Source organism: Balaenoptera physalus, assembly GCF_965194825.1.
Source record: "Balaenoptera physalus genome assembly, chromosome: 12".
Classification (NCBI taxonomy): Eukaryota; Metazoa; Chordata; class Mammalia; order Artiodactyla; family Balaenopteridae; genus Balaenoptera; species Balaenoptera physalus.
Genome location: NC_138897.1, coordinates 56,759,243 through 56,990,745, shown reverse-complemented (window position 1 = coordinate 56,990,745; position 231,503 = coordinate 56,759,243). Strand labels below are relative to the sequence as shown.

At 43.4% G+C, this 231,503-nt stretch overlaps 4 protein-coding genes and 1 long non-coding RNA gene across 9 annotated transcripts; 2 read left to right on the top strand and 3 right to left on the bottom strand.

Annotated features, from left to right (window-relative positions):
* Window positions 1–553: 553 nt before the first annotated feature.
* TMEM241 (transmembrane protein 241) lies at window positions 554–114,013 on the bottom strand. 2 transcript variants are annotated; one of them, XM_082418732.1, is made up of 15 exons: window positions 105,950–113,190; window positions 103,510–103,556; window positions 97,102–97,179; window positions 83,497–83,578; window positions 70,009–70,086; window positions 64,038–64,063; window positions 60,652–60,703; window positions 58,643–58,691; window positions 57,136–57,181; window positions 55,982–56,017; window positions 52,721–52,755; window positions 45,899–45,968; window positions 42,057–42,150; window positions 13,462–13,526; window positions 554–3,245 (listed from the first exon to the last, which is right to left on the bottom strand). In XM_082418732.1, exons 1-15 carry the CDS (start codon window positions 106,019–106,021, stop codon window positions 3,185–3,187), a joined length of 891 nt encoding a protein of 296 aa, XP_082274858.1. In that variant the 5' UTR covers window positions 106,022–113,190; the 3' UTR covers window positions 554–3,184. The 2 variants fall into 2 exon arrangements, with proteins under 2 accessions (XP_082274858.1, XP_082274857.1); XM_082418731.1 differs by lacking the exons at window positions 103,510–103,556; window positions 105,950–113,190 and adding an exon at window positions 113,693–114,013.
* Window positions 113,442–140,891, top strand: RIOK3 (RIO kinase 3). Of its 3 annotated transcripts, none has more exons than XR_014252085.1 (14): window positions 113,445–113,666; window positions 120,763–120,878; window positions 121,496–121,641; window positions 121,735–121,842; window positions 122,029–122,138; window positions 123,364–123,507; window positions 124,506–124,633; window positions 129,816–130,013; window positions 131,211–131,370; window positions 133,120–133,200; window positions 133,291–133,380; window positions 134,280–134,387; window positions 135,357–135,612; window positions 139,754–140,891. XR_014252085.1 is itself a non-coding variant. In XM_082418712.1 (13 exons), the coding sequence occupies exons 1-13, from the start codon at window positions 113,604–113,606 to the stop codon at window positions 135,462–135,464; spliced, it is 1,560 nt and encodes a 519-aa protein (XP_082274838.1). In that variant the 5' UTR covers window positions 113,442–113,603; the 3' UTR covers window positions 135,465–137,025. The 3 variants fall into 3 exon arrangements, 1 of the variants encoding a protein (XP_082274838.1); XR_014252086.1 differs by lacking the exon at window positions 139,754–140,891 and adding an exon at window positions 135,922–137,025; XM_082418712.1 differs by lacking the exon at window positions 139,754–140,891 and having other exon boundaries at window positions 113,442–113,666; window positions 135,357–137,025.
* A 5,551-nt stretch (window positions 140,892–146,442) lies between these two features.
* Window positions 146,443–149,449, bottom strand: LOC309640292. The gene is made up of 2 exons (XR_014252169.1): window positions 148,383–149,449; window positions 146,443–147,566 (listed from the first exon to the last, which is right to left on the bottom strand). It is a non-coding gene; the product is annotated as an uncharacterized lncRNA (long non-coding RNA).
* Window positions 149,450–149,648: 199 nt separating this feature from the next.
* On the top strand, window positions 149,649–170,519 carry RMC1 (regulator of MON1-CCZ1). Its single transcript, XM_082418689.1, has 20 exons — window positions 149,649–149,904; window positions 150,600–150,676; window positions 153,152–153,236; window positions 154,090–154,146; window positions 155,278–155,364; window positions 158,836–158,976; window positions 159,285–159,388; window positions 160,970–161,059; window positions 161,151–161,256; window positions 162,008–162,119; window positions 165,036–165,080; window positions 165,333–165,386; window positions 166,021–166,149; window positions 166,638–166,744; window positions 168,237–168,356; window positions 168,669–168,746; window positions 169,047–169,151; window positions 169,238–169,306; window positions 169,396–169,621; window positions 170,356–170,519. Exons 1-20 carry the CDS (start codon window positions 149,803–149,805, stop codon window positions 170,433–170,435), a joined length of 1,974 nt encoding a protein of 657 aa, XP_082274815.1. The 5' UTR covers window positions 149,649–149,802; the 3' UTR covers window positions 170,436–170,519.
* On the bottom strand, window positions 170,219–219,013 carry NPC1 (NPC intracellular cholesterol transporter 1). Of its 2 annotated transcripts, XM_082418595.1 has the most exons (25): window positions 218,794–219,013; window positions 208,040–208,162; window positions 207,009–207,115; window positions 204,888–205,063; window positions 196,796–196,963; window positions 195,978–196,227; window positions 194,113–194,186; window positions 193,157–193,527; window positions 191,484–191,710; window positions 189,246–189,346; window positions 186,939–187,041; window positions 184,113–184,302; window positions 183,090–183,272; window positions 181,896–182,010; window positions 179,908–180,035; window positions 179,672–179,812; window positions 178,442–178,531; window positions 177,849–178,039; window positions 177,417–177,532; window positions 176,633–176,762; window positions 174,602–174,802; window positions 173,473–173,704; window positions 172,601–172,714; window positions 171,623–171,785; window positions 170,219–171,020 (listed from the first exon to the last, which is right to left on the bottom strand). In XM_082418595.1, exons 1-25 carry the CDS (start codon window positions 218,848–218,850, stop codon window positions 170,938–170,940), a joined length of 3,834 nt encoding a protein of 1,277 aa, XP_082274721.1. In that variant the 5' UTR covers window positions 218,851–219,013; the 3' UTR covers window positions 170,219–170,937. The 2 variants fall into 2 exon arrangements, with proteins under 2 accessions (XP_082274721.1, XP_082274722.1); XM_082418596.1 differs by lacking the exons at window positions 207,009–207,115; window positions 208,040–208,162 and having other exon boundaries at window positions 218,794–218,988.
* Window positions 219,014–231,503: the final 12,490 nt, after the last annotated feature.

Below are 231,503 nucleotides of genomic sequence, written 5' to 3'. Positions count from 1 at the left end.
GGCAGCTCCCCTCACATGTCTGGTAGCCTGGTGGGGTAGCTAGAAGGCTGGGTGCAGCAGCGACTGTCTACAGGGCTCCTGTACCTGGTCTCTCCAGCACGGCCGCCTCAGGGGAGTCAGACTTCTACAAGGCAGCTCAGGACTCCCAAAGGCTGTTCCAGAAGACCAAGGCAGGCGCCGCAAGGTTTACAACCTGGCCTTGGAAGTCTGGTATCATTGCTTCTATCATCTCCTACTGGCAGCAAGCAAGTCAGAGCCAGACCGGATTCAAGAGAAAGAGACAGGAACTGCAAGGGATGTAAATACCATTGGGGTAGGTAGGGGTGGGGCACCCTCTCAGTACTCAACGGCCACACACGGCTGGTGGTTACCCTGTGGGACAGGGCAGGGCTAGAGGGAGGAGGTGGGTGGACCTCCCTCTGCAGAGCTAAGTGGCCTGGATGCTGGTAGAAGTCTGGGCCTGTGTTTAAGATGCAAGAACTCACTCCCCAAGGATAACAACCTTTTCTGCAATACTCTCCTGTCGAGGCTGAAGAGAAGAGAAAGGCCAATTACCAAGAAAATAAATGGTTTATTTTTCCTTATATCCATAGCAGATTAGTAATAATACACAATCACACAGAACTTTGCTTCTCCTGACAGAAAGCGTATTCTTTATTTGGACAAATAAAAGACAAAACACCCTGGCTTTGACATGGGGCCAGCAAGGACATGACCCAGATAGGACATGACCAAATAGATCATTTCGGGTAAAAGGGAGTGCTGGGGTAACCTGAGGATTCCCCACCAGGGGGGCCAGGGGCCCAGAGAGCCACAGAGAATGAGAGCAGTAATCTAGGCCAGTCCCTTGATTTACAGCCCTCTAGGCTCACCCTGAGTTCAGAGCTGAGCACATGAGCTTGGGCATAAAAGATGGTGGTAAAAGCTTGAAGAAAAAATCCCAAGAAGAAATGGAAGCTGAAGGAAACAGGATGGTATATTGAAGAAACATCTTATCCTTTGCCTCTTGCTAGTGTCAAAGTAAGAAAAGACCTGAGATTTTAAAAACAATGGGACTCTGGAATGAAGTTAAAAAAATCACACAAACAAAAACCAAAAAGAATCCTTGTTAGAGATTCTTTAAAAAGAAAAAAAAAAAGGTTTAAAATTCTGCAGCAGAAATTTTGTTTTTTGTTTTTTTGAGGTACATTTATTTCTTTTATTGAAGTATAGTTGATTTACAATATTGTATTAACTTTCAGGTGTTCGGCATAGTGATTCAATATTTTTATAGACTATACTCCATTAAAAGTTACTACAAGATAATAGCTATAATTCTCTGTGCTGTACGGTATATCCTTGTTGCTCATCTTTTTTATATATAGTAGTTTGTATCTCTTAATCCCATACCCCTAATTTGCCTCTTCCCTTCCCTCTCCTTTTTGGTAACCACTAGTTTGTTTTCTATATCTGTGAGTCTGTTTCTGTTTTGCAAATACATTCATTTGTATTATTTTTTAGATTCCACATATAAGTGATGTCGTACAGTATTTGTCTTTTTCTGTCTGCTGCAGAAGTTTCTGAGGTCAGTCCTGCTGGAACAGGGGACGGGGTTTGTTAACTGTACATGGCTCTTTCTAGCCTTAGGAATCTCCATTTGCTCAAATGAGACTTGGAAAGACAGACATAAGATGACATTTGGACAGATGCCACTTTGTGTAAAGAGAGAACTGGCCTCAGTTGTACAGAGACGGTTTTGTGGGAGCGAAAGAACAAAGAAAATTGTAAACCCAGATTTTCTATTTGATCCTCGGTAGAAGGTTTGACATCTCAGATTAGGAACAAAAAGCAACGTGAAACTATATATGTATAAAGGTCACTCTGAACATGTTTACCTTAAATGACAAGCAGAGACCAGGAAAAGACAAGGAAATGAATTTAAGGTACTCAAGGTCCAAATATACTAATCCATTCCTATTTGTTTCATCTTCTGTTTCTTTTTTCAACAACTTGGAGAAAAAATTGCAGGAAGAATGGCCTGACTGAGCTGACCTTAGTCTTCACAAGGCCAAGAATGGACAAGGCTTGTTTCCCAGATGCTGGAGGTGGTCCTTCATCACTAACGGGGTGTCCCACCCTGCAGGGCCTGGATCCTTCCTGGACAGGACTCCCTGGACTTCATTACCTTCTACGTCTCAAAATGACCAAAACTGACACCTCGCAGAGTATAATGCATTCAGAAAACCTCTTATGAGCAGGAATATTTGGAGCTAGACATTATTTTCTTAAACCTTCATTGGGGTTCAGAATCAAATGACCATTTCATGCAAATTCATTTCTTTTGACTCCCATAAAGGCAAGGTTTAGAGTTTTCATCCAATTTTTCATCTGGCCTGAAAAATATATTTCAGTGTTCAATGATCTGAAACCTCCTCTGAGATACCAGGGAATTAAATGGATTACGAATATAACTGTGTGTGCGTTTACATATTTATGTTTGTTTGCTGTTTCCTCCACCAGTGCTTATTAATCCTATTCCCTCTGGTAATCATTAGCACCAAGTTACCCTAATGGTAGGCAAAAAAGCGTGTGTGGAATTCAACACAACACACAACCATAAGAAGGCTTCAGCAAGCACTCTGGAGAAGTAGTGTCCTTGCTGGCGTCTTCCTTGGCCCAGAATCCCCATTTACCTCCTCCACTCCTGCCCCCAGTGGAAGCCAGCTCGAGGAATTCTCTCTGCGCCCCTAGGTGGGGGAGTGTGAGTTCTAGGCAAGCCAGCCTGACAGCAAGGAAAGGGTGTCCCCGGAGGAGTCTCCAAGGATGTAAAATCACAAAACAAAACCAAAAAGGCAACACAATACCTTGGGCCCACTAGCAGGCAGTGAACGCTTATCTGGGAAGGGTGTTTAGTAAGGAGGCTTGCGTGGCAATCAAGGTGGGTGGAGCCATCCCCATGCAGGTGAAATCCTGGATCTGTTTCTGCACAGCTGGGCTCACAGCACAGTCAGCAGGACTTGGGGGAGCCTCTTGACACAGTCCACTCTCTGCAGCGGCCCAGAGACCCCAGAAAAAGTTCTCCTCGACGCAGCGAGCAGCAGTGTCTCATCGTTCTTGCTTTCTTCTTTCTATCGCCGGGACAGGGAGCTCCAAAGCCCAGGGCGGTGTTCTCCGGCTGCAGCCTGGGAGTCCACTCTCCCTGTGTTTAGGAGCCCTTCCGCTCTGAGAAAACCAGCAAGGCCTCTCCAAGGCCGCCGACCAGGAGGCTGCGAGAAACAGCAAGAGGTCATCTTTCCCCTCCCCGGAGCCTGGGGGCTGTGGACACATGGAGTTGCCTGGTGCCCACATACCGCAGGGCAAGGGATGCCCCCTCATCCTGCAGCTGAGCGTCTTGTCCCCCGCCCGCACTGCCCCGCTTTGAGGTCAGGCCCAGGGACTGCCCAGTCGTCCAGGGTAAGCCTCAGCTGTGCGGGGGGAGGGGAGTGGGCTGCAAGGTGGGTTGTGATACCTCCCCTTAGGGAAGAAGGTGATGTGTCCCATCCATCCTGACCAGGTGACAGTGACTGGCCTTCGTTAATGCTCTCTGGCAGAAATACTGGAGGAGGGCTTCCCACAGAGCCGCCTGGTACTTTTTGCCATAGAGGGTTGATGAATATAAAATCATGCAGATATCCATAATCTTATCATTATTAAGCTGACAATCTCTGAATCCTTTTATTTCATTTAGACTAACAGAACATTTAAAAACAAAATACACATGGGGAGGGGACCTCCCTACTGGCGCAGTGGTTAAGACTCTGTGCTCCCGATGCAGGGGGCCTGTGTTCAATCCCTGCTCAGGGAACTAGATCCCACACGCCTGCCGCCACTAAGAGTTCACATGCCACAACTAAGGAGCCCAACTGCGGCAACTAAGACCCAGTGCAACTTAAATAACTAAATAAATATTTTTTAAAAAAAGAATAATGAAGAAAATACAAATGGGGAATCATGAATTTCCCACCAGAGCAGAAAGATATATGGTCAGTCATTTGAAAATGAAAAAAATAGCAGGAGAACGGAAGAGTGTGAGAAAGAGAAGACCTGGATACTTTAACATGCCTAAAACGTAATACAATGAAAGGTCTGCACATTTCCTATTTTAAACTTCTCAGTAGACAATCTGGTGTCTGTCTGAATCCCCTGTCATTCTTCCCCAAAAGCACTTCTAAGGCCTGGGCTGGGCCATGAGTAAAGGATTTTGATGGGGGTCCCTGAGGATGAAATGCTCTCGTCCAGAGGTGCCAACAGCCCTACAATCCCACCTTCTTCTTCCTTTTTTCTCCCATTTACCCGCCCAGTATCCCACTCCTCCTATACACCCACTCCTCCTATACACGCACACACCATACTCTCACATTTGGGCTATTGTGTCTCCATATTCCTAACATATATCTAAGGCACCGAATGTATGAAACACACTTAGGCTGTGCATATCCTGTTCCCAGTGAAAAATGTCACCTATGTGGGTTACTTCGACATAAAGATAACTTGTACCATGGACCACTTCCAGTATAGCAGTGAACTGAATAAGTGTGAGAATAGAAAAACAATAAGCTGAGTTCAAACTGTGCTCAGGTGTTTTTAGCTACGTAATCCTGCAAGTGTTATTCGGCTGTTTCCTCAGCTGCACCACAGGAGACAATCACATTTAACCATCTCTGTGAGGCTTAGAAGGACGTACTTGAAGCAGCTGACCCCCGTGTGTGACCTACAATGGGCAAGCAATAAAATATTCTTTTCTCGACTGCTCTCCCAGAGTAGGGATCCCTTTCTCAGCAGCCCTCACCACTGGCTGGCTTCCCCAACTCTGCTTGAAAACTCCTTGTGAAGGACGCATCCTGCTCTGCAAAGCCAGCTCTAGCCATGAGATTCAGGCAAGCATCTATGGGCATCTACGGGCATCTTGTGGCAGGTCCCGGGCACGAGGTTCTTCCCTCCTGGAGGAAGTCCTGCCTCATACTGACCTGACAGCTGCTTCTTACAACCTCACCTGTGAGTCTAAGTTCTGCTTTCTAGAGCAACAGAGAACAAATCTACGCCCCCATCACCCATCTGCCAACCCTACAGAGTGGGAAAATCCCCTGAACCCCCGCCATGTCCCCTCCCTGGTGATGTCAGGCCTCTCTCTCTGGGTGCGGGCAGAGAGGCACTAGTCAAGTAGCCAGTCACTGGGGAGTGGGCTGGGAGGATGACCCCCGAGCCCGCTAACAAGGGGGAAAGAGAGGAGAGGGGCCCGAGGGAGATGTCTGCCTGATAGCTTAAGCTCCAAGTTGGAATGTACTTTCCTCTTTCCTACAGAAGTATTATAATAGTGACAATAAGTTGATGAATTCTTTAACGCATACTGAGCTCATAATAACGTAGCTGAAGTTTGTGTCTATGTTACGAACCGAATAAATTTCTGAGGACTTTCCTAGATCTATACTCATCATTTATAGGATTGTTCCTGAGAGAAACTAGGGTCCAAGTTCCAAAAGACCGTATTGTGAAACATGACCCATTTGTGTTTGTCCCTGGTCTAGTTCAGGGACAGACCCAGATGCTGGCGGGTTCTATTGCCTCTTCTCTTTGGATGAAGAAGGGCCTGGGAAGGGGAAGCCATTCGTTTTGTACACAGGCTCACCTCTAAAGATCTGGCTTTCCCTTCTTAGCCAATCTGCTGTTTCCTTCAACACCCCTTAAAGAACGCACATACGAGCTTCTTAAACCCCTGGGAAAGCACAGAGTCACCGTGACCTGATGCAAGATCTGTACAGAACTTTGGCTTTGGAAGAGTTTTATTCCTGCAAATGTAACGGGGTGGGGGGGGGGGCGTCACAGTCATTTCCACTAATCTTCCTTAATCACCAGGGAGAACAGGGTATCGGTTGGCTCTTTGCCACCCTCACACCTGCAGCCTTAGAACAATGCTGCAGCGTAATAAACTTGCATTTCATCCCCTTGGCTTAGCGAGTTAATGAAACACCAAGCAGCTTAGGGAACCCTGACATGAAAAACAAACCTGGTTCCGTTTACTGTTAAGAGAGCCAGGGAGGTGAGCTTTGATGCTGTCTTCTAAACAGCGGGAAATGCTGACACAAGGAGGGGGCCAGGAATCTTAATCGCATTACAGCTGGTTAAATCAGAGCTTTACTGGACTGTTTGCAAATCTTATAATCCCCATCATTCCTGAAATGAACAAACTTCATGTAACAAGGCATAAACATCAGATTGCAGAGCAGAGGCAGCCAGAAATAGTTATCACTCGCTTCTCTTCCAGGGGGTTATTTTCAGCGTCTCTCCACTCCTCTTTTCTCCCATCGGGAGCCAAAGGCCCCATCTCAATTTTACATTTATTACTGTGGTGATTCAATGATTTCCTATGGAACCCTCCAGACAGAGGACAGAGACTGTATCCTTTCCCCAGCTGTAGGCCTAGCACTTAACACAACACCCAATAAATATTTACTCAGTGAGTGATGGAATTCTTATAACTGCTCCCCCTTTTCCCATCTGGATTCCAAACTATTTTTGTTTTTTTTCTCTTTTCCTCACCAAAACTAATTCACCACTCCCTTGGGGACTTGCTGAGCAACAGTTCACAATCTGATAAACTACTCTGTGTCGAAAGGTAATGAGCATAGTTATGAAGGCCTTACTCAGCATTTTAAAGAAGAGGTTTCAAATGTTTAGTTCAAATGAAAAACTGAAAAACTTCAGACACTGTGATCCTAGGTGCACTTTGGGGTGTGTGGAAGTTCTTTCTTCACCCCTAAATTCACTCTTCCTACAAAGAGACTTGGGCAGTCTCCAAGCATTCCCCTAAAATTAAAGGCACAGACATCTCTACTCAGAGAAGATATAAGACCATTTTCTAAAGACTCTTGGTGTTCATAAGGTTGGAACTAGGGTCAAGTTGAAGCGATCCTCATGTTTGTAGCCCAGGATCAATGGCAGGCCCGGTGAATGATGGGCAAAGGTGAGGAGCTCATCACGAAATCCTACAAACAAAGAGGCTGTGTTTTGGTTATTCCTTTCTCTCCTTGTACCTAAACTATTCCACAGAGAAGAGTGACTCTCCTTGTCTAAAGAGGATACAAAGTGGAGGCACACTCAACTAATTCTACTCGACAGGAACATCACTCACAGTTCAGAATTGTTTTCTTTTGTATGTGTTGAATCCCCTTTGCCGAAATTTTGGAATAGAGGGAATTCATTATCGATCTGCACCCTAAAATGTTGTTAATTAAAAAATGAATACATATTAATCTGGATATTTAAATTACTGGGCTTGCAATAGATATTAAAATACTGGGCTTTTATAATTAAAAACAAGGTAATTAACTGGACAAGAGCAGTTGCTTTTTTTTAATATAAATTTATTTATTCATTTATTTATTCTTGGCTGTGTTGGGTCTTTGTTGTTGCGCACGGGCTTTCTTTAGTTGTGGCGAGCGGGAGCTGCTCTTCGTTGCGGTGCGCAGGCCTCTCATTGCGGTAGCTTCTCTTGTTGCAGAGCATGGGCTCTAGGTGCGTGGGCTTCAGTAGTTGTAGCACGCAGGCTCAGTAGTTGTGGCACACGGGCTTAGTTGCTCTGCAGCATGGGGGATCCTCCCGGACCAGGGCTCAAACCTGTGTCCCCTGCATTGGCAGGTAGATTCTTAACCACTGCTCCACCAGGGAAGGCCCCAAGAGCAGCTGCTTTAAATAAAAGGCTTTAAAAGTTGACCAATGTTGGGGGCTTAGGTTTATCATTTTTCTTGGGTACAGGATTGAGAAGCCTAGTACCTGTTGATTCAGCAAACGGTGCCGGAAGGAGAGACGCAAAGATGAGCGAAACGTGGCTCCTTTCCTGGAGGAGCTTCAGCCGGCAGGTGGGCAAGGAGTGCACACCTGTCACGCTATGTGGTACATGCTGATCATGGAACACAGAGCCGGCAGCAAGGGCTGCCCAGGACCTGACCCTGGAGCTGATCCAAATCTCTAATTAGGAGATAAGCAAGTTCCTTAAGATCTTGCTGAAATTTCAAATGGCATGTCTCCACTAACCACCTCACAACTTCAGATCCGTGATTCCCAACAGGGGAGATTCTGCCCCTAAGGGGACCTTTAGCAATGTCCTGAGACGTTTTGCATTGTCACAGTTGCGGGGGTGCTACTGGCATCTAGTGAGGTGAGGCTCAGGTTTGCTGCTAAAAATCCTAGGGGACACAGGACAGCCCCTCACAACAAAGAATGATCTGGCCCAAAACGTCAACAGTGCTGCGGGTGAAAAACCTTACTTTAGACAATGAGCTATTTTGTGCCTCTAAGCTGTTGCCCATCCACGAAGGTGGACAATTAATTACATGGGCCCTCGTCTCCTAGAGGGTGACCTCTCTGGGGTCTTGGACTGTGTCTGGAGCCTCAGAGCCCAGCAAGCACTTCTTATAGCATGAATGAACATACAAGTAAATGCAGGCGAGGATATCGGCTGATCCAGGGTCCCCGCCCGCAGCCAGACTGCAGCGGTGGCAGCTACGCTCACTCAGGGAGCCCGTGTCCACTGAGTGGGCAGCCTCGACCCACTCCAGCGACTGCTGCTGTGTGGACGTGCAGGCCCGACTTAACAGCTGTTCCGTATTTTCAAAAGAATCTGGAGATCTGGACTTTTACAGGGAAATCACCTGATTTCTAAATGCTGAGTAATTTGAAATTTGAAAATCAAAAAAGAAGAAACAATGACTATACAGGCAAACACAGTAGGTCCAAACAAAACAGGCCTGCAGCCCTGCCTTCTGACTTCCGATCAGTCTAAGCTCCCACAGGACAGAGACTGGTCTCGGATCCCTGCCCGGGATCCGAGAGCTGGTCACCCCGTCACAGCTTGAACACACCCAGTCTATGGACAATGCAGATCAGCTCTGCGCAAAAGACAGGAAATCTGAAACACAGTCTGACATTCCTCTTCTGGTGGTTCACTTTGTGGTTGGAAAATTCTTTGAGGCTGAAAACACACCATCCTTAAATTCGAGAGTTCTCAAAAATCAGGAAATTCCAAAGTCAAGGTTCCTTTTGCAATAATCACACGTGCTGTTTCCTTGATTTGGGTACACACAGCCCTTCTTTCCATCTTGTTCAGGGCATACCACGAAGTCCACAGGATGTGGAACAGCCTGGAGATATGGCCTCGCACAGACGGCTGCTGGAAGCTTCAGACTAAGCGCGGCCTCCCCACTGGAGAGCATCTCAGGCTTATTTCTCACACTCAGTTCAACACCTGGGTGTTTTTTGTTTTTCTGCTGTTTTTTAGTTCATTCTGAAATTGTATACAAAATACAATCAATGAGGCTTATTTGTAAGAAGGAAAATTACTATCAAGAATTGAGATGATCACTATGAAGGATAAGATACAGAAATTGGGGGAAGAATCTCGAGGATGCACCAGGATATCTTGGCAGTTAGGTTTTTGGACGTCAACCTGCCCGTTTGTGTCCTGCCTTCCCAGAAGGACAAGTGCAGAGTAAGGAGGAGGGAGTGTAGGATCAGCTCCCTGCCCCCCAGCACCAGCTCTGGTTCCAAATTGCGAAGTCTCACCATTGGCACCTCTTGCCCCTCCCATCCTTCCCTGTCCTCCCAGGGCCGGAGGGACCAAATACTCTTCCACCCCAAGTCTGACTAAGCCTCTCCCTTCTGCATCAGGTCCAGTTTCAAGCCAGTTCCAAGGCCCTCCTGCTCACCCCACACTCTCTCTCTCCTCCAGTCTTCACATTCATTGTGCATTCAAACGGTTACTATCCTACTGCAGAAATTATCTTTATGACTTCTCCTTCTCCCGAAAACTCCTTGAGGGCTGGATGATGTCTTATGTTCCTTAATGACTTCCACATGCTTTGCATACAGCAGTCACTCAATAAATATTGTTAGTTGATTGATAGAATTATAGCTTCTAGTATTAAAAATCTAAGGCAGGACTTCCCTGGTGGTGCGGTGGTTAAGAGTCCGCCTGCCAATGCAGGGGCGCGGGTTCGAGCCCTGGTCCGGGAAGATCCCACATGCCGCGGAGCAACTAAGCCCATGCGCCACAGCTACTGAGCCTGCGCTCTACAGCCAATGAGCCTGGAGCCCGTGCTCCACAACAAGAGGAGCCACTGCAGTGAGAAGCCCGTGCACCGCAACAAAGATTAGCCCCCGCTCGCCGCAACTAGAGAAAGCCCACGCAGCAACGAAGACCCAACGCAGCCAAAAAATAAAAAATAAAAATAAATAAATTTTAAAAAGAAATCTAAGGCAATGAAATCCTTTTCCTAAAAATGTTCCACCGGACATTCTTAGTTCACCGTGTCAGCCCCTGAACAAGAAATAGAGACATTTTGTCCTGGGTAACGCTCCTTCTGTACTGCTGCCATATCATCTAGATGCTCTTTATAAATGATCAGACTGGTGGGAAGAGAAACATTTAGGCCAATGTCTCTTCCACCTCCCCATGACCTGCTTCTACCTAGACACTACCTATGCTGCTGCTAAGTCCTTGGCGTTTCCCACGTCATTTCTAGGGAGGTATGTGAAGTTTATGGGATGTTGGACACACACAGACCCGGGTTTGAATCCTGGTCCAATCACCTAGTAGCTCTAAAATCTTGGGACAATCAGTTAAATGTCTCTGAACCTCAGCTTCTTCATCTTTAAAACGGGGCTAACTTGGAGGGTGGTTGTGAAAGTTAATGAGATAATATTAATATAAAAATTTCTGAAATATAGTAGTTGCTCAATAAATGGTTATTATTATTCAAAGGAAGAGGTGAGACTAGGAGGAGGAGGAAGAAGAGGAGGGTGTGGGAGTATTTCCTAATTTTTCTTTTCCTTCCGTTTTTCCTCTGGAAAATGGAAGAAATGCCCCATTAGGGGCTCCTGAGAGGGGTTGAAAATCGCTTTCACCAAATGCCGTGAGCAAAAAGATTCATTTCTGTCAGTCTGGATGGTTTAGGTACAGACCCGCCCTCAGGCAGGGAGACAAGCAATAACAGACATCCCAGGGGCAGTGACTTTACACTTTCATCCGAGAGCTGCTCCTGGCACACAGACCCCCAGGAAATATCTGTTTATTGAACCAACCCCTTCCAGCCCAAAGCCACACGAGATGCAAAGTCACCTCTTGGACTTCCTCATCATGGTACTCCCAGAGCCTGGTCCTGCCCCTCACATTTATCTTGCAGGAACCTCATATTGATGTTTAAAAATGACACCATTTTTGTGTGTGTGGCTATGACGGCACAAGACAGGGGATTATTTGCAAGACGTCCTGGGAGAGGGGAGGCTGCCCTAGACACACCGAGCACGAGTACCGGCCCCACCAACCAGCACTGTGGCTTTTGAGCAAACAGGTGACAATTCTGCAGGTCCAATGTGCAAATGAATGCAAAAAAGTGGAGGGAGGAGGTGGGAGGAGCCAACCCTTAGGATTACTCTCAGCCCCAGAATGAGAAAAAATATGGATTTTCTAGAACTACGCCTTATTTGAGCAAAGCTAAGGAACAATATGCTTTTTCTTTCCATCATGCTGGTAAAGAAATGGAAAAACCGGGCTTCCCTGGTGGCGCAGTGGTTGAGAGTCTGCCTGCTGATGCAGGGGACACGAGTTCGAGCCCTGGTCTGGGAGGATCCCACATGCCGCGGAGCGGCTGGGCCCGTGAGCCACGATTGCTGAGCCTGCGCGTCTGGAGCCTGTGCTCCGCAACAAGAGAGGCCGCGGTGGTGGGAGGCCCGCGCACCGCGATGAGGAGTGGCCTCCACTTGCCACAACTAGAGAAAGCCCTCGCACAGAAACGAAGACCCAACACAGCCAAAAATAAATAAATAAATAAAATAAATAAACCCAAAGTTTAAAAAAAAAAAAAACTCAGTCTTAAAAAAAAAAAAAGAAAGAAAGAAATGGAGAACCCTATTCCAAAACTTGTCTGCAATTCAGTTTTGGAGTGCCATTCTTGGGGCGGGGGTGAGGGGGGGATTGCCGAACAATGCATCCAAACTGGAATAAACATTATCTTCAAGTGGCCCTAGGCTTGTTTTCCTTTTTAAAACAGAGGTTAAGAGACCAGTAAGTAGCAACAACAAATATGACTTATTCTCCATAATGTGCTGCATTAGTGATTCAGGCCGGACAGCAGGCAGCCGTGGTCACAGGGGAGGAAAGCTGTGGGTCATCCGGCCAGCAGCCGGCAGGCTGGGCGAACACTTGGCAAGGACTGACCCATTCCCGGGTGACTGAGGGGCTCATCTTGCTCGACAGACACCCGTCGGTGTGGTTTCACTTGGCAGATGATGGACCCCCACCTCCCTCAGCGTGGACATCCTGACCAAACAGTGCATTGTTCTCACTGTTGAATCAAACTGGTGTGACTTCTGGCCAAGTGGAGACAGTGGGAGCAGAGGATGACAGGCCTTTACTTTTTACTCGATGCATTTCTGCATTGTCTTAAACGTCTCACAAATAGCACCCGTTATTATGTACATTTAAAATACATAAGTATATACCCCCAAAATAAAGCACGCCCACTGATGAGAGGAGCAACTGCAGTCTTAACAGTTTAAACTCACCATCACTCCCCATCTCGCCTCATCTTTTCTGAAGGTGACAACCACGACCCTTGGTAATGATCATATCGGCTGGTCTGAATACTAGCAAGCTGGAGTGGATCAAAGTCTTAACTCCGTCAGCTATCCGATGGGCAGTCTGTGTAGAGAGTTCAGAGGTAGCACCCTACAGCCCATCTTCCACACAGCAGACTGTGGAGTGTGTTTTTAACCTAGGAGCAAGTGGCTCCTCTGCTCAGAACCCTCTGATCGCTCCCCACCCCTCACTCTTACAATGGCCTTTAAGACCCCACATGGTCAGCCACCAACCAGCCTCATCTCCTACTACTCTCCCCCCATCAACCTGTTCCGGCCACACTGCTCCTTGAGCAGACCGAGCACACTCAGGGCCTTTGCACTTGCTGTTTCCCCCCAGGGTCCCCAGGGCTCGCTCCCCCACTTCCTTCAGGTCTCTGCTCACATACGGGAGGGAGCGGCAGTGCTGTCTTTAAGCAAATGGATGGGTGCGTTCTAAACAAGGATGATCTGGAACTTGACTAGGAGAAAATGAATTGAAGGGTCAAAGGCGAGAAACACAAACATAGTTATAGTTATATGCACACATAATTAGTGGTTCACCTATAGCGGTGACTCTTGTGTGGATGAGTGGCTGAAAGGTATACCGTCGAGGCTCTGGTTCCTGCTCTGGATGCTGGCTGTAGCAGGTGTGGTATATTCAGTTTGGGAAAATATTCATGATAGATGCACTCTCCTGAATGTATATTTATATGTCAATAAACTATATACCCAAACACACACCCTTTCTTCAACATTGGAGAGCAAATATTAGTATCCCAAGGAAACACAAACAACTAATTTTCTTCTCCTCTCTCTATGCAAAAGACTTACCATCCCACGGTGGCCCTGGTCAGGATCGTATCAAACAGCAATATCGATAAACCAGCCGTGATCACCTGCAGAAATCATTTCAACAAAAGGTCATGAGAGCAGCAGGACCTCGGCAACCTTCTCCAAAGCCATTCTTCACAAGCTTCGTTTGTGCTAGTTCAGATCCCAGACATCAGCCATGCCTTCCCACTTCATGACTTTTTCCCCCAAACACTTCCCAGTTCCCCTAAATACCTTTCCCAAATACCCCTGTATTTAGCGGAAAATGCTAAGTTCTAGCCTATTTTGAGGTGAGAATCTTCAAAGAAACATTTAACTTCCAAACCCTTCAAAAGAGGAGTTTGGAAGCCAGCATCCAAACTCGTCTCTCCCCTGGGCAGGGGCATAGCAAGAATCCCCGTTTCCATCCTGTCTCAGCTGTGCAAAAAGAATCCTCAAGGTCAGAAGTACTCATTCACCTGTTCCCAGATCCTCCAGCTAAAAACCTAGCTGTCGACCTGCCTTTGCTAACAGCACTGTCTCTCGCCCTGCCCTAATGCCCCTGTCTTTCTGGCCCGTGACACACATTCTAAGAAACCAGGTACTTCCTAAGGGAGGGAGCAATGAAATCGTTAATTAATTACTTGCAAACATCTAGAAACCACAGGAGAGGGAAGAGGTTAGTCCACATCTCTCAGAGCTAGAAATTACAGAAAAGTCTCTTAGGAATGGCAGTAACAGGACTCAGCCTCCAGCGGTGCCTCTAAACATCGGCACAAAAAGTTCTGAGAATCAAAGACCAACTTTGGAATGTCTGCTCAGGAAAGATGTTTTTTTCCCAGAATTCTGCATTCTGGAATACAAAACGGCTTCCATGAGGAAGGTCACCCTAAGGACTTGCTTCCTTGCAATGAGAAGAAGTAAGAAGCAAGCCGTATCGGGATGGGTCACGCAGGCTGGATGCCCTCAGAGATGTCAACTGCCATCTCACTCAAGGGGACGTCATGTCCGGTCTTGGAGGCCTCTTCAGGTCCCAAGCTGGGAACAAGGCAACAGGCAGATGGTCAGAAGGAGGGAGTGTGTTTAATGGGTCTCATCTTCATTCATTTACCATCTCAAAAAGAAGTCTGGAAATATAAACCAGGAGCCTTCAGTACAGAAACTCTGTGAGCTCTTAGAACCTTTGTAGTAGTTTATTCATTTAAGGTCACTTTCTGTTTGCTTTCCTTGCTTAATTTGCAGCAAAACCCTTGATAATGAAAAAGACCTGTGGTGTCTTCAGGAACAAAAACGAAGTGGCAACAAGGTCAGAGAGACAGTTGCAAAGTAGAAAGCAAAGGACAAGAGGAAACAGATTTCTCAAAGTGAAAACGGAGTGGTGGCTTTTATGCTAAAGAGCTTTTATCTCAAAGGGCAGCTCTACTTCCCCCATCCTGCCCTCTTCTTATTTGGCATTTTATTTAGGACTTTTGTACCTATGGTCATAAATGAAGTGGGCCTAAAATTTTATTATCTTGCAATGCAATTGTCTGGTTTTGGAAACAAGGTTATACAAACCACATGAATTAATTCATCAGCTTCCCTGCTTCTTTTCCTATAAAGGATAAAGATGGTCTTTACTGTGGTCTCAACTCTGACCTGACTGCCTCTGGACCTGGAGCTTCTAGTTGGGGTGGCCTTTAATCCTAATCAAGTCTTCTCTTTCTCCTGGATTCAAGTTTCTCATTTTCATTTTTTCCAAAAATGTTTTTCATCTATGTTTTCCACTCATTAACATTTAGCAGTTTGGAGAAATATTATTTTATCTCATTTGTGCCCATTTTTATCACCTTCCCTTTATTTAAAATAAATTTATTTATTTATTTACTTTTGGCTGCGTTGGGTCTTCGTTGCTGCATGTGGGCTTTCTCTAGTTGTGGCGAGCGGGGGCCACTCTTCATTGCGGTGAGCGGGCTTCTCATTGTGGTGGCTTCTCTTGTTGCGGAGCATGGGCCCTAGGCGCACAGGCTTCAGTAGTTGTGGTGCGCAAGCTCAGTAGTTGTGGCTTGCAGGCTCTAGAGTGCAGGCTCAGTAGTTGTGGCACACGGGCTTAGTTGCTCTGCGGCATGTGGGATCTTCCCGGACCAGGGCTCGAACCCATGTCCCCCGTATTGGCAGGCGGATTCTTAACCACTGCACCACCAGGGAAGTCTCTATCACCTTCCCTTTTGTTCTTACTTTTGTTGTCATTTTCTCTTCCTTTTTTTTTTTCCTTTCCTTCCTTAGTCTTAACCAAAGTTAATCTCGTTAATCCCTCTTTACTTTTGCAACTTCTTGGACATTTCCTGGGATGGTGCCAACAGAGATTTATTTCTTGGAATCGCTGAAAAGGCCTCCATTCTGCTGATGGAGGTTAGTGATGGCAGCTTGGTGTTAATGGAACAACTCATAACGTTTCTGAAGCCTTTCTTAACTCTTCACCATTGTCTTCATCTCCTTTGCCCTTTTTACCAGCTTTTTCCTTTTTTTCCAACTTTATTGAGGAATAGTTGACAAATGTAATTGTATATATCTAAATTGCACAACATGATGATTTGATATACATATACATACATGGTCTTCTCTAATTGTCTTCTCTGATGGCTTTTTTCATGACTTTCAGTCTCCTTTGTGTAACTATCACCTCCCACATGCCCTGCAACAGTCAGAGCTGAGGGCTTGTGGCTCTGTTCCTCTATGGGTTTCTTCAGCTTAGGAGGAATCTCGTCTACCATGAGATAGACAGCTGGCCTGCTTGTTTCTATTAACTGCACCTTTTGCCAAGAAAAACACCTCTGAGAATTTTCAAACCAGCCCTTACTTGAAAATAAGGTTGGTTTATAGCCAGACTGGTGCCTTTCCATCTGCTGCTTCCTGGAAACGTTTGCATGGTCTCCTGCCTTTTCTCTCCTGGGCCCCTCTTTCAAACTTCTCTAAATTTTTCTCTCTCAATGAGCAAATCTTCTGCTGGCTGAGACACTCAGTGAAATTTCACAAGGAGGTTTGTCTTCTTTCTGTAGGGAATTTATAGCGAACTTGTTTATTCTGTAGAGCTATTGGGGAGGCAGATGGGCCACTTTTTAATCTATTTCCAGAAGGACCCTCAGTTCCTTAGGCTTCTCTGCTTTCTTTTACCTCCATCACCAGCCCCAGCGGTCAGCTCTCTTTTTAGAAGCATTTCCCATCTCCCCCTTCCCCCACCGCCCCGTGTGTGTGTGTGTGTGTGTGTGTGTGTCTCTCTCTTTCTCACACACACACACATACACACACACAGAGTCACCAAAGTTCTACCACTTCACAAAAGTCACAGTGTAAGAAGGGATGAGTAGCAGCCGACAACACCCCACTGAGGGGTGAACCCTGGGCAGGTGTCCAGCCCGACTTACCCACTAAGTGACTTGCACCCACACATCCACCTCAGCCTGTATGAGCTTCATGTTCATGGCCCAGCAAAGCAACAGATTTCCATATGCCACGGGCCGTCAGGGCTGCTCAAAAACGCTGGGAAGCGTGTGAATGACAAATCTACTTGTGCTAAGAGGCCACTCCACTTCTAACTCCACCGAGGAACAAACAGAAGCCAGGAGTGGCTGACTGTGCAAGTCTGGGTACAGAGTGTCCCATGCAAGGGCACCTGGGGGTAGAATTTGAGAGATGCAACCGACTCCCTAAGCTCAGAGGTGGGGAAACTGTGACCCAGAGATGGTGTGTGACTTGCTCCAGGCCCCGGCGACTTCATGGCAGGGGGCAGTGGAGCCAAGGCCCTGACTCCCAGGTCAGCCTTCTCTCACAGCCAGAAAGGTCCCACATGAGCTCCATGCAGCATTTTTGAAAATAAGAGTCCACTAAAAGCAGGGACTCAGATATCTGCAAACCCATGTTCACAGCAGCATTATTCACAATAGCTAAAACTTGGAAGCAACCCAAGTGTCCATCAATGGATGAACGGGTAAGCAAAACATGGTGTATATATATATACACACACAATGGAATATTATTCAACCTTAAAGAGGAAAGACATTCTGACATATGCTACAACACTGGTGAAACTTGATGACATTATGCTCAGTGAAATAAGCCGGATGCAGATGGACAAATACTGTATGATTCCACTTATATGAGGCACTTAGAACAGCCAAACTCATAGAGATAGAAGGTAGAATGGATGTTACCAGGGCGTGGGAGGGATGGGGAGTGGGAAGTTAGTGTTTAATGGGTACAGAGTTTCAATTTAGGTTGATGAATGTCAGTAAAAGCATAAACTTTTTTTTTAACCTTTAAAACGGCTAAAATCTGCCCATGAGAAAGACTCCAAGTTACTCTTGGGGCTTGCCATTCAGGAGATGCAAGTAGCAGCCATTACTGTCAATCGTTGTTCTTGCTTTCAAAAAGCATTTTTAGGGGCTTCCCTGGTGGCGCAGTGGTTGAGAGTCTGCCTGCCAATGCAGGGGACACGGGTTCAAGCCCTGGTCTGGGAAGATCCCACATGCCGCGGAGCAACTGGGCCAGTGAGCCACAATTACTGAGCCTGCGTGTCTGGAGCCTGTGCTCCGCAACAAGAGAGGCCGCGATGGTGAGGGGCCCGCGCACCGCGATGAAGAGTTGCCCCCACTTGCCGCAACTAGAGAAAGCCCTTGCACAGAAACGAAGACTCAACACAACCAAAACTAAAAATAAATAAATAAAACTACTCCCTTTAAAAAAAAAAAAAAATACAAATGTTTCCCCAAAGAAGAAAGAGCCCTGTGGTCTGAGGAATGTCTGCCTTGCGCACATGAGGACCTGAATGACAAACACCAGGACCTGCCACAGTTCAGGCTGCCAACAACAGCAGAACTCAATACATTGTGTCAACGGCGGGGCTTTGAACTTCCTGGATTTGTCAACGGATGTCACAACCTCTGCGTTATTTAAACAGATTTTAGTATTTAAAGCAGATCAGGTTTGTTTTTTAAACATTCATTTCGATCCTGAGACAAATTTCCTGTTTGTTTAAGGGAAAATAAAGAGGAACAGTTGTTGATGGGAACCCGCCAGAGAGTCGTGTATTTGGAAGAGAATCAGAGATTTAGCTTTGCTGTTTGTTATTGTTTTGATGTCGCTGTTGTTGTTGTTGAAATACATAGGACATAAGGAAAAAGTGGCCAATGGCAGCGTGTATACAAGGCCCTTCACCGTAACTGCCCCAGTTTCAGCCATGCACCTCCCACGTAAACTGGTTATAGGTTTTCAAACCCTGTTTCATCCCATCATCTTGCCCTTGCTCAGCAAGTTTTCTCTACCTGGAATAATTTCACAGGTCTCCTCAAACAATCCCTATTCACCTTTTGAAAATCCATTTCTAAAACTTTTCCTGAGTGGATCAGAAGCTTCTTCTAGGGCCTTCCGTAACCCCTTACCATTGCACACGCCAAATTCTACTGAAATGGTGGTCTCCCCACACAGGAGGTGAGCTATTCATCTTTGTATGTTCGGGGCCCAGCAACAGAGACTTGCATACAGTAAGTGCCTGAAACAGTTTACACAAATGCACTTGATCGTCAGAGCTGGTAACATAACCCCAAAGGTCACAGTGTTATTTTTAAATCACTTTTCGTATATTAGGGACATCGGAACCCAGACCTGAGAACCCTGGGGACAATCTCTCTGTCCCTCATCTGTGCTTCTTGGACCAATTACCTCCATGGGGCTCCACAGAGAATATCTGAGACTGGCTCTCTGATTCCAAGTCCAAAAATGCCAGGGAAGATTCTGATTGGTCCCTGAACCAACTGACTGTGGCCTGGGAAACAGAGTAATGTAAGAACATGGAAGCTCACCCTTGAACTTCATGGTTGGAATGGAGGAAGAAAGGTTTCCCTGGAGGAAGGTAGGGAAAGTGCTGGGCAGACAGAAGAACAGCTGTCTTCTATACCTTTGCCATCGAAACCATCTGGGAGCTTGCAGGGAATGCAGGATCTCAGGCCCCACCCCAGACCGACTGAGCAACATCTACAGTGGAACAGACCCCTGGTGATACTCATGCACGTTAAAATGTGAGGTGTTCTGCTCCACACCATCCAACTCCAGCCCTGTCCAGACGGTACTGCCACATCTCCAGGGAAGGGTGGACTCTAGCTTTCTCACAGGCTGTAGAGGCACATGTCAGACTGTCCTGGAGTCCATCTGTGTTTCAGATTCACATATGAATGTAACCAACCCAGCCTTTCTTTTAGGTTAAAAAGTAAATCTAATAAAAATGTAAAATCTCAGAACAGGCTGTCTTTCTCGCCTAGAACCAAAGAAACTATGCCAAATCCACTAGACAGAAACCACAGCTAAGGCTGAGAATTCTGTTTGGTGTTTTATTTATTTATTTATTTATCTTGGGGGGCTGCGTTGGATCTTCGTTGCCGTGCGCAGGCTTTTCTCTAGTTGCAGCAAGCGGGGGCTACTCTTCGTTGCGGTGTGCAGGCTTATTGTGGTGGCTTGTCTTGTTGCGGAGCACGGGCTCTAGGCACGTGGGCTTCAGTAGTTGTGGCACGCAGGCTCAGTAGTTGTGGCTCACGAGCTCTAGAATGCAGGCTCAGTAGTTGTGGCACACGGGCTTAGTTGCTCCACGGCATGTGGGATCTTCCCGGACCAGGGCTCGAACCCGCGTCCCTTGCATTGGCAGGTGGATTCTTAACCACTGCACCACCAGGGAAGCCCCTGTTTGGTGTTTTAAAAATATTGAATTCATTTATTCAATATCAATCCTATGATTTATTCCAGGATCAGTTAATGACAGACAAATCATGCTAAACTCCAGGCATAGCTATTAACAGCATTTGGTATCACCTCATTAAAATATACAATGAGCCATTACTTTTTCAGGTATCAAAAAACGACATTTACCATAAGCACAGTGGGACTGAGAATATAGCTGAGGAACGTAAAGAGATCAAGGTCACGTGAAGAAAGGATAAATTCTAAACCTAGAGAAACCTCAGATGACTTTTAACAAACTCCTACATTTTACAGAAAAAGCAATAATAGAACAAAATTAGAAAAAAAAAGTGACATAAATATCTAGTTCATGGAAGGTAAGAGAAGAAAGTAACCAAAATTTAAAGAGGGCAGGGACTTCCCTGGCAGTCCAGTGGTTAAGACGCCATGCTCCCAAGGCAGGGGGCACAGGTTCAATCCCTGACCGGGAAACTAAGATCCTGCGTGACTCACGGCATGGCCAAAAAATTAAAAAAAAAAATAAAGAGGGCAAAAAATATCCCAGATGTCAGGCTCAGCAGTGTCACATGTATGAATTCATCTGCTCCTCACAACACCCCTGCAAAGGAGGGGAGGGTGCTTTGTCCCATTTTACAGATGAAGAAACTGAAGCTCCTTGAGGTCAAATATCTTGCTCAAAGCACACAGTCACAAAAAGGGAAGAGTGCAGACTCAACCCCAGGTCTCCTTGTTCCTGCGCCAATCCTCCTTTTCTACTTCCAAGTTAACCCTCAGTGGTAGCTTTGCTTAACCCTGGAGATGTCAACTTGACTCAGTAGCTCTCAACCCTGGCTGCACAAAAGAAATTTCCTGAGAAGTTAGAAAAAAAACAAAAACAAAAACAAAAACAACTAAAGTCCTGTCCCATATCAATGAAATTGGAATATCTTATAAAAAGGTCCAGGTATCAGCATTTAAAAAAAAAATTCCCTAGGAACTCTCATATGAAGGTAGGTTGAATCCCTCATTAGTGATGTATTCTTTTTTTTTTTTTAATTTATTTATTTATTTATTTTTGGCTGTGTTGGGTCTTCATTGCTGCATGCGGGCTTTCTCCAGTTGCTGCGAGCCGGGGCTACTCTTTGTGGTGGTGTGCAGGCTTCTCATTGCGGTGGCTTCTCTTGTTGCGGAGCACAGGCTCTAGGTGCGCGGGCTTCAGTAGTTGTGGCTCGTGGGCTCTAGAGCGCAGGCTCAGTAGTGGCGCACGGGCTTAGTTGCTCCGTGGCATGTGGGATCTTCCCAGACCAGGGCTCGAACCCGTGTCCCCTGCATTGGCAGGCGGATTCTTAACCACTGCGCCACCAGGGAAGTCCCTAGTGATGTGTTCTTAATTTCAGTAAAAGTATCCACAAAACTGCCAAAATTCACTGAACCACTTTATAACATTGATGAATAAGCCAGAACCTGGTAAATAAGACATCATCATTACCATCATCATCACCATCTTCACCACAGGAATAATTTATTACACCATTTTACATTACCACCACAGTGTATGAGGGTTTCAATGTCTTCACAGCCTTGTTCTTATTTGTCTTTTTTATTATAGCCATCCTCGTGGGAGTGAGGTGGTATCTCACTGTAGTTTTGATTTGCATGTCCCTAATGGCAAGTGATGCTGAACATCTTTTCATGGACCTATTGGCCATTTATTTATCTTCTTTGTAGTATTGTCTCTTCAGATTCTTTGCCCATTTTTAAACTGTGTTATCTTTTTACTATTGAGCTTTAAGAGTTATTTATATGTTCTAGATACAACTCCCTTATCAGATATATGATTTGTCTGTGGGTTGTCTTTTCATTTTCTTGATGGTGTCCTTTGCAGCTCAAAAGTTTATAATTTTGATGAAGTCCAATTTACCTATTTTTTTCTTTTGTTGCTTGTGCTTTTGGTGTCAAAGTCACATTTTGAGTAGCAAGGAATTCTAAATCACTATTCCATCCAACACCTTAACTAACACTATACATGAATCATACCATTATATCACAGTTTCCTTTTTATAAAGCCATTCATTCATTCTACCTTTAAACATTTATATTCTACTTTAGAACATGATCTGTCTATCCAAATTAAGTACTACTTTACTTGATTTATAATGAGTTTCCAATGTGAATTTTAGAAGCCAATATCATGCTATGTGATATGAATCCAAGAAAACAGAAATCTGAGAATGGGGAGATGAAATAAGCATGTATATTTAGTGAAAAAGTCTAGAAAACCTCAAGTAGTAGTTCTCCAAACATATTCATAGTAATTTTGAAGAGGCTGGTGACTAGTTCTTTAAAGTAGGACTAGAGGAATGGTGTGTTGAGATTATCTAATCTATCCCCTAAATTTCAGCACTTTAAAGATGTCATTCCATTGTCTGTTGGTATTCATAGTTTCAGTTGAAATGTCAGTTACTTTTTAAATTTAAGGTAATGTCTTTTTCCTCTGGTTGACTTCTAAGATTTTCTCTATCTTTGGTTTTCAACATTTTAACTAGGATATGCCTAAGCATACTTATTTTTCTTTGTATTTTTAGTTTGGGGTTTGGTGAGATTCTTGAAGCTGTGGGTCGATGTCTTTCAGCAGTGTTAGAAAATTCTCAGCCATTATTCCTTCATATATTGCTTCTCTCCTTACCTTCTAGAATTCCAAGTACATATATATTAGACATTTTGACAATCTCCCCCATGTCTCTTATACTTTGTTCTATTCTTTCCATTCTTTTTTCCTCTCTATGCTTCACTAATCCTGTAACACTGTGTCCAGTCTGCTCTTAGACCCATCCACTAAGTTATTAATTTCACACATATTTTTTTTCTGTTCAATAATAACTCTTTGATTTTTTTTTACAGATTCCAATTTTGCATTGAATTTCTCCCATCATTTAATTCATCTTTTCCACTATTTTCTTTAACATATTATTCATAGTCACTTTTAAGTTATCACTAGCGTCAACACCCAGATCATTTGTGGTTATGCTCTCATTATTTTTTCCACTTAATTATCAGTCATGTTTTCCTGCCTCTTAACATGTCTACAACGTCATATGTTGAACACTGCGTGTAAAAGAACTATAATCAGGGATTGAGTGAATCAGAGATGGGCTATAGCTCTAGTAATGCTTAGTCCACCTCTACTTTATCTAGTTCTTCAGGTATGGCCCTTCCAGACTTGTAAGAGCCTGGTAGATCTCTGACTTCTCATTCCTGTAAGTTCTGCCTTTCAGAAATTTTGACCTTAGCTTTTTAGCTTCCCATCCCATGTAGATTCAAAATCTGGCAACAGTCTTTAGGGGAAGAGTCATTGTATATTTGCTTCAGGCTCCTCTTTTTAGCAAGATTTTGTCTCCTAAGTACCCCCAAGATTATGAGCTTTTGCTTTGCCTTTCTGGGCCAACCAGCAGCCTCCAGAACTGCTCCAGAGTTCAGCAAACGTCTCGTGGGAATACTGAACTTGACTTTGGGGCTCCTCTAGTTTCCAATCCATCAAGCCAGTTCCACATGACTGCCAAAAGCTCTGCTAGTTTCTCTTTCCCACAGAATATTTTCTTTTCTTGGACCAAGTCAGATCCTTAGGCCACACCCAGAATCAGCAAATATCCTTCACCTCCCCCAACCCCATGAAGAAAATAGCCTGTGTTACTCAGTATACCTAAGAAGGTTCTTCCTTCTTTGGAAATTTATTTAATTTAGTTCTCATTGCTTTCAAAGATCTATGATTTCTTTAAAAATATGATTTTTGCAATTTATTTGTTTTTCCCCTAGTTGTTTCAGCTGAATATTGGTCTGTCACAATGTACAACAGTCTACTCTGAAGTACAGGACTTCCGTTTACTATACAGATGAGAAAACTAAGACATAGAGAGATGGTAAGACACTGGTTTTCAAACCAGGTTTGGCTGACCACTATTTCCCTAGAGCCACCTTGGATGTCATCATGGTGAGGCAAGGTGGGGAGGCTTTATTTGATTTGCTCTGAACATCTTCCTGATCAGTGACAATCTTATTAACTCATCATTACAATTTAAATTAGCCTTGTATTTTCATCATAGCCTAGGATCTTGTATATATCAGCCGAGGGCAACAGGATTTTCTTAAGGGCACAGTCTCTTTCTCTTCAGACACAGAGATTCAAATATGATGCAACTGATGATGATTAATAAGGCAGACTGGAGGTGAGAAGAACATAGTTTCCTTTCCTCATGATTCTCTCTGCCTAGGGGGAGGAAACTCTTCTGCTTTCCATCCTTTCAATCTCTTCCAAGTTCACTCTAATGGGAAGAATTATTCATCTGATTGTACACTTAATGAGGCTCATTACACTAGTTAGTGGGATTCCAGTGTTTTAAAGGCAAGAATCCAGACTCCACATGATTTATTTCTTCTCTTGAATCCATGCAATAAAATTTTCTTTACCCTGTCTTCTCCTGTTGGGGGGCGGGAGTGGAGGATGGAGAGGAAACCATGCCTCCTATAGGGAGCAGAAAGCCTTAAGTCTCTAAACTAAGGTTGAGTTTTTCAACTCAACTTTGCTTCCCACTTGCCTACTATTCTTTGTCCATATGTTCTCTTAGTCCATATACCAAGAAGGGAGAAGTGGGTAGAAGAGTTCAAGTACCAGAACTCTGAACTCTTTAACACATGCTGTATGCTGAAAAGACCCGTGTGTCTTTTATGCCATCTGACACTGATCCCTTGGTTCCAGCTTCAGAAATCTGTGACCTTTGGACCTTTTATCTTGGACTTGCAATCTTCCTGGATCAGCAGTGCAGAAAGTGTTGGCTCTCCCTCAGAAAGGGTTGGGTGTCAGACTTTTCTCTTTAGTACTCACATTTCTCAAGAGGCCATATTAAATCATGTCTGCTGAAGCGGTGTTCCCTGGTACCTTTGGGGGGGGGCTTCTTCCTTTCACCTACCTCTCTGGGCATTCCACTTCAGCTCATCCTAAAATACCTGATTTGGTTGGGTTTTTTGTTTTGTTTTTGTTCGTTTTATTTTCTATAATATACTACAATTTATTTGAATAAAGGGGCTATAATTTGCCAAGTATTGCTCCTTTGCCAAGAAGTATAAAGAGCAAAATAATGTAGACATACCCAGAACATCCAATCGTCAAAGACAAATGGAGAATTTGAGACTACTCTAATTTTCCTTCAAATTCAATTCAGTGACAGCCTGGTATAGTATTAATAGATTCTTCATTCTAGTACTTTTTCTCAACTTTTTCAGTCTCATTTTATTCAGTAAATGTACTCACTTACTGACAGACTTACTTTTAGAATGATGGATTTCTGCCAAAGTTATTTTTCAAACTTTGCCTTGTTGATTAAAAAGTTCTATCAGTCTCCCAGCTAAGCAGTACTCTGTGCTTCTGGAAAGGAGCATGCAGCTAAGGTGTTTTTATATTCTAAGTTATTTTGATCCTCTCAAAGAATAGATCTAATCTCTGCAGTCTATTTTTAGAAATGAAATGAATTTAAGCTCAAAGGAGCTTTAAATAAAAGCACCATAATTATACTTACTCCAAGGTCATGAGGATTTTTTAATCTCCATTTAACAACAACTTCAATTCACGTTATTGTTATACTTAGTAATAATGGAGGTGAAGGAATAGATTTGCCAAAAGATATACAACAAGACCTGCTTAAAGATAGGAAATGTGGTGCTCATTTGGTAAAAACCTTTTTGCTACTTTTAACCTGCCTTCTTCCTTAATCCCAACAATTCCTGATGAAATATCAGTTGGGAGAAGTGAGCCTATGATGTCGAGGGCTCCAGGTCTAGTCATATCCAGTTTTACATGACCAGAGAGTGAGAACTCCTTAGAAATGTACAAAGCTTGCACAAGACTCACTCTACCAGCTCAGTTCCACTTGAGGGATTTACACAAACCATGAAGACTTTCTAGCTCTTGTTACACAACTCTTGGCACTCACTGAAAAACATCAATGGGTCACCTGTGCACTCTTTTGCTATGGACTGAATTGTATGCCCCTCCTCCACCCTAAATCCATATATTGAAGCCCTAACCTCCAATATTATGGTATTTGGAGATGGGGCCTTTGGAAGGTAATTAGGGTTAGATGAGGTCATAAGGGTCGGGTCCTCATGATGGGATTAGTGACCTTATAAGAAGAGGTCAGAGAGCTTGTGCCCTCTCTCTGCCGTGCAAAGACACAGCTGAAGACAACCACCTGCTACCCAAGAAGAGAGCTCCCTCCAGACACCAACCCTGCTGGCACCTTGATCTTGGACTTCCCAGCCTCCAGAACTGTGAGAAATAAACGTCTGTTGTTTAAGCCACCCAATCTATGACATTTTGTTATGGCAGCCCGAGCTAAGACATAATTCCTTGCTCTTTTGGAGAGTTTACAAAAGGAAAGCTAAAAAAACAACAAACTGTTTAGGAAGAAGCTTTCACTGAATTAGAAGTGAAAAAGGAAAAGGGCTTTGAGTTATTGCTGGAAGGACACTAAATTCCCTTCACTGAGCCCCTCGCTAGGAACTAGAGAGGCAAAAATGAAAGGCAAGAACCTGCCCCCAGCACCCCATTCTAGGTTAGCTACTTCCAGAGGTTACTAAGCAAATAATTTCAGTACCATATGATAAGTGCTAAGACATGGGTATACTCAATGTTGCAGGAACAAGCCCCCATCGAGATGATGCCTGAGCTAATCTTGAAGGACAGATAAGAATTACCAGGTGAGGAAGGGTGAAAAGGGCTTTCTATGTAGAAGGAACAGCACGAACAAACTCACAGACGCTAAGTCACTGGGTATTAACAGAAAATGCAAAGTGTAAGTTGGGTGGAGGCCACCATTAAAGCTGAAGAGAAAGAAAAAACCAGTAGCTGGAAACTGCTTTTTCCTAGCAAGGTATTGAAAAAAATCCCATGGGAATCCTATTCCCTTAAAGACCATGGGCAGCTGGGTCCAGGACGACTGGGCGTGTAGCATGTCTGGACTTGGACTTCAAAAGAGCTCATCCCAATCTGTTCTTGTGCCGTGTCCGTGGGAGAGCAGCGGGCCAGCACTCTGAGAGGCCCTGGTGTCCCCTTGCTGTGTCCCAAACTCACTGACTAACCTCATCTGGCCATTCCCCTCTCTAGATTTCCTTTCCCCCTCCCTAAGACAAAGGAATCATCTACACAGTCATTTCTCAGGGACTGAATTTTATTCTCTCACTTACAACTTTTTTTTGAGAGGGATGGGGGAATTTTATTCATTCCTTGACTTGTTCCAGTGAGAATTTTCAAGAAGCTTAAAAAGACAGTCTTTACAGACTTAAAACATCTGTAGGAAGTAGATAAGAGAGATGAAGATTGGGGGAGAACAAAGACAGGGAGGCAGAGATGAGGCTATGACCCCAAGTCCACGCCAGAGATGTCTACTGACGCAGTGGGGAGGAGACTACACGTAGCAGGGGAGCAAGCAGCTCAGGAGTTTGGCTGTAGCCACAGCCGTGAAGGTCCATGGTCAGTCACACAAGGGGTGTCCCTGAGATGCAGGCAAACGGACTGCTTGGGAGAAGCCATTTAATGTCAGTCTGTCTCCGAAGTTTAAACTGAAAACATAGTTAGAGACATTCAAATATATGTTTCAAAAAAGCAGAGAGCAGTTAATTTAGGAAACCTGCCACAGTGAGGCCCAGTGTAGTGACCCAGAGGGAAGAAAATGTCTTGTCTTGTTCCCATGCCATTTACAAGGTACACCCCGTGTACAATTTAGGAAGCTGAGAATAGAGAAATCTGCACCACGGTCCTCGCCTGGGTTCCACTACAGGAAGCAGAACGTCTGAGTGCAGGGAGCTGGCGGTGCAGCCAGGAGCCCCGCCCGCCTCCATCAAGGAGACAGCGGTCAGCAGAGGCTGCTTTTCTCTGAAGAAACGGTAAAGCCTGTGGGGCAGAAGCAGACCAATAAAGACTTCTGCAACGCTACCAGGAAGCCTGAGCTCACTTTCTTGACCTTGGCACTGAGCTGAATATTGATTAGAAACCCTCTCCAACCATGACATTCAAGAGAACTGGTGGCCAGTGCCCAGAAGCGTGAGGCACCACTCTGGGGGTTCTTCTCTTTCCCCAGTAAGTGAAACCCCAGACCATCTGCAGTGCAAAGACAGGGTCAAAGCCAGAGGTGGGAGGGTCTGCTGGACCCAACACCTGGGCTTCCCAGGGACCAGCAGGAGACGAGGCTCAGCTGTGCTTTCAGAGGAGGGCAACACTGCAGCAGCCACATCGGATCTTTAAAAACTGAATTATAACATAAATACAGTAAAATGCACGACGAGCTTGAATTTTAAGTGTAGGGGTTGTTAAATGTTTACACCTTTAAACACCCATGTAACGACCACCAGACAGAGAAGGAACTTAGGTTCCTTCCCAATCAATAAATCTGAATCACCTATGTGGCTGTAGGCTCTTTTTTTTACTGCAGTCTACTATTCTATTGTATGGAGAGATCAAACTTTATTTCTCCTTGATTGATGTATGGTCTATTTCCTCAGTTTGGGGCTGTTATGAGTAAAGCTACTGTAGATATTCCTATTATGGATTTAAAAAAAAATAACAGTCTTACTGAAATAGAGTGCACATACTATAAAATTCACCCTGTTAAAGCGTACAATTCAATAGCTTTTTTAGTATATTCACAGTCATGCAACCATCGCCTCTAATTCCATACCACTGAACGTGCCTTGTGGGCATATGTCTTCATTTTTCAATTGAGTGTACACCAGGAGTGGGGTTGCTCAGTCATAACAAACCTTATTTAGCTTTGGTGTTTTCTAAACCAGAAATGTTATGCCACATCCTCACCCACACTTGGTATTGTCAGCCTCTTTAATTTTAGCCGGCCTGGGTTGGGGGGTGTGTGTGTGGTTCCACATCAGATTTAAAACCACTTCTGTCTCAAATCCCCATTCTCTTACAACCAACCTGGCATAGACTGTAAGCTGCATTCGCCTACTGAAGACTCATCCAACAGTCTTTAGGATTGAAGCTTCTTCTTTTCCTTTTTCTTTCTTTTTTTAAATAAACACCTGTGACTTCCAAAATATTCCATCAAATGATAAATTAGGTTCCCCGAGCTACTTGAAAAATTGAAAAACGAACTTTAAAACCCATGGTGCCACTTGAATCCGGTAATTTTAAATTCCTCTTGACACTAGAATGACAAAATGGAGCAAAGCAGAAGCAAAGGTTCTCTAACTACAGGTCAGCAGTTCTCAAATTGTAGCCAAATCCAAAATACAAAGAGCGCTTCAAACGTTTCTCCATCTGCGAGGGAAAAGCTCATTCTTTTCAATTAACATGAACAAACATTAAGTGCTCCACATACATTATTTCATAGAATCCCTGCAATATTTCTGTGAAGTTATACAGTTACTCCCATTTTACATATGATAAAATGGATACATACAGAGGCGAAGGAATCTTTTTAAAGTTACACTGCTGGAGAGTGGGATTCTTATCCAGCTCTCTCTGTCTCCAAAATGCGGGGCTATTCGTCACTACTCTCTGTTGTCTCAGCTTCTTAGCCTGGAATATGACAGGTCACTCTATAAATCTCTGCTGAATAAACTTGCTGAATATACATTTTCTCATAAAGCAACTTGAAAAAATTTTTTTCAGGGAAAAGAAAACCCTCATAAGAAGCATGAGTACTGAAACGGAGTCATGCATTGTGTAATTCTTAGAGTGAACAGTCAACCACCCAAGGATAACTTGAAAATAAGAGTAACTCTGACTGGCTTCACAAAAGATAACGGCAGGACTTGATTGGATCCAAGTGGTTCACACAGCGTAGCTCAACCTAGATGTCAGAGCAGGGATATTTCAGTGGAAAAAGCACCAGTTCACTGGGCTCAGAACTGGGCTGGTTTTTCCCTTCAAGTGAGAGTAAGAGATGTCCTCACAACCTCAGGCCTTGCATTCCCACCTTAGAAATCCTACCGTAAGCAGTGTCAGCACTGCTATTCCAAATTGCCAAGTGTTTGCTGCCGTTTGGCCACACCATTCAGAGCTTTTTACTTCTCTCTGTGCACCCGTAAAACGTTAGGATTTGGGGGACTTCCCTGGTGGCGCAGTGGTTAGGAATCTGCCTGCAGAGGGCACCGGTTCGATCTCTGGTCCGGGAAGATCCCACATGCCGCAGAGCAACTAAGCCCACGCGCCACAACTACTCAGCCTGCGCTCTAGAGCCCGCACGCCACAACCACTGAGCCCGAATGCCACAACTACGGAAGCCCGCGCACCTAGAGCCCGTGCTCCCCAGCAAGAGAAGCCAACGCAATGAGCAGCCCACGCACCGCAACGAAGAGTAGCCCCCGCTTGCTGCAACTAGAGAAAGCCCAGGCGCAGCAACAAAGCCCAACACAGCCAAAAAAATTAATTAATTAATTAATTTTAAAAGTTAGGATTTGGGAGCTCAACACTTTGGGAGAGAAGGTTTCGGCAATTACTCGATTTCCCCTTTTGCTGGAGTGCACTTTATATGTTTTGTCCTTCGCAGATAGCTAGAACATTCGAGAAATTAGAAAAGGAGTTCATTCCAAATAAGTGAAGGAGGGGTGTCTCTTTGTATCCCCCAGGGCACCCCCAGATGTCACATGACAAGAAGACACATGTGGAAATGTAGACAGAGAGAGCCTGTTCCCCTCATAATCTACCCCCCAAAACCACCCAGATATGCACAGAAACAATCAAATAAAATTACAAACACAATCTAACGCTAGTTTACATGGTATCAGGCAATTCATTATTGACTGAAAAAAACCTTTCCTGCCACATATTTGACTCACAGACTGACTATTTTGGAGTCACATAAACAAGCACATCTGCTTGTACTTAACTGCCTGGCCTTACAGTTAGACGCAGTCTACTTATAGAAAAACAAAAACAACATCAGAAATCTTAACCTAAAGAACCACTGGGTCAGTTCAAAGTGACGATGTAGAGTCAGGAGGGGAAAAGCAAGTTTGGACTACTTTTTTTAAGGGAGGACATTTTAAACAGGAAAATATGAGCAAATGACTATCTATAAGCAAATTCCACTTTGGGGGATAAAACAGGAGAACAAGTGTGGGGCGGGATCCGGTGGGGTACTTGGGGGCCCCTGGGGGCCAGGCCACCAAGATGTCTCTAAGGCACAGCGGGAGAGAAGAGCTATTTTCACAAAATGGTACCAAGTAAATATCTACTAAGTCTTTCAAATCCACATGTCATTCCTTTCTATTATGTATCAAAACTTAGCTGTCCCATAAGGAAACTCTGCTTCTTCAGATTTCCCAAAAACTGCTTCATTTTATTAGCTCTGATTACACCTGCTCATTCTCTAATGACACGGGCAGTTGGTGCTGCCTGAAGCTTGCCCTCTGGTTTGGGCACATACAGGCCATGAAATGCTCCTTGCTAATTACCCCATGTCCAGCCATACCTTGGGGGACTTAGTTCTAGTGATTGGGATAGAAGATCTTCATAAGGAAAGGTGAACCCAAACTGGATTAATGGCGCAATTAAGGAAAGGAATACGTACATTACAAGAGCATCACTGGGGGCAGTGGAAGGTACTTCAAGAGATACATGTGGGATTGCATCTTTGTTTCTGACATGAGTGCACAAACCTGCCAAGATGTGTAAAATAAGATCAGTGTGTTTAAGCATTCACTTGGCACTCATTTATTCGATGCTATCCTACAGTGAACCAAGGACACATTGATTCATCCCCCCAACGGAGGCTTTGTAAACTTTCCCTATTAACTGGCCTTTGTGTTGCAAAAAATCACTTTAATTTAGGTGTTATAAATTGTCTTGGATACTGACAGCACTCCTATAAACCTTGCAGTCAGAACATTTACAGAAATTCCGGGCATTTCCTTTAAAGCGAATTCATTCAGGTCAAAAGTTGAGAAATCCAGAATCGTTATCATATTTTTGCAGTACAGAACATTGTGATGATCAATGGCACTAAAAATAGCCCAGAAAAAATTAGGAGTTCATAATCGGAAACAAGAAAAACAACAACCTTATCCAAAATAGCAAAATGTCCATTAACATCACTCACTTCCTTAGGAATTATTTTGACAATAGGAAATGGAATTTAATTTGTTTTCCCTTTAATCCAAAACTGTATTTCCCCTCCCATGTGTCCTCTGGGAAAACCTTGCTTATAAACGAATCATTCCCAGATAACCAGCTTCTTGCTGACTGTTTCCATACAGCTCAACAAACACAGAGAAGCTCCTGAACTTGCTATTTCACGTTTCTGTCGTTTCAGTGGTGATGTCATGGAAAGACATAGACATGTTATTATTGCCCAGCTAGAGACCGTAAAGGAAAGTATGCTGCTGCATCTAGGTTCTCATTTTCCAATGAAAATTATTTTCATTGCCCTAGCCGCTTAGACTGTGAAAAAGAAAAATGATTTAATTAGGAAAACAGTCATAACTCAATTTTGTAAGCGCATTCTTTCAACATAAAAATTACATGACAGCACAGCTTCATTGGGTTTGATCATTTATTTTCATCGGACCATTCTAGAAAACATCAAGGTGCTGAATAACAGCTTGAGGAAGTAAATTAAAAAAATATGAAGCTGCTCCCCAGAAAGGAAAGCTGCTCCCCAGAAAGAAGTGTGGAGTCTTAAGAAGCTGAGAAAATGGGAAGAAATGCAAATAGCGAACCGAGAGGAGTGACCTTCTCTTTTGTGATTGCCTTTTACCATCCAGGAAGTGAGGAAAGACAGCAACAGGCTCTGCACACCCAATAGATGGTGATGAAGATGATGAAGATGATGATGGTAAAGAAAAAGAAGTAACTGTGCTCGTTTCAGCAGCGTGTATACTAAAACCAGAATGATACAGAGAAGGATGACATGCAAATTCATGATGCATTCCATATTTTTTTGTAACTATGGGAGCTGAGAGATGTTAACTAAATATATTGTGGTGATCATTTTGTAATATATACAAATATCAAATCATTATGTTGTGTACCTTAAACTAACACAATGTTATATGGCAATTAAATTTCTATAAAACTGTTTTTTTAAAGAAAGGGAGAAGAGTAGTAACGGAGCAGGAAGTAGAAGGCAGAGGAAAACTAACACTGTTCAGCATAGACTAGACCTAGTGAAAGCGAAACATGATGGGGATCGTAGCTATACTTCCAGGACTTGTCTGTAGTCTGTTCTTGAGTGTCTGTGTGTGTGTGTGTGTGTGTGTGTGTGTGTACGCACGCACACGCGTGTTTGCATGCACCAGAAATTGAATCTAAATCAGATTCCGGAACCTGGAAGATGTGTTTACTTGTCACCTCCTCAGAAATTCAAGGTGTGATTTCACGTTAAGCTCTGGAACTTCCCTACATATATCTCAAAAAAATTCAGTGGAGAAAAAAATTATGTTATTTAGAAGTCATAAAATCTGTGATTCCAATATAAAAGACACTGAGCTTCTTTTCTTTCTTTTTTTTAAATTCCACCAGAAACAGCAAGCATTTCACCCATGGTCTTGGGAGACATTTGAAAATTCCAAACATCAAACCCTGACAGCATCTGTTGAGGACACTTTTACAAGTTCATCCTATATTTAAAACAGGTTGAATTTTATCTAGTAAATTCACATAGCCAAGCCTCCTTCTTAGTTCAATATCTTGGCAATAGGTCAAGAGAAATGTCAACATATCACTGGAAAAAGAAAGATGTCAGGCCATGCTCCCAAGACCTGGGCAAACAGCCTGAGACAGAGGCGGTCGAAACTCAAGAGAAATTCCTACCCACTCAAGAGTTCTTCATAAGGATAAATCAAACGGAGGCTAAAACTTACCAGTACAGTCTTCTCAACTCTTTTAAGAGAAACTCCTAAACAGGAAACACAGTTCAGGACTTCGGTCCTTTTACTACACAAGGATGTGTTGCTATGGGGACAGCTTTGCAGGCTCCCTGGCAATCCTGGTGTATAATTAAGGCCAGTGATCACAGAACAGCCAGGGGTGGTCTCCATGGAGACCAACAAACACACATTTCCACAGGCACAGCAACTGTTCTGAATCAATGACTCTTTATATAGGTTTAAAAACATTGTGAATGGTACATCAATTGCTTCCTTTGTTAGGCAATGCCTGATTAAAAACGCTGTGAGAGAGCTGGTTCTCCTGCACCCTGAATTCTGAGCAGTGCCTAGAGTAGGCAGTTCCCAACTCAATTCATAACCTAGAACTAGCGAATACAAATGGAAAATCCAGACTCAGGAATCACTGGTTAATCTGGAGGAAGAATTAAACTAGTGGTCGACAGAGCCAAGGAGGGCGTGCCAGCTGCTGGCACTCACTATTCCAGAGCTGTCTAAATATTATTCAACCCTCTAGCAAGGTAGACATTATTATTATACTTGTTTACAGATGAGAAAATGAAGCACACACCTAGAAAGTGTGGCCGAGCTGGGACTCAGAGCTAGGTCAAAATTAAGTCTTGGTCGGGATTTAAGTAACTTTACATAATGCTCTGTGTTTGCATAGCACTTTGTGGTCTATCTTCTTATACATTCTGCCTTTTTCTTGAAATGCTGAGGAGACAGGTTCCAGAATTTTCTCATTTTGCAATATTTCACCCCTTGTTCCTTGCCTCCTTGCTCCACTTCTGCACCCACCACACGCTCCAAGTTCAAAGACTCACGTGGGACCCCATGTCAGAAGGCTGCACCGGGCTTCCCTGGTGGCGCAGTGGTTAAGAACCCACCTGCCAATGCAGGGGACATGGGTTCGAGCCCTGGTCCGGGAAGATCCCACGTGCCGCGGAGCAACTAAGCCCGTGCGCCACAACTACTGAGCCTGCGCTCTAGAGCCCGCGAGCCACAACTACTGAAGCCCACACGCCACAACTACTGAAGCCCATGCACCTAGAGCCTGTGCTCTGCAACAAGAGAGTCCACTGCAATGAGAAGCCCACACACCACAATGAAGAGTAGCCCCCGCTCGCCGCAACTAGAGAAAAGCCCGCGTGTAGCAACGAAGACCCCACGCAGCCAAAAATAAATAAATAAATTAATTAATTAAAAAGAGCTAAACCTATAAAACATATAGAATAAATCATAAAGGAAAATCTTACTGACCTTAGATTTGGCAAAGATTTCTCAAATACAACCAAAAAAAAAAAAAAAAGAAGGCTGCCCCATCTTCCACCTGGACAGCATGAGCGGCACTCTAGCCCAAGCAGCAATGGGAAGGGAAACCCCATTCCCTAAGCATGAACTGTGACTGTCCAAACTCTAAATAAGAACAGGGACAAACATTCCAATTAACCACATATGGCATTTATACATAATCTTCCATGACAGAAGGAATTTGGTAATAGAGATGGAAGAAGGTCATATTGCTGAGTGGTTTCCTACTTTACTCTGATCGGTTCTATCAAAGACTTTTTAAATCTGGCACATGTTTCATTAAGTAGGCACTGACAGTTAATGATATGGTTCCCAGCAGATCAACATTATATATAATCCTACAATTGAATGTAAATGCCACCAGCATTCAGTCCCAAGTATCAGATACAGTCAGCTCTGTGAGAGCTCAATCGAATCACAACGTTTTTGATCTTTAGATCTTCTAGTCCAGACCCCTTGCTTTATGGATGAAAAAGCTGAGGACTAGAGGGGTTCTGTACACAGTGATCAAAGCCAAAGAGTCTTTCCTTCCCTGAAACCCCTGAAACTCCAGTTCCCCTGCCACGTGACTCAAGGAACAGCCTCCCTCCTATCTTCGCCCTTCTGCCAAGGCTCAGGATAAAGGCTTTTCATTTTCTCTAAAGTTAACCACCCCCCTTCCATTTCCCTTTGAAACTTATTCTCCCAATTTCCCCTCATTCTCTAGCATCGTGAAATCTCTGTATACAGGTGTCTTCCAGTTTCAAGCACGCCCAATCCTTCTTTTCCTAGAACAGAAGTTGTCTTCATTAGATCTACCCACCACCAATCACAATCTTCTAACCATTTTTTATGTATTCTTGAGTATTTACGATCCAGCTTTTGCCCCACTCCAACCCCTGCCCTTTGCCTAAAACTGTTTCCTCAAAGGTCAGCAAAGTCCTTGCTCTACTCTTTTCTCAGTCGGATCTCTTTGACCCCTTGGTGGCATTTTGCTTTACTCCTTAAAATTCTCCCTTAGACTTCCCCGCTCTGAACTCTCCTGATCCCCCTTCTACCTTCCGCCTATTACTTCTCTCTCCTGCTCATTATCGGTCCCTGGCATCTAAGTATAGCCCAAGCTAAGTTGTAAGCCTCTTCTCTGTTCTCCCCAAATTCTTTCACTCTCTCAGTGAGCTCATCAATTTATACATTTTCTTGATTTCAACTCCATCTTTCTACAGGCGAAGCCCAAATGGATATGCAGAGCTCCAAGCCCTTGCCTACATTTGACCCCATGTTTCCAACAAAAAAGAGCTCCGTGTAGATGTTTTATCACCATACACATTTGTCTAAAATGTATATCACCAGCTTTCCTCCCCAAAGATGTTCTTTCACAATCACCCCCATTTCTGTCTGTAATGCCATGCATTTCCCATGTCTCTAGCTACAAACCTGGAAGCCATTTGTGACCTTCCATACCCATCATTCCTATGTCCAAACTATCCCCCCATCTGTTCTAAAATGATTTGTCTTTGTTATCTAATTCTTTTATCACATCACAGAACAATTATATGGTAAGTTGTGTATTTAAAATTTATTTTCGTTCTAATTGTAAGTCAAGTTTGACCTTCCACCTTTCTTCTTGCCATCACTACCTTGATTCACCTCCCTTCTGAATGGTTGGAAGTCATTTCCAATCTGTCTTAAGCACTGCTGTCATATTAACCTGCTTAAAACATTACCCTTGCTCAGTCTCACTCAGAGGTTCACAATGGTCTCTGTGGCATGGCTTTTAGGGATACCTATAATCTGACTCTTCTATGCCCCGTTTTTCCCTACCCCTCTACATTCTCCTCCTCCTCTAGCTAAATGTATTTCCTCCTGGTTCCCCACCTGCACATCCTTCTGCTTAACCTCTCTGCCTGTGAGTTTTTCACAGAATCCAAATTCTCCTCTGGGCCAATGGAACATCTTTTTGAGTCACTTTCTGAATATACTGGCACCCAGTAGAGTCGCAATGACATGGGGGAAAGGCTGTATTGCAAAGTACAATTATGTTGTATTCCAAATGTCAGCACATTTTGGTGTATAAGTGGTCCATTATGATTTGCAAATATTTTCTCCTAGACTGTGGCTTATCTTTTCATTTTCTTAATGGTGTCTTTTGAATTACAAAGTATTTTAACTTAAATGCAGTCTAATTTATCAATTATTTTATGGCTCATGCTTTTGGTGTCATATCTAAGAACTCTTTGCTTAAGCCAAGGTCATTAAGATTTTTTCCTGTGTTTTCTTCTAAGAGTATTCTAGTTTTAGCTCTAACATTTAGGTCTATGATCCATTTTGAATTAACAATGCAAGGCAAGGGTCTAAGTACTATTTTTTCCCAGCATACGGACTGTTACAGCCTCATTTGCTGAAGAGAAAACCCCTTCTCCATTGAACTGCCTAGGCACCTTTATCGAAAATCAATAGACCTTGGGACTTCCTTGGTGGCGCAGTGGTTAAGACTCCGTGCTCCCAATGCAGGGGCCCGGGTTTGGTTGCTGGTCAGGGAACTAGATCCCACATGCATGCCGCAACTAAGAGTTTGCATGCCACAACTAAGGAGCCGGTGAGCCGCAACTAAGACCCAGTGCAACCAAATAAATAAATAAAATAAAATAAAATCTTAAAAAAAAAACAACATTGACACCCTTTAAAAAAAAAAAAGAAAAGAAAATCAATAGGCCTTAATGTCTACCCTTATGCCAATACCAAAATGTCTTGATTATTCTAGCTATATAGTGAGTTCCAAATTATGTAGCTCAAGTCCTCCAACTTTGTTTTTCTTTTTCTTTTGTTTTGGCTATTGCATTTCCAAATAAATTTTAGGATCAGTTTGTGAATTTGTACAATTTAGGAAGAATTTCCATCTTAACAATATTGAGTCTCTCCATTTATTGAGATCTTCTTTAATTTCTCTCAGAAAGGTTTCATAGCTTTCAGTGTATAAATCTTACACCTCTATGTTAAGTTCCTAAGTATTTTTTTCTTTTTGATGCTATTGTGAATGGAATTGTTTCCTTAATTTCATTTTTTTGAACATGACTGTTCATTATTAATACATAAAACTACAATTGATCTTGCACCCTGAGACCTTGAGAAATCGTTTATTAGTTCAATTAAGGTTTTTATAGATTCCTTAGGATTTTCTATGTATAGGATAATGTCATCTGTGAGTACAGACAATTTTTTTTTCTTTATTGCACTGCCCGAAACCTCCAGGATAACGTTGAATAGAAGTGGTGAGAGTGAAATTGTTGTGTTGCTCCCAATCTTAGGGGGAAAGTATTCAGCTTCACCATTAAGTATAATGTTAGCTATAGGTTTTTCATAGATGCCTTTTACTAAACTGAGGAGGTTCTCTTCTGTTACTAGTTTGTTGAGAGTTTTTATCATGGATGATTGTTGGATTTTGCCAAATGATTTTTCTGTACCTATTGACATGATCATGTATTTCTGTTCTTTATTTTATTAATAGAACATATTAATTTTCACATGTTAAACCAACTTTGCATTCCTGTGATAAATCTCATTTGATCATTGTGTATAATCCTTCCTGTAGGTTGCCAAATTTGGTTTGCTAATGTTTTGTTAAAGATCTATGTTCATGAGGGATATTGGTCTGTAGTTTTCTTAACAATTTTTTGTCTGGCTTTAGCATCAGGGTAATTCACCTTACAGAATAAATTGGGAGTTATTCCCTCTTCCTCTATTTTCTAAAATAATTTGTAAAGAAAAAATATTTCTTCTCTAAATATGTGATAGAACTCATCAGTAAAGCCAACTGGGCCTGGGCTTTTCTTTGTAGAAAGATTTTTAAATTACTACTTACATTTATTTACTTGTTATGAGCGTATTCAGATTTTCCATTTATTCTTGAGTCAATTTTCCTATTTTGTGCCTTTGGGGAATTTGTCCATTTCATCTAAATCATCGATTTGCTGGCATAAAACTATACAATACTTTTAGTTTCTATAGGATAAGTGGTGATGTCCCTTCTTTCATTTCTAATTTTGATTATTTGTATCTTCTTATTTTCTTCATCAGTCTAGCTAGAGATTTGTCAATTTTGTTGATTTTTCAAAGAACAAACATTGATTTTTCTCTATTGCTTTTCTGTTTTCTATTTCATTACTTTCCACCTTGAACTTTATCATATCCTTCCTGCTGCTCATTTTGGGTTTATTTTGTTCCTACTTTTCTTGTTTCTTAAGGTGCAAGCTTAGGTTATTGATTTGAGACCTTTTTTCTTTTCTACTGCCTTCTGGCCTCTGTCGTATTTGATGAGAAGTCATCTGCTGATTGTCATTTTTTTTTTTTCTTCTAACCTTCTTTCTTCTTCTTCTGGAATTCTTATTATACATTTGTTGATATTCTTGATGTTGTCCCACAGGTCTCTGACCCTCTGTTCATCTTTCTTCAATTTTTAAAAAGTCTTTGTTCTTTAGATTGAATAATTTCTTTTGTTCCACCTTCCAGTACACTTATTCTTTCTTCTGCCACCTCAAATATGTTGCTGGGTACCTCTAGAGAATTTTTCATTTCATTTCAGTTACTGTACTTTTCAACTCCAGAATTTCCATTTGGTTCTTTTTTAAAAAATCATTTCTACCTCTTTGAGACTCTGTATTCATTGAGTCTTTCCTTTAATTCTTTAAACATGGTTTCCTTTAGCTGTGTGAACATATTTAAATAGCTGCTTTTCAGTCTTTTTCTGCTAAGTCCTACCTCTGAGGATAGACATTCAGACACAATTCCTACTGACTACTTTTTTCCTGTGCATGGATTATGCTTTCTTGTTTCTCTGAATGCCCTAATTTTCACTGAGTACTGGGCATTTTAGATAGTATAGCAACTCTGGATTCTGACTTTTTCCCAGAGCATTTTCGTTGGCATTGTTGTTTTGCTTGTTTAGTAATTTGCCTGGACTAAGTCTGTGAAACCTGTCTCCCATATAAGGTACCACTGCCGCAGTCTTCACTCAATTTTTTTTCTTGCTTTTATTTTTAAGCCTGCCTTCCTAGGGATCATCCCCATGTCTGCATAGCTTAGTGTTCTGGCAAAGACTAGTCAAGAGGTTTTGCTCAAACACCTTAAGCCAGAAAGCTTTCTCTCTGCTTCTGGCTCTGTATGTGGGCTGGGGAGCACATTCAAACTTCAGGCTGTTTTCATGTCTGCCCTGGCTTTTCTTTCTGCTGGTCTCTCACGTCTCCTCTGTGTGTGCACACAGGCTCTGTTGACCAGGGACGTGTAGGTGTCTTGGGCGTGCTCCATCTCTGCTGCTCATGCACACAGACTAAGGCAAATCTGGCATTTATGGAGAGCTAGCAAGACCCTGATGGCTGTTTCACCTCCCAGAACTACCTGGTAAGTCCCCAGCTAGACCACTGGTCCATTGCTTGCCCCAAAGAGGTAAGCTCAAGCTAGTGGAGCTTCCTGTTCATTTACCACCTAGACGGCCCCTTTACCTGACAATACTCCAAAGAGAGTGAGCATCTTCTGGAAGCAGCAGCAAGCTTGTTGGTTTTCACAGCCTGCCCTGCTCTGGTTGAAATAGAATACTTATAGAGATGGCGAGAAGGGAATGAGAGCAACCTAAAGCAAGAACACCACTAACTCATGCTGTTCCTACCCGAAGTTTAGGAGTTTTCATGAACAAATGCCTCTCAGTTTGTTGTGCGCTTTTGGTCAATTTTTAGAGAGCTGAAATGGATATCTTTGACAGTCTTTTTCCAGCTTTCTAGTTGCTTCTGGGGGAGAGGATTTATCAACCTCCTCATTCTGTCATTCTCTAAGTCAGTATCACAGCCAATCTTTACATTCTGCTGGAATGTGAATTATTAATGCTATTAGAAAGTAGACAATGCAGGTGGAAACATCGCTGTGAAATCTTACTTTCAAATAAAAACATTTGTTTTTGCTTTCTGGGGGAAAAAAATCAGCCAACAAACATAAAGATGGCTAAAGGCACAAGTTTAAATGATTACTGTATTAGATTAAATTAATTAAGAAATCTCACTCAGTGGAAGCAGCACCTAGGGCACTGTAACTTGACTCCTTCACAGACTTTAGGGAAATGAAATGCTCCACTAGAAAGAGCTAGCCCCAAAGCATTAAGATCCTGCATCCCAGAGCTGTTTTTCTGCTCCTTCTTATTTTCCCACCTCTCTATCTTATGCTTCAACCATGGTCAATACGTGCTGGGCATTTTTATCAGTCCCTTTTTAGAATGGTCCATCAGAGTCCCCCAGTCAGGCCATCTGTCTGTTTTCCTTTCTCAATTGCCTCTGACAGGCTGAGACCTTCTGGGCAAGTCACTGGAGCTCTGGACACCCTCACAGCCCCCAGGAAGGAAGGTAAGAACTGCCCCATGCATCCGGGGGACCAGTCTCTTCGAGCAAGAGAAGGCTTAGAGGTGTTTTGTTTTCTTTTGGCAAAAATCTCTCATTTTCAGATGGGAAAATTAAGGCTCTGGGAAATTAAGGGGCATACTCAGGTCACCTTCCAGGAATGTGATAGAGATCAGTATGTCATGCTGATAAAATAGGCAGAAACCCTCAGAAGTTGTTACCTGAACAAGCGAAGCATCAGGCTCAGGGCCAGGGGCTAGAGATGACTCCGTGAAGACCAACCTGACTCTGAGAACACTGGACACAAGGGCTCCTGAGAAGGATTCTTCCCACCCCTCCCCTCTCTCTTACCTTAGCAAAGAAAATCCAGGCTGCACACTGCCCTGGGGTCATAAGGCTTTTTAGCTTCACTGTGCTGACCATGAGAAAGAATCCTAAAAATCCACTGGAAGGAGAAAATATACTTTTGTTAGTGAGACTTGTCTTCCTATAGCCAGTAGCTAACTATTTCCTGTTACATTTTGTATTTACCTTTACAAAAATTAGTCGATTTTTAGTTATTACACCACCCCTATCTCATCTCTGTTTTCTAGTGATCTCTGGATAAAAACACCCCAAATTTAAAAACCCATTAAGCTCTACTATGCTAAGGAGCTATGAAGAGATCATTTCCCTGGAGGCGGGGAGTGGGTATAGAAATTTGGGAGATCTCTGGCTAAATCATGAAAGAAAAAACAAAATCTGGAGGACAGTATCTCCTGCTCCTTCCTGTATTACTTCTGGAGCTTGGTGCTTGCCAAGGTAGAGCTTCAACTTTTTTTTCAAGCAGAACAAACTGTTAGGAAAAGACTTCCAAAGAAACACTCACCGTATGAAGTCAGAGGGTCTGGACTGGCCCCTTGGTTCAAGGTAAGAATCTAAAGGGGAGGGCTGCATAATAGAAGTCCCCCAAAGCAGGGTGACCTACACAGACGCTATACTTTGGGAATAATGTCTGAAAGAGCCCTCACCTCCCAAGGGAGCCTGAGGCTGGACAGCATCTTGGGGGCTATCCGGAGGTTTGGAGCTCTACATACCTCCTCCTTTGTAGCTCCAGGGTGTCGGGTGCCACACTGCCATCTGACCTCTATTATAGGTGCTGGGGTATGGCTCCCACCCAGATCATGAGCCCTGAGAGGGAGGGGCCCAATCTTGGGCTTCTCCATATTTCCCCGACACAGCCAAACAAGGTGCCCTGATCATAGCAGGTATTACATAAGTGTTTGGCAGGTGTACTTGGAAGCAGGTTGAATTGACTAAACGCACCTAAGGCCAAATTTCACAGAAATGTGTGCCTTCATTTCATTAGATTCGATTAGGTCACAGCCACATTCTTGGGGCAGGACCAGGGACAGGGATTAGGTTTCCTCTCTATATATTTCAGCCTGTTTGGCCTAACAACCCACAAAGTTTGCAGAGGTCTGCACTTGCAGTCATGGGAGCCTGGGCCGCGCTGATTAAGGCGTTGAGTCACTCTCACAAGGAGCCCCTGTGGGGAAGCAGGAAGCTGGAAATCAAGTGATCCTGGATTCTATTCCTGGCTGTGCTCACCGACCCTCGTAACCTTGACCAAATCCCCATTTTTTTCCCTTTTTTTCTTGGCCCAGGCTCGGTTCTGTGGCCTTAAAGCAGGAATAAGCATAGTGTTCTTCATCTTATCTTATGGAAATCAGAGATTTTCAGAACAGAAAGGTTCCCCAGCCCCAAGTCTCACTTTATTAACAAGCAAACTGGGTCACAGGCGTAATTCGAGTCCAGGTTTCCTGGCTCTTCCGAAGCTCTCCACGGCCCTGCAGACCTCAACGTGGAAATGTGCTCTCGGCCAGAGAGACGGAGTGAGATGCTCCGGGTGCCCAAGGTCGCGAGGCTGGTAGAGGACAGTGAGGCAGCCGGCCCTCCAGGGCTCCTCTTGGTGGTGTCCACCCCCTGCATCCCCAACAGGTGCCCGTCCCATCCCCCATACCTCGGTCCCCTTTGGGCTTCTCCTGTCCTCTCCATCCCCGGCCAGAGGAGGGCACAGTTCCACGTTGACCCTTGCCCTCAGCACAGACTCTGCTAGGACTGAGCGACCCCTGGCTTGTGACCAACACGCTCCTGAAAGCGTCCATGACTCTTTCCCATCACCTGACTTGCATGTCGGTGAATCATTTCTAAATGACTCATGGGTCCCTCCCTCATCTCCCTCATCTGTGTCTTCCGCTTCCAGCTTGTCTACCCCTTGCTGTGGGGGCAGGTCTTAAGAGCACTGGGCAGACCCCAGGAGTGAAGGAGCCTGGGGCGCCCTATTCATGGGGTCTCCAGGCCACAGCTACCACTGACCCCTCAGGCCTCCACGACCCCTCCTGAGCTCCCCCAGGACCTCTGAAGGCGACAGCTCTTAGTCTGAGATACGGTTATGGGGGAGTCACGAGATGATGTGGGGAAAAGTGCCACGTTCTTAAAAGAGGGTAAGCCAGAGGTAGAATGTAATAGAGAGTTAAACCAACTCAGATAAAGATTTCCAAATCTTTCAAATTAAAAACAAAACAAAACACCTGAGTTTTCATGTTGAATTAGAAAAACTTGCAGATTAAAAGGGGCAGAAATGGAGGCAGAAGGTCACCCTACAGGGACTTCCCTGCCGGTCCAGTGGTTAAGACTCTGCACCTCCACTGCAGGAGGCATGAGTTCGATCCCTGGTCAGGGAACTAAGATCCTGCAGGCCGTGCAGCGCAGCCAAGAAAAAAAAAAACCAGGTCACCCCACAAAGCCATCACCAACGGGCTATGAACTGTGATGTTCTGCTCCAAATAACCAAACCTGGTGGCCCCCTTGGCACCCTGGCCACCCATGCGGCCAAAGAAGCAGGCCCAAAGGGAAGCAAGTCGGCAGGCACCAGCGTGGCACTGACACTCCTGCCACACAATCCTAGCTAATGGGCAAGTGACAAGACCTGACCAAATGGATAGGAACTGAGAAGACAAATTCTGTCAGTGTTTTCCTGAAACTTTTCTGAGAATGATAAAAAAAAAAAAAAAAAATCACTCTGAGGCTCAAATGCAGATGCAAACTCTATAATACTGATTTTTTTCTGTCCTAACACACCCCCATCAGAAACAGCACCTAGCTGCATATCAGCTCTTTAACTCTCTGTGAAGAATCACTGCTTCACAAGGTACACTCTCTTTTGGGTGGAAGTAGGTGGTCTGGCTTTTATGTAGCAGTTGCTTCTGGTCTGTTGACATTTTATCTACAGATAATAATAATGCCCATCATTTGCTGAGCCGGGCAAGATGCTTCGAGCTTTATGTACCTTATTTAATACATACAATCACCCTGTATTGGTATTATCTTTCCATTTTACAGATGAGAAAACTAAACTAAGGTTTGAGAGAACTAGGATAACTTGCCCAAAGACACAAATTAGCAAACAGCAAGGCTGAAATTCAACCCAAGTGTGGTCTTTCGACCATATCAGAATCCATGCTTTGAGACTGTCCACAGCAGCCTTTCCATTCCTCAGCACAATACAGTCAAGCGAAGTGGGGGTCATGGCAGGAAAGGGGTGGGGGTAGGATGGGGATGAACCTCTGTGTATCTAAATGTATCCATCTAATTGGTCCACATCTCTGATACTTCCCAAGGCCAAATATTAACGATCACCTTGTGGTCTAGACAATTCCTAGTCATTGGTTTCAAAATCTGTCTCTCAGAGTCTTAGGGTTCAGTCAAAAGTTTTTGGAGGCTGCCCTTTAGGAACAAGAGAGAAATCAAGGTAGATGCTGACAGGGTGTGATTCTGTACCCAAATCTTCCCTTGAACTGAGTCAGTGTCATCATTTTTATATACTGAAGTTCTGTTTAAGAATTGCTTGTGGGGAAAAAAAAAAAGTGGGAGAATTCTCTCTCTTCTGCAAGTCTGAAAACCACTGCCCTGGCCGAGAAAATTCTTCAGGACAGTGGTCCTCGCAGGTCCCAGGCCAGCCCTGAGCACCTGAGAATGTTCGTAATAACCCTCTGATGGCCGATGGAGCAACTTCCTCACCTGCACCAGACACCACTTTCTTCTACGCTCATTCAGAACACAGACAGTGACCCTGGGCTTCACGAAGACACAGCTGCTAGTACAGAAACATACAAATCCACAGTGCGAGGGGTTTTCCGAGTTAAGATTACCTGGCACAGCAGCTGCCATGGAATCTGTAGAAATACAGGAACGGAAAGTCCAGGACGCTGAGGAGATCACCTGAGGGAAACAGCAAGGGTGAGACACACAGCCCGAAAGCCCCCTGCCCCCGGCTGCCCGGAAACGCAAGGCAAGGATCTTAATTACATCAGCCCTCTGAGCGTTGAGCTGCCCAGCAGTGAATTCACTCCGGCATTCGAGGGTTTCTGTGTCATTGGCATTGTCTTCTTACAATAATAGTGTGATGATAATAACACCCATTTAGTGAAAGCCTGCCCTGTGCAAGGCCCTGTGTGAAAAGCTTCCCGAACGTTGTCTCTTTCAATCCTTGTAACAACTCTGTGAAGCTTTGTTATCCCCATTTAAACTGCAGCTCAGAGAAGTGATTTGTTCACGTTTGCACAGCTCTCTAACTGTTGAGCCAGAGTGTGGACCCCGGTGACTTCAAGTCCTAAGATCTCTCCTCTTCACCAGGCAGCCATCCCGGGCCCAGAGCGTAGGACAAAAAGAATATTTTTTTAAGATTCTTCTATTCTTTTCTGCCTTATATCTAAAAAAGGATCGTGAATGCATGCCTCTGACATCTTTTCTCATCTTTGTGTTTAATTACCGCGCAAACAGAGAAGGGGCCAACCGCCCGTGCATACTCATTTTAGTTTAAGGTCCAAAGGGTACATTTATTTCTAGTGAAGTAAGTTCATTCTTTTAGTTCCACTTGGTGCAAGAGGAAATAATCACACATATTGGCTGCTTCCCTCTCTGGAATTTGAACTTGGTCACAAACAAGAAGTCAGGAGATTAAAAAAGCAGAAAGCCTTCCAAAAATGTCCAGAGAAAAGGAATTAAGCATTTCCACAGCAGATAGCCTAATCCTTCCAAATCTGGAATTTCTGAGATTCTGGAGGCGCCAGACCTTCCAGACCCCTGGGCCTCGGTCTGTCTCTCAGTTCTGGATGGGCTGGAGCAAGAAAGGTTGATTTTCCTGAGTACTCACAGCACGTCAGGGGCAGTGGAACATCCTTCATCACTACACTTATTAATCAAGAGTTTCAGAACAAAAGACACAACGCATCGCTACACTTCCTCGTACCTAAATGATCTCAAATGATTCAACCATTGACTGGGAAGGAAAGGTCTGAATTCCACTTCTCTGGACGGTTGCTTTTTTCTACCATAACTATTGTTATTTTGTTTGATTTGGTTTGTACATATGTATGTGTATTTAACTAAAAGGAGAGGTCCCCTAGGATCTGGTTTTCGTGCAGCCCAACAAAAGGCTAAGAGTTTTTGTTCTCTTTCTGCTACGGCTCCACTGAACACCTCTGTCATTTCCTAGGGACCTATACTGGTGGAGGGACTTTGTAACTGACATCAGGCCCAGACATCCAGTGCATGAGGAGCTCCACTGCTCCTGTAGCCCCTTTTCCCACAGAAGTGACAGCTGAGGACACCCTGAGCACCCAGGTCCTAGCAGGTGGCCCCAGCCCCCTGTAAGGTGGGTGAAGGCACGTTCGTGGAGGATTTGCTCTGTCTCTTTGGCAGCTGTTGGTTCTTGGCTCTTTCCCAACCGCCCTCTCAGCGTGAGAGAAACTGCAGCGCCGTCAGTGTGACCAGGAGGGCTGGGCAGAGAAGAATAAATTAAACGCAGGACCTCAAGATTCAGGGGAGGTGAACTGGACTCCCAGTGCGGCCCAGGCTACGGAGGGGTCTGAAGGGCAGTGCAGTGGGCAGAGGTAGACTGGGAGGAAGGAAGATAAAGAAAAAAATCACCATCCTAGGGAATTGACCAGTTACATAATAATCCTCACTCAAATCCTAAAAATTGATCCTGTAAATTATTGAGAGCAAGAGAGAGAATAGCTCGCTCTTCTCTTTGAGCCATTTCTGAAACCTCCACACATTTCTCACGTAGTTGACTCCATGACTATCTCTCCTTCTAGAGCCATGGAGTCCTTGCGAGCAAGGATTCTATTATACTCAGCCCTCGTATCCACTGTGTTAGGACCATCTCTGACAAATAACAAGCACTCCTGAGCCAAGAGTATCTGGAAGACTTCAACCCCTCTTGCTTTGCCTGGAGAGAATGTTCCAAACACTTTCCACTTGGCTCTGCTGGTCCTCAATCTCAAATTGGCCCCCAGTGCTTCCCCCCTGATGCCTTCAGCCGGCCTCATCTTTTACTTCAACAGAGAGGGTGCACACCAACCTCTAAACAGCAAAGGTTAATGACTGTGCTACAAAAATAGTCCCGAAAATGTTGCAGTACGTGGCTAGCTGGCCCCAACCACATGAGAACTAGACCCAGGAGCTAAAAACTGTGTAAAGATGCTCAAAAGACAACACTTCTGCACCACCTAGCGCAGAACGCACACTTTAAGCACAGAGTAAGCGGTTCAAGCGCTGTAAACATGCTTTGTGGCATCAACATGCAGCTTATGCACAGAAGTCTGAGTTAAGCCTTCATCCCTGTGCTCCACAGTTAAAATTCTGCTGACTCTCTGAGTGAGGGAGTGAGTCCCATCTCTCTGAAGATAATGGAGCATGAAATCGTCACAGTGAAAAGTGTGGCATAATTTTACCACATCAAGAACAATGGATACTTGAACATCAAGAAAATTTCCTCTCACCACATTTTAGTCCTCAGAATCAGTGGAAAAGTGGAAGATCAGTTCCAGGATGTAGTCAGTACTGCTTGCTTTATCTCAATACGAGCAGCAGACACACCACATAACAAGGTCATTTCTGGTCAGATTCCCGAAAGTCTTCCTGCCCTTCTGGTTCCTTGAAATTTTCTCTCTTGAAAATGCCACAGCAGAGGGACCCCATACAAAGATGAAATGCAAACTTTCAAACAGAGGAAGAATTTGTTTTCTCTACTATTACTTAAAGCAGTCCTGGGAGTGCAAGTTTCTAAGATTCTTGGAGCTTCTGCATGAACTGTGACTTTGAGAGATTAGAAGGAGAACTAGCTCCCACCCATCAAGAAGCAAACCCAGGGGCTTCCCTGGTGGCGCAGTGGTTGAGAATCTGCCTGCCGATGCAGGGGACACGGGTTCGAGCCCTGGTATGGGAAGATCCCACATGCCGCAGAGCAACTAGGCCCGTGAGCCACAGCTACTAAGACTGCGCGTCTGGAGCCTGTGCTCCACAACAAGAGAGGGCACGATAGTGAGAGGCCCTCACACCGCGATGAAGAGTGGCCCCCGCTTGCCGCAACTAGAGAAAGCCCTCGCACAGAAATGAAGACCCAACACAGCCAAAAATAAATAAATAATTAATTAAATAATTTTTAAAAAAGAAGCAAACCCAGTGCCTGAAATAGGAAAAGTGTCAGGGTCTGCACCTAGGACATGGAGAACAATCTACCTGGTCCCTACCTACCACTACATCCCAATGCACCCCGAAGGTGGTGACCCAAAGCCACACCACCTGCATTGCAAGAAAGCCTATCTTTCTAGTCACTCGGGAGTGAGTGAGAAGGGTGGTTCAGTCAAAAGCACTACTGAGAGACCATCACCCACCTAGTAGAATAGCTAACGTAAGACAGACAACACCAAATGTTGGTGAAGACATGGAGAAACCGGAATTCTAACGCATTGTTGGGTGGGAGGGTAAAATGGTACAAATGCTTTAGAAAACTGGCACTTTCTTTAAAAGTTAAACATATATCTACTGTAAGACCCAGAAATTCTACTCCTAGATATTTATCCAAGAGACATTAAAACATAAGTCCACAAAAAGCACTGTATGAGAATCTTGATGGCAGCTTTATTCATAACAGCCCCAAACTGGAAACATCCCACGTGAGCATCAACAGGTGAATGGATAAACAAAAGGTTCACACACTGGCACACTAGTCAGCAATAAAAGAGAATAGACTAGTGAGACACCCAACAATCTGGATGAATCTCTAAATGCTATGCTGAATGAAAGAGCTAGACACAAAAGAATACTTCCTGTGTGTTTCCATTTATATGAGGCTCTAGAATAGACAGAACTTATGTATGCTAACAGAAATCAGATCAATAGGGGCTTCTGGTGGTCGGTGAGAGGGAGTGACTAAGAAGGGACGTGAGGAAACTTTCTGGAGTGACAGAAGTTTTCTATATCTTGATAGAGGTGTGAGTTACATGGGCATATACACTTTGTCAAAATTGATCAAGCTGCGCATTTAAGATATGTGCATTTCCTATGTGTAAATCATATCTCAATTTTAAAATGTTTTGAAAGTACTACTAAATAATGAAGATACAAGTAAAAAAAGAAGAGGTAAGAAGAAACCAAAAAGAATAAAGCCCTATTTTAAAACATCAGAAATTAACAGAGCTTTTAAAAAAAAAAAAAAAAAAGGCTGCACCCATGGGTCCTGACTCTTACTGTGTCTTAATTGGTGCAGGTGTGGGAGAATCAGGAAGCTGCTCTCCCTGACCCACACCCAGGCCTTGAAGTGGACATTCCAGATGGAAAGTATAATAAGCAAGTGGGAAAGAACGAAGTGCTGTTCTATCTTAAAAATGGGCTGGACCACCCACGGGTCCAATGAGAAAGCTAACAAATTGGCAGGAATTGAAGCTGCCCAATCAGAGCAGTCCTTGAATACTTCCGGAGGAAAGAGATTTTCCTCAGCTGTTTCATTTGCTTAAATTTTGTAATCAACCTTATGCTCCTATGAGAAGACATCACCAGGACCCATCAAAGGGTTTAGGGCAACTGACCTGGCTTTATAAAGCTGGGAAAAACTGATCCCCAGGGGGTCTTCTAGATTCTCAGCTTCCATAATCTCACACACCAAATTCCTACCTTCATATCCATCTGCCTTAATTACCTACTCGAGCAAACCTGTGCGCTTTTTGAAACAATGGGCCACTGCTTAGAGCTGCACAAGGTTGTGCATTACACAACTTCAGTATAAACAACTGCACTGTTTATAAAGACCACAATTGTATTTGTTATTTAATTCACGTAAAAGTAGGTGTGGTTCCACAGTGTTTCCCTGGGATGTTCATGGATTAGATACCCAACTTGGTGTTGGTATAGATGAACATCTCTGGCTTCTTCTGGAAGGCTGCCGCCAGTTCGTAGGTAGCCTCACACCTACCTTCCCTGGGGCCTTTGCCTGAGCCCTGCTACGATGGCTACTGAGGCCCACAGGACTCCTGACCCCTACGGCCGTGGGGCACCCCCTCGCAGGGAAGCTTCAGCTAAACTCCAGTCTCCCTCTGCTACCCACCTCCTCAGCATCCTCTTGGTCACATCACTTAACTCCTCTGGGTTTCAATTTCCTCATTTGTAAAATGTGGTGGCACCTTGGATAATCACTAAGGTTCCTTCCAGCTCTGATAAGCGTGAGTGTAACAAATGAACTAGCATAACCTGTTAGTGAAAGGCAGAGCGACTTCTTTAAGTGAATATCATTCACCCAAATCCACTAGAAATCACTCAGGGAGAAAATGAACATGTAAACCAAGAAGAACCAGCAAGCATAACTCTCCAAAGGTCTTTGATTAAAAACCTGTTTGAAAGGCAGAAGACACTTAGTAGGCTCTGAAATACCTGTTGGGTGGCAACCCTCTGGCTGCACGAAGGAATGCTGAGAGGCGGGATTTGGAGGCGACACTCAGCGGTACAGGTAGGTGTTTAGGGTCAACACCAGGGTTTCATATGACTTGTAATTTTACAAAGGGTAGGTTTCCAGGCTATGGGAGTGGGCAGAAAACAGTGGATGTGCTTCAGTATGGGCAAGTGTAGAAGCACTCATGGAGAAAAAATAATTCAAATTATGCTAATGAGACAGCGGTTCGGTTATGTCATATCCAATCTAGAAACATGACCCGAGTCACCATCAGCAGTTCCCTGAGGATATTAGTTCAAACAGTCTGAAGCGGCTAAAAACACAAACAGAAAGGGGTTGCTGTTTGGGGCACAGCAGGGAGCTAGAAGGGGCTTCAGAAATAATCCAGTCCACCTTTCTTAATTTCCGGATAAGAGACTGAGACCCTGAGGGCTTGGGTAATGCCTCATGCATAGCAAAGGTCAATAAACATTAGTTTAAGGAGTGTGACCAATAAAATGTGTATTTTCAGCCGTGCTGCACACAGATATTTTTGCTTTATTTTTGCATCAACTTCAAAACCTTTCAAAGTAAGAAAACACAATGAAATAGAGTATTACAGAAAATTCCTCAATTTGGAAAACAACTCTAGGGTAATTGAGGCAGCAACAGGGTAAAGGTAAGTTTTTTGTTTTTTTTAAAATTTAATTCTATTTATTTATTTTTTATACAGCAGGTTCTTATTAGTTATCTATTTTATACATATCAGTGTATATATGGGTGAAGGTAAGTTTTAAAATGACTTCTTTAATCTGGAATTATGAAAACTGGATGACAATATATGATAAAAATATATAAAAGGATGTCACTGAGAAATAGGGGCAATTTGAACTTCTCCACCAAATCTTTAGCCCTAGGATTGAAGAGCAATTCTGGATGCTTGAAGGCAGAATTTTAGAAAAGGACAAAGCAAGCACTAGTTTATTTGGCAGATAATAAACCTGCCCATACATCTGAGATTGCACCAGATGAAAACATCAACAATAAAAGATGGAAAAAGGTTAAATTCATGGGCAATAAATCCATAACGGGATACTAAGAACAGTTTCAAGTATGTGGGCCATTCCTAACCCTTAAGTGTGACACCCTGGAAGGCAGCTACATTCTCTTTCAAAATTTCTGTCAGAGATATAACCAGAGTCAGAGCACTGGGTCGAATGGGCAATAAGATAAACAAACAAACAAACAAAAGGATGTTTACCTGTGGGGTGAGATGCAAATGCCAGGAGCACCACACTGAAAAAGAAACAGCAGACTCGTGAAGGAAGCTTCCCCAGCACTGAGAAAACAACATGCATTTTCATCCATTCATACTTGGAAATAGTGAGATTTGCCTAAAAGCAAATTATCTGCACTGAGTGGTCTCCTTCTGCCTAGATCCAACTTGTCAGGGAGAGGGTGAGAATCTCCTGAAATGCCTCAGGTTTTGGCAGGAGGGCTGGATCTCCCCTGTGATGGCCTCTGAGGGTCCGTGCCCCTCTTGGACGGTCAGCCCTGCCACTAATGATTCTCATATTCACCTAATCTACAGAGAGTATTTGTCAGCTAAACAAAGCAGAGTCTAAATTACAAATAGGCTGCAGCCTAAAAGTTAGCTGTTGAATGTGAGCTAAATCTATTTGTGAGCTAAATCACAAAATTAACTACACAGAAGAATAGGTAAACTTCCAGGAAGCTAGCCCACAAAATGACCCATGCCATCCACCCTGTGTCTGAAAACTACCTGGACCAATTTGCAGTTGATGCTGTTTGGGATGATGCAGGCCATACCTGTGCTTGGCTCTCTCCCATCTTCATCTCTGGAAGCCTGTCCCATCTCCCGGCGCCTGTCTACAAGTGCCTTTGCGCGGTCCTAAGCCCACCTTCCATACCCTCTTCCGTCAAAACTCATGCCACGCAGGCAGCTGATTTAGTTGGAGGTTAGGAATGAAACTTTTAATTCAAATATAAGAAGGAATGTTTTCTTAAAGCGTTGGATGGCCTGCTCTGGTTCTTAACCCTGGATACACATCCAAATAGTGAAACATCCTGGCTAGAATCTCTGAGGGTATGGTCCGGGCATCCATTGTTTTTATTTGTTATGGCTCCCGGCAGCTATAAAGTACCAGGATCGGGAAGCACTGCCACAAATCTCCAGTTGGTGACATGATAGCCAGGGAAACCAATGTTAGCTCATCAGCCCTGCCCTGCTCTTGGGTTATCTCCCAGCATCATTTCTGTTTTTCTGATGGTTTTCAGAGGAGCAGTATCACAGAAAGAGGCAGGAGGAGAGGAGGGTTGTGACAATGGCCACAAGAATTCCGGTCATTCGGAAGTTGTAGGTTTGTGAGACAAGGGTTTACAGGCATCTAGCTGTAAAAAAAAATACACACACTACAAACAAGACTGGAGATTTCCTGTCCTTCTCGTGGGCTGTCTGCTTGCTGTCTCTTCTTTCTCCGGAAAACACATGCCCTGTACATACTCCATTATTCTACCTCGCTGGATCCCCTTTCGGCTTCAACGTCAGCAGCAGAAGTTATTGCTCCTATGGCAGGATGTGAGGGGTCCCTTTCCATCCCAAAACATCTCCCAGGGCCTGACATGGTATCCCAAATGCCATCATCGGAATCACCCCAAAGGGTGACTCTAAAAGAAAACACTAGGGAGTTAAAAATAAGAGATAATTAAATAAAAGAGTTGGCTCTCTGGTCCATGTCTGAATTTTGTAAATATAGAGTTACACCCTCCTAGTTCCTACACTGTGATGTCCTGTGGAGCAAGCACCATATTTTATTCATCTTTGGAGCTCAAGTATTTAGCAGGGCCAGATACATAGCAGGTTCTCCCTATGTTTTCAAACCAGCAGGCAGAGCTCCGGGCTGGCACCTACAGGCACAGCTTGCCCTACAGAGCTGAGTGAACACAGATCTCTGGATGCTAATACCCAGGGCCTGTGGGAAATCGAATCTCAGCCCTGGTTCATCTTCATCACTTGTACTGAAAGAAGATGTGGAAACAGCAGCGTGGCTTTAGCGGGGTGTGCAGTGGGCTAAGGCAGGAAGTCTTAAGCACCTGGCTCCCAGGCAGTGACACCCTCACACAGGGGAGGGCAGGAGAACTAGCTGGGGGTCACAGCGGCTGTTTTTTTCCACCCCCAAAACCCTCTGCTGCTCGCCTTGGCTATAAGCTCTGTGGGGAAAAAGAGCTGTCTAAAGTACTCCGATGTCATGGAAACATTTCAAACACCAAGAGTCTTCTGCATTTTCAGAAACACCTCTTGAAAAGGCAGCTGGTGGGTCTGGGCAGAGTGGAACTAATGACTGTTCCACTGAGTACAAAAGAGGCCCCAGCTATGTTTGGGTTGAATCCTGTCTTCAAAAAGGCATTTTCATAAATACTAAGATATTTAGGAACTTTACCTGTAGGTAGAGAACACAGCTCTTGAACGTTTTAAGCTAACTTCCTGCAGAAATCCATGTGGCCAAAGGCTGAGAGGCACCTCTCCGACCTTGGTCCTCTGGACTGAATGTTGTTGCATTAGGCAAACTTGAGTTCGGGACAGCAAAACCTCACTTTCTCAATTGGGTCCCTCAGTGCACCATGTGGGGCTCTCAGAATGCAAGAATACTCCCCAGCTATTCTATTTAGCAGCCAACCCCTATTCTTTACTTGGCTTGGGGCAACGGTACAAATGGAAATCCATATACTACACTTGAATATTATAAATCAAGCCTCAAACTTCATCCTACCCTAACAAATACACCTTCAAAGCAACCTGAAAGTCCAGATTAAAATTTAGAATTCTTGGAGTCCTTGGAGCTTCTTGTCAGAAGGTGGCGGTGTGGAGAGATCCTGCCTCTGGCTCCCGGCTCCCAGTGCACCCTCTTCTCTCACGACACCAGGCTCCATCCTGCACCCAAGGACCTAAACGTGTGTGTGGACACCTCAGTCTGCAAGCCCACCCTCCATCCACATCCCTCATACTAACAGCCTTTCTTTGGACATCCATTGGGTCTCGGAATGAGTTAAGAAGACAGACCCAGGGAGGCCTTGGAATCCACTTGGGTAGGAAATTCCAAGTCCCAGTCTAGAAGGAAGGGTGTGGGCTCTTAGCCTTACAGACTCCATATGCCCTGGGGAGAGGCATGGCTCTCTGAAGTGTGGGGCTGGATGGAAGCCCTTCTTGCCTGGCCTAACGGCAGGACTACTATTTAGTTTCCGCAATTCTGATCATCTCACCAATTATTTAGCCTGCCTTCCTGGCAGGCAGGCACACTGGCTCAGATCTCCCTTATCAAAATATTACTGGATATAACTGACTCACTTTGTTGTACAGCAGAAACTAACACAATGCTGTAAATCAACTATACTCCAATAAAAAAATTTAATTAATAGAAAATATATACATTATTGGAAAACAAAAATCCATTAGCTCTAGAAGAATATGAGTTATTCTTTGAAAATTTAAATTATATTTTACCTGAATAGATAGTTTAAGTACTGCTGGTCAATGTCACTAAGAAATGAGAAAAATAAATAAATAAATAAAAGGTGAAATAATATGTGTTTAACATACACAAAGTAGTCATTTTCTTCCATTAATAAATTAGATCTATGTACAAGTTCCTACATTTATAAATCATTAATAAACACTAAGAAAAGTACTTTATATTCAAAACCATTTCCTGGCTCGTTTTTTAAAAACATTTCCAATTTAGTACTATCACATGCATTTTCACTTGTGGCCGATTATGTGTACATTTGCCATTTTAAAAGGAGTGTCAGCTCTCTCAGGTCACTGGACTGGCTTCTAGGGCTACCATACTTGACAAATAAAAATACAGGACACCCAAATAAATCTGAATTTCACATAAAGAATAATGTTTTAGTATCAGTATGATCCAAATATTGCATGAAACATACTTAAACTAAAAAAATTATTCACTGCTTATCTGAAATTCAAATTTACCTGGGTATCCTGTATTGTATCTAACAACTCTACTGGCTTCTTGCTGAAAAAACACTTTATTCAAAGAAAAAATGGTGCTCTAGGGACCCATCACATACCCTCAGCATGTATAACCTTCTCCCAGGAGTCAGTCCCTTCAGACCTTTCTTTGTGGCCCTCAGGCGGCCCCGAAACCCAGGGGCCAGCTGGCCAGTGGAGGGCTCTGACCTGGTGGCTCCAGCCCAACCAAGGCCTGAATTCTCATCTTTTTCATTTACATTCAGCAACTCTGTTCCACTGACTGCCCTCAACAAAGGCCTCATTTTACCCCAGAACAGAGCTGGTGACAGGGGAGACTTCTGGGTCTAAAGTTAGGAAGGGGTTGGAGATACAAGAAAAAAGACTTGTGCCTCTGAGCTGCAGGAAGTGAACTGGGGCCCAAGGCAGCCGGTCACGCAATTTTTGTCAAAATGCCATCTAAACGGCCGCCCTGAAGGAAGAGGAGAGAGACTTCCAGGCTCTTCGCACATCGCTGGCGGTGGTTCAGGTACTGATGGACCCGGCCTGCTGCCCTCCCCCCATCCTGGACTCATGGAGTCTCTGGCTGAAGGAAGAAGCTCACGACCCCGTGGGTCTCACCCCTTTCCTTTAACCAAATGACGACTCACCAAACTTTAAAAGTTTACCTTAACGCGTTGGGTTTCTGGGATTTCTGTAGTATCTTATAAGCCCCTGGAAAGGAAGCAACACAAGTCACTGGCACGCGGCATTCTGTGGAGGGGGCGGCTGGTGCTTCCTGGGAAGCATGAAATCTGCAGGGAGAAGGGCCCCTCTTCCCTGCAAGGGTCACCCGCAGCCAATAGGGGGCGACCAAGAGCACTTTGGAGAATTTCAAGGATGCACATTCGGTAATCCCCCAGATGATGCAGTTCATAAAGAGAGCGCTGGGCTGGAAAGGCTCGTGGTCCCCAGAAGGACACAATTAACAGGAAGCCTGGATTTCCTTTGATGGTGCACATGAGAAACACCGCTGGACTTCTGACCCATGTGTCACAAAGTCAGGGCACTGTTTGTCCCCCTAAGACTACAGATAGGAAACACTGGTTTGAAATAAAGTAGACGATCCTTTTATTTCACCCACTTAATTTTTTTTTTTTTTTTTTTTTGGTATACTGCTGAAAGAGAGTGTTTTTGACACAAACCTCTGCATCTGGATCTCTTCTCACCATTTTTAGAGAAGACCAACCAGCACTGCACAAGTGGATTTGAGCAAGCGAAGCCTGGGCCCTGGCGAGTTAATTAATGTTTGTCACGAGAAAGGTGAGACTCTATGGAAACTGCAAACATTTCAGGAAAACTCCAAAACAGGAAAATCAAACCAGAAAAATGCCCATTTAATTTTAACCTTGACACCTTGGATTTAATCTTCCTATTGTCCAGGATCACTAAAAAGTGGATATATGATAAGGAATAATAAGTCTCAATTGTTTCAGTAAGACTTCTTTAAAAACTTACTGACGCAGGGCACACGGGTTCGAGCCCTGGTCTGGGAAGATCCCACATGCCACGGAGCAACTGGGCCCGTGAGCCATAACTACTGAGCCTGCGCGTCTGGAGCCTGTGCTCCGCAACAAGAGAGGCCGCGATAGTGAGAGGCCCGCGCACCGCGATGAAGAGTGGCCCCCGCTCGCCGCAACTGGAGGAAGCCCTCGCACAGAAACGAAGACCCAACACAGACAAATAAATAAATAAATAAATAATAATTAAAGGTGCTAATAATTAAAAAAAAAAAAAAAAAAGCCAGACCCTTAGCTGTTTTAAAAAAAAAAAAAAAAAAAAAAAAAACTTACTGACGGGGCTTCCCTGGTGGCACAGTGGTTGAGAATCCGCCTGTCAATGCAGGGGACACGGGTTCAAGCCCTGGTCTGGGATGATCCCACATGTCGCGGAGCAACTAAGCCCGTGTGCCACAACTACTGAGCCTGCGCTCTAGAGCCCGTGCACCACAACTACTAAAGCCCACACGCCTAGAGCCCGTGCTCCGCAATAAGAGAAGCCACTGCAGTGAGAAGCCCACGCACCGCAACAAAGAGTAGCCCCCACTCACCAGAACTAGAGGAAAGCCCACACAGCAACAAAGACCCAACACAGCCAAAAATGAATAAATAAATAAATTTATTAAAAAACCCTTACCTACGCAGAATAAGTGAATTACAGCCCAGAAATAACCATCTGGATCAAACTGTAACACAAGATTAAAAAAAAAAAAAAAATGGCTGTAAGTACAGACAAACGGGATCAGAAACACTAAACATCAATGCACAGTGCCAGGCATGGTGCCAGACAGGACTCTGGGGCCTTGGGCCAGTCCCTCCTTATTTCTCACCCAGTTGCCTACAACATTTCCTAACAGGGCTCCCTGCCCCCAGCATCTCTTTCCCCATCCCCCCCACTCCCCAGCACTGCATCTCTAAAAAGTAGACCTGATGGTGCCGCCTATTGCTTAAAATCAATCCAGTCATCCCCCAGTGACTTCAGGATGAAATCCAAACTCAGGACACCCAAGAATCCCTATGACAACCTCCTGTCAACCCAATCAGTCCCATCCACTGCCCATCCCCCTCCAGAGAAAGAGAACTTGCACGTCCCTGGCCAACTCAGCTGAGGGGCACTCCCACCTCTTCTGCCCTTCCTTATTTTTTCCATTTATCTCACCTGACACACTCTGTTTTACTTGTGACCTGTCTCTGTCTCCACCCCGCACTAGATGATTAATTCAAAGAGGGCAGGAATTTGCCCAGGGACGCACACATAGTAGGTGCTCAATAAAGTTGAATCACAGGCCGCTCAGGACACCTCTAGGGCTCTGTCCGTACCTGCCTTCTTCTCCTGGCTTGCTCCTCCTCACCCTTCAAGATTTAGGTACAGTAAGCAGAGCCTGGCTCCAGCATCAGAAAGATCTGGGTTAATTCTCTTGCCCCCTTCCCTTCCCCACATCCAAAAGACTATTGCCCATCTGCTATAAACTAGCATGGTAATTAAAAACATGTCTTTTGGAGGCAGACAAGTCTAGGTTTGAAGACTGGTTGTGCCACCATCTACACACTGACTATAGCAAGCAGCTGAAAAAATTATTTTAATCTAAGTCTGTTTCTTCTTCTGTAAAATAAGAATCCTAACTATTCAAGGTTTGTTGTGAGAATTAAATGAAACAGAGTATACAAAGGTCTTAGCACAGTGCCTGGCACACAAGTGTTCAATATATGATAGCTTTCATGTTACTAATACTTGATATATTAACTGGAACAAAATAAAGGATCAGTGACTTAAAAAAAAAAAAAGAAAGAAAGAAAAAAGAAAGATCTGGGTTAAATTCTAAAATCCCCACTTATTTGTTAGCTGGTGACCTTTTGGGCCTCGCTATTCTTCAGCTATGAAATGGAGATAATAATAGCTGCTACCCTTGTGGAATTGCTGTGAGATTAAATAAAATAAGGCACTAAAGCATTGGCACAGAGACTGGCACACAGCAAGCTCCCTATTCTCGAAGGATCCCACACCTCCCCGGACAGAGCCCTGGCCTCCCTGTGTTATAATTATCTGTTCATCGTCTGCCCCCTCCCCTTTGTTCTGATTAGACTCCGACTTCTGCCTGGATGACGGCAATTCCTCCTTGTGCCCCCAGAGCCTGGCTCGGTGCCTAACACTTGATGGAAACTGAATAAATGCTGGGGAAGAAAAGAAAGAAAAAAAAGAGCCCGAAATGAGATGACTCCTGGAGGTGGGGGTGGGTTCTCAATGCCTAATAAAGAAAAACTCAGTCTGACAAAGTGAAAATCACTGTGCAGATGAGGCCCTTGGGATGAGAGGAAAGGAAAATCAACTTCGCCTCAGTGTGTGGGGCTGTAGTCATTTGGACGTGCAGGTCCTCCCAGCAGGTACAGAGGGTGGCCCGCCCCCATCGCGGCACCCAGAGGCCCAAGGTCTGCGGGCTCCCCTGCTGCAGCCTTGGGAGAAGGCAGAGACCTGAGGACAGGGGTTGGCCTGGCCAAAAGGTGCCCTAGGGCCCCAAAAGTTTGCTTTTACATGCCTTTGTATAGACCAGGGCTATCCTGCTTCTCAAAGGAAGGATTCGGAAATTCTGCTCATCCACGCAGGCTTCAGAGATACCTGGAAGGCAAAGTGAGTCTGCCTGAACTCACCTGGGAGTCGTTGAAGGGCAGGCACCCTGCGGCAGCCAGGAGGAAGAGGGCACTGTGGAGAGGAGGTAAACACACAGCTTCACTTGTCAACATCAAGGGTGAGTCCCGAAGAGTGTGGAGGTTGAAATACACAGACTGGAGCTCGGATGAGGCAAAGATCTCATGAGACCACACCCAATTCCCCCGTTCATCCTCTGAGAACCTCACTACCCATGTAGTTTTCAATTATGTGCTCTGCTGACACCAGTTTCTTCTCTGGGGCTCGGCTAGCCATCTTCCCAGAGACAGGCATTTGCAGGACATGTGCAAAACCACAGCTGGCTCACTTGAGAAAAACAGTATATAAAAAAGAAGGCTTCTTTAAACTACCGATCCCCAAAAATACACTAGTGGAAAATTGGGCAAGCAGACTACAGTTATTCCGCTTACCAATAAGAAAACACCACAGAAAGCACATTGCAAACTTATCGCCTTATCCAAATGATCAAACTTAACATCTCCAATAGTGGGACAGAGCTACATCATGTGCCTCCTGATATGATGTACTGAGAAGGGCACAACGTCACTCATGTGGTATTCCTGCCAAATATGCATAACCTGGACTGAATCACAAGGAAACACTGAGACAAACCCAAATTCAGGGACAGTCCACAAAACAATGGGCTTACACTATTCAAACTATGAAGGCAATGAAAGGCAATAAAATGTCGAGGAACTGTTCCAGATTAAAGGATACGAAAGACACATGACATCTTTGGGGGAAGAGATTACTATAAAAGACAATATCGGGATAATTGGCCAAATTTGAACATCGACTCAATATTACATAACAGTATTGTAGCCAATGTTAATTTTCTAAACTTAATCATTGTACTGTGGTTATACAAGAGCTTCTTATTTTTAGGAGATACGCTTTGCAGTATTTAGGGGTAGAGTCATAACCCCTGCAACTTATTCCCAAATGGTTCAGAAAAAAATAAGAGTAAGAATAATTATGTATATATTCTTACATATTTTATGTGATATATATGTACATATGTATATATGGAGAGAGAAAGAAAGCAAATACAAAAAACGTTATCAGTGGGTGAATCTAGATAAAAGGTATATGGGAGTTCATTGTAATTTTCTTGCAGCTTTTCTATCCGTTTAAACTTTTTCCCAAATAAGGGAATTCCCTGGCGGTCCAGTAGTTAGGACTCGGCGCTTTCACTGCCAAGGGCAGGGGTTCAGTCCCTGGCTGGGGAACGAAGATCCTGCAAGCCACGAAGCGTGGCCAAAAAAAATAATAATAAAATAAAACAAACAAAAAAAAGTTTCATTAGAAAAAAATCTCTTATACATACCAAAATATTTATGGTTGAAATGCTACAATGCCTGGGATTTGCTGAAATGAGGCGCTGGGTAGAGGCTTAAGTTGAAAACTGTTGAATCTGGGGGATGAGTCTACAGAGCTTCATTATACTATTCGGTCTACTTTTATATCTGTTTAGAAATTTCCATAACAAAAGGTTTTTTTTAATAATTCTTGCACAAAAAAGTAACATTGCCAATCACAGATATTTTCACATTTTCTCATTCATTAGAAAGTCGATTTGGAGATACTTTTTGGCTTAGAAATCAGTGGTTTTTAGATGGTATATGGGTTTCATAGACCAAAATATCTTGGCCTATAGCTTTTCCTAATCATTCTCTCCTCCTAAAGAAAGGCACCAGAAAATACAAAACCCAAAGGACCACATGCTCTTTCCCCCTCTTTCCATTTTATGATGCAACAACAATATTCAGGGTTGGGTCCCTTCTGACCACTGCGTTACGTGGCGAACAGCAAAGGATCAAAGACATAAACGGGGGCAGTGAATACAGCATTTTCACTGTTAGGGGACTTTATCATATGACATCTCACACCAGTATATGTTCTATATACGTATCAAATTCTGTATTACTTACATATATATACGTAATACACAACAACCTGATACTCATCACCTAAGTACACTGGCAATAGTGATGCTAATCAATTCTGTCCACAACCCCCCCCCCCACACAGTCCTCACTGTTGTCATCACACAGTGTACCCCTTAAAAGACTAGCACGGCTGCTGGGCCTGAGGCAGGAGGATGGGCACAGAGGAACCCTCAGAGCTGGGGCCTCAGGGCCTCAGGAAGGGCAGGACAACGCGGGACCGGTTCTAACCACTCCAATCCACCCGCTCCTATAGCCTCGCCAACGTTAAAGGCACACACGCAAACAGCCTGGAGACGATCCCCCGGCACCCGACTGCTGAGGGATTCGGAGGCCAGGGTCGGGTGAGAGGAGGGAGGTTGTCCAGGAGGGTTTCTGGGACTGCACAGGAATAGGCAGGTTGTAGGCTGGGGGAGAGGAGAACCCTCATGGCTTTGGCGTCTGCCTGCAGTGGACAGAGGCTTTAGAGGATGCAGGATGCTTCCCCATCCACAGGCAATGAGCGTTAGATCCCCTCAAGCAGACAAGCCCTCAGGGCTGAGGGGAGAAGTGCCAGGTGTGAGGCAGCCCCTGGTTTCCCACCAAACTTGGCCTTGAGCAACATCTGATTACATCAGGCATAAATGGGTTTTAATGCCTCTCTTTAACACCTGCTAGTATTTTAAACAAGAGGATGCGTCCTGACAGTGGGATTTTTTTTTTCTTCAAGTAGCAGCCTGTAATAAAGGCAAAAAAAAAGAAGATTGGATGAAAGCCCAGAAATATATGAAACAAAAAGTCCTAAATCCACGTATCAAAACATTCTGCTGGTTTTCTATCTTCAGGACCGAGCTTCGCAGCTACTGCCAAGGAAGCAGGAAGGCCACCAGAGGACAAGGCGTCCAGGTCAGAATTAGCACAACAGGAGCACGGGGACCTGCCAGAGGGTCCAGCCCAGTTCATGTTTCAGCTGGGAAAACTGAGGCACAGAGAGGTATGAAACCTGCCCACGGTCACGGCGCCGTGTGGCCCAAGACCACGACTCAGATCCGTGGATTCGCAGGCAGTACTTTCTCCACCATGGGAATTCTTAAAAACCCAATGAGGTTCAAACATTATTTTTAAAACTTTAAGTCATTTCCATTTTTCCATTTTCATTCTTCATCAGTCTTGCACAACTCTTAGTGAAATTCTGGGCATCAATGGCTGAAATCTAGCACGAGTTGTTTTCCCCTTAGGGATAAAATATTTCAGAAAAAAAAAGAGCAAATTTGAGAATAAGACACAAAATAGGGATATATAAGTGTCTGTAATAAATTCCTCTGTCAACTCTCAAGTACGGATTGTCAACAGACGGTTTCTCATCAAAGTTAATATCAGGTTAAATCTTCTATTTTAGATGTTTGTGAAGTTGTTGTTTTTTGTTTTTTTTTTTAACTTACCTACAGATCTTTGCAGGAGATGTTTTCTGTATGAAAATAAAGAGACGTACAGTTAGTCTTTAAAAACTCTTTTTTGCTCCCCTTAAAAGTAAATATTTAGATCAAGAGGCACATAAATTATGAATAAGTTTATTGGGGGCTTAACAACTTGCTGCACTTCAGTATTTATTGAGGCTTTTTCTGCTTGGACCAAATGAAGGATGACTCAGAGGTCCAGAGTTGAGTCACTTCAGCAAAGCACTCTGGATGAGTAGTTTTACCACTCTCACCATTAGAGCTATGTTTACCCACAAAAAAGCAAAATGATGCCACGCCCAAGCCTTCGAATATCTTACACACCATGAAAAGGAGAGAGAAATCAATTGTACCCTGTGTAGGAAAAGAAATTAAGCTCTTGTTCAACTTCTCTTCCGGTCTGTCTCTAAATTTTCCTTTCATTAATCCAGCTCTGACCCTGAGCACTGCTATAAATTCTCTGGTATGATGTGTAAATTAGGAAACAGAAAAAAGGAGAAGGGACATTTGACTCCACCCCTAGAGAGAAGGAAAAAAGGGCAGATTGGGGAAATCCAAAATTGCCGTTTAGAGCTCCCTGAAATGAAGAAATTCTAATGCATACTCTACCTTTGTTACCTCCTTTTTATTGGTCAGTTCAAGGGAATTAGTCCTTGGCACTTGGGAAGAAAGCTCTAGCAGGAAGAAGCATAGATTTTTTTCATATTTGACAGGGGAAATGGTCAGGCAAGATAATAGATTAATTCTGGACATTTCAGAAGGATTATTTTGCTAGTTGAGGACAAACTGCAATTTTCTTTTACTCCAGCTCAGATAAAGTGTGAACTATGAACATATTGTTTAAAAATGAAGCACTCAAAAGGTACAAAATTTCAGTTATTATAAAATAAGCAAAGCCTGGGGACGTAACATACAGTGTGGTGACTATAGTTAACAACACCATATTGTACTGAATATATTCGAAAGTTGCTAAGAGAGTAAATCTTAAAACTTCTCATCACAGGAAAAACAAATGCTTGGTGATGGATGTTAACTAGACTTATTGTGTTGATCATTTCGAAATATATACAAACAATGAATCATTATATTGAACACCTGAAACAAATATAATTTTATCTGTCAATTATATCTCAATTTTTAAAAAAAGTAAAGCACTGGCAAGAGAAACATGTGGTTTGCTATGAAGGCTATCTTAAGCTTTCATGTGTGACTAAATAATCCACAATGCATTGTTTTAATAAACACACGATGTGTGTGTGTACAAAGCAGTGGCTCCCATCTTTAGATCCTTTGTTACCTCTTATACGTTATCTTTCATCTTTGTGGAACCGGCCTCAGCAGAGACCAAAGGCAAAGCCAACCTTGACTCCACTGCCCCCCGGTGGGGACACTTATCCCTTCAGTACAGAAAGGATGACACACGCGGAGGTGACCTGGTTCCCACCTGGATAATTGCCCCCAACATGGGAAAACGTGTCACTAAAAGATTCTGAGCTAAATAAAGCTGACCTCTCCAGAGTTTGGAGGAAGAAGAATGAATGCTCAACTCTTCCATGAGTGACATGTTCACCAGCAGGTGCTTGGGGGCTTCCGTTACAGGGCAGCAAATCAACCCTAGTGCCTGAAGGAGTTTGCCCATCCCACAGAGGAGACAGTCCTTTTTATTTTGACCTCCTCTGACTACAGGAGCCCAGAACCTGAGACATGGAGACTGAAAACCAGCGAGAAATTCATTACGGAGCTCCAGCCCCCAAGGCTCCGAGAGCACCCGAGGAGTCTGTGTCCGGGATTCCCCTCCGCAAGCCCCTCGGTCCCCAAATCACCCAGTGATAAGTCCCAACGACATCTCAGCTCTGCGTGGGTCACTATAACTCCTCAAGAGTCACCTTGCCAAAGTCACAGTAAGTAGCTGACGCCGCTCTGGGTAAGCTAACGCGCTCTGAGGGCTGCTGGTGCTGTCCTAGGTGCTCGACACATATTGACTCGTGTCACTGCGGGTTAATGTACAGTCCTGGGTTACGTGCTACAGATGAGGATGCTGAGGCACAGAGAAATCAGGTAAGTTGCTCGGGATCACAGGGTGTGCGCCCAGGCAATCGCGCTCCAGAGCCTGACCCTTTTGGACTCTGTTCTGTCACAGCCAGTCCTGCAGTGACACCCGCCGGCCCTTTCAGGCCACTGGCCTTCATTGGCTGCTTCCTCTCTGCCTGGAGTGCCCAGAAAATTCCTACCCATTTGCGTGACTGGGTTCAAATCTGGCCCTTGCAAGCAGACTTACCAGCGGTCGCCCCCCAGTGCACTCACACGCCTGTTCCAGCCCATAGGACATTCTATGGGCATCCCAGCACCTGTTTACATGTCAGCTCCCCATTCAGCCTGAGTTCTGGGAGGGTGATAAATGTGTCTCTCCACATCTGTAGCTGTAGACCTAGCAAGATGTTTGGCATGTAGCATTTACTTCATAAATGTTGAGCGAACCAATGAATGAATAGCAGTATTCTAAGGTTAAACCGTGACAAATATATCTGCAAGTTAGTGAGACTAATTCCACAAGCCACACGCTAACTTAGAGTCAAACTGTGTGCGTGTGTGTGCACATACACAAAGAACTAGTTATGGATGGTGACAATGAACCACAGCCCAGATAGAGCTTATTCTCATCATCTGGGAGCGAGGTCATGAAGAGGTCAACTCTACTCTCCCAAGGCCATTCTAGGGAAACCTGACACATAACGGACCAAACAGCCCTCGTCCGGAGTCACAGGTCAAGTCTGAGAGGCGGCGTCCAACCATGTTCCTCATGACACCCGGTCGCTTGGTCATGGCTCCAGGCTGAATGATCAGGAAATATAAATCATATGAAGCACATATCACGGTCATCTTCATCACAGAGCAGATTTTAACGCCAAACTACTAGAAACCACCTACAAATCTGCAAACAGGGACCAGCCAACACACTGAGTTCCATGTGGAGAGAAATGAGGCATTTAGGAATTCCAACAAATCGATCAATGGAAAAATAGGATGTATTTTATCATTTCTGTAAATATTCTACGTATGTCTGAACTGAAAGAATGAAGTCGTTTCCTCTAGAAGTAAGATCACAGTTGATTTCTGACATTTTTTTTCTCTGCATTTTCTATGACTTATTATATCTTATGACATTCGTAAAGGAAAAAAAGGGGTTTTTTAAAAATAACTAAATAGATATGTAACCCACTCAATTGTTTCCTAATTTTCCCCGACAAGAAATGATGTTGTTTTGTGTCAGTAATGAAATGGAGTTGAAGATTCACAATATTTTGGTATTCACCCAATTGCTTCCGAGGAAAGGTCCTCTTGGTCTGGGAGTCTGGCCCTTGGGCTCTGCTTGGTGGAAATACACTGAGGACCCTCCAGCCCCATGTCCCACCCTCACCTTCTCCTACCTGATCTGACTTGTCCATCAAGAAGCAATACCCCATGAAGGGACTTCCCAGGTGGTCCAGTGGTTAAGACAGCGTGCTTCCAATGCAGGGGGTGCAGGTTCTATCCCTGGTCAGGGAATTAAGAACCCACATGCCACATGGTACGGCCCAAAAAAAAAGAAAGAAGCAGTATCCCATGAAGATGCCTGGATCTCGTCCCTAGACCAGGTAAATCTTCATTTTTAATTCACACAAAAGGTATCCATTTTGTGAATAAGAAGCCTTCTTTGGAATTTGAGTGGAATTGAGTCAGGGTCTGACTAGTCTCCCAGAACCTGAGCAGCTCCTGGAACCTAAGTGACCAGTTAGTGAATATTTCAGCTCAGCTCCAGTCCTTGGGCTGAGACCTGGGGCTCCAAAAAAAACCCAACCACAGGGTCACTGCAATGAGAGGGCTGGAAGCAGGCAGAGACACAGGGAAAATCATACTGTATTTCGCTGAATTTAAGATGCCACTGATTGTAAAATTGGTACTTTTTATACTACTAAGAAAAAAACAAAAACAAAAACATTAGACCAGGACATACCATTGACTATAAAAGCACCCTGATTTCAGATAGTGAAAACTTATTTTTTATTTTTTAAAGAATTATTTTATTTTTATTTATTTATTTATTTGACCACACCATGCAGCATGTGGGATCTTAGTTCCCTGACCAGGGATCGAACCTGTGCCCCCTGCAGTGGAAGCACTTAACCACTGGACCACCAGGGAAGTCCCGATAGTGAAAATTTTAGATGTGAAAAAAAGAAGCACATGATAGAATTGATGAAATATGGAAATTGCAAGCTGGTGTGATAAGTAAAATGTCAGCTGGAGGTGCCCAAGCTGCCTGAGGTGTCAGGGAAGGTTCCCACTGCAGGCAGATTAGCCTGAAGTACGGAGCCTCGCTGGAGTCACTACAGGCTTCCCTCGCCTCCTGTAATCCGTTCTCCTCCGCAGAAACTGGCGGAGCTTTTAACACTGTGAAGCTGCTCAGTGTCTGTGGGCCTTATAACCCATCCGGCTCCTCCCAGCTCCCGGTGCACTCAGCATAAATCCCAAATTCCTAGTTCAGCCCCAGAGGCCCGTCTCCAGCCTCGTCCTAAGCACCCCCTCTCTTTCTCATCAAGCTCCAGCCACACAGCCCAGAATGACTTCCACCAAGTCCCTTCCTATGCCTGGTCCTTTGCATCTGCTGCTTCCTCTTCCAGGGAGCCCTCCCCTCATCCCCATGTCTAACTCCTGCTCATCCTTTGTCTCTGTTTAATGTCACCTCCCCAGAGTGGCCTGCTCTAGCCACACAATCGAGCAGGTGGGTCTAATTCTTAGTTTAATGTCTGTCTCCCCTTCTGGGCTGATGCTCTGTAAGAGCAGCAATCATGCCTCTTGCTTACGACTGCAGACCCGGGCCTGGCAGGGTGGCCACGTACACAGGGACGTAGAAATATTCATAGAGTGAATGGGACAGGGGTGCACGAAGAGGTTTGCTGACAGATCAGAGGAGAGAAACACCACGACATGGTCTAGGGAAAGTGAGAAGTTTGGTTGTGGCTGGAATTTCTGAAGCCAGAGAGGTGGATGGGGCCCAGGTGGCGAAGGGCTTTGCAGGCCTCCAGGTAGCTTCTGGGTGGTCCTGAAGGGCTGTATGTAGGGGGACATGATCAGATCCATGTGTCAGAAAGGTCCCCCGGGAGCGGTGGTGTGTGGAGTGGCCTTGGCCACAGGAAAGGTGTCTCTCTGTCCCCGGCACACCTGTAAGAAGTGTGCTGCCTGCATGGCCCACTAGCCTCTCTCGAGCGTAAAAGTTCCAAAATTTTGATGTGAAGTCATTTGAAACAGGCAGATGTCAGAAAAAAGGAACTCTCAAAAGAGGTACCAAACTAAAACCACCAATAACGTTAAAAATCATAGCTAAACTACATAGTAGGTACAAAGCACCTACTATGTGCCAGAAAGTGTTGGGAGCACCTACTAGCACCTGTGCTGCATGGTGTCCTCCCAACGACTCTTTGAGTGGGTGACATTTCTCTCCCCTTTTCATGGATGGAGGCCCGGAAGGTGAGGAAACGTGTTCCAACTGGTGGAAGGCAGAGCTGGGGTCGGGAAGAAAAGAGGATGTCCCCAGGGTGGGCTAAAGCTCCCAGCACCCTGTGGGAAGCTTGCCAAATATTTCCTCGTGGTGCTGGGATGCAGTGGGGGGAGGGGGGGAATGTCCCCCCCCCCACCATCCAGGCCCACAGTCATCTCTACCTCGGCCCCCCAGGCCCTGGCTCAGCACTGGCCTGGGGTTGAGGTCCATTCAGACCCACAAGCATCCCCACGTATGTTTGGTGAACTGAAGGGATGTCAAAACCGTGATCCTTGAAATTAGTGACCACTGTCAGGCAGGCTTGACTGGAAACAGATGGCAGGAAAAGGCAGACACTAATCTGGACCATACATAAAAAGCACGTCTTTGAAATTTCAAGCAAGGGAAGTGAAACTAGCCTTTTGCGTAATCATTTACCTCTTTCTGAAAACACTTCTGGTGCCCACAGATGATAACTTCGGCTACATTATGCAAAGTGAGAAACACGGGAATGGCCTGAAAGAAAACAAAGGAATAAGCATGAAAATATTTTCTTGGATCTCATAATTACATAATTCTTGATTTATGCTTAAAAATAAAGATCTGTGGGAACTTTTGGCATTCACACTGATACTCCTCTCCAGCAAAAACTCTTCTGCGTAGATGTGTTCTTGCTTGCAGCATTGTGCTCAGTAGGGTGGATGTAGAGGCTCCCCTCTCACGGGTATTCTCATCATTTATTAAGCACCTACTGTGTGTCAGGTGCCATGCCAGGTGCAGGGGGCACATCCTGTGAACAGGCGGACACATGATAGAGAGGCTGTCCCTATTGAGGTGAGAGCTCTGACCGAACGCACAGAAAGGCACGACCAACCCAGCGTGGGCAGAGCACGCCTTCTCAGAGGAAGTGAAGTCCAAAGTCTAAACGGGAACAGAATGATGAACTAGAACGAGCCCAGGGACTTCCCTGGTGGTCCACTGGTTAAGACTCCGCACTCCCAACGCAGGGGATGTGGGTTCGATATCTGGTTGGGGAACTGAGATCCTGCGTGACGCATGGCACAGCCAAAGGGAAAAAAGAAAAAAAAAAAGAATGAGCCCAGCAAAAAGAGACAAGGCGGGAGAGGGCTGGAGGCACACACAAGGGCCCAGAGGAGCGAGGAAGCCCACCTCCTTGGGGAACCAGGGGGAGTTGAGTGGGGTGGAATATAGTGTGGAAGGGAAAAGTGGGGGAGAGGAAGGTAGAGAGGTAATCACGGGCCCTATCAGGGAATCAGGACCATCCCAAGGCCCGTAAGAGACACTGAAGAGTTTAAAGCCCACCGTGCATGATTTGATCTGCGTGTTTAGGGAACCTTGGACTGCTGGGTGGGACAAAGGAGGAAGAGATGGTTGCAAAAGTTCAGTGGTGTGACAGACGGAAAAACGGCCCTGCAAACTATAGCTGCATCCTAGCCCCTGGAACCCATGAATGTCACCTTATAGGGTGAAAAAAGGGCCTTTGCAAATGTGATTAAGGTGAGAATCTGGAGGTGGGGAGATTACTCTGGATTATCTGGGTGGGTCCCAAATGCAAACACAGGTCTCCTCCTAAGAGATAGGCAGAGATTTGACACACACAGAGGAGGAGGCGATGTGACCCCAGAGGCAGAGACTGGAATGATGCAGCCACGAGCCAAGGAGTGTGAGCAGACACCAGAAGCTGGAAGAGAGAGGCAAGGAGCAGATTCTCCCCTAGAGCCTCTGGAGGGAGCGCAGCCCTGCTGACACACCTTGGTCCTCACTTCAGACCCCTGGCCTCCGGAACTGGGAGAGAATAAATTTCTGTTGTTTCAAGCCACCTAGGTAGGTGGTCATTTGTTACAGCAGCTACAGGAAACTAATACAAGGAATGACAAGACGGTGGCCTGAACTTGGTAGTGGCAGTGAAGATGGAGAAAAGTGGCCACATGAGGGAAATATTTAGGAGATTGAACTGTGGTAAATGATGGAATAACTGGGATCAACTTTGTACCCCCAAAAAGGGGGGGGGGGGAGAAGATATAAAAAAATGTAACACTCCAGTGGGTTATCAAGATACACAGAGTACCCACTGCACATTGACTATCGCTGGGCTCTTTGCTAAGAACAGCAGTCTTTCCTAACTTGATAGATAATCTTGACAAGGTAAAGGGGAGGGATTAAGGGGCGAGGGATTGTGCTATTGTCTTTGTTGCTGCTGCTGATGATAATGTCTCCTGGAAAGCAGAGAAAGATCAAGAATAGTGCATGGGTTTTGGCATCAGCTGGGCTTCAGGCTCCAGCTCCACCATCTGCTAGTGGAGCAGGGCACGTATCCAAACAGTTTGCTCCTCTGTAGTATGAGGATAACAATATCTACGACCTGGAGCTATAGGGAGGAATGATGGAAATAATGCAGGAGCACGGCATGAAGGCTGTCAATAATATAAGAGGTACCAAGCCCACGCTTAGTGGCCTCGATGGAGGACCCTGAGCTGGGAAATTATTCCAGCTTCGAGGACTCTTAAGTGGGTCTTTAAGCAGATGTTGCTGCCCAATCACTTCCAGATGGATTTATTCTTTATCTTTTGGCTGCGTTGGGTCTTTATTACTGCATGCAGGCTTTTCTCTAGTTGCGACAAGCGGGGACTACTCTTCGTTGCGGTGCACAGGCTTCTTCTCATTGTGGTGGCTTCTCTTGTTGTGGAGCACAGGCTCTACGCGCGGGCTTCAGTTGTTGTGGCACGTGGGCACAGTAGTTGTGGCTCGCGGGCTCTAGAGCACAGGCTCAGTAGTTGTGGCGCACAGGCTTAGTTGCTCTGCAGCACGTGGGATCTTCCCAGACCAGGGCTCGAACCCGTGTCCCCTGCATTGGCAGGCAGATTCTTAACCACTGTGCCACCAGGGAAGTCCCTGGAAGTATGTATTTTTACCTTGTCTTTAAGACTTTTATAACTGTATAGCTCTGCTCTATTTTAGTATTTTGTTCTAACTCGCACTGTTTCATTTCATTCTGAGCTCTCACTTTACATTTTTCTTGCCTTTTTAACGTTCTCTACTCCTTTAAAAGTTCAGCTGAAACTTTTTTCCTTTTAAAATCATCCTTTATTTTAATTATTTTCTATGTTTTTCATCTTTTGTGCTTCTTTTTATCCCTCTTAAACTTTTATATTTTCAATTATTCTTTATGTATTTTAAGATTATTAAAGAGATTTTTTTTTTAATTGGCTTTATCCATTGGGCTCATGTTTGGAAAACGTGGGCCCTGGCCTTCTAGGTCTGAGCCTAAGAAGATAGCACAGAAAATCTTAGAGAGGTTAATCCTGTGGTACGTGACATGAAAATGAAAGGGCAACCTGGATCTTATTTATTTAAAATTAAGCCCTGATTTAAAATGCTTTTGCCTCCTTGACTATAAAATCAGTAAGGAAACAAGATTTAGGGTGACTCTAGACCCTAACTCTAGACTTCAAGGAGGCTTAATTTTCTCAATTTTATAAACCGTGGACAGGTTTCTCCATCTCCCTAGGAGATTCTGATCAGATTCTGGAAAAGGATCTATCTACACATACAGAACTGATTTTATTTTTTATTCTATTTTATTTTTAATTTTTTTAAAGAAAGTTGCCTTTTAATTTTTTAAATTAAAAAAAATTTTTTTACTATTTATTTATTAATTATTTATTTTTGGCTGCATCAGGTCTTAGTTGCAGCATACAAGATCTTTAGTTGCAGCATGCGGGTTCCTTAGTTGTGGCATGCGAACTCTTAGTTGAGTCATGCATGCAGGATCTATTTCCCCGACCACGGATCGAACCCAGGCCCCCTGCATTGGGAGCGTGGAGTCTTAACCACTGGACCACCAGGGAAGTCCCCAGACCTGATATTAAAGTTCTCTAATAATAGATACCAACAATGTGTTCAGCACAGTGCTAATTATTTTAATTGCATTCTCTTATTTAAACCATATCTCAACAACTGTATCCACGGATGCTTGTTGCCCTGATTTACAGACAAGGAAACTGAAGCTTAGAGAGATGGGGCAGCTTGCTGGCGAGCTCACAGCTAGTTCTGGGTATGACTCCATGACTCCAACCCAGTAACGGCAACGCCCACGCTCCCAGCCTCGATGTTATAGGAGCCAACTTACAGCAAGCCCCCCGTGTAAACTTCCTGGACCTACAACTGTGCAAAGTCCAATACCATTGTGTTCCAAATCCTGCCAGTCTGCTTCCTCCAGCAATATAACTGGTATGATCTAAAACAGATGACCTCGGAGTAAACTCTATGCCATTTTTTAAAGGGATATCTTCCATTTCCACTTTAAAATTTTTTAATCTGAATTTCTCAAGACATTTTTTCTACTGAGGAGCTAACAGTCTTTAGAAACAGTAATTCTACGACTGATTTTATCAGCCTCCATAGAGATCTATCAAAAACAGTATTAAGGCAGTCTGCAATTTATGATCACTGATTTTCCCTTGGCCTCTACCTCTGTGCACGAAGCCCCAGTCTGAACTTCGTTATTAGTTCAAGAGACTCCAGTGACTGATTATTTTAGAAAACCTGCCTTTTATCTTTATGGAGTGAGATTCAGCAGGACTTATTTTTGTGAAATCAGACAAAAGTTCTGAGAAATGAGGACTTCCCTGGTAATCCAGTGGTTAAGACTCCACGCTTCCACTGCAGGGGGCACAGGTTCGATCCCTGGTTGGGGAAATAAGATCCCACAAGCCGCACAGTGCAGCCAAAAGAAAGAGATATGATAACGATATCTGAGATATGATAACAATAATAGCTAAGATATATTGAATACTTACTATGTACCAGACTCTGTTTTTTTTTAAAAATGCTACTGCTGTCACTGTGCGTTTTTAAAATAAATTTATTTATTTATTTATTTTTGGCTGTGTTGGGTCTTCGTTGCTGCACGCGGGCTTTCTCTAGTTGCGGGGAGCCGGGGCTACTCTTCGTTGCAGTGCATGGGTTTCTTATTGTGGTGGCTTCTCTTGTTGTGGAGCGTGGGCTCTAGGGTGCACGGGCTTCAGTAGTTGCAGTGCACGGGCTCAGTAGTTGTGGCTCGCGGGCTCCAGAGCATAGCCTCAGTAGTTATGGCACACGGGCTTAGTTGCTCCGCAGCATGTGGGATCTTCCCAGAGCAGGGCTCAAACCCATGTCTCCTGCACTGGCAGGCAGATTCTTAACCACTGTGCCACCAGGAAAGCACCCAGACTGTTTTTATTGCTTTTACATATTGAATCATCATAATAAATCTATGAGGGAGATACTATTAACATCCCTGTTATACAGATGAGAAAAAGGAAGGATATATTTTGGTTCTCGTTTTTAACCTGCCTCTTAATAATTTGAAACCACTTTCAGACGATCTAGACACTAGCTTGCTGTTAAAGAGAATAGAAAAACAAGTCTGTTCTTTCACATCAAGACTCTAGGAATGGCCTCAATAACAAAAGATCCCCACCATCTTTCATCAGGAAAAATGGCTCAAGATCAACTACCATGAAGCCCAAGTTATCACTTTTGACACAAAATGTAATTGACCAAATTCAACTACCCTACAGTCCAATTCATTTCATTACTTAGGGGCACAGTTTGCAACTAATTTATTCTTAAAATTTTAACATTCACTTATAATTTAACATTGCAGCCATGTACCACTGGAAATTTTTCTCTGGATGTAAAGAGAAATTGGTAACTATTACTTAAGATTTTTCATTATTCCCATGCTTCCCAGAGTGGAATTTTCAAGCCTTGATTGTTATTTGTTCAGGTGTTGGAACTGACTTAAAACAGTTTTCTATGGAAAATCCTGGCCCTGCCCACAGGCATGGCCTCAGGTCACGCTGTAGGAGTGGGGATGACTCCCGTAGCCAAGTCCTGGGTCAACTTCTAAGTTTTTATAGAAAAACATCAATCCTACCTTCAATTTGGGTGATTTTTAAATATGTGGATGTGGCCTTAATCTGCAATATACAATAATTGCTCGCCAGGCCCTTGCCAAAGAATGTACCTTTGAACTGTTGGCTGCCTAGTTTTCATCAAAATCACGCATGCCAGAAATAACTGTTCCTACAGGAAGGGAGCTGGATAATTGGAGAGCAGAGATTTTAGCCCCAGAGAATCGCTCCTACTGAACTGTGCTGTCATTAGGCCTCCAAAATGCACTAAGAATCCCAGAAATCAGGTTACCATTGAGTTTGTTATAAGGACGCGATTGAAGACCCTAAGTAGCCCAGTTTACCCTTTATGAGGGCTCAGGACCTGACATGACAGCAAGGAAGAAGCATGTCTGCGGCAACAACCCGCTTTTCTCTTAAAGCACTGAGAGTCTCGTAACTTCTTTATTCGGCTGCAGAAAGATGAGAGCTGAATCCACGGCCCAACTGTATTTATTTCATAAGATATTACAGCATAAATTTCTATGTGCTAAGTCTCTCTGTGGTCTCATCTAGTTCTTCTTCAGTTACCCTTGACCTAGATTTCTTTTAAATTTTATTCATAAGAAATGCTTATCTTATTTTCATCATCATTATTCTTTTAAGCCACAACACATCCTTTTGGGAAGACAGTTGAGGTGTTTGAATATGTTTGTGTACATATAAAAGAATATATTCACAAATTGACTGGCATGAGATAAATCTGAGTGTTCATTTACATTAATTTTATCATTCTGTCATTAACTGGCCAACACCTTTTTTTTTTTTTTTGGCTGCACCAAGAGGCTTTCTGGATCTTAGTTCCCCGACCAGGGATCAAACCTGGGCCCTTGGCAATGAAAGCACGGAGTCCTAACCACTGGACCTCCAGGGAACTCCCTGGCCAACTCCTTGAGGGCAGAGGACCAGACTCCCTCTTTGCCAGAGTATCTCCAGCACCAGCTTGGAGGCCGCCTCCCTCCTTCCTCTGCTCATCACATAAAGTAGCTGACCTGTGTTTAGGGGCCTTTTTGTTTGAAAAATAGGCAGCTTAGAATACCAGCTTATAAGATGCATTGGAATAAGAACCTCACTTGGGGGCATAAATGCACGTGCTACTACAGAGGGCAGGTTGGCCTGCTCTCAGTGAACTGCTATTTTTCTCACCCTTTTTACACGAGTGCATAGGAATGAATTCAGTTAAATTAAATATGCACCTCCTACAGCACCCGAAAGGGCTCTGAGTGAGGCGAGTGAGAACATATCCCCCTCCCCCATATAATCCTCAAGAAAATCTCTGTTGTAGCCTGGGGAGGGGAGTTATAAACATATCTTTTTAATTGTGGTAAAATACACATATAAAATTTACCATTTTAACCGTTTTTACGTGTATAGTTCAGTGGCATTAAGTACATTCACATTGTTGTGCGACCATCACCACCATCCTTTCACAGAACTCTTTTCATCTGAAATTCTGTCCCCATTAAACAATAATTCCCCATTCTCCCCAGCCCACAGCTCCTGGTAAGCACCAATACTTTCTGTCTCTATAAATTTGACTATTCTAAGTAACTCGTATTAGTAGAATCATACAGGACTTGTCCTTTTGTGACTGGCTTATTTCATTTAACATGTCTTCAAGGTTCATCCATGTTGTAGCATGTGTTAGAATTTTCTTCCTTTTTAAGCCTGAATAATATTCCATTGTACTGATATACTATTTTGTTTATCCATTCATCTGTCAATAGACATTTGGATTGTTTCCAACTTTTGGCTACTGTGAATAATGCTGCTGTGAACACAGGTATACAAAATATCTGCTCAAGTCCCTGCTTTCAATTTTTTTGTTGGGTCATATGGTAACTCTATTTTCAATTTTTTGAGGAATCACCATACTGTTTTTCATTGCAGCTGTACCATTTTGCATTCCCAAAAGCAGTGCACAAGAGTTCCAATTTCTCCACATCCTTACCAACACTTGTTATTTTCTATTTTTTTGATAACGGTCATCCTAATGGGCACAAAGTGGTATCTCATGATTTTGATTTGTATTTCCCTAATGCTTAATGATGTTGAGTACCTTATCATGGGCTCAGTGGCCATTTGCATATCTTCTTTGGAGAAATGTCTATTCAAGTCCTTTGCCCATTTTTCAATCAGGTTGTTTGGTTTTTGTTGCTGAATTTTAGGAGCTTTCTATATGTTCTGGATATTAATCCCTTATCAGATAGATGATTTTCAAATATTTTCTCCCATTCTGTGAATTGCCATTTTACTCTGTTGACAGCGTGCTTTGATACACCAAAGTTTCATTCTGATGAAGTCCAATTTGTCTATTTTTTTCTTTTGTTGCATGTGTCTTGCTGTTATAGCCAATAAATCATTGCTAAGTCCAGCGTCATGAAATTCTCCCCTTGGAGCCCAGCTTTAATAGGTCATTTTATAAGGGTTATGGAAAACATCTTTATAAATTTATTTATTTATTTATTTTTGGCTGTGTTGGGTCTTCGTTTCTGTGCGAGGGCTTTCTCCAGTTGCGGCGAGCAGGGGCCACTCTTCATCGCGGTGCGCAGGCCTCTCACTATCGCGGCCTCTCTTTGTTGCGGAGCACAGGCTCCAGATGCGCAGGCTCAGCAGTTGTGGCTCACGGGCCTAGTTGCTCCACGGCATGTGGGATCTTCCCAGACCAGGGCTCGAACCCGTGTCCCCTGCATTGGCAGGCAGATTCTCAACCACTGTGCCACCAGGGAAGCCCGGAAAACATCTTTAGATGGAGCAGGAACATAACTAAAATGCAGAGGAGGGGGTTATTATTTTGCCACTGCGCCCACATCTTAAGTCATCCTTGCAATCGGACTCCGATCACCTCTGATGAGAAAACCACGTGAAAGAGGAGAACTGCCTCTAACCACAGAGACAGGGAACCTTAGGGGGAAGGGTCTCCATTCTATTGATGGATCAACATTTACGTTCTTTTCCCTATGGATCCAAGATCCCTTATGTGGTATTGGAGCCAAACCAAGCGGGAGGGAACCCACAGGCTCCAGTTTGCTTAACTGAGTAATTTCACTCCACGCGAGTCTGATCACCCATGTGTGTTTCCTCACCGACACCCCCGGCCAATCTCTATTCCATTGTGTTGAGTGAAGACAGAAACCCTGACAAGCAGTTAGGGAAGGCTCAAGATCAAAGTGCTGGGTAGGAAACCAAGGCCAGTCCTGTCCAGATGCCTCAATTTAGATTTGCAGAGTCTTCCAACTGCTGACCCTAAGCAAGAAAAGAGCATGGTTTGAGCAACCAGATCACCAGCACTGGGGTGGCTTCTCCCTGGCCAGCTCCTGAGTGTGAGAATCTGCACATCTGTTCTAAACACTCGCCAGCACAGGCTTTGAGGCAATCCTGTCCAGCTGAGAAGGGCTGCGGCAGGGGAATTATAATAAGAGTAACAACGACTGGTTGAAGTTGTCCTGTCCCTCCAAAGACTGACATTCATGCCATCAGCCCTCATCACTGTGACCTTATCCAGGGCAGGAAAGCTGGCGAAGCAGAGCCAAATTAGCCCATGTAGAAGGGAGGACAGCCACACGGCTCCTCTCCCCTCCTCCCAGCTCCATCCTGATGGGCTCATCTCCTTTGCCTGTTGTGATTTAGGGAGGAAAGAGGGTAAGCGTTGCAGATGAACCACTATCGTTGGATGGGCTTGAGTTTGCATCTCCGCTTTAACATTTACTAGTCGGTGACCTTGGCCAAATAATTTGCATCTCAGTTTCCTCATCTGTAAATGGGAGTAATTAAGTCCAACTTCATATGTCATGAGGTCTGACAATAGGAAGTGCCCGGCACACATATATAACGCTGACTATTCACGATGCCTGTTCCCATGGTGAGTTGTGTGTCTCTCACGGATTCCCCTGGAAGTTCTTCAAGGTCAGGAAGCAGGTCTTATTCCTCATTAAGCCCCCAGAAGTAGATTCCCCAATAAATATTTGCTGAATGGAGAGCCACAAGAATAATCTCCTTCCCTTAATTCTATCATTCGGTTGTGAGTTCCAGGTAGAAAAATCAATAAAGAACTGTCCCCACCTCACCTTTGCAGAGTTAAATCAGCTTGCTCTCAGAAGTTGCACATCAGAAGAATAGTTTCAAAGTCTTGTCAGAGAAAGGAGGCCTTTATGGAGCAGAGCAACTTCCTAAGTGTTTTGCATAACAACACACCCATGGATTTTAACTGAGCATGTTTCCCCCAGGTCCTCGTGGATTCATGAAACTGCCAGCCTGGCACCAGCATACTGACACGGGTTTTCCATCTAACACAAGCTGTACGAGTGCCTCGTGTTTCATCCACTCTGTAAATTTTTAAGCAACTATGTAAAAACAAAAAACTCAGAAAACAAAGAACAGATGCTGGGTTGAGTTATTTCACTAAAAAAAACATTAATAAGTGTCTCCTTTCTGTCCTCCTCCCACTCTAATCGGGTATATTTGGTTTGGGGTTGTTTCCCTTTGCTCAGAGTTTGAATTGCAGCAGCTTCGTTCTGCCTGTGAGAGAAGTCTGTGCTCTAGGCCAGGGGCACTCAAATGCGGTCCCTCCAAAAGATAAGGAGCTCGCACAGAATATAAGTCAGTGCACTGCTTCCTTCCTCAAAAAGTCCTGCTATGAAAAAAAAAATGTCAGCTCAAACTAATCAGTGTGTTTAGTGCCAAGCGTGATGTTCATTCTGGCACAATCTCCTTACAGACAGGTAACAAAGAGCTCACAGGCTATCACCTTCTGTGGACCACACTCTGAGAAGCATTGTTCCAGGTTACAGAACTCTCTATCTGCCTGAGACGTACTAGACTGACATTTATAATGGACTTTTGAGGGTTTTTTGGCCACCTAGCCAGCCTCCTTATTCCTTCCTTGGTAAAAAACTCCAATATAAAGCATCTGCCTCACCCTTTCTCAGTCTGTGGGTCCAGCTGGGGATCCTGTATGACCAGGGCTGGCCAAACAGTGCTCTGAGTCTCTCCAGTCACAGTGAATGGTTCAGAAAAGTCATGATTCAGGACTGGTCAATCAATGTAAATCCATCCAGCTTTTAGACCTGGGATGGGCAGTGGCCCTGACTGATGCAATCAGAGTGAATTGTGAGACTCATGCAGAAGCTACAAGGAAGACAGTCTTTCCATTAGACTTAAAGTTGTGAGGATGTCAGCCTGAAGTCAACAACACCCATGAGGCGAGAGCCTGGCTGTGAAATGAAGCAAAGACAGAGAGCAGAACTGAAAGAGAGACAGAAGCTGGATTCTGAGTAGGTCATTGGAACCTCTGGGTCAAGCCATGCCTGAAGCAGTTTCTACACTATGACTTTTCATTAATGTGAACCAGGAAATTTCCCTTTACTTAGACCAGTTGGTGAGCTTTCTAACACTTGCAACCAAGAGTCTCAAGTTTATGCATGACTACTGTACCCTGGGCTCATTCTACAATCCATATACATTGATCCTAAAGAGACAAATCTGAAAAGGCAAAAGGTGGGGAGTCAGAAGAGCTGCCGTTACCTGGGACTAGAGACAGGTTACCAAGACTTCCCACACCTAAGTGTTTTCCTCTGCCAGGTTATTAACATCTGCCTCACATATCAGGTGACTGTGAGATGCACATGAAAAGATACAAAGGAAATCACTCCGGAAACACATGAAAAAGCACTATACAAACAAAAAATTATTATCATTATTAGCCCAACACTTTAGTTATTCAAACTTCAAAACTCTGGCATCCATAACTATCCAGAGCCTACAAAAAATTTGAAAAACTTTTGTACAACAATAGATTGTTTTTTGTTTTTTTGTTTTCCAGTCAAATCCTATACTCTGCTATAGAAGAGGAAGCTCCCCCTGCAGGCCAGAGGCGGTAAAGTGAGACCATGGACTTGGAGGAGCCTGACAGCATCAAGAGCGGCAGCTGAGAGCCAGCCTGGCCCCCTGTTCTGGGCTCAGCACCAACGTGCTCTGTGTCTCACTTCTTAGGTCACCCAGGCTATTTTCTCCCCCATCGCACACATCATCCCATCTACTCAAGCTTATGAATCATGAAAGAAAAATGATGATTTAATTTAGAAATTATCGATTTAATTTAGAAATTATCCCAGTTAATTCTCAGCCACTATTTTGCAGCTTTGGAGTTGTCCTAACAATACTATTATTATCCAGAGAGGCAGATTTTGTTTTTACTGTTTTCAGATCTGAGGCCTAAGGGGCCAACATAACAACAAACTTTACGTTAAAAGACTGAATTGTTTGAAAATTTCGCATTTTTTCAAACATTAGAATACAATCATTTTCTGATAGATTAAAAACAGCAATTAGAGTATAAAACCATTCCTGAAGACCTAAATAGATGTTTCTCCAAAAGAGACATACAGATGGCCAACAAACACATGAAAAGATGCTCAACATCACTAATCATTAGAGAAATGCAAATCAAAACTACAATGAGGTATCACCTCATACCAGTCAGAATGGCCATCATCAAAAAATCTACAAACAACAAATGCTGGAGAGGGTGTGGAGAAAAGGGAACCCTCCTGCACTGTTGGTGGGAATGTAAATTGATACAGCCACTATGGAGAACAATATGGAGGTTCCTTAAAAAAATAAAAATAGAACTACCATATGACCCAGCAATCCCACTACTGGGCATATACCCTGAGAAAACCATAATTCAAAAAGATACATGCACCCCAATGTTCATTGCAGCACTATTTACAATAGCCAGGACATGGAAGCAACCTAAAGTTCCATCAACAAACGAATGGATAAAGAAGATGTGGTACATATATACAATGGAATATTACTCAGCCATAAAAAGGAACGAAATTGGGTCATTTGCAGAGACGTGGATGGACCTAGAGTCTGTCATACGGAGTGAAGTAAATCAGAAAGAGAAAAACAAATATCGTGTATTAACGCATATATGTGGAATCCAGAAAAATGGTACAGATGAACCTATTTGCAGGGCAGGAATAGAGATGCAGATGTAGAGAATGGACATGTGGACTCGGCAGGGGATGGGGAAGTGGGATGAATTGGGAGATTGGGATTGACATATAAACACTACCATGTGTAAAATAGATAGCTAGTGAGAACCTGCTGTATAGCACAGAGAACTCAGCTTGGTGCTCTGTGGTGACCTAGGTGGGTGGGATGGGGGGTGGGGTGGGAGGGAGGTCTAAGAGGGAGGGGATATATGTATACATATAGCTGATTCACTTCGTTGTACAGCAGAAACTAATACAACATTGTAAAGCAACTATACCCCAATTAAAAAAAAAAAAAACCTTAACTATATGAAAAAAAAATGTTCCTGATTTTTAAGCCACGTTCTGAGACTCTGGTCAATGCTGATATTTATGGATTCTCCTTTGGTGGCAAAATAACTAAATTTTTGGAGTTCCATATAATATATAACATAACTGGAAGAAATCTGTTCCTCACAGTACCCTCCTTTGAGGAGCTCAGTCCTGGGGTCTGGGTGGGAGGACAGAATGAACACTTGTTTCACTAGTGTCCCCTTGTACTGGGCATCAATTCCGTGCCAAGCATGCGAACCCACGACTAAGCCCAGCCCACCCAGGCCGTGTTACTGATGGGCAGGGTCACGGTCCCCGGAAGCAAGGAGCAGACTGAGCCCACCCTCCCTGCTCCCAAGGACGGGGTGTATTCACGCAGAGCAAGCTCCACAAATATCACTACTCCGGCTTCCTGCGTCTCCATCTGCAGCTCTCCATCTTGTAAAACAAGTCGGTCCTTCCCTGTTATCTGGTTATCTTCAATTCAGGGAGTGGGAGCACGCCACGTTGGCCTCAGCCCCAAGACTTTTTCTTCAATCTAGCTGTACCATCATTAAAGCTGTTGCTTTGTCCCCTATTGATCCAAGGCGCAACAAGTTAAAGGCAAAGGGGAAGAAGGGAAAGGGACTGTCCCCTCCAAAACCTCTAACACTTACCAGTCTGGACAGTGCTCTGGAACCAGCATAGATGATACACACAAACAACACTGAAGCAGGAAGCCATGTCAAAACATCAGATCTGTAAAAGGGAAAGAGGCCATAGATTCCTGTCACTTTATGTCCAAAAGACCTCTCTGGAAGGTATGACCCTCCCATACACCAAATACAGCACTCATGGTTGTCTAAACATCCCCAGGTGTCTTGTGAAGCATGATTCGCTCTGTATCATTGAGAGGGACGGAAGCTGACCAAGCCATCCTGCCTACAGTCCGTCACTCAGCCAACGATGTGGCGTTACTGATCCCACAATCGGGCACAGACGAGCTGGAGATGGAAAAGGTTTCCTGCAGGTTGGGAGAAAGAACAGATCTGATTTTTTTTTTAAGAAGCAGTGAATGTTATTCTTTGGAATTTAAGTAGCCGGAGGCTTTGAACACATGCCAAATTATTTAAAAAAATTTTTAAAGGCTATTTACCTAGGCAAGGTCCCAAACAGCTCCAGGGAACCACAACAAAAGGAACCACAGTGTGAAAGGATGGAATTGAAAAGAGTGCCTGAACTTGAGCTGGGTGGCCATGTGCTGAGCCTCAACCGTTAACCTGGGATGCCAGTTTAGGGAATCTCCAAGGACTTCTCAAGGGCACATTTCTTTGATTCCCTTGTGGCCACACCAAGAACTGCTTTTTCTTTTTCTTTTTCTTTTTTTTTTTTCTTTTTTTTGGCCACACTGCGTGGCTTGCAGGATCTTAGTTCCCTGACCAGGGGTCAAACTAAGGCCCCTAGCAGTGAAAGCATGGAGTCCTAACCAATGGACAGCCAGTCCAAAGAACTGCTTTTTCAACACAGTTTAGAATCTTGCTCTCCTCAGAACACCTTTCCTGTAGTTTCAGTTCTAGACTGAAAACCTGGGGGAAGAAACTTCATTTTTTTTTTGCACAAATCACAAAAACAGCTACTGTGCAGTTTCCTTGTTGACAGCAGATGAACTGGACCAGTAGTGTTAATTCAGATTTAAGAAATTATCTGAATCTTGGTTTGAGTAAACTTGTGATCTGCATGCAATATTAACTAGATTGGATAGCTTTTATATTTTCATACGTACACATAGGCTCTCCCCACCCTCATCAACATCCATTAGTTACTGAACTCTGTGAACTGGCATTGAAACATTACAACAATGTTCTGTTGCACCAATTTTATAAACTTTTACAGTGCAATACGTGTTATTTTTCAGAGACAAACCAAACTTTAATTTCTCAAGGTTCATGCTGTTTGCTTTAGCAGCATTTGATGGTAGATCTTTTATACACATTTGTAATAGCTGAAAAATAAACCAGATTGCAAATAATTTTTCTTTCTTTTTTAAAGAAAACCATGTACCAAGTTTTTTGGTCCAAATTGTGTAGGATAAGTTAAATTGCATTCTAATAACCAACATGAGTGTATTTCTGTAAGTACAGTTATGTTGAAATAAAGTTTTAAAAAGCAAAAAAAAAAAGCAAAACCCCAGTCTTTCCATAGAGTACACATCACTGAGGGTGCAACTTGCTTCCCCCATCAGTTACAAATGCATTCGGTTTGCTAATTCAAGTTCCCAGAGTTATTCTAAAATAAATATAAATTAATGAAGCCATTCCAGCAGGATATAACATAATAATCCCAAGTAACTCAATGAACTGCTCTCCTGGGATGGAGCCTGTTCAAGAAGTGTTCTTTGTTAATTTTATTAACATGGGCAGGCACTCTATCATCAGACCTGCTTTTGTACAACTTCCCAGGGAACAGGGCATGAAAATGTTTCTAGTCTCAGATAAGGCCTTCGAACCCTACTTCCTGTATATAGTCATTCAGCCAAACTCACAGCAACTTGCAAGGTGCTCACAGCGCCAGAGTTAATATTAACAGCAGCATCAGGGACTTCCCTGGTGGCACAGCGGTTAAGAATCCGCCTGCCAATGCAGGGGACACGAGTTCAAGCCCTGGTCCGGGAAGATCCCATATGCCGCGGAGCAATTAAACGCGTGTGCCACAACTACTGAGCCTGCGCGCTAGAGCCCGCGAGCCACAATTATTGAAGCCCGCTCGCCTAGAGCCGGTGCTCCGCAACAAGAGAAGTCACTGCAATGAGAAGCCCGCGCACCACAACGAAGAGTAGCCCCCGCTCTCCGCAACTAGAGAAAGCCTGCACGCAGCAACAAAGACCCAACGCAGCCAAAAATAAATTAATTAATTAAAAAAACAAACAAACCACCAAAAAAAACCAGCAGCATCACCAATGACATTTTTTGAGCCCTTGCTACAAACCAGGCACTGTGCTAAATGTTTTCTACAATGTAATCTTTTTAAAATCTGTGGGAGTTCCCTGGTTGCCTAGTGGTTAGGATTCCAGGCTTTCACTGCTGTGGCCTGGGTTCAATCCCTGGTGGGGGAACAGATCCTGCAAGCCGTGCAGAGTGGCCAAAAAATATTTATCTAAGCATAGATAAATAAAAAATAATAATAAAATAAAATCTGCGCAACAATCTCACGAGGAAAGTATCATTATTATTATTATTATTACCCCCACTGTGCAGATGAGGAAACTGAGGCACAAAGAGTTTAAGTAATTTGTCTACGGTCAGAAAAGCTGGTAATGGCAAAGCTACAATTTGAATTCAGGCCTGTCTGACTTAAAACCTTGCTTTTAACTGCCTCTCGTACTTCACCCTCAAGGATCTCATAATAATCTAACGTGAGACAATGATATATAAATAAATAAGTTGCAAACACAACATGATTTTGCTCTGGTAGCAGCTCAAGCAGCTAGTTATCTGAGAAATATTCTGCTATTACTAGTCCTGCTGCGATCACAGACATCTGTACTTCCAACCAAAAGGTGAACAAAGAATGGAAATGCCAGCCTCCATCCTAACGGGCCAAGCTAATACCGACCAATTGCTACTCTTCTAGGAAAAGACTTTCCCATTAGACATTAAGGGCCAAGTCCCATGGCCTGCTGTGCCCTAGAAGGAAGCCCAGAGCATGTACTGTGGGGAACATGATGAGGAAAGAAGGAAGGCGTGTGCAGGGTGAAACAGCGGCTGGCCCAGCTGCGGCAAGCCCGACACTTCAGAATGGAAGGTCAGTGAGGCCCCAGGCATGCGTGCTCCACCCACTCCTAAACAAAGAAAACTCCTGCGACTCGCATACATACTCTAGGAGACGTCAGGGTATCTGAATGGCCATGGACGTGAGGGAAAGAAAACAGCGCTAGGGAACCTCTTGTATTTTAACCCGTCTGCCCTAAAATACAGAGAAATAACTTCAAAAAGAAAGTTTAGGCAAAATTAGAAGATATGTATAAATGTAAATTTTTCTGGGGAAAAATTTCTGAAAAGGAATTGCGACCTTTGAAAACTTAAGATGTACTGTGAAGTTTTGTAACATAAAAAATGCGGGAAAAATTTCCTAATTGTAACAAATTCTTTACAGCCAAAGACTTTTTATACCAGTGAAACCATTTTGGACTTCTGAATTCCAGAACTGTAAGATAACAAATCTGTGTTATTTTAAGACAAAAAAAACCCCTTCCATCTCTGTAAGTACTGTAAGTACGGAACATAGCACAAGGTCTGACTAAATTTTCCTCTATATCTTACTACTAGAGTAGAATTCTTCTCTCAATAAAGCATAAGTTTCTTTTTGTTGTTAAAAAAAAAAAAAGGAAGAACTTCAACCAGAAAAAATATACACAGGCTGCTCCAGGAATTAGAATTTGGACCTCTGGCTTCCAGGTTTTCCACGACTTGTAAGTGTGATCTTACAACATGGAGGGGTCAGACCTTTCAACAGCTACCGGGGCAGATAAAATTCATGATGACTGAATTTTCCATACTCTTCCAGGCAGTGTGGAGACAAGGTGAGGACCAGCTACAAGGGCGGTGCTTCCTTGTGTTTTTGCCATCTCTTGAAGTATTTCTTTAAAATCCTTTCTTCAGAAAGAGAGGAAACTAATTTTTACATCCTAGTTAGGTCTGCTAAAACTGAGGATTCTTTCCTCAGGAGATATAGCAATAAGTGATGGAAATTGTACCTGGTTCTGGGCACTGGAGAGTATAATCTTATAACATTCACATGGTTGCTCAAATCTTTGGAAATTATAATTAGCTCTCTTCACTCCCAAGGAATGTTCCAGCAGTTAGCTGAAAACTTTAACCAACAGCCCTAAGGGATGGACAAACTTCACACATGTCCCTGGGCTGTGCCCTTTCTTCTAGGTCAGGGCATCTAGGGCTGGGATCATCTAGGGGTCATCTAGGTCATCTAGAGGTGGGAGTAGGAAGGATGCACAAGTACAGAGCAGGAGGTTCTGTGTAGTAGAAAGAACGTGGTCAGGCAAACCTTCCTATTTAGAAGATTTATATCCAACTCTAAAGCTAGTTGATTTATATCCCAACTCTAAAGCTAGTTTGCAGTGAGAGCTCAGTTTTACATTTATAAAATGGGGATAAGAATGCTCAGAAGGCTATCGAGACAATTAGCTGAAAGAATGAATACGCAGCACTTGGGGTAGCACATGGCACACTGAAAACAACAACACTCAATAAATGTTCTCCTTCTGGCTTATCCACACATAACACCAAGTTCAGATGCCACTAGGAAAGACTGACAGATCCACCTACATAAGATGGCCAAAACACCATAAAGAAAATGAAACGATGATTAGCAAACCAGGAAAAACACTGGCAACATATAAAACAGGTTGGAGTTTAATATCCTTGATGTATAATGAGTGTTTACAAATCAATAAGAAAATAACCAACTCCCCAAAAGAAAAAAGGAAAACATTCAAAGGACAGAAATAGGTAATTTTCTCTCTCCTCTTCCTGTCTGTCTGTGTATGTGTGCATGTCTCTCTCTCTCATACACATACACACACACACAAGAAACACAAATGGCCAATAAACATGTGAAAAGTTATTCAACCGCCCTAATACTAAAAGGACTTTAAAATAAAACAATGATATACCAAGTTTTGCCCAAGAAACTAGTAATTTTTAAAAATGGTATCTTATATAGGGGGTCATAAAATTAATGCCTTCATATACTGCTGTGGGATATAAATTGGTACCTTTCTGGAGGCTACATATGTACTACTTGACTACACTTTATTATTTATTATTATTGTTGTTGAGGTATTTAAAGATTTCTATGGTGATGCTTCCATTTACAAGTGGAATAAAACTGCTTTTGACCTCATTGTTGATCATCAAACATTCTTCAGCCTGGAGCCCTCCCCCTCCGCATACCTGCATGGTTCACTCCTTCACGTACTCAAATCTCTGCTCAAAAGTCGTCTTAACCATGAGTCCTTCTTATCCACCCTATATAAAATAACAACCCCCCCCATCCACTGGCCCATACTCAGGCACACACACATACACATTATCCACTTACCCAGCTCTATTTTTCTCTACACCTATTACATCATCCAGTTACATTTTTAGTTGTTTCTTGTCTGTCTGCATCAATTAGAATGTAGCTCTACGAGGGCAAGGATTTTTGTCTGTTTTGTTCATTATGCACCGCTTACACCTAACACAATACCTGGCATATACAGTAGGCACTCAAATACTTGCTGAATGAATCACCATGTATTATTTTTGTAACTTAAAAAAAAAGTTTTCCCTTCTCTTGCTAGTTTGGTACAAAGCAGCAAGATACATCAGGAAACTGCAGTCATGACCCTAATTCACATTTCTTCCTCTGCTTTTCTCAAGCGCTTCAGAGACTTTGCCCTGAACAGAATTGCTGGTGCTTACAGCTAATCAGTTGTCAAAGGCAGGGATGCAAGCAAAAAGTTCCATATCCTGCCATCTGCCTGTTTGAAATGGCCCCAATGCGAGAATCCTAAGAATTTCAAATTCAGTAAACATTTGTAACGATCATGGTGTAACCTATAACTGTGACAACAAAAAACCAACTGCATTAAAAAACAAACATGTTTTTCTTCAATAGACATGAACTTAGAAACTTGAAATGGAGGCAGTTATTTTGTTTCCTATAATAATTTATCTCTTTTTCTTATTAAAAAGTGGTACCTTCCATGTTAGAAAATTTTGAAAACACAGATTATCAAGAAAAACATTATAATTACAATCCTACTACCCAAAGATAACCACTGTTAATACCTTGTTACATCTCCTTCCAAACAGCATCCATATGCACATATATGAACATTTCAACAAAAATGGGATCCAATTGCACAGGTTGTTTTATAACCTGCTTAACATCTTTCCATGTCAAAACAGTCATCCCCAATTTATTAATACTTGAATACCAGGCTACTGCTGGACATTTAAGCTTATCCTAGGTTTTTACTATTCTAACACAGTAATGATTATCCTTGAATATATTCTCTGCTCATATTTATGATGTTTTCACAATGTTCAGAATACATTTCCTGAAGTGGAATTGCTGTTCAACGATACACACGTTAAAGTTTGTAACTGGTTACAGAATTGCCTTCCAGAGACGTTATACTGACTCATTCTCTGCTATGATCTGCATGTTTATGTCCTCCCAAGAATCATATGTTGAAACCCTAACCCCTAGTATGATGGTATTTGGAGGCGGGGCCCTTGGGAGGTAATCAGGTCATGAGGATGGAGCCCTCATGATGGGATTAGTGCCCTTGTAAGAAGAGACACAAGAGAGCATGCCTCCTCTCTCCATCTCTCTCTCTCTCCCCCTCTCTCTCTCCCACACACACACACTACCACCATGTAAAGATACAGGAACAAAGCAGACATCTGTAAACCCACAAGAAACCCTCAACAGAAACCAACCACACTGGTACCCTGATCTTGGACTTCCCAGCCTCCAGAACTGTGAGAAATAAATGTCTGCTGTTTAAGCTACCCAGTCCGTGGTCTTTTGTGACAGCAGCCTGAGCTGACTGAGATGCTCTTTGGCAGCTCTAACACTGCATGATTCTGAGACACTCAACAGCCTGAGCATTAGGAACAAACGAGGCACATCTATTAAGGCACCTCCTCTCCACCTTTAATTCATAAGGTGGCACCATCTGGGCCTTCTGTGCTGGTTTATTCTTACATTGTTCTACGTGCCATCAAAGGAGGCAAGATGGGATTAAATCCTGAGGAGGTCCTGACAGAATCTCGAGTCTCTGTGGTGTGAGGGCTGAGCCAGGGGGTGTGTGTGTGTGTGTGTGTGTGTGTGTGTGTGTGTGTGTGTGCGCGCGCTACAGGGTCTGTTTTGAAAATTGTGGTGATACGCAATTTTTCCTACGTGAGTTATAAGCACAAATGTTGCATCTTGTGTGCATTGTCTACTTTTTCTTTTCTGCTTGTGCACTCTCTACTGTCCCTAAGAACCCTGATGAATAAAGCATTTTACAAGAAGCTAACAATAGTCTGTTGGCATGAATCATAAAACTGTTGTTATTGAGATGAAGGCTAATTAAATTAAAACATTTGTTTTTCAAATAGAGAATGCATTATTGAGGGAACATCTGCTCCCTGAAAACACTCAGTTTATCTGTTCATGGGAGCCTGGAGGGATCCTTGAGCTGAATTCTTAAAAATTCTCTGCGTTATACTGACACCTAGTGACCTCAAAGCAGTTTCCAAATGTGAAAATAACACCTGACCAAGATACCAGAGTTGATGTGTTGACTATTGATTGGCACTGCCTAAAACAGTAACACACCTTATAACTGTAAAATCAGTATTTGCTTTACAATTCAAAAGCACTTCTGCATACATTAACTTCCTACTTACAGAAGATGCCTAATTTCATCTTTTTGGTCCATTCCTGGTGAATATGGTCCTCCAAGTGTCTTACTCCCTTTTCTCGCTGCTTCCTCCTATTCTTAGACCTTTCTCCTTCATTCCTTACTGTCTCCCTGACTCACACAGGGCCACACTCCCTTGTCCAGCTCTAATATTACTTAGACCCAAGAACCCTGTGATGACACCGTTTCTCAGAGAGGATAGCTTAGAGCCGGGAGGCAGCAAACAAGGGCCCGCGGGCCAAATCCCACCTGCTGCCTGTTGCTGAAAATAGCATTTTATTGGCACACAGCCACACCCATCCGTTTACGTTGTCATGGCTGCTTTCCCGCTATAACAGCAGATTTGAGTAGTTGTGACAGAGACTGCATGGCCCACAGAGCCTAAAACATTTACTTTCTGGCTCTTGTTTGCTGACTCCTGATTTAGAGTAAGGCAGCTTGGGTCCCAACGTCTGGAACTTTCGAGTGGTGGTACCCTCGGGCGCCTCACCCCTCCCCTGGGAGGACCAAGGCTGGATGTGCAGTTAAGTGAGCCTTAGGAGACAGACGGCAGGCATGGCACAGAACAGAGAAGTCAGTACTAAGAAATATAGTCCAAAAAAGAAAAAAGAAAAAGAAATATAGGCCACCCAGGTCCCCGAATGATAAGTGAGGCAAGATAGAAGAGGCACATATCTCATCTCTAATAGATGTGAGAAAGAAAGAAAACCCAGTACAAGCACCTTGCCCGTGCACAGTCCACGAGGGCCTGCAAATCCAAGCTAATGTGCAAGACATAACTCCTTTGATCTCAGTCTGGGGAGGTTTACATTTCACACCATGGACTTAAGAGGCCAGAAAGGGTTATATGGACTCAGAGTGACTTCCACACGTGGTGTATCTATGACAAATCATGAGTTCAGCAGACTCCTATGCACTGAGTGGCATGGGCATGACCTGCAGGTGTCAAAGGTCAAAAAATCCCATCCCGAGAAAGACAAACACTGCATGGCATCACTTATACGCAGAATCTTTTTTATAAAAGTCAAACTTATAGAAACAGAGAGGAGAAAAGTGGTTGTCAGGGGCTGGGGGGTGAGGGGAACAGGGAGAGTTTGGTAAAAGGGCACAAACTTTCAGCTGCAAGATGAATAATGTATATTGATTACTCATGAATGATGAATAATGTATCCTATGAGGATCTAATGTATAACATGTTGACTACAGTTGATCACATTGTACTGTATAACTGAAATTTGCTAAGAGACTAGAACTTAAATGTTCTCACCAAAAAAAAAAAAAAAAAGGATAAATAAATATGTGAGGTGCTGGATGTGTTCGTTAACTAGATGGTGAGAATCTTTCACAATATATACATACAGTAAATCATCACATTGTACACTTTAAACATCTTAAAATTTTATTTGCAAATGATACTTCAATAAAGCTGATACTTCAAAAACTCCTGTCCTTTTACCATCACTGGCCTCCTGGACTCCCCCCAGGTACCACCCCAATCACCACACCAACACCAATCAGCTTTTATTCAATATTTTATCCTTTTGGTGGCTCTAAGCATGTTTCCTGAGGAAGTTTTGAAAGTTAACTGTATTATCCCCAAAAAGTAATTTCAACATATGTATATATGTAAAGCATTTCTCTGGAGAGAAAACAACTGGGAAGAATATCAAAAATACATGAATTTGAGAGCTAACTTTCCTCTGTGAGCAGAGATGACTTTTTAGAAAACTGTAAGAGTCACTCAAAATGAAATATCAATACATTACAACATGATTTGGGAAATTCCAACCACCAGTAGCTTTCATAAAGGTGGGCTAGCTCACTTAAAAAACAATAAATAATCAATAATTTAAAAGAAGTACAATCTCGACCCTGATTGCCTCACTATTCATTTCTTTAGGGAGAAGGCTGACTTAATTTGGAGGTTTTATCAAAGATATTCGTTATGCTTCCCCAGCAAAGACTCTTAATGTAAAATTATGGCGTGAGGGCTTCTTCATCTATTAGAAATCTCTGGTCACAAAGGTATTATGGCATAGGTTTTTTAACTTAGAATTTCTCATACTTGAAAACCTTGAGAATCAAAATTTTACTCTCATATGCATAGTGGACAAAAAGTGGCATGTAAGTTAAAGATTACTTTCAAAATGTTTTTATTTAAACATGCAGCCTGGTAATATAGGAGCCAGGAGATGGCATCTAAAGTCTCCAATGAAATCATGCCTGAGTTGGTCCTCAGCGATGGTTCTAGAATCTAACAGAGTGCCACGGTCTCATTGTGCTACCAGACTTCCAGTCAGCTGAAACAGGTCACAGTGCTCATTTAGGATCATGTTTTGGAAATACAAAAAGCTTTCAGCACAGGACTTCCAACATCTGCTAGAAAAATCACTTCAATGCTCTGCAAAGTCTTGGCTACAACAGTTGCCACCACATAATGACAAGCTTGTGACTGAAAACCAGTGCTATCTTTCCCAAGACAGAGGCTTCCAGGGCATCAACCAACACCCGGTGATAACAACTGGCTGCCAGGCAAACATCCTGGGAGAAGAATGATTCCATCAGATCACTGGGTGGAGTCAATACATGATGTGGCCAGAGGCTGACCAACACAGCAAGTATGGCCTCTTTGCAATGAAAGAAACATGGTGCCAGGGTCTGCGACTTGTTTGCAAGGGAATCTGGGATTCTGCTGTGCTCCAGGCTACAAGGACAGTCTAAGTGAGCTCTCTATGGCATATGCTATTAAGGACCAATTGGGGGCCCACCCTCCAGCCCCATCACTATAACTCCATGATGAGATTCCATCATGCCATCAGGGACTCCAAACTGTCTTCCAGCTGTTGTTTCCATTTTTAGTAGAGCCCAACCTCTGCTATCTCTGCACAAGTACACAGTCACACAGCAAAGCTGGGCTTTGGTTCTCTAATGACATCATTGGAAAACCAAGCCCAGTAGGAAACAGTAGCCACAGCAAACACAAACCCAGCCCAGGCACACACAAAGGAGCACGGGAGCTGGGTCCTTGCTGCTTGCTACCTGCTAACACCCCTTTGCCCAGGGCCCATGGTAACAGGAAATCCTGAGCTGTGACAGCAGTTATTAACCACAAGACCCACTACAAACTAAGACACTAGAATCTTTGACAAGAAGCTTAACTGAGCTGACATCATGTGTGCGTGGCTGTGAAACCACCTAAGGAAGTCCAGGGGATAGAGGTGAAAAAGTCTCTGGGAGATTTAGCAAGGGGACCAAAAAGGGATATGATTATGGCTCTTCTGAGATGGGTGGCACCTAGCATCATGCAAGTTAAAGGGACAACAGTGTCTAGTGGATCCTTCTCTGTCAAGGACCACTTCTTCCAGGAAAAGCATCTTGAGAATCTTTGACTTCACCCAGTTCTACTAGTCATCCCCTCTACCCCTCTTCATACAAATATGAAGAATTCCATCAATGGATGAATGGAAAAACAAAATGTGGTATATAAACAAAATGTGCTCTATTCACACAATGGAATATTATTCAGCCTTAAAAAGGAAGGAGATCCTCACACATGCTTCAACACAGATGAAGCTTGCAGACATTATGCCAAGTGAAATAAACCAGTCACAAAAGGACAAATACTGTATCATTCCATTTAAAGGAGGTACCTAGAATAGGTAAATTCATAGAGACAACGTAGAATAGAGCTTTACCAGGGGCTTGTGGGGGTGGTGGAAGGAAAAAGGGGGAGCTATTGTTTAATGGGTACAGAGTTTTTGTTTAGAATGGTGAAAACGTCTGGAAATGGATGGTGGTAATGGTTGCATAACATTGTGAATGTACTTAATGCCACTGAATCGTACACTTAAAAATGTTTAAAAATGGTAAAATTTATGTTATGTATATTTTACATACAAAAAAATGTTTGAGTATGAACAATGGCATCGCTTTTAAGAAAATATGACTAAGGTAATGTTTATTTTATTTTAAATTTTTTTTTTTTTTTTTGGCCGCACCGCACAGCCTGTGGGATCCTAGTTCCCCGACCAGGGATCGAACCCAGGCCCTGGGCAGGGAAAGCACAGAGTCTCAACCACTGGACCACCAGGGAATTCCCTAAGGTAATGTTTAAATGACCATTATGAACAAGTAAATAATTCACATCAGAAATTATAAGATAATCATAGTCAGGAACACTGTAAAAGTAGAAGATTCATGTTGATCAGAAGTGGACCCCAGTCCAAAATCTGACGGCCAATTCCCTGATTCTAGTCCAATCTCTTGCTTCTGTGGAGGAATACATTCAACTATTTGGAGTCAAAATGCTTCATCATTTAACTAAATCTTAGAACTATCACAGGCCTTGTGAATTCAGGGCTCCTATTCGTTTAAATGAAGACCCATTCTCATTGAACTATCCACCATAACAATGGAGTATAAAGTAAGACCTGTGCTTAATATCACATATAAAATCCCAAAATTTTATATTTTGGGGTTTTATCAAGGGGAGGACACTCTACCATGGAAATGTAAAATTATGACTTAATGAACTACTCCTTTGGATTAGTTAAGCATCTTGCGTGTGATAGTCTTTCAGAATAGGGACTGTGACGTAATAGGGTCAGGGAAATTAATCCACACCTAAGTTCCCAGGGCCTCTCCCTTGTCAAACTTCTTCATACCAGTGTTTTGCTCTCCAGTTAAATATCTTCAGAAGAAGCCAAAATTATTAATATTTATACTGGACTCATTCTCGAAGCTTCTCCAGAGTGCCAAGCCAAGGGATGACTTAGCAATGAAGCAGTTAATCTAATTCATGGAGAAGTTGGGCAGATAACTTGGACCACAAGGCAAATGATTTGGCCTGATCATTCAGTTGGGTTGTTTACCTTATTCATGTAAAACTTGACTTCATTTTCTTTTCATTTTGTGCATCATTTCAGGCAAGGCATGATGTTCTCAAAGAATCATGAGGATTTATTTGGGTGAGGCAGGACTGAATAGCCAATTCGGATTACAATTTTGGTTGAAAAATGTCATTGTCTTTGACATTTCTTTCAAATCTATTTGAAAAGCGGTCTTAATAGGATCATAACAACAATGTGTGATCTGAATCGGACCCTGGATCAAATTTTTGTGGAGAGGGTTATAAAGAATATTACTGAGAAAACTGGCAAAATATGAATCGGTCTATACATGAGATAATAGTATTGCATCAATGTTAACGTCCTCATTTTGATAACTATTGTAGTCCTGTAAGAGAACATCCTTGCTCTTAGGAGATACATGCTCAACAATTCAGAAGTAAAAAAAAATCTGCAACTTACCTTCAAATAATTCAGAAAAAAATTACATATATACATATATGTATGTATATATCAAGTAAAACTGATAAGAGAAGCAAGGTGAAATAATAATTGGGGAATCTGAGTAAAGGATATGGGACTTCTTTGTACTATTTCTAACTTTTCTGTAAGCAGGAAATAATTTCAAAATTAAAAATTTACCCCAAAAATTTAAAGCTGATTTAATAACTTATTCATAGAGGTCCTATGATCTAAAACAAAGCCAAATTAATATGGTATTATACATTGTATATCTCAATTTATTTTAATATTATAAGAGTGGCATTATTAACCAGGAGAACACTACTTGAGCTCTATTTGATTACAAAATCATTTAATTTCAAGATTAGAAGGGAATTAAGAGATCATACAACTCAAATAAACACCCGTGTTTCCCAATGTAACACCAGAAGAAGTTAAATAATACACAAGGAAGCTGAGTATGAGTCATGAATCAAGCACAGAAGAGGTGCTCCTACCTTGAACTGCTGTTGATCTCCACCCAGCCCAGTTTCCATGACACATGAAGCAAAAGTCCACCAATTAATGTCTGCCACCTGAAAAGGATAATGGCCAATGTGAATTTAACAGAGTGCCATGGTCTCAAATGCCATCCACCCCCAGCAGATCTGTCGAGTGACACAAATATACACATGTGATCCTTCTTACAACTCCTTTCTCCCACTTTCTCCAAATTATTATCCCAATTCTCAGACCCATCCTTCTCAACCTCTACTATTCCCTGAGTCCAGCTGTACCAGTCAGTGCTGACACTGATGTTCTCCTCTTCTTATTCTAGACTTTTCCCGAACAATCTCACCCACAGCCACCACTTCTCCATGACCTCTGCACTAATGATTCCCATATCCCCCTTCTCACGAGGATATGGCCACCCTGATACCCCACAAGTTCCCGATGATAACATGCCTTAAACATTACCTTGAACTTCCCTCTCCCCATCCTGGTCATTCTCCTACTATCCCTAATCAGCCAAACCAGAAACCTAGATGTCATCCCAGCCCTCCTGTGTCATCACCTCCCTCAACAACTTACAAAATCCTATTGACTTTATCCCCGTAACCTCTCTGAAACCCGAAGCCTTCCCCTCCATCCCTCTGCTTAATTCAGACTCTCATGATCCCACACCTGGACCATAGCATCAGTTCCCTAACTGGTCCCCCTCTCTCCAGGGTTGCCCGATACCATCCATTCTCCATCCTGCAGCCAAAGGGTTTGTTCTAAAAGGCAAACCTAATTGTGCTCCTTGCTTGTTTTAAAAATAGCTGATTCTTCCTGGTGCTGTAGGCAGCAGCCCTCAGCCTCTTTTCTGCTGCAACACACTTGGGGTCATGAAGCTCACGTGAGACACATTTCCTCACGTGCAGAGTTTAGGTGGAGCACAGGTGACAAGATAAAACACCCCTCCCTCTCCCACTGCAGAAAGCACAGCAAAATGCCAAATGAGTGACCAGTACTACAGGCATAACTATATCCTGTTCCACACTAATTGCTTTTACTCTATTTTTGGTGAGTCATTCATAAATTTCAAAACCTTATTTTTAGTTATGACTTGAGACACCTACCTCGGAGGTGATTACAGCACACCCATGTGTTGGGACACGACACTGGAGAATCCCTGGTCTACAGGACCAAGTCACTTGCATGTGACATAGAAGCCTTCCAGGACTTGCAGCTGCCCCACTCCAGGGTCAGCTCCTGTCCATCTGCCAGTGGCAGCCACATTCCAGCCACAGCGAACAGGCCATAGCCCCTGTAATGTGCCAGGCCATTTCATACTTTTTAGAGTTTGCACATGCGGCCCTTGTGACCCACAACGTCTTCCCTTCTCCTCCGGTTGGTGGACACCTGCTCATCCTGTAAGATCCAGGTGTTATGCCTCCCTTGTGAAGACTTCAATGACACCGCCAGGCGGAGTGGACAGATGTGGGTCGTGTCCTCCAACAGGTTGGTCTGGAGCAGTGGATCTCAATTATGTGGATCTTCCCTCCCAGGGGACATTTGGAGACATTTTTGGTTGTCACAACTGGGGATGGGGGAAGGGTTGCTACTGGCACCTGATGAGTAGAAGCCAGGATGCTGCCCCACACCTTACAACGTGCCGGACAGCCCTCCACCACAGAGTTATCCAGTGCGAAATACCAATGGTGCTGAGGCCGAGAAACTCTGGTCTAGAGGCAAGTAAGCTAATTAACCAATAATTACAATAAAGTGTGATACAGTCCTAATGGGAAGAGTACCAGGTAGCACAAAACACCCTAGCAGAGGCAGTTAATCCAGTCTAGGGGGTTGGGTGACTCTTCTAGAGGAAGTAAATTCAAGCAAAAGCCTGAAGCCTGTTCAAAGCGGGAGGCCCAGAATGGACCAGGGCCCACAGGTAAGAGAGACAATGGCTCCAGCAAAGCTTCTTAGAGAGGTTCAATTGGCCTGACCTTAGCATGTGAGTACTCGAGGCGGGGGCTGGTCACGAAGGGCCATGTCAATCGTCAATGAGCTGGGGCTTCAAACTGGGGACCCACTGAAGGGTCTGCAGCACGGGAGCGACACTGCCACATTTACCTTGGGGAAAGCTCTGTCTCTTTACGAGGGAGAGAATGTTTGCTGAGAGAAGCAAGACCAGGGGCCAGGAAGCAAGTTAGGAGTTGTTAGGGTGATTTAAGAGATGATGGTGGCCCAGGAAGAGGCGACGAAGAAGGTGGACAGGTTCTAAAGATGTTTAGAGGTCCTAGTTGGGGTGAAGACGTTGGGGTGAAGGAGACAAAGAAATCAAGAATAACACAGGTTTCTGAGTAGGGCGACTGGATAGAAGGTACCATTCACCACAGGTAAACTGAAGAAGAAATGAGCAGGCCCTGGGAGGGCAGGGATTTTTCTTTCCTTCACTGAAGTAGTCCAAGTGTCTAAAACAGTGACTGGCATATGCATGCGATCAATTTTCTTAGAATGAGTTATTCTGCCCTACTATGTGCCTCCTGTGTGCCTGGCATGGTTATAGGCATCAGGGATACGCCAGTGACAAAATGGATTTTTTTTGTTGTTTAATTCTTGTATTTGTAGACCTTACATTCTATTGGGGGAGGTGCATTCAGTCTGACATCTACAGAGAAGGAGGGGAAAAGGCAATTCAGGTGAAAACATCACCTTTTCCCACTAACTTCCCTAAGTCCCTCTACCCGGAGAGAAGTGAAAGGACAATCAGGATCAGAAAATGAGAAAACAGGGACTTCCCTGGTGGCGCAGTGGTTAAGAATACGCCTGCTAATGCAGGGGACACGGGTTTGAGCCCTGGTCCGGGAAGATCCCACATGCCGCGGAGCAACTGAGCCCGTGCTCCACAACTACTGAGCCTGCACTCTAGAGCCCGCGAGCCACAACTACTGAAGCCCACGTGCCTAGAGCCCGAGCTCCGCAACAAGAGAAGTCACTGCAATGAGAAGCCCACGCACCACAACGAAAAGTAGCCCCCGCTCACGGCAACTAGAGAAAGCCCGCGTGCAGCAACAAAGACCCAGTGCAGCCAAAAATAATAAATAAATAAAACTAAATTAAAAAAAAAAGAAAAGAAAATGAGAAAACAATATCCCAGCTTTACTGACTGAAATATACACGATCATGGATGATGTTTTTTTTAAGTTTTGCTGTGAAATATTATGGAGAAACGACCAAGTAATTCTAAAGTTCATCTGAAATAACATATCGGTGATAATATAAAGAACAAAAATTCAAAAGCATAAAAAAGTGGTGAAAAGTCTTCTCCCCTTCCCTGTCCACTATCTGCACTTCCCTATCCACCACCTTAGTGGTTCCCTAACGTAACCACTCTTACTAGTGTCTTCATCTTTTTTTTAAATAAGGAAAACATACACACATTTCTACTTGATGGTAATGTACTATACTGTTATGGACTTGCTTTTGTTCTCCATTAAATGAATCTGGAAGACCTTTCCTTGTCAATACACAAGAGTTTCCTTATTTTTTAACATTTGAATAGTATTCCATTAGGAATACAATATAATTTATTTAATTGATTCTGTATAGATGAAAATTAGGTTGTTTAAAAAATGCTCTCTGGGACTTCCCTGGTGGTCCAGTGGTTAAGAATCCGCCTTCCAATGCAGGGGACAAGGGTTCAATCCCTGGTCAGGGAACTAAGATCCCACATGCCGAGGGGGAACTAACACCCGCAACTGAGACCTGACACAGCCGAATAAATAAATATTTAAAAAAAAAAAAAGTCATTATTAAAAAAAATGCTCTCTCGTGGATGGACCTAGAGACTGTCATACAGAGTGAAGTAAGTCAGAAAGAGATAAACAAATATCATATACTAACGCATATATGTGGAATCTAGAAAAATGGTACAGATGAACCAGTTTGTAAGGCAGAAATAGAGACACAGATGTAGAGAACAAACGTATGGCCACCAAGGAGGGAAAGCGGCGGGGGAGGGGGGGATGAATTGGGAGATTGGGATTGACATATATACAGTAATATGTATAAAACAGACAACTAATAAGAACCTGCTGTATAAGAAATAAATAAATAAAATAAAAATTTAAAAAAAAATGCTCTCTGTCACAAACAGCTGCAATGTTTCACATGTACATCTTTGTACATATTTCATTTACATAAATGCAAGTAAACCTCTCAGGTAAATTACTGGAAGTGGAATTGCTGGACTGAAGGATTCAAACCATTGCTATATTCTGCCAAAGTGCCAATCATAGATATTGTACCAGTTTGCCACCCATGATCAATATATGAGAGCACCTGCTTTCTACATCCTCATCAATGCTACGTTATCAAATTTTGAAGTTTTATTTTGCAAATCTTGTTGGTAAAAATGTATCTCAATACAGTTTAAAATTATATTTTCTTATGAATGAAGAATATCTTTTTATATGTTCAAGAGCCCTTTGTAGGTAGGGATTTTTGTTTTTGATATAAAGATCTGGTTTTAGTGCACTGGGATTGTATAATTGCTTTATATTTTTTAAAAATAACTGATGTTTTATTCATGGTGAATATTCCATGGGCATTCGAAAGAGGGGCATAATCTCTATTTTCAAGATAGAGTTTGATATTTATCTATTAATTGTATTATTTATCAAATATATATATATGTTCTAGTGTTTTGTTGGTCCAATTGATCTGTCAGGGAAAAATAGTAGTAAATTTGTCTCCTATCACTAGTATGTTTCTATTTATCCCTGGTATTCCTGCTGTTTTTATTTGACAAATGACGATGCCCTGTTGTTTGGTTGATAGATATTCATCACTATTTTATTTTCACTTTGAACTGCACGCTCCAGCATTATAATGTGTCTTTTCATTTTGAACTGCATTGCTTTAGCATTGTAACACAGCTTTCTTCATTTGCTTAATGTTTTTGTCCTGAATTCAACCTTGATTGATATTAAGATCCCTATCCCTGCTTTTCTGTGTGCAATTGTATGATACTTAAAAAAAAAAAGGAAAAAGAGAAGAGGGATGGCGTGCTCTGCCACATATTTAAATGTTATAATAATGAAAACAATTTACCACTAGCCCCTTTCCATAAAAACTGACAAATAAGTGCTCAAAAATAGACCCTAGAAAAATGACTTTACATGTGATACTAACGACCCAAAGACAAAAGGAAGGATTATACAATAAAATATAATAAATGGGGCTAGTATAAATAAAAAACCATTAGGGGAGGAATGATTTCTTCACATTGCACCATACACTAAAATAAACGGATCATAATTAAGAATTGAAAAAAGCTTTAATGACATATAGGTGAATATCTACATCGTCTTGTGATAGAGAAGAATAAACATAAAAGCAGTGGTAGCTATCACAAAAGAAACGATCAATTTAAAAATAAAATATATATTTTAAAAAGAAGGGGACGGGGGTGGAGGTTTGAGGTGAGAAGGGGAAATGTGAACGCCAGAGCACTCCATGCTGCCTGTACCATTTCTCTAGACTGTTGACCCGATTCTACATCATTTTCTATCTTCTTTCTAATAATAGCATCGCTCAGTCACAAGATCACACACTGGATTCATCTGTGTTTCTCTCTGCTGCATCATTCCTACGTTCAAACAATGAATTCTCTATGATGTCACTTAAAAAAACTAAATAATCAAGGTAATTATAAACAAAATGAAATGGCAAAGAAAAAATTGAAAAAAAAAGAAATTCCAGTAGATATGATAGAAAAGTGGTTGACATCCTTTAAATATGAAGAATTCATTAAATAATAAAAAAATACTAAAAGCCTAGTAAAAATAAAAGGGTTAAAAAAAGAAAAAATAAAATAAAAGGGTAAAAGGCACAAATAGACAATTCACTAAAAAAAGAGATACAAGTGGATAACATAAGAAAACTGTCCAATTTCATGAATAATCTAAGAAATCATAAGACAAAATAATGTGATACCATTTTTTGCTCATGAAATCAGCAGAGAGAGGGAAAAAGTAACAGTCATGGTTTGAGTACAATATCATAGAAACTTTCATACACAGGCTGGGTTACAATGTAAATTGGTAAAAAGATTCTGAAAAAGAATTTTTTAATATTCAAGCAGACTACTAAAGAAGTTCATGTTCTTTCATCTAAATTTCTTATATAGGAATCTATTCCAAAGAAATAGCTAGAAATTTGGCAGATTTGAATGCAAAAAATGTCTGAGAACATTGTTGTGTTTATACCCCCAAAATGGGACACAATTCAAATGCCATTAATAGAATGACTAAATAAATTACACTATGTCTATCTAATGAAAAAATCTATGCAGTCATTAAAAATATTTTGAAGAACATTTAATGATGCTGGTTGGACATTTCCTACAAATGTATATAAAGCGCATAAAAGATACTCACCCTTGGAATAATGTAGGGTAGGTAAATTTCAAGACAGACAGGACATGCTGAAAAACAAATACCAAATTAATGGACATTTTCAAGTTATAGAGAGTTGATAGACCATATAATCAAAGAAATCCCTACTAAAGAAACATAAGTATACTCAAGTTTCAAAAAGGCTTTTTTTATTCCTCCCCGAAAAATCACACACTGGGAAAAAAAATGACCTTCCAATTCATACTAAAGAGAGGGACTAAGTGAAGTAAGTCAAACAGAGAAAGACAAATATCATATGCTCTCACTCACATGTGGAATCTAATTTTTTTTTTTAAAGTGATACAAATGAACTTACTTACAAAACAGAAACAGACTTACAGATATCAAAAACAAACTTATGGTTACCAAAAGGGAACGTTGTGGGGAGGGATAAACCAGGGGCTTGGTATTAACATACATACCCTTCTATACATAAGATAGATAACCAGCAAGGACCTACTGTATAGCACAGGGAACTCTACTCAATATTCTGTGATAACCTATACAAGAAAAAAATCTGAAAAAGAATGAATATATGTATATGTATAACTGAGTCACTTTGCTGTACGCTTGAAACTAACACAACATTGTAAATTAACTATACTCCAATAAAATTAAAAAAAAAAAAAAAGAGAGGGGGGACTTGCTTTCCCCAGGGTCACCAGAAGCCTGACCATCTCTCAGTTGGGGACGCAACAAAGTGGAACACACAGCAGCTGGGCCAGATATTGTGGACATCTGACCCCTCAGCATCTTCCCAGACCCCAGAAGTGCCATGTTATAACTGCGGCAGCTCCAGAGAAAACCGGACAAACCCCAGGACACTGTCTGTTTTCTCGGGGTATCCACTTTATCTACTGCCCAGTTTACCTAAAAATCCACCGCCTTCTATGTTTCTCTTCAAGTAAGAACTGCATCCTATTCATTCTTTCCTTTGTTTTCCTTCCATTTTTAGGGTTTTGTTTGGTTTTCGCATTCTTAGGATTTTTTTTTTCTAATTCTTCTTAGGTATATTACATTTTTAGATGTGTTTTTTAAGGATTTGTTTAAAGCCAACTCAGCTAAGGTCAACTTGTATTTTTATTATGTCTTTTAACCAAATTTACAGCACATTATGAATGGGAGAACTGTATTTTATCTTTCTGGGTATCTTTTTCTATTTTTTTCTATGACTGAACACTTTAAGAATTTTTTAAAAGCCTAAAAACCATTAAATGGCTTTAAGCAAGGGTTCTACTGATACTTCACATGATCTGAAAAGCGCAATAGACTGGTGTTCGGCAAGTTTACATTTATATTTTTTTTCCCCATGGATTAATCAACACGTAATTCCCCTTGTATGAGCTCCTAAATGCCACAATTATGGTTAACTACCTGTGCTCTGGTCTGTGTTTCCTAGGAATGGACCTTCATTCTTCTCTGAAGTGTAATTACTCACACAATTCAGTTTGTTCCCCTCCACTTTTCCATGATATTTTCTTTGTAAAACTGAGACAGAGAGAGGATTGAGCATGTGGGCCATGACCTACATCATCCTCAACAATGTTCATGACGATAACAAATGCTCATTTATCGCTATCTGTTAATAGTTCTTTTCCAGAGAAGAGGGTTTTATTCTCAAGAGGGAGTGGGGAGAGAGCAGTCAAGACCCTACAGTGGGGGAAGGTGGTCCTGAGCTCCCTATTGCCACTTTGGCTTGGTGTCCACCCTGGAGTCCAGGACAGGGGGTGATGCCCCACTCTAGCCCACAGGGATCCAACATTTCCCTGCATGGTACCAAATCCAAGGCCAGCTTCTCTCTCCGAACAAAACAAAAGCATGGTACCACTGCTTTTCTGCCTCTTCATTAAAAGGGTTTTACGACATTAAACAAAATTAAGTTTACATCTTATTTTTTTATATAATTCCATGAAAAACTCTTGAATATACTGGAAGTGCCTGGGATGGAGACAGAGAAAAAATAGGTTTGAGAATCAGTGGTGTGAGGCAGAGATGGAGATGGATTGATATCTTCTATTTAAAGGTTTCTGGAACCTTGTGGGGTTCTGGGGCAGGGGCATGTTTAGAAGAGAAAGCAGGATGTGTATGATTTCTTCGCCTACTCTTCCTCCTCGAGGGAACAGGAGCCAATTGCTTTTTCTTTCCTTAAAAAGTGGTCCACATATCCAAAAATTAAATTCACCAGTCAAAAAATCCAGTTTCCCAGGAGATGTAAAGAATGCATTACAGGACGAGGAATGGGGACAGTACCGTCCAACAAATCTTATTTCTAAAAGAGCATCGTACACAGAGTCGTCTTCTTCTCCATCGTCATCAAGAACAAATCAGATAAAAAGCTGGAGGCAACATTTGTTCTACACACGATTTGGGGATTCAGATCCCCCACGGGCAGTCATCAGCACCCCGCCCCCGCCCTCCTCACCTTGTTCGTGAGGTAAGAAGCCAGGTAGCAGGTACAAAACGTGAGGCCGACCACGCACCTCCTCATGCACATCTGTTAATTTGCGCCCCTTCCCGGGGACCCCGCAGGAGCCCCACGACCTACGCGCGAGCCGCGCCACCGCCGCCGCCGCTGCTAGGACCGCCACGTGGCTGCGAGCTCAGCCAATCCGCGCAGGGACCGCCCCCGGTGCCTGCCGCTTAAAGAGGCCGCGCCTTCGCAGGCCTCATAGCCTCGCGGGGGTCGGGGCGGCACCCAGCTGCCTAGGACAGCGGAGGGAGGAATAGGTCCACCAGGGCTGCGACCGCCGGTAGAGCAAGAGCGGACAGTAGTCGTCGTAAAAAAGTAGAAAATGGTAGAAGTGGGGAAAAAAGCAGCTGACAGAACAGTTCACAACAGTCCATTAGCATTTAAAGGAAAAATGTCCAGAGCTATCTCTAAGCGGTGGGAGCAAAATGTTGTTTGTGCTTTACTGAATTTTCCCAATTTTCTTTATCGAGTCTGTACTATTTTTGCAAACGACACAAAAAAGCTAACAACAAGAAATGTTATTTTAAAAGAAGGAAGGCTGAGGGGGCAGGAACTATAATCAGTGCAGTTTTTTCTTTAGGAGAAGTCAATCCAATTGCTTTGAAATTTCCATAAAATAAATACTTCCAGAAGTAGAGTTTCAAGCACAGCCCCTATTCCTAGTCTCTAGGGAGGAAAAATGACCTAGTTAGGCTTCGGGCAGACAGTAGTAAACATGCACAAAAACATACTGAGGGACTTTGTCAGGAACTAGAGGTACAAGTGTCGGCACATATAGAAACATACAGATTTTTAGAAATACCCCATGCACCAGGAAACCTTCACTCTTTTTTATCTGTATGCCCAATGTAAAATTGCTTATCAAACTGTATTATCCAAGAAAATACTGGATATATTGTCTCCACATAAAACACAAATAAACTAAAAAGTTAATTTTCCTTGACAATATTTAGAAAACCTATTTCAGAGCTAAACAGTCCTTACAAAGAAAATTTTTGCCCGATAGAATTTGCTTGAAATAAATGGTTGTTATATACCTGAGATTTCCCTGAACTCTTTTAAGAGGTGAACAAATTCAATTCAGGCCTTATTATTTCCTAGTTATTGCTTAACCTATTTTCTTTGACAAAATTTGCTTAACAAGCAGGAACAACCAGAACAGTAAAGAACCATGCAAATAAAAGTTGACTTTTGTAGCAAAAGTGCTGTAGATCTTACCAGAAGTATTGATTTTTCCAAAGCTGCATTATTCTGTTCCACAAAACAAACTAAACTAATACTGAATAAAAATGAAATTATCAGGTCTTACATTGATAAACAACAAGCTGCTATATGTGAGACTGTGTTAGACCTTCTATTCACACAAAAAGATTTAACTAGTTGTATTGTTAATTGAGATCTTTGAGACCAAAGGGTCATAGTCATTAATTTACTTTTTGAAAATTGACTGGTAAGTGCTCAAAAAATGTTTCTTGAATAAACGAAGAAGGGAGCTTGGATTAAACAATAACTTGTGGGTTTTTTCCCCTCACAAATCTTTTCTAATAATGAATTTTTTGACAGCACACGTGGACAATTCTCAAAAGACAGCAGAAGCGGCTGCACACTTTTGGAAACTTCCTAAATTCCCCTTAGGAAAAAAGAGTATCAATATCTCTTATGAATATAGATGCAAAAATCCTCAACAAAACACTAGCAAATGGAATCCAGCAACATAAAATAGGAGTATATACCATGACCACATGTGATTTATCCCAGGAAATGAGGTTGGTTTAACATCCAAAAATCAATTAATGCAATACATCATATCAATAGAGTAAAGGACAAAAACCACATCATCATCTCAAATAGAAACAGATAAGGCATTCGACAAAGTTCAACACCCTTCCATAACAAAAACATAAAAAGAGGAACTTCCCTGGCGGTCCAGTGGTTAAGACTCTGCGCTATCACTGCAGGGGGCACGGGGTTCAATCCCTCATCAGGGAACTAAGATCCCACCAACATGTTGCAAAGCATGGCCAAAAAAACAGGGACTTCCCTGGTGGCAAAGTGGTTAAGAATCCGCCTGCCAATGCAGGGGACGCGGGTTAAAGCCCTGGTCTGGGAAGATCCCACATGCCGTGGAGTAATTAAGCCCGTGCACCACAACTACTGAGCCTGCGCTCTAGAGCCCACGAGCCACAACTACGGAGCCTGAGTGCCACAACTACTGAGCCCTCGCGCCTACAGCCCGTGCTCCGCAACAAGAGAAGCCACCGCAATGAGAAGCCTGCGCACCGCGACGAAGAGCAGCCCCCGCTTGCCGCAACTAGAGAAAGCCCGCGCGCAGCAACGAAGACCCAATGCAGCCAAAAATAAATGAATAAATAAATAAATAAATTTAAAAAAAACATAAAAGAAATTAGAAAAAAAGAAGGGAACTTCCTCAACATAATAAAAGTCATCTACAGTTAACATTATGCTTGATGATGAGAGACAATGCTTTTCTCCCTAAGATCAGGAATAAGACAAGGATGACCATTCTTGCCACTTCTATTCAACATTGTATTGGAGGCTCTATCCAGCAAAATAAGGAAATAAGGCAAGAAAAAAACTTTAAAGGCATCCAGATTGCAAAAAATGTAAAACTATCTCTGTTACAGATGACAGGATTTTGAATACAGAAAATCTTAATGAATCCACTAAAGAAATACTATTAGAACTAATAGATGAGTTCAGAAAGGTTGCAAGACACAAGATCAAAAAGTCAACTGTATTTCAATACACTTGCAATGAACAGTGTGAAGAAGAAATTAAGGAAACAATTTCATTTAAAATAGCACCTAAAAGGGGAGTTCCCTGGTGGTCTAGTGGTTAGGATTCGGCACTTTCACTGCTCTGGCCCGGGTTCAATCCCAGGTCAGGGAACTGAGATTCTGCAAGCCCCACAGCTGTGGCCAAATTAATTAATTAATTAATTAATTAATTAAATATAGCACCAAAAAGAACAAAATATTTAGGAATAAATTTAGCAAAATAAGTGAAAATTTATACTCTGAACACTACATAACATTATTGAAGGACACTGAAGAAGACCAAAATAAATGGAGAGATATCCCATGCTCATGGATCAGAAGACTTAATACTGTTAAAATGGCAATATTCCCCAATTTGATCTACAAATCCAACACAAAACCCCATCAAAATTCCAGTTGGTTTATCTGTAGAAATTAATAAGCTGATCCTAAAATTCATATGGAAATTCAAGAGACCCATTATAGATAAAACAATCTTGAAAAAAGCAAAGTTCAAGGACTCATAGTTCTTGATTTCAAAGATTAGTACAAAGCCTCAGTAGTCAAGACAGTGTGATACTGGCATAAGAATATATATATATAGATCAATGGAATAGAAGTGAGATCCAGAAGTAACTCCTCACACTTATGACCAATTAATTTTTGACAAGGGCACCAAGAGAATCCAAGGAGCAAATTTAACCAGTAGTTCCAGGACAACTGGATATCCACATACAAAAGAATGACGGTGGACCCCTGCCTCATACAACATACAAAAATTATCTCAAATGCTAAGTGAAAGAAGCCAGTCACAAAAGACCACATGTTGTGTGATTCCATTTATAGAAGTAGCCAGAGTGGGCAAATCTATAGAAACAGAAAATAGAAATAGTGGTTGCCTGGGGCTAGGGGAAATGCAGAGTGACTGCTAATGTGTGTGGGGTTTCTTTATGAGGTGATGAAAATGTTCTAAAATTGATTGTGTTGATGGTTGCACAACTTAGTGAATATACTAAAAAATCATTGTACACTGCAAATGGGTGAATTATATGGTATGTGAATTATACCTCAATAAAAGTGTTATAAGAAAAAACAGACCCCCCTAGCAGAACCACATCCCTTGGAGACCACCAACTTCAAAACTAAGGGAAAGAGGATAATGACAATCCTTGAGAGTGCTAGGATTGGAAGTGGCCATGAGGGGTAGTTCTGGTACTATTCTGTTTCCTGATGGTTCCATGATGTGCTCACTTTGCAATATTCATATAGTTGTGTATGTATTACTTTGTATTTTTTTGTATGTGTATTTTACTTCAATAAAAAGCACACAGCACAAAGAGACAAAGATATGGAAAATATGAAAATGTGGTTAAGAGTCATGGTGGACAGAATGAGCAGGTCTAATTCTATTTAATATGAATTCAGGGACTTCCCTGGTGGTCCAGTGGTAAAGAACCCGCCTTCCAATGCAGGGGACGTGGGTTCGATCCCTAGTCAGGGAACTCAGATCCCACATGCCACGGAGCAACTAAGCCCATGCACCACAACTACTGCGTCTGAACGCCTCAACGAGAGAGCCCACATGCCATAACTAAGACCTGACTCAGACAAAAAAAAAAAAAAAAAAAAATGAATTCAGTAAAAAGAGAATACATAGAACGTGAGAGGCATTTTTTCCCAGAACTAATGTAAGGTATGAATCCTCAGATACAGTGAATCCTGAGCAAACCAAATGAAAAGAAATCCACTCTTAGACATACTTACATATTCAAATTCACATTTTTATTGTATTAAAAATATACAACACATAATTTGTTATATAACCATTTTAACCATTTTTAAGTGTATAGTAGTGTTAATTACATGCACATTGTTGTGCAACAGATTTCTAGAACTTTTGCATCCTGCTAAACTGAAATTCTATACCCACTGAACAACTCCTCTTTTCCTGCTCTCCTGGCTCCTGGGAACCACCATTCTACTTTCTTTCTACTACTTTGGAAACCTTATCTAAGTGGAATCAATTACATGTATTTTATTAAAAATTATTCGCCTTTTGTTTATCCTTTATAGTCAGAACATTACATCAATTTTTAAAAAATAATGTGCAGTAAAGAGAACAAAACAAAATATTTGTTATTAGAAAATGGCAATGGGGAATTCCCTAGCAGTCCAGTGGTTAGAAGTCTGGGCTTTCACTGCCAAGGGCTTGGGTTCAATCCCTGGTCAGGGAACTAAGCTCCCACAAGCCCCACAGCTTGGCCAAAAAAAAAAAAAAAAAGAAAGAAAGAAAATGGCACTGGGTTGCATAACGTTCAAAAACCACTGTGTCCCAACTGAACCTAACTGACCTATATCCATAACATCCCACTCTAGAAACCTTATGAAAATACTGAGTCATCACTAAACATATAATGGACTTCCCTATCCTTATACCTAGTCTTATACTGTTCCTTCCAGCTAAACTAGCTTTATAGCTTCTCTCCAAACTTCGTGGTCTAATTTGGTAACACCTCCTCCATGAAGCCTTTCCACATCTCATCAACCCACAATGAATCCCGACACGTTCATTGTCTATAGCTGTCATGTCATGTGGCAATTAATCATGCACACTTTCAAGACAGAAGTGTTGTGTTATCATTCAATGTTGTTATGTGAATATGTTATCTCTCCAACTATATCTCACAGTTCTTTTTTTCTCCCACAGGACTTTAGGAATATCCTAGGCAGTTAGTAAATATTTGCTGATTGCCTGAAACAGCTACTTGCAAAATAGACTTAACTAATTTCAATAATAAAGACTAAAGAGCTTTATTTCTGTTCCCTTTAGAGACTGAAGAATCTGCTGATTCCACGTGCTGAGGCAGTGCAAATTCTAGAATAGCTTCATCTCTGTTGATCACCAGCGAGTTTATCAACAGATGATAGGAGTAAAAACTGGAACTAAATCTTTTAAACATTGTGCTTATTCCACTTCACAGCAAAATGGCCTTTACCCCATTCAAGAACTCACTATTAAATAGCATAGGACTAAACAAACAAATAACATACAATAACATGCTATCGTTGGTAAACCCCATTTTTCCTATTAATCATATTTGTAAATGTAAACTGTAAGTATTGTAAATTTCTATTGTCCTTTTTAAGGAGCACATAGTTGGTGGCATCAGGTATATACCTTAACTGTTGACACACACCATTAAAATTGTTAACCCACAAACTCTGTTCTAACCTGAAACTCCAACTCAGGATGAATAAACTTCCCTTGTCCCCACAGCCCGCCCTCTCTCTTCCCTGTCTTGAGTAAAACCTTAGTGTCCTCTGGGACTATTCATTTTTGTCTGGTGTGCAAGGCAGGGGAGAGGGCCTGCACTCTTTGCTCTCTCCAGTGCAGCTCCCAAAACATGATTCCTGCTGCCTCAGGAATACAGCTCTCCTCTGGCATCTCTGCCCATCCCGCTGTCACTGTCTCTAAGACTCCCTAGCAGCAGCATCTACTAACCCCTCTGGATTACAATCTGCACATCTTCTGAAGACCAGCACCTGCTCACACTCTTCCAATTCCACCCCAAGCCCTGCCATCTTGCTGGGTAATTTCAAGGCCCATGTGCATCACCCATCTAACACGCTGGCATTTTACCCTGCTCCTTTAAGCTTCCCGACCTCATCCTCACCATTGTTTCACTGTGGTTTCCTCTGATCTGGGAATAACCTGCATCTGCTCTACCCCTAAAACCCTTAAGGAGTTCACTCACACTCTCTCTCTGAGCTGAAGTTCACTTAACATAAAATTAACCATTTCAAAGTGTAAAATTCAGTGGCATTGAACAGATTCACGATGTTGTGCAACTATCAACTGATATCAAGTTGCAAAACAGTTTCATCACCCCAGAAGAAAACCCTTTACCCATTAAGCAGTCACTCCTCGTTTCCCTCCTCCCCACCGCATTCCCTGGCAACCACCAGTCTGATTTCTGTCTTCATTGATTTACCTATTCGGGATTTTTCTGGTCACGTTATGAAAATCTCCCTACAAAATACTGTATGAAAACTCTGTGCTTCCAATGCAGGGGGCGTGGGTTGGATTCCTGGTTGGGGAACCAAGATCCCATACGCTGCGGGGCGGGGCCAAAAACAAAACCAGAAACAAACAAAACCTTTTATTATGCAGTTCTCCTTTTGCTCAAAGTTACATAACACATTTTACAAAATTTCACATTCCACGCCCCGTCTCCTCCCGACAACTGCAATAAAAACAAAATCCGACCGTCTTCTTCAGTCTCCCCTCTCTAAACCTGCCATTTTCTGTCTCCCATACCATCCCAGTTTAGAATTCACCCGGGAAATAATGCATGAACAGAGAGCCTGATTTGCTTGTTTATTTATAGTCCACGCAGTCGGACTCCGTTCAACGAGATCCAGCTGCCCTCTCGGGCAACCGGGTAGGCGGGTTCAGGGACAGGGTAGAGCCTGGCCAGAGGAAGCCACACCCATCCGCTGCTCTCCCGGGCAAGGGCGGTCGCCACCACCAGTCCCGGGCGCCGCGCAGCGACCGGAAGTGCGGTCCGCCGGGGGCGGGGAACGGTGACCCAACGCGGAGCTCGGGGCGGCGGCCAATCGGAAGCTAGCATTCAAGCGAAAAGGGCGGAAGAGAAGAGGTCTAGTTCCGGACGCGGCTGCTGCAGCCGCCGCTGCAGCCGCCATCTGTCATCTCAGCTCCGGCACCAGCACCTCGTCGCCCCTACCCCGCTGCCTATCTCCTCGGCGGAGGCTGCTTCCCGGTCCTGCCACCTCTCTGCTCTGTTCTCGTCGCTGACTTCTTCCCCCACATGGATCTGGTCGGAGTGGCATCCCCTGAGCCCGGGCCGGCAGCGGCCTGGGGACCCAGCAAAGTGAGTGGCGGTCGGGACTGACGTACCTGCCACAGTCGCCTGGGCTGGTCCTCTCGGAGGGCCCGGAGAGGGTGGCAGGCGCCGAAGCGGCTCCGCAGGCGATTCGGGAAGTTCTGGGCGGGACCCTGACCACCTCGGAACGGGGGACGGGCGGCGGGGCTGCAGGGCTCGGGGTGGGAGAGGCAGGGAAGGGGCACAGGCTACCAAAGTCCGCCCTGGGAGGTTTGGAGTCTCCGTCTAGTTCTACATCTTGATTTCTGAACCTCCGTGACATATGTTTGGGCAGGACTCGCGTAAAGGCGCTGACGTTTGATGGAAAACAAGCACGAACTTGTTTTTCACCGGCCACATGACCGACAGAAAGGTGGTTTAGGGAGCTGTTTCCTTAACTTGGCAAGCGTGGTTATCCTACTTGGGCAGTTTCTTGTTTTTGAAGTAGTAAAAGATAAATCCAGGCGCACCCTCCCTCGGCTCCAGGCTAATTCTCATGTGTTTACATACTGTTAAGACGGTTATGAAATTCTCATTTGCCTGGGTTTTAACGTTTAAGCTTTTCCCTGTAATGGCCAACTAAAATGTTTATTTCACATTTGGTTTCTGGTTTCAGGCTGCTGCTTTTCATGATACTTTAATTAGAAGGATGAAAAGATTCTTTTGCCACTTTATGGAGGGTTTACTTGAAAGCAAAAGTGGGTCAATTGGGATTTTGTGTTCCTCAAATTAAGGTTGTGAAGGAATCTAACTTTTTTAACTTCATAATGGTTCTTTTTTGGTTTAATGGATATATAACAACATATTTAAGGTGTACAGCATAATGATTCGATATGTGTATATGTTGCAAAATGCTCACCACAATAAGTCTAGTTAACATACAGGATTACAGTTTTTTTTCTTGTGATGAGAACTTTTAAGGTTTACTCTCTTAGCAACTTTAAAATATATAGTACAGGATTATTAACTATAGTCACCATGCTGTACATGACGTCTCATGCCTTATTTATTTTGCAGCTGGAAGTTTCTACCTTTTGACCACCTTTACCCATTTCATGCACTTTTTTACATGCTAACACAGAACATTTGTTCCATTTAAAGGGTCACTCATGAATCTTATTAGATCTTCAGACTAGGTCTTAACAGAAAGTAGGGGAAATAAGTAGCTTTTAGGTAAAGGAAATTTTTATAGAAGTTCTCATACAACCGTAGAGAGAATCTAAAATAGTCTATTGGCAAATGTGGTTACATCTATGTGTTACTTTGCGTATTTTTTCTGTCAAGACTTTGTTTACAAGGCCAAGATCAGTAGACATAAAAGGATGAAAGCAGTAGAGAGATACTAATAAATATACACTTTACATGTTAAATTCCTCTAGGTAAGCATCTATAAAGCTTGTAAAAATGTCAGATGAAACAAACGTTGCTTAGAATACCTAACCTCAGAACAAACTTACAAAACTAATTCAGTAATAAAATATTTGATATCAGTCATATTTTCATTTAAGTGTACATCATCAGAACTATAAAATTTCATCTTCATTTTTCAACAAAAAAATCATCTTGGGGTTTATTGGTGTTCTGTTGAGAAGACAGCATTTTTATAGGCAAAACAAATAGAAAGATGCTACAAGTATTACTTAATCATTTTCTTATCTAACCTCTTGAAAGACTGAAGTGATTATAGAAGCCTTTGTGGAGGAGGTAGAGGTTTGAGGAAAGTCTTGGAAAATGGAAAGAATATTAAAGGCTGGCAGTTCTCAAAACTTTTCCATTAGGACTTCTTTACACTCTTAAAAAACATTGAGGACTCCAAGAATTTTTGTTTATATTGGTTATATCTATTGATATTTGTCATATCAGAAATTAAAACTGAGATATTGAAAAAAATGTTTATTAAGTGATTATGTTAATATAAATAACATTTTTATATTTAAAAAAAAACTATTTTCCAAAACAAAAAATTAGTGAAGAGTAGTATTGTTTTGTATTTTTGCAAATCTCTTTAATGTCTGACTTAATAGAAGACAGCTGGATTCTCATAGCTCCTTTTTTCTTCAATCTGTTGCAATATGTGTTAGTTGAAGTATATGAAGAAAGTGTATCCTAACAAATATGTAGATTATAGCAGGCATAATTGAAGATGGGTAATAAGAGCACGGTAGACACACTAAGAACAAACTGAGTTAATCTCTAAAAATGCACATTTAAAAAATGTATTGAACTATAGTTGATTTACAATGTTGTGTTTAATTTCTGCTGTACAGCAAAGTGACTTAGTTACACATATACATACATTCTTTTTTATATTGTTTTCCTTTATGGTTTATCACAGGATATTGAATATAATTCCCTGTGCTATACAGTAGGACCTTGTTTATCCATCCTATATATAATAGTTTAAAATGCACATTTATATCCTCAAAGGTAGTAAACCTCAAAGGTAGTACTACCTCAAAGGTAGTAAACCTTTGAAAATTTTGGAAAACATAAGAATACACATGCACACATTCTAGTAGCCACCAGCGTGCTGCCATCATATCTGATACAGACTCTGGAAAACTTCACTCCACACTCTTGAGAGAATGAGAATGGAAAAGACAAAAACTATCTTAGAACTATTATGAGAATAATTTTGACCTCTTAGACACCCGGAAAGGGACTTGGGGTCCCCAGTTACAAAATCCCAAACTGCTGTTATGAACAAAGAATTTTAGGGACTACTCCAAGAAGGGAGAATTGACAAACTGTAGGCAAAAGTGAGGAAGTGTGTAGCTCTGTTGGAAAGAGCTGTAACAAATGGATTAGTGGTACTCCTCAAAACTGTCAAGGTCGCCAAAAACAAAGTCTGAGAAACTCACAGCCAAGAGGAGCCTAAGGAGACATGAGAGCTAAATGTTATAAGGTATCCTGGAATAGAAGAGGGACGTTAGGGGAAAACTAAGGAAATCTGAATGAAGTATGGACTTCAGTTAATAATAATGATTTGGTTCATTAATTGTGACAAATGTACAGTATTAATACGGGGAAGCTGGGTATGGGGTATCTGGGGACTCTCGGCACAATCTTTGTGATTTTTCTGTAGATCTAAAAATACTCTAAAATTGAAAGTTAAAAAAAAAAAAAAAAAAAGATTAGTGTTGTTGTACAGACCCAGATCACGTTTTGCAGAGATCCTTGTTTTGAGAAGTAAAATTACCCACTTAAATATTTTGCCTAGATTATGTCTTCTACCTGCATGCATGAGCAGAAAAGGGACCTTCCTGTGGGGTTGCGGTTCTGTTGACTTGCTTCAAGTTGAGCACTGAATTTTTTTTATTATGTGCCTCCTTCATGTTTGCCCTTTTTTTTCGGTTTACTTGATTCTTTCCCCATAGTTGTGTGCAGTAAAACTTTAAAAAAAAAAGTGGGACGGGCAGCTGGGGATGCATCTTTAGGAGTAGAAGGAAGGGGGAATGATTTCCCACTAATCTGCAGCCAGCCAGATGTGGGAGAATGGTAGTTGTGATGACCCCAAGTTGCTGAGTTTAGTGGTGGCAGTTTCCCAGAGGAGAGGAAAACAGGGTGGGTGAGGGGTCTTCAGCGAACCGGAATCAGGGAGCTAGTGATGGGCTTGATAGACGTCATTTAAAGCAGAATAACTAACTGGAAAGGATTGTGTGGAGTTTCCCATCAGATCTTGATGCAGTGGGAAGTTAATGTTGGTGAAGGAAGCAGTGGGAAAGGACGTTGGATCGCTAGGATAGAGCAAGATGATGAAGGGCCTTTTACTCTTATCTCCTTAGATTTATTATTATTTAAACATTTGACAGAGCTTCTCTGTTCACAAGGAGTGTTTGACTTGCTGAAGAGTTGCAAGATGACAACACAGGATTCCCCTCCATACACCCCCTGGTGCCCATTCGTAGGAGGAGCCCCCAGTGCCTTTTCTAAGCCCCACTCAGGGTGGTGAACCGCTTGTGCCTGTGGAGGACTGTCCCTGCCCGGCAGCTCTCCCTCACAGCCCAGAACATTTTATGGAGGGATTTTGGCTATTGGTTTGAAGAGTTTGGATGTGATTTCAAAGTATAGCAGCTGGCACACTTTCGGAAGTCTTTACTTATTTATCCCACCCAAGGAAATTGTCTCAGTGTGAGGTTGCCCAGCTGAGCTGGTCAGCAGAGGTGCAGGGAAGTACAGCTCTGGAGTCTGAGGCTCCGAGGAGCAAGGTCAGTAGGAGTGGGCAGTCAGGGTGTCTTGGTGCCCTCTTGGTCTCTGCATGTTTCCCTTTCTGATTCAGTCTATCTTGGGGGTAGGTAAATCTCTGCCACAAAATAACACAGTTACTGCCTCTCATTTTTGCCTCTCTGAGAGATTTTCCGCTGATGTTTAACACCTTAGAATTGATTGACTGCTGGCAAGAGACTAGAAGCATCAGAAGTGGGTGGGCAGGGACTTCCCTGGCGGTCCAGTGGTTAAGACTCTGAACTTCCACTGCAGGGGGCACGGGTTCCATCCCAGGTCGGGGAACTAAGATCCCACATGCCAAGTGGCACGGCCAAAAACAAAACAGAAGAAATGGGTGGGCAAAGTGGCTGACTGCAAGGTGGAGAGGAGGACTTTAAAATAGGACGGGTGTAGAAAGGCACCAGACCTCTACCGCCTAGGCACAGCCTGGCAGTTCCATGAAATATCTCCAGGTTTCCTTTTGGCACATCTTGTTCAGTAAATACTTGAATGCCTCTTTATGTCTGAAGCTGTACACTGGACTCTGAGAATGAGAAGACCTTGCCCTTCAAGGGGATCTTGCTGTGTTGTGCCTGATGTATTTAACTATCTAACACTGATATGGGAAGATAAAAGGAAAGGGTCTAATTTTGTCTGATAAAACTGAGATAACCCTGAGGAAGAGCTGACACTTAATTGGGCGAAATAGAGAAGGAAGAAAAACCTTTGAGAGAGAAGGGGATGTGTGAGGGGTGAAAGGTGTGGGAGGGTGAAAGTATGCCATATTTAGCATTTAATTAGTGTTGCCAGAGTCTAGGATAGGTGAGAGTCAAGACTGGAAGGATAAATTAGGTCAAGCTGTGAAGGGCATTCCTTACTGAGAGATTTGGATTTTAGACTGCAGGCAGTACAGCAGTTTGCTTCTCCCATCCCAGGACAAGGTGCTTAGGGAAGCAGTATAGCAAAACACTGAGAGTGCATCCTCTTAAGCCCTACTGCCTTGGTTCAAGTCTCAGCACTTCCATCAATAGTGTTACCTTGGGTTAAAAAACTTTTCTGTGTCTCAGTTTCTGAATCTATAAAATGGGGATGATATTGCAACTACTCCACTGTGTGACTTAATCTGTGTAAGTTAGGTGTATTTAGCCAATATAGAGAATATCCCCGTGGTGCCTGTTATGCTACTGTTAGTCATTGCAAAATGTGATTGACAGTTCTGAGCTAGAGAATACAGTTATTTGCCTTTTGGAACCTGGACTTTGATCAGACCAAGCATTTCTAGGCTAAGAGGCAGCATTTTATCTTCTACCCAGAAGATGCAGAAGCAAGTCAGCAGAGTCATGTGGCCAAAAGATTAGCTATATTCTCCAGATTACAGAGAGCTTCAAGATTACAGACCTCAAAATCCTCACCCGGAGAGTGCTCAGTTGCTGACAAGATCTGAGTCAGGGAAAGTCATACCACGCCTTGAGGAAACCTCCCTGTTGTTTCCAGGCCTGGCCTTATACAAGGCCAGAACAGTTCTGCAATAGGCTAGTGTAGCTGGGGGCTGGGGGCTGGGGGCATCTCACCAGTCTCAGGGTGAGACTAGGTAAAACTTGATTCTGATTCACTTAGGCATAAATATAATGATCATTTATCACCCTTACGTGCTTCACCCTAACAGTTTGAACCAAATGAATCCCTAAACCTCAACGTTATGGAACTTGAGCAAGGGTAAGTTGCCCAGTTATCCCGGGAGTCACCCCAGCAGGCCCTTAGACCAGCTAGAGGGCCTGTACTGGCTAAACTTGGTTAAACAATTTTGTGACCAAAACACTTACCATCATATGCTATATTCTAAATTAGACTCTCAGTAATAGTTAAGGAATGAGTTTGGATTTTATCCTAAAGGCAGTGGGAAACATTAAAACAATAAAGAGCTTTAAGTAAGGAACTGAACCAATCAGATCTGCATTTTAGAAAAACCATTACGCTGTGGTGTGGAGAATGGAAGCAAGCAGAAAGATGAGTTAGGAGGCTCTTATAGTAGCCCAGTGATGGGAGGATGATACCTTGGAAAGGGGATAGAGAGCTGGGCAGGTTCAAGAGATACTTAGACATCTTATTCAGTACTAACGGTCTTAATCACTAGACTATCAAATGGAATCATTTGCTGCTGCTAAGTAAAGCCTGCCCCCCTCGAAAATCAGGAATTGTGAAGTAAACCTACGGTTTGTACGTATTTCAAGAGGGCTGAGATGGTGATGCCATTGAGGAGGACTGAGTGGCTGGCCGCTCTAGAAGAGTCTCACGGAGTATTACTTTGCTCTGGTAGTATTGTTTCAAGAATCTACTTCTCAGCTTCCAAAGTTCAGAAATACAGGATTCATTGTTTGTTATTGCTGTTTTTATTTTGGCATATTCCAAGGTGTCTTGAAAGGGGCTGCTGCACACTTTTTACATGTAGAAGACTTACTGCTTAAATTAGAAGGAAGTGTAACTTCTAAGTGGGCTTTGAATTGTGGTAGTTGGTATAGCCTGTTCCTGTAAGAGAATCTACCCAGAAGCCAAATTATAAGCAGAAGGTTGCTTGGTGAGCATGGAATCAGAACAAGGGGCATTACATGAACTCATTGGCTAGTAGGTGATGCTGGAGTAGCCTGTGCTTCCCCTCACCTATAAGGACATACCCTCCAAGCAGGCTAGAGAGTGCTTTTGGCTGTCGTAGTTTAGGTTTATCTTTGATTAAATTTGAGCTGGGATATATTTTTACTTTTAAGATGATTTCTGCAAAAAGGTAAGCATTCCTTTTGAGTTGATTTAGCTAGTCTAATTCTCAAAAGATAACCTTATTTCCAAGTTTGGAAAGTACTTTAAGTTCATTATTATGAATTGAATTGCCCTTTTTTTTTTGTAGTGTCCATGGGCTACCCCTCAAAATACAATATCTTGTTCTTTGTCTGATGTAATGAGTGAACAGTTGGCTAAAGAATTGCAGCTGGAAGAAGAAGCTGCTGCTTTTCCTGAAGTTGCGTAAGTAAAATTCATAGAGACTCTATTTTATCTAGCAGCTTGTTCTAACAGTCTTAGGATTTGATTAGTGATTGTCATGACAAATGATTCAGAAATACATTTAGAAAAGCAGTGCAGTAGAAAGAGCACTGTATTGGGAGTTCACTGATACACGGGTTTTGGTCCTAATCTTGTGACTAGTTTTCAGTGTTATCTTGGGCAAACCACTCTGTTCCTCTGGGTTTTAGTCATTGCAACAGTTGAACTCTATGATCAAATAGATCAAAAAATAATGAAGTAGGGTACAGTTTTGACTAAATGTTTGTAGTTTATCTTTTCACATATATGTTATCTCTCCTTTGATCAGAACACAGAACGAATGAATTTTGGGTCTGTTTGGTTTTTATTATAGGCCCTTTAGCTTTCTCTTGAAGCTCTCCTTATCCTAGTTGGTGCTTTCACAGGTGCCTGCTATTGGTCAGAGGGCAGCTGGGCAGGAGAGGGTGAAGGGTTTGGTAAAGTTCTTTTCCATTGTTTCTTCAATACAGTTAACACTGAAAAGGCACATCTCACCCATAACTGGTAGCGTCTCTTTACACAGCACATTATATTAGTCTATATTGCCTTATTTTGAATAGCGTTGCTGAAGGACCATTTATTACTGGAGAAAACATTGACACTTCCAGCGACCTAATGCTGGCTCAGATGCTACAGATGGAATTTGACAGAGAATATGATGCACAGCTTAGGCGTGAAGAAAAAAAATTCAATGGAGATAGCAAAGGTACTATGACCTTACTGTGTCAACTCCACTGGGTGGTAGAAAATGCTTGTAATGTGCCCCTAAATAAATCTCCAACTATTTTTGCCTTTTAAGTTTCCATTTCCTTTGAAAATTATCGAAAAGTACATCCTTATGAAGACAGTGATAGCTCTGAAGATGAGGTTGACTGGCAGGATACTCGTGATGATCCCTACAGACCAGGTATCAGTGCTTTTATTTTCTGGGGGCATAGAATGGGGATATAGGAAGACTAAGTATTTTATATTTGTCTTTGAATCTCATTTGGTAATTTACTATTAGATTCAAATATCTTTTTCAGATAATAGTGAATGCAGCAATTTAGTCTTTGCTATTTTTACATACTTGGCTTGTCTTAATCGCCTTTAGCAAAACCAGTTCCTACTCCCAAAAAGGGTTTTATTGGAAAAGGAAAAGACATCACCACCAAACATGATGAAGTAGTATGTGGGAGAAAGAATACAGCCAGAATGGAAAATGTAAGTTACAGAAGTATTACTCTGAATCAAAAGTTTTATTAGAATAAGTTAAAAACATAGCATTCTAAATACAATATCTTTAAATTTCTAAAAATATCCTTCATCCTTTCTAAAGATATTTTAGATGACAGTATAGCAACACCGTGGAAACTGAGCCACTAATGAGAATATAATGTACCTCAGAATAAAATCCTACATCAATATTAAGAAAACTAGTTTGATTTACACTGATTCTACAATTAAGAAATGTTTCTTCTGAAAGTAACATTTATTTTTCAGCATCTTATTTTCCATAAAATACCTGAGAAATAGATAACAGTGGTGATTGGGGGATAAGAATGGGAGATAAAAATACTTTCTACTGTATACCCTGTTATAATTTTTGAATTTTTTATCTTGTGCCTGAATTACCCCTGCAAAATCAGAAACAAAATGTAATTTTTAAAAAATAGGAGAAAAAGAAAAATGGCATTTTTTTCCTCCTTCATAAATATCGTGGTTAATATAAAACATTTAGACTTTAGAACACAAATACTTGTTAAGTAAACATTCTAGAAATAATCCAGATCTGACTCTAGAACAACCCTGTCCAGTAGAACCTTCTGTGATAATAGAAATGTTCTGTGTCAGTGCTGTCTAATATGGCAGCCATATTCAACAATTGAGCACTTGAAATTTGGGTGGTACAACTGAGGAAATGAATTTTTAATTTTATTTTAATCAATTTAAATTTAAATATCCACATGTAGCTAGCGGCTTACATATTGGACATAATTGTCATGGTGTGGGCATAGCTTGTGACTTTAACCCACTCTTCAAAAATAATTGACTATGAAAATTTTTTTTTTTTGGTAAGATTTGGTATGATTTCAAAATATAATGTATCCTTTGTCCGATGTAAAAGCATAAGGTATTTTAGCATATGTTCAAAGCATATGCTAAAATACCTTAGTTTTTAGATGTGTTTGGATGTTTTCTATGCATATAATAAACCTTCTCTTCCTTTGGGATACAGTTTCTTAAGCCTTGTTTCCCTTTCTGTTGGGCTTACCAGTGAGTTATTTTGCTTTTTCCTCTGTATACCTGTGGGTTCTGCTTTCATAGCATTATCGTCTATTGAGTAGAAAACCCAGTCCATGTAAAACTGATTTTCTCATTGTTTTTTGTTTTCACTGTCCCCATTTTAAAGTACTCAGATGCTAATTTTTCTTCTTCTTTTTGGCAGTTTGCACCTGGGTTTCAGGTAGGAGATGGAATTGGAATGGATTTAAAACTATCAAACCATGTTTTCAATGCTTTAAAACAACATGCCTACTCAGAAGAACGTCGAAGTGCCCGCCTCCATGAGAAAAAGGAGCATTCTACTGCAGTAAGTATTCTTAACGTTTTTGTTTCTGTTTTTTTAGTGGAAAGATTCATATTAGAAAACTTCATGTTTGGGGAAAAAACAAGATAAAACTTCATGTTTGATATTGTTTTCATGAGATTGACTTTTCAAATCAAAGATGTAAATAAAACCCAAGTAGCTTTGCCATTTGACTTTTCAGATTTCATGTAGTGGTTATTAATCACTTATTCAAAACTAACATTTCAGTGGTCATAATTAATTTAGACTGTATAGTTTACATTGCGTATGAAAAGTTGTTTCCTGTCATGACATATTTATAATAACTTAATAGTCTATAATGTTTTACCTTAACAAAGATAGTGTATAATATCTTGAGAATAATTTTTAAACCTTTAGAAAAACAAACTAATGGTAAGTACATTAGGAGAGCTATTTAAACTTTGGAGATAAAATTTTGACTAAGCTAGAGTCTGATTTTTAATGCTTCTTTTAGATACTCACTTTCAAAGACATTAGAGTTACAGAAATGAATTGTATCTTGACAGCACTCTTTTAAGAGCCTGTTGTATATACACCTAGGTAAATTAATAATAAAGGGGGCTTCCCTGGTGGCGCAGTGGTTGAGAATCTGCCTGCCAATGCAGGGGACATGGGTTCGAGCCCTGGTCTGGGAAGATCCCACATGCCGCAGAGCAACTGGACCTGTGAGCCACAACTACTGAGCCTGCGCATCTGGAGCCTGTGCTCCGCAACAGGAGAGGCCGCGATAGTGAGAGGCCCGCGCACCGCGATGAAGAGTGGCCCCCGCTTGCCGCGGCTGGAGGAAGCCCTCGCACAGAAATGAAGACCCAACACAGCCAAAAATAAATATAAAAAATAAATAATAAATAAATTAAAAAAAATAATAATGATAAAGGTTAAAAAAAAGTGTATATTTTGAATGTTAGATATTAGAAATGGCTCAGAAAATGTTTTGTGATTATCAGTTATTTTCACTTACAGTGCTTTATCTTTTGCAGGAAAAAGCAGTTGATCCTAAGACACGTTTACTTATGTATAAAATGGTCAACTGTGGAATATTGGAGACAATCACTGGCTGTATTAGTACAGGAAAGGAATCTGTTGTCTTTCATGCATATGGAGGGAGGTAAATGAGCAAAATACAATACCATCATATCAACAAAAGCTTAGCCCCTTCTCCTTGGTATTAATGGATTTATACAAAATCAAAGTTCATTCTGCATGGCAGACAGTAATTTTTAAAGTGTTATTGTAGGAAGTCTCAGCAATATAGGGATGTATAAAGAAAAACACAACCAGGGGACTTCCCTGGTGGTCTAGTGGTTAGGATTCAGCTCTTTCACTGCTGTGGCCCAGGTTCAATCCCTGGTCGGGGAACTGAGATCCTGCAAGCTGTGCGGTGCAGCCAAAAAAAAAATAAAACCACAATCATCCCAATTCTGCCATCCAGAGATAACCATTAATAATTTTGTGTAGACTCCTCCAGTCTTTTTTCTATGAATGTATTATTTTTCACATTATTGTAATTATACCATAACATACAGGCAGCTGTAAGTGGCATAGCAAAATCTGAACCTGAGTTTGACTCAAAACCCACATCTTTCCACTGTGGGACCCTTTGGTACCAGGTTGGGAGGGCCATACTTAGATCAGTTACCAATTCCTACCCTTTTAATAATGCTTTCATTATTTAAAGAAATGTCTTTGAAGATCTTATACCATTTTAGAGCTTACCCACTTTACTTTTGTTATGAGGACTTAGTTGAGTAAAGGCTGATATGAGGAAGAGAAAAAATTTTAAATGTGGATCCTGTTGAGAGAACGTGCTTAAGCCAGGAATATGAAGTCATCTGGTTACTTAGCTTTGAAGTCTTACTAGTTCAGCAGGGCTTACTAGCTCAGCTATTCCTTTACCTGAACATTATTTATAAACAAAATGTTAAAATAGATTACAGATTATTCCAGTTTTTTTAGGTTTAGAAGGTATTTATTGTATACTTAAGGGGATTCAAACAATTATTGGTCAAGTCCTTGCCTTTGGTTTTCTTAATTATTTAACTAGTCTCCCTTTCTAAATGAGACATATACATATAATCATGTATTGAATTATACTAAGTTCCGAAATGAAAGGGATAAAATGAATTTTAGGATAAAATGGCACAACATTTTTCAAGCAACGTGCTCTGGAGCAATTTACTAAATGTCATTTAAAAACTGATCCTTACCTCATAGGATTTTGTTGGGGGTAAATGAAATCATGTTTTATAATACCTGGTATATATTAATTTTAGTAAACATTTATTTTTTTCTGGCTTTAAGCTCTGTGGCTCTCTTTCCAAATTTCAATTGAGGGTTCCCTGAGACCAGGCAAACGTAACTTAATTGCACAGATTATTTTAAAATGAAAGATTACTCATGGTAGAAATTAAACTGTATAGAAAGGATTAAAATGAAGGTAGCCTTCATCTTACCAACTGTCGCCCCACAGGTTTTTCCTCTAAGGGTAACCACTATTAATAGTTTTTAGGCTAGCCTTCCAGAAATTTTTATGCATGTATTTCTTATTTTGTTTGTACAAAAGAGATTATATTCTGCATTCAGCATCTTCATTTTTCAGTTAATATATCTTATATCCTTTTATATTACTGGTTTATATCATATCAGTTTTATAGTAGAACATTCCACTTTGGAATATATAGAAATATCTTTGTACATATACTTTGGTATGCTTTTGCAAATAAATCCTTAAGCTACATTCCTAACATTTGAAATTTCTGGGGCAAAGACTATATGCATTTTTTTCCCCTTTCTGTTAAACAGTGGAAGGTCTTATTGAATGGAGAGTACCAGATTTTGCTCACTGTTTGGGCCTCTGAGCAGGCTATTGTAGCAAGCAATGTTTCTTGATTTATTTATTAAAAATTAAAGAAAACTTTTTTTCTTGTATGTCACACCAAAGACCAGAAATCTCAAATTTGTGTGTACATTTTAATGGTAGGGCAGATGCAATTTTCTCTACGAGCTTGTCAAATCCTCAGGTTGCGAACATTCTGAATGTCAGTAGGTATTGCCAGATTGCCCGATGAGAAAGTTAACCAGTTTATGCTACCACCAGCTGTGTGAGCCTGTTTTCCTCATCCTCATCAGTGCCTAGTCTTATCAAACAATACTTTTTTTGTCAGTGTGAAAGATGAAAAGTACATTTTTAATATTTTGGTGTGCATTTATTTAATTATGGTTAAGGTTTTTTTTTTTTTGAGTGTATTGGCCACTTAAGTTTCTTTTTCTTGTCAATTGCCTTGTTTATTTAGCCTTTGTACATTTTCTGTTTTACTTAATGATACTTTGATATAATGAATGAGCTCCCTTTCCTTCTGGTGGAATTGGTATTGTGATCTGTACTTTGGCATTTGTAAATTAGCAAAGCTGGAGAGCATTCGGTTTTCAACAACTGAGAGTAAATATTTTTTAAAGTGTATGTTAGTTTTCTCTGCTACGTAACAAATTACCACAGATTTAGCAACTTAAAACAACACCTGTTTATTATCTCATGGTTCCTGTTGATCAGAAGTTCGGGCAGGCAGGGCTTAGCTGGGTTCTCTGCTCAGGCTCTCCCGGGGCTGCAATCTGCGTGTCAGCTGGGCTGCATTCCTTTTTGGACATGGGTTCCTCTTCCCTTGGCACAGTTCAGTGCCCTGCAGCTGTAGGACAGAGGTCTCCACTTTCTGGTTGGCTGTCAGCCAGGGGCTGCGCTCAGCTCCTAGAGGCCCCGGTCATGTAGCCCTTTCATATAGCAGGTTACTTCTTCAAAACCAGCGGGAGACTCTCTCCCTTCAGTTCACTGAGACTGAGTATTAGACAGTAGAATGTAATCCTGGGCACGACTATACCATCACCTTTGCCATATAATATAAGCTATTCAAGGGAGTGGCTATCCCTCCCACACTCAGAGGGAGGGGCTTATACAGGGTAGTATACCAGGGGCTGGGATCTTGGGGGCCATTTTAGGTTCTGCCTGCCACAAAGCTCTTCTGGGTTCTGTCACTCTCAGGTTGGCCAAGTAATCAACAGTTATTTGAATAGTAACATGTTCTAGATTTTTCAGGGAATAAGTGTATAACATGTTTTCTACTGTCAAAGAGCTTATGGTATAGCCAAGAGGAGAACATTACAGTAAGAACCGTTATGGTCCATTAAAGATAATTACATAATAGAGTACTTAGTTAGACAAGTGAGACCTCGGGATAGGAATAGAGAACAGAAGAAGATCATTGCCGGTCACATTCAAGGAAGAGGTCATGATGAAGTTGGATCTCCTGGATTTTAAAAATAGGTTAAAAAAAAAAAAAAGACAACCCTCCCCACCCCCAGTACTGAGTGCAAAACGCTAGTTGCAGAATATGTACAGTATACCATCTATTTAAATTTTTAGTTATACAGAATGTAACATACATGGTTTTTAAAAAATGTATGTTTGTGGAAACTTACGTATGTGTGTGTATATTTTTAAAAAGACTAGAAGGCTACTATTCATGATTGTGATTGCCTCTAAAGAGTTGGAATGGGGACTGAAACTACCAGGAGTGGTAAATAAGCAAAGGGAACTTCAGCTTTATCTGTAAAGTTTAATTCTTTAAAAAAAAAAAAAAAAGTGGGGTGGGGGAGGGGTGCTGAAAATGGGAGGATTGAAATTTAGGCGATGAGATTTGTCAGTGAGGAAATTAGAAGGTGTATATGTAGAAGTAATAAGATGTAAAATTGTGTAAGCAAACCAGAAATTGGTAAGGAGGACCTTAAAAGCTAGGCAGAGTGATGTGTAATTTAGTGAGAAACACAGAAGTTTTTTTAGTAAGAGAATGATGAGATGAATCTTACAAATTAGATTTTATCCTAGAGACCTTCCAAATAAGGGATCTTCTAAGTGGTATTTTTCATAGGGCCTCATCTACCTATGGTTAAATTATTTCAGTGACAGGAGACTTACCATCTCGAAATCCAAAGACGTCTATAACATCTTTAAATTATTGGGAATTTCTTCCTCGTAAAGGATCTCTAGCCTGTCTCCCTGAAAATTGGTTCATTCATTCACCAAGTATTTGTGCAGCTACCGTGTTCCAGGCTCTCCTAGGTGCTAGGGCTACAGCAATGAATGGTACAAGGAAGGTCCCTGCTCTCATAGAATGTGCTTCCTCCCCACCCCTCCCTTCAACCCCCTTCCAGGACTATCAGATATGTACTACACAAATAGATAAAATAGGGTGGTGTCATATTGACTGGTTGACTGCTTTTTATCAGTAGGACAGGGGAACCTCTGATGAAGGTTTCGAAGGTGAGGTGTGTTTTGAAGGTGTGCTGTTGGATTGGATGTGGTGTGTGAGAGGATAGATTCTTGGCTAGAGCAGCTGGGTGGTGCCATTTACTGAGGTGAGAGACTGGGGATAGGCAGGTTTAGGGTACAGTTATCAGGAATTCTGTTTTGGACATGATAAGTTTGAGATGCCTTCTCAACATCCAACTGAAGTCAAGTAGGGATGAGATAAATGGGCCTGAATTTCTGGAGAAAGTCAGGACTAAGGATAGAAATGTAGCAGTTATCTGTATTTAGATGATATCTAAAGCCATGGAGCTAAGTCACACTTCTTAGGAAGAGAGGGCGTTACTTAGAACCAGTTAGAGTATGTACTGTAGCCTTCTGAGGCTACCTGGAGGAGGAGGAGTCTGCTGGGAAAATATGGTACCAGAAGGAGGGGATTGGGAGTTTGAGTCAGATTCTGTGCTCTAGATATAGTTCCTTTCTTTTCCAGATTAACATCCCTTCAGAGGTTCAAAGGTAAATCTTGTCTCTCCTTCCACCTTCCCCCTTTTGTTCGCACTGCCACCACCATGATTCAGACCCTCTCAGTGGCTCGCTGTTGTGGGACTGTTGAATTAGCATCCTAAGCATCCTCTAGACTCTTCTGCTCCCTTCCATCGAGTTTTGCCTCTGAACCATCCCAGGCAGACCATAGCCTACTTTAAAGTGTATAGGTCTTCATTGTTCCTCAAGTTTAATTCCATAGTCATTAAATGAAGATTATATTATGGGTTGTTGAAAACTGTTGAGAATTTATTTGAAAGTGTGTTTTATTAAAAAAGCTAAAACCTAGGGTTTTCTTAAGACCTCAAACTTGAAGGCTTAAAAAACAACAACCCAAGGCTTGACATTCTCAGAGAAGGCAGATCCACTTTCATGTCATAAAATCTTTATTTTGAAATTGTTTTGTTACCTGGCGACTTGAACTGACTTAATGTTTGTTTCTTCCACTTAGCATGGAGGATGAAAAGGAAGATAGTAAAGTTATACCTACAGAATGTGCCATCAAGGTATTTAAAACAACCCTTAATGAGTTTAAGAATCGTGACAAATATATTAAAGATGATTTCAGGTTTAAAGATCGCTTCAGTAAACTAAATCCACGTAAGATCATCCGCATGTGGGCAGAAAAAGAAATGCACAATCTCACAAGGTAAAGAAAATCATTGTGCTAGAAGTCATCTTGGGTGATCACCTGTTTGTATTAGGCCTACCAGCCAGGCAAAAAACCCACACTTTCTTTTAAATTAATTTATAGAAAGTATGAAAGGCCTTAAAATTCTAGTGCTTAAAGAGAGTTTCTGTAAGAAAACATTTCCATGTATATAACCTGAATTCATACTTGTAGGATGAAAAATCCATTTTGTTTTTCTTTCCTCAGTAAAGTTTGAGGGAAATTAAGTCATTTTCAACTGAAGATATTTTGTCATATATCTAAACGCTATCTTTTCCAGTTTCCAGTTAGGCATATTATAAATAATGATTTCCTTTTTTGTTTCAGAAAATGTTTATTCCATCTAATGTTTGTTCATTTGGTGAGGGCAGGGTTTTACCAGTCAAATTGCATTTTGCTTTAATTTATTAGATTTGTTTCTCAATTCTCTACGCAGAATTTGTCAAGGAATTTGTTTTGTCAACCAAGAAATTAATAATCTTCCTTACATACAAACCTGCCCACATCTGAACCATGAAAGCTTTTAATTTTAGTTTGCTTTGCCTAAAGATGTTTGCTTTCAAAATTAATTATCTATATTTATTAGCTGCACAAGTCTTCTACTTAGTAGGACTTCTAATTAGAATAATTTCCTACGAGGTCTTGCTGCCCTCCGATCTCTTTTCTGGATTACTAAGGTCTCATCACTGCCTTTCTTAAGATTTTTCAGCGGCTCCCATAGTCTTTGGTGTAAAGTTCAAAGTCATCTTGCGATGTGGAGCCTGCCTGTCTCTGTAGCCTAAACCCACATTGCCCTTCCTCCTCCTCATGATCCAGCTGCGTTGATTTATACACAAGCCCCGCGTGGACTGTGCTCCTGGACTCCTCTGTGCGTCTCCCCACAGCTTGAACCTGGCTACTTCCTATTTGCCTGCTTCTTCCTTGACGCCTCCTACCCCCACCTCTGCCAGTGCATGTAGCACATTGCACTGTAATCATCTCCTCACTTGTCTGTTGTTTTCACCAGGCCGCAGGCTCCGTGAGGGCAGAGGCTGTCCTTACTGCCTTTGCCTTCCAACATTCCCCAGATTACAACATAGTGCCCCCTCATTGCAGGACCTTGTTAGATATTTGTTGAATAAATGAAATTTCCTCTCCTTCTGATCTTTACATTCTTAACCATTTCTTTCTGTATAGAATGCAGAGAGCTGGAATTCCTTGTCCAACAGTTGTGCTCCTAAAGAAACACATTCTGGTTATGTCTTTTATTGGCCATGATCAAGTTCCAGCCCCTAAATTGAAAGAAGTAAAGCTCAGCAGTGAAGAAATGAAAGAAGCCTACTATCAAACTCTTCATGTAAGTTGTGCCTTTCAGACCATTCGCACACCAGCTTTAAAAAATATTTCCTCTAAACTAAAAAAGAAATTCCTAAAATAGTACTATTTTAAGGTGGTATAACGAGGACAAACTGAAGTTTGTGAAGGAATGTTAATATTAAACGGTTGTCTTTATATCAACATGCGTATGTCTTGAGTTGTCTTAGGAAAATCATAGTGGAGAAAGTGAAGGCTCAGTTGTTAGCATTAATGACATAGAAGCCAGAAGCTATTATTGACAAAACTTCATTAAATAAAACTTGATGTTACTATGTTTAGCAGATATAGTGCCTCATTAGTTTGTATTCCTTCTTGAAACAGTGAAGGAAATACCTTTCCTGTTGGGAAATTAGAGGGAAGCAGATTTGGTCAATAAAAGTAAGTGATGATGAAAAGAAGATAGTAAGGAGTGGTTTCTCCATCTGTGCTGGCGTTAGAGTTGGGAGGCACTTGTCAGGAGTCTTGAGGAAGCTATTTATGCTTTGGGACAGCAACCAAATTCAATCTGGGGTCCTTCAAGCCTAAGAAAATGCTCCTCATATTGTTGTTATTCCTCTGTATTGTCTTTTTTTTTTTTGTCTTAATTGAATAGTGAAGAAACATGGTTTTTTGTTGTTTAATAAATTATTTATTTATTTTTGGCTGCGTTGAGTCTTCGTTGCTGAGCACGGGCTTTCTCTAGTTGCGGCCAGCAGGGGCTACTCTTCGTTGCGGTGTGCAGGCTTCTCATTGCGGTGGCTTCTCTTGTTGTGGAGCATGGGCTCTAGGTGCATGGGCTTCAGTAGTTGTGGCATGTGGGCTCAGTAGTTGTGGCTCGTGGGCTGTAGAGCGCAGGCTTAGTAGTTGTGGCGCACAGGCTTAGTTGCTCCACAGCATGTGGGATCTTCCTGGACCAGGGCTCGAACCCATGTCCCCTGCATTGGCAGGCGGATTCTTAACCGCTGCGCCACCAGGGAAGTCCAAAACATATGTTTTTAACACAGTGTCTGCATGGAACTCTTATGTCATGTGGCAGTTGATGTGAATATGAACGTATTATCCAAATTAATTTTTTAAGATACAGTTAGAGAGATAATCCAACTTTCTCTGCCTTCAGTTGGAAAACATTCAAAGAAAATTAAGCCTACTTTTCTGGTTTCTTTTGGCTGTGGGGTGGCTGGGGAAGAGATGAAGTAGTGATGTGCCCTTCGTATTTGATTCTATTAAAGCTGGGAAACAAATCATTAATGCTGATTTCTACTATGAGGCTAGGGGTCACCATCAATTATGAATATATATGTCACTTAATTAAGAAGAATACTTCTTTCCCACTCTGTCTGGCAGGAAGTACTTTTTACCTTGGAGTTGTATACACTCCATAGAGCTCTCAGTGGGATGTTTGCCCTTTTATGAAGGCTAAGCCTAGGTCCCCTGGTTAGTGACCACAGCTGTCTTACGTATGTGGGAATCCAGGACTACCCTTTGGTCTCCTGTTCTCATTGCTGTCACATGGATAGGGAAGTAGAGTGTCACGCACTCTTCCCTTCCATTGTCTCACTGTGCTCTCACCCTCCTTCAGGGTAGAAAAAAAACCCCCAAAAACCAGTCCTAGACTGTACAAAGAAGAAATAAGTTCTTTACCCTAGTTTTGCTCTTTATGGAAAATATTGGGTGACCTAGACATTTTAGTTGTGTAGGTAAATTAGAATTGTTCCTTCATTTTCTAAATGTCTGCCTTGCCTCCTTACAGTTGATGCAGCAGTTATATAATGAATGTAAGCTCGTACATGCCGACCTCAGTGAGTACAACATGCTGTGGCATGCTGGGAAGGTGAGGAGCATTTTGTTAATGTTCAGGTTAAGTGACTTGATGTAAATTACTGAAGATACAGAAATCACTGTGTGCTCTATATTTAAATAGGTCTGGTTGATCGACGTCAGTCAGTCTGTAGAACCAACCCATCCTCATGGCCTGGAGTTCTTGTTCCGTGACTGTAGGAATGTCTCACAGGTAGGCATGTAAACTAACTGTCTTTTTTATGGGCTATAACATATTCAAACATTTTTCTCACTCCTAAGACAAGTAAGATGACTGTATTTTTAGAAATTAAAGGAAGGGTTTACTTTAGTTACTGGTTGCTTTCAAGGTAAAGAGACAAAGATTGATTTGTCAGATTTCATTTTTTGCAAGAATTTGATTGCATGCCTCACATTTGGGCCACTGAATTAAATTTTCCAAGAGAGTAAGTTTTTATTTTGGTTCTAAATATTTAAGCAGTCAAGTAGACATTTAATACATGCACAGTGCTTTAAGGGAAGCTGGCCTGAAGCAAGCCTGCATGCTTACTGCCGTTGTTACTATACTTAAAAGAATAGTTTTCCTAGTGGTATAGTCTGACCACTCTTTCTCTGAGGCAGAGTGAACAGACGAGGGAAGGTAAAACTCAGTAATCACAGAGTTGGGAAGCATTTGTTTGCTATTTCTAAAGGAAGTGAATTGTCAGCAACAGATTCAGATAGAGGTGATCTTTCTAAATATGACACAACAACTTTATTTTGGAAATACTTTCTGAGCCTACTGGAAAATTTTAATTCATGGGATTTAGTGATTATTTTGAGTCTACTCATTCAAAGCAATGCCAAGCAATTTTATATATACCACTCACACATAGCTATAGAAGGTGCAATATGACAAACTTACTAAATCTAGAAAACAGCCCGGATGTGTGAGAGAACAGTAAGCAAGGAGAACCTGAGTGTAGTTATACTTGAATTGGAAACACCTGTAGCTTAAAAATTATGGAAGGAATTCACTGGTGTTTTACAAGTACACTATTCCCTGTTTTTTTTTTTTGTTTCTAGGAGAACCTTGCTAATAAATCTACTGACTTTCTTATACTTCTTTACTAGTTTTTCCAGAAAGGAGGCGTAAAGGAAGCCCTTAGTGAACGAGAACTCTTCAATGCCGTTTCAGGCTTAAACATCTCAGCAGATAATGAAGCTGATTTCTTAGCTGAGGTAAGTGTTATAAGGCTGTTTTTCACCTTGCTGATAGTGGGGACCTGGATAGAGGAGATAATGAAACCCAGAGCTAAGTTTATCCTCTCATCCCCTCAAAAACAAAATTAATTAGAGATTTTTCCTTTCTTGAGATATTGTTTTTGATCCTTCTTTTCCAGGCTTAAACCCTAGGATAAACATAACAGCAAAACACTTCTTCAAGGAGTTCATAGTTTGGTTGAGATGGACAAATAACACATTTCCAGTATATGCCTTTTTCCCTGACCGGTGAACACTCCGGGTGACACAAAAAGCAGTAACACTTGGTCCCTGCCTGCCTTTAACTGAATACAGAGATTCAGCAGTGGCCATCCTTGGAAATACCCAGTCATTACAATATGGATCTACAGAACAATACAAAAAAAAAAAAAAGAAAATCCTCCAGGGAAGGTCTTTTAAAATTGAACAGAAACTGAAAAGTGAAACAGCAGCTAATTATTCCCAGCAACCTGCCAAAGCAGAGAATGATTATGGAGTCTGTTCCAGAAATCCCCATATTGACTTGAATTTGGCCAAGCTGTGCTGGAGTCTAAGGCCAGAAGCGAAGTAACAGGAAGATGGTTAAATCCAGCCTTTAGTTCAGTACAGTTGCTCTGTACAGTTACTGGGTGTTACTGCTGTTGAATCAACTTTGGAATTTCCTTTTTCTTGTTCCCTGAAAGCTGTATAGGTTATATAGTAAAACATATCTGATGCCAATTGCTAGCTTGATAAAGACACTGAACATCAACCCTGGTAATGTAATCAAGTAAAAACATACATGTATGTGACCCACTGTAATATGTGTCACACACTGTAATTCTAATTCAAGGCCAGTGTCGTTAGGAATGACCTAGTTCTAAGAGAGTAAAAATACTGGTTCAATCTCAAGCATGATGGCTATGAAGTAGGATTTTGACAAATGGATTTAATATATTAATTTTATAGATAGAAGCTTTGGAGAAAATGAATGAAGATCATGTTCAGAAGAATGGAAGGAAAGCTGCTTCATTTTTGAAAGATGATGGAGGTCCACCAGTCCTATACGATGAATAGCACTAATATCCACTGCTTTCAGTGTTAACACAGTGGTGATTGTCAGCTGCCAATGGCAAATGAAGTTATGGGTGACTTGAAATACCAAAACATGAGGAGTGTACAATGGTGCTTCTGTGCTTTTTTTCCCTTGTAACCCAAATGCCAGGTATGTGGAATTTTTAGCTTGGCATTGAGAGTAAAATGTCAACTACCTCTCATGATATGAATAGGATAATATAATTCTTAACAGCTACAGGTAATCTAGCTGAAATCAACCTGATTTTAAGGATTTGTGGCATAAAATGTTTTGATGAGAATTTTTAACATTTCCGAATATGGGAGGAAGGGACAGATGTGTTTACAAGGGAGGCTTTTATTACAACTTACTTGCTTTTTTCACCTCCCTGTTTTGTGTTGCGTCTTTCCTCAAATATTTTATTTGCCTAAAATTAGCCCTTCTCAATTCTTTTTCCAGACTGTGACCATGATTCTAAAGGAAAATTTCTTCTCTTTAGTAGCTGATATAAATGGAAATTTGGTTTCAGAATGGCTGACAGAAATAGACATAAGCAAAGTACTTTTTTTTGGTACATCTTGAATTATGAACTGAATTCTTCTTTTCCACACTCATGTGCAAGGAAAGGCATCATCGGTTTCTGAAAGAGATAAATATATAAGTACTTTTCAACTATCCAAATTTTTTAAATTTAACTTTCAGCTTTTCTACATTTAGGTGAAATGGTTAGGATGTAACTCACGGTGCAGCCGCTCTGCATTTATAATGAAAATATAAATTATCTAGAAGGACAGAACGGAATCTTTAACCATGTTTGACATATTGTAATGAAGTCAGTGAAACAGAGTTCAGTTTACGTTTCACTCAAACTATATACTTACTAATTGATTTTGAGAGAAATATAGCAAGCTAATTAGAAACATTATATCATCAAATGATGAAATAATCAAATGATGAAAAGTATGTATAAAACAAGTTGGGTACCAAATTAACCAACTAATTTGAACTATCTGGCCTCACTTTTAATAATGTTTAGTACTGGCTGGACTCCACTTCTTAATGCAGCCAATGTACATTGGCTTTGTTAGGATTGAAGCTCATTCACAGCAACAGAATCATTCCTCCTATTGTTGGAATCAGATTGGAATCACTAAAGACCTAAACTTTCTGTCTGGTAATAGAAAGTAAAAATCTGAACATTATTTACACTTGAAAGCTTCTCCATTAAAATTATTTTAGAATGCCAAATACATTCTTTCTAGAAAAATATTTTTGTTTCTGTTGTATAACTTTTAATTGCATTTCAGAGAAGTGTGATTTGGGCTACTCATTACATTTCTGAAATGTTTACCACTATGAAAGAAATATTTAGATGACTGGTGATTATTGGCTTTACAGAAGTTGCAAAGAACTAATTTTAAAAACAATTAACCATTAAATTTTGTTTTGTTTTGTTTTCTGACATACTCTGACAATAGCAGCAAACTGTTACTGTGTGGCATTCTTGGAGTGTGCTGTGAACATGCTTTTTAAGAAATTAAAAATGAAGAGATCATTTTAGAATTGGTTTTTTGTGTGGATTCTTCCTGTTCCTTGGAAGTATTAACTTATGTCCTGGCACCAAGTTACCCCTTCTGTTTAAGTTAAACAGTGCTATTTTCAGCAGTTTTTTTCCCTCTCAATTTCCCATCTTTAGATTTCACTTTTAAATGACCTGCTTCACATTACAAATAGGTTTTTCCTCTCATATAGATCAGAGAGTAAATTTTTCACACAGTGGAAAAAGAAAGTGGAAAATATTGATTTGCTAAATAGTCAAATACAGATGGGGAAAAAAATGGAATTAAGCATATTTTGCTTCACTTTAATGGAAGTGGATATATGAATATCTATAAGATAAATTATCAAAATAAGGAAGATTATGTGTAGAGAATTTTTATTTCAACAAGATAATTTTTTGCCAGTTTCTTTTTTATTTAAAAAAAAAATCAGGGGCTTCCCTGGTGGCGCAGTGGTTGAGAATCTGCCTGCCAATGCAGGGGACACGGGTTCGAGCCCTGGTCTGGGAAGATCCCACGTGCTGTGGAGCAACTGGGCCCGTGAGCCACGATTACTGAGCCGGCGCGTCTGGAGCCTGTGCTCTGCAACAAGAGAGGCCGCGATAGTGAGAGGCCCGCGCACCGCAATGAAGAGTGGCCTCGGCTTGCCGCAACTAGAGAAAGCCCTCGCACAGAAACGAAGACCCAACACAGCCATAAATAAATAAATAAATAAAAATTTGACTAGAGAAAAGTTTGAGCAGGCTCAGGACTGTGGTTAATAATCATGGAAGTGTAGTTGTTGTTGCCATTTTAAAAATAGCCACATACTTTATAAAAAAAAAAATCAGCTTTTCTGTTTACAAAAGTAAGACGTGCATGCTCATTTATTTATTTTTTATTTTTTAATTTTATTTATTTATTTTTTGGCTGTGTTGGGTCTTCGTTGCTGCACGTGGGCTTTCTCTAGTTGTGGTGAGCGGGGGCTACTCTGTTGTGGTGCGCGGGCTTCTCATTGGGGTGGCTTCACTTGTTGCGGAGCACGGGCTCTAGGCGCATGGGCTTCAGTAGTTGTGGCTCGCGGGCTCTAGAACGCAGGCTCAGTAGTTGTGGCACACGGGCTTAGTTGCTCCACGGCATGTGGGATCTTCCCAGACCAGGGATCGAACCCGTGTCCCCTGCATTGGCAGGCAGATTCTTATCCACTGTGCCACCAGGGAAGCCCGTGCATGCTCATTTAAATTTAGATATTATAGAAATTCAGAAATGCTAAAGTAAAGGTCCCTTGCATTCCAAAAACCATTGCATGTAGTGGGGCATACACCCCTGCCAATTTTTTTCCCTCAGCAAATGTTATATTCTCTTTAAAAAAAAAAATCTTTGAACAGAAAGTGAGATAAAACGAGGTAGCTGATGGTGAAGTGATGATCATGGTAAACCCCTAAGGAAGATGAAGGAGATGGAGGCCCCGAGATATGGTAGAGGCAGTACATTTTCTGTTGTTGCTCATTTAGGCCCTGGGCATCAGAAGAGATTGTTGTCTGCACCTTTTGAAAACTTCTGAGCAGTTTCCAACACTTTAGAAATTGCTAGGGAAAAGCTCATCTGATTGTATTTTCAAACCTCAGTACTTCTATTTTTGAAGATATATATTTTAAGCATGATTATAAGTTCTCAAAGTTTGTTTATTTTTAAATTTATTTATTTATTTTTGGCTGCGTTGGGTCTTCGTTGCTGCACATGGGCTTTCTCTAGTTGGGGCGAGTGGGGGCTACTCTTCATTACTGTGTGCGGGCTTCTCATTGCTGTGGCTTCTCTTGTTGTGGAGCATGGGCTCTAGGTGTGCAGGCTTCAATAGTTGTGGCACGTGGGCTCAGTAGTTGTGGCTCACAGGTTCAGTAGTTGTGGCACACGGGCTTAGTTGCTCTGCGGCATGTGGGATCTTCCCCTACCAGGGCTCAAAACCGCATCCCCTGCATTGGCAGGCGGATTCTTAACCACTGCGCCACCAGGGAAGTCCCTGAGTTCTCAGAGTTTATAGTTGGAGGCATATCAGTTTATTTCAAAGCCTCTTGTTTTTATTCTTTGATTTCATATTTGTTTCCCAATGCATAAATATAAAACGGTTACATTTGGGAGCAGCCTTACTTTTGCTGTCCTAAGCTTTCCAGCTTTTCCCCAAACATAGATAGCTTTTTGAGGAGTTAAGACCAAATGTAGTAGAAAGATAAGAACAAAGCAGATGGAGGGGGAAGGTGGGGTATTCATTTCAGAATAAATGAGTGAGCTACAACTTATAGCGCTAAACTGTTTTTCTCTCTTTAATGCCTTCTGGCAGGGAAAGAACACATAATCGAATAGAATGCTTGATGCAAAACCATAAGAACAGTATCTGGGTAAAGTGCCAAATGATGAGCCAAAATTTATGAAAAATGTGGGAAATAGCAAAAAGGGTTTGAAAAGTTAAATCTTAAGAAGAAACACATGAGTCCATTGCTTGAAGTTTTAATATATTATTATTAAGTAACAAAAACAGAACTACTCATTTCCTATTTCATCTTTTTGAAGTTGAGTTATATTCGGAAAAGGATAAAACAAATATTGGACAGAGTAATTGAAGCCTTTTCCCGCAAATGTTTTCTCCCCTAAATCCATATGAAGCCTTAACCCCTATTATGACAACTGTATTTAGAAATGGAGCCTTTAAGAAGGTATAAATGTTAAGTGAAGTCATAGAGGCCCTTATCCAACAGGACTGGTGTCCTTATTTATAAAAGAGGAAGCGACACCAGAGATCTCCCTTCACGCAAACACAGAGGAAAGGCCATGTGAGGATACAGGGAGAAGGCAGCTGTCTGCACCCCAAAGAGAGGCCTCACCAGACATCAGCCCTGCACTTTGATCTTGGACTTCTATCCTCCAGAACTGTGAGAAAATTAATTTCTGTTTTTTAAGCCACGCAGTCTGTAGTATTTTGTTACGGTAGCCCAAGCAGACTAATACAAAACCCAAGGTAGATATAGTTTTTTTGGAGGGTGGAATTTGGAGAGGGCATCCTACTCCTTCAGCTAATTTAAGAATTTGGCTACGGTGAAAAATATCCAAGATATTTGGGAAAATTTTTAAAGGGAGAAGATGGTATATGGTAAGACAGTATATTGCACATACAGAATTATTAAAATTATGTTGTTACCATTTGAGCTTGCATGAATTTCTAAAAAACTATTAAGCAGGGTTATTAAAATAGGGAAATACAACAGGTAGGATTTTGGACTTTAGCTGTCTCCGCTACCCCCACCCCCCCGTAAGCTAGAAGAATATAGACAACATGATGGTAGCTTTAGATTAGTTGCAGAGCAACTCCAGACCCTTTGTGTCTTCAGTCAGACCTTCACGTGACAGCAGCCCAGGCCAGCATCATAACTGCAACTCAGGTGGGTCCCTGAGTCAGAGCTACCCAGGGAAGCATGCCCAAATTCTGATTCACAGAAACTGTTAAAAAATAAATGTTTGTGGGAACTTCCCTGGTGGTCCAGTGGCTACGACTGCACTCCCAATGCAGGGGGCCCGGGTTCGATCCCTGGCCAGGGAACTAGATCCCACATGCCACAGCTAAGACCCAGCACAGCCAAAATAAATAAATATTTTTTTAAAAAATAATAAATGTTTGTGGTCTTAAGCCATTAAGTTTTGTGGGTAATTTGTATTGGAGCAATAGATAACTAATACAGTGGATAAGAGGTTCATTCAAAGTTCAAGAAGGACCAATAGATTTTAATGTAACAGAGTACAAAAAATTCATTGATACAGTTTTGGATTCCACATTGCAACCAGCCTTTAAGAAATTATGACTTGTTGAGTATTGGTGTATTAAAGAATATCTACAATGATCTGGAAAGACCATTTATTTACTCCTTTTTCCAACTACCTATCTGTAGGAGGCCCGATTATCCTCATATACTTCAACTAAAACAAAATACCTCAACAGATTGAATACAGAAGTAGATGTAAGAATTCAGCTGTCTTCTATTAAGTCAGACATTAAAGAGATTTGGAAAAATATAAAAATGCCATTTTTCTTACTGAAGCTTTGGAAAATACAGTTATTTTTTACTTGCAAATATTCTTTATATTGACATGTGTTCTTTTTTTTTTTTTAATTTATTTTTGGGTGTGTTGGGTCTTCGTTTCTCTGCGAGGGCTTTCTCTAGTTGCGGCAAGCGGGGGCCACTCTTCATCGCAGTGCGTGGGCCTCTCACTGTCACAGCCTCTCTTGTTGCGGAGCACGGGCTCCAGACACGCAGGCTCAGTAGTTGTGGCTCACGAGCCTAGTTGCTCCGCGGCATGTGGGATCTTCCCAGACCAGGGCTCGAACCCGTGTCCCCTGCATTGGCAGGCAGATTCTCAAACACTGCGCTACCAGGGAAGCCCATGTTTTGTTATTTTTAAGAGTTTTTTTAATTTCTCAGTTTTAATTTTGAATATCAGTAGATTTTACTCACATAAACAAAGGCTCATTGAGATCTTCAGTAATTTTTGAAAGTAAAAAGGTGTCCTGAGGCCAAAAGTTTGAGAACTGCTGCTCTAACGGATACAAGCATGAGAATGTACTTAAAGGAAAGCAGCTAGAATTGGGCTGGAAATCATATCATGTTGTATGTGCATAAGCCAAAGAATTTGAAGGTGGTTAGCCTGGAAAAGATTTAGGACCTAATGTCTGTCTTCTAAAAGGAAAGGAGCATTGATTTGTTATAAAGGCAGTGTAGAATGGGAGTTAACAGCAGGAGTTTGGTAATCAAAGAGACCTGTGTTTGAGACCCACTTCTGGTATTAACAGCTCTGTGGTTTGAGCAATTAAATCATGTTTTTCCTTCCTCTTTTTTTTTTTAATTTGATTTTCAAAATTGTGATTAAATATACATATCATAAAATTTACCATTTTAACCATTTTAAAACATACAGTTCAGGGACTTCCCTGGTGGTCCAGAGGTAAAGAATCCACCTTCCAATGCAGGGGACGCGGGTTTGATCCCTGGTCGGGGAACTAAGATCCCACATGCTGTGGGGCAGCTAAGCCCGCACGCCACAACTACTGAGCTCGTGCAACTTAAAGAGAGAGCCTGCGTGCTGCAAACTACAGAGCCCATGCACTCTGGAGCCCCTGCGCGCCACAACTAGAGAGAGAAAACCCTGCAGGCCACAACTAGAGAGAAGCCTGTGCAACGCAACCAGAGAGAAGCCCGAGCACCACAGTGAAAGATCCTGCCTGCCTCAACTAAGACCCGATGCAGCCAAAAAAAAAAGCCATACAGTTCAGTGGCATTAACTGCATTCACATTTATTTTTTAATTTATTTATTTAATTTATTTCTTTTTGGCTGCGTTGGGTCTTTGTTGCTGTGCGTGGGCTTTTCTCTAGTTGCGGCGAGCAGGGGCTACTCTTCGTGGTGGTGTGCGGGCTTCTCATTGCGGTGGCTTCTCTTGTTGCGGAGCACAGGCTCTAGGCACGCGGGCTTCAGTAGCTGTGGCTCACGGGCCCAGTTGCTCCGCGGCATGTGGGATCTTCCCAGACCAGGACTCGAACCCGTGTCCCCTGCATTGACAGGCAGATTCTCAACCGCTGCGCCACCAGGGAAGACCGCCATATATATTTTTAATAGCCGTCCAAATGGGTGTGAATCCGTGATTGTTTGAAATTTAAGTTTTCCAACTTTATTTTGAAAAAACTCAAACTTACAGAAAAGTTGTATGCCAGTCTCCTAGATTCACCTGTTAACATTTAACCACATTTGCCTATCTCTTTATATTCTTCATTGTTATTTTCCTGAATCATTTAAAGGACATTGTGGACATCATGCTTCTTCATGCCCAAGAACTGTCCTTCAAGTATGGATCATTTAAGAAGGATAGTCTACAAATTAACATACTTCTGTTGGGTTGGCCAAAAAGTTCATTGGGGTTTTTCGGTAGTATCTTACAGAAAAACCCCAACGAACTTTTTGGCCAACCCAATATATATTGTCTAATAAATATGCAGTTTACATTCAAATTTCCCCAGTTGTCCCCAAAAATGTTTTATAGGGGGTTTTTTTTGTATGTAGGATTCAATCATGTTTCACTCATTGAATATGACTGTTATATCTCTTTAGTTTTTCTTAATCTAGAAGTGCCCCACTTAGACATTTTAGGTCTCCTTGTTTGCATTTAAAAAATAAAGATAACTGTAGTATATACTGTTTTATGAATCTTATATGTCATAATATAGGTGAGACTCCACTAAAATGTAAGCTCTATGAAGGGAGGGATTTTTATGTTTTTTCACTGGAATTCCAGCACCCTGAATTGTCTTGCGTACAATAGGTGCTCAATTAATTTTTGAATGAATGAGTGAATGAATGAATGCCTAACTAAATAATGATTGGAGGAAGGGAACTTATGCTGTACAACATTTTCCAGTTTTTATACCCAACATGTTAACATCTTTACTTGGACATCTGGTGGGCATCTCAAACTTTCTTTTGTGCTCCACATCTAATTAAAATATATCTAGAATCTGACCACTTTTCACTGCATCCACTGCTACCTCCCTAGTTCACGTTAGTCTTTTAACTGGTCTCCCTGCTTCTGTTCTTGCCTGTCTCTCTTCCTGTTTCGAACAAGTCTCAACACAACAGCCAGAGTGATCTTTTTTAAACAGAAGTTAAATCAGGTCACTTTTTTGTTCAAATTACATGCAGTCGGGTTCAGTTTAAAACAAGTCTTTACTAGCTGTTCAAGAAGGGAACAAGTTCTTTGGCAGGACATGAGCTTCTTAACACCTGAGTTGTAGATAACAGGGGCTGGATGGCCTCATGGTGGGATAGAGGGGCATGAGATGGTTGGTTAGATTAGTTAATTGTTACTGACTTTTCTATATCTTGTATTACCCTAAACTTAAAAAGAAATTTTTCTTTTTATGAAGATGATACACATTTATTTTTTTAATGCAAATAATGCCAAAGGTAGAAAAAAAACAGAAATTACCCACAGTACAAGACAGCCACCATCAATACTATTCCTGACACTTCTTGTATACACATACATGCAAATACATATATGTAAGGAAACATGAATTCACACACAAAATACAAAATGAAAAGCAGATTATGAAACAGTGATAGTCAAGATTTGCCAGTAAATATAGGCACACAAACTTTTAAAGATAGTTCCTTTTATAAAAATTACACTCATTGTAAAAACCAAAGGGAATTTGAAAAGGTCAAAGATGAAAGTCACAGGCCGTGAGAACTGATATAAAAATATTGATACATATCCTTCCAGATGTGTCATAAAGCCTGAAAAAGAATTAAAAAACAAGACAAAACAAAAACAAAACTCAGAAAAACAGAAAAGCCTGTGTGTTTTGTGTTTAGGTTTTAGAAGCTGTCAGAAGCACCTTTTAAGCTACTATGGGAGGAACACAAGCTTGTAAAGCTGCTTATCTTAAACACCAGGAGTTACACTGAGCTTTCGGTGGCTCTGGAAAACACAAGCCCACGGTAAAATAAGAAAGAAGAAAAAAAAAAAACCAATCATGAACTTACAGCTGATTCACTGGGGCAGTCAGGGCTGGGCAGGTGACCCTAACCCCATTACGGGTTGAACTGATTGGAGGCCGCCCCTGTTTTCCCTTCTGCCGATTTTGTAGTTTACCTAACTCCTCCTGGGTAGGCGTGCCCTTTAGGGCATCACTGAAAGCCTGGTGGGTACCAGCACCGCTCCTCCACTGCAGCCCCGAAGGTATCTAAAAATACATTTTGCTCAGCTTCTCAGCGTCTTATCTTTCCCCTTCCGCTCAGTGCCTCAGCCTCTCAGCCATCGCTTTCAAAGCAGCAGTTTCATTGTGGAACAGAGGGGCAGCAACGCCTTATTCTTTTCTCTGGGCCTCCCTGCTCCCCGGGATCATGACTTCTTGGGCTCCAGCTGCCTTGGTAGTTCTCCAGCGCCTTCAGGCAAGATACAAGATCTCCTGCTTTCCCAAAATAATGAAAACAAAGATCCTAATCTTTTTGCTAAATATAAATAATAATAATTCACAACCTTCCATGACTTTAAGTTTGGTTTCTGGAGAACTGTCATTTTCTTTTTGTGATACCATGTTGCTGTGGTTTTTTCACAGTGCTTGAAGAGTTGCTCCTCTTCCAGATACTTGAAGTAGCAAAACACCTTTCTTATTTAGGTAACCTGTTTTGGTATATAAAGTTACACAAGTAAATTCTAGAACTAAAAATAATGCAAGTAACAAAAATTGAGAAGTATGGGGGAAAGGGAGGTGAGAGGCAGACCAATGTGCTAAATTCCTCATCTTTTTCAGAGCAGAAAGTAACATATACTACATGAAGCTGATAAAACAAGGTAAGTATCTGAGAGTTACGATGTTATCATCAGAGCTAGAAAGAGAAATTAGTAACAGTGGCTTCCTCTGGGTTGTGGCCTTGAGAATTGCTGGGGAGGAGGAATAAGACGAGATTTTTTTTCACTCGATATCTTCTGTACTATTGTAATTATTTTAACCCCCATAATGCACTCCTTTTGTATGACAGCATGTTTTTGTTTATTATTTTAACTCTTGATTCTGACAACCAACTGGTTCATGGAGCCATTGAACTAGACAGTCTTGGGAGAAGTCTTTGAGCTCAAACACTCCTGTGAGCTTTTCCTCCCGGAGAGTCGCAAGCAGGGTGGGCAAGAGGCCTACTGTCCTTCCATGGGTTTCAATGTAAAAGCAAGTTTTTAGAAAATTTTGGCTCAAATTATCTTCTAAAACAACGCAATATAGTTAAAAGAACAATGCTTTGAAATTGTTTAATGAATTATTTAAAAATACAACTTTTAATTCCCAATAAAAGTGAATTTTATTTTTTTAAAGGAAACCAGGATTTTTTTTTTTTTAATTTTATTTTTTGCTGCGTTGGGTCTTTGTTGCTGCACGCGGGCTTTCTCTAGTTGCGGCGAGCAGGGGCTACTCTTCGTTGCGGTGCATGGGCTTCTCATTACGGTGGCTTCTCTTGTTACAGAGCACAGGCCCTAGAGCACGTAGGCTTCAGTAGTCATGGCACGCAGGCTCTAGAGCGCAGGCTCAGTAGTTGTGGCACGCGGGCTCAGTAGTTGTGGCTCACGGGCTCTAGAGTGCAGGCTCAGTAGTTGTGGCACACGGGCTCAGTAGTTGTGGCGCACAGGCTTAGTTGCTCAACGGCACGTGGGATCTTCCCGGACCAGGGCTCAAACCCGTGTCCCCTGCACTGGCAGGCGGATTCTTAACCACTGCGCCACCAGGGAAGCCCAAAAGTGAATTTTAGAGATTAAAATTATTCTGATTTGTATAATAAAGTTTTATTTTTCTTTGAAAATCAAATTGAGCAGAGAAAAAGTGTGGCAGCAATGAAAAGACACCAACACGGAGGTAGAGCTTTGCATCCCTTCTTCAATTTAATCTTTAAAAGAAACAATGCAAACAAACTGTTACGCAAATAACTGAAATGAGGAAGGAAACATTTACCTAAGTAACAAAGGAAATTCACGGAAAGAACTTTCTGGTAACAGAAGTAATTATCAAGTGTGGGGGTGAGGGGACGCAAGACAAAGAAGACTCTCCCGATTGTAATGCTGGCCCGTCATTCATGGCGATTTCCAAGCTGATGCTGGGTACTTAACAGATTTAAGTCCCAGTAACATGTGGAGCCTCAAAACTCTAGAAATGTCTGCTGGTCCATTTTTAAAGAGTCTTGTTGTTTCCCAATGAAAAGATAACTTTTTTTAATCTGGGAAGAATAGGGAATCCTATATGAGTATGCGACAAATATTCAAATTGTCTTGAATGCTGAACTCTACAGAAGAAAATAAGTTTGCGACTGAAAGAGATGGAGAGGCAAAGACTTGGTTTGCCCAGGGCATTTCTGGATCCTCTGGATTCTCTGTGGCCTGCAGTGGCTGCCCACGTGCTCAGCATTTCCCGGGCCACAGCCACTGTCGAGATCACTGTGTTCCTGGGCCTCTTGCCCACAGCCGGGCAGATCTCAATGCTGCTTGCAGACTCAAGGTAAGCTGCACAAAAATTAAGCCTCGTTGTCTGTCAGGAGCAAAAATCTGCCATAATCGACTGCAGCTACCGCTCAGGGAAAAGGGGTAAGATGCCCAGAGTCAAAGAGACACGACAGTCTTTTCAGAGCAACCCTCATCCCCCAGCCCCCCACCCGCTGCCAACACAGTGCACTACTGCCTCCCTTGCTTGTGTTTGGCCAACATTCCTGTGGGAGTTGTGTTCAAAATATGCTCTTCTGTGGAGAAGCCTGGGTTCCCTTGGGAGCCCCTTCAATCTCCAAACTTTTCTCATTCCTAAGTGATGGCCTGTTGGTGTTAAGGCATGGAGATGGTGAGAGAGGGGGAAGTGACCAGGAGGAGTCCAGCTTCTTGGCTTGTGCAACTGGACGGATGGAGGTGCTGTTACCAAGGCTGTTAGCCCAGAATCACACCCCTGCCCCTCCCTCGACAAGAAACCAATTACTCGTATGTGAGTTTCAGGAGAAAGCTGCAAAGAGAAAACAACTGGTTAGAACCAACTAGGCCCAAGATGGCGGCAGATTTGACTTCCTGTGGACCTTGAGCCTCATTACCTGCTCATGATAATACGTTAGCTAAATGCCACGCCCACCAGCAGCAAAACAGTTGACAATTGCCATGACAACAACTGGAAAAGCCCACATAAGGACTGAGAAGGAGATTTGCATCAGTTCTGGGTCCAAATAAGACCCCTGTTCTTGAATAACTCAGGAATATTCCTCCCACTCTTTCCAATTCCCTCCCTTTTACCTCAACCCTTCTATATTTTTTGGTGTCTCTGCCCAAATTGGGTTGAGAAGTTGATTTGCAAACTAGGTTCTTGCTTCTCCATTCTCTGGCCATTGAATAAAGCTTGTGCTGCTCCAGTCTCAGCATCGGTTTCACTGTTGGCTACACGAATCTGATTGGAAAAAGAACCTCTGTGGTCAAGACAAGGGGTCTCACCCAGGCTAGGACCCTGGAGTGGGTCGTCAACCAATTCGGTAACAGTGCCGTTTACTGGGATAGGGGACCCTTAGAGAACACCCTGGTGGGGGTTGATCAGGAGTTTTATTTTAGAGATGTTGATTTCCAGGTGCTTTGAAACATCCAGGGAGAGATAAGGAAGTAGGCTACTGATGTAAGGGCTGAGAGACTGTGATACAAATGACACAGCCCCTACTCTCACGGATCTCACAGTACAACAGGAACAGATTATAATCAAATAAATACAAAAATAAATATCAACCAAGTTTAAAGAGAGTGAGGGAGTGATTAAGAGGCACTGAATGCTTCTGGGAAATACAATGACTGAAAAATCTCACGAACATAGTGACATGGAGGTCTCTGGGGACCCCGATGAGAGGTGTTTTGTTCAGATTGATGGGCAGCATCTGAAAAACTCAGGAAATATGCACGAGATACTATTTTCTGGGTACTTCAGAGAGGAGCTTCAGTAGGGGATATGGGGGAGGGGGTCTATCCCAGGAAGGCTCAGTAGGGTCCTGCTCGGGAACATTTTCAGTGCTCTCTCTGGCCGATTTCCCAGCGCCTTTGTCAAAGCGGACAGCACCCGCTTCCTGAAACAGTCTCCACACTCAGCTCCAGAAACAACCCTCTCCCTGGTTTTCTGTCTACTTCTTTGGCAGGCTCGGCTTGTCCTCCTTTGCTGATTCCTGGTCCTGGCCTCTAAAGGCTGGTTGTGTGTGTGTTTTCCTTTATGTCCCTGTCTCAGGTGATCCCACCCAATTCCACCGCTTCAAATATTCCAATGACTCCCAATTGCTAGCTCCAGTTTTGTCACTCTTCTGATGAGCTTCAGACCTATATATCCATCTGTCTAGCTGTCATTTCTCTTTGGATTCACATGTTGAAAACCCAACTCTTGATCTTCCCCACTTCCCTGCCAACTTCTCAAGCCTCTGTATCTTGGAGAATGGTGCCAAAATCCACCTGGTTGTCGAGAATGGACACCTAGGGCGTCATCCGTGATCCTCCCTTCTTCCCTCCCATCTCTCCTATCTCTTGAATGAGGAGCTACCCCCACCTACCCCCACCCTCCCCCTCAACTATCAAAGCCATCAAAAGAGGCTTTCAGACCTGCAAGCTAAACTAGGTTTCCCTGTTACAAGCTCACAGCATCCAGGTGCTGACCACAGTACTGTTCTCCCTTACTAAGCTCCCTCAGAGGCAGGCTCAAGAAGCCCTCCCAAGAGAAAGAATGAGCTTTCCCTAGACCCGGGGGCAGCCTTGCCCCACGCGAGCACGCGGCACTGAGCAAGCCTCCCGGAACGGAGTGGGAGCCAGGCCCGGAACGTGTCAGCGAAGGTGCGGCTGGAATCCAGGGCGCCGACGCCCTCCCTCGGCACCCGACAGGCTTCCGGGTCACGCCTCCGCCCTCCGCCCTCCGCCCGGTGGGCCGCACTGGGACCCCGCCCTCCCGGAAAGGGGAGGAACCTCTCGCGGAGAGCAGGCCGTGGTCTCGGCCGGTGGGGGGCGGGGCGGGCGGTCCGCCCCCACCCCCGCGGCTAGGGGGCCGGCGCCGCGAGTCACGTGCCGGAGGGCTGGGGGCGTGGCACCAGGAAGCGGCCTCAGCGCCCGCGAGATCGCCGCCGCCGCCGCCGCCGCCGCCGCCGCACGGCCGGACTCCCAGCGCCGGGCGCCGCTCGCTCAGCTCCACGCTGGCGGCCGCCCCCGGGCCCACCGCCGCCGCTGAGGCGCCCGCCATGGGCGAGGAGGACTACTACCTGGAGCTGTGCGAGCGGCCGGTGCACTTCGAGAAGGCGAACCCGGTCAACTGCGTCTTCTTCGATGAGGCCAACAAGCAGGTGCGGGCAGGCCCGCGCCCTCCTCCCCCGCGCGGCCTGGCGCGCCCTGCCCGCCGCCCCCGGTGACCCCGGGTGTCCCGCGCGCTGGGGCCGGGAGCCCGGGGACCAGGCCTGGGGCCTCTCCTGCCGTGCGGGCGCGGGATCCGCGCCAGTCCCTTCCTGTGGGTCCAGGCTCCGCTGCGGCCGGGGCTTTCACCCCCGAAGTGACAGCGGGGCGGACCCCAGCCCCCGCGCCGACGCCGCGCCCCTCGGCCGGTGTGGTCAGCTGGTAGCCCTCCGGTGTTTCCTCGGCTCCTTTTGTTGTCTGTATTTGTCATTAGTTTCCTTTGCATTCAAAGATTTAGACGTTGAGATTTTCATTATTCTCGGAATTTTGTAAAGGGGCGGGGTGCGGGGGGCAGCGGGGCGGAGGAGCAGGGTGTGCGCAAGTGCCGCGGCGGCGCCTTTGCCGAAACGGATTAAAACTTGTAGCCTCGCTCGGCGGGCTGCTCTCGGAATGGGAGACTATTTTGGTCTCTACTCTCTTGTTTCTGAAGATTCGTGTGGACGCCAAGGCTCTGCAGTTTGCTATGCGCCACGTTAGTTTAGTTGAACCAAGGGTAGGGTGTAGCAGAAATCATCGTTGCAGGTTGGTATATGTGTCTAAAGCCTTTCAAAGTTCGGGCCGTTAAAACGTTGCTGCTTTTCCCTCTCAGGTTTTTGCTGTTCGATCCGGTGGAGCTACTGGAGTGGTAGTTAAAGGCCCAGATGACAGGAATCCCATCTCATTTAGGTAATGATTGTATTGACGTTTTCAGAATATTTCAGCATGTAAACAAAATGGTGTTTTTCTGTTTTCATTCAGAAGATTGTTTTAAATTTTGTCCTTGTCTCCCCTAAGAGGGCTGAAGTGTGGGGCATATCCTAGTCTGTAGGAAAAGGGAAGCAGACACCTGCTGTGCAGTCTTGGTGGCACATCTTAGTACCTCCTGCAGAGTGAATGTGTGGAGGCCTTCCCTGTTATTTTGGGATCCAGATACTCCAGCGCAGGGCACCTACTTCCTGGCACTTGAAATTAGCCGGTCAGTGCATTGATGTGCCTATTTCCGGTTTCTTGAGAGGAGGGCCTTCATTTCCTCTTTCGGCCCAGGGTCTTTGCAGAGCGTTTGGGAGGTGGAGGAGATTCCTAGGTCAGTGTTTCCCATCTAATAAAGTGCATTAAAATCTCAGCTTCCACTATACTTAAGGGGAATGAATAACAGCCTCTTTTACTTTAAGAGATATCTCAGTTTGGATGATAAAGTATCTGGTCACCTTAACTCTTTTGATTACAGAAGGTGAAAGTACAGTGTAGGCCCTCATTTTACATTTTACAATTGGCTTGTGTAAATAGGAAACAGTTTTTGAAGCAGAAAATGAATCCGCCTCTTTTTCTTTGATCATCATTTGTTTGGAAAACACTGATTGCAGCCCCTGTGCTGGGCACCAGGTGTGGGAAGGCTTTGAGTTAGCTTGGCTCCCTTCTGGAAAAGTCATACATTTAGTGTGGGAGGCAGGTGAGTGGACTCATAGTGTTTACTGTGGTAGGTGCTGTAGTAGTGCTCTGTTCAGAATGTGGCCACAGAGAAGAGATGGACATTTGTCTTGGTATCGCCTGGGGAAGACCACTGCCCAGGCGGGGGAAAGCCTCAGAGTGGAGCGAGGCTTGAAAGAGAAGATTCTAGGTAGAGAAGAGAAGAAAGAGGCTTCCGGATGGAGAGAACAAGAAGGCGTGCAGGCACCGTGTTGGGGGGGACTCCGAGTCTGTGTGACTGAAAATGAGGTTTCATGCAGGGAAGGGGTGGGTGGTGGTGTGACCTCTGGCAGCAGTCAGCTATATTCTGCTGTGGATTTCGGGCTTTATCTCATTCCTGAAGGTAAAGGTGGGGCGTGGCGTGATGAGATCGATGTTTGGAAAGGGCGCACTGTTGCAGCCTTGAAGCTTGATTATTGGGAGCCTGTCAGTCAGGGATCCCATTAAGAGACAATTGCTATAATCGGAGCAGGGCGGGGAAGACCAGCCTGAAGGCACTGTAGACCAGCAAACAATAGGCACTCAAGGGTTGCTTAAGAAGGTCTGGGGTAAAACTTGGTGGTCTCTTGGGTGTGGAAAGTGAGGGTGAGGCCATGATGATCCAGATTAAGGGGCTCAGGAAGGCTTGATGGGGGGAGATACTGAACTTAACCCTCTTTTTAAAAAACATCTTATTTACTTTTAATAGCTTTATTGTGGTCTAATTATCATTAATTGTATATATTTGACATATGCCATTGATGAGTTCCGACACGTATATCCATGAAACCATCACCAGTCAGGACAGTGAACATCCCCTTTCCTCTGAGAGTTTCCCCTGTGGTCCATTTCTTGACTTCCCATGTAACGTCCGATTGAGGCAGTTGTGAGACCCGAGGTGGAGCCCACCTGGCGGTGCAGCCCATTAGGTACTGGGTGGCAAAGAGTAGACTCCTTTCAAAGGCACTGCTGTACTTCAGTCAAAAATAAGTAAGTAAATAAATATTTCACAGCTGCCAGCATCTCAAAGAAAAAAGAAAGTGCTGCTGTGAGGGAGATGGAGAGGGAAGGCGGCTGTGTGGAGAAGGTTACTGCATGGGTCTAGACTTAGTTACGCCTAAAGGGAGGCTCAGGTGAAAGTGCAGTGTTCTCAACACCTCAGTCGCTTGTTACCTGCAATTCTGTCGATTTCTCCTGCCACCCGTTGCCAGTTGGACTTTGTTGTTTGAAAAGCGGTCCTACTGATAGCGTCAGAAACATAGTTTTAATTTTAAACTAAGATTTGCTGCTTCCTGAATTTTTTGTGTGTGTGTGTGGCTGCGTTGGGTCTTCGTTGCTATGCGCGGGCTTTCTCTAGTTGCGGTGAGCGGGGGCTACTCTTCGTTGCGGTGCATGAGCTTCTCACTGCGGTGGCTTCTCTTGTTGTGGAGCACGGGCTCTAGGCTCATGGGCTTCAGTAGTTGTGGCTCGTGGGCTGTAGAGCACAGGCTTGGTAGCTGGGGCGCACGGGCTTAGTTGCTCCGCGGCATGTGGGATCTTCCTGGACCAGGGCTCGAACCCGTGTCCCCTGCATTGGCAGGCAGATTCTAAACCACTGCACCACCAGGGAAGTCCCTTCCTGAATATTTAACTTGTCTTTTTTCTTTTCACAAAATGATTGATGCTAGAATGCAGTTTTGAAGTGTAACTCATAATCTGCTCTTTCTTCTTTTAAAGAATGGAGGACAAAGGAGAAGTGAAGTGCATTAAGTTTTCCTTAGAAAATAAGATATTGGCTGTTCAGAGGACCTCAAAGACCGTGGTAAGACATATCTTTAAATACAGTATGAAGAAAAGGACATTAGAAGTACATTTGGAAGAGAATGAATTGCAAAATTCCAGTGTGAAAGGAACCATTTATTATTTTAATGTCATGGAAGCTGTAGTTATGCTGCATTGTATTTGAGCTTTCGGATTCTTGAAGGTGAGAAAGACATTTAAATGGGTAAATACTTATGGGTTAGTTTGTCATTTTTTACTTAATTTTTTTTTTTAAAGTAAGTTGGAACTTCAGGTATCTTTTGTATTGATTGACAGCCAGCACCATAGGTTATACGAAGCATATCTTTGGCGACTTTGTGAGTTAAGCTTACCCAAGTAACTCCATTTATTCACTTCTCTCATCTTTGAATGCTCAACCTAATAGGAGCAGATATTCAAAGCTGGAGCAGCCTGTTGGCATTTTAGTCTTCATAAATCTTCACCATTGCCATTCATGGAGTAGAGGAAAAGCCGTCGGGAAGGAGGCAGAATCCTGTTTCCTTCTGTCAGTATTAATTACTAAAATTTTTGGAAAGCCCCTAGTAAAATACAGCAATCCATTTCTCTGAAATCAACCATTTGAGGAGTGAGTTTTCAAAATCGGTTTCTAAACCCTAACAGTATTTGGATTAACTCGTTTAAAAAAATTGAATTGTCGACCTGCTGCTGTTAAGGGGCCAGATTGTCCAAATCAGTCTTTTTATTTTAACCCTGTCTTTGGGTTTTGTCAGGTTTTTTTTCTGATCACTTTTTAAATTTATTTGTCTTTTTCTCTTGTCTCATTGTATACCAAAGTAGGTCGGCAGTATGCTGCCCAATCCACATTTCTCCTCGTGTGTGTTTTTGTTTTCCAGGATTTTTCTAATTTTACCCCAGATAGTCCTCAGCTGGAGTACACTCAGGAGTGCAAGGTATGGGCCTGATCCTTTCCCAGCTGGTGAGCGTTAACTCCGGGGGTAGAGGCGCAGGGTAGCATGGTAATTTAGAGCACGAACTTGGAAGCAGGTTGTGCTTGAATGCTGGGATCTGCCTCATGTTGGCTCTGACTTTGGACACTTCTTAAAGTTTTTAAAGCCTGTTTCTTCGTCTGTAAGATGGAGCTGGAAGAATTAAATGGATGCAGGATGCTGAACACCGAGCCACGTCAGCACTTGGTGGCTGTTGTCTTCCTGTTGCCCCTGCCCTTCTCTGCTGGGCGGCGATAGCAGCCTCTTTGGAGGTTTTTGGAAAAGGAGTTCTTTTTCCCCTTTTTCCTGACGATGTTTTCTTTTCTCGACTTGTGCTCTTCGTGTCCTTCCTCTTTCCTCCGCCCTCCCTTCCTTCCCTCGGTGGAGATTCTAATCCGTTTTAATTAGATTTGCTGGCTATGCTGAACTAGGCTGGTGGGGGCTCAGCTCAGCGGGCATCGCGGCACCCAGGAAACCCGCACAAGCTGCAGGTGGATAGGGTATAGCTTTTTCATTTTTGTGACGGTTTTGCTGATTGGGGATCCAGGTGGGTCCCTCAGCAAGGAGGGGCCTGTCTGCAAACGCCTGAGCCCCTGGCAGCGCTCCAGGTCCTCTGTGTGCAGCAGAGCTCTGGCCCTGGCCCAGCTGCCCTTCGGCTCCCGGCGCTGCTCATCACCACGTGACCTGGGACGGGGCTCAAGGCCTCCAGCCCCATTTGGGGCAAGAGCCACGGAGAATCTTTAGGCCTTTATACTTTTATAACGCCAGCTTTTATGATGTGTTTGACTCAGAGTGTCAGCTGGCCTTTGATTCCTAAAGTAGAGGTTGGTATCTGTGAGTGCTGGGCAGTTGCCTTTCCCTCTGTCGTGTTGACGAGAAGGACTTCAGATTCAAGTGCTTCAGTGAGGCGTTACAGGTGAAAATCTGGGAACGGTGTATTTAAAAGAAAGTTTGATTTGTTCATAAGTAATCAAATCTCGGTAACTTTTATTAAAGAGCAATACAAACAATAAGGTATTTTAAGCTTTTGAAGAGAATTATACATACATTTTTTTTTTCTTTTAATTAAAAAAAATCTTTTACAATTCTTTTCAGACCAAGAATGCCAACATACTAGGATTCTGCTGGACCAGTTCTACTGAAATTGTCTTCATCACAGATCAAGGAATCGAATTTTACCAGGTACTATATCACTTACGTGTGCTAGAGAAAGGTCTGTGATCATGTTTTGGCCGCCTTTTGAATTCAGCACTAGATGGATACTTTGCGATTCCAGAGCTTTAGTCTTTCGTTTGGGTTTTTATTCTTTTTTTCTAATTACAAGTAATACATGTTTTTTGTAAAACATTCAAACGTTACCAAGATATATGGAAGGTAAGAGTCCCCCATAGTCCCTAGATGTAACCATTATGAACCATGTGATGCATGTTCCTCCATTTCATTCCTCCACAGGTAGCAACATTTGTTTATTTTACAGAAATGGCTATATTGTATATAAACTTGTGGCTGGCTTTATTTATTTATTTATTTATTTTTGGCATAGCTGTCCGTTAGACGTCTTTCCATATTTGTTCTGGCTGGTATTCTGTTGTATGGACCTGCTACAGTTTAACCAATTCCTGTTGAACTTCATGCTTGTTTTCATTTTTTAGTGATTACAAACAATTCTACAGTGATTTCAAGCAGTGAAATGGTTTGTAACCATTGTTTTATATTCTTAGGTGAGGCAATTGTTGGAAGGGAAATAGCCTAGGTACAAACATCTAGAAAGCTGAACAGATATCACTATATTTCTTCTAGAAGTTGCATTCTCACTAGCAATGTAGGAATCTCCATTTTCCAAACCTTTAGCAGAACTGAATGTTGTAAGTCTGTAGACATTTGCCAATCTGAGAGGTGGAAAGCCATTTTAATTTGTATGTTTCATTACGAGTTAGGTAAGCATCTTTTGTGTATTGTACATTTGTGTTTCCTCTTGAACTGCCTCTTCCTCTTAAAAAGAATTTTTTTTAATTGTGATAAGAAGCACATAACATGAAATTTACCGGGGTAAGTGTACAGTTCATTAGCGTTAAATATATTCACATTGTAGTGAAACAGATCTCTAGAACTTTCATCTTGTAAAACTGAAACTCTGTACCTATTAAACAACAACTCCCCCATTTCCCCTTTCCCAGTCCGTGGTAACCACTGTTTTCCCCCTGTTTCTATGAATTTGTCTGCTTTAAGGACCTCTACCTCATATAAGTGGAATCATACAATGTTTGTCTTTTTCTTGCTGTCTTATCTCACTTAGCATAATGTCCTCGAGGTTTATCCATGTTATAGCATGTGTCAGAATTTTCTTCCTTTTTAAGGCTGAATAATATTCCATTGTTAAACATACACCACATTTTGTTTATCCATTCTTCCACTGATGGACACTTGGATTGCTTCCATTTTTTTGGCTATTGTGAATAATGCTGCTATAAACACAAGTGTGTAAGTATCTCTTTGAGACCCTGCTTTCAATGCTTTTGAGTATATACCCCTAAAATGGGATTGTTGGATCACATGGTAATTCTATTTTTAATTTTTGAGGGTTTACCATACTGTTTCCGTACTGTGTCCAATGGCAGTTACGCCATTTTACATCCCCACCAACAGAGCACAGGGTTCCAGTTTCTACACATCACCACCAACACTAGTTGTTTTCTGTTTTATTGATAGCAGTCATCCTGCTGGTTGTGAGATGGTATCTCATGGTGGTTTTGATTTGCATTTCTCTGGTTAGTGATGTTGAACAACTTTTCATGACTTGTTGGCCATTTGCATGTGCTCTGGACAATGTCTATTCAAGTGCTTTGTTATTTGGATTATTTCTTTTTGTTGTTGAGTTGTAGGAGTTCTTCATATATTCTGGATATTAACCCTTTATCAGATAGATGATTTGCAAATGTTTTCTCCTGTTCCGTAGGTTGCCTTTTCACTCTACTGATTGTTTACTTTGCACCTTTCTCTTTATCTTTTAATATGTTCTAGCTGCCTGACCTATTGGGAAAGCTTCTGAGATCTCTAAGTGGAGCCAATGTGGAGAGTGTTAGTATTCTTTCAGGTGTGAACTTTATTGCCCTAACGAAAGCAGTGTAATTTAGAATGTACGAATGGAGGAGACACACCTGTGTAACAGTGTGCAAAGTGAATGTTGTGGTGCTTTGCTGTAGGGCTGTAATCAGAACCTTAGCTGACCAGCAGAAAGAAAGAAAAACTACACGAATCCCATACGTACAGAAATAGAATTTTGTACCTATGATAGCAAGGAAATGACTGCTTGCTTTACAGAAGGGTTCCCTGGGGCAGTCATTTAAAAGTATAGCTTTCTGTTCTCAGTAGTAGAAAAGGGTACATTCACGTCATCTAGATGGTTTTCAGATCTTCAAGAAATAAGTTAGAAAGAAAGAGGACTCTAGCACATCTTTATTTTATTGTACCTGGATTATCGAGAAACCCACGCCCCCAACCCCGACTTCCACCTCTGTTCTGCAGGGCAGTGTTCTGGGAGCATTAACATCTTGGGGCTCTATTCAGCGTTCCTTAATGTATCAGAAGATGGAGAGTATATTTTAAATGTGCCTTGATTATAAAATACTAGGTTTGCATGCGGAGTCTCATGAACACGTCTGTTAGAAGAAGGGAGCCCCTCCCAGCCGCAAATTGAGCCTGCAGGCTGGGTGGTGCCTGACTTGGTACACGGGGCTCCAGGGGCATGGGTTTGTTTTGACCGTTTCCATGACGAGTGAGGATGCTGCTCCTCCCTGCGCTTTGGTGGGTGGTGCCTGGGAATGAGGAGGCTCGGCCCTGGCCTGCAGTGAAGTGGGCTGCCTAGGCCGTCACTGGTGAGGCAGGTCCCCTCGCCTCTCCGAGCCTTATTTTCTCCCCTCAAATTGGCCTAATGATGCCCAGCTCTCAGCGTTGTGGAGAGAGTAAATGAGCTAAGATTTGGAAGCGCTAAGCACAGGGCTGGATAAATGGTAGCTGTGATAAATAAAAATGATTATTTTTTTCTGTTTAACCTACTGGGTTTTTTCTTCTGCTTTTTATTATTTTCTTCATTTACTGTGTCAGTCTTAAGACTTTTTATTTTTTTTTTTAATTTATGGCTGCCTTGGGTCTTCATTGCTGCGCGTGGGCTTTCTCCAGTTGCGGCGAGCGGGGGCCACTCTTCATTGCTGTGTGCTGGTTTCTCATTGCAGTGGCCTCTCCTGCTGCAGAGCACAGGCTGTAGGCACACAAGCTTCAGTAGTTGTGGCACGCAGGCTCAGTAGTTGTGGCTCGTGGGCTCTAGAGCGCAGGCTCGGTAGTTGTAGCGCATGGGCTTAGTTGCTCCGTGGCATGTGGGATCTTCCCAGACCAGGGCTCGAACCTGTGTCCCCTGCATTGGCAGGCGGATTCCCAACCACTGTGCCACCAGGGAAGTCCCAGTCTTCAGACATTTTGCTGTTGTGTTTGTTTGTTTTGGCCAAGCCACATGGCATGCAGGATCTTAGTTCCCCAACCAGGGATTGAACCCGTGTCCCCTGCAGTGGAGGCGTGGAATCCTAACCACTGAACGACCAGGGAATTCCCCATTTGCTGTTTTTAAATGAAGGCTCTGTTTCTTGAACTTTGCATCAGGTGTTACCAGAGAAACGGAATCTGAAACTCCTGAAGAGCCAGAACATCAACGTGAACTGGTACATGTACTGTCCTGAGAGTGCTGTGATTCTGCTGTCCACCACGGTGCTTGGAAATGTGCTGCAGCCCTTCTATTTCCGGGTAAGAGTCAGCTTCCCTTTAAAAAAATTTCCCCTCCTACCTTGTTCCTCTAACATCCTAACTGATCCAGTAACTTCAAAGGGGCACGTTCCTCCAACAAGAGCCTTGCCACTTCCGACCACTAGAGGGCACCCCATACCATCCCATCACCGCCGAGAATGAGTCCTTCTGGGGACAGGCCCCTGGGACCCTGGAAAGGATGGAAAGACATAGTGCGTGTATATCCTCAATGATTTGATGTGGGGAGTGCTAAAACATCAGAGGGGGTTTAATAAGCTTTTCTTAAAACTTTTTTCTTCCCCAAACAGGCTGGCACTATGTCAAAGCTGCCCAAGTTTGAGATCGAATTACCAGCTGCACCTAAGTCAACTAAACTGAGCCTCTCAGAGAGAGACATTGCCATGGCGACGATGTATGTCTGTTCTTTGAGAGAATTCCTTCTCGTAATTGCTTTCAGGGATATCATGATAGAAAAAGCATGTTGTAAGAACTCCAGGGCTGCCCGTGCTCCGGTAGCCTTGGAACACATGATAAGGACTCCGCCTTCCCTGCTTTGTACCCAGATCTTATGAACGTAGAAAGCCCGTCATCTTCTTGACATTCTTTTTTGATTTTATTGACTTTGTGATCTTAGGGAATTTTTCACCATTCTAGTCTGATAAAATGAGAACACTGAACCGATTTATTTCTTAGGTTTCTTAGTTTTAGAAATTTCTTTTCAGTCTGTGAGTCAAAGCTTATCACAGATTATTTTTTAGCTAAAATATACTTGTTCTAAAGAAAAACATAGTTTACATTTTTGATCTAACAAATATAGACCTGAATTACTTATGTAGGAAAGTATATTTTCATTTGGAAATGCAGATATCTCAAATTTTAAAACTTTATTATGAAAGTATCAAACACACAAAAATAGAAACTGATACAAAGAATCTCCTATATACCCATATTCAACAAATATAAACAGTTTGCTCCTAAATTACTTGTGATTCTTCTATGGCCTAAAACAGTGGTTTCCAAACAGTAAAATTTTTTAGCATTTAGAATGCTTTTTTTTTTTAAGAAATCTGCGGCATCCTGGTTTAGAAAAAGATAAAATGAGAACAGTCCTTGCAAAGGCGGAGACCCTTCCCCCAGTCTCCTCCTTGTCCCTGAGGCAGCCCCAGCAAAGTGTGAACTCCTGGAATAAAAATGTACATGCAGGAACTGGTCACGGCAACATTTATCAGATGAGGCTTAAAAATCAAGAGTGATAATATTTTCCTGTGATTAAGGAATGTACTCATTATATAAAACTGGGAAATTACAGAAAGTTAAAAAGAAAATGGACTTAGCATATTACTCAAGGGCAGCTATTGACAACATGTATTTCGTTCCAGTAGTTTTGGACATTCTTCATAAGTCATTCTGCAGAAGTTTGTGTTTTTCTTTTGAAATATTGTGATCAAGCTATATTTAGTTTAGTTTTTTTTTTTAATTTTTTTTATTTTTGGCTGCGTTGGGTCTTCGTTGCTGCACGTGGGCTTTCCCTAGTTGTGGTGAGCGGGCTTCTCATTGCGGTGGCTTCTCTTGTTGCGGAGCACGGGCTCTAGGTGCACAGGCTTCAGTAGTTGTGGCTCATGGGCTGTAGAGCACAGGCTCAGTAGTTGTGGCGCACGGGCTTAGTTGCTCCACGGCATGTGGGATCTTCCTGGACCAGGGCTCAAACCCGTGTTCCCTGAACTGGCAGGCAGATTCTTAACCACTGCACCACCAGGGAAGCCCAAGCTATATTTAGTTTTGCATCCCACCTTTTCACTTAACTTTATAATAGGCTTTTTTTTTTTTTTTTAAAACTAACTGCACTGTCTTTGTAAATATTTCTGTTGGCTGCAAAATACCCCATTAAGTGAATATCTCTTAATTTACTTAACTATGGCCTTATCACTCTGCAGTTAGAATGGAGGGACGTCAAACAGCCAGCATGACTTACGTCTCTTTGTTCTGTGATTAGATACGGACAGCTATATGTTCTCTTCCTGAGGCATCATTCTCGGACCTCCAATAGTACTGGAGCGGAGGTAGTCCTATATCACCTACCACGGTATATTTAATGCTTTCTTCCCTCTTCTCCGATTGTAAAATATGAATTAGAACTTGTCGATCTATGTTTTGACCTTTCTGTTGTCCTACAGAGAAGGCGCCTGTAAAAAGATGCACATATTGAAGTTAAACCGGACAGGGAAGTTCGCCCTGAACGTGGTGGACAACCTGGTGGTGGTTCATCATCAGGACACGGAGGTATGAGTTGGGGGGGGGGGTGGTGTCCTGCTTGAAGGAGCTGTGAAAATGGATACAATATTCTGAAAGAGACGAGAAAGTGCTTTTTATGCTCAAAGTTTTGATCTTCCAGGTGGAAATGGGTTTGGATTTCTAGATGGTTTAGGAAAACCCTACCAGTTGATTAGCATAATTAAAAACTGTTTCACAAAGTAACACATGTGAGGAGATTGGACTTTGGAACAATTATTTGGTCGAATCATCTAAGCTGGGGATTCCCTGCCGAGCCAGTGTGTTGTGTGAGCACATGAGCCCTGTACTTCCTGTGTGAGTGTAGATGATGATGGTTTTGAGGCTCTGTGGCCGCAGAGAAAGAGCTAGAATGATCCTGCTGCTTCCACCCCATCAGCTGGGTGTCTGGTGGGAGACAAGCCACTTCCCTCTTTGCCTCCTGGAGGCTGGTGACACCCGTATCGATAACTAATAAAGATGTTGCAAGTTAAAGTGAAAAAGATCTGTTCAAGTCACTGGAGCTCTTCAGAGGCAGCATGTCATAGATTCCAGGAATACTTCTGAGAGCCGTAGACATGTACAAGAGAGCTGGGATGTTCCAGCAGGTTCCTCCTCAAATAAGAGCCAGCGTGCAGGGGTGGAACGCAGGCACGGGACTCCTTCAGCTGATCTGAAACAGCAGATGTGAGGTCACGAGAGGGACGGGTGGAACCGTGGTTTGTCTGGGCTGGTATCACAGTCTTGTCTTTCTCCCCCTCAGACATCAGTGATATTTGATATCAAGCTGAGGGGGGAGTTCGATGGCACCGTTACCCTCCATCACCCGGTGCTTCCAGCTCGATCCATTCAGCCCTATCAGATCCCTGTGGCAGGTAAAAGGGAATCTCCGTGTGTGCATGGAAGGGGGAGCAGATAAAGGGCTTCCCAGATCTGTTTGCTTTTGCAAGGGGTGATTTTGGTTTTTGTTTTGTTTTTTAAATGATACTTCTGCTGATTCTTTAAGCTAAAATTGTGTTCTTATGAAAGTGTTTTTTAATTTTTTGGTCCTGTGGGATCTTAGTTCCCTGACCAGGGATCAAACCTGCGCCCCCTGCAGTGGAGACGCAGAGTCTTAACCGCTGGACCGCCAGGGAAGTCCCGTGAAAAGTGTTTTATAAGAGAGAAGAATCTGCCTTTGAAGAAAATAGAATGATTCTCTTCTTTGAGCTTTAAAATGGAGAGTTGTGATTACACATTGAAGCCCAAAGATTTTTTTAATGTTGAATAAGACCTTGACATTTCTGTTGGTCTGTGCTCTGTAGCCCTGAGGTTAAATTTGGCTGCTTATGGCTGTTATTTTAACCTGGGATCACTTTTCCTTATCTTTCTCACATTCTGCGTCATAATTATAATAAATACTGCGTTTTCCCTTGACTGATGGTCACAGTAAGTACTTAGGCTGTGGTTCTGAGGTTATTCTGAACCACTCCTCCAACCTGAAGAGGTGGCAGTAGGAAGTCAGAGAAGAGACAGGGTCAGGATTTCAGAAAAAGGGAAAGAAACCATTTGGTTCCTTTTGCTTTTTCCCAATGTCATCGATTTTAAGGTAGAACTCAAATCATATTCTCTTCTTTTCAAGGAGACTGGATTCTAGAGTAAGCTAGTTGAAGTTTCAGTGTGTAAACCGTAGTCAGATGGTACACATTTGGAACTCTGGGAGGAGTGTTTTCTTAAAAGGAATCCCCATCAGATAGCTTTGGTGTGTCGGCCTCGCCTGCTGGCAGGATGTCCTTGTACCTGTCACAGGGAAGAATCAGATCAGGCTCTGGGTGATAGTTTAGCAAGAGCACTGCCTCCTGCCTGCCCGCCCAGTCTTGCCAGATCAGCCAGAAGCTGAGCAGAGCTTGAGAATAAGCTACAGTGGAACCTTGAACAGTGGGGTTAATCCACATATAATTTATGGTCAGCCCTCCATAGCCGAGGTTCTGCATACAAGGATTCAACCAACCACAGTGGTTTTTACTGTTGAAAAATATTCCTGGGCTTCCCAGGTGGCACAGTGGTTGAGAATCCGCCTGCCAATGCAGGGGACACGGGTTCGAGCCCTGGTCCGGGAAGATCCCACATGCTGCGGGGCAACTAAGCCCGTGCACCACAACTACTGAGCCTGCACTCTAGAGCCTGTGAGCCACAACTACTGGAGCCCACGTGCCATAACTGCTGAAGCCTGAGCGCCTAGAGCCCGTGCTCCAAAACAAGAGAAGCCACTGCAATGAGAAGCCTGCGCACCGCAACGAAGACCCAACACAGCCAAGAAAAAAAAAAAAAAAAAAAAATCCCTGTATAAGTGGATACATGCAGTTCTAACCCGCCTTGTTCGAGAGTCAGCTGTAGTTTGCACGTTTGATTAGGTCTTTTGGCCCTCTCTTTTCTTTCCAGCTTCTTCCTTTTCCCAGGGTAGTGATGTTTAAAAGAGTAGATTGTGTCAAGTGATTGGCTTGTATCTGCTGCTCACTCAGCATGAAGGTAACTGCTGGCGAATTGGGGCAAAAACAACTCTAAACATTCCAGCCCTTCAGCTCTGTTCCAGTTGTTTAGGACCAGTAAGAAGGTAGTCAGGTTCTGATTGGCTGTTTATATAAAGCAAAGGCCAGGTGTGGCTAAAACAAGAGCCCAGAGATTGATAAGAATTCAAGAGTCCATGAATCTCTGGGCTTCTAGAGTGGGTTGGCAAAGCGTTTTTTGTGGTTAATGACTTTTTGTTTTTCTTGCTAGACTCCAAGCCCCTTACAGGTTTGTAGCATCTTTGTATCTTGCCCCCTGAGCTGTCGCAGGTGTGCTGTCACAGGTGCGCTGTCGCAGGTCAGGAAGAGCTTGTTGGACTATTTTGAAAGACGAGACCAGCAACTTGGGGAAGAGCCAGCCTCCCTCGTTTCCCTTTCTGGTTTTGGTCTGTTCGACCAGTGGCTCTCGAGCTGGCTACACATTAGGATCACCTGGGGGGCTTTCAAAACCAAAGCCACCTGGCTCTCACCTGAGTGCATTAAGTCAACGTGATGGGTAGCCAGTCAAGGCCCACGTGTAGGACCCTCACTCGTAGGTTCCAAATGCAAGTGTTCTTTGCCTCAGCTTGTCTGGTCTGGCCCTGTCCTCTACTGGGGGTTCTGTGGAAAATTACCACCTTTTCCAACCTGCCGATTGAAACCTATTTTCCAGTTGTACCTGAGTAGTTGGAACAGAACTAGGATAGTCATGTTCAGTTTGTAGGCTGCATTTCTCAAGGTCACAGCGGGCTTCCCCCACAGACATACACACTCGAGCAATGTCACTGGTAGTTGTGAGTCCCTGTCACGTGAGGGTTTTATTGGGGGGGGGGTCTACTTCCCAGGTGAGATCTCTGCCTGGACCTACTCTGTGCAGTGGAGAATTGAGCTCATTATTTAGATAATTAAGCCACAAAACACTTTATTTGAAATAGTCTCAGTGAATTATCTGAGTATTTGATTCTGAATCACCCAGGTGAATTTCTCAGTTCTTTAATGTGCATGTGTGTAAAAAAGAAAACGCTGTGAATTGAACCTTGACCTGCTTTCTCCTTGGCGAGACATCTTCGTGGATGGTTCTCTACTTGCCCCTTCCTCCTTAGGTGTTATCAGTGGGACACGACAGTTCCCTTCTTCGTTATTTAACTACAGTCGAATGAACGTTTACTGAAGGAAGTATTAAGTGTAACCTTTACGTCCCAGTATCGGCAGCACCTTCTGGCTGCGTCACCAGCCCTCACACACACGCGTCTTCTCTCTTTGTAGGTCCTGCTCCCGTGACCAGCCAGTCCCCCATCCCGTGTAAACTCTGTATCCTTTCCGAAGGCCTTGGCCGGGCACAACAGGGGAGCTGTCACCTCTCCTTACACTGGGGTCTAAGGGTGGTCCGAGCCCCCGGTCAGGCGTGAGTAATGTCGTGGGAAGCGCCTGTGGGGTTTCCTTCCCGTCGAGGGCCGGGCACCTAGGGCGGCCTCAGCAAACAGGGTGGGAGGATGCTAATCGGGGCTGGGTTTGCCTTTTGTCTTCATCTCTTCCTGGTTTAGAATTTCCTATAACGTGTGGATTCTTCATCCTGGATTGTCTTTCAACCTGACATCATCATCAGTGCGAGCCAAGGTGGGTCGGGGTGGGGGGGTCACCCTGTTAGACAGCTGTGCTTGCTGACGGTCTCCCGTCCGTCTTGAGGGGTGCCAGCCCTGGGAGGGTTGGGAAAGGGGTGACTCAGATCATTTCCAGTGAAGCCTTTGGTTCTTCTCTTCTGGAACCCCAGTTGAGAAGGGCTCTGCCTGCCTGCCCGGCAGTGTGGGTGTCAGGAGGTTCAGGGCTGGTGGATGGCTGAGTTACGGAGCTCCTTTGGGAGCCTCAGGAATTGCCTTTTGACTAATGAGCCAGAGCAGGAGAAACCAGAGCCCAGGAGCGAAGTCCGTGCCCTGCAGACACCCGTTCTCCCTTCCAGGTCAAAGGGGGTTGGCCAGGGGCGGGGAGGGGTCGCCCGTCTGTATGCAGTAGACACTCCGCGGGTACACGTGGAGTCACTCTGTGAGGAGTCAGCCGACACGCAGAGGTGCTTTGGCTGCCACTCCCACTGTTGTCAGACGTGTCCTGAACATCGCAGCCTGTGCTTTGGTGTGAGAAGCAGCCACTGGCTGTGCTTTGCAGCACTTCCCCCCATGAATGTTGAGGGGAACCAGCTTTGGGGCTTTTGTTTTGGTTTGCGTCCCACTATTAAATTTGCTGCCTCTCAATCCAGGTTACCTCTGGAACCTCCAAGTGAAACTTCAGCCCATAGTAAACCTCTTGCCAGATAAAGGGAGGCTCACGGACTTCCTCCTCCAGAGAAGGGAATGCAAGACCGTCGTCCTGTCGGTGTGCTCGCAGAGTAAGTGGGGTCCCCACCCTGCGGTCTGGTTCCTGACACTGCCTGTGCCGCCCACCGGAAGACGGGCCACATGTTTATCTTGTCTGCCGCCGGTAGGCTCAGGGACAAGTGGATTATTTAACCCCCTGGAAAGGCTGCTCAGTATAAAAATGACTTGTCTCTACATTCCCTGGGTAAAGACTAAATAAAGCAGACCTAAACATGGGCACACATGAGGGTAGAGGCTGCCCTCCCCAGCTTGAAAACAAACCTTTTTCAGAATCCAAGTCACTCATGACATTTATACCTACTTTGAGAATCTTCTGACGCCCTCCGTAGCTACGTTAGTAACCGGCAAGGGCTGGCGAGTGCCCTTGGGCCCCGGTCTCTACAGCGTTTCTCTGAATGCCCTGGTGACCCCCGGAAATGAGTCATTTCTCTCACAGTGTGTTTAAGTTCTAAAGTTGACGCAAGGTTGGCCGACATGTGTGAACCTTGACTCCTTCCAGTGTTGACAGAGTCAGACAGAGCAACGCTGCCTGTGATAGCCACTGTTTTTGATAAACTCAACCAGGAGTATAAGAAGTACCTGGACGCTGAGCAGAGTTACACGCTGGTAAGTTGTATGTACGTCATGAGGGCCTCCTCCCCACCCCACCCCGGGTATCTTGTCTGTGTAATTATGACGCAAGATTCTGACAGAGTGACACCACTGAGGTTTGCTGTGTGCCAGAGGGCAAGGTGGACGGCCGTAGGGGGAACGTAAATCCAGAGTCCCTGTGTCCCATGAGCTAGAGGCTGAACATCACTTAATGTCTTCACCTTCTTCTGTTGTTTTTTTATATATATATATTTTTTTTAATAGTAATCTTTTATTTTTTTATTTTTATATTTATTTTTGGTTGTGTTGGGTCTTCGTTTCTGTGCGAGGGCTTTCTCTAGTTGTGGCAAGCGGGGGCCACTCTTCATCGCGGTGTGCGGGCCTCTCACTATCGCGGCCTCATTTGTTGCGGAGCGCAGGCTCCAGACGCGCAGGCTCAGTAGTTGTGGCTCACGGGCCCAGTTGCTCCGCGGCATGTGGGATCTTCCCAGGCCAGGGATCGAACCTGTGTCCCCTGCATTGGCAGGCGGATTCTTAACCACTGCGCCACCAGGGAAGCCCTCTTTTGTTGTTTTTAATCAGTGTTTGATCTTACACGTAGATAGCTCCTTGGTCTGCCTTTATTTTATGGATAAGAAAATCAGTCTCAGTTTAGTTATTTTATATGTCTTTCGGCCAATCCAGAGCCTAGACTCAGTAAATCAGAAATATAATCATTTTGCCACTTGTTCTTCCTTTCCTTTGAGGATGTAATAGCTATAAAAAATAAGGCGTGTCCTGGCATTCAGTCAAGATCCCCTTAGGACTGTGATGACTGAGTATTAGCACTGTGCTTTTCCTATAGTAGGCTCAAGTGTTTGTTGTGAAGGGCTGGAAAAAATTAACATGGCTTATCAGGGTCTGCTGTACTGTTTCTTATTGTATCTTCTGAAGCTAGAAAGAAGTTCAGGACAAGTGGAATGAATGATTCCACTTCAAGAATCTGATTAGTCTGAAGGCTAAAAATGGAAGTGGTTTTAAACAATAACAAAAACCCCAGAACGCCCGTCCCCTTTAGCTACTCAGGGATAACCCAAATGCTAGATGGTCTGTGATTAATAAAATTAGGGAGTTATTTTAAGAGGTTAAAAAACAAAAGTCTCCCTGGCAGTCCAGTGGTTAAGACTCTGAGCTTCCACTGCAGGGGGCGCAGGTTCAATCCCTGGTCGGGGAACTAAGATCCCTGCATGAGGCGCGGTGCAGCCAAAAATTAAAAAAAAAAAAAAAGTCTCGATAAAACTATCACTTAGGCTTTTTAGTTCATCCGTGAACACTGGTGTATCTCCTGACCTCCTAAACTCCTCCCCGGCCAGCACAGGAAAGAGTTTTGTCCAAGTAATGAAATAAGTGTCATCCTCTGCTCACATCTTAGGCTCACAGCATCTAGGGGTTCAGTCTTTTTGGATTAACTGCGAACACGCCATTTCCCGGAAGACGACTGAGGTCCCGTTTGTGATGTGTTGTGCAGGCACTGGAAGCGGGGCAGAGCCGGAGCGGCCCGCTCCTCAGGAGGCCGGCGCGCACCCAGGCCGTGGTCGACCAGTCTGACATGTACACCCACGTCCTGTCGGCGTTTACGGAGAAGAAGGTAGGGGAGGCTCGCCGCCCCTTCTGGACTGAAGATTCCCAAAACAAAGATCTCATTTGAAGGGGATTGAGGAAAATGAGTAGAACTCAGAATGTGATTAGAGTAACTGGGTTATCTTGGGTGAGGACTGAATGCTCATGGTTTGGCTTCTAATGCTCAGGCCTAAAGATGATCCCCGACCCGGGAGGTTCTGGAGGGGTTTGTGCAAAAGCAGCCAGGTAGAACCCTGGAAGCAAGGGGGCAGATAAACAAGGAGCTGTTACACGGAGCCTCCTCTGCCACTCTGGTTCTAAACACTTTTCCCCTCTGTAGGAGATGCCTCAGAAATTTGTGGTAGCCGTGCTCATGGAATATATCCGCTCTCTGAACCAGTTTCAGATCCCAGTACAGGTACCTTCAAGCCAGCATCTGTGGTCCCACGTTAGAGGGGCAGGGGATTATTAAAGTAAAAGCACTGTCAGTACCTTAACTGAGATGACTCTCTCTACGCCACAAGAGTCTGCACACCTGCCTCAGACTCAGTGACCCTCCTCACGTGACCCCATGTTCTCAGGTGGAATGGTCAGTTTCAGGCCGGGTCGGGTTCTTTCACCCGTCACTTAGAGCAGCCGTGGTCCTCGGCATACTGAGCCTCTAGTCTGTCGTAGTTGAGCGACGTGGACACCGTCTCTCTTTCTGTCTCTGTCTCAGCATTATTTGCACGAGCTTGTCATCAAGACGCTCGTCCAGCACAACCTTTTCTACACGCTGCACCAGTTCCTGCAGTACCATGTCCTCAGCGACTCGAAGCCTTTGGTAAGTACCACCCAATTTTTACTTTTGTGACTTAAAATTTGACCTTTCAACATACGGCAAGTCTAATCTGAAAATGTGTCTTCCAGGCTTGTCTGCTGCTCTCCCTGGAAAGTTTCTATCCTCCTGCTCATCAGCTGTCTCTGGATATGTTGAAGGTAACTCTGATACAGCAGAGTTTTAAACCCCACAGAAGGGTGTTCCTATTGCTTGCACTGACCTGGATTTCTCTTTACCTTACTTCTAGCGACTTTCCACAGCAAATGATGAAATAGTAGAAGTTCTCCTTTCCAAACACCAAGTGTTAGCTGCCTTAAGGTTTATCCGGGGCATTGGTGGCCATGACAACATCTCTGCACGAAAATTTTTAGATGCTGCAAAGCAGACTGAAGACCACATGCTTTTCTACACTATATTCCGGTTTTTTGAACAGCGAAACCAGCGTTTGCGAGGGAACCCTAGTTTCACACCAGGTGAGAATATAGCTGCAGGGGAAAGACCTGGGGCGACCACAGACTCGGACAGTAGCAGGAGAGCACTGGCAGCTGGGGGGGCGAGAAGCCTTTTGGTTTGGAAAACTCTCAGGTTGGTTCTTAAAAAACAAAATTTTGTACCAGCCTGCATAATCCTTAGCCTGTTGTAGTAAGAGTGGATTCAAGGTGCTGATGGAACTGGAGTTCTGCTCTGGAACTGCAGTGGGGTGTCGGGGTGGAAGGCAGGGTAGTCTGGGCCCAGCTCTGTCTGACATCTGGGCTTGGAATGGCCCTTGCTGAAGAATCAGGAACAAGACAGGAAATGGCTGTGGAGGGTTGTAAATGGCCTGGGGCTTGTTGATGTTTTAGTTTTAGGCAGAAAGCATTGGCTAATCACTCTTATCTCCAAAGTTCTGAAATCTAAAGCACCCTCTTCCTTAGGATGGGGAGGAACCTGTAACTCTTTCAGGGCTCCCAGCATTTACTGACCACCCTGCTCCTCCCCCGTCTCTCAGGGCAGAGGGCAGTTTGCTGGCGGCTGTAAAGGTTCTGTAATGGCACGAGCTGGGTAAACGGAAAGGACAACAACTCAAGAGCTTAGGAAAACAAAGTATTTTATGAAAGAAAAATAAGTTAAAACCCAGTATCCACATCTAGGAGCTGCAAAGTATTCATTCTCGTTTTCCTCCTTTCGTGCCTTGTCTAACGGATTAAATCTGTATTTTCCTTTACAGGAGAACACTGTGAAGAACACGTTGCTTTTTTCAAACAGGTTTTTGGAGACCAAGCTCTAATGAGGCCTACGACGTTCTGAGGTCACTTGCTAGTTTTTTTTTATATATATATAAAATGTGTACAAAGTTAATTTATTGCGTTAATAAAGCTCTTTAAACTACAAGATGTTATAATAAAGTATATCTATGACATCCTCAAATGTTACTAAAAATATGGTATAGAACTTGTGTGATGGCTTACTCCTACAAAAGGAGAAACATTGCATTGATTGGCCTTTAGAAAGTGTCAGTGAGCAGATAGCAGCCTTCCCAGCGTCCCCTTCTGCCTGCCTGAGAACCAGGCTTTGTTCCTGGAGAACCGGAAGGCGCTCCAGCGTCTTGGGGCTGCCTCCAAGCTCAGTAATACTGCTTCAAGGCAGAGTCTGCATTCCTGAGTTTAAAAGCGCTATGGCCGAAGCTGCTGCTGTTAAATAGCCTGACATCTGCTTGCACTCAGGGTTCAACTGAGCCTTGACAATGCAGCTGCTGTCCAGTGGTGAACCGACCAACTGACCTGCAGAGTCTCTGAAGCCCGTGAGAGGGCTAGAAATTGAGAAGCTGCTCTCGCTCTGTACCTCTGTATCGCTCCTGAGCGGCCAGACTTCTGGCTTTACTTATCGATGGTCCTGTGAGGGATAAAAAGAATTAACTTTTGGATCATTTCTTTAGGAGAAAAGGAGATAGTTTCTACTGTAACACAACTTCCTGTCCCCCAGAGATTAAGGGGGAAAAAACCCCTCATTTTCTTAATCACAAAGCTATACATCAAGCAAATTAGTACTGTTCTTTCAGGCACAGGTCATTTATAGAAGCTGAAGTGACCACAAAGGTAAAAAGATCCTAAGGAGAACTCCAAATTAGAGATGAACAGCAGAGGCAGTGTTCTGCTAGAACAGCTAATGGAAATGAAAGCTGTTCCAGGGCACCGCTGGGCTGTGGCTGGACTCGTGTCCTTCACCTCAGCAGGGAGGAGCCCTGGGCTGCTGACGCACAAACTCACTTCCAATCTGACGACGCGAGGCTTCCAGTTTTCTAATGAAGTAGTATGGACGAACATGAAACCCCAGGATTGGAGTTCTTCTCTTAGAAGTTTTTTTACTCAGTGTTATTTATCAAATGACCATCAGTATAAGTACATTCAAATACTTCAAAAGAATGTTTCAAGATCTCCTTTTCCTTTAGTATCATGCTTCCTCCATCCCACTAGGTTAAAAATAAAAACTCTTACCTATGTAACTGAGCAAGACAGGGAGGAATATTAATCCATGAGTGGCTCCCAGTAAGACCATAGCTAAATACATCCTGAAGTAAAATATCTGGAAAATTTGAGATTTGGCAAAGGCCAAAACCATAATGCCTCCAAATTTTGTTAGTGTGATTCCACTGAATACCTAAGAGAAGAGAGATGGGGTTAGAAACAACTTTTATCAACCTACCATAATTGAACACTTCCTCACAGAGGGATTTCTTAAAAGCCGAGGTCCAAAGTAATGGGGGACCGAACCCTAGCTTTCAGATTTACTGATAAGTAGCATTAGGCTCTGCCTAAATTGTTTTATTTGCTACATATGAATCTGAAGGGGAAAAAAAAGGTGTAATAAGGGTAAAAGCTGTGTATCCTGCATAGACCCCATGGTAGCCCTGCAAGTCTATCAGTGCCATTTTTCCAACAGCATTATTGTTCAATTAAGGTATGTACTATTTTTTTAGACAATGTTATTTATCACACACTTTCTGTTGTTAACTCTGTAACAGTGTTGTGCAGTGGTAAAGTAACTGGTTGATGGTTCAGCCCTGTATCCTGGTTTAGCCTGAGAAGATTCTCCAAATGTGAACCACAAACTGCACACCGGGCTCCAAGCATGGCAGCTCCCCTGCTTTTCAACACACATGGCTGGCCTGGGTTTTAAACGGCTTTCAAATCAAACTTCTCTATTTTCCTGCTTCAGCCATACTGTCGTCTGCAAAGGAGTCTCCAGCAGTAACAGTTCTAAAGAATTTCAGGGTGGAGCTCTATGCAAGATACAGCTATTTCATGAATTGCTTGAAAACTTGTAATCCTTAGGAGCTGCTGCTAAGTAAAAGATACAAATTGGGCTTTCCCTACTGAATCTTAAAGTTCCTTCTCCTGAGAAACACTCAGTCACCAAGCTGGGTACTTCACGGTGAGGTATCTGCCTGAGTCATCTGCTCGGGCTGTACTTACAGAGCTGCCCATGTGGGAGAGCGCCTCTTCTGCCCGTTCCACGCGGCTTCCCTTCGTGCTCACCGTGAACGCTCTCGTGATATGGCTGCAGAACTCCACGGAGATGCCACAGCTCTGAAATAAAGTGCTTCCTTTACACCTGCCCTTCTCCAGTTAAAAACAGTAAAAGCAACCACCCCTTTCCCAGGATCTGTGGTTATCAGGGCACCTGGGAGGTAAAGGAGCCTGGAGCACCCCCTCTAACTTACAAGACAAAGCTCCCATCACACCAACTTAAACTGTCCCAGGAAGCTTGTGGAACCCTCCAGGCACAGTTTCCTCCAGCAGATTTGCCTCTGTTAGGGGGAAGCAGCTGAAACCTCTCAAGGTCCCCCCAACCCCCAGCCAGCCAGCACGCTGTCATTTCTTTAGCTGGGCCTCACTACCGCTCCCCCTGAAGCCACGTTCCGTTCGTATCTGAAGAGCAGATGCACTGTGTCTGTTTTCTGTGAATACTTTCTCAAATGTGCACGTATTCAAGACTATTAAAGAGCACCTGGCAACCACATGGAAGGCAAAAGGTCTTGGTCAGAAAATTCCATTGAGAAGGGGCAGTTTTTCTAACTGAAAACTGAACGTCGTGCTGTCAATCAGGCTACATACTTAGGCAAAACACCCTTCAGAATAATAATTTAAAGGCAGAATGCCTAAGCCAGACCGTGAGCTCACATTTCCATTCCTATACGTACCACCCACGTCCAACTCCACCTGCCCCTGACCCCACCTGACCATGTGCGCCAAGAGCAGGAGCTGGCCTTGACCTCTCACCCCAAGAAACAATTCACAGCAGTGACATAAGGAGTGAGGGACAGACTGAGTGGACCAGGACTCACCATAACCAAGTTGACCAAAGAAACCGCATTCAAACTGATGCCCCAGAGCCACATGACACCGAACATGTTGACCAAGATCATAGCGATGGTGATGCACATGATCACCGCCGACCACAGCTCACAGCCCAGGAGAACCACCGTCACCAAAAAGATGGCGCCCAGGGACACGCCGAGGTTAAAGATAGTGTCGTCAATCATGGTCAGGTACTGTTCGTAGAAGACGTAGAACACACTGGAGAGGGGGAGAAGGTTCTGTTACAGCTTGTTTTTGCTTCTGGAATCTTTACTCCTCATCCTGCCACAACTGCAAAACGGAAACTACCTTGAGAGACATCCTCACATAAAACCTTCCTGTTTGTGCAAGACTCACCTCCAGCAGTTAAGCTGGACCTCTGACCACTGACACCCAAAGAAGGGCCTCCGAGATGTGTATTTTATATAAGGTTTTTGTTCATGTGCCCAATCCATTCTGCTTTATAGGCATTTATCTACAAAGAATATTCTGTGGTATTTTGGGAAAACAAGCCCTGGTCTATCCTGAGGGCTACCCCCAGCCAAACGGGGTCTTATGCAGGGCCTGAGAAGAAAATGTTTTTTCGGCAAAGTTAACCAGCTCCTCTAAGGAGTCGGGACACCCACTCCAAGAACTCCTTCCACAGGAAAACAGGCTGTCCTCCTGCCAGGAACAGGTCCAGACTCCCTTCAATGAGATTACAGGGGTTGGGGGGAAAATCACTTGTTTCTCTTACTTTTCTATATTTTCCAAATTCAGTATTTCATAAAATATTTTCTTTATGAGGAAAAAAAAGAAAAACAATAAATGAAAAAAGAGAAACCTCCATAAAGGCACTGTCCCCAGCGATCAGTTGCCGGGCCCTCTCTGTGAAGCTGCTCCCCGGGCGCCGCGCCCCCTGCCCCCCGCCTGTTTTGCAGGGTGTGAGCTCCAGCCCTGAGACCTCAGTAGGTGCTGCAGATTCTGGCCCAGGTGCCGTTTCCTGAGACAGGCTTCACCTGTGCTCAGGACGGAGCCGGGTTCAGAAGGAAAGCCGAGTGTCGGCCCCCCAGCAAGGGAACCCCAGGGTGTGGGCGCTTCCCCAGGACACCCTCATTTACAAAATCCACACGTTACCTGTATGGGAACACACGGTGATCACTTCCTTCCAGGCCCATGGTTCTGGTGATTCTGCTGGCGATGAGGCGGGCCTTTTCCATGGCGTCGATGAAGTCAGCGGAGGTCTTGAGTACCGTGTGGTAGGTCATGAAGTACGTGGCTCCGACGCCCGTGCCGTTGCCGAGGATGTTAACTGCTGCGCTGTAAGCGGCGTGTCCCCTGGAAGAAGACAGTGGTATCAAAGGCCACACCTCGTGCCGTACCTGCAGAATCTGAGCATCAGGGCTGAGTGGTGTCACCTGACCCTGGGCTCAGGGATCAGAGTTTGCTCAGCAATGCTGTGTAACAGCAGGCGGGAATGGACAAGGGCCCTGGAGTCAGGCCGCCATGAGGTCGGCCTCAGCCCTGGAACCCTGGGCAGAATTACTGAATTTGGGCTGCAGTGTCATCTGCACAGGGTGTACCACCACCTACTCATGGGGCTGTGTGGTGAGTCAGCGAAACAGTGTCGGTGAGGTGCCTGGCACGATCCTGGCACACAGGAGGCTCCCTGTCTGTTGCCCTCCTACGAGTTGAATTCATTCTGACTTCTTTTATGCAGCCGAGCATTCAGTCTGCCAGGAGACCAAGCTACAGGGTTCATTTCTTCTTTACTTTTAGGGACAGTCCTCCCATGGTACCTAGTCTAGGTCTTAAAACACAGACGTGAGATGTATGACTGACGGGACTCTGGTCACATTATGTATCCTTATGAAGAACAGGGATGTCCAGCGTTTACCTAATGTACACCTGGACACTCACCTTCCTACCAAAACATCCAAATCCCCCCAACTCCAGACTTCAGTCATCTTTGCTATTTCTGGGCCAGAGATCCTGTTTCCACGGTAGCTGGCTGCCCGGCTAGATGGGGGAGTGAGACAGCCCATAACCTCATGTACAGACAGGCTGGCAGGAAGCACAGTGGGGCTAAAAGAATCTAAACCTTCGGGGACTTCCCTGGTGGCGCAGTGGTTAAGAATCTGCCTGCCAATGCGGGGGACACGGGTTCGAGCCCTGGTCCGGGAAGATCCCACATGCCGTGGAGTAACTAAGCCCGTGAGCCACAACTACTGAAGCCTGCGTGCCTAAAGCCCATGCACCGCAACAAGAGAAACCACTGCAATGAGAGGCCCAAGCACCACAACGAAGAGTAAGCCCCCCCTTGCCGCAACTAGAGAAAGCCCGCACCCAGCAACAAAGACCCAATGCAGCCAAAAAAAAAAAAAAAAAAAAGAATCTAAACCTTCATCCTGGGTGACGTCACCAGAGCAGAGCTGCAGTGCCCCATATGCCCCAGACACAACTGGACAGACCATTTCACATCCTGAATCACCCGCATCCCTCCCCACAATCTGCCCTGCCGGTGGTCTGCACAGGACTGTGTCCTTCATGCCGCCAGGAGGGGAGCGTGAAACAGAATGCTCAGGCCAGGAGGGAATCGGGTCAAAATGAGAAGGAGTTTTGTTTGTGTTTTTTTTTTAACATCTTTACTGGAGTATAATTGCTTTACAATTATAAAGTTAGTTTCTGCTGTATAACAAAGTGAATCAGCTATACGTTTACGTATATCCCCATATCCCCTCCCTCTTGCGTCTCCCTCCCACCCTCCCTATCCCACCCCTCTAGTGGGACATAAAGCACCAAGCTGATCTCCCTGTGCTATGCGGCTGCTTCCCACTAGCTATCTGTTTTCCATTTGGTAGTGTATATATGTCAATGCCGCTCTCTCACTTAGTCCCAGCTTACCCTTCCCCCTCCCCGGGTCCTCAAGTCCATTCTCTACGTCTGCGTCTTTATTCCTATCCTGCCCCTAAGTTCTCCAGAACCATTTTTTTTTAAAGATGAGTAGGAGTTTTCTTTAAAGGCGTTTTGGTTTCTCTGAGGGACAGGGTGGGGAGTGGCAGAGAAGAGGACCTTCCCTCCCACCATTCCCACCCTAGCCCTCCCCAGCTTCCCAGTGCAAGTAAAAGGGGAAGCGGGCACACAGCTGAATGGTTCAGTGTCACTTACCCTTTGCCACACTTGGGGTTCGGGTTATCAGAGAGGAACATGGGCAGGAACCTCATGAAGTCTGCGCCCTGAGGCCTCTGCTTGCCCTCTGGAGTCAGAGGCCGGCAGTGGACGCAGGCAGGGTCAACCACTGTGCAAACAGATTGGGGGAGCCACGGTGAGAAGGATGGGTCTCCAGATTAAAACATTTAAAAATAATGATAAAGAAGTGACAGGAATTCTTTTCCTGAGTCCTTCTGTTTATCCAAAAGCTTCAAACACATGGTTTTCACAGTCTAATAAACTTGAGGTCCCATCTGTATCTAACACAGGCTGTACAAATTTTCTTCCCCGAAGCAGGCTTCCTGCTTTAAGGACAACCTCAGTATGTTATTACCAGAGCCCAGGACGTCCATGTTTTTATCAAGAAAATCCTAGGACAGACTCAACACTTTTACAAAACCATACGGCAATAGTGATAAACAAAGAAGAGCACTCCCATGAGAAGCTATGGCCAGATACCAATCAAGAGAGACCATCAGCATTGTCGGAAAAGATGACAAACCTGAAAACCAAAGTCCCCTGACCTGGGCCTTGTTCAGCCTGCAGCCCCGTGGGGGGCTGGAAAGGGGACAACAAGGTATCTCCAGAGTGAACAACGGAGGAAGGAGATGATGACAAGGGGAATGAGATGCAGCAATGGCAGACAAACAGGTGGACGTGGAGGTGAAATGCAAATGATTTTTAAATTATAATGTTAAAGTTCTTCAGAAAAAAGGGAAAGATCTGGAAAAGGATCAAGTACCCGACGCGTTGCAGAACCGATCCGTGCTGTTGTAGACTCTACAGCAAGACGACTGTGGCTTGACCCAGTCAAAATAATCGTCAATCCAGGACGAGGGAGCAAAGCCTATCCGGGTACTAGAGAAAGGAGAGAAAGGGTTACTGATGCCCCCACAAGGAGGAAGTCTTCAGTTTCGGTCCTTTTCTTGAAATCCAAAACTTCCTTTTCTAGACCTTTTAATGCCACCCAGTCAGAAGACAAACCACATCAGTGCTTAATGGGAAAAGCTTCAGAGTATGAGGTGGTAAATTTGCCCTTTAAAAGGTTTTGCTCAGGTAAAGCTAGATTCAACCCACATTTTGCAAGATAGATTTTCCAGGAAAAGCTATCTTTAGAGAGAGGTTTCAGGCCGAGGTCCCGGGCCAGGAGCCCGTCCGCGGCTGGGGTACTGACTAGTTGTCCAGCTGGGCGGCGGTGAAGATCTGCTGCACCAGCGAGTCGTTGTTGCAGCCCAGGCCCCCACACACCATGTTCTGCCCTTCCAGAGAAGCGTAGTCGTGCCCTCCCTCCACGACAAAGTACACGGGCGGGCCCGCGTGCAGGAAGCGATTGAGGGACTGGAAATAATCCGTCACGTAGGAGTCCTGAGAGAGAGAGCGGACAACAGGACACAGTGTGAATGTCCTGTGCAAGCGAGAGGGGGGCTCCCGGCCGAGACGCCTCGAGCCCAGGTTCCTGACTCCCTCCACGGCCAGTGCCCCCTCCCCACCCTGGGCCCAGGGGCTTTTCCAGTTGGTCCCACCATCAGGAGGACACCTCACGAGGTCAAGACCAGCTGCTCGCATTCTGCAGCCATGCCCAAGGCCTGTGAGCTCAGAAGGCCCGGGCCTCATGGGCAGAGCTCTGGCGAGGTTCCTGCAATGCGGGAGAGCCTACCAGCATCCGCGTTTAGAAGCGGACATCGGCTGAAACACCCGCGTGAGTATTTTGAAAAATGTATTCACCATGGGCTAAATGAGTTAGGATAAAAAAAGAAAGCGTCTTACATCTGGCATTGACAGAGACTGATCCAAGCCGATTTCTACTTTGTTCAGGACTGCGATACTGAATGACAGAACACCCACAAATACCGCTACCTGGAATGAGGAGTTACAGGGTTAGAGTTATCATGATTAAGAACGTAAATCATTTATTTATATTTATTTATGGCTGCCCTGGGTCTTAGCTGTGACATGTGGACTTCTTAGTTGCGGCATGTATGCAGGATTTAGCTCCCCGACCAGGGATTGAACCTAGGCCCCCTGCACTGAGTCCTACCCACTGGACCACCAGGGAACTCCCTAAATCAAATCTTAAACACACAAAACAGGACTTTTCTAAACGAAAAGCAAGTTTAAATGACATGCTAAGAAAACAAGGAGTCTGGGGCAGTAGCCGAGGTCACGGTCTCAAGAGTCAAGCCACCTGGGTTCAAATCCTGGCTCTGCCACTTACAAGCTGAGTGACCCTGGTGAAGTCACTTAACCTCTCTTAGCTTCTATTTCCTCCTCAATAAAACAGGAAAAATAGGACTTGTAACATCAGATAATTTGTGGATTAAATGAGAAAATTCTAGGGATAATCCAGAATTTAGCGTAGTACCCGGTTCTGAGCACAATACCAGATATTAAGTGTTCAATAAATGTTAGGTGTTACTATTACTTTTACTGGAATGAATTTACATTCTTTTAGTGGAGATGTGATAAGTTATAGCTGTTGGCTATATCCAGTGTGTAAACTGTACTACAAAACACTCTTGCATGGTTGCTGGGGATGAGGGACAGTGCGGGGGAGGGAGGTGGGTGACACTGAAGGTGCAGGACGAGGGTGATGGAACAGATCTATATCTTGGTGCTTACACGAATCTGCACATGTGATAAACTGACACAGAACTGGACACATACACTGTGCCAATGTCGAACTCTTGGTTTTGTTTTTGAACTACAATTATGTAAGACCTTGGGAGGAAACTGGCAAAGGGCAGCTGGGTCCTTCTCTGCGCCACCTCTGTGACTTTCTATGAATCTGTAATTATTTAAAAACAAACCAACCAACTTAAAACAGAAACTCTTGCTTATATTGCCTGCTAAAATATATATATATATATATATATATATATATATATATATATATACACACACACACACTTAACAGCTGTCAGAATCCTTCCCAAGCACTCTGATTTCTTAGAAGGCATGTGACAACTCTGGGGAGAAAAACCACAGACAGGCTCCTACCACAATGGGCCGCATCCAGTCCTTAAGCAGAAGTGGAGCATAGGCGTCTCTGAAGAAGTGAAATAAGCAGCTCTCCGAGGCCTGGATGCCTGCTCTGTCTGCCGCGTCCCCGACACAGCAGAGGACGTCCAGCCGGTTCTTCTGAGGGGAGGAAGAGGAACAGAGGTCACCCTCCAGCCACCTCATCTAGATTCTAGACTCAAATGAAACAGGCTGCACGCCTGATGACAACTTACCTCTTGCCGCTTAATGTCTAATCCCAAGAGACTCACAAAACAGGTAATCTGGAGGAGGAAGTCGATGAGGACCGCCATCCCCGCAAAGAGGGAGAAGGTGTGCACAGCTGGCATCACGGACAGGCCTCCTGTGGGGAGAAGGGAGCAGCCACGTCCTTCCCAGCTGAGGGCTCAGCAGGCCTCACAGGCACGTGCACGTGTGAACACGCGGCACCAGAGCAGGCCAATCCCACAAGAATCCCCCCAATCCTCCCACCCAAAGGCACTCTGCGCAGTCTGCGGGTGTCACACCAGAACCACCTGGGGAGGTTAAAATGCACGTTCCAGGGACCAGGCCCCATCCTACTTTATCAAGACAATGGGAATTCAACCCCAATTCTACTGTTCAGAATTCTATGATCCCAACTCTATAATTTAACAAGCTCTCCAAGCAAATGCACGCACTTTCACATTTGAGATCCATTAACACAGGCCATTTCTTACAGTACCTGCTACGCTTCAGTCCACAAGAGGGATGGTATTTCCCATCTGCTATTATTATCATCCAATCAGTCTCTCGGTTTAGTTACAAATGAGGATGCTCCAAGCGTCCTCCAGGCTAAGACTCAGAAGCTGAAAACTGGCTGCCCATGGGCCAGATATATATAAACCCACTTTAGAATTTAAAAACAGTTTTTAAAAAATAAGTAGCCAATATTTAACAATGAGATTCACAGTGTCGCTTGAGGGAAAAAAAATTTAGATTCACAGCATCGCTTGAGAAAAAAATTGGACCTGGCAGCACTGGGCCGGCAACACGTAACTGCCTTTTGCAGGTGGGACCCCAGAATCTGGTGCCACGGTCCCCGCTGCTCCTCCTGTCCCCCCAAAGTCACCCCAACCTTAAGGCCCAGGGTCAGCTGCTATCACCAACACACTTGCACTGGTTTTTTTTTATAACAGAAAAAGGGGAAGTAACTGTTTTGCATCTGTATCCATCAAAAGAAACCACAAGGGCCACAAGTTTATTCCACAGTGCACTGCTTCGTGGAAATGGGGGATGATATATGCTAATGACGTGTCTGTGTCCAAAGACCACACCTATGATGTCCCTCCCATGGCCCCTTGTAAGATGACCTGGTGGCCCCTGCAGGCATTTCCATTGGGACCCACAGATCGTGTGTCTTCCCTGGACTTACTGGGCGATTCTAATCAGCGTCCTCTGCAGAGGATGTGATCAGTTTTCTCTTACTACATGCCAGACATGGGGGTGGGGAGTGCCCTGCTAGTTAAGACTACCGATTTCTCCACATGAAAGAATACAGAAGTGCTGGGTTTTGTGCCAGCTTATTCTGGCTCCTTGTATCGAGGGAAGATTAAAGAACTTCTGCTCATTGACGAGGCTGCTTCCCAGTGAACTGTGTGTGCAGAGTGGGGGAGACTGCCTTTCGGAACAGTGGCAAACACCTTGCGAGCTAACGCCTGTGATTTTGGAGTTGCTGCCGAGAGTGCTGTGTCGGGAAGGACTCTGTGGCCGTCCTTCAAGAGCGCTATTTTCAAACCCCAGCACTCGCCATGGGTGCCCTAAAGGGGGAGGGGCAGGAGCCCTAGGTATCTGAACCCCAACATCAACACCGTCCTGAAACAATGTGAGAAGGAAGGCACTTGCTGGAAATTCCCTGGTGGTCCAGTGGTTAGGACGCCGTGTTTCCACTGTGGGGGGCACAGGTCGGGGCGGGGGGCCGATCCCTGGTGAGGGAACTAGGATCCTGCATGCCGCGTGGTGTGGCCAAAATTTTAAGAAATTAAAAATTAAAAATAAATAAATAATGTAGTTTAAAAAAAGACACTTGCTAATGACACCCGAGATACCGCCACCGATTTTTCTCGTGGTCCACTCTGATACTTTCCAATCACAGAATAAAACTTAAAAAAGAACGCAAAGGGTCATATACTGATACACCCAGGCTCAGCAAACCTCAGGGCTGGCAGATTCAAAGAGTAATTACCTAAGAAAAATGCTACCGTCTCTGAAAAGGACGACAGGAAAATACTTGGAGCCACTTCTCCCAGCACCCGGCCCACCTGCTGGTCCAGCGTCTCCCCTTGGAGACGTTCATCTCTCTTAAAAATAAAAAAAAAAGTTAAACATGCGACATTAAAGTTTCTCAATTACAATGCCACCTCTTTGCTTCTTTGGTGCCTTGTGTTAAGCTGATGGTAAAAAATAATGATTAGTAGCATCTACTTGTTGTTTGTAAACTTTATGCAATAAAGTGGTGAGGACCCCAAACTTCTCATGTTGGTTCATTCGGGATATTTCTGAAGCCCGGAGCCAGGTAACAACAGGTGAGAACCTAAAGGAAGGATTGAATCCGATTATCAGGAAAATACATGCAATGCAGGCTGCAGGTGGCTGGACTTCTAGGTAACACTCCTGCATGCCACTGGGTCTCTGCCCAGGTAAGCGCTACAGGACAAGGGACCCTGGGAGAACCAACGGATTGACGTCATTTTTTACATCAGTGGGTCCTGTGTCAACCTTTTGCCTTTTAGTGGCACCTCTGACAAATCCCTCATTCTTCTACACTATATTGAGAATCATTTTCTAAATTTATTTATTTATTTATGGCTGTGTTGGGTTTTCGTTTCTGTGCGTGGGCTTTCTCTAGTTGCGGCGAACGGGGGCTACTCTTCATCGCGGTGCGCGGGCTTCTCATTGTCCTGGCTTCTCTTGTTGCGGAGCACAGGCTCTAGACACACAGGCTCAGTAGTTGTGCCTCACGGGCTTAGTTGCTCCGTGGCATGTGGGATCTTCCCAGACCAGGGCTTGAACCCATGTCCCCTGCATTGGCAGGCAGATTCTTAACCACTGCGCCACCAGGGAAGCCTGAGAATCATTTTAATAGCTGTTGTGCCCAAAATATTTTCCACAAGCGTGGAAAATAGCCCTTTATTGCACACATGTTGCACATATTTTAAAACCAAATCCTCACTTTATATCTATGCCACCAACCAAAGAGAATGTTGGTCTCAATCTTCTTGGTCTCAAAATGTCCAGAACAAGTCACAGGCACCAATAAGCAACACAGAGGAACGGAAACGAAGTCTCCACGTGTCACACTCAAATACTCCGCATGGAGCTGAACAGCCGTATGTGGAGCCTGGTACTCGGTCAGACTCTGTGAGACTCTGAAACGCACCTGGTAGGTCTGGACCAGAATGAAGATGTTGTCCACTCCCACAGCCAGCACCAGGAACGGGATGACTTCTATCACAATGAGGGTGAAGGGGATCCCAACGTAGCTGAAGATGCCCAAGGAGCACGCCACCGAGCTCAGCACGATCAGGATGCCCGCGATGCCCAGGGAGATTTTCGAATCCACCTGGAGACGCCACAGAGACATAAATCCTCATTTAGGGTGCTTTTTGTCCTGTTCCTAAAAGGTCTTCATTTTCACCTCTTTACCTGGATATTGCCCATCTAGATTTAAAAGTACAGTTCCCGGTTTGAGAGAAGATATGAAAAGGTGTCTAGGTCTTCCCTAGCAACATATATATACATATTTTTCAAATGTCTCCTGCCAACATACAATGCATTTATTTATTTATTTTTTTATATATATGCTAGGTTTTTTTTTTAAATTTTTTAATTTATTTATGGCTGTGTTGGGTCTTCGTTTCTGCGCGAGGGCCCCCTCCAGTTGCGGCAAGCGGGGGCCACTCCTCATCGCGGTGCGTGGGCCTCTCACTATCGTGGCCTCTCCCGCCGCGGAGCACAGGCTCCAGACGCGCAGGCTCAGTAATTGTGGCTCACGGGCCCATCTGCTCCGCAGCTTGTGGGATCCTCCCAGACCAGGGCTCGAACCCGTGTCCCCTGCATTGGCAGGCAGATTCTCAACCACTGCGCCACCAGGGAAGCCCCCTAGCAACATATTTTATCAGCCTACATTCTTAGGTGATGGCAAGTTAGAAAAAAAACTGGATTATGTGAAATAAACTTTAAGTTGAAGATAAGAAATTGGAACTGAAGAAAACAGATGCAGGAAGCAGAAAATGTGACAAACAAGTAAAACACAGGACAATTTAAGGCAGTTTTGAATATAATGAATTAGGATTAAGCGGAGGCAAAAACATGCCATCACGCTGTGTACTGCCATTTCCCTCTAACACACACACACACATACACACACACATGCACACACACACCTACACACCCCACTTACCAGAAACCTGCTACAGCTTTTGATATGCCCCAAGGCTATGGAAATATATAAAAACATGATGCCATAGCTGATTAGAATAGTGAAGATATCACTGTTACTTTCACGATCTAGTTCATCTTCAATACTTCGTTCAGCCTTAAAAGAAATGGTCAGATTTGGATTCTTGTAGTTTTTCACAAAATTAATAAACCTAAAAGGGTAAGCAAAATTTTGTATTTTTAGTTAAAACTTAGTGACAACTAAGTAAGGAACTTCTTCGTAACTTCTACGACACAAAAGCCACACTTAACCCTTATACCTCATTAGGACCTTCTACACTGGCAAGTAGAAGGTAGGACACTTCCAGATTATGAAGTTCCAGACATGCTGAGTTTTCCAGTATTTAAAACAGGTTTAGAACAAGTTTAAAAACTGCTTCATGGTCTCACTTCTTTTTTTACTAAAAAAGATTTCTAAATGAAGTATATTATACTACAGACATATGCTCATGGAACAAAAATTTTAAAAGTTGATCTACAGATTCAATGCAATCCCTATCAGAATCCCAGCTGCCTTCTTTGTAGAAAGACAAGCTGTTCTAAAATTCACATGGAATTGCAAGGGGCCCAGAATAGCCCAAATCTTCTTTTTCAAGAAGGACAAAGTAGGAAGAGTCACACTTCCCAATTTCAAACTTACTACAAACCAAGAGTAATCAAGACAGTGTGGTTACCAGCACAAGGCAAGGACAGGCATACAGATCAAAGGATCAGAACTAAGAGTCCAGAAATATGCCATGTATCTGTCTTCACCTAATTTTCAATAAAGGTGGCAAGACTATTAATGGGGGAAAGAATATCTTTTCAACAAATGGTCTGGGGCAACTGGATAGCCATATACAAATAAATGCAGTTGGACCCTCACCTCACACCATGTATAAAGATTAACTCAATGGATAAAAGACCTTTCAAATGTAAGAGCTAAAACTATAAAACTCTCAGAAGAACACAAAGGGGTAAATTTCCAGGTCCTTGGGTTAGGCAATGGTTTCTTGGCTATGACACCAGAAGTACGAATAACAAAAGAGAAGATAGATAAATTGGACTTTACCAAAATTAAAAACTTCTGTGTTTCAGAGGATACCATCAAGAAAGGCAAAAACACAGACTGGAGAATGGGAGAAAATATTTGGAAATCATACATCTGATAAGGGACTTGTAGAATATATAGCAATTCTTATAGTTCGATAATAAAAATACAAATAACCCAGTCAAAAAATGGGCAAAGGATATGAATAAACATTTTTCCAAAAAAGTTATACAGATCGGTGCATGAAAAGATGCTCAAATTCATTAGTCATCACGGAAATGCAAATCAAAACTGCAATGAGGGAATTCCCTGGTGGTCCAGTGCTTAGGACTTGGTGCTTTCACTGCCGTGGCCCAGTTCAAGCCCTGGTTGGGGAACTAAGATCCCGCAAGCTGTGCAGTGTGGCCGAAAAAACAAAACAAAAAAACTGCAATGAGATACCACTTCATACCCACTAGGATAGCTGGAATCAAAAAGTCAAATAATAACAAGTGTGGGCGAGGTGTGGAGAATCTGAAACCTCCATACACTGCTGGTGGGAATGTAAAATGGTGCAGTCACTTTGTTTTTTTGGCTGCGCCACACAGCATGTGGGATCTTAGTTCCCCAACCTGTGGAAGCAAAGCCTTAACCACTGGACCACCAGGGAAGTCCCATCGGTGCAGTCGCTTTGGAAAAAAGTCTGCCAGTTCCTCAGAGTTGCCGTATGACCCAGCAATTCTACTCCTAGATATATACCAACCAAGAGAAATGAAAACATGTTCACACAAAAACTTGTATACGAATGTTTGTAGTATTATTCCTAATAGCCGAAAGGTAGAAACAGCTCAAATGTTCATCAACTGATGAATGGATAAACAAAATGTGGTATATCCATAGGATGGGATGTTCTTCAGTCATAAAAAGGAATGAAGTACTGACACATGCTACAACTTGGATGAACCTTGAAAACATTATTCTAACTGAAAGAAGCCAGACCCAAAAGTCCACGTACATGATTCCATTCATATAAAAGTCTGGAATAGGAAAATCTAGAGACAGAGAGTAGATTGGTGGCTGTGTAGCGCTGGGTGTTAGGAGGGTGACCACTAAAGGAGATGGGATTTCTTTCTGTGGTAAAGAAAATGTTCTAAAATTGACCATGGTGATGTTTGCACACATCTGTGAATATACTAAAAGCTACTGAACTGTACACTTTAAATGCGTGAACTGTATGGTATATGAATTATATCCCAACAAAGCTGCTCAGAGTCCGTCCTCCTCGGTCCCCTCTTCCCATTCTCTAGAGGTTACACCACAGCTAACCGGTTCCCAGGTCATTTGTTTGATATCTTTTCTAGGCATGGATGGCATGCATAGCATATATTTGTCCAAACACGCTGACTGCAGTTTTTATTTACTATCTTGAACCATTTATTTATCTCACCATCTTTAATGACGAAATAATATTCTACTGTACTTCTCCCTACTAATATACACTCAGCTTGCTCCCAGGTTTTGCTGTTAGAATATAATGCAAGGAACATTTCTGCATAGATACTTTTGCATTCTTGTTGCAGGGATATGTATTAAAAGAATGTTTATAGGTAAATTTATTTATAGATTTTTTTTTCATAGCACCACCAGTACCAAGTGAAAAAAATGGCATAACTTAGATCTACTGTTGGTTAATTTAGTTGAACTAAGTGTAAATGCTTTCTGCTATGGTCCACCTTCCCACAGAAAGAACAGCTTGTTTAGATCCCATGAGCAACTCACTCTTTTTCCCAGGCCTGGGCCCTCTGGAGCTTCTCTGTATCGTTACAGTAATTATTGACAGGAAAGGTAATCACCAGGGCTGTGGCGTTATTGTAGTTTTGATCTAGAAAGGAAAAAGGTGACATCAAAAAGCAGATTACAAGCGTGCAGAAAACTAGGTCAATACGAGGGGAAAATCACAAGCCAGTTAGGTGCCTGGTTTCTCATGGGGCTGAAGCCTATACACACCTGAGCTCGAGGAACACAACAGGGGATCTGGTGCCTGTGTAGTTCAGCTAGTGAAGAAAAAGGACCCTCGTGTGGAAGTAGGCACAGCTGTCATTCGTATCATCATTACTACACGGCACGTGCATGGTGACAATTTCAAACAGAGCGGAAAGGTGTTCAGGGAAAAGCCTCTCTCCTCCCTCAGTCCCCGCCTGTGTCTCAGCTCTCCTCCCCACACCATGGCGCTGTGACTCCTTCCAGCCACGGTCCACGTGCATAAGCACAGTCTTCCCTTCCCTCCTTGTTTACACAAGCAGTGACACACTCTTCTGCAAATGCTGCTTTTAAAGTCATATCCTGAGAATGCTCTGTTTTAGTACACAGAGAGCGTCCTTATTCTTTTTTCTGCTGTATGATATTTCATAGTATAATTTAACCAATCTCCAGTTGATGGCTATCTTTGCAAATTTTTTTGGTATTATATACAGAATTACTACAAAGAATAACCTGATATTTCCAAGATGTAAAATGTAATTCGTAGAATCAATTCTTATAAGTACAATCACAGAATCGAAAAATATGTGCATTTCTAATTTTGATAGATTCCCCCCAACTGCCCTCCAAAGAGGCCATCCTGTTTTTCATTTCTTTCTTCAACAAAATATTTACTGAGACCTACTTTGTGCCAGACATTATCTTAGAGACTATGGATACATTAGTGAGCAAAGGAGATAAAAATCTCGGTCTTCCTGGAGCTTATATTCTAGTAACCATTTATACTTCCACCAACAATGTGGTTTCCCCACATTCATCCACAAAAGATTTTATCAAACACTTAGATCTTTGCTAATCTCATATGTAAAAGATTGAAGTGAGAGGCATTTCACTAATTTGGAGTGAGGTTCAGCATTTTCCCCATACAACTGAAAGCCACTTGTATTTCTTCTTTTGTTAACACTCATATGGCTCTGCCCACTTTTCTTTTGGGTGGCTGACCTCTTCTCTTTTCCCCAAGAGCTCTCCACATATTAAGGAAATGCTGTCTGTTATGTATACTAACTTCTTTTTTTCTCCAGTGTGCTGTTTGTTTGTTTTTTAAACTTTACGTTTGTTCTCTACACAGGAATTTTAAATTCTCATGCAGTCAAATTCATCAGTGTTTCCTTCTGTGGCTTCTGCATTGTGTGTCCTGCTTAGAAATGCCTTCTCCATTTAAAAATTATTTAAAAAAATTCATCCTGTATTCTCTTCTAGTACTTTAGTAGTTTCACTTCTTATATTGTAATCTTTGTTCCATCGGAATTTACTCTGGTGGAAGGAATAAGGTAGAGAACAAATTTAATTTCGATGGCTGTGGCGACCCAGCTGGTGACACCATCTTTTCCCCACTGATTGGAAACCACATTGTGTTACATAAGGCAGAGTAAAATTTAAATACAGCTCACAACTTCTCCCTTCCCACTAGATGAGGAGAAGAACATCTGGCTTCTTCATTAGGCCGGAGAAAAACCTGTTAGGCTGCCTGTAATTAGGCTTCAGATGCCAAAGCTGTCACATGATTCATTACCCCATCATACCTAATATAATCTGCTCCAAGGTGCTGCAGGAACCAGCAAAGAGCAAACCAACTGCCTCTCCCACTATAAAAGTGTTTGAATTCTTAGCCAACTGGTTTAGAAGGAAAAAAATCTATCCACTTTGTTTCTTTTCCCCCATCTCACATATTATCTCTCCCCCATTACAGATGTTCTTAACCAGAGGGCTACAGACTCCGCAGGGGCTCTCTCAACAAGTTTCAAGGGTTCCATGAACTCCCTGAAACTGAGCAATGTATTACGTGGATGTACACAATGGCATTACTCTGGGAAAACGTCCTTAGCTGTCGACAGCTTTCCCAAGAGTAACCTAAAAATGGCTAACACCACTTCCTTCAGATGCACAATAAAACCCAAAGCCAAAGGAGATATTATATTTGGGACCCAATATACTGGGTAAATAATAAGAGTGCTCGATTGATGAAATCTTCGTAATTACCGCTTGACTGTTAGTGACAGAACCAAGACTACTTTATCTAGCAGGAAAAGTAAAAGCTTCTCTCACCATCATAGCCTCCTAACACAAGCCACGGGAACACTGGTCCACCAAAGGTCCCCAGGCAAGGATCGTGGAGCAAACTGGTGTCATTCAGGGAGGCGGGAGCCCTGCCAAGAATTCAGAAAACAACACCCAATTAGAACAACCTTAAGACGTCACTGAGACCTAAACGTTTACACAGCAGTCATGAGGCGGATTAAGAATGTGGGCCTGAGGTTGGTTCCTTGGATGAATAATAACAGTTCAGTAGTTGCTTTTGGGGCTAGAAAGGAAGAGGGAAGCAGTGGAAAAAAGGGGTAGGCGCCATGCTAAGCAGTTTGGATTTTTATCCTGTAGGCGCTGGGGAACAATCAGATTTGGGGAAAAGGGAGGTCATGAGCTGTTTGACAAAGATAACTCGGGTGGCAAAGCGGAAGGAGGTCTGGAAGTAGGAAAGAAAGAAGCAGGGAGACCAGGCCGGGGACGCCAGCAGTGCAGGACAGACAGACAGACAACCGGTGACAGGGAACCAGCATTTTAGCACAGAAGTCAGGCGGACTCTGGGCACACGTGAAGGTCCTCGTATATAATGTGAACCACTGCCCTGAAGCGCCGAGGGACAAGGGACGGGCTCAGGTCCTGGAGGTCAGGTCACTGCTGGGGGCGAACAGCAGGGCTGCAGGGCTGCACAGAACCCACACACGTGGGGCCCTGCCGCCACACCGCGGGCGTGAGGGCTCCTGCTGGGGTGAAAACCCACGAGAGTTACGTGCGGAAGAGTCCAGGCGTCCCGTAAGCGGTAGGCGTCGATGCCATCGTGTGATGCGGGGGAAGCAGGAGGTCTGTGCGTGGTTCTGGGCCAGCCGGGCTCCTGCAGGGCCTGCATGCCCCCAGGGGGAATAGCCCAGGGAAAGGTGGAGGGCGAGGAGGGAGCTGAGAGCTGGGGACGCACAAGCGGAACCACAGACAACACACACCCCTGCCGCGCAGGAGAGGAGCTGCTCACGGTGGTGTTTCCACACCTGTGTGAACCACGCTCCCCTCGGGCAAAACAGAGAGAAAATAACATTTTTCTTTAAATATTAAAGTTAAATAATACTGAACCTTTTTTTCCAATTGCCCGTGGCTGCCCTGTACCACCTGTCCTTCGGAGAACACGGCTTTGGGTACATGGGCTACACTTATTGTTTCACGGGCTTGTGTTTATAGATGTGACATCCTGAAGAGAGTAAACACAGCCCAACCACCTAGAGTCACTCATATTCCAGTAACAAAAACAGATGGAACCTAAGGTCACCAAACCAGGCCAGAAGCCAGAGCAGTTGGCTGTCAAGATGTGGTTAATTGAGCAGCACGTTCCAAGGTGACAAGGAATAATTTCTCTGCTTGCATAATGAAGAAACAGCCACAGTGGTGGGCCGATTGGCTGAACAACTGTCTCTGGGCCAGATCAGGCCAAGGTACATGGCATCCAGGGACGGCAGACGCAAGCCGCAAGCCGCTCCTCCTGCCGCGGGACAGGCCTAAAGATCACCTCACAGGTCACCAAGCACGGCTTCTCCGTGTCTAATTCAAACCATACACGCACCCTGCCCAGCCAGTCGAGCCTCCGAGGGGAAGCAGCTTCAGTGCCTTCCAATCTAACTGCACTCTAATCCAGCCCCCACTCCTCGAGGGGATGCTGCACGTTTTAAAAACTCAGTATCAGGAAATAAATTTATATTTGAAAGACAAGAAAAAGCACTCCAGGCTTCTATTTTTGCACTATTTAACCAGCTCAGGAATGCCTGGGGCGGTGTGGTAGATGCAACTATGTGTTATCAATCCAGGCGGGAGTCAGGGGCTGAGCGGTACCTGCCATTCCTCAATGACACACCACGAACGCCCCGCCCCAGGGCCTTTGAACCTGCTGCCCGTCTACGCGGAACACCCCCACCCCACCCCCCAACCCCAATTCTCCCAGGCCTCCGTCTTCCCTTCTGCTGAGCAGGTCTCCGCTGCACCGAGAGCGGCACACCCCCTGCACTCCCCGCCCTCACCCAGCTTCCTTTCCCCACGGCATCGCCTCGACCTGGCACCATCTCAACCCGGCGTCAGGGCCAGCGGCTACTGTTCACCCTCTGCCTCCCTTCATTAGAACGAAGGCTTCGCCGGGAGGATCCCGCCGTTTATCCCTGCTGGGGCTCCAGTACCTACAACGGCATGTGGTCACAGCAGGGGCTTCAATGTTGGAGGAATGAAGGAAGGACTGTCCCCGCCACGTACCTAACGCAGTACAGGAAGTGTGTGTGGTAATCCGCGTACACAAAGAAGTAGTCTCCTACTTTGTGGTCCAGCACGGAATGGCTGTTCTGGAAGTAATTTAACACGCTCATGATGGTGCAGTGCTTGTTATATGGTGAGAGGGGGGCCAAGCAGATGTCCTGGAGTGTCACAGTCTCGTTGTTGTAAGATGCAGTAATGTTCTCGATGGCTGTTTGTAAGTCAAGAACCTGAAGGATGATTTTTAAAATAAACAAACCCAGAAATGTATCAGTTTTCCCTCAGAGGTTGACTAACCATTATCACCTGGAGGGGTCAGAAGGTTAAAGAGTATTTGGGGAAAATCCTTCCTAAGACAGGGAAGGCTGAGACACACGATGGTAAAAAAAAAGAAAAAAAAAAATTTTTTTTTTTAAACGTATTTTTGGTGACTTCCCTGGCGGTCCAGTGGGTAAGACTTCACTTTCCAATGCAGGGGGTGAGGGTTCAATCCCTGGTTGGGGAGCTAAGATCCCACATGCCTCACAGCCAAAAAACCAAAACAAAACAGAAGCAATACTGTAACAAATTCAATAAAGACTTTAAAAATGGTCCACGTCAAAAAAAAAACAATTAAAACAAACAAACAAACAAACATATTTTTGCTGAGGAACAGCAAACTGGGATGGAGACCCCACCTAGAGGCACCCAGAGAGAGGAGGGGGCACCACGACAGATCAGATCCCAGCGCAGGACACACGAACATCTGCCCTCCCACCCTTCTCCACAGGGACCAACGAGGCCACAGAGGGGAGCCTGGGGTCATCTGCCTGATCTTCCTGACACTCCCTGCCCTCACCAACAAATACCACCTTGCTCCATACTATGGTTATTTATGTATATTCTCGTACTTTCTAATAGACAATATATTCCAGGAGGTAAATGACAACATTTGCACCTTTTGCAACAAGCTGGGAAAAAGCAACAGACAGTCATTGGGTGGAAAAAAGATCCTACTAAAGTCTTGAGAATATTTTGATGTTTTTTCAAGCTATCAAGACTTTCTGTAGGGCAAGAGCAATGTTTAAAGGAAAAACCATGCAACTGTGCAACTGTTCATTAAAAAATAAGTGGATGCAGTTTATTTACAGATAAGCATGATAAGGGAGAACGGGCAGGTTTAAAAGCCTTTGTAAGAGCACGGGATGGATCTCATTCCAAATGCACCTCCCACCAAATGCAGGCAGGGAGCCCACATTCAGGCAACACTAAGTTCATTCCTGCAGGTGGGACCAGCAGTGATCCAGCAGCTCCTTCCTAGGTCCCCAGGACAGCATAAGAGGCTTTTTATCCCTTTGGGTCCTGGTGTATTACTTTTTAATTATCACGGGAAAAAAAATCCATAAGTTCCTAAGGTGAATTATAAATATATTCTGTTTCAAAAGAGAAGTGCTCATCTCAATTTCAAGCAAGACCTACTGTATGAAATAAATACCAAAGCGGTCTACAGTAAATTTGTCATTAAATTCAACAGCTATCACTTTTTTGAAAAGTAAGTGAAAAGCGCCTTTACTTTTATCATTAAGGTTTACAAGATAAACCACCACGCTCAGCCCCAAACCCACATCAAGTAAACTGGTCAAAAACTGACAAAGTGCCATGTCCCCCGGAATTGATTTCTGCAAAGAGCACATTACCTGGTGCAAAATGTCTAGGGCAAGTGGAGGCCCAAAGGGCACATCGGCTCCAGAGGGGACGGGACTGTACGTGTGCGGCTGTGTGAGGGGGGCTTGGATGATCAGCTGCTCGGTGCGGAAGAAAGGTCCGAAGTGTGTGTCGAAGTACTCCTTCTCCTGGCGCGCCTGGCTGCCGGGCGCAGACCACAGGTCCACCGGGTCTGTCGTGACCTGCACAAACACCAGGCCCGAAGAACAGGCGGCGATGAAGGCCACGGAGAAGAACACGATGCAGCCGGGGTGTCGGACGCAGAACGAGCCCCACTGTGAGAAGAGCCGCTGTAGACGGGCCTCGAAGGTGGCACCCAGAGAGTCACAGCAGGACGGCCCCCCTGGGAGAGCGGGAGAGGAAGAGAGGGGGTTAAGGAGGTTAAGAGCCAAGCCATTCCTGAAAGTCGGAACGGGGAGCGCATCAGCTACCACTGCCCATAGTGGGACTCGCGCCCACACAGGACACACCGGGACGTGCACAGGACGATCCCCACCACCCCCCTCCCCAGCTACCTGTCTGCTCTGGAAGCAGCCCTGCTCACCTGCCCACACCTATCCCCACCCCTAGAGGAACGGAGCTCACACACAAGCCTCGGAAAAGCAAAGTGCTCTCAGCACTCTGTCCAGAGCAGTTCCCTCCAACCTTTCCTGCTACCCCGGCTCTCAGCCTGCCACGCTGGTGCCTCCACAGCTCTCATCCCAGGCCAGGATCATTCTACTGCTATTATTAACTGCGTGGCTCTGATCTGCCACCCTGACCAGGTTGTTAGTGCCACAAAGGCAAGGACCCTGTCTCCATCACAGCCGTGTCCTCGGCACGAGCCCAGGGCCTCTCCTGGAACAGGAATATCAACGTTTGTTAAGGAAATGAACACTCTCGTGCCAACATGGTCCCAACCCTTTTAGTTAAGTACCAACGTGCCTACCTTTGTCACTGGCATTTACAGAGAAAGCAATATTGCCATCAATGGGGGTGTACTCGGAGACAAAATACCGTTTTCTGGAAAATAAAAGCATGCAAGTTGTGTTCGTGGACCTCGGCACAGTGAGGCTGTTCTTCTGACATTCCCACACGAGCTTCCCCGTTGAAAGCTCACTTCCTCATCCTGTTTGCTTCCTCCCTAATTGGTGCCTGCCTCCCCTTAAGTTCTCTTGCTCTGGGTCTCTCCGCTCGTCAGTCTCAGGGGAAAATTTACGAGAGTATTAAAAAAACAAATTAATAAAGGATAATTTCACCTTGTAGCCCTCATTTACATTTAAAAGTTTTAGCTTCTTTAAAAACACAGTAAACACTATATTGCAGGAGCAATGAGCGCATCTAGTGGCTAGATCTTGGTTTCTAAGCACCATTCTCCAATGAAAGGAACCAGGACTCCTTGCAGAAGAGGATGCTTCTAGGGCTGGAGCAGGGAAAATAAGAGAACATCTTGTGATTCCAGAAAATAAGAACAAGCTTGAGAATTGGAGGGGGTGGGGGGGGGCATGCTTAAAAAAACATAGGAGCCACCAGAAGATGCTCCCAGTGGTCAAAACTGGGAAAATTTGAGCAATAAGATAAATGATGATACTGAACAGAGACCACAGAATTTTTTTTAAAAGTCCATGATGTAAACATAACTGAATAAATAAATAAGTAGAGGAGAAGGGGTAACTCTGTACAGAGCAAGCCCAGTTAGTAAGTGGAGAAGGAACAAGGCAAATACAAAGTCACCAGCAGGCAAACACCACAGGAAATAAGTGTTGAAGACAAGATCCACGGATGGATGCTAAAATCAGTGGGCGACAGTTTGAGGAGAAACAAGGTAGTAACACAGTCTCAACATACCTCCTCTAAGATATTTATCAACTCCAAAGGGAGAAACAGTAACTTCACTATTACCCTAGTGGAGAAACCCAGCAGACACCTTCTTAACCAAGCGATCGAGGCTAACCTCACCAGTGATGAGACGTATTGACATCATAAGCCCTTGATATGATACATTGAGAAAGACAAGTCACTTCTGTGATATTGTCAAAAAACACCTAACCTCAACCTAATCACAAGAAAATATCAGATAAAGCCAAACTGGGGCACATTTTACAAAATAACTGACCGGCACTCATCAAAAGTGTCAAGGCCATAAGAGAAAAGGAAAGATGAGAAACTGTCACAGATTGGAGGAGGTGAATAAAACAAAAAGTGAATGTGACATGGGATCCTGAAACAGAAAAAGGGTGTTAAGAGAAAAAACTGGTGAAACTTGAAAAAAGACTGTGGTTTAGCCAACAACAGTATATCAATGTTATTTTCATGGTTTTGATTAAATTATATCCCATGGGTGATGTGCGTTGTAACACTAGAGGAAGCCGGTAGAGGATATAAATAAACTCTATTTTTTTTTTTAAACTCTATTATTTTTGTACCCTTTTGGTGAGTCTAAAATTATTTCAAAATAAAAAGCTTTAAAAAAATGTGTTGTCCTAAGTCAAGACGCAGATATCTAAAAGGACTACAGTATTGCATTTGAAAGGATCTGAATCAGATTTGGCTCATGAGACTTTCTGGTAAAGAATGGCTGCTTTAAATCACACGCCATTTTGAATAAATCAATGAAACTGACTTCAAATGTTTCAAGGGCTAAATAGGCTTTTGACTATTGACTAGTTGCAGGACATAAGCAATTCATGGAATGGTATTCATGCAGATATTTGTTTCCTATTCTAATGAACCAAAGTCTACCGAGCGAAAGCTAGAAGTGCCACTTGGGTAATTTTGCTCTTCTTGTCCTGGAGGGGAAACAAAACGGATTACCTGTAGCACCACACGGCAAAGAATGCACCAAAAAACACGAGCAGGAATGCCATGTAGGTGCTCCACATGATGACGTACATGGCATCCAGACCCAGGATTCTCCAGGGAACAGGAAGGGCTGGGGGCTGGGGCTTGGGCCCACAGACAATCAAGCAGTCCTGGCAGCTGCAGGGCCCCATGACCTCATCCACGGACTCGTCACAGCCCTTGGTGGCATTGTTCATGGGCTCCATCCCATGGGCTGGAAGATCTGTGGGAAGGATTGTGTTGAGTGAGAATCTCCGTTAAAAAAAAGCAAACACTACAAGGCTTGTATTAAATTATATTTAAACCCAATGATAAGCACACTGAAAGAAGTAACACAAATGGAAGAATAAAAAGGACTGGAGGTTTCTGGGTGATCAAGTTATGTTTTGCTGCTTAGTCCTGTAAAATTTTAAGTTAACCTCAATAACTCTGGGCATAGGGTTTGTCACCGAGATCCAAGTCTACCACATTCCACGGTAAACCTTCAATCAAGCTTTACCTCCACTGAGGAGCTAGTCTAACGCTATGGCAGAGCTTTTGAAAAAACTTTTTAAAAAACAGCTTACTCCTTCAATTCTGTAGCAACACCTGAAGGCAATTCTTCTATCTCCACTCCCATGCCCAGCCCCTAACCAACCAGGGGCAGGATAAATGCTCTAGTTACCTCTCGCGCTGGAGGAAACTCTGGGACCTAGTGATCTGAATTTATCTTCCTACTGCAGGTTAAGGTTCCTGGGCTTTAAAAAAAATCCTAAGTACAATACACTAAACGTGGAGGTCTTCATCCCCACCTGAAAAGATGGGCGTGATGGTGAAAGGCGCCTGGCCGTTGTCCTTGTTGAACATGTACTCGATCCAGTTGGTGGCGTTGCAGGCTTCGGCCTCCTTCCCGCACAGCAGCCCCAGGGCTTTCTCGTTACTCGAGGGGGCCTCCACGTCCTTGCAGGCATTGTACATGGCTGGCAGGGGAGTAAGGGAAAAGACTGAAGCCGCGCTGCTTTAATTCACCAGATGAGATCTTACCGGAGGCCTCTCACGTGTGACCTTGGAAATCCAGACACCCTGCAAGCGGGAGCCGCGGGCTGGGACTCGGGACAGTAAACACTAAGGGCGGGAACGGAGGTCACCTCTGAAACCGGCTTGTCACCCTACAAGTAACATCAGGCCAGATTCCAAGCAACTTAAAAGTCAAAGACAGGAAAGGCTTACGTCATCCCAGTATCACCCCCAGTGCATGCGACAGCATCCTGAAGGCCGAGCAAGGAGAAGCTAAGGACCTCAGTGCCTGTTCAGCCAGCAAAGCTGGTTCCAGGAAACTACAGCTGGAGAATGATGGCACTTCCAGGGTAAAAATTGGTTTCAGGACAGACTTCACATGTGAATGACCCTAATACCACTCTCTTTTTGGGTTTTATTTTAGTATGCATAAAGACAACACACGAAATAAGAATGTCAATGACATTTTGCACATAAGGAAGCAGTGGTAATGGGTCCTATCTTAATATTCAATTACCAGTCCCTGCTTGTTAGAAACTTACCAGGACCTTCTTCCCCTAAACTTCAAGGAGATACTTATAAATTCATTGTGTTTTACCCTCACTCTTGAAAGACAATTTAGCTAGAGCGATAGTAGCTTCTTTAGAACTATGATAATTCCATTGCCTTCGGGCCTCTATCATTGCTGGTTAGAAAATCTCCAACTGTCATTCTTTTGAAGTGATTTCTATCTTTTCTCTACTTGCTTTGAAGTGATTTCTATCTTTTCTCTACTTGATATTTGTCTTTGGAATTTTATAGTTTTTATAAGCTATATTTAGGTATGGATTCCTTTTTTAAATAGCTTTATTGAGATAATTCACATACCATACAATTCACCAATCTAAAGTTAAAATCTAATGGCTTTCAGCATATTCATAGATATGTGCAATCACCACCACAGTCAATTTTAAAACACTTTCATCACCTTAAAAAAAGAAACCTGGTGGGGCTTCCCTGGTGGCACAGTGGTTGGGAGTCTGCCTGCCAGTGCAGGGGACACGGGTTCGAGCCCTGGTCTGGGAAGATCCCACATGCCGCGGAGCAACTGGGCCCGTGAGCCACAATTACTGAGCCTGCGTGTCTGGAGCCTGCGCTCCGCAACAAGAGACGCCGCGATAGTGAGAGGCCCGCGCACCGCGATGAAGAGTGGCCCCCGCTTGCCGCAACTAGAGAAAGCCCTCGCACAGAAACGAAGACCCAGCACAGCCATAAAGAAAGAAAGAAATAAAGAACTGATTCAAGGACTTTAAAAAAAAAAAAGAAACCTGGTATCTTTAACTAATGCTCCCTTATCTCCCCATCCCCTCAAGCCCTAAGCAACCATTCATCTACTTTTGTCTCTATAGATTTGCCTATTTTGGACATTTCATATAAATGTAATCATATAATATATAGTCTTTTGACTGGCTTCTACCACTTAGCATGATGTTTTCAAGGTCCATCCATGTTGCAGCATGGATCCATATTTCATTCCGTTTTACGGTCAAATAATATTGCGTCGTATGGATGTACCACATTTTGTTTATCTATGCATCAGTTGATGGATATCTTCGTTGTTTCCACCTATTATGAACATATGTTTTCATTTCTCTTGTGAGTGGAACTGCTGGCTCATACGGTAACTCTATGTTTAATTGTTTCAGGAACTGCCAGACTGTTTCCCAAAGTGACTGCACCATTTTACATCCCCACTAGCAGTGTATGAAGGTTCTAATTTCTCTACATCCCCGTCAACATTTGTTATCTTTCTGATTCTAGCCACCCTAGTAGGTGTGAAGCGGTACCTCACTGTGGTTTTGATTTGCATTTCCTTGATGACTAATGATCTCAAGAACCTTTTCATGAGCTTATTGACCATTTGTATAACATCTTGGAGAAATGTTTACTCAGATCGTTTGCCCATTTTTAAATTGGGTTATCTACTTATTGAGTTGTTAGAAGTCTTTGTATATTCTAGATACAAATCCTTTATTAAATACATGATTTGCAAATACTGTTTTCACCTCTTTTTGATGGTGTTCTTCGAAGCACAAGTTTTTTATTTTGATCAAGTCCAAGATATCTATTTCTTCCTTTTGTTTGCTCATGTTTTTGCTGTCATATCTAAGAATTCATTGCCAAATCTGAGGTCATGAAGATTTATCCTGATTTTTTTCTTTTTTTTTTTTAATTTTTAATCCTGATGTTTTCTTCTAAGAATTTTGTAGTTTTAGCTCTTACATTTAGGTCTTTGATCCATTTTAAGTTTTTAAATGCAATTTTTAAAGGTTACACTCCATTTACAGTTATTGCAAAATATTGGCTATATTCCTCATGTTGTACAGTACATCTTTGAGCCTATCTTATACCCAATATTTTGTACCTCCCACTCCCCCAGGTTTACACGCCACCCCCCCACCCCTCGCCACTGGTAACCACTAGTTTGTTCTCTATATCTGAGTCTCCTTCTTTTTTGCTATAGTCACTAGTTTGTTGTATTTTTTAGATCCCACATATATAAGTGAGATCATACAGTATTTAGTTTTGTCTGTCTGACTTATTTCACTTAGCATAATGCATCCATGTTGTTGCAAACATTTTAAGTTAATTTTTGTATATGGTGTGAGGTAAGGGTACAACTTTGTTCTTTTCCATGTGGCTATCCAGTTGTCCAAGACCACTTGTTGCAGACTATTCTTTCCCCCATTGAATGGTCTTGACACCCTTGTCAAAAATCAGATGACCATAGATGTATGGGATTATTGTCAATTGTCTCATTTCTTTGTATGTCTATCCTTATACCAGTACCATACCATCTTGTTTTCCACTGGTTGGTAGTAAATTTTGAAACTGGGAAGTGTGATTCCTACTATTTTGTTCTTCTTTTTTAGGATTGTTTTGGCTATTCTGGGTCCCCTGTAATTTCATGTGAATTTAAAAATCAGCCTGTCCATTTCTACAAAGAAGTCAGTTGGGATTCTGATAGGGATTGCACTGGCTCTGGAGATCAATTTGGGGTGTACTGCCATCTTATAACAATATTAAGTCTTTGATCCATGAACACAAGATGCCTTTCCATTTATAAAGATCCTCTTTAATTTCTTTTAATAATGTTCTTTAGCTTTTAGAGTATGTTTCACACTTTTTTTGTTAAATTTATTCCTAAGTATTTTATTCTTTTTGATACTATTGTAAATGGAATTTTTTTTAAATTTTCACTTTCAGATTGTCCATTTCAAGTGTATAGAAATACAACTGATTTATATATATATTCTCTCCTTTTTTTTTTTTTTTTTTGGCTACGCCATGCAGTATGTGGGATCTTAGTTCTGCAACCAGGGATGAAACCCACGCCCCCTGCAGTAGAAACAAGGAGTCTTAACCACTGGACTGCCAGGTAAGCCCCTATTCTATTTCTTCTTAATTTATCTGGTTTAAGGATTCATTTTCTTTTCCTAAGTCTGAAGATTCATCTCTCATCCATTCTGGAAAATCCCCAGCCATTATCCTTTTGCTTACTGTCTCTCCCTAGCTCTCTTACCCCCATATGTCACTTTTAATGATTTCCAGAACTTTATATCTCTATGCTGTTTTCTGAGTAATTCCCTCATATCTTCCAGCTAACCATTTGGTTTTCAGGTTTTAATTTTATCAAATATTTCAAGGATACGGAAAATATGGAGAATATGATTCTCATGTACTTGCCACCCACCTCTACCGATCTTACTATTTTACAACATTTGCCTCAACATTAACAAAAACGCATTATAGATATAGCTGAAGCTCCCTCACTATCCCTTCCTATGGGCATCCCCCCTTCCCCAAGGTAATCACAACCCCCCTTCCCCAAGGTAATCACAATCCTGAGTTTGATGTTTATTTCTCCCATGCACATTTGTGTACTTTTATGATATATTGTATCCATAAATATGTAGTACTGTTTAATATAAACATACTACATATGTTCTGTTACTTACTTTCAGTCAGTATTTTTAAGTGTCATTCACGTGACTGACACAATCCTAATTCACCCATTTTAACATAACAGACTATGACTATGCTCCAGTACACTGATCTGTTCTCCTCTTAATTAGCATTTAGTGTCTCCAAAGTTTTTTTAAAATGGCCTTTATTTTTTAGAGCAGTTTTAGGTTCACAGTAAAACTGAGCAGAGAGCACAGAGGGTTCCCATATAACCACTGCCTCTACACAAGCACAACCTCCCCACTATCAGCAGCACCAGAGTTGTGCATCTGTTACAAATGATGAATCTACATTGACATATTCGCCCAAAGTCCACAGTTTATGTTACGGTTGACTCTAGGTACTGTACATTCTTTAGAGTTTTGGCAAACATATAATGACACACATCCACCATTATAGTATCAACTATTAGTTTTACTGCCCTAATAATCCCTGTGCTTCACCTATTCGTCTCTCCCTGCCCCCAACCCCTGGCAACCACTGATCTTTTTACGGTCTCCATAGTTTTGCCTTTTCCAAAGTGTCACAGAGTTGGAATCACACAGTATGTAGTCTTTTCAGGTTGGCTTCTTTCACTTAGTAACATGCATTTAAGGTTCCTCCATGTCTCTCCATGGCTGGATAGCTTGTTTCTTTTCAGTGCTGAATAATATTCTGTTGTCTGGAGGTACCACGGTTTCTCCATTCACCTACTGCAAGACATTATTGGTTGCTTCCAAGTTTGGCAGTTACGCATAAAGCTGCTACAAACATCCACGTATGGGTTTTCACGTGGATATGCACTTTCAACTCTCTTGGGTGAAAACCAAGGAGCATGATTACTAGAATGTGTGGTAAGAATGTTTTTCAGTATACATATAACTGGTTCACTTTGTTATACAGCAGAAACTAACACAACACTGTAAAGCAATTATACTCCAATAAAGATGTTAAAAAAAGAGTATTTTTCATTTTCTAAGAAGTTGCCAAATTGTGTTCCAAAGTGGCTGTACCATTTTGCATTCCCAGCAGCAATGAATGAGAGTTCCCATGGCTCCACATCCTCGCTAGCATTTGGGGGTGTCAGGGTTTTGGATTTTGGCCATTCTAATAGGTGTGTAGTGGTATCTCGTTGTTTTTTTTGTGGCTGCATTGGGTCTTTGTTGCTGTGTGCAGCACAGTTGCGGCGAACGGGGGCTACTCTTCGTTGCGGTGCGCAGGCTTCTCTTGTTGCAGAGCATGGGCTCTAGGCGCGCCAGCTTCAGTAGTTGCAGCACATGGCTCAGCAGCTGCAGCACACGGGCCCTAGAGCATGTGGGTTTCAGCAGTTGTGGCACGCAGGCTCTAGAGCACAGGCTCGGTAATTGCGGTACATGGGCTTAGTTGCCCCAAGGCATGTGGGATCTTCCCGGACCAGGGATTGAACCCGTGTCCCCCGCATTGGCAGGCGGATTCTTAACCACTGTGCCACCAGGGAAGTCCCTCGTTGTTGTTTTAATTTAGAATTCCCTAATGACATATGATGTTGAACATCTTTTCATATGCTTATCTGCTATTCATGTATCTTCTTTGGTAAGGTGTCTGTTCAGGTCTTTTGTCCACTTTTCAATCAGGTTGTTCACTTCCTTATCGTTGAGTTTTAAGAAGTCTTCCTATATTTTGGGTAACAGTCCTTCATGAGATTATGTCTTTTGCAAATATTTTCTCCCCGTCTGTGCTTGTCTTCTCATTCTCTTGATGTCTCCAATTTTTCATGATCACAGAAATGCTATAATGAGCGTTTTTATATGGTTCTCCCTCCTTACATGCATTAAGAGTTTCTCTAAGGTAGGCACCTCTAAGTGGAATTTCTGCAGTGAGGGTATATTTATCTTCAAGTTTACCAGGTATTGCAAAACTATTTTTCAAATGGTTTTCAAACACTCACACCAAGTTACAGTTACCAGTGGAGTAGTATATTAGCATTCCTCTGCCTCTACATCCTCACCAATATTTCGAATTGACCAATTTTTACATCTGTGCCAATCTGATATGTGAAATGGTAGCTCACTGTTTTAATCTGCATTTCACTGATTGCTACAGATGCTAATTATCTGTATTGATAAATCCTTTCACTTCTGGTTTCTGCTTCTCCTCTCTTGTCTAGAATCCTTTCTTACCTTAAAGTCATAAAGACATTCTATATTTACTTCTAAAAATTTCCAAGACTAGGATTTTCACTTTGTTAATCAAAAATAAAAATTAGATGAATAATTAATTTCTCACTCCATTTATCAACTAGCCCACTCTTTCCCTTAATGATTTGTAACAACACACCTGTTATATATCCACTGTCCACATGGATGGTTCTGTTTCTACACAGAATGATCTCTCTTCATCCTGTCAGGCTGTCTTTTACGTCACATCTTTTGGTACATTTATTCCTAGGTACCCTACTTTTTGTTGCTTTTGTGAATGGGATCTTTTTTTTTTTTTTTTTTAATTTTTTTTTTTTAAATTTATTTATTTTTATGGCTGTGTTGGGTCTTCGCTTCTGTGCGAGGGCCCTCTCCAGCTGTGGCAAGCGGGGGGCCACTCTTCATTGCAGTGCGCGGGCCTCTCACTATCGCGGCCTCTCGTTGCGGAGCACAGGCTCCAGACGCGCAGGCTCAGCAATTGTGGCTCACGGGCCCAGCCGCTCCGCGGCATGTGGGATCTTCCCAGACCCGGGTTCGAACCCGTGTCCCCTGCATTGGCAGGCAGACTCCCAACCACTGCGCCACCAGGGAAGCCCCTGGGATCTTTTTTTTAGTAAGTTTTTTTGTTACGTTTTTAACTGATCATTATAATTAAATTTATATGTTGCTCTTATAGTCAACAACTTTGATGAATTATTTTCTTATTTTATTTATTGTTTTTGGGCACATTCTTTATTCAGCTGCATCTAATCTTTTAATCCACTTAAATGATTATTTCTTTTTTTTTTTTTAATTTTTGGCTGCATTGGGTCATCGTTGCAGAACGCGGGCTTTTCTCTAGTTGTGGCGAGCGGGGGCTACTCTTCGTTGCAGTGCATGGGCTTCTCATTGCAGTGGCTTCTCTTGTTGCGGAGCACAGGCTCTAGGCACGCAGGCTTCAGTAATTGTGGCACACAGGCTCAGTAGTTGTGGCGCGCAGCTCTAGAGCGCAGGCCCAGTAGTTGTGGTGCACGGGCTGAGTTGCTCTGTGGCATAAGGGATCTTCCCGGACCAGGGCTCGAACCCGTGTCCCCTGCATTGGCAGGCAGATTCTTAACCACTGCCTGCCTGTTATATATCTTAACCACTGCGCCACCAGGGAAGCCCTATAGTTCTATTTCTAATCTGTTCATTCTTTTCCCTTAGTGTCCTATTCTTTTAGAATTCTTTCATTTCAGTCATTTTCAACAAACATGACATGGTCTTTTTCAGATTGTTCTATGATTTCTAGTTGCTGGGTTACCCTTTCTCCTATGTGTTACACCTGCTTACTTTCCCTTCTCGTGATTTGTTTCTTCATAGTCAAAAATCTCTCCTCTGCCAACTAGTTCTACCTTCCACCCCATCTCCTCAGTCTTGCAGTAATTCATGAAGTTATGCCTTTCATGTCCACTAGAACCAAAGTTCCAATGGTTTCTAAAATGTATAGAAATAAGCTTGCACATACTAAAAATTTCCATGTGGGAACTTATACTTAGGAAGGAGTTAAAGCAAATACTTTAAGGAGATTGTATAAAAGGTTGTAGCTCAAGTCCCAGGATACAAGCAAAGCAACAACTCACATTTCAAGGCCAATGGAACTAAAAACTGTCATTTTCACAGAGTTGACAGGACAACAAAAAGGGACAATTTGATCCACTGTCCTGATACCAAATATAAAAGAGGAATAATTTGAAAGTTTACTTACCATTGGCAAAACTCTCTCCAACATAGTATTGTAATTCTTTAACGTTTGTTTTTGTCTGGTTTGTAACAGGATCAACATAATCTTCCGTTGCTGTAACGTTCAGAAACTGACTTTGTCGAGGGCTACATGTCAGCTCACAAAACAGGTTCACTAGGTTATAAAAACAGGATGGACATCTAAAAGGAAAAGTAAACTACTTTGTATGATTTCACGGATAATAGGGCCAGCAAAAAGATGATTTAAAATAGACAAAGAATGTTTAAAATTTATTGTAAAACGGCAAATGGATTACCATGAGGACATATTAAACCCAGCAATTCCAAACCTAAAACCTCATGTTAAAATAAAGACACCTCTTTAGAAACTGCCCTAATTACTACATTTGTGCTGCCCAGATGTAATTTCAAAAAGAGACAAATGCTCTCTGAATTCTGCACTTTATAATATCAGACATGTTTTCTCTGTCTTGAAGTTAGAAGGACTTAGAAGCATCATGGTGACAATTCTGATTGAGAAGAAAAAAGGGAAAAAATGAGATTTACACATTAGAGTTTTCATCTTATAACCTACGGAAGGGCTCTCTTCTGATCCCCAGATAATCCTAGGCTCTCTCTAAACACAAGAGGATTTCCCCGTGACATGAGAAGATAAAAAGAACAGCAGTGGTGTCCTCTGACTGCATGCATTTCAGAAGCACCCGGGTTTTCATAAGAACCACAACTGTCTGCTGTCTTCCAGGTTCAAAGTTTAAGCTTCTAATGTTGACCAGTTATGTGGCAGAAGACCTCTCCCTCCTCTTTGGTTCACCGTTATCTGCAAAAGCTATTGCTTCATCAGACTTGCATTCTTGCAACAAAACCAATCAAGATTGCTCTCTATTCTGAACCCATCCAGACGACCACATGCGACACAGAACAAGGAAGGTGTGGTCCCAGCCTTCAAAGCCTCTGGTCTAGTGAAGGAGCAGACACCCACGCTGACTTGCTTTCAGGAGTTCCATGCTTTACTGTGACAAACAGGAACGACAATTACACCATTCAAACAGAATTCGCTCTTGGGGTGCACAGTTTTCTACTACTTTCCATAAATTACAAACCTCTTTCCATGTTACTCCATTTAACCTCTGCAATCATCAGTTGGGACAGCTGCATAGTATTCCATATTACCATCTCACTGTTTGCTATCATAAATAAAGCTTTGCTACCTCTGACAACACGGGGGACACTTGGTTATCTTTTGATGTTTACGCCCATAATACCTCACGTAGAGCAGGTGCTAGATAAATGTATTTTGGCTAAATGACAGCTCCAGTCTGGCTACAGCAACATCCACTAGGCTTCCTTCCACAAGATACGCTGGCCTGATTAGAGTCTCCACTTTCTGATCTATTATATTGTTTGCTGTCCTCAGAGAACAATTCACAGATGGTTTTCCACTCTATATTGCCGACTGAAAATCTGAGAAGCAAGGTTTCCTAGTGGACCTGTGCCCTGTCACCTGCAGTGACACCTGCACAGAGAAGCACATGTCCTTCCCAGCCGCCTTCATCAGGGTGCTCAACGTGCTGTTCTAAAGACCACCACCAGTTCGTTCTTCTGCACATTCGAGAACTGCTGGGTAAGCTTACAGAACATGTATTAGGAAGCCAGCCCTTTTCACTGCCCCGGTCACACAGAACACACTGGATGGCAAACTAATTCTGACAAAACCAGCCGACTCTGCCAAAACAAGCTTTGAGCAGTTACCAAAGGCTCTACCGAGGCCTGGGTCACCATAGGAAGAGAGAACCACGCACAAAGCAGGGGAGGGAGGCAATGCAGAGGACTGCACGGAGGAGGGTCTCAGGTCAGAGAAATGGGCAGGACCCCCTCTCCTCCCCACAGCGCGAAGGGGCTCAAGTCTGAAAGGACCCAGACCCCAGTGCAGGTCCCCTTTGGGATGAAGACATATCAGAGAAAAACCAAGTAGCAACTCTGAATGTAAAGAGAGAGAGAACTGAGTCTGATAATTATTACTTTATCAGAAGTTACTGTTTATTTCTGAGAAGTCACAAGATAGCGTTCTTAAAACAAGAACTAACTTTTAAACTCATTTTTCCTGCATGCCTGGCGGTCAACCCACCTGGACAGAAACTGCAGAGGCAGCTGCAGGTTGTCTTTCAGTGTCCGAAGCTGCTGAACATCACAGCAAAGACTGACGTTGCCGAAGAAAAACCCTGGACAGAGTTCCTTTCGGGTGAGAAAGCACGGACATCAGAGGAGCACAGTTAAATAAGGACAAGCATTCCTCAAATATAAGACCATTTTATTCATATCGCCCTTTTTAGGTACACAAGGGTGAGACGCCTATATGCAAAGTGCTTGCAGAATTCTTTTAAAAGGCTATCAGATTTACTGTTTATAACTAGGGATTCACAAAAGTAGAGGCAGTAGAGGCATTTTAATTTTTTTTTTTCTAATTGGGAAGCTCACTTTCCTCCCTTGACAATCATTTTACCTCTTTTTAGGTTATTTGGTTAAGTTTAACCAGAATGCTATTTACTCTTTCCATCAGTCACTCCAGGAAATGTCGAATGCCTTTAATAATTCTGATGAAAGGAGTAGTCCAGATGACCCGCTACCCGTGTCAACTGCAGCCTCTAAGACCAGTCTTTCCACCTGGAGTTTTCCAGTTCTTTTCTAATATCCCTGTGTATCAGGGATGGTGAAAGAGACAACAGGAAACAGATTCCTGGTAGCAGCCAAAGTTCATAGGCTCTTGGTGGAAACCGGAGGAATCACTACAGTGAACAGAGGACAAGGGAGTCACAGCCACTTAGCAGCCTCGTCCACTCAAGTCCTGAAATCTAGGAACAAAAAGAGTTAACTCTGAGTGTATTTTGAAGAAGCTGCTAAAGCAACATCTGAGGTACCAAGATCAGTCCCTAAGTAGTAACCTGATAATGGGAAACTTTATGAGCAAGGTATAGTCAGCCCCCAAAAATTACGCCTCTGGAGTTATGTTATCTTCTTTGTGCTACAGATAAGAGTTTGGGATAAGAAAAGCCCATTCATTTCATCTCTATCCCCACCCCACGGTAATATTTAAGGTATAATTGCAGAGGATCTCTGATTAGCATTTTGTGTTCCCAATGCCCAAGACAACTAACTCACCTGCACCAGGTCATAGCCATCCTCTGGCAACGGCTTTGGTGGCTCAGAATATCTGCAATTGTACCTCTTATCTCCAGATGCAATTCCACACTCTCCATACCAAACACAGGACTGTGAAAATACCTACAAAAGTCAACCCAAAACTCGCTTCATTAGGGCCTCAGGGATAACACAAAGTTCCACAGCAAAGGGCACCCACTCAAGCCCCATTCACAGAAGCTTCCAAGGTTACCTGCAAAGCCAAGTAACAGCAAGAGGCACTGGTTAGTTTAACATTTTGACAAATATTAATTAAAATAGACCAAAATGGACTTGTCAAGTCAGTCAGCGAAGGAGGTAATAGAAATTCCTTATTTACATGATTTCTACTTCCTGCTAGTTTATTTATTAATAAGAGGAAGCTACAGTTCCACATAAGAGTCACTAACAATCAGTGAGGAAGAAAGCAAGATAGTATGTGAGTCTGTGATTACTAAGGCTCTATTTTTGCACATCTGTATAAGGAACTGTGTCAGGTCTAAATAATGAAAGATCGTTTGCGTATCTGTTAAGGTTAATTAATATCAGCACACCATGAGTAACATGAAGAAAAGACGGTAAGGAGGACGAGTAAGAATGAATACCTTGTCCTCGAGATTTAAGTAAAAGGCAAGAAATGTGCTCCCTTTAAGGAAAATCACCTCAGAATCTTAAACATATAAAACCTCTTGTGTAAAGATTTCTCAAGAGCCACTCCTATTCCCCACGTGAGAGTCACACGGCAGTGGGGTTGGGGGGAGGAGGGCACCACGTGACTCATACCATCAGCAAGGCCACCGAGCTCCGCCAAGCTGGCCAGGGTCAGTGACCTTGCAATCAGCTATCATGTAGGGAAACAGGGACTGTCGAGAAGCAACCATGGATCCCAAGATACCTGGTGGAAAAGCCATTTTTTAAAAATCGGCATAGAAGCAAGAGAGTGAATTCCCTCCAGGGGCAGTGGCACGTGGGCCGCACACCGCAAGGAGTTAAGCTGGGCTGTGTTGGTCGCCGGCATCAAGACACAAATCCCACAACAGGCCCTGAAAACATGAAAGGAAAAACAGGCAGGAGGTTGAGGGGTGTTGAGGGGAAATCTAAGGGTCCAAATGACTTGTCTCTGAATTCATTCTTCAGATATTTTAAAACAGAAATTATGACTTACCCCATCTTGTTTCATTAAAAGTCATATGTTTAGGCCACAAGGAAGGGAAATTATACAAATGAGGAAGCAACAAGCATTTAACAACGCCATATCCCAAACCTTTGGCAAGAAGTTGCAAAATTCCATCATTTCTATATAAAAAGATAATTATGTCCTAATTATGTCCATAAACCTAGCGAATCTAGAGAAAGTACTGCTCTTTCCAAAACTCTGGGTTTCCCACTAAAAGGTCATTATCCATCTACTGAAGTTTGAAAAGGCAAATAAGCTAAGGAGGGGTGACAACTGCTTATATTGACCTGTAATTTACATACAAGGGACCCGTCCCTTGGACTCCCCCTCAGAGAATTCTCAACAGACCAACAGGGCAAGCAGGTCCCGGCCAGGGGGCATTCTGGCACGTCACCCACAGGAGTGGCAGGAATCCAGTCATAAAACCGCAACTCTGGCATGACTAACAGGACGGGCATCTGGAGTCTAAGTTCCCCTTCCTCAGCACTTAGCACTCTATGGGAAAATAAAGATGACCCAATGTTGTTTGGTCCCTATTTACAAGATCATCCTTTATAATCTACACCATTTGTTTCAAAGCAAAGTTGTTTCCACCCACCAAGTAGAAGAGATGGGGTTGGGGGGGGGTGGGGAGGAAGGGCTGAGGGTTGAGCTTGAGGGGCGGGAGATCAGGAGCCCTGGGTTCCTCAATAAATGTTGAGCCCGGCTGCACCTGGAGCAGGTAACCTGGCTGAGCAGAGCAGGAGTCTCCCACCTGTGAACTGCACTCATAACCCCGCTTACGTCACAGCTCTGGTGTGAACACTGAATGCGGGAATAAAGGAGGAAGTGCTTAGGAAACTAGAAAGCACCACCACTCAAACGTAAGGAATTATTCTTAATGTCTTCCAACTGTTTTCTCTGGGGCCAGGAAAAAACTGGGCTTGAGTCACTGCTCTTAGGTTTGCTTTCCCAAGTCATCTACCTAAAGAAGCATGAACCGGCGGGGCCCAAAGGTACTCACAGGCCACTCGCTGTGTGCCAGGCACTGTTTTAACTGTTCTTACATATTAACCCAATGAATCCTTACAACAAATGCACGAGGGAAGTTTTTTTTTTTTGGCCACACCACGCGGCATGCGGGATCCTAGTTCCCCGACCAGGGATGGAACCCACACCCCCTGCAGTGGAAGCACAGAGTCTTAACCACTGGACCGCCAGGGAAGTCCTGGGAGGTGCTATTATGCCCAATTTACAGATGAGAAAACAGAGGCAGAGAAGCTAAATAACTTGTCCAATAGCAGCAGAGCCAGGATTCAAACCAGAACATTCTAGTTCCAGAAACAGACTCTCAATAAGATATAATCAACCCTGTAATTAAGGTCCTCCCTCAAGGGGGTCCATCACCCATCCCTTGTGCAGGCCTGTGCACTCACTCACACGGCTGCACATGTGGGGAGGCCTCTTCCCCACCTCGAGTCTCTCTCCCCACCTCCCCTCGGCTCACCTACAGCTGAAACCCGAGCATCTCCTTCAACCGCAGGCCCGGCTGGTGCCAAGCCCCCCTGGAGACCTCTACCACCTGCCCTCCTCCTCATCCACGTGTTCAACCTCATCTCTGTGTTGGTCCCTTCACCTGCTCCTGCCCACGAAGGCTGCTCCATTTCACCCTCCCGCTCAGTCAGACTACCCCCAACTCCTCTCCAGCTGCACCTCCAACCACCTGCTGCACAGCCCAGGTGCTCAAAAGGAAACCAGTCTTTCCTCCATCGCCAGACCCTCTTCATCAGGGGTTCAAGCCCAGGTACCTTTCCCACCAACCTCCCGGGAAGCCTCGCCGGTGCAGCCTCCCTCACCCCTTCCCCCCCGTCCCCTTCCCTGCGAGCCCACAGCCATCCTCTGTCCACCTCATCACCTCCCACCATGTGGTCTGCTCCCATGGGGGTACACCACGCCCACGGCGCCCAGGCACTGGATAAGGGTGCCCCTGTCACCTCAATCCCACAGCAGATCTGTGAGGCTGGCACTAAAGTAACACCATTTCACATATGAGGAAACTGAGGGTTCCACAGGTAAAGCGACCCATCTGAGGCCACATCTGAGAAACAGCAGAGCCAGACCCTGCCCAAGGCCTGGCTGGTTTGGAAGCTGGAGCTCTTACTCCTTACGCTGCACGAGGGTCACTCCTCAGTGGACCACTGACTAGGCCGAGCTCAACTATGCAGCCCGTCAAGAACCTATCTGACATCCGAACAACTGGGGTTTCCAGGCTCCAAAGCGCCACAGCATAGCAGTCGGACTTTATCAACGAAGACAACGGCTCACCTCAAGATCCCTGGAAGATTTCCTGGAACGTCAGGGCAGCACAAGCCGACACCAAGACCAAGGGCACGTCAAGCAATCAAGGGCTCGGGTACAGGCCACGTACTTCCTTCCTCAGGGAAGCAAGGTGTCTGGGTGAAAGCTGCCTTTACTCTGATACAAGAACACCTGGTGCTGACTTCACACCAATGATACTCACCTGGGGAAGGAAGTATCCTGCCCGATACTGAAATAAACCCACCAAGCTGGAGGTCTGCCAGAGCCCAAAGGGCACCAGACTGCATGTGAGCTCAGCTCCAGAGATGGACGGTGGTGGTAGTTGCACAACATGTGATGTACCTAATGTCCCTGAACTGTACTTTAACTTAAAACGGTCGATTTTATGTGTATTTTATCACAAAACATGAGCTCGGATGCCCTTCACCATGTAAGAGAAAAGCCCAGTGGCAAGGACTGCAGAGAGCACATTCTTGGTTATACTGAGATTAAGCAGAGAAGGGTGACTGTCAGTTGAAACACCATGGGTCTGAGTGTCATGCGACACAGCCAGAGTCTCTAATAACAGGTGTTGCCAAAGCTCCACCTGGGGTCGGAGGGGACAAGTCCAAAGAATGATAATTCTCCACAGTTCATCTCATGGGCACCAACCAGTCTTACAGAGCTATTCATGACCACAAGAACTATCTTATTTAAGCATTTAAACATTTAACCGACTCCTAAAATGTTAAATGAGTGTAGACTTTATTTTCCTTAATTACAGAGTACCCACCCATCACAAATATTCAAACATCACAGGTGTATATGAGATAACATTGAAAGCTCCCCCTTACTTCTCCACTGCCACCCCATTCCTCAGATTTAACCAATGCTAACTTATTAGATCTAGGCCTTCCGGGCTTTCAATTCCCTCCCACAGGCAAACCTGTAGAGATGTATCCACGCAAACACACACAAATGCAGTAACTTTTACATAATCTCTACTACCCTCTGTGACTGGCTGTTGACTCTACCTGAACTGCCTGAAACTGTATTTATCGGGGTCCCCAAGGCCAGACTCCAGCCCTTGTCTGCTGTCCCTTGTTTTCTCCACACATTTCAGTCCCCGCCCCCCATCTTGGAACGGCCTCCCTTTTTACAAGCCTCACCCAAGCCTCACTGCCTCCACTAAATTGAACTCTGACTCCTATCACCTGGATCTGGTCATGGTGCTCCCCCGTCGGGTGAGCTGTCTTGGGGCATAGGCAGGTTGGCCCCAGGCGGCACCTGGCTGGTGCTCATGGGCATCCATCCTCACTGCTTGAGTCAGCAGGTGTCCTGCACCCAGAGCTCAGGCGAACCATTTCTCTGTGACTTACATTCCACAAGCTCCCCTGGGGATCCACCAGGACGCGGTGGATAAACTTTTCTTTAGAGGGCCAAATATTAAATATGGTAGGTTTGTAGGCCCTAAGGTCTCTGTGCTACATACTCAACCTTGTCTGCTGTAGCTCAAAAGTAACCACAGACAATGGGTAAAAGATGGGCGTGGGTGTATCCCAAGAAAACTATCCACAACTACAGGCTCTAGCCAGGTCATAATTTGCTGGCTCCTGCTCTAAGATCAAGGAAAATTTATACTTATGAGTATCACAAAGTTGTGCATGAGGGCAGAGGTTGCAAGAGTATTTTCTTGCCTTTGTCTCGACTGCCCTGTAAGACCACAGAACCCTAAAGGGCAGAGCCCAGGTGTTACACTTCCTTTGAAATTTTCTATAGTATCTCATCCAGTGTTCACTGATTCAGAAACTATCAAAACGTACAAGATGAGTTAAAGGAGCTTGACTGGATTATGTAAGAAGTTGCTTTGGCTTTAACCCAGAATTTAGTGGTTACAAGCCTAGACCATCTCTGCTTTTAAAGGTTAGGCCAAAAAAAAAAAAAAAAGTTAGGCCATATGGTTATTTCACAACATGCTCTAGAGTTTAATTATTGGATATATGACTGCACAGGGAAGCATCTTTCAATAATAGGAATAGTTCAGGAAAGTTAAAAAAAAAAATGCCCCTTCTGCTCTATGTCAGCAACTCTAGCAGCTGTTAAACAGACTCTAATTGGGAGCTCCCCGAAAGCACATCTTATCACATGGAGAAGCTCTGAACCTCAGCAACAGAATTCTATACTCCAGGCTGAATATTAACTCATGTTCAAATGCTTAATGAACATCAACCACGTGCCAGGCACAAAGTTGAGTGATTTCTCCCTCATTGCCTCATTTATTTCTCAGACACTCCATGGAGTAGTATCACAGAATTTTATAGGTAAGGAAACTGGAGCTCAGAGAGGATTCTCTGAGATCACATGGCTCATAAGTGACAAAACCAGTAATGAGAAACAAGATTTTGAACACCAAGTTAAGCATTCTCCTTCCTATTCACCCCCATGCCCACCCCGCCAGCTGCTGCACTGTTCAAACTTCAGCTCAGTTTGTACACGGACGTATCCTTAGATTGTGACAATGTGCTAGGGATGGGCTGTCCCCTCCACTATCATCCTACACAGGTGTCCCTCTTTCCACACAGCCTTGTTCACCTGCAGGACTAATGACTACCATTTACATACAACTCTAGGCAGCTGTCAAGTCCTGACTCACTTTCTCAGGACCAGTGACTGTCTTCAACCCCAGGCCTGTACCTGGCCATCCCATGCAGATGCAGTGCAGGGCCTGGTCCCCTCACCTCTGCTGCTGTCCTGGATAAGTAAAGCTCACGATGGAACCTGGAGACACACCCAGCTGCAGCTCTGGAAAGGGGTGGAGCTGAGGGGCTGGCCTGGCCAGTCAGGCTAACCCAGGAGGCGGTGGCCCAAAGAATCCTGTCCAGAGATTAAGCTGCCTGCTGTGTCCTTTGGGATCGGGTATGCAGACCAAACAAATATGACAGGACATTTGGGGTGGAGGCTGGTCTGCTCTTTTATTGACGGAATTCTCTGGAACACTGTTTTATAGCCAACCTGGGGTAAACATATCCACATAACAAAGGATAATTTGTGTGAGCACCAGGCACGCCTTTAGATGGGTATCTTAGATATATTTTTCGAGTTAGATGGGCTCAGCCAATCTTCACTTTACAGATAACCCCTCCAGCTTGCAGTTTAACTGACTTGCCCAAGGTCACACTATTAGTTAGTCTTAGACATTTCTGAGCTCCCGCACTCACGAGTTTGAAAAATAATCCAAAAGCCACAAGGCTAAATCAAAACCATGGAAGTGGATGGGGGTGTATACTGTCCGCAGGTTTTTTCCTAAGGAATGTTCACACAACGTGACAATTGAACCAAGGGTCAGGCCAGTAGGCTAAATCCACCCCTGATCTATCACGGGCTTTTGGAGAAGCCACACTGGAGCCAGGAACATGCCTTGAATGTTACTGGCCAAGTAGAACATCTACTAAACACCCATTCAACAGAGCTTGCTAAATATGAATAACCTGGCAGCAATATTCTGAATTTCAATAAAGTAGAGCCCGGAAGTCAGAAGACAGTGGCTCAAGCCCCAGTCTGCCATTTACCAACTATGACCTTGAGACAAACTTCAGCCTTAATATCCACATCTGTAAAACAGGAAAAACAGCATCACACCTATCTTAAGGAGTCTTGGGAGGTTAAAACAAGACCAGAGGTGTCATCGCAATGGAGTACTATGCAAAAATTAGGCAATTCCTTTTTCCTTAGTCTCTTGTAATCCAAGATGCCATTTAAAAATATTGAGATAATTTACATACCATAAATTCACCGTTGAAGTGTACAGTTTAATGGTTTTTAGTAACAATTGGGTAACTTTCCCCCCTATTTTCTCCAGTTTTCCTTTCATCCGCCTGGTAAGCATTAATTCACCCTCCAACACTCAGCTCAACAATGGACTCCCCATCACATTCTGTCCCTTTATTAGAGCACACTTTTCTTTGCATTGTAATTTTTTTATGTATCCACTCTTCCTCCCATCAACTATGAACAAGACAGGGATAGTAAATACTAACTTTTACATAGCACTTTACAGTTTACAGACAGACCACTTTCTGGCTAGGTGATTCTTTCGATCTACTATTGTATCCTACACTGCACTCACTTCACATTTATGAAATTACTGAATGACGGTCATTTGAGTTCCTCTGTGGCCCAATTCTAAAGATTCCCTCTCAAATCCCCCAAGAGCACACTTGCATCAGAGAAAGCAGGGGTTTTTTGGGTTTGTGTGTGTGTGTGTGTGTGTGTGTGTGTGTGTGTTTTAAAGTTTTCTTGCCAAAGCAAATATTCTAAAGACTGAAAATAACAAGCATGTTCCAAGCAAAGGAAAGACTGTTGGGCCACCGTTGATCTTTGCAATCACCCAGACAACAAATGCAAATCCAATTCTGATCTCTACTAGCCTCTGAATGCCTCCCCGATCTTATCCCCTCACCCAAATCCATGAAGACCCAATGATTTGTTGATTCAGGCCATGCTGGAGATGGTAAAATATAGTTCTTGCCCTCAAGGAGCCTGCAGCACGGTAGTTCAATTCAAACAACATTTCTCTGTCTTTCCACAAGCACCCTGAGAAGTAGGCGAAGTTGTTAACCCCATTTTACAGAGGAGGAGACTGCCTTTGCCCAAGATCACTCCTGGTAAGAGGAAGAGTCAAGACCCACACCAGGTCTTTTAACTCCAAGTCTTGTGCCAGGCCATAAACGCTGCTGCTGCTGCAGCAGTTTAAACAAAGATTGAGAACTTCAGAGGGAAGGCATTCTAGTTGGGGGAACAGAATAACAATGCCACAGATGAAGATACTGTTGAACTGGGCCTTGGAAGATGGGCAGAGTTTTGACAGCAAGTAGTTTATTTGGCTGGAGAGCTGGTGCCCTTCACAGGTCTGTGGGTGAAAGAGCAGACGAGGCACCTGAGATCAGGCTAGAGATGGCCCACTCCAGGCTTCCGCACAGGTAATGTGTCATCTGTAAAACACCCCTGAAAAGCATCCCTTTTAGGAGGAGTGGAGGGAGGGGAAGGGTTACCCAGGAAAGAGGATTCTTTGTTCTGGGTAATATGACAAACACTGAAGGAATACAAAGACCTATTCAGCAAGGCGTTTTCTTTCTGCCCACTTGCTAATAATAAAAAGCCTCATTTTCCCTTGATTACTTATGTTAGTAAAATAACTGATCACAGCATCAATCAAGGAATGGGAGAGACTGGGGAATATTACCCACATTCGCTCCAATTTCAGAAAGTTATTCTTCAATGCTCTCAGGCTGAAAGATTAACCCATTCCCGATCTCCTCAGGAAAAGCAGTTTTAATGACTTAATTCCTACCCAGGCCTCATTATGGTGCAAGTCTCTCAAGAAAAAGCTTATAAATATTACAGTCAGGAGAGATGTGTACTGCTTCTCAAAACTGCCCACATTATTTGGATGAACACAAGGTTTAAAAACCACGCAGTCTCAGTAATGTGATTTCATCATCTGTAAAACTTAAAAGTTAAGGAAAGCAAAAATCCCCCACCCCCCAAAGGTTATTTCAGACTTTATGAAGGACAGTTAGTCTGCAATTCTGTGACAGAACTTTACTGGTGCTCAGATTGAACGCAGATGAGCTGCTTATCACTGGTGAGAAATCTAAAAGCGGGAACCGCCCGCCCCCCCATCACATTTCAGGTGTGAGGAAATGCAGGTACTGAAAGCCTCTGCAGACATTAGGGAGCTAATCTTAAAAATATCAACAGGAGGGTCTCCAGTTCATATTTGCAAACCTTCTCAAGGCTTCCAGGCGTTTTGCAAGAAACTTGTGACCAACCTCTGACCTATCCCAAAAGTCCTAGGAGGAGAGGCACTCATTTACCATCAGCCCTGGCTGCTACCTTGAGGTAAAAGGATTTCAGAGATAAATTAAAGCTACTTAACCATGTGAAGCCTGCCTGTTAGATCCTAACCTAAAACTCTCGGGAAATTGAATAGCTGTATTTTCAAAGCAAATAACTGCTACTATTTCTTGAGTTTTTACTACAGTGATGCGGTCTCTCCAAACATCATTATGCATGGAGGGACCTCAGTAATCATACGAGGTATTGCTTATCTTCAGAAAAAGTTAGGCTTGAAAGAGTAATGAGCCCAAAGCCACAGAGCTAGCAGGCCGTCTACCGGTTGACCCCATTCCAGAGCACGTCCCCGAAACCTGCTTTCCTCTGCCTCCCCTCCCCACCAGGTGTGTGCTCTTCCACAAGCCCACACCCCTGGCGACGCCCACACGCACATACAGGAGGCCCTTCCGGGGTCAGCCACACCTACCCCCCCTGCTGAGAACTACGCAGACGTCTCAGGAGAGCTTTTTCTGGTGCAGGAAACCCCTTGATCTGTCTTCCCCTGGGACTCACTGCCCCCTCATCACTGACACACCTATGAGTGGGCACGAGAACCTGGGATTCCCATCAGGATCTGGTTCAATCAGCACTAAATCCTTAGACATCCCTCCCGACACCCACAGTTTTAAAGGATAAAACTGTAGACACACAAATAGCAGCGAGGCGCTCATGCCCAGGGCTTCTACCAAACCAGGGGAAAGCCGACCCAGGGAGTTCCAGGCCCCATCCTCTCCACGGCTGGTATTGCGAAATCCAATTAACCCGTGCACCTGTCGGCCTCAGCTTCTCGAGATGTAAAGGGAGTGGGTAAGAGGTAACTTGCACTCTTTAGAAGACCAAGCCGCCTTCTGTAAAGTACTTAGGGCTGTTCCAATTTGGGGCCTGACGGATTGCTAACTTTATCTCCCCTCCCTCCTTCACCCTTAGGGGAGGAGGAGAAGAAATAAAGTGGTCAGATCTTCTAAACACATTTACAAAGAATTCGCGTGCATCTGGCAGAATTACGGGGGGAAAAGGCAGGTTAAATAATACGAACCCTATTCCTCTCTGCCCATTTTCTTCCTCCTCTCTTCACCCCACACCCTTAATCCAGAAACGAGGTGACCACAGGTGAAAGGAGCTCCAAACAGGTCAAACAAGCAGCCCCCAGTTGCCACCGTCTTCCAGACCACAGGGAAAACTGCGTGGCCGGAGAAAGACACCGGAGAGCTGGGGGGGACCTCCAGGGGCTCCATCGCTAGACCAACTTCCCCGGGACCCGCTGGACCCGCGGCTGGTCCTCTCTGGGGCCGAGGGCGCCTGAGCCGCTGCACAGCCCGCCGCCCTTCCCGCCTCGCGGCCTCACCACGTCCCCCACAGCCTGCCCGGGTCGCCGGCGGCCGCTCACCTGCGCCGGGCAGAGCAGCAGCAGGAGGAGGCCGAGGGCCGGGCCGCACGCACTCATGCTGCCGTGGCGCCGGGCTGCAGACGTCGGTGACGGTCGGCTGGCAGGCTCCACTCGGCTGGCAGGCTCCGCTCGGCTGGCAGGCTCCGCTCGGCGTCCGAGTCTGTCTGGGTCCGGCGCCGGCTGAAGAAGAGAACAACCGCCCCTTGCGGCTGATTGCGCGCGCAGGTCAGGAAGGACGAAGGCATCGTCGGCTCCTCCTACTTCTGGGTGGGGCCGCTGCCGGCACGACCTGGACCCGCCCCAGACCTGTCCCGGGGCGAGGCCGACCCGGGGTGGGGAGCGGGACAGGGGCGGGGCTAGTCGGGACCCGACAGCCGGATCCCACAGCGCCCTCCCCAGTCCCAGCCCGGCACTTCTCCGCCTTGCGGCGCCTGGGGGCGCAGCCCCGGCCCAGGGACTCGCAGACCCGAGCCCCTGAACATTTGGAATCCGGCCCGGGAAGGATACTTATGAAGCTGTCCCAACGGCGTGTGGTTTTGATGCTTTAACTCCTTTCTCCCCTTTTTGTCTTTCCTCGATTGGAGACGGTGGGCGAGGTTTTAGCACATGGGATTGTGTGCGGACTATCCTCCCAATTAAGACGCCACTTCTCAGCGGGTCCAATTAGCCCCCTAAGCAAGTTCTCCTTCCAAACCCAGTCACCCAAAAGGAATCCATGCCTGGGCACTTATAGGAAAGCGGGGGGCGGTGCCATGCAGTGGCCTGACAGTGTTGTGATCCGAGAGCTCCACAGGCGGTGCGTGGCTGTGGACGATACCTCAGAGCTACCCAATCTTTGTTTTCTGTCCTCTCAGCCCACTTTTGGAAAAGCGCTAGAACCGCACCATCTGCTGGCGGAGCCAAGCGTGGCAGGGAACGTGCGGATGTCAGAAGAGCCCGCCACCAGCCCGGGGGGAGGTTTGACTCAGAGGTGGGACCAGAGTCCGTTAAGTTTTAGGTGAAGTGAAGTAACACAGAGATAAAGAAGAAGCATCTACTTTTTTAAGCCTTACACTTATTATAATCTTTTTACACTTATTTTTGTTATCTGTATTTCTGGTAACATTTTCCCTCAGATTTAATTATTAAAACCACTCAAAAGCATCAGTCATTTCCATTTTGAAGGTAAGGAAATGCAGGTATGGATCTCTTCTCCGCACAGTGGAAGCCAGTTTACAATGAAAAGACTAAATATCCATCTGTAGCGATGAACAAACCCAGTGAAGGTAGGACCATGATGCAGGTGACATTCCCATCCCTACTCTACAGAGCCTCTGATTCAGTTACTGATTTGCCTCCCCACCTCCTCACCTCTGAAATGTCCACCTGTCTGGCTGGGGACTGAAATTATAGGGATTCCCTCTGGACCTTCAGCCATGACGACCCTGGCCTCATGCACTGGCTTGCTCTCAGGTGCCTGGTGCTCTCGCTGATGATAAGGTAGTATGCTTCATACAGAGATACTCAAATTGTTGTCACTGAACCAGCTGGCAGCACCACCACCTGGGAATTTGTTAGAAATGCAAATTATGGGCCCCACCCTGGACCCACTGAATCAGAAATCCTAGGGGATGAAGCTGCCCTTTTTAGTTTAACAAGCCCTCCTGGTGGTTCCAATTCACATTCCAATTCAAGAACTACCTTTGTAATGTATTCCCTGGATCCTGGTGGGTTAGTTACCCTTCCAATTTTAGCAAAGTCCTTATGGGGGAAACAAACAAACAACCTTTACTAAATAATTGACTTGAATAAAGGTAATTTTAAGCACCACATGAAACATTTCTGGGATGGGCAGAAATTTTGATGCCCAACAAATTATGTCTACTATTCACCAAAATAGTAACTAAAAGATCTTTTAGCTATATATATTTTTTCTGGTTCTGTTTTTTGTACAGCTTTGACAATATCCAAAAGGCTAGAATATATTTTAAAAATAAACTATCATATTTTGAAGAGAAATTTGTTTTGCTGATAAAGTAATCCATGCTCATGGTGGAAACTTTGAAAATACACAAAAGTTTACAGACAAGAATAAAAAAGTCATATATAATTCCACCATTATGGATAATCTATGTCACATCATGGTGTATTTTCTTCTTCTCTGAAAATTGTTTTCACTCATGTGAAGAAAAAAAAATGTTGCCTGCCATCCCAATTCTACAAGGATTAAGCCTTTAACCACTGCAGTTGCTAATGTGTGCACCCTGAGGGGAATTCAGGATGGAGAAAAACTGGAAGTATTCTGTGCACCGGATATACTGACCACTAGGTAGCTAAGATACGTAGCTAAGGAAAAATTTCAAAGACCCTAGATTCTTTCATCTTACCCTACTTAGAAAAGCACTAAAATGATTAACTTGAAATGTCCGTTCTTTGTGATTAGCGGTGATCTTTTTATGCTTGATTACTAGTTTTTTTCCAAGCAGAAAAGTTCACATACATCCTGGTTCCTCCCTTACCTCTTTGGAACAGTTTCTCAGAGCTCTCTGAGAGGCTGTCTCCCAGGCTATGGTCCTCAGTAAGGTCCCCAAATAAAACTTGACTCACAACTTGTACATTATGTGTTTTTTAAAAAAATATAGATTTATTTATTTTTGGCTGTGTTGGGTCTTCGTTGCTGCCCACGGGCTTTCTTTAGTTGCGGTGAGCGGGGTCGTGGGGGGTGGGGTGCTACTCTTCATTGCAGTGCGCGGGCTTCTCATTGCAGTGACTTCTCCTGTTGCAGAGCACGGGCTCTAGGCACGCGGGCCTCTGTAGTTGTGGCTCAAGGGCTCTAGAGCGCAGGCTCAGTAGTTGAGGCTCAAGGGCTCTAGAGCGCAGGCTCAGTAGTTGTGGCTCACGGGCTTAGTTGCTCCTTGGCATGTGGGATCTTCCTGGACTCGAACCCGTGTCCCCTGCATTGGCAGGTGGATTCTTTACCACTGTGCCACCAGGGAAGTCCTACATTGTGCATTTTTATTTCGGTTGACACATGGTTGAGGTCCTAAGAGAGACTTTTTGTTTAAATAATACTCAATACCACTATCATTATAAACACCACTCAGCACTGATTGCATAAAAATAAAGGACAAAACAAGAGGGTCAATGAAAATTATTACATGTATGCATCTTTATAAATGTGCAGAAACATCCTCCAGAAAACATCTATGTATTCGAAAACATTTATGTGAATAATATATGCATGGGCTTTTTAAACAAGTGGGAACATACGGTATACAGTTTACAGCTTGCTTTTTTACATTTACATTTTTTACATTTAGCAATATGCTTTTCCACCTCAATACTTTTACTAGCTTTATGGATTTCATTGTGTGTATATGACATTTCTGAAGGCCACTGTAGGCCAGTCTCAGAGCTGTGCCTAAGTCAGTGAAATAGAGTTCACCACCAAAAAGTATTTTAAAATGACTTAAGCCTCAAAATTGCATTTCTGAAACATGGGAAGGGTTTGTATATCTCTAGTAATATTGTATAAATTCACTTTTCTTTTTCTTATGCCTCCACACATTCCTGAGCTTGTCTGAATTCCACAAAGCTTTGCATCTTTCTGTGCCCTTTGCTTTCCTCATGGTATTGCATCACAGAAGTCTAAAAGCTATTGAACATTTTCCTTAGGGAGAGAGATGAGAACGTTGACCCAAAACAAATTTCTTTTTACCTAGCAGAGGGAAGGGGAAGGCTAGAAATAGTCTGTTAATAGTTTTTGATCCATTACATAATTTATTTAATCAATCTCCTGTTTTATGTTTGGTTTGTCACTTTTGTTACAGGAAACAATGATGCAGTGAACAGCCTTGTACCTAAATCTTTACAATCATATACAAATAGAACTGTTGGAAAAATGCATATATTGTTGGATCTAAGGAAATGTGTATTTTAGTTTTGATTATTGCCAAATTGCCCTCCAAAGAGATTGCAATTTACACCTTTGCTAACAACATATGGAAGTACTTGATTCTACCTCTTTGCCAACACTTATCTTTGCCATTCTGTTAGGTGAAAAATAGGATCTGTGATTTCAATTATTTTGTTTCTTATTTTAAAAAATATTATGATGTTTTAGTTTGTATTTTATTAATTATAAGTGAGATTAAGAATCTTTTCATACACTTATAAATTTTATTTCTTTTTCTGTATTCATTTTCTGTCAGTTTTTTTTATATTGATTTGTAAAAACTGTTTTTAAAAAATTCTATTATTATTATTTTTTAACATCTTTTTGGAGTACAATTGCTTTACAATGGTGTGTTAGTTTCTGCTTTATAACAAAGTGAATCAGTTATACATATACATATGTTCCCATATCTCTTCCCTCTTGCGCCTCCCTCCCTCCCACCCTCCCCATCCCACCCCTCCAGGTGGTCACAAAGCACGGAGCTGATCTTCCTGTGCTATGCGGTTGCTTCCCACTAGTGATCTATTTTACGTTTGGTAGTGTATATATGTCCATGCCACTCTCTAACTTTGTCCCAGCTTACCCTTCCCCCTCCCCATATCCTCAAGTCCATTCTCTAGTAGGTCTGTGTCTTTATTACCGTCTTGCCACTAGGTTCTTCATGACCTTTTTTTTTTTTCCCTTAGATTCCTTATATATGTGTTAGCATACTGTATTTGTTTTTCTCTTTCTGACCTACTTCACTCTGTATGACAGACTCTAACTCCATCCACCTCATTACAAATAACTCAATTTCGTTTCTTTTTAGTTGTAAAAACTATTTATTAAGAAAATTCACCTGTTGGTCTAGCAAATGCAGTGCAGAAACTTTTACTAATTTACTAGTTTACAGTGTTATAAAAAATTATTCCATGTTTTCCTTTAGAGTTTTAATGATTTCATGAAGATCATGATCCATCTGGAATTATTTTGCTGCAAGGAGTGATGTAAAGATCTGGCTCTCCACCTCCCCCCAGAGCCTCAGCAATCAGATGGACACCTGCTCTTCTTAAAGTCATCACTGGTTTTTGTGTTGCCAAATCGATGACAACTCCTTTGTTCTCATCTCACTTGCCCTCTTAGTAACATTCAGCAGATAATCACATGTTCTTCATAAAACATAGTCTTCCTTAACCCTCATTCTCCTGGGTTACCTCATTGGCTAAGCAACCACTGCATCTCATTTTCTAGACTAGGGATGTGATTTGAGCAGGATATTCATGTTAATAAAATTTTATTCCAATAAAATAACTTTGAGTTCTTCTAATATAGAAGTTTGCTTTTGTTTTTTTTTTTTTGCTGCTGCTGCTGCTAACTTGGAACCTTCAAAGTAGGCAGTGATTCAAGTGGGCAAAGAAAAAAGAATGCCTAACTTCTGCACAGATTGCAAGCTTGCCTAGTTTCTAACTTGAAGGCTGAAATTCAATAATAGGAAATGAAGATAGAGCTGGGCCTTTGGGGTACTAGGATGCAACTGACTTAATCTGGTGATACCTGAGACCGTTCCTGTTGGACTCGGCATGTCTTCACTTTGCTCTTTTTTTTTTTTTTTTCCCACTTTTCCCTCCTTGTATTAGTCCGCTTAGGCTGCCGTAACAAAATACCATGGACTGAGTGGCTTAAACATCTGGAATTTATATCCCACGGTTATGGAGACAGAGAAGTCTAAGATCAAGCTGCCAGTGAGTTCTATTTTTGGTGAGCCCCCGCTTGCTGGCTTGCAGACATCTGGCTTCTCACTGTGTGCTCACATGGTCTTTCTTTGGTGAACGTGTGTGGAGAGAGAAATCTCTCTCTTCCTCTTTGTAGAAAGTCATGGAATCCTATTGGGTTAAGGCCACACTCTTATGACCTTATTTAACCTTCATTACCTCCTAAAAGCCCTGTCTCTAAATAGTTACATTGGGGGTTAGGGGGACATATAAATTTGGGGGAAGACACTGTTCAGTCCATAGCATACCTCCTGTGCTCAGGGCTGGGTTATGACTTTTGTTGGCTCTAAGTACCTTTGCCTTTGGGGGCCTCTCCCTCCTTAAAAAAAAAACACTTAAAATTATATTTTACAACTGCATTTGGTATAAAGATGGATATAATCCAAGCTGATTTCATTATTATATATTTATTATTATTATATTTTTATTTTTCTTCTGATTTTAAAATAAATTGACGTTAAAACATTTTATGAGACCTTGAAAGTGTCAGGGGCCCTAGGCACTAGGCCTACTGGGCTTCATGGAGAAGTTGGCCCCACTTTTGTAGACATTGTAAATTTTGCTAACAGACAGCCCCCAGAAAGGTCCAGGAAGAGCAGCTAGAGCTGACTCTAAAAGCACCACCTGTAGACAGTCGGAGGATGACCAGTTCAACACAGGGAACAGGAGAAGGTGACCAGCTCACACCTGTCTCCTTCTGTCTGGCTACACATTGCAAACACATTTTGGTGAAATATAGGAGACCCTGAGTTCATGCTTCTGCCAAACCTCTAGGGAGTTTCAGGTTGAGTGTTTTTGGCAGCCTCTTTTTGGTAATAGACTTTTTTCTTTTTTATTCATATATAACCCATATATAAAGTATATAAAACTTGCCTGTACAGTTCAATGAGTTCTTACATATAATATACTTATATTATCTATTACTTGATAACCAATTATCCCAAAATGTAGTAGATTACAAGAAGAAACATTTACTATATCAGAGTTTCTGTCAGCCAGGGATTAGTGTGGTTCTGGGTGGTTTTGGTTTGTGAGGTTGTGGTCAAGATGTCAGCTGGGCTACATCATCTGAATGCTTGACTGGGGCTGGAATATTTGCTTCCAAGATGCTACTGGCAGGAGGCCTCAGTTCCTCTCCATGTGGGCTTCTCCACAGGGCTGCTTGTGTGTTCTCAAGACTTGCAGCTGGCTTCCTCCAGAGCGAGTGATCCAAGAGAGAGCAAGACAGAGCCTCAACTCAGTGGCATGCCATCACTTTTGCCATATTCTGCTGATCACACCGAACAGTCCTGATACAATGTAGGAGGGGGACTATACAGGGACAAGAATTCCAGAGGAGGGGAGCATTGGGGGTCTTCTTGGAGGCTAGTTACCTCAGATCCATGTAGCCACCAACCAGAGGAAGCCTATAGAACATTTTCAGGACCCAGAAGGCTCCCTCATGCCTTTTCCCAGTCAATATCACCCCCTCCTCCATCCAAAAGATCGCCACGATTCTGACTTCTATCACCATAAATTGCTTTTGCTGTTTCTGAACTTCATGCAAATGGAGTCATATTCTTTTGTGTCTGGTTTCTTTCACTCAACATTATGTCTGTGAGATTCGTCCACATCACTTATAGCAATAGTTCATCTTTTTTTATTGCTCAGTAACATTCCATTATATAAAAATATCATGGCAGACATTTGGGTTGTTTCCAGTTTGGGCCATTATAGAGTTGCTATGAACATTCTTGTACAGGTCATTTCTTTGAAATAAACACTCAATTCTTTTGGGTTCTGCAATAGAGTTTTAAAACTCCATACTTAAGCAAGCCAAATTTTACAGACATCTTCATTTAAAATAGCTTACAGACACAACTCATGACTTCAGTGTCAGTGGTTTATGAGGGTTCAAGAATGGGGTATTTTTGGTCAGACTTATGGTAAAGTATTACTCACCATACTAAGGATACTTGAATTGGTGATTAATCCAGTCATGGGTTGTGGTGTAGCTTACACTCGCACAGGATGCTATTAGCATGGGGATACCTTGAAACATGGCTGTCAGTGGTTTTCACTTGGCATTCCCTAATCTGGAGGATTCAGTCACATAATACAGTTTCCTTCGTCTGGGGTGGCTTTTGGTCTTATCTTTCCTAAAATAGGGAGTCTAACTTGTAAACGGAAGACTTTTCTAAGGCTATTCTTAAAAGTTCAACTGCGAGAAATAGGAACAATAACAGCATTTCCTTAATTAAAAATTAGAGGGTTAAATTCTAGTGAGGGAGAGAAGAAGAGATCAGCGATGGGAGAAGTCATTCTTTCTGTTGCCAGAGATAAAGCTGACAAGGCATCTAATAAAAACTGAAGATCTTGGGAATTCCCTGGCAGTCCAGTGATTAGGACTCGGCAATTCCACTGCCTGGTTGGGGAGCTAAGATCCCGCAAACCTCATGGCGTGGCCAAAAAAAAAAAACAAAAACACAAAAGCCTGAAGATCTTTAACTTCCTTCAATTGTTAAAACATGACTTCACTCATATTTTTAAATTATCTTAAAATATTGTCAAAAAATAAGGGTAAGTCACCAGGAAAAGATTCTAAGACTTTCCAGGCCCACTAATGCATAAATTATATAACGGAGGACTAAGCATGGTCAGAGAGCTTGGAGAAAACACCCCAGTTAGTATTCCTGGCTTCTCTCATTGTGTTTGGTAAGTTAAACAGAGTAAAGAGACAGGCCAGTCTCTCAGTCAGACGAATGTGAAATAAATTATTCTAAATTTGCCCAGAGAGCATAGAACATATTTTTTGTCTTATTTCATTTTGATTTTGGTTTTTGATTTTCTCCGTATTTTGAAGCACAGGTAAGTACATGGGTGTGAGCTGATGAGGGAAAATGGCATGAAAAATCATCACACAGTGTGAGTTTGTACATAGCTGGGTCTCAGCATGGTTCTACATGCTCATTTTTTAGCACCTTCTCACACTGAGATAGAACTCACTAATTAAGACCAACTGACCAGCATAGATAAGTGTACTTTCTTGCACTTTACCAAGAAGGTAGTAAAACATTAACTCTCAGGCACCACACAGATCCTGCACAAAGTTCCTTGTTGGTGACAAGCAGAGGTAATACATTCTGATGGCTGCCAACAATTCCTAGAAAGTGTTAGGAGTGGTTTCAAAAAACAATTGTACCAACAGAACTAGAATCATTTCAAGTCAACCATTTAATTTATCATTAGCTACAGGTCCTGACCAGACCCCATGCTTTTCCTCTCCAACACAGGGCCAGAGTTCTTTGACGACTGAACAAGCTCACCAAGGGCAAGGTTGTGCAGCAAAGGAGGTCTGGAATTTGTCGGCTCTAGTGTTTCATGGCCACACTTCTTCATGGGGTTTGTTGCCTGCTCTCCTCTTCCTGAGACTTTCTCCTCCCTTGATCCACGTTTCACTTCCCACTCCTGTCCATTTCATCTCTTCTCCTTTGCTGATTCCCTTCTTCCTTCCAATTTCCTTCTCAGCTATTTCCTCTCACCAGAGTCTTTCTGGGGACCTCATTTGTCCCATGACTTTGACCATCACTTCTACGTAGATGATGCCCAGATCAGGAAGAGTCTTGTCCTAAACATTAAGCTGCTATTTCCAACTGCCTTCTGGAGTCTATTTCACACATTCTTCAAACTGAACGTGTCCAAACTCCCTCTCTCTCTGTCTCCACCCCAACTCTGCTGTTCTTTATTTCCCAGAGAAAATTTCACCATCCTCCATGTAAACCTTGTATGTGGGAAAGAGTTAGCACAGCAGACCTGAGACTGCTGTCTATAGAAAGTCTTGCTTACAAGGTTGGCTGCTGGCTGGCAGCTGGACTCTTGACTGGCAAATAGTTCCCTGCACTGATAGAAAACTTTCCCTAAGTGATAATGGCTCACTGTGCCTCTGCTGTTTACACAAACAATGTGGTTATTCTAAATGCCTGATTTCCTTCTGGAAGTCTGGAATTCTGGTAAACGCTAAGGCAGAGGGTGCCTATGTGACCAGCTCCCAGTTAAAAGCCTGAGTGAGTCTCTAATGAGCTTCCCCAGCAGATAACACTTCGTAATGTTGTCACAGGTCTTTCCTAGAGGAGAGGACTCTTGGAAGCTTTAACCTGGTTTCCTCTATATCTCCATTTCATTTCCCTTTCCCTTTTCTAATTTTGCTATTTATCAATTTCGCTGTAATCTTAGCCATGAATATGACCATACAATGAGCCTCTTGAGTCTTCCTAGCAAATCACCAAACCTGGGAGTGGTCTTAGGGTCCCCTGACACACCTTAGTATAATTTCTAACTCTTCTTTCTTTTCCTCACCCTTTCTGTTCAATTAATCACGAATTTAAAAAAGCAAAACCCAAAGATCAGAGGGTTTAGCATTGGCCTCATAGCATTGGGAGGTTATTTCTTGTTAAAAAAAAGAACTCAACTGAGTAAATTTGAAGACCTATTTGGCTTTATTCAAGGATTCATGGGAATTCCCTGGTGGTCCAGTGATTAGGACTCTGTGCTTCCACTGCAGGGGGCATGGGTTCGATCCCTGGTTGGTTTACTAAGATCCCTCAAACCGCGCGGGGCAGCCAAAAAAAAAAAAAAAAAAAATCAAGGATTCATGAATTGGGCAACATCCCACCTAGCAAGTAGAAAGGAGCTTTAGGAGCTGCACAGAATGGAAGGTTTTCAAAGGTAGAAAGGGAGTGGGACAAGGAAGTCATAAAAAGGAAAAAGGTTACAGTATTTCAGGCAAAGTCACCTTCCTTTGGGAGAAGGGCGGGGATCTATAATGCAGCTTACCTCACAGGTGCTGATGTGGTAATTCCAGATTGACGGCTTAAAGTTCACACTCCTAGGAGTAGCTGAAATTGAAATTAAACCTTGGTTTGCTGTTCTGGGGGCAACTGACTCCATTTTGGGCCTGTTGTTTCTTTTTAAAAACACTCTTGGGACTTCCCTGGTGGTCCAGTGGATAAGACTCCTCGCTCCCAATGCAGGGGGCCTGGGTTCGGTCCCTGGTCGGGGAACTAGATCTTGCATGCATGCTGCAACTAAGAAGCCCGCATGCCTCAACTAAGACCCGGCGCAGCCAAAGCAAATAAATAAATAAAATAAATCTTAAAATAAATAAATCTTAAAATAAACAAATCTTAAAATAAATAAATAAATTTAAAAAACACTCTCAAAGCCCGTTTCCTCAGCTGCAAGATGATGGTGATAATAGTGCCTGTTCCATAGGGTTGTTGTCAGAGGTAAATAAGAAAATGCATATAAACTTCATGAGATTATCTATGTAAAATGCCGAGCACATTACAATCCTTTAACAAATGTTAGCTGCTCTTTCTATTGTTAGTACTAATAATCTGTAGACTCCACTTGTGAGGCTCAGCCAGTTCCAGCACCAAAACCACTTCATAATGAAATTAGGACCTCAGCTTCTCACCTCTATAATCTGCAGCGCAGGCCCACCCCGAAATGCAGGCGTTGCCGTCGGTTTCCAAGTAGCCTGGCATTTGGGGGGGGGGTCCTCTTTTCCTCTGAGTAGGTGCCCCAGTGTGGGGTAGTGATGAGACATAACTCTTCTGTGGTTGTGAAAGAGGAGGGGGGGGCAGGGCACAACACTTAAGGGGACTTCCTTAGCGGTCCAGCGGTGGGGACTTCCTTAGCGGTCCAGCGGTTGGGACTCCGCGCTTGCAGTGCACATGCCGCGGGGCACGGCAAAAAAAATGAATGAATGAATAAATAAATAAATAAATAAGTAAAATAAAATAGCCTATTCCCAAGCTCTCTTAAAATAAAACAGAATAAAATAAAAGAATAACATAGCTGTTGAGAATACGACAAAAGCTGGTTAGAACCGATTCGGTCCAAGATAGCGGAAGATTCGAGCTGAACCTCGTCATATGCTCGTTGTAATACATCAGCATGTTAAATGACATACTGACAGGCACCCTGACAGTTCTGAGGCTTCTGATAAAAGGTCAAAGAGTGGGCGGTGGCCCAATTCCTGGAAATTCCCGCCCCTTCCCCCAAATAGTTGAAATAATCCTCCCACTCCTTAGCCTGTGAAATTACCCAGCACGTAAAAACTAACCACCCCATATTTCGGGGCCTCTTGTCCTCTGAGATGGCCCACACTCTGTATGTGGCATGCGTTTCTCCCAGGGCTGCTCTTGCCTTTTGAGACAGACCGCATTCTGTCTATGGAATGTGTATCTCTCTAAATAAATCCACTTCTTGCCTACCACTTTGCCTCTCCCTGAATTCCTTCTGTGCTGAGACATAAAGAACCTGAGCGTCATTAAGTCCACGTGACCATTAGACCACGTGTGCAATTTTAATTAAACGACAGGATTCAAGTCCCAATATGGGTTTTGGCTGGGTTTGAGTCCCATCTGAGTTGTGTGGTTTCAGTTGCAGAGGGTGGATGGAACAGGGGAGGACCCCAGAACGGCCATGGGGTGCTCCAGATTCCTAATGTTACCGTTGCAAATACTTGTTTCCTAAATATGAAGTTGTGCAAAAATCCTCAACTATTGCAGAAGAAAGAGCCAATGCAAAGGACTAAAGAACCAGGAGCATCATAGATAATACAAATGGATATTAAGACGTTCTCACACACACACACACACACACATAAAGATCAATATGTGAGGTGATGGATGTGTTAATTACCTGGCTGGGGGAATACTTTCACAACGTCTACAAATATCAAATCGTCACGACGTACAGCTTAGAGTTTCATTTTCAGTACCTTTCAGTACCTTCAGGTATCTTTCAGTACCTTTCATGACTATCCCAGGAATTTTTGTTTGCATAAAAAACCTTTGGGGATCATTACAAAAGTTCTCCATGGTAGAAGTAATGAAATCATAGGTCCATAAAGCTTAACAATCTTATTCAGTTTCCAAATATCAATATATTTATCAACAGAGCGGAATTATCTACTCTAAAATTCCATACTATTAAAAATCACACTGAAAGAACTTCTGATTAAAAACAAATAGGAAAAA

Coding starts and splice junctions, on each gene's coding strand:
- RIOK3 (XM_082418712.1), top strand. CDS start 113,604: ATGGATCTGGTCGGAGTGGCATCCCCTGAGCCCGGGCCGGCAGCGGCC. Junction 124,634..129,815: donor TTTCATGCATATGGAGGGAG/GTAAATGAGCAA, acceptor TCTTCCACTTAG/CATGGAGGATGAAAAGGAAG. Junction 133,381..134,279: donor ACTGTAGGAATGTCTCACAG/GTAGGCATGTAA, acceptor CTTCTTTACTAG/TTTTTCCAGAAAGGAGGCGT.
- TMEM241 (XM_082418731.1), bottom strand. CDS start 113,940: ATGTCACGGAGGTTCAGAAATCAAGATGTAGAACTAGACGGAGACTCC. Junction 70,087..83,496: donor CCAGAGCACTGTCCAGACTG/GTAAGTGTTAGA, acceptor GTTTTCTTTCAG/GCCATTCCCGTGTTTCTCAC. Junction 45,969..52,720: donor ATTTGCATCTCACCCCACAG/GTAAACATCCTT, acceptor TGTTTCCCTCAG/GTGATCTCCTCAGCGTCCTG.
- RMC1 (XM_082418689.1), top strand. CDS start 149,803: ATGGGCGAGGAGGACTACTACCTGGAGCTGTGCGAGCGGCCGGTGCAC. Junction 149,905..150,599: donor TCGATGAGGCCAACAAGCAG/GTGCGGGCAGGC, acceptor TTTCCCTCTCAG/GTTTTTGCTGTTCGATCCGG. Junction 166,150..166,637: donor CCTGTCGGTGTGCTCGCAGA/GTAAGTGGGGTC, acceptor GACTCCTTCCAG/TGTTGACAGAGTCAGACAGA.
- NPC1 (XM_082418595.1), bottom strand. CDS start 218,850: ATGAGTGCGTGCGGCCCGGCCCTCGGCCTCCTCCTGCTGCTGCTCTGC. Junction 208,163..218,793: donor TGCTGCTCTGCCCGGCGCAG/GTGAGCGGCCGC, acceptor TGACTTTTGTAG/GTATTTTCACAGTCCTGTGT. Junction 183,273..184,112: donor AAAGCTGTAGCAGGTTTCTG/GTAAGTGGGGTG, acceptor TGGCGTCTCCAG/GTGGATTCGAAAATCTCCCT.